At 33.0% G+C, this 274,517-nt stretch overlaps 8 protein-coding genes and 1 long non-coding RNA gene across 16 annotated transcripts; 4 read left to right on the top strand and 5 right to left on the bottom strand.

The window, feature by feature from the left end:
- The first annotated feature begins 211 nt into the window (after positions 1-211).
- Positions 212-43,213, top strand: LOC105329299 (limbic system-associated membrane protein). Its single transcript, XM_066088863.1, has 9 exons — positions 212-230; positions 16,057-16,107; positions 21,689-21,837; positions 26,761-26,965; positions 28,997-29,125; positions 31,503-31,631; positions 35,636-35,929; positions 39,652-39,813; positions 42,521-43,213. Exons 2-9 carry the CDS (start codon positions 16,065-16,067, stop codon positions 42,619-42,621), a joined length of 1,212 nt encoding a protein of 403 aa, XP_065944935.1. The 5' UTR covers positions 212-230; positions 16,057-16,064; the 3' UTR covers positions 42,622-43,213.
- A 10,524-nt stretch (positions 43,214-53,737) lies between these two features.
- On the bottom strand, positions 53,738-83,759 carry LOC136276552 (nesprin-1-like). Of its 5 annotated transcripts, none has more exons than XR_010715058.1 (15): positions 83,577-83,759; positions 79,011-79,322; positions 77,552-77,718; positions 73,727-73,889; positions 73,219-73,406; positions 71,174-71,324; positions 70,410-70,730; positions 69,065-69,247; positions 67,264-67,402; positions 65,191-65,396; positions 64,320-64,649; positions 62,366-62,584; positions 58,267-58,319; positions 57,392-57,513; positions 53,895-54,032 (listed from the first exon to the last, which is right to left on the bottom strand). XR_010715058.1 is itself a non-coding variant. In XM_066088860.1 (15 exons), exons 1-14 carry the CDS (start codon positions 83,661-83,663, stop codon positions 58,005-58,007), a joined length of 2,565 nt encoding a protein of 854 aa, XP_065944932.1. In that variant the 5' UTR covers positions 83,664-83,759; the 3' UTR covers positions 57,430-57,513; positions 57,977-58,004. The 5 variants fall into 5 exon arrangements, 4 of the variants coding, with proteins under 4 accessions (XP_065944931.1, XP_065944930.1, XP_065944933.1 ...); XM_066088860.1 differs by lacking the exon at positions 53,895-54,032 and adding an exon at positions 57,977-58,050 and having other exon boundaries at positions 57,430-57,513; XM_066088859.1 differs by lacking the exon at positions 57,392-57,513 and having other exon boundaries at positions 53,738-54,032; positions 67,285-67,402.
- LOC136276357 (muscle-specific protein 300 kDa-like) lies at positions 83,686-119,564 on the bottom strand. Its single transcript, XM_066088234.1, has 23 exons — positions 119,247-119,564; positions 112,967-113,085; positions 111,558-111,765; positions 109,784-110,110; positions 106,484-106,604; positions 104,973-105,178; positions 103,562-103,704; positions 102,255-102,441; positions 101,024-101,323; positions 99,787-100,113; positions 99,366-99,506; positions 98,375-98,548; positions 96,768-96,980; positions 95,486-95,602; positions 93,676-94,002; positions 93,208-93,353; positions 92,364-92,544; positions 88,496-88,741; positions 86,488-86,640; positions 85,223-85,375; positions 84,028-84,210; positions 83,756-83,882; positions 83,686-83,711 (listed from the first exon to the last, which is right to left on the bottom strand). Exons 1-23 carry the CDS (start codon positions 119,307-119,309, stop codon positions 83,686-83,688), a joined length of 4,188 nt encoding a protein of 1,395 aa, XP_065944306.1. The 5' UTR covers positions 119,310-119,564.
- A 4,809-nt stretch (positions 119,565-124,373) lies between these two features.
- On the bottom strand, positions 124,374-210,083 carry LOC105329309 (muscle-specific protein 300 kDa). Of its 2 annotated transcripts, XM_066088856.1 has the most exons (86): positions 209,918-210,083; positions 199,974-200,035; positions 199,418-199,507; positions 197,121-197,201; positions 196,931-197,023; positions 196,424-196,542; positions 196,091-196,287; positions 195,253-195,344; positions 194,883-195,020; positions 194,002-194,313; positions 193,494-193,866; positions 192,614-193,137; positions 191,544-191,867; positions 191,249-191,398; positions 190,327-190,629; positions 189,346-189,507; positions 188,972-189,192; positions 188,771-188,879; positions 188,232-188,552; positions 183,920-184,096; positions 183,367-183,507; positions 182,685-183,005; positions 182,223-182,549; positions 181,816-182,127; positions 181,262-181,582; positions 180,390-181,031; positions 179,776-180,096; positions 179,434-179,595; positions 178,926-179,099; positions 178,413-178,730; positions 177,371-177,691; positions 176,614-176,783; positions 176,265-176,421; positions 176,006-176,158; positions 175,156-175,320; positions 174,040-174,366; positions 172,475-172,780; positions 171,780-172,103; positions 171,450-171,596; positions 171,198-171,362; positions 170,222-170,548; positions 169,503-169,820; positions 169,073-169,396; positions 168,706-168,858; positions 166,712-166,876; positions 166,123-166,449; positions 165,477-165,629; positions 165,137-165,301; positions 164,154-164,477; positions 163,583-163,645; positions 162,207-162,359; positions 161,704-161,868; positions 160,987-161,313; positions 160,736-160,888; positions 159,992-160,156; positions 159,327-159,353; positions 156,901-157,065; positions 155,799-156,110; positions 155,550-155,714; positions 154,183-154,509; positions 153,922-154,074; positions 153,644-153,808; positions 153,056-153,236; positions 152,816-152,961; positions 152,376-152,528; positions 151,693-151,857; positions 151,080-151,403; positions 150,341-150,493; positions 150,029-150,193; positions 149,870-149,887; positions 149,019-149,345; positions 148,773-148,925; positions 148,207-148,371; positions 147,454-147,780; positions 146,977-147,282; positions 146,362-146,688; positions 146,035-146,187; positions 145,378-145,542; positions 144,277-144,756; positions 143,965-144,132; positions 143,281-143,457; positions 134,877-135,038; positions 133,960-134,133; positions 133,702-133,878; positions 132,882-133,187; positions 124,374-127,435 (listed from the first exon to the last, which is right to left on the bottom strand). In XM_066088856.1, the coding sequence occupies exons 1-86, from the start codon at positions 210,081-210,083 to the stop codon at positions 125,855-125,857; spliced, it is 20,337 nt and encodes a 6,778-aa protein (XP_065944928.1). In that variant the 3' UTR covers positions 124,374-125,854. The 2 variants fall into 2 exon arrangements, with proteins under 2 accessions (XP_065944928.1, XP_065944929.1); XM_066088857.1 differs by lacking the exons at positions 124,374-127,435; positions 132,882-133,187; positions 133,702-133,878; positions 133,960-134,133; positions 134,877-135,038 and adding an exon at positions 141,149-142,260.
- An 8,522-nt stretch (positions 210,084-218,605) lies between these two features.
- Positions 218,606-219,609, bottom strand: LOC117689146 (uncharacterized). The gene is made up of 2 exons (XR_004601447.2): positions 219,110-219,609; positions 218,606-218,989 (listed from the first exon to the last, which is right to left on the bottom strand). It is a non-coding gene; the product is annotated as an uncharacterized lncRNA (long non-coding RNA).
- A 41-nt stretch (positions 219,610-219,650) lies between these two features.
- On the top strand, positions 219,651-229,858 carry LOC105329303 (micronuclear linker histone polyprotein). 2 transcript variants are annotated; one of them, XM_066088865.1, is made up of 5 exons: positions 219,651-220,095; positions 220,216-220,310; positions 220,877-221,099; positions 224,016-224,148; positions 227,246-229,858. In XM_066088865.1, the coding sequence occupies exons 1-5, from the start codon at positions 219,748-219,750 to the stop codon at positions 228,736-228,738; spliced, it is 2,292 nt and encodes a 763-aa protein (XP_065944937.1). In that variant the 5' UTR covers positions 219,651-219,747; the 3' UTR covers positions 228,739-229,858. The 2 variants fall into 2 exon arrangements, with proteins under 2 accessions (XP_065944937.1, XP_065944936.1); XM_066088864.1 differs by having other exon boundaries at positions 219,655-220,310.
- A 4,627-nt stretch (positions 229,859-234,485) lies between these two features.
- LOC105329304 (tubulin-specific chaperone C) lies at positions 234,486-236,388 on the bottom strand. The gene has a single exon (XM_011430497.4). The coding sequence runs from the start codon at positions 236,189-236,191 to the stop codon at positions 235,205-235,207; it is 987 nt and encodes a 328-aa protein (XP_011428799.3). The 5' UTR covers positions 236,192-236,388; the 3' UTR covers positions 234,486-235,204.
- A 5,976-nt stretch (positions 236,389-242,364) lies between these two features.
- Positions 242,365-255,770, top strand: LOC105329305 (protein dispatched homolog 1). Its single transcript, XM_066088235.1, is given in 13 exon segments — positions 242,365-242,895; positions 247,690-248,747; positions 248,749-248,919; positions 248,998-249,346; positions 249,349-249,401; positions 250,025-250,252; positions 251,324-251,449; positions 252,015-252,167; positions 253,158-253,287; positions 253,424-253,551; positions 253,825-253,902; positions 254,230-254,400; positions 255,229-255,770. Coding segments are annotated over 13 exon segments (3,465 nt in total). The 5' UTR covers positions 242,365-242,486; the 3' UTR covers positions 255,640-255,770.
- Positions 255,771-268,578: 12,808 nt separating this feature from the next.
- LOC105329311 (uncharacterized) lies at positions 268,579-272,162 on the top strand. Of its 2 annotated transcripts, none has more exons than XM_034469080.2 (8): positions 268,579-268,729; positions 269,670-269,777; positions 270,078-270,203; positions 270,305-270,700; positions 270,826-270,933; positions 271,044-271,211; positions 271,360-271,554; positions 271,740-272,162. In XM_034469080.2, exons 1-8 carry the CDS (start codon positions 268,625-268,627, stop codon positions 271,896-271,898), a joined length of 1,365 nt encoding a protein of 454 aa, XP_034324971.2. In that variant the 5' UTR covers positions 268,579-268,624; the 3' UTR covers positions 271,899-272,162. The 2 variants fall into 2 exon arrangements, with proteins under 2 accessions (XP_034324971.2, XP_034324970.2); XM_034469079.2 differs by having other exon boundaries at positions 271,357-271,554; positions 271,740-272,161.
- The last annotated feature ends 2,355 nt before the right edge of the window (positions 272,163-274,517 follow it).

Genomic DNA, 274,517 nt, shown 5'->3' on the forward strand with positions numbered 1-274,517 from the left:
CCTAGTTGATTCTTGTCGATGATTCCTGCAAACTTACATTCGTTTGCTTCCAAATTCTTTTACAAGTTTCATGATCTAATGACATTATCTTTAAAGCTGGTACAAAGATTAATTTGCCTAATTCAATGTTATCACACTGTGTTCCTGTGTAGAACTCTAATCTTCTTCAGTCTCACTACCACTTCCGCTCAAAGGGTCATTGCTGACCTGACGTAATAGATCTGCAACAGGTATTTCTCGCATTATCACCGGTGTGAGATCGGTTTGTCCGGTGTGAGACAGCAGTGTGAGATTTTTCTGTCTTACACTGTGTATAATACGGAAGCCCGTTGGTGCCACGTGTGAAAAATATTTTATCTGGCGGCCGCCAGATAATTATTTGGCGGCCGCCACATAATTTTCTGGCGGCCGCCATATAATTTTCTGGCGGCCGCCACATAATTATTTGGCGGCCACCACATATTTATTTGGCGGCCGCCACATAATTATTTGGCGGCCACCACATAAAACCTGGCTTCCTGATGCGCGCGCATGTTTTAATGGGAGCTTTTTAGGGAGTTGTGGATACACTCTAATTTATTAGTTTTATTAATTATTTCTGAAACTTGACATTAAATATCAATTGCAGAGCTTAGGATTTTGAAAAACTGGTTGAGTTGAATGTATAGAAGACTTTGTTGTTAGAATCTAGAATGAATTTCATATTACTTTGTGCCTTGTATTATACATGTATGTTGTAAAACATGGTATTTTAGAGTTGATTCTGAACTTTTAAAACTGAAGTAAACACCCGTTCAGGAAATCTTAACATTAAAAAACCTTAACTTGAGAGGAATTTTATGTAAACATGTATAAGTAAAGGAACGCACTGCCTTCTATATGTTTTAATTTTGGTATAAGAATTTACGCATATAAAAGTCAGCTTTATTGACCACGACAGCTAGTACAGGCAATATTATCACGAGAGCAGATCCATCTATGACTTTATAAGGATAAACAAGGATAAGTGTGAACTAGCATTCGTGGCCATAAAAATGAAACTATTTAACTGACTGTGTTGTTAAACTTTTATTACAAATCACATGAAAGGCAGTACAATAAAAAGACCGCGATCGGCCACAGTCTCTCTGGGTAAATCAAAGTACTGAGAGTACTGAAAGGCGGGGTCTTGAAAGTTTGAATTTGTAATTGTTTACGTTTTCCTCCGTTATGTTCCAAAAATTATGAGTTTGAATTAGTTGTTTCAATCTACATGTAGTATGCTAAAGTTCAGCGTTTTGCAATTGCCTGAAACTTTGTCATAATTTTGCTAAATCCCGACCGGGACTGTTCTTCATAATTGTAGAAAATTGACACAACGGTATATTATGTAAAATAAGACCCCAAGAAATTTTTTAGAAAACTACAACTAACCGGGAAAACAAAACAACCATATTTAGTAGGGATGACAAATTGGTTAATTTTTAGTACTCGGTTACTTGGACGTTTTTCCGATCGAGTACCCGGGTACTCGTTAAGAGTGTAAATAAATCTGAACAAGTACATTGAGAACTGTAAAAACTTGGTCACTTTTGTAGAAATTCCTCCTTACAATGTATGTTTAAGACAAATGTGATTTAACATGTTTGTCGTTCCCCCCGTATAGAATAAGCTAGTTTACTCGCACAGCTGATATTTTACGATTTTTGAATCTTCAGTTCTTTTAAAATATTTCCAGACCTTTGAAGTTTAGGTCTGTTCAATTTCTCTACTGTGTGCTATCTAATTTATATAATAGACTATATAAACGACAATGTTCAGTGAAAACAAATCATTAAAGTAAGCCAAAAAATAAGGGTCGAAGACAGCCAAAGGTGAGAAAGCTAGGTAACAGGTGCTTGGTCACGATAATTACTATAGCATTGAATCATGATTTTTTAAAGTATACACTCTCATAACTGCAGCGGTGTGTGCATACAAATTGAGTAACGCGCGGTAGTATATGGTGGCATATCTCTGCCCCCTGTGTGCAAGTTAGTTTTCTCTTAATTTGTTGACATACAAGATAAATATGTTGACATGCAAGATAGTTATGTCAGCATGCAACATAACTATGTTGACATGCAAGAAAACTGCAATCAAATAAGAGTTATAAAAAATCTCAAATATCGCTAGCATGTGACATCCAAGATGCTAGATATGCTACCTATTGATGTCAACATGCAACTTCTTTATGTTAACATGCAACTTCTTTATGTCAACATGCAATTTAGTTATGTTAACATGCAAGATAAATATGTTGACATGCAACTTATAAGTTGCATGTCAACAAATTTATCTCGCATGTAAACATAACTAATTCATATTATAAAACTGTGCGTAATTTAAATACACGTGCGTAATTCAAATACAGATTAGAAACTACTTGCCATGCAAAATAACATAACGTTGATTTTAAAATTGATAATAATCGATAAAATCAACTCCCGACAGTACTTCAGTACTTCGATTATCTTCTTAAAATTGAAATAAGTCCTATTCATTTACATGTACTACCACACAATAAATTAAAGATTTAAAACATAGCAACCATGCGTTATCTCTGAATTCATAGGTCTAATATTGGTGCGAGATATTTATCAATGGGAGAAAGATCAGCTGAGTTTCTGATGAGAGGCATTAAGATATTGATGAAGAAATCTTTTAAATCATGAATATGACTGGTTTTGCCCGTTATAAAGTATAGAAAATGTCTCATAACATTAAAACAAATTACATGATTGTATATTCCAACTAAGCCGGACAACATGAACATTAACATTTAACTTGGTTCTTCAATCGATAAGATTGTATATATCAATTAATCTATTGGTCACCCATAATGTATAATCTATATAGATTTTGCTTACAAAAATATGACTTGATTCATTCACTTTTGGTCTCCATTTTCTTGTTTTATCGATTTGAAAAGCAGATGACTGAATTTGGAGTATGATTTTTAATGAACGAATTTATTTTTTACCTATTAATTTTGTATGAATCGCTGCCAAAAAAATCATGACAGGTACAATGTAAGAAGGTCTAAAAAAATCAAAATGGCTACTGCGACAATTTGTTTTATTGTTATAGTACTTGGAATAATCTTATTGTAAAAAAGAAATATTTCTAACGTTAGATGCCTGTGTTTGTTATCGGTATACAAATGTTAACTTTGTTCGGTAATTCAACAGTTTGAGAGTTTTCGGAGTTTCCATAAACCTTGTATAACAGATACCGTCCGACTTAAAGATTTTCCCTTTGATCACAAAATAAATTAATATAACGATTTAAATTATATACCTAAATATAGTTGTTTTGATTTTCCCGGTCAGTTGTAGTTTTTTAAAAATTTTCTTGGGGTCTTATTTTACATAATATACCGTTGTGTCAATTTTCTACAACTATGAAGAACAGTCCCGGTCGGGATTTAGCAAAATTATGACAAAGTATCAGGCAATTGCAAAAAGCTGAACTTTAGCATACTACATGTAGATTGAAACAACTAATTCAAACTCATAATTTTTGGAACATATCGGAGGAAAACGTGAACAATTACAAATTCAAACTTTCAAGACCCCGCCTTTCAGTACTCTCAGTACTTTGATTTACCCAGAGAGTCTGTGGCCGATCGCGGTCTTTTTATTGTACTGCCTTTCATGTGATTTGGAATAAAAGTTTAACAACACAGTCAATTAAATAGTTTCATTTTTATGGCCACGAATGCTAGTACACACTTATCCTAGTTTATCCTTATAAAGTCATAGATGGATCTGCTCTCGTGATAATATTGCCTGTACTAGCTGTCGGTGTCAATAAAGCTTACTTTAATCTGCGTTGGTAAATTCTTATACCAAAATTAAAACATATAGAAGGCAGTGCGTTCCTTTACTTATACATGTTTACATAATATTCCTCTCAAGTTAAGGTTTTTTAATGTTAAGATTTCCTGAACGGATGTTTAGATCAGTTTTAAAAGTTCAGAATCAACTCTAAAATACCATCTTTTATAGAACATACATGTATAATACAAGGCACAAAGTAATATAAAATTCATTCTAGATTCTATCAACAAAGTCTTCTATACATTCAACTCAACCAGTTTCTCAAAATCCTAAACTCTGCAATTGATATTTAATGTCAAGTTTCAGAAATAATTAATAAAACTAATTAATTAGTGTGTATCCACAACTTCGAATTCCTAAAAAGCTCCAATTAAAACATGCGTGCGCATCAGGAAGCCAGGTTTTATGTGGCAACCGCCAAATAATTATGTGGCGGCCGCCAGAAAATTATATGGCGGCCGCCAGAAAATTATCTGGCGGCCGCCAGATAAAATATTTTTCCTACTTGGCACCAACGGGCTTCCGTAGTATTACTACGCCGTTTTAAAACGTAAACAAACGTTGTCTGCTGTAGGGAAATGCAAAATAGGGCATTGAGGTTGCTTAATTTTAAAATTACAATCAATTTTTTATATTTTAATTGAAAAAACTGTCGTATTCTTTCATTTAACTTGCACTATTTGAAGCACGCGGAGGGATAAACCGAAAGTAATCTTTTGAACGTCATAACAGAAAGTTGTCAAACATCATTTTTTAGACTAATATAATGCGAGGAAAATATTCATTCATTATATACTCGTGTAGGATAGTGAAATGCCACCTCGGGGCCAAGATTCACGGTCTAGGACTCGGCAAAGCCTCGTCCTAGACCGTGAATCTTGTCCCCTCGGTGGATAGTGAAATTCCACCTCGGGGCCAAGATTCACGGTCTAGGACTCGGCAAAGCCTCGTCCTAGACCGTGAATCTTGTCCCCTCGGTGGAATTTCACTATCCCACACTCGTAATAATGAATGATTCTATTAATCCCATTCCTCGAGATATGTACATGTATCACAGGTTATAACCGATTCATCAATTTTTATAAGATCATCAAAGCTACACCTAAACAAGTCAAGCGAAAGCGCAAGATAGACAGAGGCATAATGAAGAAACTTACTGCTTATGTATCTTGCTTTTATTCATATTTTGCTATCCTTTTTCCTTTCCATTACATTTTTTTTATATGAATGCCACTTTATTGTTTTCATATCCATGCTTATCAAATTTCACCTTGACTTTTTTTATTCTTTATGTTGTGCTTCACTATTCCTTTCTTATTTGTGTAAATTTTTACTTCTTTCTTTTATATTCATACATGTACCTATTCTTTACTTCATCATTATACTTATCTCTATTACAAACGTGAATTCGATTATGCAAAGAATGATCGAAGCGCTTTTAATGAAGACGAATACAAGTTGTGTGAATTTAATGTTGCATTATGACGCTAAGTGGCGTTTTCTTCGCTTTAATTCATTTATGAAAACGACACTAACCATCTTTATTAAAAGATTCAGTATAAGGAAGATTTAGTCAACTTTTTAACAAGGTTTAATATAGGAAGGTTAAAATAAGATACGCTGAGCATCTTTTTACTCTCTTTATATATCCATATATCATGCACGGTTCCAAAAAAAAAAAATACAATTCCGGGAAGGGGGGGGGGGGGGGGTCCGAATGATAATAATACCCCCTGCAAACGAGGTTAGGGAGGTATATAGGAATCACCTTGTCTCCGTCTTTCTGTCTGTCAGTCTATTTGTAGAACAAATATTTTCGTCTAAGATTTCTCAGCAACTATCTATCGCAGATGCTTGGAATTTGAACACACTATTGTTTAGGTATGCTATATGTTGGGATATATTTTTGTACCAATCGGACGTCAACTTTCTGATAAATGTTGACTTTGTTTATTTTAAGCCAAAATTTTGAAACAAATTTTCGTCAAAGATTTCTCAGCTATTATACGTTGCAGATGCTTGAAATTTTAACACACTATTTGTATAGGTATGCCATATTGTGGGATTTATTTTTGTTCCAATCAGCCGTCAACTTCCTGTTAAATGACGACTTTGCTTAAATTGCATATTCATATCAGAGTGGGGGTATCACTAGTGAGCATTGGCTCACAGATATCTTGTTATTAGATATCATGTGCAGATCCAAACGTTTAGGATCCAGACATCCCTCCATACCTGGAAAAATCTAAGTTTTAAATTCACATACTACTTGTAGAGTTATTGAAAATAAGCTTTGGATTCCCACTTCCCCCGGTAAAATTATCCAACTGACTCTTTTCTCTTCCTTCCGTAGGTAATATATTTTCTTGATCCGTGCATTTACATGTACATTTGTACATACAAAATGTACATATGTATTCTAACAATACAAAGCTTTATGTAGCTGCGTTTTTTTTTAAATAAAGGAGTGCAGCGATTGTATCGAACACAATGTTGCCTGTCACTATAATGCAGCATTAAAATTTACACGAATTGTATTTTTCTGAATTGAATGCACTTTTTGGTTTGCGTAATCAAATTAACGTATATCTGTAATGCAAAGGTTGTTCGATTTGTAAACAAATGTGTACTGTACGATATCTCAAAAGCATTTGACTCAAAAAGTGAACTGAACATTACATCCCAAGCTTTAAAAGGTTTGAAATCAAAGCGATTAAAAATCAAACTTTTAGTCTCTAAATCTATCAATGAAATGCGTCACGGTACTGATTTATGTAAACATCTGAGGCACTGACTGATGACTGAGCCAAGGGCTTGTCGAGACCAGATAAGAACTTTTTATGGTTTGGAAAAAGGACAAAGTCGAATGGAGCAATAGATCTGTACAGTTTGGTTTGACAAGACGGTAACCTCCGACGACTTTTACAAGCACGTGATGTCTGTGATGGAGCATCATCACAAAGAAGACGAACATGCCTAAATCCTGACACAGTGCGTCGTTCATGATATTTCTTGGGATTTCCTGTGTATCTCAGACCTGTAACACTTTCGTCCTTCGGCACTGGAATTTATACGGCTATATCATCACATGAAAAGAATATTAGTAATTGTGCAATACGGCTTATGTTTCTTATGGCAACTACAGGCCTTCAACATCTTCTAGATGGTATCCTGCGCAATCATTCAATGATACAATGCTTGATATGTAGAATCAAATTATTTTTATCATTTTTGTATATACTGTGTCCAAATATTTTCTTAATTGCTTTCTTAACATTCTTTTAACTTGAAAAAAAACCCCAGCATGGCTGGGATATTTAGAGGACTTGGCAGGGATAAAATAACATAAACTGAAATGGATGATTTACATGTATACATTCACGTGGTATTAATTCTTTTCGTTGCAGCTGACTGGAAAAAAAAAATAGCAAACTTTTTTTTTATTTCAAATCAGTGAGTCGGTATTTAGTGGGTCGTTCTCTAAATTTTGTTCTTTATGTCAAATTTTACTATAATTTTTATTGTTCCAAATAAGAATTTCAGATAAAATACTGTTTTAAAGGAAAAACATTGTCTCCTCTCATTCAACTTCCCCGTTTTATGCATACAGCATTTATTAATATAGACCGACGTACCTGTAGAACACAATATGTTAATTCTTTAAAAAGTACTACAAATCTGTCGTGTTGCAAATTCATTTGCACATTTTAAACCAACTTTGTTAGATACATGTATAAAGTATCTGCCCAATAGTAACAAGAGACCTATGGGACACATCGCTCACCTGAACAACAGTTCCTTGTAACATTCTATTTCGTAGCATATGCTATTTCTATTTTAAACTTTGAACCTCTTCAAAAATGGGAAAAGGTTACAGACGGACGGACGGATGCCGGACAACAGGTGATCAGAAAAGCAAACTTGAACCTTCGGTTTAGGTTTAGGTCTTCTTTACGCCCACACAAGTGGGAAAAGAACTGAATGCATTATTATGATGTCCACGAACTCCTGCACCTAAATTGTGAAATCCATGGCCCCTGAGTCAGAGGGTTCAGGCTGTGGGGGGGGGGGGGGGGGGGTATGGCCATATAGTGTTAATGGACTATAATGTAATTTAGAAGATGTATGATCAGAATACTATGCAAATATTTTTATTTATTGAAACAAAAACAGTTTTTGAAGTCTTTAAATAAACAAATAGACTCGTTAATAGTAAAGTAATAATTGGCTAACCGAATCACTGATAAACAGTACAAGTAAAATGATTTTGGTATATATACCAGAAGGTATTTTCAAATTTACACATGTAGAAATCTCAGTTGTTGGACCAGAAGTGAAAAACGTCTACTATGGATCAACTTTTTAAGCTGTTCTCTTTTATGTTTTTGTTTAAATGCCCACGGGGGTGGGGGTGGGGTTCTGTTTGCCCCTGGGGGTAGGGGATGGAAGGTTGTTTTAAATATAACATGTCTATTAGCCACCTTGTTTTAGTGAAAAATATTTTCTTGTACCTTTTGAATATCAAGTCATGCATTCTATTATGATCTTTATAAGTTTTTCGCTAAATTATAGGGTTTTTTATTAGTCCTTTTTGAAAGATTTCAAGCAAAATGTGGTCATCATTACAATATTATAATTTGTTTTTACTCCAGAATGAAACTTAACTACATGCATATATGAGACTCCTCGACAAGTTTGTGTATGGGATATGGTACTCAGGTGACCGTTAAGGCCTATTGGCATCTTGTTACTTTTAAAAATTGATATCCCGTATGAAAATAATAATTCCCATAAGAGATATAATTTCCTATAGGAAATATTGAAAATCTTACAGGACTTATTAAAAATCCTATGGAAATTATATTTCCTATTGGAGAAAACTAATTTTATTGTTAATAAATATATTTTTGGGAACAAATTTTGTAATTATTCATAAGATATATGTGTCAATTTTATATATCTTTGTAAAATCAAGTCGACATTATAAATGTATAATAAGCAGATGTGCCCATACAGGGGTATAACCATTAACATCCCATGGTCAAGATACCCAGGAAGTTTGATAGTTGCGGACAACAGGGTCTTCGGGTGTTAGGTGCCAAGGATGTTTTTTCATCATAGATCAATTAACACGTTCAGCATCGAATCTCAGTGTATAACTATTGTTGTAATATAACATGTCAGATGACATTGTGAATATTATCTCATTATCAATTTCTCGGTTCTGGCTGCTGAACGCAAATTATTTCATAAACTTTGTTCCTGCAGGAATTTGATTCAAACAGGTAGATTCCCTATAGGAATTTAAAATTTTCTATCTGATTTTACAATCCTATAGGAGTTTTGTTCAAATCATATCGCATTTAAATTCCTATAGGATCTTTTTTCATTCCGGTAGGTAATTCGAAATATCCTATAGAAAATTTGTTTTTCCTATGGGAAAATTTATTTCCAGCATACTATTTACGACTTCCAGATTAAAACATTCTTAAAACATCATTAAAGCCCTCATAATAAATATAAAAGAAATCACCCAATATATTGCCAGTTTAGGTGGCAAAACAATCTGGTTCAACGTACTTTGTGTGTGACTTGTACATGCATTTTGTTGTAGAAGTTTTGAAAGAATATATTTATTGGGAAACATGCATTTTACAGTTAGTAATATTTTGAAATGTACAAAAAGATAACCAGAAACAGCACGTTTTATCAGTGGGCAAAAATGTATTTATTTAATTGAAGGCACTGTAGCTCTCTGATCTGTTTCAGATATCTGCAGCTAGGGCTCTGGTATAGTACATGCATAAAAAATCAAACCTAGTTTTTTTTTTCAATAGATATGTAGATACATAATTTTTAAATACTTTTATGTGATTTTAACCATATACGAGATAGAAAACGCACAAGTTATATCGTCGATATGATAAAAATCATACAGCATATCTCAAATCATAGGGACTCTTTAAGGAGTGCAGATTTATTGAACTCAAAAGCGATGTATTTTAAAAAAATATATATATACTGATATTATTGTTTGAACCCCTGCAAATGTACCTACTTATTCATTAAATTACAAATACAGTATAGAGAAACAATCCTTTTCAGCATAATTGTTTTCTCGTATTGACAGCTATGGGAGTTATTAGTCATCAACCACACAGATGTTAACGTCGGGCTCTTGTATAATTGGAAAAATGTCACACTAAAAACACATCGCGCAACTCGTTTAGCGTAAAAACAAAACTGGAGAGAGAAGGAAGGTCGCCTTGAAAGCTGACACAAACACACTCTCTATCTCTATTTCTAAGTTAATAAGCATTGGATCGATGTCCATAAATGGGATTCAAGATGGTAAAGCAATGGTAATGTAATATTTGTTGTTGACAAGATAATGGCCCCTCTTAGTTCAATCTAAATCTTTTATGAAATGGAAATGAACTCTTCTACTGATAGGAATGACCATTTTTTTTAGATTTCAGGATCAAAGTTTGCTTCGGATGTAAGTAAAGATACACGATCCTTGTAGAACTAAGTATTGTAAATATGGAAAAGGTTCTACATTTCAAATGTGTCGACAAAATTTAACTTTTGAAGAGACTATACATAATACTGATTAAGTCCTGCACAATATACACAAAGAATAATAATAAAAAGTTTTAAAGTTGCATAAAATCAATTTTGCTCTTAATCAGTGTGATGAAAACCGTCTGTAAACTTTTACACTAAAACCTAGTCTAGGCCAATTTCAACCAAATTTAGCACAAAGCGTCCCTATGGAAAGATAAACATAAATGTTAGGCCAATTTTAATTGAAAGCAGAGAAAAGTGTCCAGTTTCGAGTTATAAGCAAGATACAGATCTTTGATCACAATTCTGTTTGTACACAGAGTTGAGGCCATGCTGTAGTTCGTTTACATTTTAGCTGAATGTCATAAACACATGTGAACAAAAACATGACTCAAACCTAGCTCTGTATCTTGCTTATAATTCTACGATTGACGTTAGAATTTTGGTTGATCTTAAAAAAGTTTAGAAATGTCTTGCTTAACTTATATACATGTAGTTGTACAGAAAAATGAAAGAATGATATGATAACTTTCTGAGACCCGATCCTGTACGATGAATAAATTAAATATACACCAATTTTGATAGTTTTTCAAAAGGAGTAAATAAAAACGACATCTTTTTAACAGTTCCCATAGTCACTATGAGGATAATTGCATTATAGTTGTTCAAAAGAAAATATTGCAGCGGAAAATATTCTTTGTAGCCATTTGTTGTTTATGAATAAAAATGAAAATAACGAGTGGACCTTAGCTCAATAGTTTTATATGCCTATCAATTAATTAAATGATTATAGCATAGCTCTTTAAGATATCATGTGACAACATTTTTCAGTCGAGTTTATTCATCAAACAAGTAAGGTTTTAAAACGTCACAAGAGATAATGCCATTATTTATAAAGAAGAAGACCAATGAAAAATTGAATGGTTTTAATTTAAGGAATTGAGCGCATTGAGGTACAATTTTCTTCTTCACATGTAGGATTTTTTTAATAGAATACTATAACTTGCCAGAAGTTGAGGGTGAAAATGTATCTATATGCTCTCATATATTTTGATCACTTTATTAACTGGGGAGGGGTAAAATTCTCTAAACCTCTCCTCCATACGAAGTATAACCTTTTAAAAAGTAAGTGTAGTATCCCTGCGGCGCAAAATATCTAAATATTTCAAGTCACTCCCTCCGGTGTCAAACTAAGTGCAAACAAGTAATCTGCATTACACCAACGATGATATTCTGCTATGGTTGAAAACTTTGAGTAGATTGGACCCCACCCTACATTCCCATCATATTTGACATCCTTTAACTCAGTAGATATACTGATATACTCCGACTTTTTCCACTACTACTACCTAGGGGTATAAGACTGGGTTACTGAGACCTGTGGGTGCTAGACAATATATGCCTAGAGTTGCTTTTTGGCTGCCGTACGCTTGACATGACTGGCTGCCTACTTTCATGCATATCTATAACTAAATTTTCGGACGGAGTTTCCTGATAATTCGACCAAAGTGTATTCTGGTAAGTTTGTGTTGGACAGGTCTGGGTTATTAGCATTTGCATCCCCCCATGCAACTATGAACTTGTTCCCCAACCGCAGGGCTTTGACTGGTACTGATATTAGTAAAACTACCTTGGGCTACAACTCATTATGCCTCCATTCCTCTAGACTGGTCAGGTACAGTACCCGTGAGTCCAGAGGTTCTCGAATGAAAATTCATGAGACTTGTCAGAGATTTGTTTAGTTCCTGTGGAATTTTGAGCGGAAGTATGAGTGTTCGTATAATATTTTTTAAAAATACGTAGGTACTGATTGTTTTTTACATTGTATCTTACTTTGATATATGTTAAAACATAAAAATCTATTGAGATATTAGTCTTATTTTATCATCTAGCGGTTTATTAAACTTAACGATAATATCAAGGACAGAGTTATCGTTCGTGTTCAACTACTGCTGCGTGGAAAGACCAGATGAAAAAATAAATAAATCTTGTTTGTTCATTCAAATAAGCTATTTGCTCGAACGAGTTAGAATTTGTTCGGACGAATTAGGAACTGTTCGGACAAATAAGTTATTTGTTCGGACGAATTTCATTTAGCTATTTGTTCAGACGAATTAGCTATTTGTTCGTACGAATAAGATGTTTGCCCTGAATAAGTTAACTATTACAACAGAGAGAGAGAGAGAGAGAGAGAGAGAGAGAGAGAGAGAGAGAGAGAGAGAGAATTTAATAATATTGATACGCAGATGTGAAAATTCTAGATCTATTTACGAAATCATGCAATCATTTATTTCAATAGTGGTTTTATTTCAATATTGGTTGCAACATCAATAGTGAAACAGACTTAACCATTCTATGCAGAATGTTTCTTGAAAACTGCACGACAACCTATAGAAGTTTTTACACAAAACAAACAACTATACTTTTATTAAACAGCATGACATTCCATTACAAAAGCATAAAAAATGGCAACGTTTTATCAAGCAACATGATTTTTATATTTTCAACCACGTGTAAAGTGTACCAATAAACGTTAAGATTATATATTTGACTTCAAGTACCCAGATTCTAGGAAATAGACTATAACTATGAGGCTTGATTTTTACTGCGAAACTGAATAGGTCAAATAAAACCACGTGGTCAAAATTTAAATGGTAATAACATTCGCAGATAGGAAAAACAATAATGCCACTAACTTATTTTAAACAAACATTTGTCAAAAAGAGAAAAGAAAATCGCATATTAAAATGGTCCGAGAAATTTATCGGTCAGAGATAGAGGTTAGTGGGATTTTCCGGATATCATTGAGTCGTGGGGTTAGGATCAGTCTCGCCATATTTTCTCAGAAAGGGACAAAAGCATCATTCTATTTCAGAAGCTAATAGTCTAGGCTAGTTACAAAAATTAGATGGGAGTTGAATCCGCAAATGGTACATGTAGGTTAAAAGATGAAAATTTCTTGCAAATACAAAAACTATAGTCAATGTAGATTATGTTCGAATTGTTGGATCATTTATTATAATGCATTCAGACCATCACTTGCTTCAGATTCTATGGGCGACTTTCAGTTTTCACCAAAAAAATAAAAAATAAAAAATCCGAAATTAAAGTAAATCATTTAAAGTAAACGTTCATTAATTATTCAGTTGAACGCTAAAAATCAATAAAATTAACAAAAATAGACGCAACTGACGCTGTTTCAGACTTCTCTTCCCTCACATTTGGAACATACCAAATAAAACAAACATTCTCATAATATAGGGAAAAATACAGTCAAGGCATGTACATGTATCATCCAAATTGTACTATCTTTGGGTACAATTTGATACCGAAGACAACAAAGACCCTATAAAATCCTAGTACTGTCAGTGTAAATCAGGGGCTCTTCTTTGAGGAAGTTATACTCATGTCGCTTCTCTTTCATTTGGGCATACAGCGGCACAACAACATATCGTTAAACTCTCAGATCATGCCAGAAAATGACCTTGATTGTAATAAATCTACATGTAGTACTGAAAAAAGTCATTCAAAGAACTTTCGGATTCTTTGTCCCAGTCCTCATAAGATTAAACAATTTAGTTTTTATATTTTCATATCATATCATTTACTGATTCATAATACCCGGTGAGTCCTTATTTTAAAAAGAACTCAACGAAACTATAAGACTGTGCTTTATTATTGATTTTTATGGAAATGCTCAAAGGTTAATATGGCGTATTTGTTCATAAGAGTTTTGAAAATACATGTTTCAGGGTTTCATTGATTTATAAAGATCAAACATTCCCCTTCAAATATCATACTTGAAATCAATCATGGTGTTTCTTCTATTCAAATGTTAGAATCATTTTTTTTTTCAACGGTAAAATACCAACTACTTCAATAATTTCACCGAAAATTAGTCCCAAGATGATTTCATTTTTTATAGATTTCCAATAACGACAGATTAAAAGATTCGAGAGGACAGGACACAAAGAAATGTATTTAATCACAAACAAATACTGTAAGATTATGTACGACGTTCAAACTCTGTGAAAAGATTAATTCTGATATACAGGATACGCAATACTATGTGTATTAACTACGTTAAATTTCGGTCCAAGATAACCCACTTTGAATTTTTTTTTTTCAAAGTGCGTTATGAAGGTACACCAACATTTTATAGCATCGAGACCCTAACGCCCTTTGAAAAAATATGTATAAATCACAAATTCTTGAACTTAATTTCTAATTTGCTGATAGTATGATGATTTGTTGACACTAGACTAAAGTGAATCTCATTTATCGTCTTTATATAAGACGAGGTTGGGGTGGGAATAGGGGTTAACTAAAGATACGTCAATTACGGGCACAGCATTTAACTACGGGAAGAAGTCTTCTGTCCCTCATTTTCCCTTCCTAAACATATGATATTCAGCTACTTGGAGTAAACATTTAAGATCGGAAAAAGAAATATCAATGCTTTGTTGTGAATTGAGTACAGTGGTATTGAAAAAACGAGCTGACTAAACAATAATTTCTCCATTGGTATGTTAAAGACCTGTTTTCAAATTCTAATCAAATAAATCACTTTATTATTTTAAAAAAAGTTACATTGATAAACATAATATTATTAAAACTTAAAAATAAGCATTATGGTGTAGGGGTTTTTCTAGCAATGATCTTTTAAAAGATCATATTGTTTTTGATAAACATAATAAACGTATAATTTATTCTCTTCATGTTTGTTTATAAGCACATGCAATTGAAGCCAGTAGAAATATGTTATAAAATGATCTCCATTATCAATACATATAAATCAGTTTTGTTTCTGGCATAGCCCAATAGTCTAGATAAAAAGTAATTTTGCTGCATTCACAACAAAAGGCAAAATGCAGTTGCTAAGCGAAGCAATTTTTGTCAGATTTGAATAATTCAAATCTCTCGAGTTGTTCCTTATGTGTAAATTGTCAAATTACGTAAGCTTATGAGAAAAGAAAAATAACTCTAATCGAGAAACTGTTTATCAATTTAGCTGAGCATGCATTGAGTTCTTTTGAATAAGTCCCAAATTTAAAGCAATTTTTTTTCAAAGTGCGTTTTTTTTTCAAAGTGCGTTGCAACATATCATATATATACACATTATCATAGTAATCTTTTTATCTTTTTTTTTTTTATCAAACCTGTCCACATCTGCCAAATAATCTGCCATATTTCCCTACGAAAGCTTGAAGCTGTATTTATATACCACCCCTATACCAAGTTCATTTTTACTGTAAATGCATGCTGATACTTTGTCTTTATATGCTGTTACTTTAACATTACATGCTGATACTTCAATATTATATGCTGATACCTTAGCAATATGTGACGATACATCAACATTAAATGCTGGTACCTTAACATTACAGGATAATACTTGTTTTTAGAACAAATTTTACTTATGACATGGAACTTAATAAGAATCCGAATTCGAAAACTCAAACCCTGAGTAAATAACATCCTTAAGTACCTTATGAGTGTTCAGTTTTAAAGCAAGCTATTTTTTGCCATGAAACATCATTCGTAGCCAATTAATATATGATCCCCCCCCCCCCCCCCCCCGTATGTATTATCAATTATTATAGTTCTACTCGTTTTCATTCTATTGTAGAAAACTGGATGAACAAGATGCAAATGACCGTATTGACTTTTCATCTGATTGGTAAGTACATGTTTAAGAGTGTAATCAACGTGTCAGTATTTGGTAATTTTTACTGCTTTGTATAAGACAATACCACATCACTATTTACTTTTAAAGTATCTTTGTCTGTTATTTTCAGATTTTCAGATCTATTATCAGATTTCGATTTCATGGTTTTAAAAAATTGACAATTAAGACATGCTCTTAAATGGTCAGAATAATAGCATCATATGACTTTATTCCGCGTCATTTTACGGTGGTCTTTATTTACTAACTGATAAATCGATATGTGTTATTAGACGTACACTATTCGATTGCAAGCAGAGTTTACTTGATTAAAAAAAAAGTTTAAATGTCCATATTACTAATTGCATTCATAATATTTAAGAAAATAATAACAAAGAATAATTTTTACCTGTAATATGGTATTTAATTACTAGCCGGTGTATGACCGTGATTATCTTCATGGAAATTGATTACGTGATGGTAGTCCGTACATATTTTTACCCCTTTTAAAACCAAAAAATCATTCGTGTTAAAGATATGAAAATTATCTACATGTAACGTGTTAATAAGTACCGTATTTTGCAGTTGGATAATGTTTACATACTGCTTCATGTTAATATGAGAAAAAAAATTGATTGAGCAGATCAATTATGATCTTCAAATGAGTTTATAAAACAAACTTTGTTAAAAATATTCATTACCGTCTTCCTCGAAATAATTTAAAGTCTCCATGCTGTGCATCAATTTTCTTCTTCTCATGTGATTGGGAGAAAATTCATGATGTGAAAATGCACATTTATTTGATTGGTTGAATTGCCGTTCGGTGCAAAGGAGACAACTTTTTCGGATGATCTATCCTACATACAACTTTACAATTTTCATATCTTTCCAATCTTAAGTAACCTCGCTTTTACTTTTTAAGTCTATTCGTCATAAGATAGCAATTTAAATGTTCTGTAAACTTGTTTGTATCAACCAGTTTAGTTGTTTATCATTATAGCTCTGTAGCAACCTTTAATGATACGATATCCACTAATGATATAAAGTTGACAGAATGACACACATGTAGCAACCTCTAATGATACACCGTCCACTAATGATATAATGTTGCATTAGTGGTCAGGATGTTGACCACTAATGATATAATTTTATCATTAACGAACAACCTAACCGTCCGCTAATAATATAATTTCAGATTTATATCAATAGCGGTCAAAAATCCTAACCTCTAATGATATGGAAAAACAATTTGAAATAACTACTACCTTGACCACTAATGATACACATTCACACATTTTCAATTGCATTAGCGGATGGATTTGGAACCTTTAACTATATAATATGATATAATATAATATATAATCGAATTTTAAAATCGTACTTGAGTATACCTGCGCTCTATACTTACAAAGGAAAATTATCAAGGAAAAAATGACGATATTAACATTTGCAAACAAAATCTACTAAAGTGACTTCATAGATGGACAGGTCATGGACAATGGTGACTATTGTTGAGTCTAATATGTTAGACAACCTCTGTATAATGTTGGATACAGATTTGATTTTGATACGATACATAAGAATTGGTTAAAATGGGGGGGGGGGGGGCTATTTGATCACATGTATAGTCCTTTATTGTAATATACACCATTCTGACATTGCCCCTGACATTTTGCCTTTTTACTTGAAATGAAATAGTCGCATACAGACATAATACATACAATTTATGACTTCGTCTGTTTACTTCAAAATCCAAATTGATCATCATTTAACAAAAAGGAGTTGTGCTAGATATTTCTAGTTGAAAGAAATTTTAAAAAAAGCAAGCAATTTTATGATATTAAAAAATTATTGTAAAACTTTTAGCGGGATTTCATTAACATAAAAAAGGTCCAAATGATAAGACTATTTGCTATTGTGGTCTGTAGTATAACTGAATCGCTAATCTGTTGTTAAGTTGAATATGTGGATTTGTTAATTATAGATTAGAATAACAAAGAATATCAATTAAAGTTGGTTGAATTAAAACTAAATAAACAATAGTGATCAAGTCGGTGTAACAAAGAATATTGACCCGGTTTAAAAATTGACCCGGGTTTGATAAAATTATATCATTAGTGGGCAACATTCTGACCACTAATGCAACATTATATCATAAGTTGACGGTGTATCATTAGAGACTGCTACATACCACGTTTTCAGTCTAATGAAAAATTAAATGATTGAAGTCGGAAAAATCAACCTTTGAAATGCCAAATCACCCAAGTCGGCAAATATAGCGGACAGTATGAAAGAGTTAAAGTTTTAGAACTGAAACTTTTAAGTACATACATGTACAGTTAAACCGTGAAGAGCAAGTTACACTTCTGTTCAATGACAGTTCAAAACTCTGAAATCGGAGTCAATTTTCAACAGGGTCAATTTTCAACGCGTCGATGTCATAAGAGGTTTGAAAAATATTTCAAGCTGTTGAAAAATGACCCTGGGTATAAATTTCACGACTTTTGGTCTCAATTTTCAACGTTGAAAAATCCCCCCCCCCCCTTCCCCAGTCAAATTTCAATCCGGGTCAATATTCTTCGTTACACCGGCGAATGCGTCATAAATGTTCATAGCAATACTCCCTAAACACACCTACGAAAAAAGTGTCTGTTTAGTGTTTGTATCTGTATTGTACACATTATTTTTCTCTGTCAAGTCATCAGTAGCAGAGATCAGTAGCTAATTATTCAACATTTAATTACATTGTATATAGGTATTCTGGCAAGTTTAAGAAAAGATATCGTTAAGTTGAATTAATCAAATATTCACTGATCGCGACTTGTCTAATACAAATATGACAACTGTTCATTATTGTACTATCAGTTAATTATCATGACTTCTCAAAATAAAGTTGTAGCGATTTGCCGGAATTATTACATAAACGGCCGGTATTGGCTTGACCACCTTCGCAAACCGCGGCCAACATGAACATGAACGATCATATTGGAGAGAGTTATATATACGGACTGCGGACCGTGGCTTGAGACGATGCTGTTTGACGTATATTCTTTTTAGCTGTATCTACACAGTTGAATAAAAGGATACAGAATTCTTAGTCTTAATAACAAACTGTTGTAATCAGAAAATTTAAAAAAACAACAAAAATTTAAAAAAAAATCCATATCAGCATGAATATCGTACAATATCAGGAATTAAAATATGGAACTGAAAATTTTAATCAGACAGTCCAAAACCTGTAGTTGGTCAATTTTCAACGTGTGAGGTCATCAGAGATTAGAAAAAAACTTTAATAAGCTGTTGAAAAATGACCCAAGGTATAAATTTCACGACTTTTGGTCTCTGTTTTCAACGTTAGAAAAGCCCAACCCTCACCCCGAATCAATAATCAAAGTAGAAAAATGAAACCCGGGTCAATATTCTTAGACATGATCACTATTGTTTAAGTAGTTATATTATATTACATTATATTATATTATATTATATTATATTATATTATATTATATTATATTATATATCACATCATTAAAGGTTGCAAATCCATCCACTAATGCAATTGAAATTGTGTGCAAATGTATATCATTAGTGGTCAAGGTAGTACTTATTTCACATTGTTTTTCCATATCATTAGAGGTTAGGATTTTTGACCGCTAATGATATAAATCTGAAATTATATCATTAGCGGAGGGTTAGGTTGTTCGTTAATGATAAAATTATATCATTAGTGGTCAACATCCTGACCACTAATGCAACATTATATCATTAGTGGACGGTGTATCATTAGAGGTTGCTACACACGCATCATCCAGTAGATCAACTGATGCAATAACAATTTTATCATAAACGTCAACAATGCACTTCTTGCTTTGTGTTTTTATTTCATATTATTAGTTGATGTTAATTTTGGTAAGTTATATAACTTTAAAATTGCATCAATAATGGTTTGCTAAAAGGTACGTTAATGATTAAATAATATCGTTAATGGTTAAGATTCTGTCCACTAATGAAACTTTATGTCACTAGGAGATGTTGTATCACTAAAGGTTTCAACATAGGTTTGTACATAGGTACATCTACATACTCATAAAAATCACAGAATCGCGACTTTTTTATATCAATAATAGGAAAGGCGACAAAACAAGGCAATTCTACTTTTAAAAAGTTGTGAAACTTGAGCAATGTATCTGAAAATAATCTTTAAAGAGGTTTGACCCTTGCCCAGTCCGAATATTCTACACTTTAAGACACATTTATTTATATTTTACAATGCCAAATTAACACTTTTCAATTAACCTTGTACTAGCAGCTGAATATTAAGATTTGTTATAAGTCATGGTTCTTTTTAGCTTACATCTTTATAACCAATTATTTTAAATTAAAAGAAATGGAAAAGCAAAATAGAATCTGAATAATCTATCAGACACTTCCTTTTGCCAACATAAAAATAGACACAAGAACATGTACATGCACAATTTAGAATAGTACTATTTCATACGTAATTGTATCATTAATGTTGAAGTTCATCCTCTAGTGCAATAAATCATATCATAAAAAGGTAAACGATGTAGCTGTTTAACTTTTTTTTTCTTTTATCATTAGTGGACATGAAATCTGACCCTTAATGGTATAAGTTTGAAATTGTATCATAAGTGGACGGCTAGGTAGCTCGTTAATGATAAAATTACAAATGTATATCATCAATGGTCGGAAGTCTGATCACTAATGCAACTTTATATCATTAGTGGATATTTCATTATTTAGAATTTTAACCATATGTAACATACTAAGTCTTGTGAAAGTAATTCGCGGATCATGCTAAGAAAAACACGTCTTTTTGCCTGAATACTTTGCTCTTATTTTAAGTATCGAGGACCTATTCTAGATAGTTTTTATCTCTAATGTCAAAAGAAAGAAGCGAATTTGAAAATGATTTTAGTTTACAAAATTTTCTTTACTGTTAATGGTCAGCTGTTTCTGGATATCCCATTCATGGTTACCTCAGGTAAAAATTCGAGCTGAATTTTCCAACCACTTACAGGTGTGCGTTCATTGTAAGTATGTTATAAATGCGTGTTGCTATTTCATGAAAGAAGAAGAAACAAGAAAGAATCAACGAATGGAATGAACACAGCACAGTGTTTTGTTATTTTATTCAATTTCCGGAACTAAGAATAAGAGTGTTGTTATAGACTAGCCAGATGAACATATGTTTAATTGCTATAACAAATGTACAGTGACGGCTGTTATTTTCTTTACAAGAAAGTTAATCAAGATTTTTTTTGTTGCTTTTGTATTGTTAAGCCCACATTAGACAAACTTGACCAGCATTGTTGAACTTATCTTTGGCCAACGTTGACCCAACATTGAACCAATGTTGGTAATATGTACAATACGTTGACCTTTTAATGTGTTAATGTGGCATTAAAGGGATATTGGAATCAATATGCTTTACTGTACAATTCATGCGTCCAGCATGTACAGACCAAACACTGTTTACATTATTCTTATTAGAAGTAGTTGTATTTTTCAGCCAAATCCCTTCATATTTTATATTTTAAAAGCACAAAGATTTATGATGGATTTTAAATGATTTTAGTTTCCATTTCTCTTGCTGCTGATTATGCTACATCCAAAGACGACATCCGCACTTTTGATGGGTCAGCCGAAAACATCAGTGCTGTAGCCGGAACTACAGCAATATTGCCATGCTCTGTCGACCTGTCTAACTCAGATCCGTCAAAGGAGGTATGTTTTAAGATAACTGTCTTTACTGAATTGGTCTTAGAAGAAGAGATTGCATTTATGAGTGATTTCAAAATACTTAATTTAATCAGGTTCCAAGGGAAGTCATGTGATTGACATATGACCAACATACACTTCGAATGAGAATTCTCATTTGAGTTGATAAACATTAACTTAATTAAGTGGTTTATTCATTAAAAAATGGGTTTTTTTTTATTGTATTACTATATAAATATTTTGTTTAAGCAATATTTCATAATCTTGAACTCTTATAGCCCATGTTGCAATTTATAGGGGGTTATTTTATTTTCGACCCGTCTTGTAGTCATTCTGTCCGTTTCTTTTTTCATCTGTCCTTAGCTAAGAGCTCGTTCACTTTTTTGTATATCCATGTGTCTTATTCGTCTGTAAATATTTACATTTCCAAATTCTTTTCAAGAACAACTTTGCTAATTTTAATCAAATATGACAAAAAGTGACCTTGTTTAAAGGGAATTTAATTCTTAGACTGTTAAAATGATGGCCATATATTCTAAAAAAGGACGATGATTGAAATTTATGGAAGAAAGAACTTGGAAAGATACTGGCAAGTGCTGATAAGTACTTGATGATCCTATCATTTTTGCTGTGAAACTAAACCGAAAGGCTACCGGACCAGACAAAATGGCCGGTTTACAGTGGGTGCTAGATTACCAAGGTTTAATTATAATTAGGCAGTATACAAGGAAAAGATATATCTGTTCAATCTATTTATGTAATAAGCGAAAAATAAATGTTGTACTTTTTTAAAGCCAGTACAAGTTATAAGATTTAAATAAGATCAAACATTCTTTTTTCAAAATATCTAACCATAATATATCATGCTACACCTCAAACTGGTTGATTTAATAGTATTAGGAATTATTTTTTAACGTGTATTTGTTTTTGTTTATCTATTTCGAGACAAAAATAAAGGTGTTTTATTTTACGAGAAATACTGACAAGACCAACGCACAAATGTTTATGGTTGCAATGATGATTATACTAAAGTAAACAAGCGCCCCTTAAGATTTAAACACACCTTAACCGAAGGTTTGAGTGAGCTTTTTACATTTTGCTCTTCTTATCTAGAACCACGGGGCCAAATTGAACCAAACTTAATCAAAACATTATTGAAAAGGAATTCTAAACCCTTTTTATAAGGGAGATAACTATGAAACAGTGAAAACCGGCTGTGCGTCTTTAAAATATTTTTCTCAAAAACCACTGCACCAGAAATACCAATATTTACACCAAAGCTGATCTCTATAGTAAAGATTTTTTTCAAATTGTTAAAATTGTGATCCCCATACCAATACTGGGTAAAGGTTTACCTAGAACCTTATATAGGGAAAATGTTTTTTAAAAACTCTTTAAAAAACTACTATGCTACAATTAAGATTACAATGCAAGCAACTTTATATATTGTAGATTTTAAATTTTTAAAACCGTGACCTCCGGACCAATACTTGGACCCAGGGAGTGGTAAAAAGTTTATCAAAAAAAAAGAAACAGGGAAATGTTTTTATTCATTGTTCTTAAGAACTACAATGCTGCAATCTATGAGATTATTATGCAAGCATCCTTAAAAAGTGTATATTTCTAAATCCCCCTGTAGATTTTAAATTCTTAAAGCCATGACCCCGGATCAATTCTGGAGCCCTAAAGTTTGACACAAAAATAAATAGGGAAATGTTTTAAAACAGTTCTGCCTAAGAACTACAATGCTACTATTTGTGAGGTTTTTATGCAAGCATCCTATGTAAATTGTATATTCTTAGTTGTTAAAACCGTGGCCCTGGACCAATTCCGGGGCTCCAGGAGGGGTTCAAAGTTTAACATTGAGATATGTAAATGTTTTCACATTTTCTTCTCAACAACTATAATGGTGCAGTTTGTTAGATTACTACACAAGAAACCTCAGATAGTGCTGATTCTAAATTGTTAAAACTGTGACCCCCGCACCAATACTGGGGTCAAAAGAGGGGTATACAATTTACCATTAAAATATTGAGGGAAAATGTTAAATCCAATAAGAACTACAATGCTACAATCTGTGAGATTACTTTGGAAGCATTCTCAAGTAAATATAGATTTATAATTGTTTAAACCAGAAACCTGAACCAATACTGCGGTCCTAAGATGGGTTCAAAGTTTAACGTCGAAATGTGTAGGGAAAACTTTTTAAGAATCTTCTCAAGCAGTATAATGCTTAAGTTTGTGAATTTAATATGCAAGCATGCTCATATAGCGTAGATTATAAATTTTTAAAACCGGGAACCCCAGGACTAATACTAGGTCACCAACATAGGTTCAAAGTCATTCATATAAGTATATGGGAAATATGTTTAAAAATCTTCTTCTATAGTAATACAATACTACTTTTAATTATTTTACAATGTATTAGCATCCTAATTTCTTTGTATCATCATATCAAGGTCATAGTGAGTATTAGTGACCTTATGTCACTTTTTATAGGTCATTTTACAATTTTGTCAACTTTGATGCATAGAACAATAGGATTTGCCAGTAATGATTAGATCCTAGGATATGATGTCAAAAAAGTAAGCTTCTTTATATGTATTGTTTAGAGTATTTTCAAATATTGAAATATATGCGAGTTTTCAATACTTTTTAGGAGTTTCATATCTAAAAATTTCGAAATAGAACGGTACAAAGCTATAACTAGTATACATTTTGTATCAAATTGTTGCATTTATAGATAAAAATACGGATGATAAATACAAATCTACAGAAATTTTTTTTTAAACATTCAATTTGGCTAAATATAATTGATTGTGTATGGGAAATATGACGGCTGTAGATAAGTAATCATTGGTATATGTATGCGCTGTTACATAGGAATTCTTTATCTCAACATATAGCTCTTGTATCATCGACGTTCGATTTATGGAAATTGAATCAACTTGAGTGCTAGTGTAGTTAAAATATGATATTTTAATGTAAAAAAAAAAATCAACGAAGTTTTTAAAACATAAACGCACTCATGATCATTCATTTAAACAAGATTATGACAGGCTAATTACACAACACCAATGAAGCAAAGGCTTTATACATCTATCCAGTTTTCATACATTTCGTAAATCAGAGAGGTGTCCCTGCCTTCCTGTCTTTAGGCCGGTTTTATATGGGTAAATAAATTGAATTTAAATTCCACATGTTTTAGCTTACCTGAGTCGAATACTTAAAATCTGTCGGTCCGCCGTCGTTGTTGTCGTTGGCGTTGTTGTCGTAAACATTTAACATTCTCCTATTCTTTTCTAGAACCAGACGGCTTATTTCAATCAAACATAGCACAATCCATCCTTGGGGAACGGGTTTCAAATTTGTTCATATGCAGTGTCAAGTCACTTTAAAGATGAGATAATATAGAATTATTGAAAAATTGTCGGTATTTTTCCAAATTTCAGCCATTTTCCAGAAAATTTGTGACTAGCGTAGTAGCATTCTCAAGTATTTAAGACTCACGTTTGCTCAAATCATGATCACAGGGGGTAGGGTGGGGACACATGGAAAGATATAGAGAAAAATCTTTTAAAATCTTGTTTTCGAAGTCCTGTTGGCCAGAAAATATATATTTGTGTGGAAACATCTTAGGTTTCTTTAGAACAATTTGGCCAAGCTGTTGTGTACATGTAGAAGCATTCTGGGGCATTATGTAGGGTAGATTCAACTTTGTTCACATCATTATCTTTGTGATTGACTGGAGCTTACCACTACAATGGGGATTGAATTTTTACATAGGCGTTTAATAGGAGTTATTTGACAAAAAAATCTTCTCGAAAACAATTTGGCCAGAAAGTTTGTTCTTATCAAAATAAAAGGATCTTCATGACATTATTTCTACACTATGACCTCACTGTGGTAATAACCTATTCCACGCTTACTTTCAACATGATTTTAATTCTCGTTAACCTTATTTTTTAAGCTCAATATAGAACTTTAACTTTTGGGGCGAGAAATGTGTAATACCGCACATAGTCCTTTGAACATCAAAAAGAGCTCAAAATAGACTTATAATTAAGAAAATGTGAAACTATTTATAACAAGATACTTTACTAAGTTGTCTAGATATTTTGTATTTGATACGGCTTAAGCTTTTCAGATCAGTTATAACTATTGGTGTAAAGGTGAGTTACATGACCAGTGGGGTTCTTGTTTTAAGATAAAAAAAAAACGGCCAGTGTCTGATTTTTAGACGATGATGTTTTCTACATGTTAGAGTTTATATCGAAAAATTAAGAGAGAGCTGGCCAGGATGTTTTAATGTTAATTTTAAGGGGTACTGGTATTGAGAGTTTCACTGTACTGAGTTGGGAAATTGTAGTTGAGCTTTTTTTCTTTTCTTTTTATGCGATTAATTTCTCCAACATATGGCTACATGTCGATAATGTTTTAATTGACTTTATGAAATATTTTAAAATAATTTCATTAAAGATACTGTTTTTAATATACTAATTTTATTAGATTATTTTTTTATATTGGATTTGTATTTTCTGTGGTTTGTTGATTAAATGGTCGTCAATTTTTTTTTTTACATATTTTCTGTTGAAGGTATTATAGCGTGAGTGTGAAATTGATATATGCATTTTGGGGTCATTTTAGTTCTCATAATGCTTGCAGTTGAAGGAGAGTAACTATGTTATTTGTTATAACTAAACTACTTACCTCTATGATATGATCTCTTTGCTGAAACGGCTGTTAACGTTTCGTGGCTTATTATCTATTCAATATTCAAAGACATTTAGACCGAGATCGATGTTTTTGTTTTTACATAAATTAGTAACATTCTTTGTTACCGGCTTTGCATCATTGGTTACCTCTCATCTCGAATATATATATTTTTACTTCAGACATGATGACTAACATTAATTGCATTTTTTTCAGATAACATGGATGAGTCCGAAACACATACTTATATCTATTGGTGAAAAACGTATCATAGACGATACTCGAATGTCCATCATACGACCTAGAATTCCTGACTGGAACCTTCAGATCCGAGAATTAGAATTCTACGACAGGGGAATGTACATCTGTTCCTTAAATACGAAACCAATGAGTAAAAAGAATGTTTATTTGGAAGTTTATGGTTAGTATTTGAATTAACTTCCATTAAAGGACGACAGACCCGAATCACTGATTTTCATGAAAATCTTAAATAAGTTAGAGTTATAAAAGTTTTATCAAAATCAATTAAAAAAATAACATAAAGGTATGAATTCGATTTTTAGTAGGGACCATTTTAAAATGTCTTTATAACTTCTTTATTTCCATTGAACATAATGAGGAAAAGCGTTCTTGTAGGAGAAAAAAATCATTTAAAAACGATTCTGCAATAGATTTTCTACCCAAATAGAAATATGATACTCATAAGATGACTTTGAGTTAACATTATTAAAATAAAGACATTATAAAGAAGACTATGCCGCTGACGTCGTTTTTACGCGGTCGCGTGACAAAGTATGGTTTGGCGTTATTATTCAATTTTTTTATAAGAAGTACTATGGAAACTCTAAGAAAAGGGTTATGTACATCATTTCGAGGTTGGTATAGGAAACAAAAAAAAAACTAGCAGAATGTACTAGAGAAATTTGTGCTATAAGAGAAAAATGTGCTATAAAAAATTTCTGGTCTCACAGGAAATGATTAAAAAAACGAAATTTTAAACATTTTTTTAAAATCAAAACTTGCATCACATTATTGTATTTAATTTGTAGATTTAAAATATGTAGGTTGCACGAAAAAAAAAAACGTCAACCTCCGGTTATAAGAGAAAAAAATGGATAATTTACTTGTTGATTTTTCCCATAAATATTACTCCTTTGTAAAGTAGTTTAAATGATTTTTTAATGTGTTTAACGGACTGTAAATATCTACCAATTCGTCAAATCTCACTTCCGGTTGCGTGATATCGATATTCTGTTCTCAGTAGAAGAATTTTTACGAGCAAGGTCTCAGAAACTGCATATAATAAGACACCAAGCTTATATAAGTTAATGACTTTGAGTTGTATGCATGCCCGTTTTGGTTAAAAGTGCATTGTCACGATATTTTTCCGACTTCAATGTTTACATTGCTTGAGTAAGGCTTTTGAAAGGCAACCAAAAGGTTTGTGTCATTTGTTAAGATAATAGCGAGTTAAAAAGCTTACAATTCTTTGCAATGTAAACAAAGCTTTAATTTGTTAACATATTGAATGTTGAAGTGAAATTCCAGTTTAAGACCTAACATAACCGTGTTCAACCTTAGAAACTGTTTCTTGATGCTTAAAATGAATCCATCTTAAAAAGATGGACAAATCAGCTGGAAAAAAGGTTGTTTACCGGCATGTTGAATCTATGTAAACAGCTTTATTTACATAACAATGAGTTGTGGGTCCTGTATCTTGCTTTTAACTCCGCAACTGCCCCTTAATTAAAAATGCATTCATTAAGCATTGTAAACAATAAAAACTTGACTAAAATCGTGACCATGTCCCTTTAAAGAGATTCAACAAAAAGTGATAAGAAATTGAATTTTTTATTTTCTTTTTTTTTTAATTTAAAACTTTTACCACATTATTGCTTTTGTTATGGGGTTTTGATATATGTGGGCCATGACGGAAGAAAAAAACGGTTATATATGTAAGAAAAAAATGGGTAATGGTTGTTGTACTTTCCCATAAATATTGCTTATAGAGAAAGTATTTGACATTATATTTATCCGGTAAATTTCACGATGATTTAATTTTTGCCTTTTTGCGATTTCTATTAAATACGCAAAAATTTATCCTGTTTCATTTTCTATACGATATACTTGTAACAATAATCTCTATCCATGTTGTGTACATTTTGAATAAAACTCTAAATATCATTAAATATTGACCTTACAGAACAGCATGTCTCCCTGAAAGATCCTGTTACAGGCTATGGTACTCACGTATCCGTAAAACCTGTGAAACTTTTGTTGCACTTGCCCAGCCAATCTGAGTGTTGATAATTTTTAAACAAAAAACTTAAATTGATAAAAGCCATGCAACGTCAATGACTGTCACCTCAACAATCACAAAGAACCTGTTTATGTACGTAGAAAAAGCTTTCAAATCAGTTAGTTTGGCTAAAAAAAGTATATTTAATTGCAGTAAAACCCACTATTTCCCACGAAACAAACAACGTTAAGAGGAATTTGAAAGAGGGAGAAACAGCTAATCTTACCTGCAATGCCACTGGCTACCCCGAGCCTACAATAACTTGGTATAGAGAAAAAGAAGGTAAGAGATATGGAAAGGAAAATCAAAATTATTTATGAATTTAACATTGATTAAAGGTGCTATTTTCAAACAAATGTAATTTTAGAATACCTGAGCCAAATGCTCAAGTGAGCTTTTCTGATCACCTATTGTCCGTTGTCTGCCGTCCGCAAGTTTGAAAACTAATTTACATTTTCGACTTTTCTCACATGCTAATATCAAACAATCTTGGATTAAAGCATCCTTAAATGAAGGGGAGTTAAGCTTAATAAAATTAAAGACAGGGGATATATGTTTTTGAAATTTGACCAAAAAAGCTGAAGAATAAATAAAAAGAAAATCTATAAAAAAATCTTCCATAAACCATGTGGATAAAAACAGCCAAAACATTTGTAAAGCATCCTCAGGTAGTGAAGACTCAAGATTGTATAAATCATGCCCCCAGAAAAAATATGGGACAACAATGGTGATTGAATTTTTGTTCATGCAGGAAAAAAGAGGTTAAAAATCTCTGCCCAAACTTGCACAAAAAGAAGGATGCTAACAATTTGCGTAAAGTTGTTACACAAGTGTTTCTTAATACGACTTGAGAAAGTCGATATTACGTGTAATACATCGTACAATATGCATATAAATGTATAATGTATAAGCTCATCTAAATTCGTCAAAAAGCCTTATTATTTAATTCCAAAGTACAGCTGCAGATATATAAATTATGATGTTTTGATTCAAAACTCCTTTATTTTCTTCTTGTGTCCAGTTACATACTGTTACATGTATTGTTTAAAAGGCCGACCGTGTACGATCCGATGAAGACCATTTTTTGTATTTTACATTTTGGAATGCAATTTTTTTTTTATCAACATGTGCACCATAGAAGTATAATCTTAATTTTGATGTCTTTCTCGATGGTTCGCCTTATCAAATTAAATCAACAATCATCTAAAGTGTGTGTACATCAATAACTTTTGCCTACAAAATTCTTGATTGAAAGTTTTTTTGATTAAATATTTGCGTACTAAATCTGAGTGTTGGAACACGTAGTGTATATTCATGTTTGTTCAAATCATTAATGTTATCTCCAGTGGTAGGGTGGGGCCACAATGGGTGTCAAATTTCTATGTAAGAATTTGTTAGGAAAAATCTATAAAAACCTTCTTCTCTCAAAAATCATTTACCAGAAAAAGTTACAACTAGCCCCCTCCCCGGATGTCAACGACTAAAATTTTAAAATATTATTTATCATTTTTCCTTACGCTCCAGATTTTGGGCTACGAATGTTAATATTAGTGACATTTATCTTTCTCGACATTTTACTCCGTAGGTTACATTTTTTCCATCGGTGTCCCTGTCGAATTTTTGAAGCGGCTCATAATTGATTTCTTTGATTTACATAGACAGACGTGCTTGAGACCAATTTGTGCTTTTTCTAGCCAATTATTTATTGAATTAAAATGTTTGTATAATAAAAAATATAAGCAAATCAATAATTATCTCAAGGGATTTGCTTTTATAATCATTAATCTTTGATTATTGATTCAGCATGGAAAATTACCTACCGTGTAACAGATCACATTTGATTTGTCTGAGATGATATAAAGCTCATTTATGTGTAAGCGTCACAGAAAATAAGGGAAAGACAGGATATCTACCCGATATTTAAATAAAAAATACTTTTCAATTTATTTTAAATAGAATACATTTAGTATATCTTATCAGAAGTTTATAAATGCTGTTTAATTTAAGATAAGATGAATGTTGCAGTAGCATTTTTTGATTTGAAAAGGACCACAGTTTCAATTAATTCATCCAGTACTAATGACCACTGCTTGACGAAAGCTTTCAATTAACGACTGACCAACCGAGTAAAATAGACACCCCACTTTGAAACCTATGTGGAATCATCCCCAACTAGTTTGGAATCAAGTTTGTTTAAATGATGATCCCTGAGAGAAGGGTCACAATAGGGGTCGGGGCAATTTTTTTTAGCAGGAATATACAGGGTGAAATACCGGTGAATTTGGCTGATAAGTTGAAACCTATGTGGAAGCGCTCTCAGGTACCGTATTAACATGTTTGTTCAAATCATTATCCCTTTGGGTAAGGTGGGGGTCACAGTGGTAATTTTTTTACTTAGGAATATATTGAAGAAAACCACAAAAAAACTTCACTTTTTTTGGACTTAATGTAAAAAAAGATGTGCTAAACATATTTTTTTTAAAATCTGTAAGATTGTACAGATATTTAGTATTTGATTTATTAAAGCTGGATCAGAGTAATGTCAGTTTGGTATTGTTGTAGGTGAGCGATGTGGCCCGTTGGCCTTTGGTTATGCTCTAATCACCTATACTATGGTAATTAATCAATGCGCATTTGAAAAAAAATCGTTTTCTCTTAGCAATAGGACGGCAAGGACCATACTTATTGGTACACAACATCACCCGTTATTGCAGTGGAACTTACACATGTCATGCATTCAATGGAGTAGGCCCAGCTGTTTCCAGAGTGTTTTCAATCAACGTACATTGTATGTATTAATGAACTATTTTATAATATCACCTTATTTTGTTTGTTCGATAAATTGTTTACAATGTTTACAAAAAACGGACATTATATTTAAGTACTAAATGCTACCGGTATATATACCCTTCTTAATTAATCTTTTAAAAAATGAAAACTTTGTGTTCATATTTTTATATATCATTTAATATGTTATATTATTTATTTAATACAATATTATTTCAAGGCTATTGATATTTACCTCTTTTAGACAAAAGCCTCTGTATGAATATATGGAAAAATATTGATTTCTTCTTTACTAAACAATAGTTCATGACCAATACTATCATACTTACAGATTTATCAAGGATATGGTTGGCTTTTTATTGACCACTCAGCCTCTTTAACTATTATTAACTTTCATATGACATGTCGGACTTTTCTGTTCGTGAAATAGTGACGACATTTTAAACAATTTTACGCCAACTGTGAACGATTATCGTGGTTGGTTGATAAATTTATTTTTCATGCAAATAAGAAGAATCATTCTGACGTCATTCTGATTATCATTTCGTTTCCACGAGTGCTCGCAACATGGATTTGATATACTTTTTAAACCCGCTCTATTAATGATTTGGTATAATTGAAAAGAAACCTTGTAAAGAAAGCTTGACACATATGTAGTTTTTAGAGCTAGGGGAAATTTTGAATTGTGATATATTGCGATATTTTGAAATGTATTGCGTTATATATTGCAACATTTTATCTTAATCAAAATTTGTTTTTTTTAAATGTTGACAGACTGTCATTGAAATATTTATAAACATTATTCATTCGCACTATAGGTCTGTATAAAATAAAAGAATACACATTTATGTTGTAATTTATAAACTGTTTGAATTTTTTAAAAAAAAATGAAAAATAAGATGATTAGGTATATTAGGTAAAATGCATTTAAGGCAGTCCACTGATCTGGTGGTTAAAAAAAATAAATAATGTGCAACAATTAATTTAATAATTATTACAGTTTCTATGTTAAATGAATGGTTTGACAATGTGTCAACCTGCAGGGACACATAATTGCAACTGCAATAAGGCCTAATTGAAATTTTTTATTGAGAAAATCAGCATGCAAAATTGTTTTGGCTTTAGGGAAGCTCTTTGAACAGTCACAATATTAAAACCCCCGACTTTCCTAATAATTACAAATGCATCAGCCAATTTTAATTCAAATCATACATGTAATTAAGGAATCTCGAGCCCGTAACGATATACCGAGCCCGATCAATGAAACCGATATACCGGTATTAAAAAAATGTATCACGATACGATATTTTGTCCGAAAATACCAGAATACCGATATTATTAATTGTGGAGCCCTAATATTTATAGCCTAAGTATTTTAAGCTAAGCATCAAATTCAAGATGGCCATCTTAGTTACCACTTTGTTATAGATATGAAACCTATTTATTTAGTGATATCTTATTCATCCTGTAAGTTATTATAATGAATTTTAATATTTAAAAATAGGCGTTTACTGACCAACCCAGTCAGAAAAAAATTAATTCGAATTTATATTCATTACTTTTAAATGTGTTTGATTTAAACTGTATAATTTGCAGAAGTTTATAATTTGTAGCTTAATGAAAAAACACGAACAATTTTTTCTTTTAAAATTCTAAAACGGCGAATACACCTTTTAAGTTGGAGGTAGTTCGTTCTGATTACCGATTACTTGGGAGGCTAGGGTATGCCCCGAGAAGAATACTCTCCGCCTAAATAAGGCATTAATTAATGTATATTTCGGGATATAGTTTGTGTGGCAATTTACACCGATTATCAATACAGATTTTTCTTCTGTTGGAAAAATGCCGTATTTGTATATAGTTTCAGGTCAATATTTGGATATTATTATTTAAGAAAGAAATACTATAAATGAATATTTAAAGGTAAAAAGGTAGGGGTTTAAAGTCTTCTTCGCAAAGTAAATTGCCTCGCACGACTTCTACATATAACCTATCTATTTATATTCAACCCCTAAACCCAACAACACCTATCAATTAAATTTAAAGATATAGTTTCATCTTCTTATAGATCTCATTTAAATATAAAATGATTGTGTTGACAATGTGCTTGGATATATAAATTCTTTATAGACAGAATAAGTGGTAATTATCTGATTAGCTTCTAAAAGGACAAATACGGCTTTGTTATTAATGTCTCAATTTTTTGTTTGTTTAAAAACATCAAACAAATCATTAAAAAAAACAACGAAACAGTAAACAACAATTTACGACATTAAATATAACAACTAAACTTATCACGTCTTTTTAGTGAAAGAAAATCATAAAATGTAATTTTTTTAAAGAACAAGTCATAAAAAGAAAAATAGTTTATCTATAAAAAGTTAACAGTAAATGAAATAAATGCCAACTTAAATTGAGGTGGTTTATTTACAAAAAGGATCAAACTAGGTTTAGGGCGAACAATTACTGGGCGAACGACACTTGGAGCAATCGGACCTAATGGGACACAGACCACAATTATTTTTCCTTTTTATTCCCTAAAACTCCCATCGACTCAAATCAATTCAAATACAGCATACCTATATATAAAATAATACTAGTCCAACAACATATCCAAACTACAGGAAAATTAATCAGGAGGGGACTGAGATATGGCCCCTATAATAACCCCTTTCATGAAAAATCATCTTTGTGTAAACATTAGCCTCTTTACACCCCCCTTCTATTGTGCCTTAAAAGGTATTTTTCTGATTTGTTTCCTGTCTGTAATTTTTTTTTCAAACCTTTGATCCATGTCCTAAAAGGAACTAAATTTGCCCATTTAGCATCCCTGGGAATAGTTTAAATAATACATACATTTTGAGAATGAAACTACTTGCTTGGTCGATGAGCATGGGGTAAAAATAGTGGTTTGTGACTCTATCAATGAGCATGTGGTAAAAATAGTGGTATTTGACCCTAAGGGGAACGGACCCAGGCGAACGAACTTTGATACCGCTCAAAATATATATCACGACACAATAAATACCACACTATTTATTTTTTAAATTATGAGGGTTATACAGTAACTGACCTTTAACTCGACGAAAGATCAAACAACATATAGATCACCCCCCTCCCCTTGCCCTAATCTTGATTTTTTTCAATTCTTGTGCTTCAACTCTTTGTTCTGTTACTCTAAAATGATTTAACGTACGATAAAGTGGAAGTAATGACAAGTATGTACTCGAATATCAACTCTTGTGTTGGAAAACGGTAATTTAAAACGCCCATACTGAGCTGGGCTCATTTGCATAACAGCGATTACTGCGCGGGCATCACTAAAGTTTTATATACAAGCATATACGTCAGATTTAATCATAGAGATAATTTTAGAACCATATTTTAACAAGACCTTGGACTTTTGGTTGGTCGTAACTATCTATTTTTTGCGTCAAAACAAGTAAAAATAGACGCGGTTTTAAGCGAAATATGCATCGATTGCGTAGTCTTAACTCAAAAGCCAGACAAATCTTGTTGATTTCAAAGAGCCATGGCTGGGTGGCCAGCAATAAAATAGACAGGCCTATGTCACATTGCTGTTTGATACATCTACCCAAAGTCCAAGCTCTTGTTAAAATGGTTCTATTAGTCATTAAAAATGATCTTGGTTATGGAGAAACATGCTTGATATGTTTTATACAATTTAATGATTGCAAAAATATTGTATCCTTAGTATATGAAATGTGTCAAAAGATTTTTCTTGAATCTATATATTCTTGTGTGGATTATGGACCGATTTCAATTAACAAAAATAAAACTATGATTTTCTCTTAATTAAAATACGTTGGAAACAAATTTTATTATAAATTACCTCTAATTTACGAAGTCAAACTGTCATGATTCATATCACTACATTTTGAATCTAGAAAGTTTTATTTGAAATAGAAACTTTGGAATTCTTTTGTGATTAATTATTCAGTGTGATATCAACTTTCACTTTTTTGAATTATATTTACATTGTAGTTCAACCTGAAGTGCAAGTGCTCAATAAGGAACAAAAGCAAGACTTAAGAAAAGAAACCATTATTCAGTGCGAAATTTCAGCATCACCACAGGCTATTGTGAACTGGAGAAAAGGAGATCATATATTCACAGCGAACAGCTACCAAAGAATTACTCCAGAGATTTACGAAAAGAACATTTACGTAACTGTCCTTCGTCTTAGAATTCAAAACCTTACTTGGAGTGATTTTGGAGAGTACATATGCGAAGCAAGTAATCGTTTAGGCAAAGACCAGGAAATGATGCAACTCATTCGTAAGTTAACAGTTAATATTTAGAGATTAATTACTCTATGCTTCACATAAATACAATTATACTATTTTCGATGTTTCTTTCAGATGACCTATAATTTTATTAATTTTTAAACCGCACTATATATCTCTCTTCAATTCATTTATCACATTTTCGTTTTATTATTCTCTAATCTTCATGTTTTTCAACCATTTATGCAATAAACATTTTATTATACCAAACAACATATGATACCTGAAATAAAAAATACCTCGAGTTTTAACACTTTTTCGACTTTTCTAAAACTTTAATGTCGTGAATGCTTAATTTTCTACTGTATTTTCTCTCAAATCATTAATAGATAAATTGCTTGTCTGATATAAAGATAATTAAAGTATTAAATATTTTAGATTTATAATATTTGTCTTCGTCGCATGCCCATATCAAAGGATTTATATAGCGTAAGCATACTATGCCGAAATAGAACACGGCAATTGTTTTCAACGAAAATCTTTCAAGCGCCGACAGCGGGATTCGAACTCACGACGCTAAAACCTTTCAAGCTTGAAGCCCAGCGCATTACCGCTACGCTAAATTAGCCGTTATAAAAACTAACAGTATTTATATATATAAAACGTAGATATACACGACTGACATCAAGCAATTAAAATTAATCATTTTTCCAAAAACACTTCATTATTGACGGTAATTTTAAAGTTCAAGTTTCTTATAAACTTTTGAACAAATTGATAGAACATTTTTCAAAGAAATTCTACATGAGAATCACAAAAACGCTTTTTTAAATGACGCTGGATAAAGAATGTACAAGAAAAAAAATTCAATGAGATTTCGTCTGCTAGACATTCTCGGTAAGGCCAAACGTCTCTCATTTCTTGAAAAGAACATAAACATTTGTTGAATTTTTTTTGTACAACAACTTGTTGATTAACTAAATAATCAAATCAATTGATTTATTTGAAAAAAAACCCAAAAGCTTGCTTTTCCAGTGATAATTTATAGGGACTTGTCAACACTCGAACGTCATGGCTACTTAAATATAGCAAAGCACGTCAGTATATTCAACAGTCGGCATAATAATAACAATAGTGTTGTGTTGTGCATGTACTATGCCTAAATAGTAGGCAGGGTTTGATACATAGTGCACTCGCCTCCGGCTCGTGCACTGAGTATCAAACCGTGACTACTATTTAGGCATAGTACATGCACAACACAACACTATTATATAAATGTATTTGTTCTGTTAAATGACTCGTTGGAGAATATTTTCTAGTTAAAAAACACAACCAAGCAATGCATTTACATTGTATATCAAGTTCATAAATGTTATTTAAAAACATTTATGCGAGTTATGCTCAGTGAAATATTAAAAGATTTACGAGTCACCTTTTCATGTTTTAAGATAAACTATTTACTGAGTATGCTAATACGAATAGAAGTACCTGTTTATACAAAGCATTTCTGTTGTGTCTGCCTCGTCCTCTATGCTACACTTTGACTCTCGCTCAAAGGTGGACAGAACCTATTCTACTAGGTGCATACGATTCTGACACAATCTCTGATGAAAAGAATCTGGTTTGAAGTAAAACTACAGCCAAAACATCGCCACATTTTGATTCTGGCATCGGATACCTCAATTACCCAAAATAATCTGTTTAAGGATTAAATCAGAGATATACTTTTTGCCAGTATCTGTATATATATGATATGGTGCATCAATAACATTTATTTTAGATTTTTCACATTTGTGACAAGTTTGCTATTATTGGCATCACCAGTGCTCATTTGTTTCCCCCCTTCTCCAAATAGCGAAGCATTTCTGCATGGATGACTAAATCTTCAAGCAGTGCAAACATCTCTAATGACTCTAAAGCCTCTGTCAACAATGAAAATGTCATCTTCACCCAGCCAACCCTGATGTCCTCTGCATTCGTTTTAATAATATGTTTAAGAATTCAGGCATCGAACGAACACAAAATCGAGTAATTTTTATTTTCATCAATCTATCTGTGTGTTTAATTTTATTTAGGTTTAAGGAAATAGATACACATATTTAAGCATTTCTGTAAAAAAAAAATGGTTGATTTAGCCTCATCGCGTCCAATTTTAGCTCATATAAAAGCGTCCTTGATGTTTTTCGGAATATTTTCGGGGCAGAAATGTACATACAAATGTGTATTGAATTACTGAGAAAAAATTGGCTTTAAACTGTTTTTAAAAAATCACTGACGAAAATATGTCGAGAACAATATTGAAATAGAAGAAAAAAACAATATATTTTTTTAGACCGAAAGTCAAAAAAGCCCTAATTAGGGTCTGTAGAAAAACAAGAGCATGTTACACTGGCTCTTGTTGCGAGCATCGAGTGCGTTTTCAGTCCGATTGTAAGCTAAGAATATCGGCTATTAAGATAGATATAGTTATACACTATTGTTCATGAAAGAGTATGCATTAAATTAAACATGTACAATATGTCTCAAATCTGTAACATCTATGAAATACTGTAATTAGAAATGTTGGAGGAAAACTTCTATAAAGAGTATACTATTAGCGTATTGTCATATTGTAAATTTGTTATTTACTATGTGGGATATATAATCACAGTTTTAACATACCGAGGACATGGAGATGCACGACCAAGAATCATAATATGTCATACTGTAAATTTTGTATTAACACCTATCGAGAAAACTTGCAATGAACAATATCACAATTTCAGTTTACAAGAGGAGAATGTAAAACCAAATTTGAACAGTATGACAAATTGTAAATTTTTATTTATTATTTATATTTGTACACCTATCCAGCTAATACTACTATAAAACTGTTGAATTTTGAACCGGTTTCATGATCGAAATTGAACGATGCGGGTCAATTTTCAACGGACTGGGTCTTTATTTAATACATGTAGTCTCAATATTCAACGTTGGAAAGTGATCACCGGGTCACTTTTTAACCCGGGTCAATATTCTTCGTTACACCCTTTTATAGATTTAAATCTTTCAGAAGCATTTCTTGTTTTATCCATAATAGACTTTACAATATCTTCAAAGGTCTAATTTTGCAAATAAGTTTTATTGCAATACTATATAATCCATTTAGTGACATTGACTTTACTTAAACAATAAAATGCTTTCTTTGGTGATTCATTCGGGATATGAAGGTAGTGACCTTGCAGAAAAAATACATAACCCGCGTTAGCGGGTTATGTAAATTTTTTCTGCAATGATCACTACCTTCATAACCCAAATGAATCATCAAAGAAAGCATTTTATTGTTTATATTAACATATTTCTTTAAGCTGATTGTTAAATCGATTAGGAAAAGTAAGTAAAATTCACTAAATTACTGTTAATGTACGTAAGTAAGTTAGCTAAAAGAAACAGCCAAATCGTCTCTTGTGAGACTTTGAGTCTGACATCGTCATGATTATTTCGTGCAGTCCGTGATTTTTCCTAGGTCGCTATAGGTTTGGACCAATCAATAAACAGGGCGTGTCGATATCTGTCCTGTCATTTTCTTGTAAGCTTCAGCCGCTGTAGATTTTGACCAATCGATAATTGGAGCGTGTAGATTTCAGTTTGGCTGTTTCTATAGAGCTATGAATAAACTACGAGTTTTCGTAAGAAATAGAGGGAATCATACTTGGTAGATGTAAATATAAATGTATAAATGTTTACTAAATTATATGGATACATTTTACCAATGTCTTATTATTTGTTTTGCAGCTATAGATGGTGTTTATGGTACACCAGAACCTCCACCAAAAAACATCAGTCACCCGAAGACTGTGGTTTTCAATTTTTCAACTGCCTTTAATGATGGAGCGAAAAAAAGTTACCATCGCCAAAAAGCTAGGGTACTTCAAACTCCTACCAGAATAATGCATGGTAAGTGCATTTTTTCCTAGATTAATTCATCCTTTTAAAAGTCACGAAATATATTACTAATTTTCTAGTCTATCATATATTGTTAGAAGTAAGTTAACTCTCATTACCTTGTTAAAAGATATAACTGTTTTTTTTTTTATTTTGAGTTTGAATGTATCGAGCATTGCAAAGTTTTGATGCATATAATAAAGTTACTTAGTATAGTATAAAACATGATCATGGACATTTATGTTATGATCACGTGCCAATTAAGCAGTCACACCCAATACTTATGCGTTAGACTGTGGAAATTAATATATACGACTAACAGCTAAGACCGATCTGAGGGATCAATTAGATTTGTATTGACCCAATAAATGAAAATTGTCTAAAAAGGAGTCAAAATTAAAGTTCTAAATACTAATGGATTATTTTTCAATTGTCAGCGCCTTGTTAGCATGTTGATCAGTCTAACTCTTCGTTCGACCGTCTTTCTGTCCTCTTTTCTTTGTTAAGAGCATATTTCCCCCCTTGTTCCAGTTTGACGTAAACGTGTGTGTGTGTGTGTGTGTGTCTTGGGGCCCCAGTTTGGTCCAAAGGACATAATGTGAACAATTTAGATCTACAATATATCATGATGTATGCATAGTTAATTATCACTTATTGCAGCATCGACATTCTGGAAAAGATGTTAAACATTATCCCATATATATTCTTATCTCTTGAAACTATTATGGGGTCCCGGATATTCTAAGAATCGCATTTCCAAAAAATAAGAATCAGCACTGAACCAGACATATTATTTACCGTGTTGTGTATGAAGAGTTCACCTCATTTAATATTGAAGACTTTATTAACCTTATGTTATTTTCCAGTCTTCTTTATAGAGATTACTCCTCATTTAATATTTTCTAAACATTGTGTAGTTAAAAATAAGTAACTGTTTTAAATTCATAGCCTTGTTGTAATATAACCAACCATTAATATTTACATTTGCAAATATGTTTTCTTGTATGAACCTATAGAAGGCGAAAACGTTCAATTCTGTATGAACTTTTTCATGACGTCACAATGATCATAGCACAAGCATATCGCTTGGATTATTGTAAACTTAAAATCTCAGTGATTTTAACAGTTCTAGACGATTTGTCTTTTTCAAACGTAAATATAAGTAATAAACAGCAATGTTAAAAAGTTCACCGGGATATGAAGTTGGTTGGTGCGTAATCAAATCTACAAAAAGTAGATATATGAAATTTAAACAAGATGGAAAGTCCAAAGTTTTTTAAATTCAACCCACATATTACAAGTCAGGAAAATAAGAAAAAAGTAAATATTTACATGTAAGCTGAAACTGGTAAAAATGGAAATCATTTTCTTACGATTGATGAAAATTAATAATTAATGATATTTCAATATTAACTTAAGTTATTTCCAGTTTCTATTTGAATATGAGGCACTTTTTATGCCAGAAATTTAAAGAATGTAGTAAAACTCGGAGGTGTTATTCGTACTTTTTACTCTTAAACCTGTAGTGGCACTAGTATTATTTTACTGAAGGTTACTTTCAAAATATTGCATTTTGTGTGTTAAATCAGTTCTCTTACTTAAATAAAATTCATTCTAAACAACGTATATGAGATTAAATTGTACATAATTGTACATAATACAATTGTACCATGAGTGTACCGTTAACTGTTTGTAACTGCATTAAATTCAATTGAAATTCTGAGCACAATATGCAACTGCATTATTGATATTTATCATACAATTATCAAAATTGCATATTATGGACTTTTATGGCATTTTTTGCATTGAAATTATGTATGATTCTACTTGGAAGGGGGGGGGGGTGTCTTAATAGATCTTATAGTGATTTTATTGTTTCTTATTGAGGTCTTCCGTTTCCAACTTTTATCTTTTATCTATATCGCTTTAACGAGGAAAACTTGGTGATAGGTTATAAAAGCAAAAATGTTACCTTACATTTATATCCCTAAACACTACAATGATTTTCTCATGTGTTACGTACTTAGGGTTTTAGGGAGGAGTCCAAAATTCAAAACGTTGATCACCTATATAGCAAAAAGGATAAATATACTGAAAGCAGTATAGAAGAAAATATGCAAATATTGATGCAAACATCAAAACTACTACGTTAAACGGCCCCCATAAGGGAACCGTTAAAGGTTCTTCCTAAGATATCTCAAAAACGCTTACAAATCTATTTTTAAAGGAGATAAGGGATCGGTCCCTAAACGTTCTTTCTTATATATCTAAAGAACGGTAATAAATGTCTAAACACTTGTTGAACAAAATGTCCTTAAGACTATGTGACCTTTTATTTGATTTCAGGAAAAGGGGACTGGCAATTCATATAAGGGTTCCATAGAAGTCATAACCCGTGTTTTGTAATAGGTTATTATAATAAGTTAAAGTTTAAAGAAGGAATAATGATTTTCTCATGTATTAAGTAATAAGACTTTTTTAAAGGATATAAATAAAAATCTTTTATCTTTCTACCTGAAATAGGAAAAAAACAAGTATTTTAAAAAATCAATGTAGAAAAGTAGATGCTCATATTGATGTACTTTAGAGTATGCAACCACCAATATTTCGTTAAATGGTTGCAATAGGGGGAATTTTTTTTATGTGTTTAATTGAATGTAATAAATAATATATAAATTGTCTTTTCCACAACTAGTGCAGTGTGTAACTTTTTTTTCAGATACACGACGTAATGCAGCATCAGTAGAGTGGCAAAATAGTAAATACAACCATCAACAGCCGTACTTGTTTCTATTTCTTTGGTGTTTAGTAAATGTATGATGTATCTAACTATTCAATTCAGAATTAAAGGGACCTGGACACGATTTGAGATGGAAAATTTGATATTTTAGTTTTTCGATATTAAATGATTTATTAGTGTATTTTGAACGATTCACCAAAATTTCAAGGCTAGAAATTAACTTACAAGCGAGATACAGAGGAAAGAGGTCGGTATTATGTAAACAAAGCTCGAGTCTTATAATTGTTTACAATATTGTAAAATAAAAAAAAGATATCACTTCTTTGACAAAACTTTCAGATAATTTAAAATCTAGATAATTTTATCATCAACGAAAAGCAACATTAGAGTGAAACTTATACCAATACAATGCATACGTAAACAACAAGACTCAAGCTTTGTTTACAAACCAAAGAACCTCTGTAACTCCTTGTAACTCTATATTTGACTTTCAAGTTTTGACAAAGCATTAGAAACATCCATATTAACCATTATAGACAATAAAATCTAAAGAAATAAATTTTGAAAAAATTTGAGATCAAATCGTGTCCAAGCTGAAGTCCTTTCAAAGGTTTTTGAATTTTATATGTGACGTGTCCACGACGTGTATTGCAAATAAAATGAAGACTTGAATACATGTGTGTCAATAATTATTTAATTCATTCTTATGTATCTATCATGTATCGCCTGTTGATTTATTTTTCAATGTCTATTTCACTATAAGAGTTTGCATGTTGCGTACTGGCATGTAAGTTAATTTTCTTTTACAACAATACATTCCTTTTCCCTATACATGATGATGTTGATGATGATGATGATGATGATGATGATGATGATGAAGATTTGACAGTTAGCGATATAGTCATTTCATGCATATCTTTCACAATTTATGCTATGATATGCGATTTTAATGATTTGCTATGAGATTTGTATGCTATGCTATGAGATTTGTATGCTATGCTATGGGGAATTGCAATGAAGAGCTTAATGATATGGTATGCATTGCTATGATATGGTATGCTATGAGATTTGAACAAAAACGCCTCCATACACAGAAGAGTTCCACACATTTTGAAGTAAAATACTAAGAAGCCAAAGTTTACCACAAATCTATCATGTGAACATTTATTTTTTAAAAATAAAACATTTAAAACCGAGTTAAATAATGTTGTATGCTATGCAATGGTATGCTATGGTATGATATGACGAATGCGATTCTATGAGATTGTATGCTATGGTATGAGATTCCAATGCTATGCTATGAGATTTCAATGCTATGCTATGAGATTTCAATGCTTATGCTATGGTGTATGTTGTAAAAGATATGCTTGAACCGACTGTACATCCACTATATATTTTGCACCTTGAAATCTTACGCCTTTTTTTAAAAACGTTCGTTGCAGTTTATAGAGTTTAAAATTATGCATTACAAGTTGTTGTATATCTTTAAATTTCAATGCAACAGTAAACTGATATTTCTCTTAAAATGATGAAGACTGTGAAGCTATTTTTACCACAGTGTTACCTAGAGTTGCCAAAAATATTTTACTTTGAATTATCTAGTAATGGTTTTTTTTTTGGTGTGTTATATCCTTCTGTTAAACAGTATCAATTACTATGATCTTAGCCTTTTGTGTATCTTCTTTTCTCAAAACATTTTAATGTTTTAGTGTTGCCTTGTCGCATAAACGCGAAACTTTTGTGATAGAACGCGTGCGTTTTGTGATGCGAAACTTTCGCAAACAAACGCGTAACTTTCACAAAGCGTCGTCGCGTACAGACGCGTAAATTTCGCTACAAAACAATTGCGAATCTTTCACGAATAAACGCTAAATTTCAATATAAATATTTTTGTTTCAAACAAAAAAGATGAAAAAGAATCATGAGTAAACATTAATACAGCAATAATATATTTCTTTTAAATTTTTCAGCATTTCATAGAAATAATCCGATATGCAATGTCATGCTTTTTTTTTATTTATAATTTATATATTATCTCGCTATTCCACATACTTATATTAGAGTTTAAGATAAGTTTATTGCAATTAATCATATTTACACTTATCTAAAAACATGGATACATGAATCAAAATAATATATTTTTAGGTCTATTAATCATAGTATATAAGTATTAAAATCATATTCCAAATAAATAAGAGGATGCATTTTTTTTTAAGGGTCTTCCGTTACCAACGGAAGCAATAAAAAGCCTTATACGTGAATGAATAACATGTGGTAACAAGAGTCCGTTTTGGACTGAAATAAAAAAAATCAATTTGCTGTGTTAAACTAATAATAGCTGTGCTTTCATTAACATATATTTACATTCTACTGTGTTTTTCCATTAAAATTCAGTGATGTTTAAATGCCTCTAAATGCAACACCTATTCACTGCATATGAATTTACGAGTAATTTACATAAGTAGTTCTCAAACAGTGATTTCTATGCTATCAGTTAAAAATGTATTTCATGAATGTTTTCAAAACACCATGTTTTATAATTATACAACAAATAACTTGACTTTATTGTTAAAAGCAACATTTCAAGTGTTATTTATCATGGATTATATTTTCATGCTCGTCGATCTTATCTCAACAGGCTATGTGAAAATCAGTTTAAACCGGTTTTACAAAACAGCTGTTCTTGCTGTTACTTATTCACTCCCTCCGTGATCTGCACTTTATATCGATTTATTTAAGTAAACCATTGATTTCCTCAGTAAGGGAATGTAAATATAAGCATTAAATGATTTATTTTTTACGTCATCGTGTCAATAACTGCCGTCAGGTGAGCAGACAAATTATCATAACGCGCTAACGCGCGTTATTCAATTTGTCTGCTCACCTGACGGCAGTTATTGACACGACGACGTCAAAAATAAGTCATTCAATGCTATAATGCATAGTATTTCTGAAAAAAAATACACTGACCCTGCTGTGTAATACATATGACATATCCTAGTACATGACATTTACATTTAGGCAGTACAAAAGCAAAAATTTGCAAGTTAAGTTAATTAACATTAAAAATTTTCCTGGGTATAAACACATATCAAATTGAGAGAGAGAGAGAGCGAGAGAGAGAGAGAGAGAGAGAGAGAACTACACTATATGCATAAAGACACACCAAAGAGCCTATCTTTCAGTGATTTGGTTACCACCACGTGCACCCACCCAACCCCCCACCCTCCAAAAATCCCAAATTTATGGTAAAAAAAACCCCACTTTTAACCAAAAAAATGCTATACAATTACTGTATTCCTGAATCTGACTTTTGTATGGTAAGTTTTCTATAAATTAAAAGCATAAATGCAAAAGTAAACAAAGAATAACACATCTTTATAGTACAAGCTTTCGCTATATCAAATAATTATAAAGTTAGCCATGTTTAGTCGAATGTATTGTATGTTTTTATTTGTGATTAAAATTAGCGAGGATTTTTTCCCCTTATTAATAAAGTGTTTTAAAAACAAGACAATGCATTTTAAGCACTTATACAATGTGCATGAAATTCCATTAACTTGTTTACAAAGCATTAGGATTCGGCTATACATCGAAAAAAATAGGATTGATCTTATACACTTGTTTTAAAATTCAACTACTTTTTTCTACTTGACACACATGTTTCTGTTTATAGCTACTTACAAAATTTTGTCACTCTCTGACAATTTGCCGACAATAAAAGTATTAGAGGGAGCATATTATGACACATGAAAAGAGCACGGATATCAGTACTTCGATTTCTATGCCTATGGGAAGTAGATAATGAATTATCGTAAATGATTTTACCATTGACGTAACATCATTTTTCATCAAACTAAGTCATTTTGCCCTGCAAAAGAGCAATACCACAGTTATTATGAAGGGGTCCACAACAAACTAGGTCAGTATTCAAACCCAAGCCCCCTTAAGACTGAGTCTCATAAACACCATATATATGCAATATTAACATATTATCAAAATATATTCAATATGTGATCATATTATTTTAATTCACAGGTCTGTCTTAATTTCTAAATTTAGAAATAAATTGGAAGGCAAATGGTACACGTTTGTTTAAAGTTTAATCAACATACAAACATGCACTATGATTACAGCATACTACTTTTATATACAGTGGGAGCCTACCCCTTTCAAATGCACCGTTTGCAGTTTATGTGTTTAATTCAATTCAAAATAACACATATATGTATAGGAAAGTTACAAATAAGAATTCAAACCATCGATGTGCAAAACATTTGTATAGAAAAACGGAGGTTCCATTCAGAGGAATCGGATTAGACTGAAAATCGAAATATTTTGAAAAGAAAAAGTCAACACGACTTATCCTATATTGTAAAATACCTTTATAATCCTTCAAAGGGTAGTTGAGCTGCTTTTTCCACTAATCACGTTTTGTAAGTCATGCATCATATGAAAATGTCGACATATCGCTCGCAAAATTCCCTGTACTAGCAACACAAATTTTGGCAAGCGCTCGCTCTGTTGAACAGGCCTCAGATCACGATAAAGAAGGTCGCCGTTCCGAATGCCCTCTTCTTTTAATTTTTATTCGGGCTCGGTGTGCTAGAGAGAGAGAGAGAGAAAGAGAAAGTGAGAGATAGAGCGCTGTGAAATATATAAATACATTTGTAATCATTTTAGGTACCTCAAACGTTTTATGATATAAAAGTAGAATATAATTAAACAAGACCGAAATGTCTTTCAACATCAACCCATGTTAATTCTTTTCAGTTTTCCTCTGAATAAAAAGATAAGAAAGATAACGAAGAGACATAAATAACACTGTTTGATTCCGTTTATAACTTTAGAAGGAGAAACGAAATTTTTCCTTAATGAATGTCGAAAGGGGGAGAGGGGAGAGCTTGGTCCGTAGACCAACAAGAGAGTCTCCAATGCCCGATGACGATCGTATTTATACACTTACGGACAGTTAAATTTAAATAACAAAAGACAGGGCATCAATAGTCAATTCCATCAATTCCAAGGAAGACGGTATAAAAGGTTGAAATAATTTACAGTCTCCGGGTTGCGCACTTCCTCTCCTTTGTGATTGGTAGAAAATACATGATGTGAAAATTTACATTTATTTCATTGGTTGAAATACTGTTCGGCGCAAGGGAGATAATTTTCTGATGATCTTTTTTTACGTACGACTTTCGTAGATTTCAAATCTTAAAAAGTGAGAAAACGAAAAAGTAATACAAATTGCTATGAATGAAATTCAGCCTTTGATTTTCAGGTCCAACTAGATGAAAGTAATATTCTATAATATCTATTGAAATTACTTGGTTTTTTTTTTCGTATTGTTTATTCAAATATTTATGCAAAAATTAAAAAAAAAAATTATGCGGTATGGCTAATATCGGTAAAGGTATTTGCACCTTAGATACTAGGTAAAACTGATATCAGTTAAACAAAATGCTGAATGCAGTGGTATTACTTTGATTTTATCAAAATAATACGATCCTTCCTAAGATCTCTTTTACCCTACTATAGTCGATCTAAACTTACAAGCTCGGGTACGCGTTTCTCAATTTTAGACACGCAGGCTTAAAAGAAACATAATGACATAAAAATGTTCCACTCGCCATGCTATGTAGAAAAAGGTGACATTTATATTTTAAAAATTAAAGCAATATGAGCTGCAATTTTCATATTGATTTTTTTTTACGAAAATGTTATTTTCAACTAAAATGACTAAACAATATAATGGTTTTTAAATTTCTAATAGCCATATTTTTGTGTAAAAGGCTGTTAAGAAGCCTTGATTGGAACAGAAATTAATTATTGTCGTCCTGTACAAATATTGATTTGCTATATATTCCTTAGAAGAGAAATCTTTCCTCTGAAAAAAAAAAGTAATTTTTTCAAATCTTATTTATCATAAAAGTTTAAGTTATATGCAGACTTATCATACTAGCAGGTTTTACAGCAGAATAAAATTCTAAAAAATACAGCTCATATTGCTTTAAACTATTGATAACTAATTGCTGTTTAGGGTTTGCTCTAAAGACGGTAAGCTTTTTTTTTTTAAAAACAAAACTTGTCTTAAACAAAATCAACCCTGCAAATGTGTTCGGAATGTTTTCCTTATCGTTGCTAATTATAATAAATCAAGAGGTGCTCGAATGAAAGTTCTTGAGACTTCTCCGAAATTTGTTCAGTTCCTGTGAAATTTCGAGAAGAGGTTTAAGTGTTCGGATAATATTCTCAAAATACGTAAGTACTGGCCGTTTTTCATATATGATATCCTTCTTTGATTTATGTTAAAACATGAAAATGTATTTATATATATGTCTTATTTCACTATCAAACGGTTATTTAAACTAAACGATGATATTCAGAACAGAGTTACCGTTCGTGTTCAATCACTCTAGGCGTGGTTGAAAATATAAACATTTGGTTGCTTAATTAAAACCTTAGCCATGTTTGATGCTTTTGATGTGCATTACCATGCTTTTTAAAAAATGAATCAGTGTCTGTTTTGAATTAAAACTTAGTATGTCGAGTCTATTTCACATTATTAATTAATATATTTCTGACAAGTTAAAAGTATCTCTATTATTAAAAAAAATGTTTTGTATTTTAAATTTAAAAATCACTGAATAGAAGATTTTGAAGAAGGAGAACATGAAAGGTAAAAAAAAAGTATTCTGCTGGGTGACACTTACTAAGCTTGGTACCTAATTCTCCCAAAGCCATATCTCATGAGGCCCACAAAGTGCAGCCGAGGAAAAATTTAACCAAACATGCATACCAAGACCAGAAGTGAAATAGAGAGGTTCTTTTGATCACATATTAGGTGTGATTCTGTTTCTTTTTTCCATGAAGGTTGGGTATTTTCAGCTTTAGTGACAATTTTTCAATTAATTATCATGGTATTTCACCTACAATGTATAATAGAGCATTCATATGCTTTAAGCCCCTTACACAATTGCCGCACGAGCTGAAGCGACTGAATATTCGTACGACCGATAAAATTAGATATGAATCGTAAACTGTTGTCGAAATAATCGCATTTGAAAAAAGTATTCGTACGAAATTCGCACAATCTAAACGAGCCTTGTGAGATGTAAACGCATTAAATATTGCGATATATCTTGCGTCTACATGCGACTATTGTACAATAAAAGCGACTGTTGAAAGATAATGCGATAGGATCGCGCGAGAGACCGGACGACTGAACGTGCGCCAATGCGACTGGACGTGCAATCATGCGTTCCATGGTACGAAAGCTCGTGCAAGTCAGAGGGGGTATATATACCGTTCATTTTCAACGCTCTTCAGTAGACATAGCTGAAAGCGAGAGAACATGCCGCCAAAGAAGAAACAGAGATGCAACAGCATTTATAATTATACCTCAATATGATTATTCTATGATATTTGATTGGTCTAGAAAGTCACGTGACAGGGCGATTTCATAGGAATAAAAAAGCCGATATAAGCATATGATGTAGACAAATATGATTAAATCAAAAATATTAAATCATTATGATTCTCTATCACAAAACCAACTTAACTACCTATGATTCGAAATTATGAAAGAAAAGTGAGCTCGAGAGTAAGAGAGGAAATCAAACAAACAATTTTTAGAAATCAGCGTATTTTGTATAATCATATGTTGTTCGTTTTTATTGCATTAATGTTCAGGGAATATGAATATTTATTTCCCCATAAAAACAAATTTCCCGCGGGCGATGCCCTGGGGAAATATGATTTTTCTTGGCGAAATAAATCTTCATATTTCCCTCACTATCATGCAATAAATGTACATTGTTGATACATGTATGTGGTCTGGATCAGAAATGCTTATACAGGGTATATATACTAGTGGCAAAGCATGGCATATTACAGAAAAGTCGTGCAATGATAATGAAACGTTGCAAGATAACACGAGACATGTTGAGCAACAGTCTCATGGTCGCACAATACGCGCATTAACAACTGCGATTCATCTTACGACCTTTAAAAATCATGCATCACTCTTGCGAGTACACAAAACTTTGTAAAACGTTCGTATTAATGTTCGTGCGTTGCACTGCGATGATTTGGATCGTATTTGAATAGTGTGCATGTCCACTATTTTGAGGAGACTTGGTGAGAGCACTAAAACGCATGCAACGAATGCGAGAGCTCGTGCAACGTATGAGAGAGCTCGTGCGAATCTAAAAAATTCCGGTCGCAAAGTGTTGTAAAGTGCTCGTGCGCCAATTGTGAAAGGGGCTTTAAGACAAATTATTTTAATGCATGTATTACCTGAAAATTTCAAGGGTAGTACATGTATTATTATAAAATTAACTGTACTCTCAATAAAAAATCAAAGGCCTGAAGGGCCACAATGGCGTCGAGTTAAAGTTAATTTGAAGAGTAAAAACCTAAATAATTTTTTAAACAAGTGAAAAGCTGTCAATGTGACAGCTAACCGGGTTTTCTTTTTATATGCGAACTGTATCCATAATCCATGTCAACCCATATCCAGTGAAATAAAGTACCCCATATGCAATATTTTGCTAAAAAAGACTTAGTTCAAAAGCTAGTATTTTTTTCATAAATAATCAGAAATCAGTAATCAAAATCCTAGCAATATGCACACCTCTGATATATGTATAATTGATCTGCAAAAGAACAACTTCTTATCTTGAAAACTGTAAGAGGAGTTATTCGTACAAAGAGGGTACACTATATGCAATATTTTGCCAAAAAATGACTAAATTCAAAAGCTGGTATTTTTTTCATAAATTATCAGTAACCAAAATCCTAGCAATAAGCACACCTCTGATATATGTATAACTGATCTGCAAAAGAAAAATTTCCTATCTTGAGAACTGTAGGAGTGGTTATCCGTACAATAAGGGTACACTATATGCAATATTTTGCCAAAAATGACCAAGTTCAAAAGCTGGTATTTTTTTCATAAATTATCGAAAATTAAAAAAAATAAAAAAAAAAAAATACATTAGTCAACTTTAAAAAAAAATAGAAAATGTTATTTATCACATAACTAATTGAATTACAATTCATTACAAATTTGCTCATCTAATTCTTAAAACGTTTTGAATTTCAATTGAAAATTTAAAATATCTTTAGAAATATCTTAGGAGTTAAAATTTTTTTAGATTTTTTTTCTCTATTTATATGGAAATAAATATTAAAATTATTATTGTATTTAATTCTATATATTGTATACTGTTGATAACCACTCTGTCTCTTATTATCAATTTCATCCAAAATTCACAAGGGTCCAAATGACACGGGCCGAAAAGATCAGGGGTAGATAAAAGAAAGCACCCATTCACGTTGTTTACAAAGTGAAAGTAGTTCACTAGTTGGTTTAAAATAACTTTCGGTTGTAGATGTACTTATCGCTCGATTAGGCAGTTTTGTTTCTACAAGATCAAACATTTGTGCATTGTCAATTTTCGATATGGATACAAAATAATCTATTTTGCAGGCTAGTACATTTCATAACCAAATTGAGTATGTAAACCCAGCTATCGATGTGTCTCGGTGCTAGTGTATTCATCCGCTGAAACCGAGACATATTGTTTCAAAAAAATGTGAACATTTTTAAAGACGGCAACCATTTTGAATCTGCAAACTTGTTTTGTTGACGTACATTTCTGCTCGAAATTGAAGTATGTCATCTCTTTTTCTTCAAACACATACGAAAACTTTGCACTCATTTGAGTTGTTTGGCTCCTAAAAATGTAACTTCCGGACGTACGATCCCTAGATGGCTTTCGAGCTTCGCTCGACGCCATAAAAATCTGATTAATTAGTCACCATTACTGAATCATTAATGTCCCATAAATATGAACTGCTTTGCTTATACCAAAATCATCATGTCTACATGTACATGCATATATTTGCATATCCATCGTTCTTTCCCACTGTAAGTCCATACGAAGGAACTGCAATTATTTTTCTATTATCGCAATTGCTCTGTCATGTCATGCTGACGTCATATTATACTTTTCCATGACGTACTAGATTTAAACCACTATACGATACTGCAGTACATCATGTGTTTTTCTCCAACTCCATAAAATTGATGTATTTATTTAAAACATGCCTTATAATAACATTTTATTTTTTTATGGAATTACTGTTATAATATATAATTGATTCTGTTAACAAATCTATGTGATTAAAAAGATACATTACAGCCTGAATGTTTATTTTTGATACAATAGCTAAATGCTTAGGTCTAGGCTAATAAAGGGTATTTGCGAGTGGTAAAATGCAAATATAAGTAATAAACAACGATTATTTAGTGAACATGGCATTATGAATAGCATTTGCTTTGCTGGCATATTTTCCATGATGCGCTAGCGCGCATCATGGAATATGCCAACAGAGCAATTGCTATTCATAACGCCATGTTCACTAAATAACGTTGTTTATTTCTTAAATAATTGCAGTTCCTCCGTATGGACTTACAATGGAAAAGAACAATGGATATGCAAATATTTTTCTATGATCTCAATTGCTCTGTCTGTATACTATGACGTCATAAATGTGTGGCGTCATATACTTTTCCATGACGTTATAGATTAAAAACATGGTTTTTTTCCAACTCCATAAAATTGATGTATTTAATTTAAACATGTCTTAAAATAACATTTTAAAGGAATTACTGTTATAAAATATCATTGATTCTGTTAACAAATCTATGTGAATTAATAAGATACATTACAGTCTGAATGTTTATTTTTGATGCAATAGCTATATGTCAAAATCTAGGCTAATACAAGGTATTTGCAAGTGGTAAAATGCAAATATAAGTAATAAACAACGATTATTTAGTGAACATGTCCATTTGAAACAACAATTGTAGTCAGAACCGTTAAATGTTTGAAGTAAATATGAATTTCGGTCCCAAAATATGACTATTTATATTTTTTATACAGTCTTTATTTCAAATTTGTTGTCTTTTTGTATACGTTTCATCCTTTTTAATTCACTGATTAAAATGATACAGGAATTAATTGCCTGCATTGTTCATTTTTAAAGGACTTAAAGATGAGTACTTGATGACAACCAAACTCTATATCGCTATATAACTTCTATAATATTGGGTAAAAGATTTCAAACTACTGCTTTTTATGAAATAAATACATTAAACACATGAACTGTAATAAAAATTAAAAATCATTCAATTTGTTTAAATTTATTAATAACAAAGGAAGTATATTCCAGAATTGCATTTTACAAAACATTTAATAACATATCTACATGTATATTAATTTAAACAGGCGGTGTCCCGTCAATAAATCGTAACATTGGCACAAACGACTCATTGAAATTATTTACAAAATCACAACTGTAAACGTCCTCACAAATAGGACCAATACTGGCAAGAGTCAAATATAATACCAGAATCGGCAGAAGAATCCAAAGTAGACTTCTCCACAGGTACCGTGAATGACTGTTACATTTGGTCGAGGATCTGAAAAAATACAACGGCAGACCTTTCATTTTTCTTTTCATCTCTTGTCAAGTTCAATTTACAATTAATGACCTAATAACTTAAAATGCTGAAAAAATATGCTTTCACACAAAAACTAATTCTTTTAAGATCAGTTTTGTCAAGTATCCCACATATTACAACAAAAACAAGAGGTTAACTACAATCTACAACTGAAAAAAGAAAATGTAGAAATCTTCAGAGCTAAAAAAAAAACAAACAACGGATACAAGAACAGTTAACATATATGCAATAGGCATTATTAAATGTATGCTTAAACAATACACCCAATACCGATATAAACCTTTTAAATGAATAAACACATGCAAGTAATCTAATTAAAATTATACTTGTAAAACTGCTTTTCCGCGATTACTGCCCACTTCATAATAAAATTATAGCAATTTAACCAGACTAATTTTATGACATATATGTTTATTTCAAAGATTACAAAGCTCATAATCCCTATCCATGGGGATCATGATTTTCACAACTTTAAAATTAAAACCACTTAAGGATGCTTCCTTAACATAAGAGTCAGCTTTCCTGGGCAAATGGCTCTTGTAAAGACGATGTATAAAATCTTCTAAAAATTTTCAATAATTCTTGATTATCTTCCCTTGAAATATAGCATAGTCCTTAATTTTAACAACTTTCAATCCCATTTGCCTATGGGTGTTTTGTTCCAAGTTTGATAGCAATTGGCCCAGTGGTTCTGGAGAAGATGTTGAAAATGTGAAAAATTTACAGACGGACAGACAGACGGACCGACGAAGACAAAATGTGATCAGAAAACCTACCTCGCGTTTTCAGCTCAGGTGAGCTAAAAGGTTCCTTTATCACGCTCAATATTTGATGTCATTATACTTGCAGTCAATTTTTATTGGAAAACACTTTATACATGTATAAGAATCAACATCTTTTAAAGGGCAACATTTTTTTTTAAGCAAATGCTTAAAAGTAGCTTGAAGGTGGCTTTAAGGAGCTTAGAGGATAATGATTTTAAGCCGCCTTTAAGTCACCTTTAAGCTATAGCTTATAGGTACTTAATGTCCAAACTTCTTTAAGCAACCTTTCATCATATTTAGCTGGGATATACGCTCCCTTTAAGTTATCTTTACACCATCTTTAAGTTCCCTTTTAGTCACCTGAATAGCTCCATATAAATAAAATACATCAAATTAAATGCAAGAGCTATTTTGTAGGGGTGGGAGGCGGTGATCCGAGTGTTGATATAGTTTCCAAGGAGAAAGGGGGTGTTCCAGGCAGAAGTTGCTGTCTCTAGATCTGCGCATGGAATTATATCAAAATACTTAGTATGTTGTTTCATAACATAAACTAATCTCTCCGGACTAAACCCTACCTCGAAAACTCAAACTCTCTCTCTCTCTCTCTCTCTCTCTCTCTCTCTCTCTCTCTCTCTCTCTCTCTCTCTCTCTCGTAATTGACATTTGACTAAATAATGCATAGTCGAAAACATGCTACGGGTTCAAAATTAATTAGTACAAATCCACATTGATTAGTTTTTATTCTGACTTTGTTTTCATAAAAGATATGGAAGATGCTTTTTTTTATTTTTAACTTTTTAAAAACTTTTTACGGCATATACACGTAACATGTAAATACAACATTATTGTTTTTATGTTAATTGTTGTATACTAATAGTAAACTGACAGAACTGCTTTAAGGACAAATGTTAATTGTTGTATACTAATAGTAAACTGACAGAACTGCTGTAAGGACAAGACTGCATGCACAAGATTTAAACATACCAAACTTACAAATAATAAAAGAATATGGACCTGTTATCCCTAATCATATCCTGTTATCATGTTTAATAATAATCGTAAAGGCTGCAAACTTATGTACAACTTATTATTAGATAAAAAGAGAGAAACATGTACATCTATACCAAAATGGAGAGAAAAGGGTCATAACTATGCACAAGAAACCTGGCACAAAATTTTTGAACTCCCCTTTAAATCTACACAAGAATCAAAACTACATTGGTAACAGTTCCAAATTCTTCATAGGATTGTTCCGACAAATAAATATCTTTTCAAAATAAAAAAAGCAGAGTCTCCTGTATGTACTTTCTGTAAAAGAGATGAAGAGAGTATTGGGCATTTATTCTATGAATGTACTATTGTAAAAGAATTATGGTCTGCTGTTGAAGACTGGATTTTGCGACAGTTTGATCTGTTAATAACATTTGATAAACAATCAGTTCTCTTTGGAAAATATAAAAATAGAGATATTTATAGATTATTTAACTTGTTGGTTCTTATTGTGAAGCAATATATTTTCTCTTGTAAATACAAATGTAATACAAATCCAAATATACATGGATTAAAAAATGTTGTAATAGAAAGGCTCTTGACTGAAAAATATATGCTAATGAAAAATTGTAGATATAAGGAGTATGAAAGCCATTGGCAAAAAATATGTGATAAGCTATAGCACTGTATTATATATAGTTAAATTGTCTCTTTATTGTGTCTCATCTCAATTTTCTTTTGAACCGTGATGTCCTTTTTTGTGTTTTATCCTTTTCCCCTCCCTTAAGTATCCCTGTAGAACAGGGATCTATCACATGATTATGGTTTAAGTTTTATATCCATATGTGAACAATGCCCCAAACCTTTCTCTTGCTCTCTCCCCTTTATTTACTCTCTCTCTCTCTCTCTCTCTCTCTCTCTCTCTCTCTCTCTCTCTCTCAAAATTTACTTTCACTACATAAGAACTGTATAATATAGAATAATCATATACTTAGAAGCTTTTCATGATGATTATATAGATATATGTACAAGTCATGTATGTATGTATATATGTTGTGAAAGTAAAAAACTCAATAAAAAAAATAAAAAAATAAAAATAGCAAACTGACGTTTGACTAAAGTACTGTTTTCTAGAATAAAAATGTGACAAAGTCAATAAATTAAAAAAATTCAAGAAAAGGAGAACAACTGTAGTGAATTTTGGGCAAGTTATACTCTGGATATGAGATCTGCTCCAAAAATATTAACTGGGTGCCAAAGGTATAACAATAAACTCCCTTAACTTTATTTCGGTGAGCTATAAAGAATCGAAGTGACTTGAATCTTTTGGCATGCAAAGATAATGATATCATGCATTAGTAATTATTAAACCAAATAATACAATCAGCTAAACATTTAACATACTTTGTTTTCAATTAGAATATAGCTTTTATTTTTACAAAATTGATCTCAAAAATGTTCAAAATTACAAATATATGCAGATGTCATTTCTGCATCTGGTTATTCAGTAAAAAACATAACCAAAAACATTTGGGAGTTGACAATGAGAATGGGTGTCTCTACCTTTTCCTTGAAATCAGTGATCTTTTGTATGGAATACTGGTGTTAGAAAGATGCTTTCTTTTTATCATGTAGAAAAGGCATGCTGATACCAGAGTTGTGAATTTTTTCCAATGTCAAGGGTACTGGGTTTGGTAGTGCAATATATAAGAAAACATATTCAAAATTTTCAATTTTCCTATTCTACATTACGACATTGACATTAAAGCAATATGAGCTGTATATTTTAGAATTTTATTTTGCTGCTAAAACCTGCTAGTATGATAAGTCTGCATATAACTTAAACTTTTATGATAAATAAGATTTGAAAACATCATTAATTTTTGTCAAAGGAAATATTTCTCTTCTAAGGAATATATAGCAAATCAATTTTTGTACAGGACGACAATAATTCAATTTTGCTCCAAATAAGGCTTCTTAACGGCATTTTCCACAAAAATATGGCTAACAGAAATTTAAAAACCATGATATTTTTGTCATTTTAGTAGAAAAGAACATTTTAGTAAAAAAAAAATTCAACATGAAAAATGCAGCTCATATTGCTTTAATAATTATCATAGAATGTCGAAAGGAAAAGCACATTATCACCTGTTAGAAAGTTTCTTTCACTTCTTGATCACAAATACCCAGTCGAAGATATTGTGTTTATTGCATTCCTAGACCTTGAATATTTAACATGCATGTAGTACTAAATATTTACATGCATACGATTCTTTTAGTTGGAAAAAGTAATGTTATTCTGAGGGATTCAGGGGCATTTAAGTGCTTTAATTTTATAAAACAACATTAAGTCTTCTCATTACAGACACAAAACCATTTACCAAGTCATGCAAATAAAATAGTATTTTATATGCTGATACTGTAAAAAATAACAATACTTTTTCCTGTCCTCTTGGGGCTGTTGCGGATTGTTCCCAGGTTGAAATTGTTGCTAGGAAAAAATAACATAAATTTCAAATCTCTCTCAAAGTTCATCTTAAATGTATCGATGTGCACTGTTTTCTAATACGTTCTTGTCGAGTGTTCAATTCAAACTTGATGTACTTTGTATAGTGAAGCACACAAAGGGTTTCTTTTGTAGTTTGATTAATTTTGAAGATGGTATCTTCAAATAAGGATGATAATGAGACATACAAGACTGCAATAAAACAATCAATATTTATAAGGTTTGCGAAGTGATCTAATAGATAATGTAAAAATTCACAAGATCAGCCTTTCTTTTAACCTATCCAAATGTTTTACATTTTAGATATGTTGTACCAGTTGGTGAGTTGGAACACCAACCATGCATTTTGCAAACGTTTTATCAAATATATACAAGATTACACACATAAGATAGGTTTAGTGTCATTTTTATCCCATATGTGAGAATTGTTCAGACATCACTGAGACATCTACTTTTACTCCCTTGGAGAAAAATTAATCATGGAAAGAACCATGTGCGTGATAAAGTGTTTTATGCCCCAAAATTTAAAGTTATGAAAAAAGCCTTGGAAATGTGCTAAAAGATAGGTTAATATATATCTAGTTTAGGTTTATAAAGTTAAATTGTTTAATCGAAGTCATAATAGAAATATGTTATGTTTATAATGAGCTAATTTCAAAAAGGGCTTATTTTGTCCAATTTCGCTTATTATTAGTTAGTAAAAACAAATTGGTAATCTTCAAGTAACAATGATGTTTAGAATATATCAATAATTATCATTATTGTACCTACGTTCAATGTGTTTTATTACCTTATTTTCCTTTAACACGACATCAAAATTATGACATAGAAAATGCTATTGTCTGAAGCGGGCACACATATATAACAACTATCCAAAACAAGATATCTGTGAGCCAATGCTCACTAGTGATACCCCCGCTCTGATGTGAATATGCAAAATAAGCAAAGTCGACATTTAACAGAAAGCTGGCATCCGATTGGTACAGAAATATATCCCACAATATGGCATGCCTAAACAAATAGTGTGTTAAAATTTCAAGCATCTGCGATAAATAGCTGCTAAGAAATCTTTGAGGAAAATTTGTTTGAAAATTTTGGCTAAAATAAACAAAGTACTCATTTAACAGGAAGATGACGTCCGATTGGTACAGAAATATATCCCATAATATGGCATGCCTATACAAATATTGTGTAAAAATTATAAGCATCTGCGATAAATAGTTGCTGAGAAATCTTTGACGAGAATTTGTTTGAAAATTTTGGCAAAAAATAAACAAAGTCATCATTTAACAGGAAGTTGACGTCTGATTGGTACAAAAATACATCCCACAATAAAGCATGCCTATACAAATATTGTGTAAAAATTTCAAGCATCTGCGATAAACAGTTGCTGAGAATTCTTTGACGGAAATTTGTTTGAAAATTTTTGCTAAAAATAAACAAAGTCGTCATTCAACAGAATTGACGTCTGATTGGTACAAAAATATATCCCACGATATGGCATGCCTATACAAATACTGTGTAAAAATTTAAAGCATCTGCGATAAACAGTTGCTGAGTAATCTTTGACGAAAATTTGTTTGAAAATTTTTGTTAAAAAATAAGCAAAGTCGTCATTTAACAGGAAGTTGACGTCCGACTGGTACAAAAATATATCCCACGATATGGCATGCCTTAACAGACACTGTATTAAAATTTCAAGCATCTGCGATAAATAGTTGCTGAGATAAATGCGACAGAAATTTTTGTTACGGATGGACAGACAGACGGACAGACAGACACACAAGGGTAAAACAGTATACCCCTCTCCTTTGGAGCGGGGGTATAAAAATGATAGGGCTGGGTATTGGATGAAATTTTGTATTGTGATATATTGCGATATTTTAAAATGTTGTGCAATATTTTTTTTTATCAACATTTGATTTTTTTAATGTTAATAGAGAATATTTGATAGATTTATATACATAAATCATTTGCACTATACGTCCATAGAAGAAAAAGAATAAAACATTTCTGTTAATTTATAAACTGTTTGAAAAAACCTTTGAACATTGGATGATTTATCATATAGCAAAACTAGACCAAATAGTTAATGCATTTTAGCCAGTCCACTGATCTAGTGGAAGAAGAAAATAAAACATGAAATGTGCAACATTTAATAAATTTACAGTTACTATAAGAAATGAATGTATTGACTGATTGGGTCAACCTGCAGGGAGACATAATTTGATAATAATATTATTATCATGTCAAACAACAGACCAAGTTCACATTTTGTAGCGTCTGGTCAACACATTTTCGAGAACCTTTTTTTTTTGTATTCCAATTTTTTAAAGTTCGGGTTCGTATACGGGTTCAGTGTGTATTGAATAAACGAGGCCAGTATGTGATCAATAATAATATCATGCATTACTTGTATCATTACTTTTATCGTTTTTAATTAAAAAGGTCAAGTATTCTGTTGTAAATTCATTTGGTCTTTTTTGTAATATTACAATCGGTTTGGGTTTGGCTGTTTGTGATTTGATTTTGGGTACAGAAGACGGGAAGAAATAATATTGTGCATAACACTGCATTGTTTCCACAAATTTCTTCCAGCAAATACTTAATGGACTCGGCGAAATTACCGGAGGTAAAATAAAGAGTATTTTTACCCACTTTTTATTTAATTAATTTTTTATTAATTTTAAATTAATACCTGTATAGTTGGAATTTTCTCTGTTTTTTATCTCCTTATCTTATTAAAACATATACCATCTCGTTTATCATAGCTATCAAATAGTTGTGTGATTCGAAGCTTTCATAGAACAATACAAAAAATAGAGAAGTATATTGCTTATGCAATACTCTCAGAATGCTTGTTTAATTAGTTTAAATCTGCCAGAAAAAAATTAAGCGAGATTTTAAAATCTCTTAGATGGGATTCTCGCAGTTTAACGATTTCAATTTGTAACCATAGAAACAAGAGTTAATTTTATATGCTGTAATGGCATTGATAGAGAGGTAAAGATTTTCAAATTAGCAAAGCACCCCTCCCCTAATGTGCCCCACCCTACCCTCAGGGGTCATGATTTGAACAAACTTGAATCTACACTTCTTGAGAATGCTTTCATACAAGCAACATTTTTTATGGCTGAAGTGTTGTTCAGAATTTTTCTTTACACTCATATATAAAAATTGATCCTCCAAATTGTGGCCCCACCCTAACATTGGGGATCGTCGTTTGAATCTACGTTACCTGGGGATGCTGCTGCACAAGTTACAGCTTTAAAGCTAATTAGGTTTGAAGAGGAATATTTTGAAAAATTTATCTCTGAATATTATTTATGTAAAACTTATTGCAAAATTTCAAAATTCTAAAACAGTGGAAGTATTTTGATTATAATGTACTTTTAGTTCCATTAATATCGACAGGTATCCAATACCACCTTAACTGTTTATCTATCTTATTGTTGGGTGTATTTGCTAAATAAAACAATTATGATGCACATAATTGAAATGGAGCGTACATTAAATCAGCAGTCTTAACTATTGAAAAATGATCAATATTCCGTTAGATCTAGTAAAAGAAAAAAAAAACACAGCTGAAAAATATAATATTTATTTAATCAGCATGAATGCTTGTACCATACTAACCAAAGCTAAAAATACTTTTTTTGGTTTGGGAAAAGACAGTGCATTAAGGATACTGGAAATTATTGCCAAACTATTGATCACGCATTTAGTACCTGCTTTGTCAAAATCGGGTTCTTTAACATACATGTAAGAAGAAAAAAACAGGGCAGTTTACTAGACATTTTAAATAAAGGTTTTTTTTATTCTTTTTAAGAAGAGGATTTGCAAATATTCCTTTCTTTGCAATGTACTTGATTTGGCTTAAAATGGTGTATAAATGTCACTTAGAAAAATCTCTACTTTTAAATAAATAGAGGGAATATAAGTACAATATGCGAGACTTTCAGGTATTCTAAACATTGTGAAGGTATCAATTACCCAGTTTCATTTTCAAATATGAAATTTTAAATACTTACCCTTTTAATTGATGTTATAGGTACTTGAAGTAAATCTTCAACTCTAGCCATGTACGAGGAACATAATTTCATCAGAGCATGATGTCTGTTAGTAATTACATGCATCTTGTCTTGAGCAATCATCATATCCTCAGATTCAGTCTCAGTTAAAAGCCTATCTGTAGTATCTTTCAGTCCAAGAATTCTCTCTTTGTTGCTCTCTAACTCAACTTTCAAACTCTTGAAAAAAAATACAAAAGAAATTAATGTTAAAAACCAAAATATTGTTAACGAGAGTTAAATTTCAATTCAAAACTTGACTGTAATTGCCCCTATTTACTAAAATTGAATTCCTTTTAAAGGTTTTTTTTATGAAATTGTAAAAAATATCCTCCCAAGAAGGATTATTTAAAATATTCAATAATAAATCGATGTGGCATATTTAAATCAGCAGTACACAAATTGTGAGTTTTTAAAGTTATACATTTAAAACTGGCAGATAGAATTTTTCTGAAATTTCAAAAATATTCTACATCAGTAAATATTAATTTTACACTTGAATAAAATCAGATTTTAAAGAGTCTAGTAAATCAAACAAATTTGTTGTAACTTGCTGTGATGCATTTTTGATAGCAAATAAGTAAATAAAAATGTATGATACCACATAATTGTTACAAGCTTATCGAAACAGCAAACAATAGACGCGCAATGCGGCAGTTTGCTAGCAAAACATATACAAGACTTGCGAATCATTGTAGAGTAATAATTGGCAGAACATTACGTAGCATAATTCGTAAAGAGGTGGATATCACCAGAGACCTTCTGATGCAAATATTTAGAAAATGGCGCATTTAAATTGAACTCATGAATTCTAACGGTACGTATGTTAAAGGGTCGTGGTGATGGTTTTTTGTGTTCTTTTCCTTTTTAAATGAGTAATGCATTTTTTTATAGTCAGCCCCATTTGAGTATCATTCGTCGAATTATAAGCGAGATACAGAGTTCATATTCTTTTGTTTTGTAAACAAAGCTCAGATCATGGTTCTGTTGAACATTCCCGGTTAAGACTTAAAACGAATGTGACAAAGGCTTGGAACTGTTTATATTATGTTCAAAACGAATAAGCAGATAGAAAAATCAGCTTGAAAATAAACATTCACAGGTATATTGAGCTAATTAAACCAAATATGGCACAGACCTTGTTACATAACAAAGAATTGTTTGTTGCTTAAAATAACTCTACGACTAACACACAAAGTTTGATGATTATTAGAAATGCATTTCTAAAACATTGTAAAAAAATAAGCATAGAAAAATTACATTTGATCAAAATTATGACCATGCCCAATAAAGTTACGAAAATTACGGTAATATGTTAAAATTTCCTCTTGTATCAATAATTTACGGTTCTGATTTAGCCCATATCACTGTTTATATTTTAAGTATAACCAGACGCTCCATCTATGCAAGTTTGGTGAAGTTAAGACCAGACAATGGACCTGCTCATGAAATTTTTTTGAGGCATCGAGGGTGAAGCATTACTCATCCCCTCACCCCGACTTCGTCTATGTGAGCGAAAAAACTTATGCCTAATTTTTTAATTCAGTGTTACTCTTACCTCCAGTTTAAACCATAGATTTTAAGCAGATTTGTTTTGATTATTAAGTCATAACATATCGTTTTTGGTAGAATTTAAAAGAGTTTAAGACACTTATTTAATTTAACCTGCAAGGAAACACCACGAAATTGAAAAAAAAAATCATTCCTTAGAAATGATATACTTGATATGACTGATTAATTTATAATATAAAAACGATAAAACCACCAAAAACAGCAAACCATGGATTTTTAAACATGTAGAATTAAGACTTTTACGATGGACAATGTTTACTTTCAACTATGAGCTCTTAAATCAATAAAGATAATAAGAAATTCGTCTGGGGAGATTAGAAACTTGTATATACAGTTAACTTACAGAAAGTGTTCGAAGCTTTGACCACATTGCTGTTTCATCCATGACAAGGTTTATTGGTTCACATTGTTGCAACTTATTCTCCACACCTTCTAACCAAAGAAGTAAATCATGAATGGTAGAGTGGAATTCCTGACATTGCATCAGTGCCATCTGAAGTTCTCTTTGTTGTATAGCAGCTTTCAAGCATAGTTTGTCCCAAAGACAATTTACTTCTTTGAGTTTATGGTAAAGTTGTCTTCCCTCTTCCGTCCTCAGATCAATGAAATCTTTTCCAAGAAAATTTACTGACTGAATTTTTGTTTTCTTTGATTCAAGGTGCACTAAAAAGTCCTGCAAAACATTTCAATGTATTTCAATTGATTTATTTTTTAATCTAAAGCTTAAAGGCATAATCATGTTACTAATATTACAAATTGATAACAAAACAAAAGTCAAAATGAGGCCCTTGGGCCACATCGCTAACCTAAACAACAGTTCCTTGTAAGATTTTGTTTCGTAGCATATACTATTTCTATTTTAAACAATGAACCTTTTCACTTTATTGGGCCGAAGCATTGGTCCTATGTTTATAGTTGGCTTTAACAATTAGAATCTACGCTTTTTGAGGATGCTTGCATAGAAATCTTTCAAACTGTAGCTCGTTGTTCTCGAGAAGAAGGAAAATGTTTAAACATTTTCCTATATAATTCTATGTTAAACGTTGAACCCCTCTTGGGGCCCCAGTTTAAGTTTTAATTATGGATAACAGATAACCCATGACAATGGAGGAAGACCAATGGCAATAGGTCACCTTTGTGATGCAGGTGATCTAAAATATACAAATGTTCAACTAGCTCATAAATAATTCATATAATGATAAATGGATAAATACCCTATGATGTTTGATAATCATATCCAATGTGTAACTTTTTTCAGAAGCAGTTTTCACATAGTTTTGATCAGTAACTACATCATGCAACCAACTTAATGTATTTTCAACGTCGATAACAAGTTTGGTCCATCCATGTTCCTGCTGTGACAATTTTGAATTCCTTTCATAAACACGACCCTGCATAATTTCCGGTTGGTGCACCACATCTACAATGTAAAATCAACTTAGTATAATGATCATTCAGTTTAAATATGTTTTTTTCACACTGTTGGTCGTAGTAGGAAAGAATTGTTTTGAAATATTTACTAATGAAGGTCTTCCGTTTTCAGCGGAAGACATTATTGCTTTCGTACTGTTTATAATTATTTTTTTCCAAATTTTGTGCACGCGATTTCTCAAAAACTATTCGACCGATCTCAACAATTTTTTCGCAGATGATGGGACACTATCAGCGATATGACTTTGAAATTTTCAGGATAGGTAGACCATAGTTTGAAGTTGTGCACAATTTGTTTGTTTAACGCCAGTGGTGCCATTTTTTGGAGCTCAGCTAGGCACGAGAATTGGGTACGAATCATGAATAAAAAAAATTTGGACGTTTTGGTCGGTATATTTTTATCAGTTGATATTTTCTTAAGACATATAACAAAAGTGGTAGAGTTTGAAACGTTCTTTCTAACAAAATCAAGAAAAAGGGCTGGTCCCTTTATTTAGGGGCCAATAGACTCGTAAAGACTATTACAAATAACTTAAAACGATTAAGATTTTGTTATGCATTGTAAAAGTTGTTGATCGTAACAATATCTATCTGGAAAACTCATTGCCACATCCATTTATAAAGTAATAAAGGATTTTTGTACATTATCTAAAAGTAGTGGTGGAGGGGGGGGGGGGTTAATTCTGAAATTGTATCGATTATTCATGGTATCATTTAAAACAGAAATCGACCGGAAGACCCACTCGTTACTCGTAACGAGATCATTTCAAGTTATAATTGTCATACAAAAACATATAAGAACCTGTTGACAACATTTGCGCAAAATTTAAATAATAGAAGGCAGGATACCCTGATAAACAGTAAATTTACTAGAAGGTATTCCGTTTAAAATGAACACCCCAATAAAAATAATAAAATCTACAAAAACAACCAAAGGATTTAAAATATTGCGGCCATCTTATTTTGAACCCTTTCTCTGATAGGAATTGATAAATATTAATAGGACGGAATCAAATATATATAGTGGTTAAGGGTCAAGAATCATGAAAGATTTTAGACTTGGGTCAAAATTTCTGATATTCATCAAATACTTATTAATTTAAAATTGACACTCGGAATGTGTAAAATTTATAAAGACAGGGAAATAATTATTCATTGCATTTTAAATTTTGTAGGTATGGCATAATAAATATGTGGTGTGATGAAAAATTTTGACTTAAGTCTAAAATTGCTTCAGGATCCTGCGGCCTAGAGAATTAAAATGTAAAGTTTACAGACAGAGAGACAGACAGGCAGACCGACAATCCAGGGGCAGTTGGACTCCGGGCAAAAAGTGGGGGAAAATAGTTCACTTGAGCTTTCAGCTCAGGTGAGCTAAAAAAAAAAACCTCTGATGAACCTTAGCTACACTGTAAACTAAACAAGAGGCCCATGGGCCATATCGCTCACTTGAGCTACAATAGGCACGATAAAATCAGCTTAATGGTTTCCCCTAAATTTTCATATGCTTATAATCAAGTTTCTTTTCAAACAGGATGACTTTATAGCCAGGTCACATTTTGAGCTTTGTAGTTCCAAAAAGACCCTAAACAATTGTTAATATATGGGATACAAACCCTAATCAAACTATGAACCTCTTCTTAGGACAGACAGACAGACGGACGGACAGACGGACGACAGGCAAAATTCGATCAGAAAAGCTCACTTGAGCTTTTAGCTCATGTGAGCTAAAAGGTGAAACATTGATAATGCCAAAACAAATACCGAATCATAACAAAACGTTGTTATTAAAAAGGTTCACTAAATTTATTTTTCAGGTTAGCAAAACCTTTTTAGAGATACTGATAAAAAATTACCTTCTGCTTTCTGATTACTACCTGAATTATTTCTAAAAATGTGCTCCTCCTGGGGACTTCCTTGGCCTGAACAGTCAGTGTACATTTCAAAGTCAAAAGGAGTATCAGATGCGAGATCAGTTGACATAATGGATTTTAGCTGCAAAACAGTATCAAAAGTTTAGATTAATTAGTTTGATATTTACGTTTTAAATGAGCTTTGAGAATTTAAACTACACGTTAGAAAAATGCTAGCAAAAAAATGCCCCGCAAAAGTTGTTTTACTTTCCATGTTATGGGAGTTTTGAAAAAAAAAATGGAGTTAGTGGAGATAAAAATATATTTATCTAAACAGTCAAACATTAAATTGAGGTCAAATTTTTATTCTTAATCAAGTTTACTTTAAATCTTTTTTAATTGTTTGTTCAAGAGTTCTAATTGTACGAAAAAGAAAACAGATTTCTTAAATTTAATTACAATGGTCAGAACTATAGCATTATTTTTGTAATTGATAAGATCACAATATCATATGTAAATGTACAATCAATTCTTCATGATACCTGGGGACTTTAAATCAAGAGATATTTGTGTTTTATTAAGCTAAAATGAACTATCGAAATATCTAATTTTATTCAAGACTAGCTTATTGTCCCCAAGTAATAATCATATTTAATACTGTAAAAATTAGTTATTTGATCTCCCGTTTGTGGGTTTAGCAAAATGCTCTGGTTTTATATTTTTAGCATTTCTAAAACATTTACTCTTATCTTATCCGAATTAAAAAAAAACTTTTTACTTTTGAAAAATTTAGAAACTATGGCAATTCATCCTACATTGTATGTAAAAACTTTATGTAAATATTTTATGATAAAAATAATTCTTGCTGAACATTTTTGTTACAAACCTATACAACAAAGTGTTATTTTGACCGAAGAAGCACCGCTTTAATGTGTTTTCTAATGCTACGGCTATGTGTCTCTATATTATGCTGAGACTAATAGTTACAACTTAAAGCGTTATTTTATGATTTATCATAACTTTATGACTGATTAAAATTTGGATTTATGTTTGAAACTGCTTTATGATCCTGAGGCCAGCTCCAGTAAACTAAACCTGTTTTACAAAACCTCTAATCCGAAACCTTAATGGCTCAGATATAGTATCCAAGCCTGTCCAGTATATATAAGGTATCATAAGATGCATCATCAATCCAAGTTTGGTAAATATAGAATCAATCTTGACTAGGAAAGTCGATAAGAGAGCATCTGCTACAAAAACATTCCTCTACTTCCACCTGCATCAGATACCTACGGCTTAGATTTAGACTTGTAAAGTACATGAGCATCATAAGGTATGTGACAGTTATAACTAAGATAGGGCCACCAAAAGGCACATGCTCCAAAAATTCTAACCTACACCAAAAACCTAAACTCCTCCGGCATCTGAAATTCATAGCTCATATTAAGCATTCAAACCTGTTAAATGCATCAGGATCATAAGGTGCATCAATCAAAGGACCAGATATAACTAGAATTGGGCCATCAAACGGGCCTCCCTCAAATTTAAACCTGCTCCAAAAACTCTAACCTCATCCAGCTTCTGAAATTCATGGCTCGTATTTAACACCCGTCTGTTAAGACATGCAGTACCTAAAGATGCACAAACTAAGTTTGGTGAAATTAGGATGAGAAATAACGTCATGGTATTGTAAAAGTTTCCAAACATTTCTTTAAGTTAGTGAGCTTAAAATGTAATACATGTTTAAAGTTAAATACATCTTCAAGATCAGGTTTTTATTAAAGTTCCGGCAATTTTTACATACCTTCAAATCTTTACTGAACTGATATGCTCTTTCTGAAACAGCTCTCATGTAGTTTTTTAACTCATCTACCTCTCTTTGGATTTTACTGGCGTTTTCTACATCTTCTTTTTCCATAAGAAGCAGAGCATACGAGTCAAGGCTGCTCACATTTCTTTCTTTGGAATCTATTTCTTTTTCTATTTTCTAAAATTGAGACACACCATTTGATTATCTATCAATAAAATCCATTCATCCCATTGTGGTTCTACCCTACCCCTAGTGACCATGACAAACTTGAAATTTCACAACATGAGGATGCTTCCACAAAAGTTGAAGCCTTTCCGGCTGAATGATTTTTAATATGTTTTTTAAAAACTATATATTCTATATATATATATATATATATATATATATATATATATATATATATATATATATATATATATATATATATATATATTCCTATGTAAAATTTCATCCTACCATTTTGGCCCCATCCTACCCCAGGGGCCATGATAAAAACAAATTTTAATCTACACTACCTGATGATGCTTCAATACAAGTTACAGCTTTTATGGGAAACTTTTGAAAGAAGATTTTTAAAAATACCAACAGATTTTTAATAATTTTAAATAATCTTCCTTTTAAAGAGTGTGTGGCACTTCATTTAAAGAATTTTGATCAATCTCCTTCATCTAGTGATGCTTGAAATTGGCCCAGAGGTTCCAAGAAGAAAATGAAAATGTAAAAAGTTTACATCACCGACAACACCAATGACAACAACGCCAACAACGGACACATTTTAATCAGAAAAGCTCACTTACGCTTTCAGCTTAGGTGAGATAAAAAGCAATAAATATGAGGTTCTATATGTTGTTTTGCATGAAAACAACGCATAAAAGAGCAGAATGCCTATTTTAATTATTATAACTGCACAGCTCCAATTTAACGACTTAAATTCAAGATTTAACATCTGAAAAAATCGAAAGGAGCTCAGTAGTGTCTACTCTACAACCATTTCTTGAAACTAAATATCTAAACTTATTTTGGTTGTAACTTGGTCACAAAAGAGTGTACCTTATTCTTGAAATAAAGTCTGTTACCAATTTTTATATTTATGTTTTGACTCTTGACATGTTATTTAACTATTAATATCATTTTTGAAAAATATCACAATTTCACAAAATTCAAACAATCCGTTGATGAAGTACATGTTGACACAAGACCTGGGTTGACCGAAATGTAAAACCTTTTAACTTTCCAAAAAGATATCAATTTTGTGATTGTAATTCATAATGCTATTCAAATGCCGACTAAGGCCATGCTGTTTACTTCCCTGGCATAAACAACCATGACTCATACATACCTTAACTTCTGCCATTTTAGCCTCAGTGCTCATAGAGGAAAAGTGCTCTAAATCAGTTACTCTAACATCAATATCTGTAAGCCATTTGTAAAGCACATTCTTCATGGTTTTAAAGTCATCATCTAATGCTGCAGATTGCCTGAGATTTATTAATATGGCTGAGACTCTGTGTTGTATTATATCCCATTCTTTGTTACAATAAAAAACTGTTGACTTTAACGTCCCCATATGATCGGTTCTCCCCTCTCTTGCCAGCTTTCTGTAGACCTTGTTCATCTTCTCCAATTTACTGTACATTCCATGAATTTTCTTCATTATTTGCTGGAAAGAACAAAATAAAAGGTATTTGTATTGAAAATAATGTATTTTCATTAACACGAGGCTCATTGGCGTTACATCAAACAGTTATCTGTGTACCATTGTATTGTAATTCCTTGTCTAAAATGCTTGACTGGTATCTCAAATACCGTCTGCAGATAAAATGCCATTTTTAGGCACTTTTAATTACTGTGCCCAAAACTACATCAAAGAATTTGAGAGTACTATTTGAGAGTACTCATTTTTAGAGTTTAGATTTAAACTAAGAAAACCAGTATGATATAAAAAAAAATATTGATTTTCTTGTTTAAAAAAATCTATAAGATGTTAAAGAAAATTATCAAAATTTTGAAGCTAAAGTACATTTTTATTAGCTAGGCCTATAACAATCATAGTAGATTTTATATATGTTCATCATCGTGGTAGCTTTCTTAAGATAAAAGTACCTCATAACGTTGTATTTTCTCCTTGGAGAAATTTGCATCCATTTGGTCAGACGCTGAAGAATCAATCTCTAATTTGATACTTATTACCCAATTTTCAAAAGATTTACAATCTTCTTTTAGACTTTCCAAAGTTATCCATGTTTCTTTAATCCTGAAAAATAAAATAAAATACATCTGTAAGCCTATGCTAACTAGTGTTACCCCCACTCTGATGTAAATATACAAAATTTGAGCAAAGACGACATGTAACAAGACGTTAACATCGAATTTGTTCAAAAAATAAATCCCACCAAACCAACCAAAGCCGGCATCTTTTTCATTTCATTTTTTTGGGGAGGGGGTTCAGAAAAACAAATGGTTTGCGCGGGGGAGGGGATGTGTTCGTTTAAATAATTTCTCTGCTTTTTTCTTTTTAAATGCATTATTGATTTTTTTGATAATTTTTTAAATCGATATTACTTCTCATCACTAACTTTTCCAAAAATTGTGATATTTAGGCGATACATTATTATAATTGTGAAGATGAAGTAGGAACCTCAACTTGTTAATCGATAGGAAAGTTTTAGACCAGACATGATTATACATTTTCTCTTCCAGTGACCTTGAACTTGTACAAATGACCTTTGATCAAAATCATGATACTCTCTTAGGTCATAAGCAATCTTTATTTAAAGTATGAACTTCCAATGTTTTTTTCATAAGAAAGATATAAAACAGACATGAATAATGCACTTTTCCTTCCAGTGACCTTGAACTTGCCCAAATGAAATTGAGTCAACTCTGACACAACCTCTGGTCATAAACAATCTTTGTGTAAAGTAGGAAATTCCACTTTTCCTTCATAAGAATCTGATGGGTAAGTTGTTGACCACCTAGCCTCCTTAATCAGAAAATTAAACCCCTGTACTATAATGTTTACTAGTATATAGAGTTAAAATAGTTTTATACATTGATTAAAATGCAGAGCTCAAACGACATTAAAAACACACATTTCGATTGATTTAACAATAATACACGATTCTACACGATGCATACTTATTTAAAATGGTTATCGTTACTACTAAAAAATTCACCCCTCCATTATGGCCCCACTCTACCTCCAGGGATAATGATTTTAACTTGAATCTGTCTTACCTAAGGATTTTTCCCAATAATTTAAGTTTCAGCTTTCCTAGATTATGAGTCGAAGATTTACTCTGTATATTCGTATGTAAAAATTTGACATCCCCTACACCCAGGGGTCATGATTTGAACAAACTTGAATCTACCCTACATGAGGACACCCCCACACAAGTTCCACCTTCCCTTGCCCATTGGTTTTTGAGAAGAAAATTTTGAAAGATTTACTCTATATATTCCTGTGTTCAATTGTCGCCCCACCCTACCCTCAGGGTCGGGATTTTTCAAAACTTTGAATCTTCTCTACCCGAGGAGACAGTACGTACAGTTTGATTTTTGTTAATGAGAATAAAACTAATTTGAAACGAACTCAGTTGAATTCGTCTGCCTCAAATCATAAGCCAAATTTAAACTACACGATGAATTAACATTACGAGGTCATGTTTCAAGTTTTGATTTCAGAAATAGTCGAAAAAAATGTGTGATTCTTTAATTTCTTTCAATGCTTATCAATTTCATATGTTGATAAATTGAACAGTTTCCTACTTTCTTTGTATCTAAAAGATCGGTTTATTAATGTTAATGAGATCCTAATCTTTTTCAAAGATCATAATTTTAAAAAAAAATATTCACTAGCTGATGATGTTTCAAAACAAGTTGGAACTTTTCTGGTGTAATTGATTTTTAGAATTTTTCCAATTATCATTTTCCCTATTGAATGTAACTTTACTTTCATTTAAATAAGCTTGAACCTCCATTACCCAAAGATGCTTTGTTCGGCTGAACTTTCAGCTCTGGTTAGCAAAACATAATAGGTTTACATGTAAAGTTTATAGATATACCATGCATACTAGGGAAACATGTATTATGTGACACCCATTTCATGTCAGAAAACTAACAGTGAAAAATATCATGTGTGTACAAACCATAAACTTCTATCAGGACAAATTTGGCAAATACGTTTCCAACGACGATCTAAATTTTTCATCGCCGTCTGTAAATCAGTAAATTCTATTTCTGACGGACAGGCATCAGAATCATGAAGCAAAACCTCACAGAGATTCAACACACTTCCAACTCCTGTGCTATGATGCTCTATGTCTCTTTGAAGATTCTGTCAATGTAAAATAACAAAGTTATCGAAGCTACCTCCAGGACACTTTTTCCTAACGTTCCCTTCATTAAAACAGCCGAGGGATTGCAGTCTACACTGAAACAGCCGGTACAAATCTTATTCATAACATGCAGTTTTCATGTTACTAATTGCCAATTAACTAAAGGTCTAGAGGGCGCTTATAGGTCAAGGGAATTGTCAAATAGGATTTTACAGTATTTAGCATTAGTAAATCAATTTAAAATTTATACAGTTCAATCATTTATTTATTTGATATTCATTGTATGCTCTTGCACTATAATAAGGGGGAAAAAGATTACCTTTTGGTGCTCAAGTTTTGATTTGAACTCCATTTCTTCTGAGTTCATAAAATATAAAGGTGTAGATAGTTCATGTTCTATATGTGAAAGCCATTTACGTAGATTTCCCATACTAATATCCAACTGTCTAATTGCAAACATCGTCTCCTCTAACTTTCTCTTTCTGAAAATCAAAAAATTAAAGAGATATACACTTCTCCCCTTTACTTCGCCTTCATTTGTGTTTGAAAGGAAAATACCTTTTACAAAAATAGATAAAGGTACATGTCTTTATAGGAACTTATTTTATAGTGGTTCTTTAACACCACTGAGATTTTTCATAAATTCAGAAACCCTGCTTTGAAAAATGAATATAAATAATATGAATGCATATTAAGTAAAAAAAATGCAAAGAATGTAAGTGTAAATAGAGTATAGTGTTACTGACGAAATATGCATTGAGTGTGCTCACACTCGAATTAAAAAAGAGAATTAACGAATATCCAGCAGATACGATACATGTAATATGATTCCTCGACTCGCATCATGATTGAAGTGAAAAGTAAAAAATATCTACCACTGATTGGAATCGATCTAGCAACTTGCAAAATCCTAAAGACCTACATGTTACCACCAGTCCACACATAAAACACTTTCATGTGTCTTTTGATGTCTTTTGATATATGTGGATATATACAAGATTGTATGAGAAAAGTCAGTAATTCAAATTATTGTCAAATTTCCAGTTCAAAGACCACTTTGCTACTATACCTGTACAACATAATATTAATCGAATTTCTTTCGTTTAAAGTGGTTCAAATAGTCACATATCCAACTTTTTATTCCATACTAACTGTTTTCCTATATATCCCTAACAAAACCTTAAGATTTTAATTATGTCGTGTAAATAATAGGACCCTTTTACCATGATAATTTTGTAAATTGCGTTTCTCTGAATATATAATTTTTAACTATATATTGTATTATATTACCAATGCTTATGTTTGCAAAAGCGTTTTATTGTAGGCGAAATCGTATACCAAGTGTGCTATACCTTTTTGCAAGTTTAAAAATCATAAGTAACACAAATTTAAAAAAAAAATAAAGGTAATCAAAGATTAATTAGCTCACTAAAATGAGACATCACTATTATGAGCCCTCCATTATCATACTACATGAAAATCATACTTAATGATATTTCATATTCAATTGTAAGGTGTCAAGCAATATTTTATCAAATCATATGACATGATTTGTCAATATCATATTGTGTCCTATGATTAGATATCAATTATATTTTTTATGTAATAATGGTAAAAAACAATATGGTATAATACAATATTAGATTGTATTAGATATGATTTTATATTATTATACTTTCATGTTAAATACTGAAATCTGATTGGCTTAGACGCAGTTGATAATCCGTTCTATCACCCTCAGCGTTAGCAACGCACTTGGCAACGGGTAACAAAAAGAATTGTTACATGCGTGTAAATTATGCGCTTACGGTTCGCCGTAGAATTCATGTCATGTTTATATAAAAGCAGTAAAATTTTCTCTAAAATGAAGACATTCAGTATAATAAAATAATTAGTGCCTGTTTGGGAGGGTAACTGTTGAAATTGACACCCCTCGAAAACCATTGTCAACCTCCGCTTCGCGTCGGTTGACAATGGCTTTCTCAGGGTGTCAATTTCAACAGTTACCCTCCCAAACAGGCACTATTTATATAATGCAATACAATTACAATATAACATCATATTTTATTATATACCTACCTTCATTTCAAAAATAATAAATTCATGGTTGGTTTTTAATATAAATTGTGTGAAAAGGGCACTAGTCTGACATATGTTTAAGTTAATGATCTTTACAAAAATAAATGATTTTTAACAATTAAAAAAAACGGAATTTTGGTTCTAGACACATATTTACAAGTGATATAAAATCATGTAGATCATACCATATTTCAGCATGTATATTATCACATAATATTTACATTTTCCAGTGTCTTCGCCTGTGATAACACTACGTATCGATTTTGTACTATATAACCCATAATACAAATGCCGCCAAATCGAGGCGCCAGCGGGGTTTGCTAATCTATCATTTGAATATATAATTGTACGATTGCTTAAAATTATATAAATATAAGTAATAAGGAATCATTCTTTGAATATTATGAGATGATAATTTCGGTCGGGGTGTGATCAAATCTATCATAAAGCCCTTTGGGCTTTACTGGATTTGATCACGCCCCGACCGAAATTATCACATCATAATACTCAAAGAATGATTCCTTATTCCTTATATATGTCTAGGGTCAATGAAATGAACTGATGGGTCTGTCTGTATTCTACAGAATTGGATTTCTACTGTTAACTCTTATGTGAACTGTGTGCGAGACACAGAACTGAAATTTAAACCTTATTTGATTTTTTTTGTAGATGCATTAAAAATAGAGTACTGAAATATATTATAATAAGTGTTGACCGAGTCTGTATAGTGTCGACTGTCACGTCGCGTGTACAAGGTTGTGTTCAATAAAGTGATTATTATTTACATTTGACAGGTGTAATTAGATTATTAGAAGGACATCTAATAGATATTTTTGGTGACCTTACGCACATGGGTATTTTATGCAGATTTCAGCTTATTGTGTAACTAAAGTAAATTATTCCCTTGCGTAAAAACCACTTATACGGTACATGTGAAGTTGTTTTTTTCATACTTTTCAATTTGATTTAAGTGCCCACAATTTAGAAATATGACATCAGAAAGTACACTTTTTCCCGTCATTAAGTATTTGTATTTTCAGCAAAAAACGGCTTGTTCATCTTTCGGAAAACATTGAGCGCATTCTTGAACAAACAAAATATTTTTATCGGAGATGTATCTTTCCAAGACAAGTAAGTAAATAAACATTATTCTTCATAAAAAAGAAAGAGAAATGTCTATTTTTAACTGATTTTAATTGAATTTTAAATAAAGCATCATTTCTGACGTCATATACTACCAAAGAATGCAATTTAACCAAAAAAATAGGTGAAAAATATATCTAATAACAACTCTTTTAAAACTAACATAACAAATGAATATAGGCAGAACACTTTAAAAAATGCCAAATTATGGGGGTCATATGAGTCATATGAGTCATACTATGCGCATGTATCATAAATAGTTTTTTTTTATCGTAACATAATCCTTAACGTAATCCTTAATTTGTATAAAATCAAGTAATAAGATTTAACATCCTTATTTTCTCTGGGGTCAAAAATAAAGTATAAAAGAGGCATGATCATGATTTTAATCAATTTCTATTTTTCTGTTTATATTATTTACAATGCTTTAGGAATGCATTTCTGATAATCAAATGAAATTTGAGAGCCAGTCGCAGAGTTATAGGCAAGGTACATGGCCCACGATTATTGGCTGTGTAAACCTTTAGTTAGTGTTCAATATACCAGTAAAAAATCGTCATCAAGCTGACTTGTCTACCTTCTTATTCATTTTAAGCATAAATAAACATTAAACACATTCGTTTTAGGTATAAAACTGGAATTTTCAATTCAACATTCAAAATGTAAACAAAAGCTTTGTTTACACAGCAAAGAATTGTAAGCTTTGTAACTCGCTTATAACTCACTGAATGACACTCAAATTCTGGTTGCATATTTAAAATGCCTTGTTGATGTATTGTAAAATTTAAAATCGGAAAAATAATGTTTGACCAAAATTCTGACCATGCCCCTTGAAGGTTAGGCAGACTAGTCTTTTTTAGTAGTCTTTAGATTTTTATGTCAAGAATCGTTTAGGTCAAAGAGAAAAAAACCAAAGTCTTACCTAAATCTTATGGTGTTTAACAAATGATTCCATTTGTCCCGTGTTTTTTTAATTTTACATTGTATATTTGATATTTGATTCCCTTTGCTGATTTTTAGTAGCTCCTGTCCATCTTCCAGTAATGTATTTTTGTACTTTTCCTTGACAAGAATCTCTTCATGATATTCCTGCATAAGAAAACATATTTTTCAAGAACATTGTACAACCATATGTTTTGATCTATTTTTAAAAGATACATACAGCTGTAAATCAACTTTTAATCATTTATGAGATCCACAAACATGATAGTAAGCACCTTTTTATTGCATTTAGTCAAAAAGTGAAACTATTGACAATGCCATTATTTTTTTACACAAAACCTGAGGAAATTTTCAGACAAGCGATTTTCTGGCAAAATTTTCTAAAAAGTTTTCAATAATTCTTAATTATCTGCTTGAGACAAGGCTCAGTATTTCATTTTACCAAACCAGAATCCCCTTTAACTGCTTTGTGCCATGTTTAGTTAAAATTGGCCCTATGCTTAGAAGACATCAAATATGTGAAAAGTTTACAAATGGGCGGAATACGGACAAAAAAGCTTAATTTGGCTTTCAAATCAGGTGAGCTGAAAATCAAATGGTCATGATTCTGCTGAGTTGTTCTAATTAAAATAAAGCAACTAAAATACTACTAAAGAATAGCTTGTGATGACAACTAGGAATTGAACGTAATAGTCATCCTACTAAGGAAATTGGTTTGAGACGTATGTCTAACCCAAACTCAAAACTGTCCTACTCATTGGGAAACCTTATAATCCTCTGTGGCTAATTTCAAATTGGACAAATATAAAGCTAATTAAAATGACTAAAATAATTAATTCATAAAGGTTTGTGACACATAAATTTTTAAGGTTGCATATGGTTAAGTAGACCATTTTGAGCAAATTTTCTTCTATACTGTATTTCAAAATATTTTTCCTTTTTAAGATATAGGTGATTAAAATTGTGGACTGTTGACCCCCTTGAAAACATCTGAATGTGTTCATAAAAATATATCTTCGAGTGTTTACCAATTATTATTTTAAAAATAGGTAAGGATTACCTCAATTACTTTTCAAAATCAGTGTACAATATAAAAGATAAGAAAAATTAAAACTGTCGTAAATTCATTAAATCTTTTCTTATCTTCATAAAAATGACAGGTCCACATCTTCAGATGGTGTTCAACATATGTACAAGTTTATTCTATTCTATGTACTATAGTAAAAAGTCTATAGGAAATTCATAACTGTCATAACATAAAAAGTCTAAGAAAGTCATAACTGTGTCAACAGCTGTACAAATCGACAGCCAGATGGACAGACGGCGGACGGACAGACAGACAGACAGACAGACAGACAGACAGGGTGATTCAAATATACCCCCTTAACTTCGTTTGCTGGGACCTCATGAATCGTACATCTTACATTCTATTAACTAACCTTTGCAAATTTTGATAATAGGTCTTCAATATGGTATTCTTGATCTGTTAAGATTCTGTATTCCATTTTGTCTATCCAATCATGAAGACCAGTCACATTATTTTGAAATTCTGCCCACTGCATCATCATTTTCTGTATCTGAATTTTGCGTTGAGACACTTGAGCGTTGATTTCATGCCATTGTTTGTTCAACAAGAGAATTTGTTCGTCCAATACATTGAAATCATCTAATTTAATAACACTGCACAATTTCTTTTCCATATCCTGAAGTAACCTTTGCTGAATATCAGATATTTGAAAATCTTCTATGTCCTATGAAAAAAAAGATAACAAATCATATGAGTCACAATAAGTGATATGTTCTAAATTTCAAAGAAGCATATGCATATAGATAGTCTATGTTAAAAATTAGCATATGCATGATGCTAATACAAAGAAAAACCAGGATTATTTATCAAACATTATATACATGTATCTTATAAAATGTATTAGGCTAATCATTTGCCTTAAATTACAGCAAATTCATCTAAATAAGATATGAAGAATTGAAATTGAAATCAAAATGATATTAAAACTAAAACTGAATTTGATCGATCGAGTTTCTCGCATGCTAATGTCATGACTGATACTATTATTAATATATATTGCCCTTTTTATCTTTTGACAACAGTTTTTGCCTGTTTTGGCAGAAACAAGCCAGTTTAAGAAAATATAACATTTTTATTCTCAAATAAACAAGATGGCCTCACACCCCCTTAAGCAGGAAACTGCTAATTCTGTACAGTCTGAGGCGCGTCATATTGGGTATAGTTTCTCAGATCTCATTGGGACCGGAAATGAAAGACCGAGGAAAAACTTCAAATGATCAAGAGTTCGATTTTTCAAGAGTTCGGAATTCTCTGGATTTTAAATATAGTCTTACGGGATGTTAAAGTTAAGCAATTTATTTCATTGCTAACGTTACGCATGCGCCTTAACACATTTTTTCGTCTTAAATACAGATCTAAATATTCCACAAGTGTTCATGTGCCACATTGCTCACCTGAGCACCAATAGGCATGATATAATTAGTTAAAAGGTATATGTGGGCATTTGGAATAACATTTTTGACATGAGTTTGAGAAAAAATATACATCATGCTTCATAAATATACGTTTCACTAACTTAAGGCCAATAAAACATGTTTTGTCTTTTTGAATTTGCCCCTAAATTTTGCTACACATCTGATGAATACTAATGTGATCCGCTATTTATAACGACACTGCCCATGAGTGCAGGAAAACCCAGAAAAACACGATGAAAGAACAGTTACAAATTAGATTCACATTTTTCATGTCTTATATTAGATTCTTATAACAGATGATACTCGAAGCATTATAATTCCGATATTCATTAATTAAGAACGCTATAAATTGTTAATTACGTGTAATACAGATGAAACACAATTTTAGCATCATCGACACGGTAAACGGCGTAAATACCCCTCTCCCTGAGTGACGCATGTTCCTCTAAACGACAATTCACTTGTGGTTTATAATAATAAAGTAAAGACACGGAACACATGGAACATGAACCTGACAAGCAAAACCCTACAACTTCATGATGGAAAGTTTAATTCAGCTTTTAATTCTTATTTCATCAATCTACATAGTCTCCGATGGCGAACTTCCTTTTGGTCCTAACCTTGTCAGTCTGTCCATTTTTTCTTTTCTTGCCAAATCTGTCAGACTAAATGGTCTACCCTGCCTTTCGTCGTTGCCATTGTTGTTGATAAAGAAACATATCACGTGACAACTTTCAGGCGGGGTCATTAAAATTTATTGTATTTTTAGTAACATGTAAAAAAAACAAAATATATTTTTTATTTCTTTTATCTTGGTTATGCGATTGACTCATACAGCGTAATTTATGTGAAATTCCTATCTTTACATAAAGTAATGAAGCAAATAATGAGACCATCTTATTGTTATTCCCTTAAACAAATTCCACATATACCTTTCATGGAGTTATAATTTCAAAATATCTGGACAATGTTTTAATATAATACATGCAGATCCTGTTTAAATAAAAATCGATTTTCCCTCTATATATTCTTATGTCTTAAGTCCCTTTACTTGCAGGATGATTTTATATTCATATCACATTTTGAGCATTGCAGTTCTAAACAAGAGATTTTGTGAAACACTTACGTCCCCCTCCTTTAGAAACATCGACGAAGAAAATGAACGTAACCTGCAGAAAATTGGAGTTTTTCTAAGTCCAAGGGACATAACTCTGTCGAGAATTACACGATCGTACCAAAATCGAACTTGACCTAGTTATGATTAAGGTAAATCTGCATACTGAATTTCGTTTCAATATGTGCAACTTCTGCCAAGAAAATGAACGGAAACTGCAAATAAATAGAATTGTACGATCGTACCTAAAATAAATCAAAGTACTGAGAGTACTGAAAGACGGGGTCTTGAAAGTTTGATTTTGTAATTGTCCTGGATTTCCTCAAATATGCTTCCAAAATTTATGAGTTTGAATTAGTTGTTACAATCTATGTTAATTCGGCTTTTTTGCAATTGTCTGATACTTTGTCTAAATTCTACTCAATCCCGGCCTTTATAATGGTAGAAAATTGACACAACGGTATATTATGTAAAATAAGACCCCAAAGAAAAATTTTGAAAATTTCTACTTACTGGTAAAATCAAACACCTATATCAAAGTAGATAATTTTAATCGTTAGATTTATTCAATTTTGTGATCCAAGGAAAAATTCACAAGTCGGACGGTATCCGTTATAAAAGTTTTATGAAAACCCCGAAAACTCTAAAACTGCTGAATTAACAAACAAAGTGAACATTTGTATACCGATAACAAACACAGGCACCTGAAGTTAGAAATATTTTTTTTACAATAAGATTCCAAGAACTTTTACAATAAAAAGATTTGTCACGGTCGCCATTTTGATTTTTAAGACTGACTTATCTGGCACGATTTTCTTCATTTGCAATTCATGCAAAATTAATAGGTAAAAACAAATCCGTTCGCCACTTACTACTTTTTGTGTAAACTCTTGCATCACCCACACGAATTACGATACAACCGTTCCTTTCATTAAAAATCATACTCCGAAAATCAGAGACATAAATAACAGAGATTGTCAACTCCGCCATTAGCGTGTTAATGTTACGGGACCAACATTACTTTGAGAACTACAAGTGCAACAGCAATCTTGTATAAGTCATTAAATTTGAACCTGATAGTGAACATGAACATGAACCTATAAATATTTTAAGCATGTTTTATTTATGAAATATTTACAAAACCTCTTTATTTAGTTTTTAAATTACTTCTTTAAAACTTATTGACTTATTGACTTATTGACTTTTCACAAAGTATTGGTAATGCATTACTTTACTCATGTAATGGTAAAGTAATGCATTACTTCAAGAAAATTAAGTAATGGTAATGGTAATTTAATGCCCTAATTCATGAAGTAGTGGTTATGTAATGCATTATTTTACAATCACCCCAAGCCTGAATTCAGACTTGTTTTTATTTTCTTTGTACAAAATTCCTTTCGAGACGAACAGCAGTCATACCGCAAGTAGACTGGAAGCCAATGAAACACCTATTTAATTTGTAAAACATCTGTGTATAACCCGTCCCGATTTTAACTTCCGCTTGCGCATGAAGTTTGGTAGTATTAAGATGAAAGATGGCACATTGCGTTTGGGAACTTTAATTTCGATTCCACCACCAACCTCTTCTATTGATTAATGAGCTCGTACACCAACTGAATCGTCAACGGCGCTATGCATTCAGTTACGTACCTCATTCCACATTTGAACGCGAGCAAGAATATTTTGATCAATAAAACTATTTGTTTATTGTCTAAATAGAATTTTGTTTATACACAGAGGACTTAAAAAGATTTAATGCGTGTTTTTATAATACATATTTACTGAAATGCATGAAAACTGTCTACACTATTTTCTTACGCGTAGACTCAATTCATGTGTTCTATGCGTGCCTTCTGGTTTGAGACTTCGGCTGACAGTAAACCACGTGACCCCGTCTTAAAATGACCTAGATATTATTATAATAAATCTGTATTCAAAATTACATTTCTTACGTGCAACTTTTGCGAAGAAAATGGATGGATACTGTAAGTAATTGGAATTTTGCTAAATCCAAAGGGCATAATTCTGTTTAAAAATGCTCGATTGTACCCTAAATTAAACTTGATCTAGATATCATTATGATTAATCTGTGAACAAAATTTGTCAAGTGGTTCTGAAGAAGAAGTGGAAAGTCTACAAACAGTTTGAAAGACAGGCGGAAGGACTGTTGGACGACAGACAACCGGTGATCAGAAAAGCTCACTCGAACATTTGATTCAGGTGAGCTATAAACCGAATTAACGTTAACAAATAAATTACTCAAACAAAAATCCGTAATTAATTCAGGTACGACTAAACATGTTTCATGTTGACGTTTCAAATGGCAAAATTGTCTTTTAATGTGATCTCATTATTTATGATCTCTTTTCATATAGAAAAACAATCTTACCAAGCATTTTTGATAGTCCATTTGTAGTTCTTCATAATCACTTGGTATTGAAGCAGATAGAAATATTCTCATCTTTTCAAGCCACATAATCTGCTTTTCCAACTCAGTTTTACAATCTTGCCATAACTGAAAAACCTCTTCATGGTGAGGATTTTCTTTTTCTATAGCTTTTGTCAAACTTGTGAATACACTTGGTTTCTTAATTATTGTTTCTCCAGCTTCTTCATTGCAATGATCAATATGCTTCCCTTGTGCTTTGATTTCTTCAAATGCTGCTACATGAACTTCATTTTCTTTTTGACGAGTCTTTAAAAAATGTAAACGGTTTATTGAAAATTAAATAAAAAGGGAGTCTTGTATAGATCACAAGAAATCCTGTATGAATATTGAGCCATAAGTGGTTTTATCAACTTATTTTGAAGCTATAACAAAAGGCCAAGGGCCTAGTAACCTTTATCTGGGTGCTTCTGATCTCGGCAAAAACTTCTAAGTTTTCAACTCTGTCATTTAGCATTGTGAAGGTTGACTGCATTGTCTTGAAACTATCTGGTTGTGAAGGATCTACTAGCTTCATACCTTCTTCTCTCAGTTTTACTATTTCACTCTTCAGATCATAAAAATCGCTCAAACTTTTCTACAAAAAAAGTTAAGAGAATGCAATGTGGAAGGTAAAGAATAAACAAAATATTAATTATAATAAATACAAGAGTCCCATGGACAACATAGCTCACCTGAGCAATGATAACCATAATAAAACCAGCTGTAACCATTATAAAACTTCATAATTAAATTCTTACCCGATGAGATAAACTGATAAAAAAGGTATCAATTTAATCTATGGCTAAAATTTTAACATTTGTAAAGAAAAAAATCTACTTGATAAAGAAGCAATAACTTTATATTATTGACACTAATTGTTAGTGGGTTTTTTTTATAATGCTTCATCCTCCTAAAAAGCTACAAAATCAAGAAACTATGACACTTGTACACAATTTAAAAACTGTAATTTGTACTATGATGAACTGGTTTTTGCTGACATATTTCAAGAGTAGCAGCAGCTAGGGTAGTTAAAAATTAAAAGATTTCAGGGGGGATAGAGTTCATAATACAGACTTATATAGTGGAAGAAGAACTAAGAACAACTATGGACAACAAGGAAAACCGTGAAGATTCTATTTTATCCAGGCCTCTAGAAAAAGCTGATTAATATGTTTGCAAGCAGTGCATGTATACAATGACATTTAGAATAACATTATTGTAAATTATAGTTGAACAGTGCATAGTGAATGGGCCTAAAACACATCATGAATAGTTCTGTGGTTCGAAAAAATTACTGGAGAAAGTTGTTGTCAGTTTAAATTCGCCCATTACTGCGATATCAATGGAAGACGATTAAAAATGCCCCGGCTCTGGCAGAATAACATTAAATCAATCATAAATAATATCAGCTAGTTATAAAACTTCAGAGATGATACTAAAATTCAGCAGTAATTTTTATTTAAAAAGTTCTATACAGTGGTGACAATTGAAAAGATAGTGTACTTATAATAGTAATTTTTCTTCAACTGAATTGTTTGTCAAATTAAAGAAAATATTCTTTCAAAATGAATTTAATTACTTGTACAATCACGGAAAAATTAACAAACCTGAAAGTCTTCAATACAACTCTCACTGCTATTAAATTCTTCTTTAATACTGAGCTGTATCTTGTCTAGCTGGGTATTCACCCTCTGGACTGCTAACAGAAATTGGCCTTGATTCTGGACAGCATCTTGAAGTTGTTGTTCTTTAGCTACAACCTGAAATAGAAATTCAGTTATCCAGTTGAGTCACATTTTTATCATTTTGTATCATGTTACATGGATGATAGTCTTTTAAAAATAAATAAATAAAGTGTGTGTGTATTTATATATTTATTCAATAAATAGAACAATTCTCTCTCTCTCTCTCTCTCTCTCTCTCTTTCTCTCTCTCTAAATATTTATCAAATCAATGTGCAATTTATTATGATTTATGAGACTAATAAATAGTCCATGTGGTTTTAAAGAATCAAGTCATGAAAATACATGCATGTTACAAATACTGATCTTATCTGGAGTAACGTAAAAAACAGGTCTACAGGTTACATTTGCGGTTACTATTTTTACCCAGTTCTTCGGTTAGATGGGTTTCACGTGATGTAAATACCGGTATGTGTTTTCGTATGCAGATTAAGACAAATTAACATGCATAAACGTTTCTTTTGTGATGACAAGCTTTATAATATGATATCGTAAACATATTTTTTTCATCTTGTAATCTGACATATAAGCTCCACAAAGCATATTCATAACCATTATTTTGTGCAAAAATATTGCCAAGGTAAAAGGTAAATCAAACGTGATTATTCTGTTTAGTGTATCCAGTTTTAATATTCCTTTAAATAATGATTACTTTATAAAACATATACATAAAGTCTTTAATTTGTTTTGATTTTATAGGGTAGGGGCATATAGCTGAGAGGTGATAATAAAAATAAGGCATATACATATTTCATATTATTATGTCTATGTACTAATATAACTAAACCCCTTTTTATTTAAAACTAAGTTGATAAAAATCAAATGTTTTCCCATTATTTTCTGAAAGTGCGTATTATACAACAGTGAGTATAATATTACACAAAAAAGAGTTTATTTTGAGTTCTTGCTGTTTTGTTTTAAACTTATTTCTGACTTGCAATCGCAATCCACAGAAAAATAAGTAGCAATTTCAATCATTACATATTTTTGCTCTTTGTTTGAAGTGGTAAGAATAAATGGGATAATAACATATTATTTTTAAGAAAAAACGTTTTTATGATGAACCCGGTTAATAACAAGCAAGAGATTTGATCAGTAAGCTAATAAAGAGAATGCCTGAAAATATTTACCTGCATCAACAAAGTATTCCATGATGTTTGTAGTTGTTTTAACCTTGTATCTCTGACAGCAGAAGATATCCTTTTTAAATCAAAAGAAGCACAGCGTTCACGGGGTAATTCTTCAAACACAGCATGCAAATCTGGTACACTGGCAGAAACCCCCTAAATAGTAATTAAACTCATTTTATTAGCACATATTAAGTCTGATTAAACAATCACAAAAATTATATAATGTTTGAAGTTATGACTATGATATCAAGGTGCGGCCAAGGTCAAGGATAATAAATTCAGAAAGTCAGTAAAATAAAGAATTACTTACTCTTTAAAGATTAATGCACTAGAAACATTTCTTAGGAAAATATACTGTGATGAATTTAAAAAATCTTACTAAATATAAAAAACAAAATGCTTGCAGTCATATTACATATTTTATAATTATATATGAGAAAAAGATTTATCCACGATATATTCTTATATTGAACTTTTAATGCAACTACTACTCTTGTGGTACACTGATTGAAAGTGATGCTTTTTTGCTTTGGTGCTTCAAGATCTACCTACCAGCTCTATTGCAACTTGCAAGTCAAACCAACAAAATAATATGTGAACAAATAACAAGAGGCCCATGGGCCACATCGCTAACCTAAACAGTTCATTGCATCATTATGTTTTAGTTTTTTTAAATACATTTTCCCCAATATATTTCAAAGGTCAACACTAAACCCCTCTTGGGGCCCATTATAAGTCTAAGGTTACAATTTTAATAGAATGTCTTACTGAACACGTTTTTCAATTGTTGCTTTGGTATTCTAGGACACAATGATATCATCTGAGGAACTATATATTTGATTACTTCTTCATTCAAAGAGTTGTAGAAGACGAAGGTCTGCTTTTAGATTGATACACAGCAGGTGATGATCTATTCAATTCAGGATCATTTTTGTTTTAATTCAATAAAAATTTGGATTGTCATACATTTCTTAAGAGCCAATTCCAAGCATTATTTGGTATGACCAGTTGGTCATATACGCGGGTTGTTAAGGAAGCATATTGAATCTGAGTTACATGTATTTTAATGAAATAAAAAATCTTAGTTATCATGTACACAAGGAAACGTAAAATAATAAAAAATATACAAAATACATGAGACAATTGTTTTTCACAATTTAGATTGTATTGCGTATATTTAAACAATGATGATCGACGTATCCAGACTGGAAGTGGAATGTCGTGTTGGAAAGCATTGTAAACATACTATAAAATTTATGTCATTTAAGAACTCTTATAAAGTATTTTGGTGTGATGCTGTGATTTATTGAGAATTGAACAAAGAAATATTGGAAGAGATGTTAATTCTATCAATCATTTGGCAAAAGTTATGTAATTTTGTTTTTATTTTACGGCCAATCCTTCCTCTGTTGTTGTTTACGATATAAAAATCGGTCTTGAACATCACTACTCCATACATATTGAACTTCAAATTTAACTCTCATCAATAGTTTGATCAATGCGCATGCTTAACTTGAAACGTCTGTTAAAATCTTGTGTTTAGTGTTGCTTTGATGCAACATACCGGGTTTTTTTGTGCAAACTGTATAAAAGTTAGGAAGGGTTTTTTTTTGAGAAACGGATGAATAACTATTTAATCGAGGAGAATTTAGGATTCTAGCAGCGGTTTTGATAAAACTGAGATGTTTTGCCTTCACGTCATATGTTTATTGTTTAGTGGAAACCGCAGGGTAGTGTTGTTCTATCGCATTTCATGTTGATGAATAAACGTAAGCTATTTATAGTTATATGTAACCCGTGATAATGTGGCAGTAATGTACTACCCAATTTTATTACTTTGACATCTATACTAAAGAATAATACTAAATGTTTGGTCCGATTCAAAACAGTTATTTAATATTACGATTTTATACATATCAGTCAAAATAAGACTCTACATTGCCTTTTTTTATCCTTCCTAATCTATCCGCGTAGCTGAACTTCATAAAATTTTAGAACATTTCCATACTTTGTTTCTGTCTCCATAAGCCTCTTCATGGTGTATGCTAGCATTTCTCATCGGTAAATTTGGGGGTGATAGACACACTCCAGGGTAATGGTAGTCGGCCTGTGAAGAAATCCTCTCTGATGAAATTGAGTCAGTGTAGTCTTGGTTAGATAACAGGCTCCTTTCACCAAGAGGTTTCCTTCTTTGTTGGCTTATTTCGTCAATTTTCTCCTGGAATGATGGTGTTTCAGTTGCCAAACCCTGTGACTGTAAATAAGTAAAGTATAAAGTATCTTTAGAATTAATTTTCAATACACTTGAATTTGTAATATTTATGTGTAAGACATTCAATTCCTGATTAAGATTTTGTTAAGTCAAAAAGTGTCACATTTCACATATCATTATATAATTTGTACTTGCATGATTCTTAAAAAAACCCATAGGTAATCACAGATTACAAAGCTCACAGAGACGAAGCATATGAGACCACCTTTTTCATATTATATGAAAATCATTTTTAATGATCTTAAATATTCATGGATACTGTGGAGTGGTTTGACACAATATAGTAAATCAATTTTTTTTTAAATCGTATGTTTATTTCATACGGTATTGTGAGATGCAATGTTTACACTTCTATAAAAAAAGATATTGCATCCTATGATAATAAACAAATGTCAATATTGTGTCAAATGATATATCATATGATACAATATAATACTGTAATATTCAGTGATATACATGTTAATGAAAATGTAACATAAAAAATGACATAATATCAAGATATGTTTTTGTATCATAAAATATGATACGGGATTGTATTGTGTTATACATTATTGTATTTATCACATAATACAATATCATAACATGATATATGTTACAATACAGTATCATATGATAAAATATCCCTTTCACATCATATATCACATATTATAATATCATAATATACAAAAAATTGATGTTACATCACACATCAGCTTAAAACGTATTTAAAATTAAGTTCGGAAATTATTGCTATTTGCAGTTTAAATGTATTTCAGTGAAGTAGAATAAACCGGAACTACAGAAAGCCCGGTTTTGTAGAAAATTATAAAATTGACGCCATATTGTTTTAGGATCCTTGCATAGTAATGTCACGAACTGTAACATTGTAGTCATCGAGAAGAAATTATTAAATCATTTTTCATATATATTTCTGTTAAACTTTGAATCCCCTCTGGGGCCCAAGTATTATTCTGGTGGTCACCGCTTTATTACATGTAATTTAGAATCTACCTTATTTAAGGATGCTTGCATAGTGATCTGAAAGTCAAATAACTGTTAAACGTCTGTTACAGTCATTGCGTACATTTTACTACCGTTGACATCAGTTGATGTGTTATAAGTACTTGTTATCAAGTTAATGTATTTTTATTCTAGTTAAACTATCAGTCAAAAAGCCTAATAATCGGAAGCTATTGACCATAGTTTTTGTTTCAGCAGTTTCTTAAACTGAAATTGTCTTCGTCTGATATTCTAATCAATTTAATACATAATCGCTGCGCTGCCTTGAGGCCAAAATTCGATGCTGGCGTAGTCAGATTTTTATGGCTTGGCAAATATACTTATATTATTTCTGTATTTCAACTTGCACAAAGGTTACACACAATAAAAAGCAACATAAGCATATATAAGTTGATATATTTTATAATCAATTTAAGGTTTACATACACTTTGTAAGTACAGGTTAAAAGTTTTTAATTGCCGAGTTTATGTCTGCGCCGGGTACCCGATCATCGACTAGTCTGTGTACCGTAAAAAATACAAATTACCTAATATTTTTAAATTTGACTTTGTAAAATTATTTGTTGCGGTTTGTTCAATGTTTATGCCAATTGATATCCGTTACTTAGAAAGGAAAATATCTGGGTTGTCTCAATAGTTTCCGAACAACCCTCGTACAAGCTTTTGAATAAATATTTGCATTTCTGCAAATCTTGAGAAGATTTTCCCCCTATATATTTGAATATTGAAATATGAACACCCCCCCCCCCCTTAGCCCCAGCTTTGGTCTGGGGTCACATTTTTTACGATATAGAATATTCACTATATAAACAAGATTTTATGTAAATATTGGCTGTTCTGGTGCAGTGGTTTATGAAAAAAGAAGATTTTTAAACTTTCCGACATATTTCTAATTGTTAAACTTTGAAACCCACCTGGGGCACCAGTTTTTGTCTGGGGTGACCATTTTTAAAGATTTAGAATTTTCACTAGAAAAACAAGAATGTGTGTAAATATTTTGGTGCAGTGGTTCTTGAAAAGATTTTAAAACATTTTTCCTATGTATTTCTACATGAAACTTTGAACCCAGCCTGGGGCCCCAAGTGTTAGTCCGTGGGTCGCCATTTTCGTATGATATCTTGAAAGCAATCGACTCAAATATCGTTAGACTTCTGAGACACTAACTGTCATAGATGAGCAATGTGTTCGTTAGGACATTTTAAGCTTTGGAAAAAGGAAAAAAACCAAACACCACATTTTGTTATAACAACTTATTCACTTATTCAAATGTAGTTACATACATCTAATAGAATGATTACCCAATTTAAATTATAAACAACTAGATCATTTAGTATGATTTTTAATCACACAATTCTAAAAGCTGCTTCGTCCGATTTTATATCAAATTTTATGCACGCTTTTAAACGTAGGTTATGCCAAGTATATGTATAATAATAGACATTGCAGTAGTTTTTTCTAGTCAATTATGCCAAATTTCAATGAAGAAAAATACGTACAAAATTTGCTAACAAACAAACGACATAAAATGGTACCGCGTTATTTCGCCTCATGTTAAATTTCAACCCTGACGACGAGACGGTATCATAGTTGTATTACGACTTTGACATCGTATTAAATAAAGGTCGAAATAATCAGACAAATTACAAATACACATCTGTACGTTTTGTTCGCTTATATTTCTGAAGTTTGCTTTCTTTACAATCGATGCATAGGATGCGGGTTGAATACTAGTAACCCCAATTATCTGGGGGACGAAACCAAACGGTTTCCTTTTCTAAAAATTCCCGTGATGCACTTTGATTTGTTTTCTCGTTTGCCCAAAAAGAAATTATTGTTATTTACTTTGAATATTTCTTACTTTGAAAGGAGACTGATTCTGCTCGTGTAAATAGGAGAAAATCCATAACTTTAAAGTTTTAATTTTTAAGATAAATGGTTTATATAGAAAAAAAATTGATACTGTAATAACAAGAAAAATCGGACCAAGCAGCTTTAACCATGGAACCCCTATAAATATTGGGCATGTGGATGGCCAAAATGACTGCATTAACATACTATCTGTTACACCTGTTTCATATTTAATAAATGTATTTTTTTCTAAACAAATGAAGGCTTAATAGCTTTAGGTAAAGATATATTTTGAAAATTTGTTTCCCTTCTTTATAGGTTACATTTTCAATTTAAGTATTAATGAAAACCCTGGTTCAGAATACTCAGTGAAAATTTTCACAAATATTAGCCAAGGGGTTCTCTAGTTATGGCCAACTTTCCAGAAAGCTATAAACATACACTGACAATAGCAAAAATTCATTAGCAAGGCCAATTTCAGTTTGAGAGTACATTGCTCTATGCATTCCTTTTCAAGCAATTTGAAGAACAAAGTTTCTTAAGTATTGTTTTTCAATTTAAAATTAGCAGCAATGGTTATGTGTTGAGACATTGTAACTGTGATATGCTAAATTGAGAGAGATAGGGTATGTACAAAAGGCCCCTGGGCCACATTACTCACCTTATTAACAATGGACATAATTACATCAGCTTTACGGAGCCATATACAAAAATATCTGGATGATAAATTGCAATATTAAGTATCCATACTATTTACCATTTGCTTTTTAATAGTGTTTGCATCATCCAATAAAGTTCTCCCAGCATCCAGGGCCAAAACCTCTAATTTGCTTTGATTCAGCGGGTAATTTTCTTCTAATTCTTCCTTTATGAAATTTTCCATGTCCTCAATCTTCTCTTCCAGTGTTCCCTGTGTTTCTTTTATCTTGTTTTGAAATCTACATACAAAAAGAGTAATGCATTAATATACTCATACATGTATTAGGCTTAGCATTATAAACCACCCAAAAACTACTTAATCTTTTGCAAATTATAATATCTAGAGGCCTTTTTACAGCACTAAAAGACTAATAATCCTTGGAAAAAGTTCTCTTCACTAAACACATTGCTCAATTATCTGCTCCAGTGTCAGTATGAAATTAATTGGCATTCAGGGTTTCATATTCTTTGGATTTGATCAAACTGAAAACAAAATACTAATGACATGTAATGATAACGAACAATGTTCAAAATCAAAAGTCCAAAGGAAAACTACAAAACAGGAGCAGAGCAAACACTGACCTCTACAAATAAAATAGAGGTATGACCAGGTGCAATGGAGGAGTGGCATCCTCTGCTGACCAGACGTACCTGCTGTGTGCTCTTTGTCATAATCGGGAATTACGGAAAAGTCCGTAAACAATTAGGTGATTAATCATGGTCTAATGTTTAGCATGAAAAACGGCAGTAAAATGTAAAATAAGAAATAATCATATACAGCATTTGGAAGTTTTGTAACAATGCATGCTTATCAGGAAATGAAAGTTTAAACATTTTATATGTAATTGCCAGCATATGCAAACATTTATAATGCATTCTATTCATTAAATTCTTCAATTTACCTTTTCACTTTTTCTAAAACATTGAGAAATGTTTTCTGACATTCCGCTCTAGCCTCAGCAGTGGGAAGGATGTTATCCAAAGTCTGAGCACATTCTCGCAAATATTCTACTTTGGAGTGAGTAGATTTAAGCTTAAAAGACAGGTCCTGATAAAAATAAACAAACAAAAAATCAGTGGGTTCATATATTATTATCATTATCATTATAGTAGAACTCGGTTACAGCAATGTTTGGGGCCCATTGGATTTACTTAGCTACATCCGTAATTAGTTAACCATATAACAAATTCGTAATAAAAGGCATGTCAAATTCTTTATATACATTGTTTCCTTCCACATGGCCTCCATTTGTGTTTATTATTTGATGGAACCTCAAACAATTCTATTAACTAGTACTGTTAGAACTATTTTTTCGTAAAATATTTAAACATATTGAACACATTAAAGAGAGAAATGTAAAGCAAGTAACCTTCACGTTCTTGAGTTGGTTATTGAGCCATGACAAAGAATGATCTTCTCCTTCAACTGTGGGTAAAGAGTCCTTTATTTCCATAAGTAATTTATCCAGAGATTCTTCAAGTGACTTGAATTCCTCCCACTGTTCCAGTATATGAGATAATGACTTCTCTGTAACTTCTACTAAAGTAACCAGCTTTTTCCATTTAAGGTTTATATCACAAGACATCTTCGAGATGGTCATACAGCTTGAATGACATACAACTTTTTCTAATTCATGAGCTTTTTCAAGTACATCATTAACTTCAAGTTGCAATTTTTCCATGGTTTGAGAAGTATTCTGCAAGGAAAAAAATATCTTTGTTGACATAACCAGAGCCTTTCTTTTTCTGTTTGCTTGCTAGTTGGGTTAAATTTAGATTTTCATATCAAAAAATTTAAATAATCATCTTTCATAATCTAAAAAAAATTGCCATCTTGTAAAAATAAGAAGTTGAAGTTCATAGTACTTATTTAACTACGTTTTTGTGGAATTCTACTTTTTTTAGTTAAGTACACAGCATTAATAATTAAGAAAATTGCAAAAATAATGTTCTTCATTGCAAATTGATCTATGATATGCATTGTGACTAGCTGTTGGCTTTGTTTTGATAAAAGATAACAATAGGCTTCTTCAAAATGTATATTATTACTCCCCTTTTGTGTCCCGAAAACAAAAACAAACACTTGTTTGGTTATATCATAGTTTACGCAAAAAATCTTTAGACCAACCCGCTGGGTACTAGTAATCATGACTTTAAACATTATTATGCTTTGCAGGGGATTTTTTAAAGTATTAATGCACAGTACATTAACGTTGAATTTTCTAAAGAGAATTTTTTTCTTATCTTAAATTTTTTACATTGCTGAAACCCTTGAACTTCTCAAGAGGATTTAATTGCTAACAACAGGGGTTTTAACATGTTATGGATGTTCGAGATATGCGATTAGCGCATTTGGTTTACAACAAAGGTTTTCATAGAGATGCCCTGAAACAATGACACAGGTACATGTCCAGAAAAGCCACCTGTTAGAGAAGATATACTTATATCTGCTAAACAATGGGCAATTTTACTCCTCACAATTAAAATGGATTTCCTATAATTGCTGATTTTTCGACACATGCATAACTGAATTTCAACTGTACAACATTTGACAAACTCGATCAGCTTACAAACGATATTTTTTTTTCATATCTAAATTTTAACAACAGCTAACTAGACTAATATATATATCCAAATTCTATTTATCTAGCATCAGAAGTTTATTTGATGACCATTTATTACTATGTTTAATTTGATCACAGATTCTATAACTATCATTGTTTTTCCACTTGCCATATATATGTGTAATCAAAGAATGATTCCCATCAGTCGCTTACCACAACTGACTCTCGGCATGATACAAGGTTTCTGATTTGATATTCTAATTGTTAAATAATGATCTGCAAATTTACCACCATCAGGGGTCTTTTTTGCATTTATTGCAGTACATTAAGTTATTCTACTGGCCTGTTTGTCATAAAGAATGTAAAGAACTGGCATTTAAAAATGAAAACTTTTGAAAATAAAGACATAAAAGCCTCTGAGTATGTGTATTTTATAATCAAAGTACGCTTATCACTACGTCTTAATTATTCTGTGCATGAATTTACATACATGAGGATACTCTGCAAATAGGTTTTTCAAACACAAATGGATGGAAAGAGTCCACATCCTCAATTACTGTATGTATGCAGATAAATATTTTTCATGACCTTTTACTCAAAGCCATTTAAGTGTTACCTTGATGTGTTTAAGCTGATCTTTAACCGAAGTTTGATTAACGAGCATTATGTTGTCAGTTTTTTCCAAATCTTCTGTAATCATCTGTAATTGCTTATCAACCGCTGCAACTGCAATCTGCAGATTGAAATAAAAAGTAAGCAAACTCTGTAGCAAAATTAAATGTAATAACAATATGAAATGTAATAAAATCAAATGTTTACATTTCCGTTGAAATCAACGCAAAATGTAATAAACAAAATTATAACAATTTTTCATGATTACTCACAATCTATCAAAAATAAATCATTATTAAATAAACTATTATATTGTTACACTGAAACAACAATATTATAATATCGATACGATTTTAAATTAATAGCTTGACATAAAAGCATTCAGTGCCGATAGTCATAATACCCAAGTGACAATTTCTAACGAATATACATTGCCTACATAATTTTAATTGATACAAGTAATCCCAATATTTCTTTTAAAAAGTTATTACATTTTGCACTGAGATCAACACAAAGTGGAATAACATAGGTACATGGACAATTTGTAAAAATGTTATAATGACCCACAGTTGTTAAAGCTAAAATGAATTCATAAAAGCATTGGCCGCCAATATTAGTTTCAACTGCTTCTAAATTGCAAGGGGGTGGGAGTGTGGGTGAATATTTAATTAAGTAATTAAAGCAGTAAGTAGGTTGAACACTTTAGATCTTACTGAATGTTTTCTTTGTCGATTGATCGGGACCAGTTTTGACAAATATAATATACTGTAAAATGTTTCTTTACGCTGGTGGTTAAGCACGCATTTTCTATGGTCAAACAATACGCGGATACGTGATTTACCACTCTAAATTGTTTCATTTTTTACCATACGCGCGGGGGTATTTTACGCGGTTTTCAGATTACTGCGTAACTATTGTAAATTTCATCCACAGGTAAAAACCACTTTACCAGTATAGTTCTTAATACCTCGATAAATAATTTGTCAATGCATTAAAATTTAATCGAGTGGTTCACTGTCCTCCTTTCCAAAATTTCATTTTAAAATCTATTTAAACTAATATTCTTTTTTCCTGCCTATTAAGTGATCAAAACCTGTCTCTAATAATAATAATTCATATTTTTGAATAGATATTGTTATGGTCAATAAGATAGTAGCATTTCAGTTTAGTTAACACTTGGGGTGGGGGGAGGGGGGATTAAGATCATGGAATCAGCTTTAAACCAATTTGTGAACTTTTTATTTTTGACACATCGTTGCTATTCATTACCACTTTAATGAATTTACCTGAAAAGCATTCCATTCATTGATTTTCATTTTTAACAGTTCCTCTTTCCTAGCTGATTTTGCCATCACGGCATTGAGCCTTTGTGTGTATTGTTTGAGAGTTTGTCTTAAGGTTTCTGTATCATTGTTATCTAAAGAAGGAAGAAGCCGTTCTGAAAGTTCCACTACTTGCTCCATTTCATCCTGACACATGCTGGCCTCATTAAAGTAATCCTGTGAAATAAATAAAGTTTGTAAAATAAAATGTACTGCTTGACTAAATCTCATAAGGTACATGTATATTTGGGTAAATACGGACTTATAACGTTTAACTTTTTCCGGGCCCCAGAATTGGTCTGGGATCATGATTTGAACAATTGAATTAGGAATTCACAATATCTAAGAATGCTTTCGAAGTAAATATAACAAATTGTAGTATTATAGTTCTTGATGAGATTAATAAACATTTTCCCTAATAATTTCTTTGCTAAACTTGGAATCCATCCTGGGGGTTTCAATTTTGGCTTAGGGGTCATGGTTCTAACAATTTAGAATCCACGCTTTCTGAGGATGCTTCCACAGAAAAATATAAGAAAATTTAGCATTGTATTCTTGAGAAGAGTTTTAATCCTTATATATTTCTGTTTACCTAAAAATCCCTCCTTTTGCCCAGCATTGACCTTGGTGTCATGACTTAAACAATCTAAAACCTACGCTTGCTGAGGATGCTTTCACAGTCATTTTCAACACTATATATTTCTCTGCTGAACTTTCATCCCAACTTGAATCCCAGTATTGCCCTTGGGGGTCATCGTATGAACAATTCACAATCTACACTATATCAGGATATTGGCATAGTATTATCACATATTGTAGCATTGTCATTCTTAGGAAGAACATTTTTGAAGGGTTTTTTTTCCTAAACATATCTATGTTTAATTTTGAATGCACTCCTAGGATCTTAGTATTGGCCTTGGGGTCAAGTTTTTAGCCTTAGGGTCATGGTTTTAACAATTTGTAATATTCACTTTACATATAAAAGCGTTGATGTAAATATCATTATGTTGAAGTGCTTTTTTAGACCCTTTTCTAAGACACACACCCTTTTTACCACGTTTTCATTAACTTCCCTCCTTTGGAAAAGTTTTCGCCATTTATTTCAAGAAATTAGAATCCCCTTTCGATTAAGAATACTTTGTACATATTTGGTTAAATTTACCTCAGTGGGTCTATAGAAGAAGTAAAACAGGTAAACACTTTACAGACAGAAAATTGATGGACAACAGGAGAAAAGTTAAGCTCACTTAAGTTCATACTAGTAAATTAGAGCTTTCCTCTATAATAATGCACAAGCCTTTAAAAGAGTTGCACAGACTTGGCATCATAGTAACTCTGGAATTTTCAAATCAAATTATCTCCATTCCTCTGGCAAAGTAATTAACTTCAGTATATATAAATGAACTAAATCTTTCAAAAATCAAATCATTTGACCCCGATCAAGACCATGATCAATATGTGAGAATTCTTTGTACTGAATTGAACTGTTTATATCTTTTTATTACCGGTATGCAAATTTGATTGAAAAATAAAAATTGACAGAATCTTAGAAGTCCCTATTGTTTAACCACCTGATGTTCTTTAAGTGTACAGGTAATTGTTTCCAGATCCAATGTATCATATCCTGAGTCTGTGAGTATTTCAGCTCCATGAAGCCAGTCATTGATTTGTTTCATTGAATTCTCATACAGAACACGATTGTTTTCAGCTGTTGCAAGATATTGCTTCTTCTTCTCTATTGCATTCTGAAAATAAATTTAAAAAATGTATTCTAAAAACTATACTTAACATGTGAATAGACGAAAGATTTTTAACGTCTCATCATTATTAGGATAAGTACTGCTGAAAATCATTGTTACCACTAACATTTTTATAACATCCATATAATTGTAGGAAATAGTAAATGAACAAATAACTTGTACAGCTAAATAAGACCGATGCTGTTTATCCTCATCCGACATCATGTATTGTGGAGAAAAATAACTCAAATTATATCATTTGTTTTCTTCAGGAGAATTGTGTTCTATAGTTTCAATATAATCTAATGCCTGTTTAAAACATACTATTTCATTAGCTGAATAAAAATATTAACTCTTGTATAAACACTTTAAGTAACATCATGATGGCTTAGGCAAAAAGTATAATCAACTGCATGAGGTTTTATTTAAATATACTTATTATTCAAATTATTCTTCAAAACGGGTTACTTTTCTTTAGGAACTCCATATTTTATTTTATTTTTTTAATGAGTAAGGTGTGAACAAAAATATGAGACACATTTACTAACATTGAATACTTGTCTACAAGATAAGATTAAAATTAAAAGTTACAACGGATAAGTGATAAGAATTTTTGAGAAAGAGAGGATTTCAAACACAGGAATTAGTTAAACAATTCGGTAGCATGTTTTTCAATATGTACTGTTGCAAAAAAAGGAAAGTCTGTGTTGAAATTAAAGACAATATTAGATATAATTATATGCATTTTGTTATACCTTACTCAATTCATGATTTTTTTCTAAGCACGTAAATACACAACATTTGACTATGGAACAAGCATTACCGTCACTGTTTTTTCTAAGCTGTCTATGTGGTCCTGTTTTTCCTCCAAACATTCTGGAATTTCTGATGTTAAGCGTTTGGTTTTGAAATGTGCTTTTTCTTTCAGTCTGTCAACATTTTGAAGTGCTTCCTTTGAGACCATCTGAGAAACAACAAGATTTCATTCTATAAAACCCTGTAATTGATTAGTTTCTTATGTTCTTGGATTTGCAAAAAAGGCATATCAAATGGATTGATTCTTGTAAAAAGTAAGTACATAATCCGTAGACTGTAAATTATTCAAACTCTTTTTAGCGTCTTCCAATGAAGACGGTAATAACAACAGCAAACAGACAATTTTGATCGGATATGCAAAGATAAATATCATTATTTTTTAAATTCACAAAATATGTGTCGATAAAACTAAGGGAATTTGCACATACATTGAATTTATGGATAGTTCTGGTCATCATAGTGGTATCCAAATCCAACGTGCCACATGCCCTTAATGTATCATCATTCTGTTGTAACCAATTCTTTGACTCATTAATTTCTGACTCCAACTCTTCATTAAGATTTTGTGTATATTTGCAAAGATTTAGCTTTTCTTCTGCAGTCTTTTTCAGGTAACAAGCTGTATCCTTTAAGTCTTGACATTTTGTTCTTAAGGGATTGGCATCTTCATTTGGATTATCAACTGCTAATTGTTGTACTTTATCATCAAGCTGAATAAACAGTGTATCTGCCTCCATGAATTTGTCTGTTATCATCTAGTAAACAAAAGCAATCAAAGTACTGAAGAACTGACGGGAGTTGATTTTGTCGATGTTTATTTATTTCAAAATCAATGATATGTTATTTTGCATGACAAGTACATGTATACGTAATTTCTAATTTGAATTACGCATATTTTTATAATATGAATTTTTGAACGTTTTCGACTAGAATGTCGAGAAACCTCCATATGAATCATGTTAAATAATATTTAAAGATAAAATTAATTCAATCAAACTATGTATCAGTGGTAGAAATATTTCTCGAAAATTGTATGGATCCAAGCAATATTGAACTCTAGTCTCGGTCAACCAAACGCTCAGCTGACGGTCACGCCGTAAATCTCCGACAAGGGCTTACGGTGACAGCCGAGCGTCGAGTTGAACGAGACTATATTGAACTCTTGCGTAGGAATACATACGACTACAAAAAATATTTAAATTGTTCGTACCATTTAAAATCTGACTATTTTTAAGGTATTTGTAAATAAGTTTCCTTAATTGAAAAACAATGCTTTAGCATACATTACATCGAATTCATCAATTATTTTCAAGAACTAAGTCTTGTCAGGAGCAATGATTTGTGCTGAGGTCTAAACACTGTTTCACTTTCGGTTTGTCCGAGTGACTGCATAGGAGAGTTGATTAAAAATCAACTCCCAATAAAAATGATTTGCAAAATCTGTTATAACAATTAAATTTGAATAAATTTGCAGTATGGCTTTTATCCACACATCGCACATGTTTGTATAAGGGCTGTTTGAAAATTAATGATTGAAACATTTACTCTACAGGAAAAACAGATTATTTCGTTAAAAATTAACTAGAATGTTATTTAAAATAAATTTAACAAATATGGATTTGAAACTCCATGATATTAAAAAATATAATTTAAAAGCTTTTTTACCTTCAGTGTTTTCATCTTTTCGCCAGTTTCTTGATGATCCACATTTTCTAAATTGCCTTTACACTCCGATAAAAGGGACTCGATGTGCTCAGATTGAGATTGATATTGCTGTTGAAGCACAAGCTCCTTATGAATCTTTTTTCTTTGATGGGTGACTTGGTCTTGCAGAATCTCATATTTAGTAGTTATGTCCACGATACGTCTAGCATCAATACTCTGACCACTGTTATGAAGCCTTTCAGATTCTTGATTCAACTGTGTAACTGTTGGCTGGTATATAGATAAGCTCTCTCCAATGGCCTTTAAAAAATTAAGATATAATTGAAAGTTAATGCATTTATATTTCAAATAAAGGCCAATGAAAGAGGTGATAAGTACAAAAAAGGTAATGTTTATCTTTAATAAAAATGCACACAAAAAAGACAAATCATTGTCAGTTACTAAAACAGTACAAAATGATATTGTTTAAGAACATCTGGTTTATCTCTGTATTCTCTCGTAGGTAACATTAATAGTTTTTTAGAGACTAATAGAATCATTCATTATTATGGATGTGAGATAGTAAAAAATATTAGATTAAAATAATAAGGTTGTGTAAATGTCCAAACATTGTGAATATAATGACCCAAAAGATAAAATTTCACAATCCAACTTGAGATATGATTCTTTTTTTTTCTTGCAATCTGATCTGACGTCACAAGTGAAAATGTCAATGCATTGAGATATTCAAATTCAAATTACTTCACAAAATCATTACCGATATATTTTGTATCTTTCACGTAAAGTGTTGCACGACAAACGAATTCATCGTTGTCGGATTAAACCCGTTTATAATGCATCCCCTTCTTTATCAATTTTTTCGTAATTAACTCAAATTTGGCACAGAATTAACCCTCAATTCTTGCAATTTACATTTGCCTTTTCATGATAAAATAGGTTGAATTTGACTCAGTAGTTCTTGAGAAGATTTTTAAAAATGCACCCTTTTTATACAGTTTCAAGGATTTCTCCGTTTTGAATATAAATTAGCTGTCCATTTCTGCAATTTATATTCACCTTTCCATATGGATGCATTGTGTCAAATTTAGTTGAAATTGACCATGTGGGTTTTGAGAAGAAGAAATGTGACAGTTTACAGACGGATGGACGGACAGACAAACAGATGGACGACGCAAAAAAGTGATCAGAAAAGCTCGCTTGAGCTTTCAGCTCAGGTGAGCTTAAAACTAACCTCAAACTTCTCTAAAACTCTTTCTCCATCTGTAACATCAATTCCAGATTGTTTGGACAGCTTTTTCAGTTCTGTTTCAATATTCTCTATCCAATTTGATGCTTCTCTTATCTTTTCTTCTGTTTCAGATCTTGCAGACACAGCTGCTTCTATACACTGTAATCTTTCCTGAATAAGATTTGCACACCTATTTGAAGGAAAGAAAATATCATTAAATGTACTGTATCATAAAAGGTGATAAATAAACAGTATAACAGTGATTATCAGAATTGCCACTCCGTTACAATACCCAATATGTTCAAACACTAATTCTACCAGATTTTTTTTATAATTTGGTTTTCTGTATGAACATCATTTATGAAGCTTTTCCTGAAAACACACTGGATCTACAAATCTAGGTCAGATTCTTTGCATGTGAGTTCTCATACAGTCACAAGTAAAGCTAACAATGAAAATTGCCAAACCAAGAGTGAACGTTCAAAACTTACTCAAATACGACAACTATCACTAAATATCACTGAAGTTGGAGAACAACTAATTTAACTGTATACAAGGTTAGCTTTTTCAAGTCAGCCAGAGGAAAATTAATTTTAGGACAAAAGTGAAAACACAGTCTATTAGAATACAAGATACATGTATACAGTTTCCATCTTATACCTCCACCCAGATTGGCAGTGGTATATTAGAGGGGCAAGGTCACGATTTTGGTCAAAATTATTTTTTTGATTTTAATGCTTACAATGTTTCAGTAAGGCATTTTTAATGGGCACCCAAAATTTAAGTGTCATTGGTTGAGTTATAAGCGAGTTACAGAGCTTACAATTCGTTGCTATGTAAACAAAACTTTTGTTTACATTTTGAATGTTGAAGTAAAAATTTCAGTTGTAGACCTAAAGTGAACGTGTTAAACGTTAAAAACTATTTATTTATGCTTAAAATGAATAAGAAGATAGACAAATTAGCTTGAAAAGGATTTTTACTGGTATATTGAACCTATGTAAACAAAAACAGGGCACAAGCCTTGTTTACTTGACCGAAAATTGTGAGCCCTGTATCTTACTAATATCTCTTCGACAGACTCTCAAATTGCATTTGATCATTAAAAATGCATTCCTAAAGCTTTGTAAATAATAAAAACAGAAAACTAGAATTTGACCAAAATCGTGACCATGCCCCTTTAAATTAAAATCCTCTTCAGTATAGCTACTAATAAAAATTTAGTTAAGTAAGTCAAATTAGTGTAGAATAAATAACCTTAAACAAGTATAGACTCCAATATAATCGACTGGACGGAGACAGTGTCTTACCTATCGTACTGCTCACGGGCATTCTTCAATTGCTGTGCCATATTCAACTTGTCTTCTTCAACAAGTTTTGGTCTAAAAGATGTTCCAGTTTCTTCAATCACTTTTCCAAGAGATTCAAACATTTTTGAAGTTTTTTGAAGACTCTGCATATAAAAACAGTCACAGGTTTGAATTGAACTTTAACATGCCATGTTTTAATAATTACTACTGTAATTAGTTGGATTTTACATCTCTCTGAAATGTCATAATCTATATTGATTTTATGGGGTTATTGGCTTGAATAAATATAACCCATCTAACACCCATCTGCAAGCCCCTCTTTGCATGATGATTTACAGGTACATGTAGATGTAGAATGCATTTGTAGACATTTTTGTTATCTGCATTCCACAAACTTTTCTCATTAACACATTTTCAATTCTTTTTTATATTGTAAGATAGCTAATTAAAGAGAGTCACTAGAGAGTTCATTACATGTACCTCACTGTTTCAGTTTAATTCAACCCATTTATATGCTAGCCGAAATTTATCTGATAATGGTTTATGTTTCTAAATTCTTTTGTGGTGTATATATGTATATGATGGTCATGGCTGATTTGTAATTATCTTACATTAATATGATTTTTGCTTATAGATATTTGGTATAATTTAAGAATGTTGACCTTAAGTTACTCAGGGTTTAAGATGTCAAATTCAGACTTTTATAAAGTTCAAAGTCATAAGTGAAATTTGTTCTAAACACAACATTTTACATAAAATGAATTATTGTTAACATATTACATTCGATAGATATTTGTTTTTTTATAAATAACATTCAGTGGAATTTGATTTTTTTCAATCTAAGGTAACGTCATCCTTAAGTCCCTGAAAAGATTTCTAAACCTTTTTTATACATTTCTCTAGATTGTTTTACCATTATATCATATCATTATAACATATGATGAATCAATATCACAACAAGAGGCCAATGGGCTACATCGCTAACCTGTTCAACAATAGCCATTATAAAATCAACTTTATAAAGTTATATAAAAAAAATCTGGACAATATAAATGAACATATTCTGTACAAAAAAAAATCATATTGTTTCCCCTGGATATTTTATTGTTTATCTAAAACCCCTTTTGTAACAGGGTGATTTTTTAGTCATATCACATACTGAGCAAAGCCGTTCTAAAGAAGATCTTAAACAACTGTTTATATATAAGATATACACCTATAAATCAAACTTTGAACCCCTTGTGAGGCCGAGGAATTGTCCATGGATCAAAGTCTTAACAATTACAAGTAAAACTATATGCTAAAACATTTCAGGGTTTTTTTAAATTTATAATTTCAATTTTTTAATTCTTTAATTTCCTCTTTGTGTCAATCGTAGAATATTGCCAAATAACCATATCGGTTATATTACCTTGTAGTGAACAAGTTGCTCTTCCAAAAGTTCCACTGCAGAGTCTAGAACTGGCTCTGAAGCACATCTCATCTCAGTTTCTCTACACCATTTATCATTTTTAAGCAGGTCACTTTCAAAGTTTCTCCTTGAGACTACACTGTCTCGAAGATAGCTATGACAAGTTGAGATATCGTTAAGTAGTACTGCGTATCTATTTTCAACTTCTGTAATTAAAAAGAAAAAGAAAATCAGAAATGGTGAGGTTTGAATAAATGATGAGAAGTTTCAGAAGGCAAAAAAGTTGCCCCTTGAATACTGTATTGTTACTTTGGTTTAGGCAGAGCTAAATCGTTGCCTGGAGTGACTTAGAATTATGCATGGAAAATGTTACAACCTATAAAAATTGTTTTAAACAAATGCCTGTAAACTTGAGTTTTGATGACAAGTTAACATTTCATTAAAGTGCAATTAGATTGTATCTAGAGCATCCGAAACTTATTGCTCATATCCAGCATTCAAGCCAGTCAATTGTATCAATATCGATACCATATGTGTAAGATGCAAAATTCATGAAAGTTTGGTGAAGATAGGAATACTAGTAAATAAAGGCACCTGCTCGACATTATCCTCCTCCAGCATCTGAAACCTTTGACAGCATTCAAGCCTGGCAAGTGCTTACGTATAATAAGACGCATCATCCATACAATTATGGTGAAGTTTGGACAAGCAGTAACTTAGATATAGTCATAAAAGAGCACCTGCTCCAATAAGTGAAACTTTTCCATATACCTTAACCTCCTCTTGCATTCAAAACCTATAGCTCAGATTCAGCAATCAAGCCAGTCAAGCGCATAAGTATTTTAAGACACACCATCCATACAAGTTTGGTGAAGTTAGGACTAGCAGTAAATTAGATATGGCTATCAAGGACACCTGCTCGAAAACCTTAAACCTACTCCAGCCTCTGAAATCTATGGTCCAGATTCAGCATCCAAATCTTTCAAGTTCACAAGTAGGTCCCGATGAACCATCCATGCAAGTATGGTAAAGATAGGACAAGTAACAATAATAGCTTTCCAAAAAGCTTGCTGACTTAACAAAAATATTCAATAGATGCAAGCATATATCAATTAGGCTATTATTGTATCATTGTATTTTAGTAAGGGTGTTATAAAATTGTTTCTTCAGACAGACAGACAGACCAAACAGACAGACAAGACAGACAGACCAAACAGACAGACAAGACAGACAGAAAAGGTGATTCCAATGTACCCCCTAAACTTCGTTTGCAGGGGTATACTTATCCAAACATTTATAACCGCCTGTATACCTGCAATTTTTTACTCCAATAAACAATTTAAAGATTTACACAATGTATAAAATCAAGATTGAAAAACAAGTTGAGTCTAAAAAGTTTTCATGCATGTAAAACTTTCAGTAAGTTAACAAATTTTTACATTAAAGATTTTTTCTGGAAATCACCATTATGTTCAAAGTCAAGAAAACAAAAAATTACAACAATCTCATACCTGAAAGTTTGCTGTTGATTTCAGTCATTTCTTCAGCAGTACAATCTATATGTAACATTTTGCCTCTTTTTTGCAGTTCATCAATCTGTTGTTTATAGCCAGTGACATCATTTTGTAGTGCCTGTTGATGAATTTTTCAAATCAACTGTTTATTCACATATCATCATGAGTTTTATAATTGCTAGCAATATAAACAATATGATTTTCAATTATGATGATTATAATAAATATTATTTATACATGTATAATCAACATGGTTGAACAGAGTGAAAAGTTGTCTTAACTAATAAGTAAAAGGAATCAACAGAACACAAGTAATAAAAATTACAAAACTTGCCAAAACAAGACATCTTTACATTGCCTGCCTGTTATTTTTATATTCTATTATATTTCCGATTCTTTACTATGGTGTCATGCATGTTTACACTGTTCTACCATGTGTAAAACCTATTCGAAATCATGCAGGTTTCATATCAGGTACATGTTCACGTATTAAACAGTTTTTCCGGCCACCAGAAGGCTCAAATCTAAGCGGAGGAAAGGAAGACAAGAATAGAATTCCTGGGTCCCCCGCCGGTCAAGCAGTATACTAGTATCGACCAAGGCTGATTTAGACTTTGGATAAGACGGAGTCATTATTGTGGTCAAAGTCCCATAACTCCAACAAAAAGTATCGACCAATGCTAATTTTCGAATTTGACCAAAGTATTAGTGGTATAAACATTTGGTATAAATTTAATGTAAATCCGTCAAAATTTGTAGGCATGAGAGCGCTTACAAGGTCAATTTTTGGATAAAACGGAGTCATTATTGTGGTCAAAGTCCCATAACTCCAAAGTATCGACCAATGCTGATTTTCGAAGTTGACCAAGGTAATAGTGGTATAAACATTTGGTATAAATTTAATGTAAATCCGTCAAAATTTGTAGGCATGAGAGCGCTTACAAGGTCAACTTTGGATAAAACGGAGTCATTATTGTGGTCAAAGTCCCATAACTCCAACAAAAAGTATCGACCAATGCTGAATTTTCGAACTTGACCAAGGTAATAGTGGTATAAACATTTGGTATATATTTAATGTAAATCCATCAAAATTTGTAGGCATGAGAGCGCTTACAAGGTGAATTTTTGGATAAAACGGAGTCATTATTGTGGTCAAAGTCCCATAAATTCAACAAAGAGTATCGACCAATGCTGATTTTCGAAGTTGACCAAGGTAATAGTGGTATAAACATTTGGTATAAATTTAATGAAAATCCGTCAAACTTTGTAGGCATGAGAGCGCTTACAAAAAAATGTGACGGACGGAAACACGGACACACGGTCGCACGAACACACGGACCCACGGACACATGAACGGACGCCCGGCATTTTTATGTCCCCGCTCCGCGTTGCGGCGGGGGACAAAAATGTCTAAACTTAGAAAAACCTAAAAAAAAAAAACCAACTAAAAATAGAAACAAAAAATTGTAAATGAACTAGGGTGCACTGCAGCGAAGATTCATTTGAAAGGTGAGAATGAAAACGTTGAAGGGTTTGACGGTAATAAAATGAGACGAGATATAATGCCACTTTTACAAAGATTTGCGTAGATCATTGCTTCTTGTGAAATAAATGTCACACTTTGTAGTCCTCAGAAAAACAAATTCGCAGAGCTAAGGTCACTGTGATCTTGATATGAAGGTATGTGTACATATTAATATAACTAAACATAACATTATGTTTCTTGAGAAGAAGATTTTTAACCTGTTGCAGTATGAAAAATCTTACAAAGTGTAGTATTGTGTTGTAAATTCCTAAGCAGACTATTTTTTAAAACTCTTATATATTTTAATGTTTAACTTTGAACCCATTTAATTTTTTTAATTTGTACCTTTTTGGGTCCCAATTATTGGTCAGGGGGCACAGTTTTAACAATTCAGAATTAATACGATCTGAGGATCTCACAATTGCAGCATTGAAGTTCTTGGGAAGAAGATTTTTAAACACAATTCCCTACAATTTCTTTGTTAATCTTTGCACTCCTCTCTTTGTATTAAAAAAAAAATTGACATCACACCATCTATTCCGGTTTGGTTTACATATACAATGTACAGTGAGCTCTGAATAAAACGCTGATTTTTGCCTTACTGTTACTCAAGTAATCGACTGAACAAAATTGATAATGTTTAGGTTCACACGTCAATCTAAAAAAAATATTTGTATGAATAAATATATTCATTTTATTTTAAAAATCACAGCTGCTTTATCATTCAAAGTTGAAAATGACCTGAATTGGTTTTTTGGGAGTTGATTTTAATCAACTCTCCTATGCAGTCAATCTGGCAAACCGAAAGTGAAACAGTGTTTGGACCTAAGCACAAATCATCACCGCTGACAAGTCTTAGTTCTTGAATATAATAGAAAAATTCGACGTAATGTATGCCGAAGCATTGTATTTCAAGGAAGCTTATCTATAAACACTTAAAAAATAGTAAGATTTTATATAGTATGAACAATTTAGATATTTATGTAGTCTCGTGTATTCCTACGCCAGAGTTTAATATAGTCTCGTTCAACCAAAAGCTCGGCTGTCTCTGTAAATCTCCGACAAACAGAGAGGCTCTCTTGCTTGTCGGAGTTTAACGGAGCGTCTGGTTGAACGAGACTGGAGTTCAATATCAATAGTGCTTGGATCCTTACAATTTTTAGAATTGTTTCGATTACTAATACAAAGTTTGAAATCTATCTTTAAATATTACACAACATGATTCATATGGGATTTCTCTAAATTCTTGTCTGAAAAGTCTAATTAAAATTCATATTATTAAAAAGTGTGTAATTTAAATACAGACTAGAAACTAATTGCCACGCAAGATAAGTTGATTTTAAAATAAATGATAATCGATAAAATCAACTCCCGTCAGTACTTCAGTACTTTGAATTTATTCTTAGTCGAGTTCTTCGTTAACTAAAAAAGCATGTTATAAATGTAATCGGGGTGTTAAAAAGGCATTCTCTTAAGTCGAAAACCGTGTCAAAATAACAACTGCATACATTTGAATCCACCTGGAGCTTTTGTTCATGTTAAGTGAATTAAATTTTTGAAAATGTAATTTTTCATCCAAAATTGCACATTTGTTGCCTACTATACTTTTAAAAATACTTCTTATTCACTATGATATCTATCATAATCAAGTCATTTCCTGCTGATTTGAGAAAATATTTCACGGTGCAGTGAGCCACCCTAAAGAGAAGTTCTAAAACAGACACTTGGAATTAAAGACGTTTACAGTATATGTCACACTAAAAGTCTCTTACCCTGCATCTTTCCAATTGTTTCTCTACCTCCTGACTTGACAGTCTAAGAAGTTGAAATTCACAAATCTCTCTTTCTTTCTTCTGAAGCCACTGGCAAACCTGTTGCAGTTTGTGTTGAACTTTCTGTCTCTGCTCCACACTACTAGCTAATAGTTTCTGCTGGTCTGCTGCCAGACTGTACACCTTCTGGTGCTGATCACACACTTGTGTAATCCAGTCATCCACAAAAGCCCTTTCTGAGTGAGGAAGATCTCGTATCAATTCCTCTACTTTCCCCTTTACTGTTTCGATTGTTGCTTCCTTTGATTGCAATTCCTTACAAAGACTCTACAAAAGTGTGCATGTACATCAATACAAATTCATTAACATGAGACAAAAGGATATCTTAATTGTCATCTGAGTCCAAAGAGTGACAGTTTAATAAATATCCCCCCCCCCAAAAAAAAAAGGAAAATAAACATGATCTCGTTGTGAGCAACGAGGAGATCTTCCATCCGATTTCAGAGTGTGAAATAAAACCTTGACTTTAATATAATGTTCGACAGCCAATTATGATCTGTAATAGGGGCACAGGGTCCATTCAAATGGTCAGATATTATTTAGTATCAATAGTAAGAGCTGGAGATGAAAAGTTTAAGACCCTATTGGCACCTTATTTAAGATGCCAGCCAGCCTCTTTCAAATTTAGGGTTGTCTGCTTCTAAATAATTTTGTTTAACAAATGGTTAAAAATCTGTTACCGTTTTTTTTAGAAATATTTGAAAAAATTTTTGGTATTAGAAAGACCGACCCCTTATCTTCTATTGAGGCCATTTAACGAAACTTTCATGACTGAATATTGCGACGAACATAATTCTAATCTTCTTCTCTATATTGCTTTTCAAAATATTTGTCCTTTTTGAGATAAAAGTGATAGAAGTTTTGAACTTCTGGCCCCTTAAAACCCCTAATTATGCAACACATGAAAAAATCATTCGTTTGGGTACATTAATGTAAGATGAACATTTTTGCTTCTATAACATATCATAAAATATGTCTTAGTAAAGTAATAGGCACTCCCAGTTTCAAATAGCGAGGTGTACCCTATTACTCTTCTTTGGTTTGATCAAGATAAGAATTTTGCTTTTAATCTTTAAGACATCTTGTCACAACATGGTATTTTCAACCGACTAAGAAATTGTTTGTATTGCCAAAATTGGTTGTTTATCTCTGAAGCACTTGGGTACAGCTTTGGTCAATACAGCAGGGCTTTTTTGGAGGTTTTTGATTAGCAATCAAAACGCATTCTACAATTCCATATCTCAAAGAAATACAGGAGCTTGGGCTATGAATGAGAAACAGAAACTTTTCCCAAAGGTGTGGCGTACCCTTAAGTACAAAACAGAATATACACACACATTGTATTAATATTATTTTTATGGGATATTCGGGGGTTTTTTTTCAATGCAAATACGGGAGGCAACTCTAATTGGGTAAAATTCACCTGTAAGGTTACTTGGCCAATGCAACGTTACCTAATTCCTTTTTTTAAGAAATTCTCAAGTTAATATGATCTTGACTTTAATATCGGTCAAACGGAACATGATATCAAAATGGGAGCTTAATCATAATTATTTTTTACATCTTTATAATGCTTTTCAAAAAATATCTCATTCATGAGAAGAAAAAAGCCAAACTTTTTGGATTCTAGTCCCAAGTTTCGGTGAGCTTAAAAAGGGTAGTAAAATGAAGTAGCTTGATAAATCCCTTCCTTTATTTTGACATATTCAAATACCTTTGAATTCTCTAATCTGATTTCTGCACTTTGTAAATGTTTTCCTGCAATCACTTTTTCTGACATCATCTGCTCTTGTTTTGTTAGCCATAACAAATATTTGTCCACCTCTGCTTTGATGTCTGACAAATTTGCAGAAACTCCCTCATACTGTTGTCTTGCTCGTTCGATTCTCACTTGAAGATGTGTATGTTTGTTGCCTACTGATCTAAAATGATAAAAGCAACAAAAAAGTCAAAGAACTAACATTAGTTCTCTTCACAAAAAGTTTAATTATGTTTTGTTTTGTTTGACTAATTTTCTAAACAAGAGCTCCTTTTAAAGCACGTTTTTTTATTAACTTGTGCTTTGAAGAGAGTGAGACACAAAAGCCACATCGTTCACTTAAGCAACAATGACCATAACTCTGATCAAAGAAGCTTTATGCAGTCAAATAAAAAACTATATGGATATTTATTCTTAGAGTTTATCTTAACAAAATATTTTAATTTCCTTATAATGTTTTGTTAAACATTGAGCACTTTTTTGTCCCCGTGTTGTTCTAGAGGTTGTTATTTGAGCAATAAAGAATAGAAATTGTATTATATTGCACACTGTATTAATGCACTTCTTTGAAAAAACATATTTCTTCCCCATAGACTCCTATACTAATTCTTATAACCTCTCTTTTAGAGAATCATGATTTTAACAATTTAAAATCTTTAAAGGGCATGGTCACGATTTTGGTCAAACTTTATTTTCAATTTTTATTATTTTTACAATGCATTAGTAAATAAATGCCTTTCTAATAATCGACTAGATCTGAGTGTCAGTCGTAAAGTTATAAGCAAGATACATAGCTCACAACTCTTTGTTGTGTAAACAAGGCTCATGCATTGTTTTTGTTTAGGTATACATGTAATTGGTTCAAATACCAGTAAAAGTTCTTTCAGCTTGCTTATTCATTTTGGACATAAATAAACAGTTCCTTGCTTTTGTCAGATTCATTTTACATCTAAACCTCTTTTGAATTGCATGTTGTCAGAAATTGATTGATTACCGTGGGTGAATAAATGAACGGAAAGTCCAAACTACATCAAAACCAGTCATGTACATCCGCCAATTCGTAAAAGAAAATTATAAAATATTTTCAAATAAAATCATTAACATACCGGGCATTTAACATTTTTTGTTAAATGTTAAATACCCGGTATGGTAATGGTAAAGCTGGACAAAAAACCCCGATGGATTTAAAAAATATATTCAAATTTACATCAGTATGTCTAATTTGGCCAGCTTTACCATTAACATACCGGGTATTTAACATTTAACAGAAAATGTTAATTACCTGGTATGTTAATAGTAAATATGGTAAAAAAAACCGATGGATTTTAAATTTAAAAAATATATTCAAATTTACATCAGTATACCTGATTTTCTCCTCCACAAGGCTTTGATCATTTGAACTGATTTTCGGTAAGACTTTGGCTGCTGTGTTATGTAAACTCTCCAATGAATCCTTCTGTCTATCAGTGGCTTTAGATAATTTCTAGAAGAAAAAACCCCAGATGAAAGCATATTCTAGCAATAGTTTAGTCAATGATATATCCCTTCCATAGAAACATTAAACCTGGAAAGAATTTTTATTTAATGATTAATATATAAGATTATAATGACAGATCGAATAGGAATTATGCCTTTGTTATCAAGAAACATTTTTCAGTAGCCATCCACCTGTTCTTGCCTAGAACTAAGGTACACAGGTAATCTGGCTTTATTTTCTAGGTGAACCCAACGGAAGGCTCCTCTTTCCTTCATACATTTTACAGTTCTAACACTGTTTCAACCTCTCAAAAAATAACTTTACTCATTTAACTAAATGACCACATCGTATTAAGAATAACCCCTTAATATAATGACTCAACGACAGTATACAATTGAATGCCACAACATATAAAGAATTTACCTATGCACGTAACATTTTCACCACTATATATTTTTTGAAATTGTTCACAATATTTTTTTTTTTAACACGTCATAAAATGATATCCTTGTACTAGGAAGTACTGTATGTAATGACTTTATCCAAGAATGTCGCATTGCATGAAAGGATTTTGCAGTTACACATGAAGAGTGTATAACAATGTACATAACAGAACGATTGAACAACAATACATAATGAGTTTATCTCTGTATACTATTTAATGAGATGACCATGTTATGTAAAGATTTATTCATTGAATATGATGAATTCACAGGCACGTAGCATCGTTTTTGAAAGTGTGTGTGTGGGGCGGGGGGGGGGGGGGGGCAGGGTTAATTTCATTATCATAATTTTATTAGTCAGAGAACCTGGACAAAACAAAGATCATGATTTTTCTTGTTGTCCATAGTTGTCCCTGGTTCTTTCACTATATAAGCCTGTATGGTCAGGCACGGAGCTTTATTTGTCTTCGATCTTTAATTCTTCACTACCCTTCTACTCTAAAAAGTGTTTTATATGTCTGCGAAAACAAGTTCCTCATAGAACGGATTGCAGTTTAAGGTAAACGAGTCTCAAAGTACAGTAGCTTGATTCTGTACAATGTAGCTATTTGGTAAAGATGGAGAACCATGAAAGACCCTTTTGATGTCTTTTCTTCTTTCTAAAGTAGATTTTTTCCGTACATTACAAATGATTCAGCAAAAAATTTAGCCCCTGGATATTAGAATGATACCTTATTTAACAGTTTATCTCTTCGGGTAAGAGTTTTATGAAGTTTTAATAAAAAATGGTATCAGAACTTATGGATCACATGAATATTGCAAATTATGTTGCTTAAAGACAATTATAAGATTTGAGAAATTTTAAGACAACTTGATCAGACATTTTTCAAAGTCTGAATTGAAATTGTATTTAAATATAATTAGTTCAGAGTTTATTTTGGCGTTTTTTGGTAATTAAAACTACAGTGTATGAAGGATGTGGATCGATCTTCTTTATTGCTATAGTAAGTGAATTTTGATCTGCGGGATGAACTCGATATTCATGTTCACAACATCATAGATTCCACAAACTTCATCGAATACAAGCGATGATCGATCTCCGACGTTTTTAGTGCCAGTTGAAATTCATAGCAATCTAATTTTATTTTTCAACTATTTTCAACTTTTTAAAAAAATTACATTAAAAACATGTAGCGAACCAGTCAGTTTTTAAAATGTCTAGATTACGTGACACTTATTAATTATGTGGTTACATTAAAAATAAGATCGAAATGCTATAAATTATTTACTTATCATAAAATGTCAAAAGTATTTACTGCCAACGAAAATAACGAAATTAAATCCTCATCGAATATTTCTGCTTCTACAGTATTTCTACTTTATTGTTTATTTTAATAGGGAGTGCACCACAATATGCAGGTGTCCTGTACCACCTTAAAACTGAAGTGTATGCTTTACGTATACATAATTATTTACTTAATAAAACAGTGCAAGGAGTTTTAAAGAATAAAGTCATGAAAATATATGCATATTACAAATTACTGATCTTTTTCTGAAGTTACGTACACAATACAGGTCAACAGGTCGCATTAGCGGGTACTAATTTTACCCAGCTCTTCGGTTAGATTGTATTCACGTGGTGTACATACCGGTATGTGTTTTCCATATGCAGAATGGGATTAATAAACATGCATAAAAACGTTTCTTTTGTGATCATCATCTTAAAGGATTCATACTGTGCTCTAAATGGATTATCATTATGATGTTGACCAATATAGGTAAGCATAATACACATATAATAGTACAATACATGTATTATGAGACACCGGTATATAAGTATTGCTTTTACTTTCTAAATACGAGTTAGTGATCTCCCTTTGCCAGCATACTGTATCATCATCTATTGATTAATATTTGAATAAGCATATCATTCATTGTTACCTATCCTATCGCGTTTCGTACAGTTTCTTTCATTTTAATTGCAAAAGTTATTTTTTTTTCATTTGTCAGACTTACAAAATTTGTGTCTGTGTGTATTACATGTACTAAGAAAGTGTAGAGACTTATCATCTTTATATGAGTTATAATAGGAAGGAAGGGGTCTTTTTTCTTAATGTATTATGATGCATTAAGTATAATGTAGGCCATGACCCTATGGGATTGTTCTGACCCCATGAAACAGAAAAATACCAAATATCTTGAAACTGTGGAGATTCCCATTACTAAACCTTGTTTCTTGTTTCTATAATGTCATTATGATGCATCAAATGGTGTAAAGTACATGGTCCCCAGGTGATGTCTTTAACCCCCCTCCCTCTCTCTCTCTCTCTCTCTCTCTCTCTCTCTCTCTCTCTCTCTCTCTCTCTCTCTGAGAAATAGGAAATGATATATATTTTGATAACTTTTGAGATCCCCATCCCTAAACCATATTTAATTTATTCTGGTTCCTTGTGTCATGGGATATATATATATAGGTTTTACCCCCTTGGAGACACCCTGACTTTCTAGAACTGGAAATAATGAAGCATTTTATCTAATTCATAAGTAGTCTTTGACCCATGTGGGTAATTCTTAGCTTAATGATGACCCTGCTTTGTTTTGGATATGGAGGATAAACATTTAATTTTAATCATTTTTTATATAATCATTTATAATTGTTATTAATTTTAACTTGAATATTAGTTATTGATCCCCAGGTAGAAGATATCAGACTTCTAATTATATCTCAATAGATCATTAATTTTGTCAATTATGCAAGGTGTAATGTGATTTTTTATTAAGAAAAACATTTTTTATCAGTTTAAAGAACTTTTTAGACCCCAAATTATGTTTGGATTTAAATAGATCATTCAAAAGTTAAAAAGAGTTTAAATGTAAATTTTTTTTTATTGAGCAAAAATGAATGCAAGGTTTTTTTTTTTTTAAGAAAAAAAAATGTCATTTTATTTACAGTTTAAGGGGAAACAGGACACCGATATAGCTAACCCACGTTACTCAATTTGTATGCATACACCGCTGCAGTTATGAGACTGTAACCTTAAAAAAATCATGATTTAATGCTTATATTTACATTTTTTTAACTCCATGCCTTGTTTGCAAATGTGATTTATACCTTAATATTCCTATCTTATCCTAAGGGTAAGTTCATATTAATGGAAGAGCCACAATAACAGCCACAAGTGTGAACTTTTTTTTTCGCTTGTGACGTTGCATTTTACAGCGTTCAACGTTTGTGACGTACATCATAATAAAACTCGTCATTTTAACCTTTGAATACCCTGTGTGCATTACAGTGTTATAACTGCCGTAGCTGATGCTATAATGATGTCATTTATCCATTATGACGTCAAACATTAAATAGATTTTTTCCCATTTAACATTTTCAATTTTTGAAGTGTAAATGTACTGTATTAGGAAAGGAGGAATGAGTTTATAAATACAATGAAAACATATGGCTGTACTGGGAATTGAACCCGGGACCCCTGCAATTCTAGTCAGGAGCTCTACCACTGAGCTACCGAGAGGCCCATATAGCCCCAACAGTGAACTACTACAGTACAAAATCATAATTGGTTTATAAAATCAAAATATATATTCTTATTATTATTCTGTTTGTGTTAATTAATAAATCTAAAGAAAGTATTACTTTTTTGATGGTTCAAAACAGATATTGTCACAAAAAGTGATAATTCCAGAATAAGGATTATAAGGATGATTCCAATTGTAGTGTCTCCCTTGAATGCCAAGAAAGTGGCAAGTTATAAAGCAGATGCTAAGGTTGAGACATGTATATGAATTTTTTAAAACAATTTCATTGGGAATTTTTTATGTGCCCTCACGTTTTGTTCAAATTTAGAATCATGGAACATGACCCACATTCCAAAAACATTATGCACACTGGGCAGTGTATAAATAAATGGTCATCATTAGCTCTTTTAGTCTTCAGTTCAGAAGAACTACAACATAGCTAGAATGAAGACTTTCTGACATAAACAGTAAATAGCTAGCGCAAACATTTTTTGACATCTTGGATCCTGGCTCCTCTGATAATACATGTACCTCTCACACTGGAGCAGATGTCATGACATGAATCTATATCTACTCAGTTTTTATTTCTCAACTATCGTAATGATCATAATCATAATCTACCTCTGACCAAAACAGAATTATGATAAAGCTGCTCTACTAGTAAATCAATTTCATGAACCAGGTACATGTATGAATTAAGCATTTCTTGAATGTTTAAAACTGCCTTCAAATGCATTATTTAGCATAGATAGAATATGTTCTATCATTAAAATGAAAGATGTCCTATAGACCAGTTTAACGTTTGTGACCTGAGCGTAGCCTGGTCATAGTTAGACTATTCTTTCTACATTTAGCAGTGCTCAGTTCATTAGGATATTTTGAATCTGAATGTGCATGTTGATCAAATTTACAGTATTTTTTAGGTTGTTTTAGGTTGAAACTTATCTAGATAAGTTTGCACATGTGTACAAAACAGAACTGGCTTTTCTTTTTATGTAATTTACTGATTATATAACAATAACAATGATTAAATTTGCATATATACATTTACTCTCTCTCTCTCTCTCTCTCTCTTTCTCTCTCTCTCTGCATGAACATTCAAAAAGGGGGAGTAAATATGCAATAAAATGCTTTCTTTTGTGATTCTTTCACAAACTGTGCAAAAATCAAGCAATCATGCATTGCAGAAAAAATTAACATAACCACCTGACAAACGAAGTATTTTGATTTTTTTCTAAAATGCATGTTCATGGTTAATTAAGCCCTAATGATCCACAAAAGAAAGATTTTTTGTGTTTAATCAATCTTTCCTCATCTTTAAAGCATTTATACAAACAGGTACATGTAATATAGCAAAAAATAGTGCATGACAGAATCCGGTATAGAGATTGAGTGTTATTAGTCAGAGCCACTTAATTATATTCTTGCATAAATAAAATAAAAATACTAAACAAAAAGTTAGTCGGACCCTTTAACTGCATGTTTAAAAACTAATGAATCCAGATCTTTTGTCTAAATGATTATTTTTTTATGTACCTGCTAACAACCTTTTACAAAGAAATCATTCAACCTTCAGTAGGGAATAATACAATATTGACTAGGTTTGTTTTGATTCTTCTATCATCACAATTCCACTTCAGTACACTTGGATTTTAACTGTTATTTATATACCCATGCAAAAAATCTAACTCATTGCCTTATTTTAAACGTGGGTTTTAAAAACATTGTGTATTCAACAAATGCATTTGTATGCTTTCAGATCAATTAAGTTAACGTATCAAAAACTTAGAATTCACAAGATACATGTAATTAAAGTTTAATTGAAGGGTTGTACCATGCAGCTAGCTTGTAAACTTTTCAAAAGTACAGGGTATATGTAGAAACATTTCAAAATCTTTTGTTTGCAAACACTGCACTATAGCTTAAATCAAAACAAATATAAACATATAACTCCAAGCTATCAAGAAAATATGTGCTCTAATTTTTATAGCTTGAATTGTTATCAGAGGATGCATGGATTATAATGTATAAATCTTTTCAGAATAACAGAAAGATTATAAATGCAGGAGATAATATGTTTTTGTTTGATACGCTTTAAAATTAAACCTCACGTGCATGGGAACAGCAAACATACGCTGAAGTGTACAGTTCTATTGTCACGTAGACAATAGATTACGTAAATCATAGTTATCATACCTTTTTTCCCTTTTTCCTTTTTTTATTTTTACTGCAGTTCAGACTGGAAAAGTTAGTTCCCATTTCAAATGTGTTGTTTATTCACAATATAACTCCAATGAAAATTTGAGCAAACATGTCAAAAGAACTGTGCCTGTAGAGTGAAGTTGATATATAATGTACATTTACACTACTTTAAACCCAGCCAAGTTTGCATATCCAACCAAATATATATATAAGAAATCAATCCCTTTAATTTCTTGTTCCTTGAAATGACTGGTTCCTGATCAATCAATATTTCGAACAAGCTTCAATCTTTTAACCTGTGAGAATGCAATGGTTCAACTCCCACTGTACTTTACTTTAATTACACCCTGAACATATATTCTAGCTGTTTATGGGGTAATTACCTATATAACGTCTAGCATGGAAACTATTTCCGAACGGCAATAATCTAATCTGGCTCAAGTTGTAAGTGGAGACCTGTTGTACTGATTATAAAGCAGGTCATTATATATTAAAGCTAGCCTTAAATCCAAATCAATCCACAACTATTTTACTGTGCATGTATTAAATGGAAGAAGTATGTGTTGTTTTTACACTTATCAATACTTAAGGTAATCCTGTTTATACCAAAGACAAGTCACTCACAGTAACTTTGCATTTATTTTATTTTTTTTGCATATATATATATCTTAATCAGGATCAGTTCTCCAAGTTCTGTTTAGAAAATATAGTCAATAAGAGGGTCACATGCAATTTCCAGTACCGGTACTTTTAAAAATTATAATTTTCATAAAGGATGAGATCCCATCCCATATACACATGAGCAGCCCTTTTAATATGTACAATATGGGGTTGAACTTTTTGCTTGTGAACTTTAAATTAATAAATCATCTTAATATTTCCTGTCATAGAAAGCATGGTCTATATAATTTGATGAAAAACAAAGTTAAATTATGCCCCCCCCCCCTCCCCAGCAGTTGATGGCTGTAGATTTGCTTTTTAGTGCTAATGTCATCATGTGCCCGGATTAAGAGAAGGGATGGGGTGAGGTGTCCTGAAAAATTCATTTATATAGTAAAATATTCTAAAATAAACCTTAGACTTAACCCCCCCCCCCCTTTGCAAACGCAATTATTACTCTGAGCTCGATCCTCTCCACTCCCTATGAGATTCATACTATTCAAATTTCAAATTTTAAAGCAATTGTTTGCCAGAGAACATATTCTGGTAAATGAAAACCTTGGTCAGATCTTTTACAAGTCCAAAGATTTTCCAACTTAATAGGTTACAATGAACAAAAACAAAACCCAACCATTGAAAACTAGTCTTAAACACCTTTATTCATTAATAAATGCAATACAATCCTAATAAAACAAAGAAAAGAAAAATAGTTTGCTGCAATAACACTTTCAATATATATATATCTATCTTAAGTAACTGAATATATACAAATACATGTACTGTAATGAACTATATCAACATGCGACATTCCTCAGTTTTAGAAAAAATTTCCTTAATATATTATTTTTTCTTAATATGCATTAATATAAACACACATGTTAAACCTGTTAATGCCCAAGAATTTCAGGTTGCATTACCACTTTATTTTTTGAGTTATAGTATTTTAAATTTTTCTTTTAAGAGCATGCAAAATGCAATTGAATGCTTATAAATAAAGTCAGAGTACAATGTGTATATATTTTCAATTGAAACTATATACAAACATGTATCCAAATAGAAAAATAACATACGACATTAAAATATAATTGTGGAATTGCATGGTGAAAATGTCATATAGGCAATTAATTTAGCCTTGCCATAAATAGCTTAACTTGATTTTTTTAACAATTCAGGCACAATGTACACCAATTTGTGTAGAATGTTTTGTAGTTTGCTGGGATTTGATTTCATAAATATGTGCCCAAAAGGCCCAATTTTAAAAGACAAGCTTATAAACTAACAGTTTAAAATGGATAAAAAATAAAAATAAGAAAATATAATATCTAACAGGAACTTGATCCAAAATGTTGGATCACGTTGAGTTGCCATGCAGGGATATCATACCAAATGAGACACTTTACATCTCATTTGATCTAAAATGATCCACGCCTGGCAACTCATTGTGATCTCACCTTTGGGTCACTTTTATGATGATAGGTTTATTACATATTGACCCTTTAAAATGTAAAGCTAACAAATTATCTATGTTTATTCAAATCTAAATTGTGTACCTTTTGAAATAAACCATCTAAAAAGCAAACTCTTTTAAAATGTGTTAAAATACAGACATTTCTGTTGTGTGTACATTAATTATCTGAGTTTCAGAGAGTTTCAGAGAGTACTTGGTGATATGAATTCAGTAAACCATGGTGTGGAGATCCAGATAGTTAGATCACACTCTGTCAAATTAACAGTGAAGAAAGGAAATGTGTTCAATAAACAAGAGGCCCATTGGCCATATCACTAACCTAAACATTAACAGTTTTTGTATCGAAATTTTTATCTATGAAATTCTAATAATACTGTGAAATATTTTAAAATTTTACAATACATTAAACAGTACATAAAAAGTCTACTTTTTGGGCATTATCCTAACATCTAAGATGCATGATGCATCAACTGACCAATCTTATGCCTCAATTATAACTTTTGCACTCACTTTGCACACATAACTTGAGGCAAAACCTCAGATTGACAAGAATTTAGATGAGGAAAGATGGCGAGTGTTGGCCAAAAAGACATAAAGATCAGTGAAATTGTTAAGTGACTACATAAATCACTTATCAGCATCAAACATAGTACATCAAGATTAGTATGACAGCCTAGACTAAAACTTTCTTAGTTTGCTACTGGCTATATAAGTTAATAGATTTGAAACCTATCCGATTTATTTTTGAATGGATAAGTTTGCAAATAAACAACACTCTCTTTCTCTTCACTTTTGATCTGTTATATAGTTCCAGGCATCATGCCTTTGATATATTTTAAGATCTATTTAAAGATACCATCTGATTTTGTTTTATCTTTGAAAAAAATATTTATCATGTGCATACATGTACGTGCAGAGACAGGTAGATCTGCATCCAATTTTATGTGTCTTTTGATGTTGGTATCATATCATTGATAAGATATGTTATGATTCTAGTTATCTAAGTATTTGCTTTTTTAAGAAGTAAATTTCAGCTATTTCTTGGTCATGCAAGGATCAATTAATTAAATTAATTCAAACAAGATGCAATAGAGTGACCCAAGGTGATATAAATATATAGCTTAATAATAACTTGTATACATTGTATATGCATCACAGGAAGAAATAAAAAGCAGCACCTTTAACAGATACTTGTAATAAAATAGTTTATAAATATGATATTGAAACATTAAGTATGGATAATTATCATTGTATGGATAGTTATCATTTTTTTCAAATTAATATTATATTAGGATGAATGGTGTATGTGACAGTGGCATTAATTTGTTTGAAAATCGGTAGAGTTTAACATGTATGCTAATTTACATGTAAAATTGACATTCCTAATCTGTCACACTTATCTATACTTCTTTATTAAAATAATACTCGCATTTTTGGGCTTTAAAACCGAGAAATCGAAAGAGTACTGTCTTTTGTTTTATATATTTTTAACATTACTATATAGTACTTGGAGATTACCAATTTATTTTTTCTCAATCAGGCTTTGCTAATTAATAATCAACGAAAATTCATTTTAAAAATCCGGAAATCGTCTGAATTTTTCAGATTTTACAATCTTGTGCGTGCGCACTACATTCACGCTAAATCACGGGATGCGCTTTAGTTTATGTATCCACAATATCACATTTGCATGGATAAACTAAAAAACAATGATAGAATTATGTGTAAATTTTCATTAAAAATTTGCTATACATTCTGTTCATGAAAGAAAATACGGGAGATAACTTAACTCATATGAAAAATTCCAAGAGTTCTGAATGTCAACATGGTGTGCAAATTTGATGTATCTATTTCGTAAATGCCTGACATAATATGCTATGTCAACCCGTGCATGCATGGGTCAAAGTCTAGTTGTATAATATTCATTTAAGGAGGCCGATTTGGGTTTTTTTGCGGAAAAACTACAATAGCAAAACTCTTTATTTTTTAACCATATGTAATTGAAACCAACTCTAGTTTATATGCGAAGGTTCATGAAAATCGACTGTCTGGTTCTTTTTAGGGACCATCTCAAAATAGAGGTACATTTACTATAGGAATGTATAGGAAACTGTCATTTTCCGCACATCAAAGCAGTTTTTAAAAATACTACAATAGCTTTTTTTCTCAAATTATTAAATATGATAAGTAATATCATTTCCTACCTTATATGTAAAAAACACAAAATTCTACCGTCTGGTTTTTAGTGGGGGCCATCTCAAAATATTAAAATGCACCAAATTTTGCTATATATTTGGATCATCACAAATGCTGATTGGTATAATGGATTCATTCCAAAAATGAGGAAAATATCTTTGAGGATAGCATCATTCTGTATTTAAAATTTCAACAGCGTACAATTTTTACTTTTTCTTTTATGTTATTTCTTATAACGTACTCCTACAAAGCTTCATTTTATCATAACGTCATAAAAGCGCAATGGCAATGCTCCCCTACCGCACAACGTAAAAATCGTGTTAAAAATAAAAATTTCCTTTAAAAATCTAAATATTTTTATCTGTATTTTGTTTATTGTGTTCAATTTTATAAATTATATTGAAAAAAATTCATAAGAAGTTTAAAACAACTGTATTGTATTAAAATGCGCAAAAACATGCGCAATGCAAACTAAAGTCGGCCTCCTTAACTTATTCACATATGGTTATAATGTGAATAAGTTAATATAATATAAATAAGTTACATAATGTCATAAAAGTTGGTGAGCGCTATAGAGAAACATTTTTGCATTGGGTTCTCTTTCTCTTTTTTTTTTTTAAGGGGGAGAGGGAAAGAAAGAGGAGATAAAACTCCCAGACAAAAAATGTATTCAAGAAAATGTTTTTGATTGGGATTGTTGACTCATTCAGAGAGAAAGAGAGAGAGAGAAGAGAGAGAGAGAGCGCATCCCTTGTTGGTCTTCTCTATAATGTAATATTTCACTTAAAAGAATCTGATAACTTGAAAACACTTTATTATAACTTGAAAAAACACTTTATTAAAATTAGCACATGTACTGGTACATGAAGAAAACTTGCAAGGCATATCAATAGTGAAGTGCACACACTGCAAATTTAAACTGTGATAAATATTAATTAAGTGTAAAATAATTCTAAACAAAAAGTTACTAGTTGTGAAGTATTTTCTATCTTCATATTCTACTAGTATTTGCTTATATGGCCTATTTTTTCTGCTAATTTCAAAGAAGTATAAAAATTACATGCAATTAATACATGAACTAGAAACACAGTACATGGAGTATACCTAGTATATGTATACATGTACTATTTTACAAATCTTTGTGAGGGGAATATTAACTATATTTATATTCCCAAATAAACCCTTTCAACAAACATCAAATAAAATATTTTTAATAACAGAAATAAGTGTACACCATTCAAAAAGAAAAAAAACAACCAAAAATCATACATACTGAATTGGCCGGAATATTAATTAGTGTACATTCTAACAATGTAAAGTTATCACAATTAATGAATCCTGGAATTTACATTTGCGTATAACTCTTTAGCATCACAAAAATATCACAGTCATATAAAATCTTTTATATAAATAAAATATAAAACCTTTTCCAGGGTACATCACAATGAACTATATCACAGAAAAAATAATTCAAAACAAGCATTCATGGCAATCTTTTTCTTTGTAAGTGATTCTTGATTTAATGATATACATTCTACAGTAGATTCCTTTGTTTATGAACATATCTTCGTTATGCTTGTTTATAAAATTCATGAACTTTGAATCTACGTCAACAGCAAGAATTTAAAATCACAAACACCGTCCTGACACAGCGTAAGTATATAATAAAGTAATACACAAAATACCGGTGGAAGTGATATTCTTAATTGAAAGATTTGATCTATGAAAATTAATTTCACAAAAATAATTAGGAATTTGTAACATCTGGTAATGTATGTATATCACATTTAGGACTATCAATAAGTAATATTAAAATAAATTTGATACATGTTTGTCTAAAAGAATATAATCCTATTCTTCTATCTATCAGTACCATATTACAAAACTAGTACCTAACAAAAAAAAAGAAAGAGCTATATCAGATTAAAATAAAAACAATATAATCACACACTTAAATAATCGGTATGAGAATTGTCTTTCCCATAAAATCACCTAAGTAACAATTGAAATAAATGACAATGCATCATACACCTGATAAAACCATTTCAATCCAGGTCAAGATGTGTGTGTGTCAAATTGACAGTCACATTTCAAAAAAAAAAATTATTTCATTTCATCTTTCAGAATATAATAAAATAAAAGGGAAAAGAAGAATAATTAATATATGGAATATACATCAACTTTCATATCAATTTAAAAACTGCTTTTCAAAAACTGTATCTAGATACATATGTAGTGTGAGCAAAGAAAAAACATCTACAAATCACTATAAATTAATTCACCTATGAAGGAATTCATCCCTCAAAGAGTCTTTCATTTTCTGAGACATTTTCCTCAACTGTTTAGCTGCACTGCAAGCTTCTGTTAAGGCATCTTCAATTCCATACCTTTCGAGTGTTGGGGTATGCCGCCGCCTTCTACGCCTCGGTGCAATACCTCCGTCATATTCACTCTCGTCCGATAGAAAACCATCATTCTCATCTTCAAAGGAACGGGGGAATTCCCTGAAGGTGACCCTTCTTGGTGGTGGCGAAGCATATACTGGCACAATGAACTGAGGTGGAGGTGGCGGGGGTGGAGGTTGAGGCAATGTTCGACGAGGAGGTAATTGATAGTTATTCAGCCTTTGGATACGATCATTGATGTTATGGATATCATTCATTGTTATTCTTTGACCTGGATATTGAACATCTCCATAGTTTGGTGTTATGGAAGAGTTGGGTAGTTGGAAGTCTTGAGTAGCATGAGGTTGAGTTACACCAAATCGAATGGGGGAACTTCGATTAGGTGTAACTGTATTTGACAGAGGACTTTGTTCCAGTGGGTCTCCCATAGCTGACGTTTGCTGAGATCTATAATCGGCAACAGGAGATGCAGCAACACTATTAGCGTTACCACTTTTCAATTCTTTGACATCATCCATTAGTTCTCTCAATCTTCCATGCCTTGCGTTTCTCACTGGATCAGCCTCAGGAAATAGTCGCAGTCCTGTTTGAGTACTTTGCTCAGTTTCAGTTTGGGTGCCCGTTTCTCCGTGAGCTCCATTTTCTTTCAATGTTCGTACATCTGTAAGAATATCCACAAGCATGCCTTTCTTCAGCGAGGTGTCTGAACCATACGGAGATTGAGAATTATCACTAGGACTGGTAAGCCCTCTCTGACTTTTCATAGTTTTAACTTCCATTAATATACTTTTTAGCAAATCTGTCCTAGAACCATTTGATCTCCTAGTTTGCGCCCCAATAGACTGCAAAGACTGAGTGGATCGATTAATATATCTAGAAAAACCATCTGTTTGAGTTTCCATAGCTCTGGGCATTTGAGTACTAATGTCTCTTTGACTTCCATTCCACAATCCTGAATGAGTTTGAGTGCGAGCATTGCCATGAGTCTGAGATGTTGCATCTCTCAAATCATCTGGATTTGCAGACGGAAATTCACCAGTAATGTAGCTGACAGTAGAGTCATTATCAGAGTAATGGTTCTGTTCAGGTGTTCCTGGCATTGTAGTTTCAATCACTGAATCAAACGCATCATTGTCAAAACTGGAAGCATGCATTGTATAGTAAGTTTCACCATATCCAGATTCTTCACTCTCAGAGTCTAATGCTGCAGCTGACCCCTTTTTTAAACTATCATGTGATCGGTCAAATGGGCGTTTCCCTCTGTGAGGCCTCAACGTTGGTAGCTGTCTTTTCAAAGAGGATTTACTTTGGGATCTTGATAAACTTTGTTTACTAGGCCATCGAAACACATCATCATTATCATCGTTATCATCGTCATCATCATCATCAGATCCAAAAAATGTTCCACGACGTGTTGAACCTCTGGGTGTTTGAGTAGATCTACACTTTCGTTTCTACAGTACAAATAGGAGAATGACAGTTAGATATGCAACAAGTAGTTAGGCCTCTTCCAAAAATTAAACTATAAACTATTCAATGCAACACACAATTCAAATGAGCATTCTAGGAGGCATACAGCGAAGAAATTGAGGTTATTTTTCAAGAGATTAACAAAAAAACCACATAAATATACTATACACTTTAATACTTATTTCAACATCATATTAGTTCCTGGTATAGTTTAAAACTAATGTGATATCAAACATAATCACAAGAAAAGTTAAAGGAGCATACCAAATAAAAAAACATTCCAGTGATCATACTACGAGATATTCAAAGTATGCTAAACTTGCTTTGCATATATATATAAATATATATTTTTATATATATATATATATATATATTTATGAGTTGGGTTTTTTTCTTGGCCTCATGGTACATGTTTATTGCTTTGATATTAAAACTAAGACAGATAACTATATTACTGTTCCAAAAATCTCTCAAAAGAAAGACATTTTTAATTAACTGTATGGATTAGGATCAAGAGTATATATAATACAATTGGCAGCGATTAGATAGGTTAGTTGTACACAGCTCTGTGGAGACTGAGCAAATAGCTAGACCAATAGAATGAAATAAACATGGTACACTATATTGACATTCAATGAGTACAAAGGCTATAAAGGGTATTGATAAATCAATCACTGGCTCACAATACACACCCAGCCATGCAAAGATAAGAATAGAAAGGGAAACATATTGATTCTCCAGTTAAAGCTGATTCAACATGCTACAACATGCAATGGTTACTTGCCCCGCCACTAAAATTTAAAGTACACTGAGAGACTGTCAAAAAGTTAAACTGACAGTAAGCTACATTATTAGCAATGTTTACACATAATCACATGTAAGGAATCTATTTTGAACAGTTTGCTACAAAGAGTATATACATGCTAACAAATGATGAGATGGAAAGTGCATCGGGGCTATAATACAGACAAACCACCAATAGATAGTTATAATTTAGATAAGTGTATATTTGTAAATGTGAAAGGAACAAGCTACACAAGGGTGCATTTATCATACAGCATTCCAACCATACAATAGATGCATCAATCGAAGTGCTAAATGGATATACTTACAAGAAATATTACTGTTGCATTAATTCTAACCGCCACTTCTCCAGGTAGAGCCTACACTAACACAGCGAGATTGTCCCAAGAAATTCCAGTATTAACTTGAACGTACAGTCAGAGATTACTGATTTGTGTACAACAGGGTGCCATTAAAACAATCGGGTGAACACACTGATCCTTCCTTTGATTGCATATTAACTTTCCTATAGGTAGTACGAGGGATTATTCTGGCCCTCCATTTAAACTTGCAAGTCTTAACTTGTCCATTAAATGGCATAAGACCAAAATGTCTTGTGCCAAAGAGGTTTGCACAATGAGCACTATTTTACTCTGTAAACAGTTGTGATAATTTCATATTGAGGTACTTTGAAATCAATTCAGTTTTTCTTAGTTGACTTGAATCGATAATTTATATTTATTATATGTTATTTTTTTTAAACGTGTGGATACCATCCAAAGTAATTTGCAATTAATAATTATTCTCCATATCTAACTACATAATTTACTTAAATATCAATTTAATCCACATGCATATTAAATCATAATTTGATATTAATTTATATTTTAAGACAAGGCAGCTTGATTGGCATTTGAGTTAAAGAATTCTTGATTAATTAAGATATGTCAATCCAAAATTTTTATTTGGTGCATTTACGGTACATCCAAGGGTTGCAACAAGTTCTTCATTGGTGACAGTGGGATCACATTAAGAGGCAGAATTCATGTGCATATATAAACTACAGATTACAGAACCAGAGTTCCCCAAAGTAAAACTCAGTGAACAAATTGATAAATTTTCATTACACTGTTTCCTTTTTATAATCTTTTTACAGACAGTACTGCAGAAAGAAAAGGAAAGGAAAAATATCATTTTCAAACATTAAAACCTTGAACTTCTAGAGTTTGCTATAATTTTATGGGAGGTAATCGTGCCTGTAAACTTGTAAATCCGAATATGCAATCGTGTTAATATGTGAGCCTGAGTATAAATGTGTGTAATTCTGATTGTAGAACCTGTAAAACTTGGGCATATAAACACTTTCAGATTAGACTCGATCAGTTCCTTCAAATGATGCACATTTTGCAGCTTGATTGTTTTTGTTATTCAATTTAATCTCTAACTTTGTACATTTTCAATCTGTTGTTTCTGCATTTGTATTTCCATGCTTGGAAAAAGCACATATGGCATGTTATAAATCGACATATGTAAAGTCTAAATATAGTCTACTGTATATGGCAAATGCTTTCTGCAGGAAAAGGCGTGATGTAATTGTCAGAATGAACCAAAATAAATAATATGCGTAATATTTAATTTGAATGTTATAGCAAGCTTTTTAATGGACGATATTATTTTATTTGGAATGATAATATTATTCTTAGAAAAAGATATTGAAGTATGAAACTGGACCAAACAAGAAGAGGTGCATATACAAAGTGGTGCCAGTGTGATGAATGTGCTAGTTTTCTGTTATTTCCATGGTTTTTTACAATGCGGATTAACCTTTAAATTAGATTCTTAAAACTTAAATCCTTAGATAGTTTGTTTTTTCTTATTGAATGATGTAACTCAGCAGACTGACCCCATGTAACTTTTTTCTTGGGGGGGGGGGGGCTTCTGGCTATGCCAGAAGCCCCCCCCCCCCCCCCCCCCCACACACACACATGGATAAGGATTCTTTTTTATGAATGGTGAGAACAAGTTTTTCCTTTTTTCCTTCCTTTCTATTTTTTAAATTGAAACTGTTTCCATATATGGTCTTGTCAAAATTGGACAAACTTGTAGACTTTACATTTGATAGCTGTGCTATTTCAGAAAAGAGAGAAAAAGATAAGAGACTACAGATGGAAAACTCATAAATATTGATCAGCTACAGGTAAATAACAAAAGATATTTTAAAGCTGCAAATATACTTCTGTAGGAAGAATTAGATTGAAGGCTTGCAGAGTCACCTAGAGAGTGTTTATGCCTGAGTTTTAGAGGTCAACACAATCAGAATTACTTACATCTAAACTCAGACTCACACACCAACATGATAACATATTCAGATTTACCAGTTAACATGTCTGGATTATTGAACATGACTGCAAAGCAAGTGTGCAAACTTTAAGTATCTCATAACAAAACTAAGCATTACTTATTTGTCTCTCTCCTCACAAACCCTTGATAGATTTGCTAGAAAAAGTACATGAGGCTGATGCTTAAGCCATCTATCAATATGCATGTAATATGCATTGTTCTTAAAGCAATTCATCAGACAAGTGTGCAATTTATAGTTGTCAATCTTATCATAGTTGCTTAAATACCAAGGAGACCGTGACCATCTTTAAAGGCCCAACTTAATAGAGGACATAAAGATGAAAAGAATTTAGAGAAATTTGCTTGACCTTTGACTTACAAAATTCAGTTCTAGATCTTAACACATCCTATATCATACAGGCATTATATGGGTGTAAACTATAAGGCAGATGAACCCCAAGAAGAAGAAAGCACATACTCCATACTCGATAAGTATTTTTCACAGAGGCCTGCTATGACCTTGACTTTTCCACATAGAAACTTTATTCAAGGTTACTACTTATCCTTATACTACAGGCAGTGCTGTACCAACCAGACCCAACCTAACTGAAAGGAGACCCTGGGTTTGCTTTTGAGTCTGCTTTGAGTTTGCTCCAGGTCAGCTAGGGCAGACCCAGAGCTAACCCCGAGTAAACCAAAAGTAAATGCAGACACAGAGTGCAAACCCTAATTTCAGAAGCAGACTCCAAAAGCAGACAAGAGGTCTGGTCTAACTAACAGACCTGTCAATCAGGATATTACGCTGACCAATCAGTATGTTGCCTAATCAGATCTCTAATTACATTGTTACTCGTTAAATGTGTTGAACAATGAGAGCGCTGTCCAGTCAGATCTCAACCAGACCACAAGAGCAGACCTTGGGTAATTATTTGGGGTTCGTTCTGCTGTTAGGTTGGGTCTGTTCAGTACTGTAGATGTATGGGGAAATTTGAGTAATTCCATTTAAATCCTCCATTTCATCAATAAAATAAATGCATGACTGTGCATACTAAACAATCATTAGTGAAAAATGATCAAATGTTTAAACATCTGCATTTAGAATATACAATGAGTGGGGCTTTTAGGCAGTAAGATAAAAGGCAGATCTGCTTCACAAAACAGTGCATAAAGCAGTCCCCAAAAGCAGACCCCAAGTAAACCAAAAACAACTGCTGAGTAAACCCCAAGCAGACGCAAATTTTCAAAAAGCAGACCCCGACCAGACCCTGGGTTTAGTTGGGGGTCTGCTCTGCTGTTAGGTTGGGTCTGGTCGGTACTGTTTAATATATAGATTGAGCAAGATTGGATTTAAAAAAAGACACATTAAGGTCAAATCTGGACTTCAAAGATATCTGGTATAACATTTATATGAACTAATACATGTACTTGGTAACTATTTATGTTAGATAGAAACAAAAAAGCATCAAGGGTAAACAATTATGGTCTAGACTAGGATTTTTCAAAGAGTTCTAGTATGACATTGCCCTTTGATCTCGGAAGATAATTCAAGGTCATTGCATATTCTTTATCCATAGGCTCTGTTTGGTGAAGAATGAAACAGACTGGGCCAACAATAGAAAATATATGGTTTGGATAAGTATTTTATATATATTCAAAAAATTTATTCAAAGGTCACTGCATATCTTTTTACCAATAAGTACTCTGTACGTGAAGTATAAGCCAGACTGGAGTAAGGGGAGAGAAAATATGCATTGATCAGATGATGTGGGATGGACGAGACACACAAAAAGACAGATGGACAGACTGCACAGTTCACTATAATAAAGTGCCTGCAGAGCATGGCCCTGACAAATAAAGGTTTTAGAAGAAATATCCTGATTTGAGATGATAATTCTGAACAGAATTCTATCAACAGTCACTACAACTAATTTAACCTATACTTAGTTTTTGACAGCTTGATTTATTCCCCTTTTTATACGTTTGTTTAATACACCATCTAACATTCAAACAATCAACACTATGTACCCCTTATATCTAAATGAATGCAACAAAACTTTTCATACAACAATACCTTACTAATTCAGGATATTTTGGGTAGAAAAAAAATTTCAATGTCTTTATTATTATTTTTTTATACTTAACAGTTTAAAATGTTCAAACAGTTTTAAGTGCCTGCTGAACTGTGTTACATAGTGTTAAAGAAAGAAGTCCCTGGGTTACAGGTATAATCCCTTATGGTATATTCTTTTAAATTTATAAAGCTGATTTCATTGGCCCTTTTTAGTTGCAAAGAAACTAGAAACTTACTTTTAGTTGGTTCACTTTATCTGTCAGACTTGCTTCAGCAGCTTCAATTTTTTCGAGTTCTTTGACAAAGTCCTCCAAATCATCATCCATTGTGTTCTGGGCATCCTGTAATTCCCTGCTCTCCAGTAAGGCTTGTTCTCGCTCTTCAAGCAAATTTTCAATCTGTCCTAACAGCTCGTCCCAATCGTCTCTGACAGCTCGTACCACTGGGTCCACTAGGGAGGGCTTGTGTTGGGTCAAGTCTCGGTAATTATTGACAAACGTGTCTATCTCTGGCCCTTTGGCTGTGACTGCTTCTCTTAGAACCTGCATAATTATATAAAAGATTTAAAAGCTATCTCATCAGCTCAGGGCTTTCAGCCTTTCCCAAGTTAATACACCTGTACCACTAGTTAGTAAAAAAAAAAAAAATTATATGTATCGCAAATCCAACATGGATGTATAAGTTACGGCCAATGTTGCATTGCATTGGGTGATGACACTTTCTAATAAATTCATATGCATCACAGATCCGGTTTTTTCCTTGTGTCACAAAATTTGCAAAATTGTGCAACTTTTTTATTTGCATCAGTCATTTTTTGCAATCTAGATAGTTTTTTTTTATAGCAAACAAGAATGTAAATGATGTCGCATGTTTAATATTTTGCATAGTTAAAGTGATTGTGAAAAACAGTGAAAATTAGATCATCGCAAAAATTACTGGATATAAGGTACATGTAATTCAACATAGCAACAAATGTAGTGGGGTATAAAAATTGATGGGTATTTTATTAAAAACTTAACTGCTACTTAAAGAAAACTTATATGGAGGCTTTCTTACCTGAAGGTTTGCAATCTCTAGCTCAGCAGCCTCAGGATGAAGTTTACTGGGCCTACTCTCTATTTCATGTAGGTCCTCTTGCTTGCTATGTAGCCAATTCCTCAAGTCATTCCTTGTGCGATCAATTGTCTCCCATTGATGAATGATGTCCCTGATATCATTCATTCGTCTTTCAGTCTGAAAACATAATCAAAAATAGAAAAATGTCTACATGAAAAATATCTGTTGTACTTTTATTGCCTTTGCCAAGGGCAATACCTCTCCAATGGCATCCTGTACCATCTCTTGAACAGCTTCAGCAAGCTGGCTGACTGAGTCCTCTACACCAATACTGCCGTCATCCTGCTTGTCATTGCTTTCACCGATATATTCACACTGACTGGCAGCCATAGCATGTTCTTGTTTCATGGATGCCAACCTTTCCCACATTTCCTAAAACACATACAAATGCACATATTTATAGTTGGAAAAGAGTTAAAAGAGCATTGAGGTTTAAAGGTCAAAACATTATTTCTATTATTTTATTCCCTATTTCAAAGATTTTTATCAATCCAAATTATTTCATACAGTGGTTTGCTTCATGGGAGTATTGAAGAGGCGTTTTTAAGAAAGTGAGGTTTGTGACAAACAGGGAGGTTCAATTATTATGGCCGCAATATTTTGAACCCCCCTCCTATTTCAAATCCCATTATAGAATGGGTTCAAAATATTATGGTCGGGATATATTGAACCTATTTCAAATTCCATTGTAGAAAGAGTTAAAAATATTATGGCTATGATATATTGAACCCACCTTCTTTTCAAATCCCATGATAGAAGGGGTTCAAAATATTATGGCCCAGATATACATGTATTGAACCCCCTTACTTTTTCCAATTTCCATTGGTAAGGGGGTTCAATATTTTTCAGCCATTATATTTTGAACCCCCTCTCCAATAGCAATGAAAATTAGAGGAGAGTTCAATATATATTTCAGTCATAATATTTTGAACACCCTCTCAAATGAGATTTGAAATAGGAGAGGGGATCCAATATATAGCGGCCATAATATTTTAAAGGTTGTAGGTTAGATATAAATTTAGTTTGGGGTGAAACTTAAGCAGAAGGAACAACAATTGTTTTTCTAAAGAGGAGAAAAACAAATTGAATATAGTGATTTTTGTGCAAGAACCTACCCTGACAGTTTTTAATTTACACTGGGCATCGTGAAGGTTATCTGGGATACTTTTGTCAATGTCTTTAACCCAAACTGGAAACTCTTCATTGAAAAACTGTTTGTCTCTCTCCAGCAAGCCTTTGTAGTGGCACCATTTCTGTAGAATCTCATCTAGTCTCACCTACAACAAAATTGTAATACATGTTCATTGATACATGTTAGTAATTAATTCAAGGTTTCAAACCTGTTTAATACAACTTTCTTCAACAACAGAGGTCCATAAGGTTTAAGGAAAACCAAAGTGAACTAAAATTAAGTAGACTAATTGTTCATGGAACAATTAGAGGCCTTTCGATCTTTCAAAATTGTTAAAAAAAATCCTCAAAATGTTGATAATTGATAAGTACATGTAATTAGAGAAAAATCAATTTCCAACTCAAAATAAAAAAACAGCCATGACAGGTTTCGAACCTGCTACCATTTTTTTGCATTCCTGTACGCTAACCATGAGGCCACTGCGACTCTTAATAGGAGCATGTTTTAAATTCTATAGGCTGTCAATTGAATGAATGTGATGCGATGCAAAACAATACACACCCGTATGGTTTGATCCGCCGTGTTTACATTCCGGAAAGTGTTTAATACAACATTGAGAAGCGTAATGAATAGATAGGCACTTGTTAATAAAAATCAATGCTGCTTATAAACAATGTGGCCAAACAGTGTTGACTAAGAAATAAACAGGCCAGGTCAAACTCTCGTCGCGAGCGGTTATTTGAAGATGTTGTAAGGCCATGTCGGATTAACTGATATGCATTCTCCTGTATATTTGAAATGCACGTGCTCAGAAATCTATTATCTGTCATGCATTTGTGGAGTACAAGTACGGAAAATCTGAAATGAATTAAGGCCAGTCATGTATTTCAGCCAAGTCGTGGAAGAAATAAAAAGTAACACACTGAAAGAAAATGTAAACTAAATTCATATAAAATTGGGGTCTGGGAAGTTATCCTTCATAGAACTTCAACAAATACCGTCACAGGTTGCTGATAAAAATGTAAACACAGATTTTCAGTGAAATTTGAGCATGAATTTATTAGATACAAGTATATAAACAATTATTTTATAAGCAAGTAGGCCTATATTTATCTGTCAAATTTTCATTCATGTCTAATACATATTTCTTTTTCGATATCATCAACATTGCGATGTATCCAATATTGATACGATATCGATTTTACATTGTCAAAATTGCTGATATTTGCCATTTCCATTGTTGACATTGTCAACATCGCAACGTCGATGATGTTGAATCGATGTTGAGTTTTCATCATTGACACCGAAATTGCCGATATATCTTAAACGTTAACATCGTTGACATCACAATGTCGACGATGTTGAACCAATATCGAGTTTACCTTGTCCACATTGACAACACCTCTTCGACAGTGACTTCGTCGATGTTGTTAACATCGCAATGTATATGACATTGAACAGAAATTGAGTTTATATTATGGATATTTCTTGGAAGTTGTCCCTTGCAACTCTCTAGAATCTCTTTATTCTTGATTAATATATGGATTCACATGATAGAAATCTTGGTACCAGTATTTTTTTAAGTAAAAAATTTGGAAGTACTTGTATGTTCAATGCACAATGTTTTATCAATATTGTCGACATTGCAATGTTGGCCAACATGGAGTCACCATTGTGTTAATATCATATTAGCATAATTATTAAATAAGCATTTGCATTAAACATCATCATGTGAATCCATATGTTATATTGTTCCAGAATAAAGATATTCTAAAGAGTTTGAACCCATAATGTAAAAATAAAATAAAATTGACACCCGGTTACATTAACAGTGGTAGAACCATCGGTGATATTTTTGATCTGCCAGGTAATTTCATATTTTTCCCAGTTCAATTTTCTACGTCGGTGCACCGCTTGCATTCTCTGTTTATTCATTATTGTTTCAAACACTTTGATAATCAAGATTTTTTTTTAAGTGGGACCAAAACAATGTCTAACAAAAACATAGTAGAGAGACTGAGTAAGCTCACACTGACGATTCAAAATCTCGGTAGCGAATATTTGGAATATGTATATTACATTTTTTAAATACATTGTATTAATACATTGATTGAGTGATAGTATGGTATTTAAAATTTCAGTAGCCCTGCAGGACAACCTTTATGACTTGTTTAATAGCCCAACCTCAAGTTTCAGTTGTCCCGGGCTAACATTAGTGTCGAACCCTGAAAAAGTACATGTAGATAAATAATTTTAGCATTAAAATCATGTGTATTTCAAATCTGACTTTTTGGTATTCGATTTGGCAAAAGTATGATGTTCATTGGATCACTCAAAATATGTTTAATGTTCAACATTGATGAGTTGGAAATATGAATGATCATTTTTATGAGGAATCCACCACACGTTTAAATGTTGATCAACTAGCTGGGATTAGGGGAATTCAATAATATTACGTACAGTACCGATCAGACCCAACCTAACAGAAAGTAAACCCAGAGTTTAGTCTTGGTTTACTTTCTAGGTTTATTCTGTACATATGTAATACATAAAGTATGTGTATACAAAGTAGGGGTGGTTGACGTAGGAGTGGGCGATAAGCATCAGGTAGTGTGACTTGGGGTCCGCTAAGTAGTATAATATAGTTTGTTCTTACCAATACCGAAACTGTCTTAATAAAATTAAAATTTCAAACAAATGAAAATTTAATTCAACTTTTCATTGAAGTTAATTTCTCCGGTGTATTTATAGCACAACGTTTAAAAAATGCATCTATAAAAGAACCTCTGTATGCTATACTAAAAGGTGCGCTTGATTAAGATACAATTATCAAACAAACTTAATAACAACCAGGGTTATTTGCTGATACCTAAGCTTTATTATGTTGAAGTTGAATAATACCAAAGTGTTCAAACAAACATTCCTCACCATACAAAATCGATGGAAAGCTATTTAAAACGTTCCAGTGTTTTACGGTGAGCACATTTCACAAATGTCTACCTCTACCTGGAGAGAACCCACATGAATATTTGAAATACTTTATTCCATAGGTCAGTTTGACATGCGTTCCGCAAGTAATAGCTTTCACTTGCTATAGGAAAAACCTCCAAATTTTCATACATTTCATTTCTTTAAGTACCGGCCTAATGTTGTACAAACTTCTCATTTTCACAGGAGTTTTCTAAATGTATAATGTGTCTTTTGTCTTTTCCACAAGTTTGAACATGGTTAGGTTGACAGTAAACAAAGGCTTTGAAATGAATGCCCATCCTCGATTTACTATATAAAATCTCGAATGTCGGTTGACCCCTACTATGTTGTAAAGCATATACACTAAATTCACTGCTAAACTTGTTAATTCTTTTGGTTTAAAATCAATAGATGATGTGGTATTATATAAATAGTGCCTGTTTGGGAGGGTAACTGTTGAAATTGGCACCCTGAGAAACCCATTGTCAACCGACACAAAGTGGAAGTTGACAATGGTTTTCGAGGGGTGTCAATTTCAACAGTTGCCCTCTCAAACGGGCACTATTTATTTTATTATTCTGAATGTCATATTTTTTAAAGAAAATTTTGCTGCTTTTATATAGAAATGAAGTGAATTATACGACGAACTGTACGCGCATAATTTACGCGATGTAACAATTTGTTGTGTTACCCTTTGCCAAGTGTGTTGCTAACGCTGAGGGTAATAGAACAGATTGCCAACTGCGTCTGAACAAATCAGATTTCGGTATTTAACATGAAAGTAAAATAAAAAATATTATGCTTAATTTGAGTCTTAATTTTTTTCACTTTTTATCAGGGCACGTAAGAGCTTCTAAATAAATAATTTCTTTGTTGATAATGGTATAATTTAGTTCCATGTATTAATGATGAACTTTTGGTTTATGTGAAACAGTATTAAAACTAGACACAATCTCATTGCGAGCAACAAGTGGGTCTTCCATTTGATTATTAATAAATGATAGGGTTAAATCAAAATGTTGACATTTGGTACGAGTTACTGTATTAACTTCCATTTAAACTAATTTTTTGACGTACACTGCAATATTGAGATTTCCGGAAAAGGTCATTTTAAAACTGCAATATCTCTGCAATGCGTTGTCTGATTTTAAAACGGGTTTAGTTTTGTATTCAGTGCAAAAATGTCTACAAAATGTATATGCTTTAAAAATCCAAAAATCGAAATTTTGGAATCACTTCCGGTGACGACCGGAAGTGACGGACGACCTGCTCATCAATCTTAATATCAAATCAGCATTAAAAAGTATCAAATTCAAAATATGTTCACAAATAAGTACAGTTGAGCTTGCACAAAAAGTTAAAAAATCTGCCAATTATTATCTACGCATTTTTATTCCTATTTAACCCCCCCCCCCTTTGTGGCCCCACCTTTTTCCAGTGAATCATGGTTTGAGGTTTGATCAAACTTTGATCCGCACATCCTATATGCTCTCACATGAATACTTTTACAGAAGATTTTTTAAAGATTTTTCTCTATATCTTCCTATGTATAATTAAATCTGACTTCCTCCCTTTTGTGGCCCCACCCTACCCCTGGGATTATGATCTAAACAAACTTGAATCTACACTACCTGAGAATGCTAAATCCACACAAGTGTGAGATTTTCTGGCCAAATTGTTTTTGAGAAAAAAAGAATTTTTAAAACTATTTTCTTTATAAATTACTATGTTAAAATTCATTCCTCCCATTGATTCCTCACCTAACCCATGGGGACCACAATTTCAACAAACTTGATTCTACACTACCTATGGATGCTTCCACACAAATTTGAGCTTTCTGGCCAAATGGTTTTAAGAAAAAAAATTTTGAAAAATACCAACAAATTTCCAAAAATTCTATATTATCTCCCCTTTAAAAAGGGTGTGGCCCTTCATTTGAAAAAACATAAATCCCTTTCACCCAGTGATGCTTTGTGCCAAGTTTGGTTGAATTCAGCGTGGTGGTTCTGAGAAATGAAAATGTGAAAAGTTTATGCCAACAACAACGACGACGACAACAATGAGAAACAACGGACAAATCTTGATCAGGTGCACATCTTCAGATGATGTTCAACATTCGAGGGCTGTTCGGAAATTATTGAAACATTTATTCTTATACCTTTGAAAAAAATATAAATCATTGAAATTTCACCAAATAGTAGACAAGGAGAGAGTTTATCAATGTACAACATTTCTAGTCCATGGCATGATTAGATCTTTCTTGTAAGCTGACCAACTTGCCTTCCTACAGTGACCCGGAGCAACCGCAAACTTATTGCAACGTCACTTTAACGCGTCTTATTGCTCCTATGTTTTAAACACCTTACAAACGAACGAAAATTAGAATTATTATTCATTTCCCATCTTTTGTTTTCATTTCAAGAAGTCAACATTTACCTATTCTCTCCATTCTTATTTTTTGTTGTGAAAAAATCAAGTCATTTCTACCCAAAAGTCAGATTACTGTGAAACGTTTCCTACAGTCATTCTGTACATATGTTAGAACTGTTGACATAGTTGGTGGGTAAAAAGTACTTGATATTTAATTTGTCCATTTGTCTTAATTATAGTTAACAATCAGTGAAAAAAGACAATAAACTGAAACTCTTCATCCCTCTCCATTATATAGTTTGACTGTTTAATACCAGTGCAATAACCCTCAAATCATGTAGGCATAGATCACAATTCAAAGTCAGATTTCTAATTAATAAAAGAAGGCTAGGTTATAACTACCTATGGTTAGTGAAGCTGACTGGGAAATGATGACTTTTAAATCACCTTTGATCTCAAACACCCACAAAACCAACCTTAATTAGGCCACATAAAATTAATATTTAGATTCTCATCCCGATTTGCAAAAAATATGGGGCGGGTGGGCGGATTTTATTTATTATTTTTTAACTTTAAAAAAAAAACCTTTTCACCGTTCATGTTCTAGAAATAACAACAGCTGTATTCTTTTAAATTGTTAATGTTGGTATGAGTACACAAACCCACTTGTATTATTTTAATTCCATTTTATTTGGACTTAACTGTTAATGCATGAAGACAATTGTATCCTTACGATAACAACATGACTGGAATCAAACGGTAATGTACATGTTTCCGCAGTCATTTTTTTCCCCCCCAATTTTTTTCTTCAAAATAAAATGCATTGGGGTGTGCCATTTCAGAGGGGCAGGCATTGATGAGAATCGAAAAATTAATTTTATGAGGCCTTATCATAAAAAATAGCAGAATACATGCTTTCTAAATTTCCTTTATTTGGTTAAAATGATGCAACATTGCAGTTCAATGTGTTATAATAATGTCTAAATATTTATTGTAGAATCAAAAGTATTTCATATCCCACAAAACCGGAATATCAGACACTAGCTAAATTACAAAAACAACAAAAATAAATAATAATAAAAAACAGTTTTATCACAGCATTCATTTCAATAAAAAATTCAAAATGCAAGTATACATCAAATATTGATCAAGTTTATGCGATCTATATCCATGTTTCTGACAGTCATGTCATGGGAATGTATTAAATAACACAGCAGCAAAGAATAATACCTAAATCTTTGGCTTGCTTTAAACTTTAAGTGGGGCAGTTTTGATTGTCTTTCTTAAAAAAATATTAACATACCTCAATTGTCTTTTATATGTAAAAGTAATATTAAAAAAAAATACCTCAAAAAATGATAATGATCATTTTTATCACAATGAAATTATCTTTTATTGATGTATGGAATCATTACAGTGACTTAAAGTGGGGCTAAAAGTTTCACTTACAAGACAATCACAGGAACTAGGGAATTCGCTGTGTATTTTATCATAAAGACTTATCATATCTTATACATGTATATAAAAATATACATGTCTTTTTATCTATTAAGCTGCATGGTAACATTGTTGGACGGATAATATCAGCTAAATGCAAAATTGTGTTGATCACAGCATCAAATCAATGAGCACCAATAAATAATGTATAAAATATGAAATTAATATGGATGAAAATTAGCTAACAGTGAAAAAAAAATCTTAAAAAAATAGAAACCAGAACATCACACAGTTTAATACATGCTTTCATAAATATATATATGGCATATACTATATGTCATGCAAGCCAAACTTCAATGTCTGCATTAAGTCTTATTGATGGTTAAATTATCTAGCAAATAAGTTACACTGAGAGAACTCAGTTGAAAGTCAGAATATGTTGTAAAGTCACTACTTGGTATATATTTACACAACTGAACAGCTAGTCTATGAGCACACGATATTATATATAGCACTCTCTTGCTCGATGGACTCCTGGTGTAAGGCATCAGAACTTAGTACCAATAGAGATCTATGTGGTCTAGCACGACCTGTCAAGAGCCAAAAATCAATACTTAATAGTAAGAAGAATCAAGTCATTTATTCTGAGTTTAAAAATAATGTTGATATTTATTCTCAAGTTGTGAGTTTTCTACAAGTAATAAAAACCAAGCAACCAACAGATTCAAGAGTCAAGCTATGAGAACAGAAAAACAGTGCAGAGAATTCAGTTTTCTATTTATAGAATCACTACAGTAGGATGGTCAAAAAGTCAGTTACACTTGACATCTTTTCTAATCTATCGATCACAAAATTTCACATTATATGCAACGGGTTAAATTACCAAACTTAACAGAAAGACTCGCAAAATGTTTAAGTTGATCAAATGAAAGTTTTGAAGTTTTAGATTTTTCAAGATTTATATAAATTAAATGTCAAGTGTATACAGACAGTGTTTACAGAAGGATATACAGGACAAACATAAATACAATATAAATATATATAGATATTTATACATAATCCATATACATGCAGCTGTGTTCAGTCTCATGTAAATAAAGAAGCAATGCTTTACAGTTTGCCATATACTTTAGAATGTCTCAGTATTAGTTCACAGTTTTTAAAAAAATCAACCGTATTTTCATTATGCCGACTTAATGCAGACATGTTCAGGCAGATTAAATATGAGCTGACTAAACTGATTGTTGTTGTCTCAAGCTGGTTGACTATAAAAAAAAGAATGACTCTCTTACACAGGAGATTTTATTTGGGCAACTTTTTGACCATCTTGCTGCATAATAGGTTGTAATCTTCCATTTAATGACTCCGAGAATTGTTGTGTGTTCACCAAAGAAATCACTACACAGATTGCTACACTCTATATCCACCACGTGCTAATGAAACAACCTGTGTTATAGGTCATGTAACAAATTTTCTTGGAAGATTGTGTACTTCTACCAAAACAGGCAATATACAGGGATACTTACCATATATACCACCATATATTACGATCAATCAGAGCTAAATAGAGTAATAACTAGAAACTTAAATTTACAAACTGTTATATTTACCCTTATCTGCTCTGCAGTTGACTGTAGATTAAGGTAGCTCTCCTCAAGGTTCTGAAGCTGAGACTGTATTTGTTGAGCAAGTTTTGGGACTCTTACATTATCGTCCATCAAATGGCGACCTCTTTTATTCACATTATCGAGAGTTCTTCGATAATCTTCTATTTCTTTGATCAAAGCCTTCAAAATAAAGTTTTAAATCTGATGATTCGTCATAAAGGTCTAAATACGAGATAAAGTGCTTTAAAGCCCCCTAAAACGAATTTATGGATAGAGCTCTGAAATTTGCTCAAGTATATAAAGTGTCTGATTAATATCATAATACCTATATGATATATTGATGATGATTTAAATTTACTAAAGCTACATTTTAACCTCAACCTCAAAAGGAATTGTAGGTATTTGAACACTACTACAGACGATTTCTATACTAAGATATGCAAATTTAATCATGTGTCTAAAAATGGTGCTATATATGAAGAAAAAATTAAGGTTTTTCAGGTTTGGTTTTTTTTTTTTAAGGCAGGACATGGTCCATTTTATTGACATCATAGAGGAAGAGGTAATGAAGAATGTTGTGAAATTTCTACTTTTAACTAAATAAATTTCAAAGTTTTGATCCTTGTCATAACTGCAGCTATTTTTCAATAATTCACTTTCTGAAAAAATCAAAGAGAGCAGAATTACCCTGTGCTTGTCAATCTGTCTTTGAGTCAGTTCCATAGAGCTGACATTAAGTGAGTTGTGTGACATCAGTTTAAAGGAAATTTGAAGAAGCCACTTTTCACTTTCCTGCTGAGATTCATGGAAATCTAAATGGTCATGATAAGACCGCTCAAGGTTGGCCACCACTTCCTGCAATGTTAAGGAATTGTAGGTATTTGAACACTAGACCTTTTCTTCTTTTGAAATTTAAGTGCTACAGGGACATGAAAAATCATAACACAATGTATTTATAAATGATTTGAATAATATTGACATTTTATAGCATGAACTTACTCTGGCCCTGTTCAGAACCTTGTCATAACGGTTTTGGACATCTGCAAGAGAATTGGACACCTCTGGGTTTTCACTAAGGGCCTCAAGATTAGCCACCCTCTCGGCCAGTTCATTGACCAAGCGGTGATGATTTTCGACATCGCTGAGGACAAGTTTGTACTTGTCGAGCTGTGTTTTCTTTTCTACTAACTGTGCCTTTGGTTCTGGCTCCGCATATAATGTATTCTCCATATCTGCCAGCCATTTGACCAAACTTCCATAGTATTCTTCATAGTCATTCCACCTGTCCTGAACTCCCTCTAGCATGGAGCTACATTCAGATATAGCCATGTTTAGTTTTTCCCATTCATTTGTAAGTTCTGTCACCTGCTGCTCTATTAAGCGTTTACCGTCAGAGGAAGTATTTGGTAATATCCTTTCTGCTAAGTCACACACAAGATTGACTTTCTGTAAACCTTCATCCATGCTTGCTGTTATATCCTAAAATGATAAAATTTTGAAATGAATTAATGACAAAATCATATGTCATACTTGTAACATAAAAAAAACAAGGCCCAGTGGTCTTATTAACAATAACCTGAATATAATAGAGCCCTGTAGAGAATTCACAGTGAGGATTATGTAGAAAGTTTACAGAGAGATCATTGATGCTAACAAATTATGATCAGAACTTTCAGCTTACTGAGATGAGGCATCACCTACATGAGACACCCATCATCATGTTAAATGAAATCAAAGTTCATGATCTATTTCATAATATGTTACAAGAAAAAGATATGTCTGGTTAACTTATACAACATCACATACTTTAATGTGACTTTTTCATTCAAATCATGTAAATATCAAATCATATAAATTGTATTTTCCTTATAATACTGTTACATATGATACAATACAATATTGTGCTCAGAAACATGCAAGTTTGACAAAGTTAGGGACAGCAAAAAACCATTATTTGTAAAACTGTCTGTATTAATTTGTACCAAAGAACAGTCTTGTTCACAAAAACTTAAATCGTACGCTCCTACAGCCCCTTTTAAAGCTTTATTAGTCATTCTAATATCAATCAAACAATTATGCATTAAAGAAAGTATTACTTACTTTGATGTCTTCAATACGTTCCTGGATGCTATGCCAGTCTCCGCAGGTGTCATTGCATGCAGTAACTCTTTCATCCATATCAGCTAACCAATGGGCAGCAGAGTCAAAGGCTTCATTGTACATCTTATGATCTCTGGCATTCTCAGACAACTTCTGAATCATATTCTATAAAGAATTTTGAAAATTTTTAAAAATACATATTTTGTGGTTTTGAAAGCCAATAATATATTTCATGGATCATTGATTTATGGGGGTAGGGTGAAGGTGGAGTTGTTAGAGTCCTTAATTTACTGGTCCTTGGTATATGTAATGATATAGAAAAAAATAGTAGACAATAACACAATATTCCTTTGATTTATAAGCACTATACATAAGCCACGACACATATAATAAAGTGAAATTTTGTCAAATTTTCAGGACAACCCATCCCTTCTTCACAACAAAATTTAAAAATACGTAAGAAAGGAGAAAACCTCTACAAAACTAGCACTTAACTAAAAGGTTCACTTGTATATAACAAAAGAATTGACCTGTAGGGCTGATACTGGTTTCTGTCTTTACAAAGAGCAAAAATTTTTTATACACCCCCCCCCCCCACCACTACCCACAAACATGATACCATTTGTCTAAGACCTATGGTACTTGTAGAAATCCTACCTTGGCCTGAGATACCAAGCCCTGGTATTTGACAGATAGCTGCATCATATTGTTGCTGACTTTTGGATCTGTACTCCGCTGGCACACAGCATCTCCACACTCTTTTACATTTTCAAGATTCATTTTCTTTTTTAAAATCTCTTCAAAGATATCCTTAAAATAAGAAATAAATAATTGAAGTGAATTTTCTTTATGTATAAGTTTGATTACTCCATCACTATGGAGTTTGTTTTCATATTTCTATCAACTGAGAAACTTACAGTTTTTGTGATAGAAACTAATTTGATTTACCAGTAGTACTGTAATAATAATAATGAATGATATTACCTCTCCTTCCATAAGCTGTTGTTGTTTGCGTTGCTCATCAGGCTTGTTTTCCATCAGTCCTTTTATTCGTGAATCCATCCTATCGATCCACTGTAAAAATCTTTGGTATTCTTCATCCAAGTCATCCCAATTTCCAATACAGGATTCTAGATTAGACTCCATTTCATTAACAGAGGAGGCAAATGTGTTCCAATCATCTTTTAGGTTTTGGATCTCCTTTACAATGGCTTCCTGACCCCTTGGTGCTGTGGTAGCCATTACTCGTTCACCCTGTTGAGTAGCATTGTTTACCATATCCTGCCCTTGTCTCATTTCTCCTTTGAAATCCTGTATTGAGGAAATAATATGAATTGAGTCCACCTTTATTTTTATACGAGCCAGACTATACGTGCTTTAAATAACAGTTTGACAAATAAAAGAAAAAACACACACAATCAATTGTTGTAATCAAGCAAATTGATATAAAAATGCTTTGAGCATCAGAAAATTTCCAAAAATTAGCATATAGGTATTTTCCAAAGATTTTCGACCATACTGTACACATAAAGCATTTCCTTGAATGACATCAGTGAACACACAAAAGAATTGTCATTAACTCACAACAGTATTCCATACCTTGAGTTGTTGTAACCTATCCTGTAAGATTTTCTTGTCTCCAGAATAATCACTTAGTCTCTGTAACCTGTGACGATTATTGGCCAGCCAGTCCAAGCAAGCAATATATGCTCTTCTATACTCCTCGTGTCCTTGAACTTGTTCATCAAAGCAGACAACCTTTTCCCTGGCGAGGCCTGTCAGTCTTGTAAATCGCAACTTTAAGTCTGCAACCATACTGCGAGGCCTCACGTCTTTCAATTGATCTGCCTTGTCTTCAAGCCTGTCTAGACTATCTTGATGGGCAGCTAAATCGTTTTGGATTGCCTAAATGATAATATAATGGTAGTCTTAAGCCCTGTTTACATGATGTGATTTTTCAGATCTGACCCACCACATCTTACAAATCGGACCGTGCAAATAAGAAAATCATAAGACATATATGAAGTGAGATGGAGTCAGATGAATGTCAATTTAAATTCAACTATATAAACTTACTTTGTATCTTTCAAGGCTAGATCTTTTTTCTGGCAAGTCCACGCGTAGCTCAACGTCTGTCTTAAGTTTGTTTTCAACTTCAGTTAACCATGATGAAAGTTGTTCGTAGCAGCGATCAAAGTCTCCCCACTGAGAAAGAGCGGATTCTAAATTCCTCTTGCCCTGGGAAACATCCGTAAGCAGATTTTCATACTCTGATTTAGCCTTATCCGTTTCTTGGCGGATCATGTGACACCCTCTCTGACTAGTGTTGGGTAGAGTTCTTTCAGAATTTTCCAGCAAACTTCGAAGATAACAGTGGCCTTGGTCCAATGCTGCCTGCAGATCCTGTAGGTTAACAAAAGGCCAATAGGCTGTAACAGTCACCTGAGTACCATAGCTCATACACAAATATGGGAGTAAAGAAGATTTTCTAAGATCTAATAAATTTTTACTAAATGGTATTATTGGCACCACCATAGAGCCTGAACCCCTGACCCAGGACCATGAATTCCAAAATTTTGGAAGAGGGATTCATCATAACCAAGCATTAAGTTTTTTCTTCACATGAAAAAGATTTTTGAAAACTAGCCCCTTTTTTTGCCTATCTAGCTCCATCTGTCGCGCCCCAAGGGTGGTAGAGCCTTGATTTTAAAAATTAAGATTCCTCTAACTATAGAGATGCTTAACACCAAAATTGGTAACAAAGACCCTTGTAATTTTCAAGGAATTTTTTAAATAACAATATCTAATTCTTAGGGGGAAAAAACTTACCAAAATCTGTCCCAATTTGCCATCAACATCATCTTTGGTCCCTGACAAATCATGCACATTTCTGAGTGCCTGTTTAGTCTCTGTAAGCCATGTCTGAAAGTCTGTGCAACTCTGATTGTAGTTCATATGGTTCTCATAGAAAAGCTCAAGATTTTTCACAATATCCTGAAATTCCATCACAATAAAATGAATAAACAAATTAGCTTGTTTTTGTTTTACCTATTAATGAATAAAAACAAGAGGCCCATGGGCCACATTGCTAACATGTTAACTTTTCTTTTAACATGACCGCGTACAGTGCAAGTGTGCATGACTTTGCAAATCTTAAAGTGCCCACCAATTCACATATCCATAAAAAGTGTATGCTCAACAAAATCCACAAAGGAAAGAATCCTTCAAAAACAATTATGAACCTTCTACAGTAATTGCAAATTTTTCTGTCAGTTCTTTTTTTAATTTTATATACGGAACCGCAATCTAATGGTGCTTGAACTTGATGTCATCACTAGTTCTTTGCATAACAAAATCAAAACTTGATATTAAAATGATTTAAAAGTAGAACAAACCTTGGACATGCTGATCACACTGTGGTATCTGGTTGTTAGCTGTGTTATAGCATGAGAAGTCTTGGCATCAGCATTGGTTTGTAAAAGAGCTTGAGCCCTTTCATTGACTCGATCTAGTGAACTTTGATGAGTTAGAACTTCTTCCATGTAATTCTGTATAAAACAATGATAACTCAATTCAACAAATTAAAATAGTAGCATTTACCCCTTTCATATAATGTGTGTTCATGAATGTGTATAGCTAACCTGGTATTGTTCCCAATGCTTTTTCTTTTCATCTAAGTTACTCTTCAAGTCAAGATCAGATCGTAAGTAGGTTTCCGTTTCCTTCAGCCAGCTATTGAACTGATTATAACTGTCTTCAAACTCGTTCCAACGACTAAGACATCTTTCCAAATCATCTTGAGCTTCCTTGAGCATGACATGATACTCTTCAAAATCCCTCTTCATTACACTTAATTCCTTGCGTATTTTGGTCTGGCCAGAAGGAGAAGTGGAGGATAGAGTATTCTCTCCTGTTTTTGTGGCATCATTTAGTCTCTGTGTACCCTCTCCCAAGTCTGCTGAAAGACCCTGTGTTACAGAACAGCAAAATATTACTGCATTCAATGTACATGACTTTAACATGAAACTGTGTGCGCGAGTATGTGTGTGTGTATGTGCAAAAGTGTGTTACTCAATCTTTATCTTCCATATGAAGGACCATAATCACAGATTGTGAGCACGTTTATGGTTTATTAGTACATTACAAGTGCTGTATGTAAAGTTCAATAGCTGAAGTTAAAGTGGACATTCATTAATAAAGAAGTCAATTTGGTAAATTGGATAATTGGTGACAAGGATTTCAAGTCCAAAGTTTCTTTATCACAAGCCTTTTCTGGATTTAAACGTCCATCTTCAGGTGAACATACATATGAACATAAATATCTTTTGTTTGTTCACATGAAGACCCATGTTTAAATCCAAAAAACACTTGTGAGAAAGAAACTTTGGAACTATGCATTTGTTTTCCTTTTTTTTTTATTCTGAGCCTAAAGATGCATGTGATAGGTACTGTCTTAAAGTGTCAAACAAAATCAAAACAAACCCGATCTCACCTTTGAAAGTCTGGACATCTATAAATTACAGTGCTTAACAGATACACAAAAATTTCATAACTATCAACATAGGAATTGCTATTAAGATTGTTAAATTGACTTGATAATGCAAAGCAAAGACAGGAAAAAAATTTCAAACAACAAAGGAATAATGTATACCTTAGCTCGTTCAATTTTTCCCATAATGGTTGACTTTTCCCCAAATGTATCTGAACAGGTTGCAAGCTTTTCCCGGGCAGCTCTCAACCAATGAACAAAACTGTTACAAGAGTCGTGATAAGTCTGATGTTGAGCAACACAGCGTTCTGATTTTGACAACATGTCCTAAAATATAATAAGAGATAAACTTTCACATTGCAATCAAATACAGTACGAAAAACATGAGCTTTTGATATGAGTTTTTCCCTATGATCCAAATTCCACTCCAAACATATAAGGCAAGTGTTTTAATATGTATTTGTTAAATCTTACCATAGCCTGGTCTTTGATAATCTGGTATTTGTTCAAAATTTGCGATGTATCTGTTGTAGATTTGCTGATAGGACTATTTGTGGCAAGGTCATCAGCCTTTGCACGCACCGACTCTATCATTGGCTCATAAGACACCACATCTTGGTAGATGCTCTACAAAACAGAGCAAAAATACAATAAAATTTTATCTCAAAAATCCAATTTATACATGATCACATAATTTGAGTAATTTAAGCACAAGGTTTCTGGGGAATGCAAAAACAAGGAGGCTTGAATAGAAATAATGAAGTTTGTCTCTAAATAAAGAGCGTGCATGGTTTGTGACTCTACATACTTACAGCTCAGTGTATTATTAAGTTATTAAATTTAAGTTTTCCCTATCACAAGAATCTATTCTTACAATGTATTATATATGTAACTAAAGAAAAAATAATGCCCTGATATCAAAGACAAGGATAAATTTTGTCCAGTCTCTATCAAAAAGAAAAAAGTGTATGCAAAATATCTTAAGAAATATTTTTTACCCATATACTCTCATACATATGGAATTAAAAGATATTATGACTCAGTAATACCCCCAAAACTTTATTTGCAAGTGGTAAAAATTTCCCAACAAGATAAAACACTTTGCTATGTTTCATGTTCAAAAGATCAGAAAAGCACCATAAATCTTGATTTAAATCTTAAACCAAGAAAGTGGCACACTTTACATAGAAAAAGTAATCTAATGTCATTTAACCTTCAGTCTTTGCAGTTCAGTCTTTTTCTCTCCAAGATCAGCTTTAGGTTCAGTTTCCCTCAAGCGTTTTTCCATGTCTCTAAGCCATTTCTGGATTTTCTCATAACTGTCACTGTAGTCTGACCACTGTAGCAAACAAGATTCCAACATGACTTTTGTGTCCATTACTTCAGAGATCATGTTGTCCCATTCCTGCTGCAGTTGTTGCAACTCCTTCCGGATCATTTCACGGCCCTCCATAGAGGTGTTGTTCATCGTCTTCTCTCCCCACGTACTGGCAGTGTTGATTTGAAGCTGTCCTTCTTCTTTTACGACTACAAATTCCTATGAAAGAAATGCGAACCGTGATGGATAACATATTATCAGGTTACAAAGCCAACATTTTTTAAAGATTTTAATTAAAAAACTGGTTTATAACAAGTCAATGCAGGGAACCATGTCTGTAGCTAAAAGCCAAGGACAATTGATTATCATCAGAATGGAACTGAGTTTGCTATAAACATGGATTTGGTATGGATGTGTGCGAGAAACTGTGTGTTATTTTACATATACAGATGGCACAATCAACACATTTAATTTTCTAGCAAGTGCAACCTCTGCTGCATAATATTACCTGAAGTTTTTCTAGTTGAGTCTGGATCTTCTGTCTGTCTCCTGTAGTATCTGCACAGACAGACAACCGCTCTCTGTTAGTCTGAAGCCATCGGGCAGCATCACTGTATGCTTCTGCGTAATGTTGGTGATCCATTGTATGTTGTTCATAGCGCTTCATCAACTCCTAAAACAGAGAATAATGACACTGATATATCTGACATCATTATACTGACTGGTGCAACTACAGAACATTAAATCCTTTTACTTTTGGAATGTTTACTATAGACAGGATGTAAATGATGTGAAATATAGAACGAGAAAAATCCACATTGTGAAAAACAAATGAACAGATGAATACTGGCTAAGCTTTAAAACCAAATCATAATTTCACAATACAGTTAAAAGCACATTTCAGTATAAGTCCTAATGACATTTAAGTCTCTGATATATAATATTAAAACACAAAACCATTTCTTATTTATTCCTTAATTTTTAAAAATAAAACTGTATTTTCTGTTAATCTGAGAGGAACTTTTGCTGCATGGTAATATTAATTCCATGCATTATAACAATTGAAAGTGATCGGAATTCAAATATACCGGGTATACACAAAATGCTTGAAACATTGTTCATAACACATACTTTTGCTTCACTCATGTTGAGGTTTTGTGTATCTTTGATGATAACGTACGAGATACTGACCTTTGAAGAAGCAATGAGGCTTGTATAGCGGGAGCTGAGTTGAGTGAGCTGTGAGGTCACTCGGTTGTCTGTAGTTGACTGAAGCAGGGTCTGAGCACGCTCAGCCAAAGAATCAAATGCTTCCTGTTTACTTGTAATCTTTTCTTGTATAGCCTGAAATATCAAAGACGTGATTTTTTTTTTGCTAATTCTGGCATATGTATGTAAACATTGAAATTTGGAGAAATGTGTACTCCAAATTTCAATGTTTATATAAATATGCCGCAGTCTGAAGAATGCACTCACAAGTTGAATCAATTTTGAAGTTGATCAGTTCTGTCTCTCACACATTTGACAGTTTTCAGCTTATATCCTTTACAAAATACATGTATACTGGTATTCATAAACAATATTTTATCTGGCCGTAAAAAAATATTTTGAAGATTCAGAGGAAAACTTACATTCTGTTTCTCATACTGAATAGTTTTTTCTTCCAGAGATGCCTTCAGCTCTGACTCGGCCTTCATACTGTTCTCTGTGGTCTTCATCCACTGAATCAGTTCCCCATACTCATCTTCATAACGCAACCATTCAGCAAGCAATTTCTCTGTGAATAAGTTAGATTCATTTTCACACGTCTTACTACCGAAGCACTGAATATTGACTTATAAATTTTAAAACAATCATGTGATTGGTTTTACCTAGTGTGTCCTGCAGGTCCTCACAATCTTGTGAAAAGCCATCATACTCTGTTGTGAGCATATTGAGCTCTTCTTGAATAAGATCCTGACCCTGATGAGAAGTCTCTGGTAAAACCAGGTCACTCTTTGCCAATGTATTTTCTAGTCTTTCTTTGCCAGAGTCCATGTTTGCAAATATATCCTGAATGGGAACAACATTCAATACTGGTGTAATTTATTTGTTAATTGAAATCATTTTGCTATAACCAGGATACTCCAGCATCCTTTTTATGGTGCATTAGTGCCATAGTAAACTATATTGTACCACAGAAAATCTCTACACCATAATAAAATTCTTTTACTTTTACCATCTAAATTTGCCAAAATTGAAGATTGCATGTTTATATCACAATTTGTTTCCGTCTCTTATTACGACAATATATGGTCTTTGAAATTGCTTTTCCTACATTTTGCACCACAGTGAAATTCAAATGATGAAAAGCCCCAGTATTATAGTAATTAAAAACAAATCTACATCCTGAATGATAAATTACTCAATCTTACTTAAGAAGGAAGATAATAACTGATATTGTAAGAGAATCTTTTTACCTGTAGTTTATGAAGTTGTGCTTCTACCACAGTTCTGTCCCCTCTGACATCACTACATAAGTTGAGACGATCTACCATGCAACTCAACCAATCACTTGCCTCCATAAATGTGTCTCGATATACTTGGTGATCTTTGACATTTTTTTCACATTTATTCATCAATTTCTGTAATATAAAACTACTGTATGCACAGATATCAAGCTCTTAAACAAATATGTCATGTATTTTGTCTCAGTGATATCAAATTTTTAAGCTTATTTTAACCACTGATACTTTACCTTAACATTTTCCAAAAGTTTTTCGTATCTATAAACAAGTTGCTTTATTTGATTTCCTAAGTTGAGATCTTTGCTGGTTGCCTTCAGGTTTTCAGCCTTATCATTCAGATTATCAATTGTACTCTGTTGACTGGCAATATTCAACTGCTGAACCTATCACAAAAAGACATACTCCATTACATACACATCTCACTAAAATAAATACAACAATAATAAAGCAATCCTCAAATTGATGGTTTTATGAGTTGGAAATCAACATACCTTCACCCTCTCCTGCTGTAACTTTTTCTCTTGTAATGTGTTCTGTAACTGGCTCTCTGCCTCCAACTGATCTTCTAGATCTCTCAGCCAACGGCCAAGTTGTTCAATGCTGTCATCGTATACTGTCCACTGGGTTAGAGTACTGTCTAGCTTAGTTTTTAAGTCATTGATGTCTGCTGACAGTCCATCATACTCGGACTGTAGCACCTGCATCTCACGCCGCATGCTGTCTCTTCCTGCTACCGAGGTATTTGGCAACACAATTTGGAGATTGTCTAAAGATATCTGAAGCATGTGTAATCCTTCTTCTTTATCTGATACAAGTTCCTGAAATAATGATAACAAATAATTTTGAAACATTTAGATAAATTAATTAAGCAAGGATAAATTTGTTGTTTGTTCAACAGCATGTACATAGCTATTTCCTGTTTTACTACAATCCTTGCCTGTAAAAGAATAGGCATTGTAGCAGAATTGTGTAAGCAACTTGCTTTTTTCTTTAACACCCAAATCATGAGCTGACTAGATGTTGTTTTATTTGATAATTTTATTTTTTGAAATTCGGAAAGATGTATTTGTTTGTACACAAGGCCCACAGGCCTTGACAGTCACCTAAGTACTATAGCCATGTCATGACATTCAGAGAGTCTCATGTTTGCATTTAAAGCTTCATTTTGAAGTTTAAACCTTAATATGAGACTCCTCTGAATGTTACCCTGCTTATTTGATGGATCAAAAACATTCATTCATGAAAATGGGGGGGGGGGGGGGGGGGGAGAGAGAGAGAGCAAGAGAGAGAGAGAGAGAGAGAGAGAGATCATGAGATCAAATGGGGGATGGTCATTTCTATTACCACCATCCCTCAACCTTTTATAAAAAAAACTTCTGCCTCATGGTCTGGACTGTGAATTTCACAATTTAACATTTTAACATCAAAACATTATGATCATCCCACCTAAAATGGTAAGAATTGGCCTTTTTAGTTTTCAAGAAGTTATAAAAGAAATATTGTTTAGGCATGACGGACGACACATGACAGACGACAATGAAAGAAGACCAATTGCAATAGGTTACCTGAGTGACTCAGGCAACCTTAAAATATCAGCAAATTTATTTTACATTAGAATTATTCTAAAAGATAACGCAGATATTTTCTTTACTTAGAATGAAGTCTGTTACTATTCCATAAAAATCTTAGGCTTTTTAGAAGGAAAAAGGGTGGCCAATTCTTTACAGGTTTGTTTGGATTTTATTTCATAGACTCATTCTTATGATTTATAAATTATTTAAAGTTTCTTAATGCATTAAAGATGTTAATTCAGGAGTCAGGGGCACCACAGAAGTGACTTAGTGACAGTTTACTTTACCTGTACAAGTGATAGCCTGTCCTGAATTACTCTTCTGTCTCCACTTGTATCTGACAAATGTTGCAGCTTTCTCCTCATTTCACCCAGCCAATTTTTGCACTGATCAAAGGAGGAATTGTAGGCTTGATGGTCCAAGACATACTGATCCCATCGTCTACATAGCTCCTGAAAAATTATGTTTTGTTACATGAGCACTGATCAATATAAAAATCGAGCAAGGTTTTCAGGAGTAAAATTTTCAGAACTAACCTTAACATTAGTGTAGATGACTTGATACTTTGTACCAGTCTGTGACGCCTGACTTATGACACGCGTGTCAGAACTGACACGAACAAGATCTTGGGCTGTGTCACTTAAACTGTCTATATCACCCTGATGTTCTATTAAGTCTCTGTGGATGTGTTTCAGCCTATCTAGCTGAGTTTGCTTTTCTTTCAGTGTTGCTTTCAATTCTGTGTCTCTGACACGAGCTTCTAGATCTTTCAGCCATGATGACACTTTGTCCTGCCATGTCTCAAACTCTTTCCACTGATCCATGCAATTCTCCAAGTCAGCTTTTGTCTGTTGATAAAAACAACCCATGTGCGATTATAAATGATCGAAATGCTTTATGACCCTTAAAAAACACTGTTATTTGGGTAAATACAGTAAAATATTTTACAAAAACTGTTTGAACCTAGAGATACTGAGAGCAAACTCACAAATGATACCCCCTGCTAAGAAAATATATCTTCAATGGAAAGTAGTGGATGCACAATTTTTCTTAAAGTGACCTTGAACTTGCACAAAAGAACAAAGCTCAAAATAAGGACATATTTACAGGTCACTGGCAATCTTTGTGTCAAATTTTAACTTCTATTCATTTTCCTTTACAAGATATGGCCAAGACAGGAATTATGCATTTTTTTTAAGAATGACCCTGAACTTGTACAACTGACCCTGGGTCAAGTTCACGACACATCCTAAGATCATTAGCAATCTTGATGTGAAGTAGGAACATCCTATGTTTCTCCATAAGAAAGGTAATGACCAGACACAAACTATGAAGTTTTTCTTCTAAATACCTTGAACTTGCTCAAATGACCTTGGGTCAAAATCAAGATACACCATAAGGTCATAAGCATAATATAGACCAGACACAAATTTTTCACTTTTTTCCAGTGACCTTAAACTTGCCCAAATGACCTTAAGTCAAAATCATCCCTCAGATCATAAGCAATCATGTTGTAGCTTCCTAAACCCATCTGCATATAGTAAGTCATTTTAGTATGCATTACAGAATAGATTATCAATGACTACCTTTTTTCAGGCATGAGTTAAGGTTCATGGTAATTAAAGTTAAACCTTTTACCTTTTGAAGAGCATTGACAAAGGCCTCCCAGTCCCGATGCAGAGCATCAGTCTCTCGCATCACGATATCTTTGCCCTGGGGAGCTGTATTGGGTATTACTTTTTCTGCTAGTTCCAGAACATTCCGAACTTTTGGCTCACCCTCCATTTTGGTTGCAACTATATCCTAAAAGAAAAATGAATTTGTTCAAATGCACATAAGATGCAGCTACTAGATGTATTCCAAAAGTACGGCTCACTTCTTCAATACATGAAAGCTACCGACATGATAGAAGTTCCGGATGACCGCGCACACAGGACTGCATCACCTGTGTACACATTTATTTGCTAGTTTATTTATCAGTTGCATATGATAAATTCATTCAGGGCTTGCATCATTAAGAATCACTAAAACATGTAATTTCTAAGTTTAAAGTGATTGGCTTGGATTGATTTAGATGATTTTGAAAAATGGTCAAATTTTGGCAAATTCTGGCTCTGACCTTAGGACCTCTGTGGAGCAAAAGTAATGATATTTATAATATATGTTCCTTTAACTCCAAAGATGAATTATACCAAATAAGAAGAGAATCGGCCTATTAGTATTCAAGAAAAGTAAAAAATTTTCATTTGTGATCCACATGTCAGATGGATGAATACGAACTGCCAAGCCATATATAATATTCATAAAACAATAAAGGGGGAAAGGGTTTGTATTTTTCAAATTATGTAACTACATGTATTATAACCACTAGCTTATTCTACCTGCACACCTAAAACATACCTAAATATATCATGATGAATGAAACACACATTCAGCTCTAATTTACTTACTTCTGATATCTTAGATAGTGCAGAGTTCTAATAAAAAAAAAATATAGAGTACATCAACCAATTCCTACAAATCAGCATGTGCAACCTACTATCTACATTAATAAATCTAGCTTTTTAAAAATATATATTAGACCATCTCTGCTTAAAAAGGCAAACTTTAAAAATCCCAAATCTTATTAAAAAGTTTTCTTCCTTAATTAAATTTTTCCCCCTATATTATATATTGTTATCTTGTGTCTTAAATGCTTAAAAATTTCCCTAAATTCCATGCAGCGGTTTAAGAGTAGTTCTGCTTTTTTAGCCCAAATTTTAAGTTCAAAAGGGTCAAAATTCCCAGAAAAATTAAGGAATTGGAATATCCTGGTAATATGCACCTCTACAGTTTGTGTCCTAGATACCTACAAAGTTTCTAGAAATTCTGTGCAGCAGTTTAAGAGGAGTTGCGCTTACAAAAAACTGGACTGACTGACCGACAAACCAGTCAAAATCATTATACCCCTCGCAACTTCATTGCGTAGGGTAAAAAATGAATTAGGTATGGAAAAAAAAAATGGAACACCTGACATAATAGATTTTATAAACAATAGAATGTGGTACATATCTAACAGACTGTAATGAAAGCAGTTTTTTTTTAATTGGAGTGGTTTTGTTGGAATTGTCGTTACCATGCACATGCAGGTCTAAAACCGAATATTTCCGCATTTTCACAAATGCTATATACACTTATTTATTTCGAAAGGATTAATTGCATGCTTCGATCTACATTTTCATTCATTTTCTGCTATCAAATGCAAAGTACGTTGACAAGCAGGAAAACAAAAGACATAATCTGAACTTACACAACGTTGCTGATCACAAAGCAAAGAAAAAAAAAAATAAGTGTTTCGTTAGTGACAATTAATTCAGGTTAGCATCCTCAACATAAATACATGTATTAATATCACATGCATACATCTGAAAGACCATTAATTATGTGATGCTCCACAAACAAAGAGGTAGGTTCATAAAAAGAACATGTTTAACATTATATAATGTAATTTAAATTTCATGCATCATTTAATGTATTCATGGGCAAAGGTCATTAAAACTAAATACATGAACATGTAAAAGTCTTCTGTTGCTTCATGCTTATAAATACTTATGCAATGATCATTATATATCTAATTTATTCTAGTATTTTTGGAATTCAGTCTTAATCTACTATTTATCTACATCAAAATGTTTGTCAGGAGCAAATGCCCAAAGCTGACACATATGCAAACAGACTCCATATTTTTATACAAGCTTTGTTACTTGACCTAGATAAAACCTTAAGAAAAAGCATGTATGTATACAATTTTGTTTTATTTTTTGCAATGGCAAGTTAATTTATCATAGACTTAATTAAATGCTTAATAAATTGAGTCTGAAAAATTAAAATTTAATAATGATACTATAAACCAATTGAATTCCATTCAGCTCCTCTAAGTTCTTTTGAAAGATGTTTTAATATGTCCATTTTAACAATCAGGTATTCTACGATCAGTATGTAATATTTTTAAGCATGAACCTACCTATTTTACCTGTTAAACAATGTGAATATATTACACAAAACACATCACAATTAGGTCTTACACTTTTTAACAATCCTGTATAATATGTCTGAAATTGCAGAAACACCACTGTTATATGAGTTGGGTTTTTTTTTTTTTTTCAAAATTTAACATTGGTTTGAATTTTGCCTATCAATGCTGATCAAAAGCAACCATTACAATTTTTTTTCAAGTGTCTGTGTGAATCGGACATAGTCAAAAAGCAACTCTAACCCTTACAAAGGAGTAAATATTCAGCTATATATATATAAACAAACTTAGTACTTCAAAGTTCCTTTGAGAAATCACTTTATATTTTAATTAATGTTCAACAATTAGTTAATGACTATAACCAACTAAACCTTTGTGCCTAAGGAAAGGAAACTGTCTTTCTAAATAACATTACCAGGTAAGCAGTATTGTCAACAAAAAATGAATAATGCTGAAAACTCTTGTATTAATCTAAGTTCCCAACTGTACATAATTCATATTCCAAACTGTAAATATTTCTTCTAAAAGAGTTTATATAAATCTGCAGATAACATTGTAAATGTTTAAGCTTCATGCATTTACTTATCAAGTTGTATATTTCCAATGCAACAAATAAAATAAAGCTCTGTCTTATCTGATATCGCCTATAGGAAGATGCAAAAAATTCAAAATAAGTAAAGGAAGATGCAGAAAATTCAAAATAAGTGACTATTCTACCTGTATTTTATCAAGTCGACTTTGAATTGTGTGTCTGTCTCCTGCTACATCGGCACAAACCAACAACTTCTCCTGAATATTGTTGAGCCATTCTACACAGCTGTTGTAAGCATCATTGTATTGCTGGTGGTCTGCTACATACTGCTCAAAGTCATGTACATGCTCCTACAAGAAAACCCCAGGATACTGAATGTCATCATCTGATGAATCTGTGTAAACATCTTGTACCATAATATAATGGATTCATAGAATTGCATATTTAACAATCATTGAAATTATGACTACCGGTACATGCAAAATAGTTTTGCAAGGTACACTAGAGCCCCTTCATCACAAGTATTATTCACTGTGAACAGTCATAAGCTTCCATAAGGGGTGGATATGGCTTGATCAAGAAAATCAGTTGTCTCAAAACGACCTATTTTATTTATTTTAGCAAAGGACATGAAAATGTACAGTAGTTCTAAACAACTTATTCTGAAAAGGACGTTTGAGGCCACTTGATTGATTTACCCTTCAACCAAATGCATACTATGACCAGATTGGGGCAAGGGGGTTAAGAATATATATTCTGGACATGTACAGGGCAGACAGACAAACAGATCACTATTGGGCCTCTATAGTCCAGGATCCTAATAAAGAGATTCACTACTAGCAATCTTAAAGAATATCTTATGGTTAAAACATTCAAGTAAAGTCTCCACAGTGATATTGAATGCATCATGAGGTGAACAAGACTCGTACCTTTGCAGCGGTGCAGAGTTTATGGTATCTGGCACGCGCTTGAGTGACAAATTTGGATAGCTGTGGATCACTGCTACTGTGAACTAGTGACTGTGCCTTATCGCTGACACTGTCAATCACACGCTGGTAGGACAGAACATCCTGATGCAATACCTATGAAGAAAAAACCAGGTGTGTCATATAATCTACCAACTCCAACAATTTCAAATCATGAAGCAATTGAACAATAATACCGGTACTTATACACTTACTTTATAGCTCTGTAACAGAGATTTTTTCTCCTCTAGAGTTGATCTGAGAGGTGTCTGTCCCTCCAGTTGAGATTCCATGTCACATAGCCAGTGTTCCACCTGTCCATAAGAGTCATCAAACGACGTCCACTGCACCAAAGCTACTTCCAACTTCCTCTGGGCTGCTGAGAGGTCATCAAATAAACTCTCCCATTCAAGTTTGAGAGCTCGGAGTTCCTGTCTGATCACCTCGCGTCCGTCTGCTGCTGTGTTTGGATACAGTTTCTCTCCAGATTCTACAGCTGAACTTAATTTTCCAAACCCAGCATCTCTCTCTGCTACCAATTCCTATAAACGACAGAGACAATTATTCAAATGACAATGGAATTCAAATATATGACACTGAATCATAAATGTTATTCCTTAAGTAAATATATCCATAAAGGCAGGAAATAAAATCATTTAATATCTATAAATTTGATGAGATATTGGCACTTAATTCTATTACATGTATATACTTTTCTCTACAGTTCTGATTCAAGCATTTATTTATATAAACACAAATATATTTAATCATTTTTTGTTTTGATTGACGTATCATAAGTAATATTAAAAAACTTAATCAACTGCATCTAGTTTTCTAATCAATTTTTCATTTGATACGTCCATCCAAACAAAGTTATTAAATTCACTTCTTAAACCTATAAAAATATTAATGAGGTGTCATGGTGCGTTTACCTGAATTTGTTCCAACTTTTCCTCAAGTTCTGATCTGCTTCCAATGGTGTCTGCATTAGCATCAAACTTTTCTTTGGCTTTGATCAACCACTGAGCACAATCCGACTGCTTCTCCAAGTAGTTTCGATGATCCGAAACATTTTGCTCACACTTTTTCAAGATGTCCTGCAATGAAACAAAATACATAATTATAAAAGAATACCTAGTACATGTATGCCTATTTTGTTACTATATTTATAGACACACTTGAGATACTCTTTAGGCACATAAAGGTATGTCTAAATGTACTTTTTTAATAGGAATCTTGCAAGCAAAAAGAATATGAAAATGGGAACATCTAGCAAAAAATCTCATGAAAGTGTTCTGCAATGATACCCTGAAAGTTGAAAAAACGGTATATTTCGTATACCATCAGTCCATATCACATGCATTGCTATATCAGTTGATGTGTATACTTTCAACCAAGATTAGCGATAAGCTTATAAAAATGCAGTTACTCATACCTTAACATTGTGCTGAATTGTCTGGTATCTGGAGGTCAGCTGTGAAACCGATGTAGCGACTCTAGATTCCCCGGTCATCTGCTGAAGTGTCTGAGCTTCATCACCAAATTTATCTAGGTCATGTTGATGACTTTTCATGTCAGTCATTATTTCCTAAAATCAAATTAATATTTAAATATTAGGCAGTAATGAACATTTGAGCTAAAATGTATATTATGCCTAATATAAACAGAAAGTCTGCCCCAAATTAACCTGGTATACAACACAATTTTGTTTTATGGTCTTGGGGCTAAAACTGTTAAAAAAGAAAGAATAACTATCAATTACCTTACCTGCCAGTAAATTCTAAGTACCGGGTATGTATTACATGTATTTTTCACAGAGCAGAAAGCCGGTTTTTAATATCTAATGATTTTGCTCTGCAGTTGAAGGATAATCTGAACAACTTGTGTTAATTGATGTACTTGCCCATAAAGTGATTTAAATTTAATGTTTTTCAATTTTTAAAAGAAGCAGTGACATGATACATAACAAGTGAAGAAGCATAAGATGACAATGGAACAAAAAAACCTGCTTACTGTGAAAATTAACTGAAAACAAGCACAGCTGTACGTGTGCATTAAACCACATATACTTATTTTATGAAGTTGAATGTACAAGCAGAGATTCCAAATTCAAAGGATATAAACATTGTACATTTGCAACATGACACAATTACAAAATCTATGACAATATTTCGGCAAACAGAACGTCCCAGCAGAAATAAAATGAAGTCCTGACCTATAGGCTGAGCTTAATGTAACACTTCAATAGGAAAATGAACCCAGATTTAAAAAAAGAGCATAAATGACTTATCAGCAATACATTATATTGATGAATGATCCAAACATGTAGACGAGTTTAAAGGTATTCAGCTCACCATATATAAAGAAAGGTTTTTTTAATCATGAATTTGCAGTAAAGGAACCTTAAGCTTAGTTCAACATAACCTACACTTCCTTAGCTAGGTTCCAACAGGCAGAGAAAAAGATTACAGAGTATTGCATCAAATATTTCTTACTTTGTACCAGTATTCATTTAAGTCCTAAACTTTGGGGCGTGAATCTTTCGATATTCATGTTCCTTATTCCAACCACTAGCATACTGAATGATTAAAGTGGCCGAACAGATGAATAAAGCCTTATGACTTAAAAGTAAACTTTTCTAAAACTCACAACAAGAAAATGAAATCCAAGATCATGGAATAAAACTTATGGTTACATGCAGTAATATACAGTAGAAGCCAATCACATTCAAAGGCGGTGCATTTCATCAGAATCTACATGAAGTTATGTGACGAACCAAACCCCTCTAGAGAGATATCTAGGTATTCTTACAGCTTTCATTTGTTCAAATGCATCCATATTGTGATGAAATCCATGGATTTCGACTCCAATATCCTGTTTTATCAGATAAACCATAAGTCAAATTAATTAATTGGTAGTTCACATGAATTAGATGCATATGTCACCTCAATCATAGGGGTAATGAAATAAAATTTGACAACAAAAAAACTCAAAAAAATCTTATAAATGAAAACAATAAATGGGATGCATTATGAAGAGGGCTTTGATTTGGTATAGTTTCCATAGTCATATTTCAAGAAGTCTAATCTTATACACTATAGTACTTTCCAAATGGTAAAGAATTGCAAAAGGTGCGTAGCATTGTATAGCACGCCGCCTAACTAAAAGTCATATTTTTTGATAATTGTTTAATCAATTTAACTTTTTTTAAAATAATGTAAAGATTTATTTATATTTTCATTAAATAAAAATGATTTGGTCAAACAAAGAGAGATAACTTTGTATTTTGGATTAAAATAGCTAGATAACTTTGTCTATGAATAACTATCGCAACTTAAAATATAAATATAGGATAAAACATTTAGCATCATGAGCTATTTACCTGATATCGGCCATACTGTTGCTGTTTTTCTTCCAGGGTAGATTTTAGTGGAAAATCTTTGACTCTTTTCTCCATATCTTTGATCCAAGCCAATATTTTGTGATGCTGATTATCGTATCTACCCCACTGCTGAATGGCCCTCTCCAAGTTTTCTTTGAGAGAACGGACACTACTAGCATAGGTTTCCCAGTCTGATTTTAACATGTCCATTTCTTGCTGCATATTTTGACGTCCCTGAAGAGCAGTTGTGTCTTTGGACCTAGTTCCTGAATTCTCACACATTTTCATTTTAGACAAACCCTCTGGTAGCAAGACAAGAAGTTCCTTAAAGGAAAATGAAAAAAAAAATTGAAATTTAATCATGTTGATTATGAACTAGAACTGTCCAAATAAGACTAATACCTCCGCACGGCTAATTTAAAATTGGACAAATATGAATTTAATTTAAGTAACTAAAATATATGATTGAATCATAAAGGTTTGTGACACATATTAAATTAAGACAAATTCTAGAATTGTAAAAAAAAAATTAACAAAGAAAAAAAAACAAAATTGTCAGAACTTCATTGTAAATACATATGTAATACTGTATCCAATGATACTTTTCTATTTAATTGTTATACCCTCCCTTTGCACTAACTGAAATGCAAAACTCTTCTGTGCAAAAAACCTTGAATACATTTCTAATCCGAGTCTTTACAGATGCAATAAGATATTTCAAAATTTCCTCACTTTTTCCTATGGTACAGAAAGGAAATGAGGAAGGATAAGGAAAATGAAACTGTATTAAAATCATTAAATCTTGCCTGATCTGAAAAATAATTGCAGAGGCACTACGTATGTACAATTTTTCAGACTATTTCCATGCAGTAATTAAATATTCTAAAGGGGAAGGGGGCAAAATTGCATCTACAGATGGGCGGACAGGATGATTCAAATACACCCCCCATAACTTTGTTTGTGGTGGTATAAAAAGCTGTTACCTGGACACGGTCTAACTTGCTTTGTAGCGTGTGACTGTCTCCTGATGTATCAGAGCACAGACTAAATCTGTCCTTCATCAGGGTCAGCCAGTCCACCAGAGCTTGGGAGGCGTCATGGTACTGCTGGTGGTCCTGTACGTTCTGCTCGTACTGTCTGATGTGCTCCTGTTCAACAAGAAGTAAACAAAAATCTCCAAAACCTTTTACTATATCATACATTTCATTAAACGTAGAATACATAATTGACAAAATCTCTCTCTTGTGATATCAGATATGGTTCACATTTGCAAATGTTAAATATTTGACATAAGAGTAATGAAGACCTTTTAATTTTGGTTACCTTTGCAGTTCTAGCAATATGTTCATATCTGGAACTGATTTCTGTGATGAAAGCAGCAACCTCTGGATTGTTTGTTGCCTGCAATACACCTTGTGCCTTTTCAACGACAGAATCCACCATTCTTTGGTGAGAAGATATATCTTGTAACAGCGACTGTAAAGCATGAAAGTCAATTAATGCATGCATGTACTTAATTTCTAAGGCTGCTTAAAATTATCATATAACTGATTGAAAACTTGATTGTTTGCCCTATATTCATACTCATTGATTTATTAAGGTTGGTAAATAGGAATATAGTAAAATTTTGCTGCAATAATTAAATGGTAAAAAGATAAGCAAACAACTGGATTTGGAACAAAAAAGTAATTGATTTGTACAGTCAAACTTCCTTATCTCAAATTAGATGGGAATGATAAAAAATTTCAAGATATCCAAGCTTTCGAAGTATCAAGGGTAAAATACTAAAAAATGCCATGTCATTAACCAAGCAAAAAGATGACGTCACAATAATGCAAATAAAACCCTAAGCGAAAGCATGTGTATTCAACTTGTACTCATGCAGTCTCCTTAATTCAGACAGTATTTCTATCCTGCAAACAGAAGGAATTCACATCCTACAGTAAAGTTAACAAGGATTTGCACTCACTCTAACATTCTGTAACTGCATGCGTTTCTCCTGAAGTGTGTTTTTAAGGTCAACATCAGACTGAAGTTGGTTTTCAGTATCGGCCATCCACTTCATCAGTTGATCCTGACCATCTGAATATGACGACCACTGCATTAAGAAAGAGTCCACTCTGCGCTGAGCATCGTGAAGGTTGCTGTTCAATCGGTCCCAGTCTTCCTTCGCCTGCCTGAGGTTTTGTCTGACCTTCTCTCGACCACTTGCAGCAGTATCTGTATACAACTTTTCCCCAGCTTCAATTGCTGTGTTCAGTCTTTGTAGACCATGCTCCTTGTCCGACATCATTAACTGAAAGTCATTCAGAATCTTATTTGACCTTGAAGCCTACGCATTCATACTACAGTAAAACAAGGTTAAAGCGAACACGCTTATAATGAATTGACACTTACAGCAAGGTGATTTTCATTCCCAGTGACTTTATTTCATGTCGTAAACTTGACGGATATAACGAATTACATTTATAACGAAGCAAAATCGCTAGTCAGTGGCACTTCATTATAAGCTTGCTTTACTGTACATTCTTTCAGAGAATAAGCCTGGTTAGTACTACCTGTATCACGGTTCGCTGTTCCTCCATTGTTTCTTGGTCAGTGGCTGGTATCTGACAGGAGTCTAACTTGACCTCTGCATTGGAGAGCCAGCTGTTGAACTCTTCCAATCGTTTGTCAAATGTATAGTGATCCTGTGTGTACTTCTCCCATTTTCCAATAAGATCCTGTTGTGAAGAATTAATTGAAATAAAAGACCACAGATTTACTGTAAAACTAGTGGGTATTGTTTTTTTTACAAAAAAACACATGTCTCCCCTTCTCCCCAAGGATTGTAATATGGGGCAAATTTAACAATTGAAAAAGAATGATGTCAGCTATATGTTACCCAGACCCAGACAAAATTTTAATATCTTTTTCTTAATTTGACCTTGAGTAAAACAAGGTCAAGGTCATATATAAATCAATAGTACATCTAAGTGTATTATAATTGCTCTTTGTTTAAAGTTTGAAGCCCTTCTGTCAAAGTATATTCAGGAGTTGAACAGTGAAGTTTTTTCTAATATGACCTTGAAATAAAAATTCTAGGTCAAGGTCAAAAATTTTGGTAAGGTTCAACTAGGTTATATACCATCTATCTATGATACAAGTTAAAAGTCTGTATGTTAAAGGAGTCTTGTGTTAGGGTCCTGACAATATTTTTTAAGAAAACTTGACCTTTAAGTACAAAATAGGTCAAGGTCAAAACTTTTGGTGGCGAGCACTCCTTCTCAATACTATCTACCTATGTTCCAAGTTTGAAGTCTTAATGTCAAAGGGTATTTAAGTTATGACCCAGACAAAATTTTATTATTTTTTTCTTAATTTGACCTTGAGTAACACAAGGTCAAGGTCAAATATTATTCAATAGTACACCTAAGTGTATTATTATTGTTCTTTGTTTAAAGTTTGAAGTCCTTCTGTCGAAGTATATTTAAGAGTTGAACAATGAAGTTTTTTCTAATATGACCTTGAAATAAAAATTCTAGGTCAAGGTCAAAAATTTTGGTAAGGTTCAACTAGGTTATATACCATCTATCCATGATACAAGTTAAAAGTCTGTATGTTAAAGGAGTCGTGCGTTATGGTCCGGACAATATTTTTTAAGAAAACTTGACCTTGAAGTACAAAATAGGTCAAGGTCAAAACTTTTGGTGGCGAGCACTCCTTCTCAATACCATCTACCTATGTTCCAAGTTTGAAGTCTTAATGTCAAAGGGTATTTAAGTTATGACCCAGACAAAATTTTATTATTTTTTTCTTAATTTGACCTTGAGTAACACAAGGCAAAGGTCAAATATTATTCAATAGTACACCTAAGTGTATTATTATTGTTCTTTGTTTAAAGTTTGAAGTCCTTCTGTCGAAGTATATTTAAGAGTTGAACAATGAAGTTTTTTCTAATATGACCTTGAAATAAAAATTCTAGGTCAAGGTCAAAAATTTTGGTAAAGTTCAACTAGGTTATATACCATCTATCCATGATACAAGTTAAAAGTTTGTATGTTAAAGGAGTCTTGTGTTATGGTCCAGACAATATTTTTTATGAAAAGCTTGACCTTGAAGTACAAAATAGGTCAAGGTCAAAACTTTTGGTGGCGAGCACTCCTTCTCAATACCATCTACCTATGTTCCAAGTTTGAAGTCTTAATGTCAAAGGGTATTTAAGTTACGGCCTGGACAAATTTGGATGAAGAAGAATAAGAAGAATAAGAAGAAGAAGAAGAATAAGAAGAATAAGAAAGTCGACAAAAACAATATGTCTCCCCTTTGAAAGGGGAGACATAATTCAACAAATTAGTTTGGTTTTTTTTATTTAGTTGTGATACAATTCCGGAAATTGATTTTTCAATAAATTTTTTTCCAAATCAAATTTTAGCTAGCATTTAAACTTGTATTAGCTCTCAGGCCTTTGACACTAAATAAGACACACATACATACACTATATATGGTAGTGTGACATTATAGAGCTTGTGATAGTGCTGTCCTGTTTTCTAGCTCTTGTTACTATATATACCTTTATCAGAGACAGTAACCCTCTGTAGCGGTTTGTCAGATTAGAGACCTGTGTGCTGAGGCGAGCATCTGAGCTGGTATGCATCAAGTTCTGGGCATCGTCAGTAAATCTGTCAATTTCTGGCTGATGCGATAAAACTTCTTCTCTTTGTTTCTACAATTCACAATGTTTCAGATACATGTACTTTAATTTAAAATTACCAGATCTATGCAAATATGCAAGCATGGGTGCACTTAAAAAAGTGATCCTAGGTCTCAGGCCAATGAAATATACAAATATGAGAATGTTTACAAACAGGATGAATGCAAGAGAGACCAACATGTAACAGCATACATTTCACAAAGTAAAAAAAATATGGAGTGTGTACCTTGAATTTTTCTATTTGGTTTTGCTTTTCCTGTAGTGTGTTTTTGAGTTCATAGTTTTTAACTTGCTCTTCCATCTGTTTAAGCCATGCCGAACATGAGGTAAACTTTGTCTCAAAATCTCCCCATGTTACAAGAGCTGTTTTAATATCATCTTCAGCCTGAGATATTCGAGCTAAGTAGTCCTGCCAGTCACTCTCCAGGTGATCACATTCTCGTTTCAACGCTTCCTGTCCATTCTGAGAGGAGTTGGAGGCAGTTTTGCTTGCCAATTCTTTGGTTTTCTTTAGCTTTTTCTCTCCATCAGGTATTTTCTCTTGACATTCCTTTAATCAAAAACAAATCATTTTGTTCAGTCTGGCTCTGAATTCTTCTACGATATCCTATTTTCTATACTGCTATTGAGCTGTGAGACAGTTTTTTGCCACCTACCTTGAGTCTTTCTAGCTTATTCTGAAGAGAAAGCTTGTCTCCGGAGGTATCTGAGCAGGTGTCCACTTTCTCCCTGGCAGAGTTTAGCCAATCCTGACAATCCTGGTACACATCTTGGTATTGTTGGTGGTCCTTCACAGATTCCTCAAGCTTCCCTAGCATCTGCTGTGACATACTGCACAGCTTGCTATACTTACTTTGAAGCTCATCTACAAATCTGTTGACCTTGGCACTTGGAGTGGAGCGAGTCAGATTCACAGCCTTGTCTGCTAAGTTATCCATTACATGTTTCCTGGACATAATGTCTTGATGCAGAATCTGAAAAGAAAAATATTCAAATATTCTACATCACTATGACACATTGGACAAAATTTATCCTCACCTTTACACTCAAAACATCTATATGGTTTGTTTAGTATGCTTCTCAACATCACTTAATTAGAAAATATAAATTTTTTTGCAAAGAATCATATCAATGGACAAAAAAAGAGGAAAATACCTAGATTTAAAAGGTAATATAGGGATTTTTCTTTACTTAATAATAGTTTATAGCTAAACAAATCATATCTTTAAAATTTTAGATTCTGTTGACCATCTAGCCTCCTTAAAACATTGTTTGTAGGCCATTATACCGGTACTTATTCCTATAATAAGGGACAAGATGATTAATAAATACTGCAGGATTTTGCTGAAAACCATAAGTTTTAACATTATATTACCCTATGGTTTTGAAGTTGAGCCTTTTTATCAGGCAGAGTAGATTTTAAGTCTGTATCCTCTTTGAGTTGTATTTCAGTGTCCAGTAACCATTTCTGGAACTGTTCAAAGTTCTCGTCGTAGGATGACCACTGCAGCAGACAGGAGTCCAGCTTGTGTTGAGTGTCGGACAGCAGGTCACACACTTGTTCCCATTGATCTCTGAGAGTCCTCAGTTCCTGTCTAATGATGTCCCGACCTTCAGACGCTGTGTTTGGATACAACTTTTCACCACTATCCACTGTGTAGTGTATTTTTGAGGAGCCTTGTTCTTTTTCTGCCAGAAGTTCCTACAAAGTAATAATTATCACATTACTGTATCATCTATTGTAAATCATTTTTGTCTCATTATCTTTTGTTACAACAGGTCCAAAAAGTTATTATCCTGCCCCCCTCCAATAAGTTACCTGCAGCAGTTCAATAAGTTTCTACTTATTGGACACTACAGGTGGCATATTGGACTGCTACAGATTATTAAGGTAAACACAGAAACACAATAGCAGAGAAAAACATGAATAACCTTCTGCATGAATTTCATGCCAGGTAAATGAAATATTAAAGCAAAAATGATCATAAAAACAGTTCAGACTGAAAAGACAAAATGTTATAAGCCTCAAACTGCCCATTCTGTCAAATAGTGTCCTGTCGTTGGTGCTGATGTCCCTCAAACTGTACAATATCTGACAGAATGGAGATGTGAGATGATTACAAGTTTACACATTGTTGCACAGGATAAACATACAACGTAAACAAATAATTGATTGAATCTAATATATTTAAATGTTTCAATAATAAAGCATGGAAAGGTAAACATTCACAATTTTTTTTCCATTTGCAGATTTGATAAACTATTATCAGACTGGTATTTGAATCAAAAGTAATGTTATTTTGGTATAATAAACAATTGCACAGATGTTTGGTGATTTGCTGTTGCAATACCTGTAGTTTGGCTAGTCTATCTTCCACATCATGTTTATCACCCGCCATATCTGCACACACTTGCAGACGCCTTGCCAATGTATTCACCCACTCTGCGCACTCAGAGAAGTTTTCATTGTAGGCTTCGTGCTCATGAACATTGTCCTGCAGCTTGTGGATCAAATCCTACAAATTCATAGTACGAATGTAACAAAGGATTTACATTTCTATTTGTTCCATTTTCAATAAAGCCGTCTTGAAAAAAGTACTCACTCTTAGAGAGGTTTTAGCTGTCTGGTACCGGGTGTTTAGTTGAGTACATAAACTGACCAATCGGCTATCAGCTCCTTGTACTTGTGCTGCCATTTTTTGAAGTTCCTCAAATGCAACCTGCTGGTTATGGACTTCTTCTTGCAAATGCTGTAAAACATGATTATAAACATTTTATTGTATAAATACTCATAACTTTATCAAATGTTGCTTCTTGAAACATACAGAAAAAATGAACAACCATAAAACTGCAGAATTTATTTGAAGGATTTATGCTTAAAGACTTTTTCAACCAATATTAAGTACCTGCATAAAAGAAATTATAATACATACCTTAAATTTGTTAACTTGAGACTGCTTTTCTTGGCAGGTAGACTTCAAATCCTGATCCTTGATCTGAAGTTCCACATTTCTTAGCCATTTGCTGAGAGCGTCACAAGATTTATCATAGGCCTGTAATCCTTGCAAAGCATGAGTCAGAGAAGTCTCAGCATCTCCCAACTTTGTAACAAGACTCTCAAAGTCAAGAGTTAAGCTTTCTAGCTCTGATTTGATTTGCTCTTGACCAAATGAAGCCGTTTCTTGTAGAGTTTTTTCTGCCTGACTAATAGCTGCTTGAATTTTCTTTTCACCGTTTCTCAAAGACGAGGTTAAATCCTACAATCAAAATGGAATAATATTTTTTTTTCAGCAATTTATAAATTTGACAAGAGTGATAGCAAACCAGGTTTTCTCCAGTTCAACAGGTGCCATTTTTTCATAATTATTAAAAAATCAAAATCCAAGTTATATGCATACTTCTGATAAATGTACAATTGATCTGCTAAAAAAAAACCTCTTATCTTGAAAACTTTAGGAGGAGTTATCATTACAAAATGACCGGCGGGCACATTACAATAGGAGTACCCTTTTGGCACCGCCAGCCCGCCATTTTCACCACTTCGAAAACAGGATTTTACCTTCGATAAACCAGGTTAAAAAGATTTCAAACTTTGTTAAAGAGTAAAGAGATGGTGGAAGGTTGTCACCTTGACTCTGTCCAATCGATTTTGCAAGGTCTGCTTATCGCCGCTGACTTCATTACAAACAGCTAACTTGTCTTTGGTCATGGTTATCCAGTCCTTACACTGCTGGTAGCTGTCTGCAAAGTTCTGGTGCTGATCGACTTGCTGTTCTGCAGTCTTTACTTGAGCTTGGGCAGTGTGACACAGTGACTTGTAGCTGTTAGCCAGCTCTTTCAGTTTGCCCTTCACTTGAGCTGACGATAGGGCCGTTCCCTTGTCAGTGACACTGTCTATCATAGTTTGGTGAGACATGATATCTTGACACCTCGTCTGTTGAAAACACAAATTCTTCATTAAATTGTTTTTGTAAAATAAAACCTCTAAAATTGCAACATATATAGATATACTGTAGAAGCAGAAATATTTATTGAGGATTTAATTTCGTTATTTTTGTTGGCAGTATAAATCAACCAAATTAAATCGATGACGAATTTTTAACCCAAGTATCAATGAATACAAGAGAAAATTAAATGCCAACAAAATTTTATTTGGTTTAAAAACAACGAAATTTTGACCCAACAAAAAATATGTGCTTCTAGAGTACCGGGGTATATTTTTTTACAAGAGTCATCACATAACTAAACTGAAAATTTAAATTCCATGTCAGCATGCATGGCAGTTTATTTCTATGATGACTCTCCATCTTAAGCCATCTAAGCATTACATGGTACAGTAATACTTATTTCCTTTCCACATGATACATATTGTGTTTGAATCGACCCAGAAATAAACTTTTTTTACAAGTGTGGAAAAGTCAGGAATAATATTGGTAGCATGAATCTGCTTTTTGTCCTGAATCAGGACAATATGAAAGCCGGGTATTTTTTTCATTAATTGACAAAAACCAGTTCATAATCGAAACGCATGCGTAAAACAGAGATATGTAATACATGAAGTCAAATTTAAGACTCTACATTAGTACATCTAGCAACCTGTGGGCTTCCGGAGCATTGTGAAGATATTAGGAAATATCATGTTGGGTTTTTTTTTCCCCTATCTAAAAAAGTTTGATTAGACTTTTTATTCTATTTGCAAGTTTTAAAACAATAAACAAATTAAAAAGTGTATCCTGTTTGTTACTTAATTGTTACATTTTCAATTGTTAGATTATGGAATTTTCTCTTTTTGTTATAGAAAAAAGGCACAAACTTTGTTGAAACAAATAGTGAACTCTTTTTCTTGTTTACAACTTCACATGAAACATTTAATTTGGGTTATAAGCATCAAAGAATACCCATGCTATGTTACATGGCTCAAACACAGCAACTTATGCTAAAATCATGGCCTTTTTATTTGACCATTGCGCAGCTTTAATGTGAGCAGATGTCTTTAAGTATTATGAAAAATGGTTATGTTAGTTATCAAATAAAATGTTTCATGAATCTAAATATATCCATTGCTACTGTATCCCGAGTAACATTATAACATTAGATTTTAAAAAAAAAAGTTATTTTTGTTATGAAAAACGCCAAATCCAAACACAATACCACCACATGAGTCAGAAAACTTTAAGTATCACTTCAAAATACCCGGTAATGCTGCAGCATGGCTTTCTTCTCCTGAAGTGTATTGCGTAGCTCATTGTCATGCTCAATCTGACATCCCATATCTGTAACCCATTTTAGTAGCTGATCATAATTCTCATCAAATGTTGACCACTGCATGCGGCTGCTCTCGAGGCTTCTCTGTGTGTCATTGAGGCTGTCATTGAACAGTTCCCAATTTTCTCTGAGGGATCGTAGCTCATGCCGTATTGTTTCTCTGCCATCATTTGAGGTGTTAGGAAAGAGTTTTTCTCCAGATTCAAGAGCTGCATTAAATAATCCAAGTCCTTCCTCTTTAGCCTCCATAAGATCCTTTAGAATATATACGTAAAAAAAAATTCAATTTTGTAAAGCAAGATTTTTAGTAATCTTAAGATTTAATTGTAATATATACAGTAAAACTTGTTTAGTATGAACACAATTATAGCAAATTCTCAGATATAGCAAAGTACTGTGGAGTCACCTTGCAAAATTTTTAATCCTTGCTAACTTTTGCAATTATAACAAATTTGGTTATAGCAAATATACAAATACAGGGAATGGATTTTGATTTCTGTAGAGGTGCCCCTAGGACATTGCTATAACTATGTTTTACTGTGTATCAAACAGTTATAATAATTAATCTGCTTGATCACACATTTAAATTAATCAAAAATTTGATTATTATTCAAAATGTCTTATTTTCTGAACATGGTAGTGAAAATTTAAATTATAGGAAATAAGTTCAATTTTTACCCATATCATACTTGTATAACACAACCTGGGACAGATTACAAATTAATTCATTCCTTATAAATTACAGTGTATATAAGTTTCAAGCCTAAGCAGAATGAAAAGTACTTTGCTATAATAGAAATTCATTTTCAGTGTGTCAGTGTGCGAAATTAACCCCTGTCTGATAGTCCAAGTCTATCTCATTTCGCCATGTGGAAATATATTTAACCACAGAAAGCATTGTTGATACTTGTGGACAATCCCATTCTTCCAAGGTCTATCACAGTGGGATAGTCCTGTGGGCTATTTCATGCATTTTGTTAATTTTGCACTCTGGTGTTTTACTGTATTTGTTACTGAACAACAAAAAAGATGAGATTGCCTGACCTCTACAGCCTGTAGCTTGGCTTGAAGAGTCTCCTGATCGGCCGGCTTATCCTTCATCTCATTCAGCTGGAGGTGAGCATTTTTAAGCCAATCGTCACACGCCCTCATCCTGTGCTGATAGTCTTCATGTTCGTCCACATTCTGATCACAACGATCTACTTGTTCCTGTAACAGACAAACAGTGACAACTATAACATTGATATACAACAAGAGACCCAGGTGCAACATTGCTCACCTGAGCAACAAAAGCCAACGATTGCTTTCTACTGTCTTCAAGAGTATAAGACACAAAATACATGTATCTAGACAACATAGTAGAGTTGATTTTGATTTTCAAAGATTTTCAAATTTATCTCCAAACATATTCTTTATTAAACATTGAACTCCTTTTTGCTGTTTCAGTTTTTAAAAATAGGATTTTTATGTATTTATTCCAATTTAAATATACAAATTTAACCCCTTTCATCTTAGCAGGATTTTCCATTGCCAAACATATTGGTCTCCATCTCAAAAATTGGTTTTATTACTTTTTAGATATTCATTCGATATATATAATTATCTTTTAAGTTACTGACAATGTCTCTTCAGCTCAATTTTACAATACAACGCTCAAAGGCTTAATACTTTGTCCTCCTATGATAAACATCATCATAACATTTCACAGTGGGCATACAATGTAAACATGAAGGAAACTGAAGTACAGTAAGCCTATTCTAGTTTATAAGTTTATGTGTAAAATCAAATCTGAACCAACAAAAGGTTTTTCAGAATCAATGCAAATCAAATACTAAAAACTGTGATGCAGGGGAATCTTCCCTTCTGAGATGATATAAATCCTGAGGTGACATACCTTCACTGTAGCTGCCAGATTTTGATAGCGATTGCAAAGCTGGGTAGCGTATGTCGCAGCTCTACCATCACCACTGGATTTGGATATGTTCTGGGAGTCATTTTGTAATTCATGGAATTCTGGTTTGTGGTTTTCTATATCCATGTGAATTTCCTATTACAAGAAAAAACATTAATCAGCAAGTTACATGAGCAAACTTAACTGTCAATTTTCTTATTTGAGTCAACAAATCCATTCTTCTAATTTAAGTATGACTTACTGTGAACAACTCAGATTGGTCCACTTTACTTGGGAGGTCCGCCTTCAGTGTAGACTCATTTCTAACTTTTGCCTCCATGTCCTTTAACCATTTAGCTAGTTTTTCATATTTACTATCATAGGCTGAAAGCTGGTCGACAGATCCCTCCAATTTCACTCTGTGCAAAAAAAATGAACGTTTTAATAACCATTCTAAATATTTTTGGGGATTGACTTTATACATCTGAGCAGAACTCAAAGTAGACTTTTTGACAAGGTGGTCAAATGGCAACCTTCTTTAAATTTAACTGGCCTTTTTCAAATTCAGGTCACCAGCTTTTTGACTTAATACTATATATATAAAAACTTACTGAGTCTTTTCAATCAAGTCAATTAATTCGTTCCAGTCTTTTTCAGCTTTCTTTTTCTGTTTCTCAAGTTCTGCCTGCTTGTCATGAGGAAGAACTGATTTTGCCATATTAACTCTAGCTGCTGCCAGGTCTTTCTTCTTTTCCCCTTCATTCACACTTTGAAGTAAATCCTTAAACAAGCAATGAATTGTCTTAAAAAATCTTTCCATGAACATTTATGAAGTCATCCATATATGTTGACTGCAATTTTGCATATATGCATCTACTCATTACTATTTCAACAGCCAGTGACATGAAGTCCAACATGTTCTAATTTGGTTAATACTCAACACGCTCAAGAGACAGTAATTTTCATGATATCAAATATCTACTTTTTGGCTCCAAACTATCATGCACCATTTCTAAGTCAATTTTAGTTAGATATTAGAAATACATAATTGTCTATGAATTCACTTCTATCCAAAAATTAAACAATGAAATTATGCTAAAAAGACGCAAAAGTATGCCTGTGAAACTAATGCATCATCTGTTACTCACACATCAAAACTAAATATCAAGTTATAAGAAAGGTACTGATGAAGGCTTTACAATTATCATGTCCATTTATGAAATTGTCTCTATTTCAGTACCTTATCCAATTTCAGTTAATATCAAATGCAATTCAAAGCAAAGACAATAACTCATGTATATAGTTTTTTGCTGTAAACTTCAATTCCTATAGAATAAACTCCATTTTCCGTTTATGATTATAACTCACTTTAACTGTGGCTAGTTTGGCCTCCATGCTGTACCTATCCCCAGCGATATCACCGCACCAAGCCACTTTCTCTTTGGTTGCATTGATCCATCGCTGCTCTTGGACTTGAGCATCTTGGCAATGTTGCTCTAAGGAAGCTGCCAACAGATCTGCAATCTTATCACCTCGGTTCTTCACAGCTTCATATTTCTTCATCAAAACTACAGCATCTTTGGCCAGGTTTTGAGTTTCAGCAGACTGGTACTTGTCTTGTAACATTGTGGTTTTCTCTATGAGTGCATCAAAGTTTCTCTCTCTGACGGCCAATTCTTTCTGAAGTTCCTGTTTCAACCCAATACAATATTTACATGTAATTTTGTGAACATTCAACAGAGATATTACAGCTAGTTTTCCTCATCCGTGTTCTTTCCTTTTTTTTAACAAAGTTCAATAAAAGAATATAAGTTATAACAAGTGTTGAAAGTTTTGAGTCCTTTTACAGCAATAATAAGCTCACAATTGCAAGCTTTAGTTTTGTCAGAAATTCAAAATTTATAACATACCAACTTAACATAGTGTGATTTTGAATGACAGCAGTCATCAATGGAATTTGAGGTGTATGGATTCACAAATTTAAAGAACTAAACAGGAAGTGAAAATAATTGGACATATCCTGGGAAATTGATGCATTATTATCCTGAGAAATGTTGGTTTTCACATTTCTTAACTTCCAATTTTTTATATCTCTCTCGATCAATACATACATTACCATTCTAATTGCCTATGATTGATATTGTTTACAAGAGCAATGCAAGGTAAATTTTAAAAAATACTGGATATCTAAAACGCTATGTACAAATCGAACTAACATTGTTGTAAACTCCAGATTGTGCCATATAGTGCAATACTCAGACTACTTTAAGTTATGGAAAAATTGTCATTTCATTGTTTTTGTGCAAAATTGGCATTAGAGTTTTTAAACGAATACTTTAATTGCTAACCAAATTATTATACAAAATCATATAAGGCATATATTGTTACTTAAAAAGAATATCCTACTTACTTTACAATGGGCTAGTCTTTTAACAATGTCTGCATCTGATCCAGAAACATCGTCACAATGTCCGAGCTTGTCTTTCATCTGGTTAAGCCATTCAGTCTCCTGTTCTATTGCTTTCTGTAGGCCCTCTCTCTCATCAGAAAAGTTAGCAATGACATTTTCTAGTTGGCCAGCCATGGCTGTAGCATTATCAAACTGGTCTTGCAGAGTTTTGCTCGCTTCAGTCAGAGAAGGTATGGGTTTGCTGTTATTAAGCTCCTGCAAATCTTGCATTTTCTGCTGAACTTCATGCAAAACATCAGTGTAGTATGGAGATTCATCCTTTATAGAGAACAAATTCATTGCATTATCAATGGAATCATGAAGTTTACAATTATGCATTTTATTTCTGCTGGAAATAATAATATATTTCCATGGGCGATAAAATTAATACAGTATTCATTTTTCCCTCTAACTTTTGCAAGAATTAAGAATTTGAAATTAGTTTAAATGATTGAATTTTTTTCCAGTTCGAACCTTGAATTTCATAAGACATGACTCCACAGTAATTGCATCATCAAAGTTTTGGAGACTATCCTCCAGCCTGGTTGACATGGTGTTGAGCCAGGATTCCACCTCCTCCTTCCCAGACATGATCTGATCCCAGCAGATTAACTGGGCCTCCAGATTCTCCTTGTGCTGCTCAATTACCTTTTTTTAAAGTTACAATTCATTAGTAATTGATCATTTAACAATTAATCAATGATATAACAGAACTATAAAAATAGTTTAGGACCTGCTATAGCACTTCCAAATATATGTACTTTCAATCTTAAATTTATAGTTACAGAAATGAAAGGTTTATCTGTCCTCTCATCTCAACAAGGATTCAACAAAATAAATGTTATGAATTCCCAAAATTGGATTAAGAAAAAACAATCAAGTTAATTTTATTAAGATAATTATATATGACAAAATTGGTTTGATAAACAGGGATTTTGGCAAAAAAAATCAATCAACATTTTAAGTGCATGTGGCGGTTTACCTCACTAGAAGACTCCCATTTGTGATTGACAGAATCAAGATCCTGTTCTAAAACAGTCACATCAAAGTTCGGCACATTCTTCAGATCCTCCAACAGCTGCAGACCTCGATTGTTCATCTGATCAAGCTGTGTCTGGTTAGCATGTAACTCAAACTCTGCATTCTGTTACAACACATGAAAAGAATGATAATACTTTCATTATTTTCAACTGATTTTTATTGTTGTCATATTTCTTCAATAACATGAAAACTGGATTTTTATTCTACAACTTATACACTTCAAATTCTTTATAGTTATTCCTTTCTAATTAGACTAATATGATTGTAAATAGTAACAACTTGCCTTGTGTTGATCGAGAGCCTTTTTAACCTCTGGTTGAGATTTACAGGTGATATCTTGCTTGACTAGAGGTGTCACACTTTCCATGACTCGACCAACGTTCTGTTTAGCATCCACATACTGTTGCCAAAGGTTGGCAGTGCCACTGTACTGCTGGTGTTTCTGTCCGAGTAAGTTTGTGAGATGCTCCCATGCCTTGCTTATCTCTGACAAATGGCCTTGTACAGAGGATCCCCGTTGATGATCAGAATTCATGATCTGGCGACCAAGTTCTCGAAGCTGTTCATATTCTTGACTGTGACTATACAGATCATCTCTGGCATCCTGAAAATAACGTATGAAAATCACACATCTAAACTTGTATGCTTTCAAAGTTTCATTGAAATAATAAGCATGTTTTATCCATATGTCAGTGATGTATATTTGATCTGGAGTTAAACTTAAGATTGTTGTAAAGCAACAACCTTATGTCATCAATCATAGCTGCATTTTAAACATGACATAACAAAAGATTGCCTATCTGGGTATGATAAAATATAGCATGTAGGGTTCTTAATTGTGTAATGACATGTATTAAGCAGTTAATGTACAAAGCATGAATAAAAATCTTCACTGACCTCAGTCTCTCTGACCAGCTCCTTCAAACCGGACAGGCTGGAGGCATTGACGGCTGCTCCACCCACCCTCTCGGCCAGTTCTTGTAGCTCTGCCCGCAGACTATCCTTTCTATTGCCAAACTCCTCCCACAACTGAGACAACTCTGATAAGTGTCCCTGCTTGGTCTGAACATTGGCACAAACGTTGTCACACATGGCCTCCAGATTATGTAACTCCGAGTTGAAGTGCAGTGTTCTCTGTGTAGCTCTGTCTTTTAGGACTAAGTGGGCTGATCCCATCTGATCATCCAGTTTGTTGGCCTGCTTGTTCCAGGGTGACATGGATTTTCGAATGGCTGCAACTTCTTTATTTATCTTGTCTACTTCATCCTGCTGAATTTCAGGAGAAGCCAATTTGGCTTGCAGCATTTTAAGTTTGGCCTGAGTGTCTTTGTGATCTGCTGCATATTTTGACCAATTTTCACATATCTCTTCTCTGTTTTTGATTAAGTCATCTAATTTGGTGTAGTTTTCCATCATGTGATCATAGCGTTCACGTAAAATAGCAGCTTCATCTTCTGGACAATTTTGAATCAGATCTTTAAATTCTTGAGTCAACTGACTAAACTTTGGTTCCTGTGCCTCACAGTCCTCTTTTAAAGCCTGTATGTCATTCAAGAACAAAATAATGAAGTAATATTATGAGACAATCAATTAAGCATTTACTAAAGATGTTTCAATAAGGTTGTTGTTTTTTATATATAGCCATCCATATACTGCAACTCGTTATATCTATATCATATAATTATTATAATTACTGAATTTTGAAAAATTCCAGTGAATTTTATGAAAAAAAAAATATAAAAAGAGACAAATTTTCTTCTCCTTCTTGCCTTCAATTTTAACTGCATTTCCGGAACTTCGTCTGCATATATTTCATTGCCACTGTCTAGCTTACGTTGAGATTTCTTCAACCATTTTTCAAAGTCCTGAAATTGCCCATAAAACTGTTGCCTGTGTTTAACAGCATTAAGAAGAACGGCTTGTCTCTCTGCTGCACTCTCTGCTACATCAGCATATGCTGTTTTGACAGCATCCAGCTTTGACATCAAAGCTTGAGTTCCTTCAGGTGATGCATGCTGTTTGACCTGTTCAAATTGTCTCTGAAGTGCATTCAGATGAGGCTGCTGACTTTTGATTTCCTCTTGCAAATTCTGAAATTAAAAAGAAGTCCAATTATTAAAAAGAATGAGTGGGGATAAGAATGATGTTATTTGCAAAAATACCCCATATCACAATATATTCTGTACATATAATCATGTCAACTTATAGATTCCTCAACTTCCAACCCTCGGCTATAAGAATGCTTTTACATGATCTGGGGTAATAAAGACATTTAAGGTAAACAAATCAGGAAACATGAATTTCAAATATTTAATGATTATACCTTGGAAAGTGCTAACTCATGTTCTAAAACTTGAACATCAGTTGATGAAACATTTGGCTCCTCAGAGAGCTTGTTCTGAAATTTTTTGAGAATTTCATCAAAATTGCTGATTTCTTGATCAAAAGCTGACCATGCACCATACATTTTGTCTGCCTTGTGACTTCTGTCTTCTGAACTACTTATGATATTATTCCAGCGTTTCTGTAGAGCTTCGATATCTTGTTGCATGTTTGGTTGTTCCATCAAGTAACCAGCCTCTGTGTTTAACTTTTCAAATACTGGAAATTGTTCTTCACACTCATGAACAAAAGCCTAAAACAGAAGACAGTAGATTATATATAAATTAAGATATGGATGTTTTTGATACAGGCATCTAATATTAAATCATGTAATAGTCGATTGCTTGCCTGATGCAACTCATGTATGTCTTGTGCCTCTTCAACAGAGGAACATTTTGGGAGTTCGGTTGCACAGTATTTTTCGGCCTTTTCTATCCAAGGCATCAGCTGCTGGTTAAGGTTCTGGTACATCTGCCAGTGGGCTACACTCCCCGTTAAAGCAGAGCTGCGATCCTTGGCCCGGGAGCACAAACTCTCCCACTGTCTTCTGACACTTGATAACTTAGTTTTAAGGGCAGAAGTTTCACGAGACCTGAAGTTTTGAGACATTCCCCTGGCATCTTTTTCCAAATTCTCCAGGGTTATATGGTTTTCTGCTACTTCACCAGCAATTGCCTGTAATTGTAGCAATAAAAACAAATGTGAAGAAATGTGTTGAAAAATTGCTATAAAAAGAAAGCTGGAGTATTTAAAAATGATTTCAGAACAATAAAAAGTTGTAGTGTGAATAATGCATTATCAAAACAATACCTTTGCTTTTTGTAGTTGCTGTTCTGGAGAATCAGATTTGTTTTCATAAACCTCATTCAGTTTTGCTTCTTTTTCATTTAACCAATCACAGAAATGATTTAGACGCTTGTAGTATTCTGTCCACTTAGCAATGGTAGATTCTAAATCGCCAAGTTTTGCACTGAGTCTGGCAGAAACACTATCAAGTCTTTTGTCAATATCTGTCATCTCGCCTTTTAGCGGTCCTCTCCTCTCACGGCTAGCACCACTGCAGAGAGCTTCATTTAGCTTTTGCATATCTGATAAGCTGCTTTTCAACTTTGTTAATGTCTTCTGCATTTCCTATTTGAGAATATTGAATTGAGAGTTAAACATGTAAACATCTATCTAAATACCTACCGGTAAATGAATTCTTAAAATATTTAAGGCTACATGTATAGATAATTAATGTATGAAATATTTATTGTTACATTAAAAGTTTAAAATCATAGAATTCTAAAATGTAATTAAAAAAAGAACAATCAAAGGCATGTTCAATAAACCATTAGTTCATTACATTATATACACAACTGCTATACCCCTAAAAACATTCTTCTTCATAGTTCTTAACAACAATAATTCAACTGGTCTAACCAATTCAATGAATTGTACCAGCTAATGAACTGTCATTTGATGTGTTTTAAGCACATTATCTTGCACTAACCTTTTTGGAATTTAAGTCTTTTTCAGCCAGGTCCTGTCCTGTGGTAGCAGTTGGTTTCTCTAACTCTTTCTCTGCCTCTTTTAAATACTGTAGCAATTTCTGCTTTTCAGTTTCATATTGCTCCCATTCTTGGACTTTTTGCTACAATAAAATAGCGTATTTTCTATATAATCAAGGCCTTCCATTCAAAGAAAAACCTTATTGTTTCCATGCTGTATCTTATTATTAGGGTCTTCCGTTTGCAACAGGATGGTAGACAAAATATCGTAAATTTGCTCAAAGCCATTTATATTTGTCCAGCACAAAAACCGCCAAAGCTCAGTGGGGCTTAAAAATTATTAAAATATTAAAAATTGGACAGAAGATTTGCTCATAGTGCAATGAGATTGCATCTACTTTAACATTATTATCATTAAGATTAAGAGATATAAAAATAATTGCTTATTTTGATATTATACTTGATAAATGTGCAGAAAAATAAATATCAAAACTATTGACCACAATTACAGTTACCAAACAAAAGGCTCTATGAATCTAGTATGTTTCGCTTTACCTTTAGTGCTTGGTGCTTAGCCTTGGCTTTTTCGTTGGTCTCTTTCCATTTTTTATCTAGCTCAGAGACTTGCTGGGCAACAAAAGTTGGTGCATTCTTTTCCCGCTGCAGCTGTTTGCCTGCTTCTAAGTCTGCCTGAACATTGTGCTTCTCGGACTCAAGCTTCATCATGATATTCTGCAATTATAAAAACAAGCAAGGTTTTTCAAAATCTATACAAACTTGCAAACACTGTTCTTATCAATACAAGGTGACAACACAAAATCACAAATATGAAGCCTGTCTTTAACAGCATAATTTAGGAAAAATCTAATGCATTTGAAAAGCAGAATTTAAAAATGTTTGTTTGTCCTGATCATTTATCAATCAAAATATGAAAAGTTTGAAATTAAACTTAAAACTTCTTTAAGGTGGTATGAGACACCTCCATGTTTTATCAAAATAAACAAAAAAACAAGTGTGATTTTTATAAATACTTTCTTTCCCAAAATTTGCATCTAAAAGAGTGGCACAGTGGGTTATAGGGATCACTACAAATCAGTAGTCACAAGTTTGAATCCTGCTGGGGATTTTTAAATTTTTATTTTTCCAAAAAATTTTAAAATAAATTATTTTTTAGCTAAATATTGTAAAATTTGAAAATACTAAACCTGTGAAAGTATTTTAATTACATTGTACTTTAATCCACATTAATATTGATATATGTCCCATACCACCTTAAGGATGTGGAAAGAAAAAAGAAATCTCAAGACATTTCATAATTTTGGTTTACACATTTTTAAACAAGTCTTTGAGGATAAGAGAAACACCGCATTCAATTGTAATAAATGTAATATCATATCATATAGCCCAATTTCCATAAATATTCTACAGGATGAGGAGAAAACCTCAGGCAACCGATATGCTAGAAAAAGTTATATGCTTTGTGGCAAAAGAGAAAGTGTGTCTTACATACAGAAATCACACAGTATAATTAATCCAATAGAAGTGTTCACACCATACACCGATTAACAAGACAATATCCTTTTTTTTTTTTTACATATGAAGCACTTGATTTTTCAGCCAAGGGGGGGGAAACCAGGGTAAGCAAAAGAATTGTGGGGGAATAAGTACTTTCATATGAAGCACAAAAAAACAAATGATATTTTATAGAAATATGTGTATGAAACGAGGAATCTTAAAATTTGTACAAAAAAATTGGACATTATCAAATAAAGACATTTCTGAATCATCATAATGCATGCTCTCAACAAGTATGTGAAGGAGAAGTACTAATACATGATAATCCTCTTGCTAAATCTAGGATATATGTTGATTTAAGGTCAGACGACACGTTCCTCAATTTTAGATAACTTTTTCCAGGAATTTGTTAATGGTTTACTACTACTTTGACAAGCTTTCTTGCAAAAAATTAGGGTACCTTACCAGGCATTTCTGCAAAGTACTAGAGTATGCAATTTCCTATATAATCTTCTTGAAAATACACTTGAATTGCTGATATAAAAATAAATACATCTACAACAGAAAAATTCACTAAATTAGAACTATATCTCCGGCGGGGCGGGGCTTTGAACCCACGACCTCTAGAACCTATACGCTTCTGGCAGTGAGCGGCCACGGTTCTAACCACTCGACCATGTACACATATAATCAAATTCAAGTTAATTTTGATCATTTTTAAAGTAATTATAAAATTAATATTTTTTTATTGGAACTCTTTATTACGAGGAGATACAAAAAAGATTCTCGAGGAACGTGTCGTCTGACCTTAAATACACAAACAGAAAGATCATCCCTAAGTAAATCATTAGGCCTTTAATATTACAACTTATCCACCTTTTGTTATTAACTTGTGTTTAAAGTTTTATAACTGTCAAGCATTTGTCTGAACAGAAACTAGACAATGTACATTATTTCAGTCCTTATAAAGATACTAGAGACTAACTGGACTATCCCAAGACATAAAAAAAATAATGCATGCAATTCTACAATTTGCTAAAAACTGTAGCATGTCATGTAACAGGACTTTAAACATTCAAATTTTGATCTATTGTGTTGTATACAAATAAAAGAAAAAGAAGCAAAGAAGCATCACACACAACAAAGAATAAGGAGGGGTCTAATGTTAAAATGTAATATTATTAATTCCTTAGGCTATTTGGAGCTATATTTTCAATTCTAAAATCCTTATTTTAAGACTTCAACATTTTTTAAATGCAGTAATAACTTTAAGGCATATTAAAAACAGGTGCTCAATAATTAACAGGCTAGGATTTTGATTCCATTTTTTAAAAGCTGAACACAGCTTGCATATAGGCAATGTTTTTTGACTTGAGGAGAATCATTTGTAAGAAAATTTAACAAAATTGCCATTTGATGTTTACACGTCTTGCTTTCCACATGGATTACAACATGTCATGCAACAGGAGGCTTTTTCCCATTTTCTGAATAACCATTTATAAAGACAGATTAAAGGTGGTTTGAAAATTAAAGACACACTCCTGAATAAAGGGAAGGTATAAACACAGAATAGAGAAACAATAGCTAGATTGCAATTTGTCACCAAAGAATCCTGTGAAATACTAACATAGCCCTGTGTAAGAAAAACATTACAAAGCATCAGCAACACACTAGTCAATGTAAATGCAGGTCAAACTAACCCTTATAAATTAATTTTGCAGTGACTTAAGTGTTCATTAAATCTTTAAAAAAAAAAAAAGTTTAAAATTATTTTAGTATTCAACAATTGAAATAAAATCTAAACCAAAAAAAATTACAGTTATATGTTATTATACCATCTTTTACAGCATATTAATAACAAGGGGCCCACGGGCCACATCGCCCACCTGAGTAACTAATCAGCAAGCAGCAGCATTTGGAATTAAAAACAGGCTATCCAGTCTAATACAATGGAATCTAATGCACAGTGTGAATCTATTTGTTTCAGCTGATTACAAGTTATCAGTAACAATTCCAGCTTATTCATTCTTGTTTAATTCAATTTAATTATTCTTTTTGTGCACAAACCTATTCAACTTGAGAAAATATAACTTGCAACATTATAATGTATAAAATTACCCAAATATAGAGGAATAATAAAATGGTTCCCTTTCATTAATTACAGGGTGCTTGCACTCGTAATCAAAGAAAGCGAACTGTGCAGCTAGTTTATTGTTTCAATATGCATCTGAAGATTTTGATCCTGACTTCCCGACTTCATTTCACTTCACAAATAATAGTATTTTGATTCTTCAGAAGAGTTAAGTGTTGTTTTCTACCTATTATACTGAGTTAGGATGAGGCCAGTTTGGGACAGGAAGGGGGGATGAATTTTAACATGGGAAATAAGTTTGATTATTCTCAAAAACTCAAATGTTATAATATATGGCATTAATTATATGCATGCATCTTGCCATTTGTTGATTATCAATTGATTAGACTGTTTAAAGTAGGTTTATATCTACATGAACAGTTGTTGAGTCCTACAATGCTCAATATGTAATATGACTAATAAATCTTCCAGTTTCAAAAGTATCTCAATGTTTAACAAAAGAATATCTGGAGAAAATTTTGAATTTTTTTTATTACCGAATCAATTTTTCTTCATTGTCCAAATATATTGTACATGACTCTATAAATCGGATTCTATTCTGGCTATTGTTGCTCAGGTGAGCAATGTGGACCATGGGCCTAATTATCTCTCCTTTAAAAGAGAACTGGCCGTTCATCTGAAGAAACTTGAAAGCCTTTTCCCAAAATATGCTTTGTGTGAAGTTTGGTTGACATTGGCATAGTGGTTCTGGCCCAGTGGTTCTGGTGAAGAAGATTTTTAAAACAACCAACCTTATTTTCACATTTTCTTTGAAGAGGGACTAGCCCAACTGGAAAACCCTCCCCCAAAAGATACCATGTACCAAGTTTGTTTGAAATTGGCTCTGTGGTTAGTTTTTAAAACACCCAATCCTATTTTCACTCTCACCTAATTATCTCCCTTTGAACAGAATGGGCCCTTTATTTAAACAAACTTGAAAGCCTTTCTGCCGAAAAAGCTTTGTGCCAAGTTTGGTTCAAAGTGGCCCAGTGTTTCTGGAGAAGAAGATGAAAATGAGAAAGTTTACAACAAAAACGACGACAGACAAATTTTGGTCAAAAAAACTCACTTGAGCCTTTGGCTCAGGAGAGCTAAAAAAGTATTACTTTGTAATACACTTATAACATGAACCTCTTCTCCAAGCATTTCTCCGCTTCACCACAATGCCATTACTACTGTTATCCACATCAGATGGGGCTTTATAATATGATGGATGCTTACCTCATGTTCCTGTAGGTATGCTCGAGCATCCTCCAGACCATCAATACTGGGCTCATCATTCACTAGTCTCTGTGTCTCATCCAGCCAGTTATTGCGCTTTTCCAAGGTATCTCTGAAATCGTAAGCTTTAGAAAACACAGTTGATTTGTCTGCCACTTTGTTCAGATTTGGCTGCAGCTCAGAGAACTTGGACAACAGGTCAGTCAAGCGCTTCTGTTCCTTCTTTGTGTCTGATTCAGGACTGTCTTCGATAAGTTCATTTAGATTTTCTTGCAACCACTTTCCATCATCTGTCAGTTTTGCCATGTTACGTAGAGCTTTCTGTATAAACAGTAGACATTTTACACTAAACAACGTATCAACTCATGTTAATAAGAAAACCTGCTCACCCAAAATTTTTAGTCAAGATCTAGTCTAGTAACATTTGCTTGTGCCGTTTTTATAATTTTACAGCTATTTGACATGGTTTGTTAGTACAATTAATCTAACAATGACTCTGTTATTGGTTAATGTTTTCTGCTTATAAACTATATGCTTACTTGATATTTAGACTGTAGATCTTTGTACTCTTCACTGGTTAAATCTTCCTTTTGAAGCTCTGTCATTAAATCTTGGATAGTGGCAACATTTGCAGCAAATTCATCAAGTCTGAAAAGATATGGTTTCAGATTAAAATTCATAATGTAACAATTGATGTTTGAATTGAGTTAGGATATTATCTGTTGAGAGCCAATATCTACTTTTGATTGTAGTCTTTCCATCGCTCTGGAAGCTGCTTCAGATCCAAACAAATGTTGTCCATGCTGGACAATAGTTTCTCCCAACGAGCCCGGTGATCCTCATAACGGTCTTCCAGACTGTGATCCTTTGGCTCTAGTTGGTTAACATTTTCTGCAAGCTTTTGCATTGTCTCAAGACACTTGATGCAGGTTGGTCGAAATGGACCTTCATTGAATAATTGCTGTTAAAAAAACACAAAATCATGAAATGAACTAATTGAATCGGCGTATGATTACTGTTTCATTTTCTACATGATAATTCCTTTAAAGCCGTAGAGTACATAAGAAAAAAGTGTTGCTTAGCTACCCATAAAATAATAAGTTTTCAGACATACTTTATGCTTTTTTAAAGTTTCTTTCACATTTTGTTTTCGCTGAAGCTGTTGCTTTTCTTGTTGTAATGTCTTCTCTGCTTCCTCTACGCTTGAGACAAACTTTTCTTCTGGCAAAAGGAACTCCAACTTGAGAAGACACAGTGGAGCTTCCACATGTATTGCCTGGTGAAAGAAAATATAAAAGAAATATGCTATTACTGGTCTTCCAAAAAGTGAAGTATCATATCTAATACTGGCTTGTAATAATGTCATAGTACACTCTTTTGTTGATAAATTATTGATTTGTTTTAAATTATTGACCTTGCAAATTATGTAAATTTCAAAATATTGTACATCCTTTTCTTTCCTTTTGTTGGTCTTTCAGTAATAAACAAGATATCTGAGAGCCAGTGCTCACTAGTGATACCCCCGCCCTGATGTTAATACAAAATATGCAAAGTCAATATTTAACAGGAAGTTGACATCAAATTTGTTTAAAAATAAATCTAACCATATGGCACGCCTTAACAAAAGAGTGTGTTGAAATTTTATGCATCTGTGATTGATGGATGCTGAGAAATCTTATTTAATTTGTTAAAAAATTTAGGCTAAAAATAAACAAAGTTGTCATTTAACAGGAAGTTGACATCTGATTTGTTAAAAAAAATGAATCCCACCATATGGCATACACAAAAAGTGTATTAAAATTTCAAATATCTCTGAGTAATAGTTGCTGAAAAATCTGTGACGAACATTTGTTGGAAAGTCAAAGCTTAAAATAAACAATACAGGAAGTTGATATCTGATTAGTAAAAAATATGAATCGCAACATATGGAATACCGGTACCTAAACAAAGAGTGTGTAAAAATTTGAAGCATCTACGCTTAATAGTTGCTGAGAAATGTTGACGAAAATTTGTAACAGACTAACACACACACAGAAACACAATGATAAAACAGCATAACAGCCACTCCTTCGGAGCAGTGGTATAAATAGTGTACCTTCCATCTGGTTTTAATGTCATCCATGCTTTTCTGAAGTTCAGCCTGATCTGGTTTTTCTAGTACATCTAAAATGTCTTGACCAGCCCTCAAAAAGTCTTCCAAAATCTTATTGTTTTGTTTTCCAAAAAAGGCCTTATGTCGTTTGATTGATGCTTCAGGATCATCTGTCTTCTCCTGTAGTATGGCTGTAGCCTGCTGTAACCAGTTCTCTACACCATTCTCTTTCTGTTGATGAATCTTCCATAACCTACAGAGATTCTCCAGCCTTTTCTCCCAGTCCTTGGCACAAACAATACTCTCCTACAATAAAAAGCAGTTTGTTGACGTACATAAAATAAGAAAATGGCTGCTGCAAAGCACATCATCATATAATTTCTGTGATCAACATACATTAAGAAATGGGTTTCAGTCTGAATATTCTACAATGGAGGTGCCCAGCACTTTAATTTTAGATGAATAAATATATTGTTAACTAGAGACACTGTGAGCAAGCTAACAATTGATTCCCCCTCTAAGAAAATATAGGATATCTGTGAGCCATTTTGCTCTGAGACATTAATTTTTCACATCAAGACAATTTTCATGATGTCTTTGAAAAATTATGACGTCACTGGGGTGAAAACCTTTCACATACTTATTTTCAATTTGATTTCAACTATCTTAAGCCTTATTTTTAAAGCTCTCCCTAGAACTTTGATTAGAGGGGCAAGGAATGAATAATACCGCGTCTAGTTCTTTAGATAACCTGATACATTACTCCCTATACATAAAAGAGCCGATTCATCACAGTTTTATATCTTAAGAACTTGAGATTCAAATGTACCTCCACAAAATGTTCTCTTTAAAGATTCAGTATACTTCTACAGAAAGTAAAAAAAAAGTTGTTGAGATGTGAAAAAGTAACACACACTGAACATACCTGAAATCTTTGATTGACTGCTGACATGGGATCATCCACAGGACTAAAATCTACATTTTTCAGTTTTGGTTTTGTACTGGTAACTTTTTGATGAACTTTGTTTTTACTCTCAACAATTGACTTTTGGTATGTTGTTTCTTGAAAAAATGCCTAAAAGAAAGTGTTTGAAAATGAGCTTTATACTCTCTTCATATTCAATGGATTAATATCTAATTATAAACTTCTATAAACTATTTTGTTAACATAATCTTTAACATAGAACAAAAGTACTCGGTATATCAATAAGTATACATACTTTATGTTTTTCTAGTCTCTCTTCGGCCCGAGACTGAGAACCTTCCATTTTGTTGGCACTGAGAACAGTATCTCCTTTGTCTAACCAGATACCGAGATCAGAGATGCCCGTTTCTAGAGATTCTACATTAGGAAGCATAGCTTTGAGGTATTTGATTCGTTCTGGAATTTCTTTTCGTAAACGCACGATGACCTCTTTTTGAACATTCAGAGTCTGCAACATTTCACTGACAACATCTGGACTGCTGTCCTTAACTAGGGACTGAGCGGTTTTTGTGGTTGATTTGAAGTCGTTTTCCATCTCTGGAATTTGACTACTGCACATCTGTTAGAAATGTAGAGGATAGCAAAATTACAAAAATTTGAAAAAATGAAAGTCATATAAACCAGCGCAGTCAAGATCAGTCCTTTAATAATTAGTCTTCTACAACTTACGAACTCACAAGCATCAATTATAAAAGATCATTGATTGAAATGATTATCAATATTGATATAATTTTTGATGTTAATTTCTATAAACATATTGTATTGATATGGTCATTGGCCATGAATTTACGTATCCTTGAAACTGTGATTTTCACTATATCCACGAAATTGATACTCTTGAGTATTAATGAAACCACAGTATTTATCGTTGATGATTATATTGATTATCTGTTATTTTTCTTTTGTTTTCACGTAATGCTTCACTTGTACAAGATGTCACTAGACTTCTTCTTTGGATTCATAGTCACAGACAAGGCTTTAATAGTAAATTATAAGGAAAACGTGAGCTGCTTACTAGTATACTCATCAACTCCTCCGTTAAACTTCTATGTGACACATGTATTGTTTCAATTACTGTAAACATACTACATTTAGCTGTGTATTCTATTTAGCGCTTTTGGCGGGATGAGGCTTACGCTAAATCAAGTATATAGCTAAATGTCATGCATAAGAATAGTCATATTTTGGAATACGCTAGTTCAAATCAACCCCAACTTGTTCAAAAACTAATTTCCGCCAAATATCTTACACGCCAAATATAATACGTTTTTCAGTAGGTAAGTCTGAACAACTGGTAATACTTACAGTTAGATCCTGTAGATGGTCCTTCAGGTTGGCATGAATACATGGCACCGGTTGCATCATTAATTCTTCTGCATTTTTTAACCACTCCGATATTCGATTAACTCCTTCAGCATATTCTTGTTTACCTTTCCCAATTATTTCTACTCGTTTAAATTCCTCGAAACTTTCTGTAACAGTTTTGAACTCTGCGTTGAGTGAAGCCAATGTCTGGCGGATTTCGTCAGCTATCTGTTCACTACAGACCTCCATAAGAAAGTTTCCTGAATCATTGACCTGTCTTAATTTTTCTTCATTTTCTGGAGTTTCACTGAAATGTTGCTGTTTTTCCTCTACTGATCTTGACATGACAGATTCTCCTTCATTAATAAAATGAGTCAATGTTTCAATTCCATTGTTGTATAATTTCCAATTTTCCAATCCTTTCTCCAAGTTTGGAAGCACATTTTTGATGTCTTCTGAAACTTTTTTCCATTGGGTATTTTCTTCTTCAATAAATTTCTTCACTTCCTGTTCTCGTTCTTTTCCTATAACAAAAATTTCATAAGAGGCAATAAGAAAAAAGTTTGAAATATTTTGTTCTATTCATGCGTATACATGTTTTTGAATATTAAAAGAAAGTTTTTTCCACTATTAGACCATGCATGCATGAAAAAAATCCTTTTTCTAAGGAAAGGCAATTAACTTTTGCATCGGCACTAAAAAGGGTTGAAAATATATAGGGAGGTACAGAAGGATACCAAGAATATATGATATCCAATTCACAAGATTAAGGCAAATCTTAATTTTAAATGACATTTTCAGTCAATAACATGTAGTAAAGGCATGTCTTGTTTTTCAAGACAGCTTATGAGTAAAAAAATTTTACTAAATATTTACTGACCAGCTGATTTCTTCCACACATCTGCTTTCTTAGACAAGTCTGTGGAGAGAGAGTTATAGGTGTGGAACAATTGCTTAGTATTAACAAAGTCATTGTAGTCTTCCAACATTAGCTCCACGTCTTCTTGCTGTCCAAGTTTTTCTGTCCAAACCTGTAATTTAGACTCAGCCGACTCTCGCAATGCTTGCACCTTCTGTTGATATTCTTCAAACGCTAAACGTTTTTCCCGCCGAGGATATTCTTTCAATAAAGCTGTCAAACGATTGGCAAGACTGTCCATTTGAGGTTGAATCAGGAATTCTCCTTCATATTTACCAGCTCTCTTGACTTCATAAAAGAATGTTTTCCATGATTCTGCATCTTTGAAATATTCCTGTAAAAAAGGCAAACTCAAAATTATTCCTTGATAATAAAGTAGCCTTATCTCATAAAATGTCCTAATATGGATCCGATACATTAATTGAAGTTTTTTTTGAAAAATTAATTAATTATTCCGATGGTCACATACGGCAGATTCCTGCAGCAGCTTGGCAAGCTTCTGTGCAAGATCATTTCTGTCCTGAACATCTTCCGGCTGTTGTTCCAAAACTTCCTCTCCTTGATTTAACCAATCTCCAAACTTTCCAAGTTTTCCAGGAAGACTAGCATCCAACTTCCACAACCACATTCTCGTACGCCGAGCTGCGCTGCGCCATTTTGTGTTAAGTTCTGTCCACATGGGTTCAGTGATTTTTAATGCCTTCTTAGCCAAACATTTCTCTTCTAATTTTTTATACACAGCTTCTCTTCTGTCAAGTTCAGCTTTAAAGGCCAGATAGTCCTGTAAATTAAATATCAATCAAAATGAATCAAAGTATAAAAAAAAATGTTAATACCGGTTAATGCATGAGATTTTATAGATATGAAAATTTATTATTCAAAACAATGTTAGCATCATCAGAGATACTTGGGAAATATTCATGTAAAATAAAAGATAAGTGTTTAAATTATCTCACTTTGATATCTTTGATATCTAATAGACTTAATTTGGCATAGACTAGTTGTGCAAGCTGATTTATGCTCTTTGAATGTTTTGCACTGAATGAGTTAAGTTCTTGATTTATGAGTGGGATTCTAAACATCAACATCAGCATAATCATGTGCATTTGGATTGAAATTAGGAAGAAAAATTATTTTTATTGTTTTAGGGTTTTTTCTGTTGCATTGTAATGCATATATCTACAAAAAATTTCACAATATTTATAATGGTAATTTTTACAATTCTATCTTAGTATGTAAATATAATTTTGTAGGGTACTGTATATACATGTGAATAGTTGGACTGAATTTTTACAAAACCAAAGAAGTATGCCAAGTTTGATGATATTCAATATTCAGTTTGTACTGTACCATGTACTCTTGCTGGCGGTCAGTGACGGGCTGGTCCACTATCTGCAGCACCTCCTCTGCCTCGGCACTCAGCCAGGTCATCAGGTCGGTGTATTCGTTCATCTCCTGGGTGGCTGGGTCCTTACTCCGTCGTCCAAGCTAAACACCATCAAAAGTCAAAACAATCCACTTATTCCAGTGTATCATTAAATTTATTAACACAGAATGTATAGTACATGTACATTCTACAGTAACTCTTAAAGTCACAGTTTTCTAATTTTTCACTGAAAAACAAACGCTTTCTTACGGTGTTCTTATGTAAACTAATAAAAGTAGGAAAAACATGACTAAATTATCCTTTTTGTGATTGGAAGACATAAAATCTACTTACAGCGGGGTCCTCTCCAGCCTCTGGATAGGCCTTCAGGAACTGAGCTACATAGGTCATGATGGATTTCTCATCAGGTTTTTCCACATCAACATCTGCAGAGAAACACCCAAGAGAACACTTATTAGTCATGTCTATACATTGTATAATTACTTCATGCAGATTTTCAACATTCAGCATTCTGATGATTTTAGTTGTATGTGCAGAGGATTTGAAATGTTTTTAACTTTTCCATTATGTTGGTAGCATTTTATTTTGAGATACTTTTTTCACTTTTTTAAGTCAACATGGTCTAATCACTGAACAAGTAAATCAAAGAGAAATGAAGAAATAAATACTTTCTTGGTGGTTCATGTAGGCTATGTACATATTGTGATCTTCGCAGAAGAAAAATAACATAATATATTACATTATAATAACACCGTTTTTTTCAGTGCTTGATTCTTATATGAACCACATACAAAGGATTTTATGGTTGAAGTGATTTTGTATGAATTAGACAAGCTGTTAGTAAATTATTGAGACATTTACTCTTATTCCCTTTGGGATAACGGTAAACCCTTGAATGTTCACCAAAAAGTAAAGTTAGTAAACCTGGATAGAGTTTATCAATGTTAAAGCTTTCTAGGCCATGGCATTATGGGATCACTCCTGCTGACAAACTTGCCTTCGTCAACCCGGAGCAACCACAAACTTATGATATCACAACATCATTTTAACTCTTCTCATTGCTCCTATCTTAAACACCTTATGTTTGGAAAAGAGGAAAGACAATTAAAATCAGACCAAGCCTGAAGAAGAGATCAGATTTAAGTTAAGTTGTAGAAAATATGATGCCTACCTTCAGGGTCTAGAAGTCGAGCAATGCCTAAGTGATCTTCAGCAGTGGAAAAGGCTTGTTCCAGATTGGCTCTAGCTGACTGGTTTCTAACATTCTCAAAGTCAATCAAATCAGGCCGGATAGTGTGAACAATGGCATTAAAAGCTAAGCCATCACGCCAACTTTTACCAAAGTCTGATATCTTTATTCCATATTTCCTGATAATCAAAAGTAAAAACCAAATGCATCAATGACCAAATGATCATCAAAAGATTCATCCAATAAAATAGCTTTGCTAATCACTAAATGATCATTTTAAGCATTTCAATTATCAATGATGGAGTTTTTGTATACTTTGTAATTGCATTTCCTGTCCATGCTAGCAGGGCTTTCTTGGCGTTCATGCGGAATTTTTCTAAAGCAGACAAAGGTTTGTCTGGATCATGTTCTTGTTGTGCAAAAGTGTCCTCAATCTACAAAACAAAATCAATATCCAGTAGTAATAACCTCGCTCTGATGTGAATATACAAAATTAGCAAAGCTGAAATTTAACAGGAAGTTGATATCTGATTGCTACAAAAACAGATCCCAATATATGGCATATTTATATTTTCAAAAACTTAACAAAATTTTAAAAAGCCACCTAAAAATTCTATTTTATCCAATTCACTCGTTTTTACGTCACCGTGTCTCCTTAAGATTGTGATAGAAAAGGTGAAAACCATGAACGTTAAACCTATGGTAATGATGTTCACCAATTGAATCATAACCATTGATAACCTAGTAAATTACATTATTTTTATAAAATATTTGATGTAGGAGAGAGAAAACACAAATAATCTTCAATACCCTGGTACTTACTTGGAAGTATAAGATAATGGTCCAAATCAAGCCAAGGACAATAGATGGCTTTCCATCAGCAATGTCCGAGACATTGATGTTCACTAGTTTTATCTACAAAATATAAATAATGAAACCATATGCTTGCAAAAGAAGAATCTTAAATAATCCTGTCCATAATCTAAGATTGTTTACATATATATATAATCACCTTTTTCATTTCCAGAAATTTTAAAGCAGTTGATATATTGCTCACATGGTGGACACGTTTTAATTTTCCTCGTTCCATTTGCTGCAAAAATAAATTTCAAAAATTGAAAATTTCTGCAAGTGTAAGGGAGACAACAACAGCTTTGCCCTTTCTGTCTAATTCCTACTATAGTCAAGTGTTCACTTTCTGTTCCTCAGAGCAGAGAGAGCTATGGTCCTTTGGCTATATAGCCAGAATACCATCATGTTTTCTTCATACTGGGCAATATTTAAACAAGGCAGAGTTTAAAGTTATATCCCATGTGAGCCCCTTAAATTTGTTCTTTAAATCAAATTACATTATAATTTTTATCACTGTCCCAAATAAGAATTTCAGATAAAAGATGTTTATTAAAACAGGTGGAAGGGAGTTCACCCCTTTATTCAACTTCCTCGTTTTATGCTTAAAACAATCTGTTCATTGATCATGTCTAAGCTTTACTAACAATCTGCATTGGTTTAAAAATGTATACAAAAAAAACCAAAAGACAAAATAGCTAGTGTATGAATCTATTTGCATATTTTAAAGCAAACTTGTCAGATCCAAAGTATCTACCTGATGGTTAACTCGCCCTACACTTAGCTTTTCACCGTTCCGTTAATTAGTCAACCTGCATTCTGGATTACCCTGTTCTGGAAAGGTTTTTCCATCAAAACTAAAATCTCTTTAAATTATTCCATTTCATTTATCCTTTAAATTATTCCATTTCATTTAGTATTAACCATCAACCCTTGTTCTTAGTTACCCGTTCTGGTAAGTTCTATCCCATTTCCCCACTAGAGGTTGTTCTATCCTTCAAAACCATTCAAGAAATGAATTGGCTCATTTTAATTATTCAACGTTTGTCAAATCTTAACTTTTAAAACAGTTAAAATTCAATTATAGTTCACACAGGCAGTTACTCTGGGGCAGGCATTTTGTAGATTAAGTAAAAAGATATAGATGAGTCTGGCAGACTGGACAAATTCATATTGGTGAACCCCAATTGATTAGTTAAATATACAAACTGTATATTAATATATGTATATTCATATATTTACATTTTCCAGTGTCTTTCCCTGTGATAACACTACGTATCGATTTTTTACTATATAACCCATAATACAAATGACGCCAAATTGAGGCGCCAGCCGGGTTTGCTTATTTATAATTAAATATTTAATAGTACGATGGCTTAAAATTATATAAATATAAGTAATAAGGAATCATTCTTTGAATATTATGAGGTGATAATTTCGGTCGGGGCGTGATCAAATCTATCATAAAGCCCTTCGGGCTTTATTGGATTTGATCACGCCCCTACCAAAATTATCACCTCATAATACTCAAAATATGATTCCTTATTCCTTATATAAAGACAACAAGACCATACCAATGTCTTTGATCTTAAACAGTTCAAAGGGCATTAGAGACTGAATAGACTAGTTAAACTTTCAAGATGTTTAAGCAGTTTTCAACTACCGGTATAGTTCAAATATCAAATGTCACACTTTCAAATGTTAAACAGATTGACAAAAGGACAGACAGATGAAAAATAGTATGCTCCTAATCCTCGATTTTCAGAATTATTATAAAATGTGAATACCGTACTCTTTTAAGTCTAAAAGAGGCAGTGAGAAATTATTTTATACACGTAAAGTATGATCTCTAGACATTTAATCTTTGTAAAACTAAATGTGCTTTCAGTTTCAAGTTTCTATCTCCAGGTTTTCCAAGAGAAGAAATATCTTTAACAGTTGTTCGTAATTGTTGATCGTAGTTTCCTACCATTTTAAGTGTTAGATTTTTGGCAGCAATTTAAATATAAGACATGTCTGGACAGAATGAACATTTGAGGGTAGGTTTAATATGTACACTGGGATTTAAAGAAGTAGACTTGAAGAAAATGGGACAATCAATAAATCACAGAATTTCTCAATAATCAAGGTATTACATAGACAGAATGCTCATTTGTTTAAATAAAAGATCACTCCTACATGTACTTCAAACTACCTCTCCTTTGCCTATTGGTAAAATATTCTTACAAACATGAAATACCCGATAAGGTAGCAAATAGACAAGATGGGAGATTTGATTTAACATGGAACTGAACAATATATCATTGTTCAGCACAACTTAAAATTGGCACATTCAGAACTCATGCAAGCTAAGTGGCATATTCCCTTTTGTGTATATGCATGATGACATAAGTAATTTGTTGTTGGACCTACAATTTTTATTTCATTGTCTAAGGGTCTATTGGACGCAAAGATACATACCAACTTTTCTCCGGACAATGCCTCTAGAAGGGACAGAAGGTATACTCCATCTTTAATGTCTTCAAACAAATTCTCCACTTTCATGTTTTTCTATTAGAAAAAAATCAGATACAATGAGCTTTTAAACTCTTCTCCACCGTTCCTTTTGAATGCAGAAAATTTGTAAATGAAATTTATATAGTACAGAGCAGTTTTGAATTATCAGAACAATTAACACGTTATCAGAAAAATTGAAGGGATTCTCGCATTCTCTTAAAATGGAAAATATGAAATTATATATGAAATAATAATATAAACTTGTGAATATTATCATATTTAAGATGTATGATGTTATATGCTCTCTCTCCTCCCCACTCTCTATCTTTCTCTCTCTATCTCTCTCTCTCTCTCTCTCAAATATACATTCATATTAACAAGATAACAAGACACTGACACACAATATGATAGGTAAGGTGTTTGTTATGATTGACCTGAGCAGTAAATATGACAGTTTTATATGTTGGTCTGTCACCTTTCAACTAGCTAATACAACCACTACAACAGCCTTCACAGTTACCTGCTTCAGGTAGGTATTCATCCAGTTGGTAAATGTTTTCTTCTGAACTCTTTCTTGCTCATCTGTGAAATAATTTATTAATGAATCAATTTTATGGTTGAAAAGAAACACAGAATAAGAGCTGGCTGAAATCAATGTGTGATAATTATGGTACCCAATTATTATGCCTACAGAACTGGCAAGCCAATGTTGGGGGATAATGAATGACAGACATCCCCCCCCCCCCCCCAGAAAAAAAAAAACTACAACAGTGTACTCTATAATAACAGAATCTTAATCAGTTTCAGGAAACACATTATCTCTGATTCCAATAAGAGTTGAGTACATACAAGAAAGACTTTTTTAAAAATGAATTGAATTATTGAATGTTTTTTGTTTGGCTTCCATTTAAACGAATTAACTTTGCAGGCAAGATGGAACATGATAAGAATCAATCTTTAAATTGCCCTAAACTATAAGCAAACACATTGGAATGTTAATATGGACAGAGACCTTCATTCACTTTAAAGTTCTCCACTATTTTCAGCTATCTGGAGAGGTTCCAATAAAGACACTATCCACACACGATATATGCAGGCCTGACCCAAACCCAATACAGAATTATATACGTCCACAATGTAAACACCATTACATACCTGGATACTCCAGAAATGTACCAGTATTGTGTTTTGTTTATTGTATTTGAAGCTGCATGCCCCTCAAATGTTGCTTGAAATGCATGATTATGGCATTAGTAGTTTTGAGAAAATTGCAGGAATCTACTACTGTTTGAGAAACTTCAGCTCTGCATTCTTACATATATTTTTAACAAAAACGTCATATGCAATAATTGGTTAGAAAATTATAGAAAAACCATTTACTGGTATCGGACTTTTTTATGTAAACCTAAAGCTATAACCTGAGGACAACATTACCTTTGAGTGAGAGCACTCGCTGTGCAAACACTTGAGTTTGATACGTCAAATTCATGCTTTGTTTCTCCATTGTTATTATTCTTTTTTCACAGTCACTGTGCCAGTATATGCTTCTTCATCAATATTCAATACCTCTGATCAATTTTTCCATAAATATCCAAACCGAAAAACATAAGTCCCAAATAAATGCTATCCCAAGCCCCTCAGTACACAGATAGGAGTTCCCCCGACCTCCTATAAGTTCCCGTGGGGCTGGGTTTGAGGAGAGTTGCTGCTCAGTACTTGTGCTGTCTTTATCCTCGAGCGGACCAGAACAACATGATCTACACACAGCTTGTTGTAGGCTGTTAAAGGTCTCCAAAATCAATACATCTACCTGTGGCATGTATTATCATTCCCGCCATTCATAGTTGGCTGCCCTCATACGGATCTAATAAACCTTCGTTCATATATTCCAATATCAACAAAGACAAATGCTATTTTCCTTTCAGCTTGAGTTAGATTGCTATTCATGCAATGCCCGATGGTCAAATCCAGGATTCAATCCGGACATAACCTAGCTGACCCCATAGTAAAAACTGGTATCTAAACTAAGTGTGCTTTGCTCAGTGTCAAAAAAATCAGCACCTTGTTATTTTATTTTCCACTTGTTTTCCTTGAACAACAATATATAGGCATGTATGTCCACCCACCTCAAGTCAAGTCACCTTCATCAGGTTAATACACATCACTTTTAATGATTCAAAATTTGCTGTATGTACATAATTTTCAAATAACTATTCATAAAATGTTATAGAGATCGATCCACAACAACATCAAACTATATGTTTGATAAACCATAGAAAAAAAACTAACTAGTCCTGTTGTCCATATAAATTTACAATAACTCTGATCAACACAACCCTCCAAACAAATCATTGAAGACAAAGACGATCCTAAAGTTGTGGTCATCAGATCTGGGCATCTTGCATGTAGATGCTGGCTATGTAAAATAGCACCTCAAGATCATTTTGTGTACATTGACAATTTGACAACGAAATGACCAGTAAATCTTTAGAAAGTACATCATTCAATTTATTCTCAGGTATTTAATACAGTAGAAACAATTTAAGAGGTCCAAAGGACTTGAAAGTCACCTGAGTACCACAGCCCTTAAACTGACATGTCAGTGTCTCATGTTTGCATTTTAAAGTAAAGTCTAGTGTAGAGCATGCACCTGTGTATAATACGCACCCCCAAAGTTGGCTGTGAATTGCTGAAAAACCACTGTTCCTAGGTATAATACACACTCAAAAAAGGAAGAAATTTTTCAATCGAGATTTTTTAAGACTCATCGATGTGCATTCGTTAATTATTTATTCAAAGCGCTTAAAAGTAATAACATTCGTGGATCTAAACCAAATTCTACTACAGTTATTGCCGAGATCAAAGAGATGCCGCGGACATTATTCTCCAATATACCACGAACGTCATCAGTAAATTATCAGATCAGAAATACCATTTTCTCGCACTGATCATGGAAGTACAACTTCAAACCGTAAAAAGTTTTAAAACCATGTCAATTTCACGTGTTAGTTCCAGTCAAAACAATGTGTATTGCCTAAATTTTTTATTTTTAAGAGATCAATGCGGCTGTTCCTAGGACCTCCCCAGCACATTTTCACTGCATGTTTTTACATAAAATACATGTATATAAACTGTAGTAGTAATAAACGTGTTAAATATTAGGAATATAACTCAAAGATATTTTATAAATAAGTGAAGAGTATTAAAAATCCAAAGAAAAATTCTGTCGTCTGCATGTGATTCCTTTGATCGATACACGTACATGTAAACATTACTAACAAAACTGTTGGATGTCCTAAAATATCCTTGCAATATATTTTGCTTAGTTATTCGATATCTATAAAAACCTAAAGATTCAAGCAATTTTTTTCACCAGAAGGAAAATATCTCAAGATTTTCCCTTTAAGCATGTCTGGTTTCATTAATACAATGAAATGAAAAGTCTCTGTGGATTTTGTATTGAAAGCAATATAAAAGGACCTGGATGATAACTTGTGCAGGGTGTTCTTAGTGACTTCAGAAATAAGATGCAAGATTTTTGCATTAAAAATTGCTATAAGATATTTTAATTTGTTCCAGTCAATTTTTCCTGCTGAAAAAGAGATGATGTTTGAATGAAAAAATCTTAGATTTCTTGCCTTAGATAGATGGACACAGAAGCTTAAGCAGACTACGGTATGTGCAGTACCAAAATACTTGTTGAGATCAAAGGCATATGTTAGTGGACCCTGAGATTTACATCACATGTATACCGATTATAAAACAATTGATCATGCACTGTTACAATTTCATTAAAAAAAAACAACTTTAAGTTGTTTTTAGCATTCTATTTACTTCCAATTTTTTGAATAGCTAGGATATATCTATCAGTATTTTTTAGGAATTCTTTAGAATGAAGGTATCATATATAATTTAAATTCAAAAAATGATACATCAAAGCCTTTTATATGCAATTTAAAATTATCCATTTCAGATTTAAAACAGACTTTGTAATCACAAACCATACCATGATAGTTTTCATATTCATCTAAATCCGATAATTTGAAATAGCGTCCCTTTTTGCAAATGATTTCCACCATTGCCTGTCTACATCTAAATAGAGCTACATGGATATGTTCCTGTGGTTTTCATCTTATTCCTCTCATTGCAACAAATTTTCTTAAGATCCAATTTTGTCTATTTACTTGGTGTCTTCATTTTATGGCGTACGTCTTTCACCCAAGTCGTTATTGCATTCTGGCCATATACTGGCCAACTAATTATCTGATGTCATTACTGGCCAGGAAATGAGGACCTGCAAAGTAATTGTCACTTATCTCCATGCAATTCACCCGGAATCGAATACCTGACATTCAGAAAAATACATGGCATTTTATAGTTGAGGGTTCTCCATTTTAACTCGATTCTATGCAGAGGGTTCCTGATCACCACAGTTTATTCCTTCTGATGTAACCAACCCAGCCAACACTCCGTGGTGGCTTTCAGAAGTCACAAAACTTTACTATTCTTTACCCTGATGTCAGATTAAACATTGCATTAAACGTCAACGAAAATCCTCTCACTCCACAGGTAGGTAATTTTAATTGGATTAACCTAGCACGGAGTTTTATCAAATATTATGTACAAGTTTCTATACCATATAATTGTGCTTGGACTGGAAAAAATCAAAACACTACTTGTACAGCATGTAAATACAAATGCCCTTATTTTTCGTGTTGTCAAACAAACATAAAATTGAACCAACTTAGAGCCACCTTGATGAATATTTGTCATGCCATGGAATAAATAAGTCGATCTCTAGGTATGAAGAGCGTAAACATTTTATTGATTACATTTACTTGAAGTACCCAGCATTAACAACTGATAATTCGGGGCTATACTTAAAATGACCTTACAGTAACCGTGATTAGACATATATTGTTTTGGTGGGGGTTTTTTTTCTGCTCATCGTTTTGATTGCTGGGCATCGAGATTTTTAACTAACGTGAGATGAAATTCACCTTGGTGACAGGATATATGACCAGAATGAACTGATTTAGATGTTCTGAAATCAATAAGGAAACCCAATTCAGGTGAACAACTTGGATGCTTGCCAACTTATCAATAAATAAACGAAAGTGAAAAATCTCCTCAAGCTGGAATTTTCTTTCATTATGTTGTAGAGGAAACATGAAGAAACATGTAGAAGATACAAATTAGTGTATCTATATTGTGTGATTTTACATTAATTCATTTGCTTCAACTACAAGTTGAAATAATGATTATATCATTTATATGCCAAGGCTTAAACTCTTTTTTTATCATTTATAATCAATTCAGCCAACAGGTTGTTTATACCAGCTATGCAAATATATGAAGACAACCACTAACTTTTGTTGCATTGATCTTACAGATAAATAACAATTAGTATTCCCCGTCAGTATCTTTCAAATTCATGAACATTACAAACCCAAGAATGGTGAGCATTAAATTGTATCTTGAATGTTTGTAACGTGACTGCTGGAATGAAAATTTTGTTTACCTAATCCTTAGGCCATGCAAAGTTATTTCTTGTTTAACATCCTGATGCAGATTGGTTTTGAAGCATGAAAATTCAAAAATAAAACACATACCTGCCAAAACAAAATGTACATACTGGTACATCGTACTAGGATTGTTTTACAATCGGTGCCACAGATTCCGATTTTCAATTTATTTTGTTATCTCAAGAAGAAAATACTCAAATAATATTGATAGTAAATTTCATTTATGTACCTAATAATATTTCTATCAAGAAGATCTTAAACATATAAATTACAACAAACTTTGAACCCCTTGTGTGGCCCAAAAATTTTCCAGCGGCCACAGACTACGGTAACCAATTATGAATCGACGATATGTCAAGATGCTGGCACATAAGTAATAACATATATCATAACATTGGAGTTTTTGAAAATAATTTAAAACTTTTTCCAATGTAAAATTGGACCCCCAAAGGTAAGATTTTAAAAATATTTTTCCGTATAAATACCTATGTAAAACTTTGACACCCCCAAACCCCCTTGTGGCTCCACCCTACCCACAAAGATCGTGATTTTGACACCTTTAACTCTAGACTATCTGAGGTTGCTTTCACTAGTTACAGCTTTTCTAGTTGATTGGTTTTGAGAAGAAGAATTTTTACAGATTTTTCTCTAGATATATTCTAATGTAAAATTTTGCCTCTTCCCTCCAATGTGGACCCAATTACCTACCTCCGACAATCATGATATTGACAAACTTGAAAGTACACTATATAAGGTTGCTTTTCAAAAGATACAACTTTATTGGCCGATTATTTTGGAGAAGAATATTTTTACAGATTTCCTATATAATTCATGTGTAAAAATTTGACCCCAATTGTGGCCCCATCCTAGCCCCAGCGGATTATGATTTGAACAAATTTGACAAACCTAGCTACCTGAGGATGCTTCCACACAATAACCTGAGTTTTTTGGGGCCAAATGGTTTTTAAGAAGAAGATATTCAAAGATTTTGCTCTATATATTCCTATGTAAATATTCTATCATTCTTTATTTCTTATTCCCAAGATGTAAGGGGATTATAGTTTGCTCATAAGCATTTGCTTATATACTACCATATGTACTATTTGTGTTTTGCATATCTATCATGTCTTTAGTTTGTCAGTTGTTGATCCTAAGAGCCAACATTTATTTGTTAATTGTAGCAATAAAATATATTCAGATTTACACATTATGTTTTTAATTGGTATAAACCAACAAATATTAACTCCATTAAGTAGTTTCACTTCGTTTATTCTTTTTTTCCTAATTATCCCCCTTTTGAAATGGACCTGGCCCTTCAGTGAACAAACTCGAAAGCCCTTCATCCAAGGATGCTCTGTACAAAGTTTAGTTAAAATTGGCCCAAAAGTTCTGAAGAAGAAGTCAAAAATCAAACCGAAAATCTAAAAACATCGAATGACTTCATATTCCTATTATTTTATCAGTGCATCAATCCCACTTTAACTATTTTTAGACAGCAATCGCAATCGCATGACACTCAAATCAATGTCCAAAACAACTCGTTTTTTTTACATGTGTAATTCTGGGTGAGTTTTAATGACTTGTAAACTAATACATGATGACTTATAAGGTGTGAAACCTTCCATATGATAAAATATTGTCTATTTGTTCTTAAATTCATTGTTGTCATACTCAAAAAGTAAAACATCTTTTATGAGTCACTATGTCACTTCATTTTACTGTTTGTTAGGTAAAAATATATCACTGTTGTTGTTTAAATCATGATATTTATTCAGTTTTGTTTCATGTTTTGTTCAAGTAAGGTTCTGTACAACTTGATTTTTCTTCAAATTGCTACTTTTTAGCTATACATTTTGAAAAATTCCAATGTAAAAATGTATTTGGTATTTATTCTTATAGTCATATCAAAATTGTACAAAATTACACTAAGATTCATCATTTAATTACTTATGCAAGTGAATTAATTCTGTCATATTTAACTTTCCCGACAACTTTACACTTGCCCTGGGCAATGCCTGCCTGTGGCCCCATTATTTGTCCTGAATCAAACACTACACCATGATGCTGGCTTAGATATTCTTCAGATTGCTGCAATGACTTTCATGTACTTCTTAAATTGAGAAGATTTTTCACATTACTTCTCATTCTAGCATCTATCCTGTAGTCCACCTATTGGCCCAAATTCACAGTTTGAGCAAAAAGCTTTCTAATACAAATAATATGTTTTACGGTGCAACCGTTGGGGCGAGCACAGCATGTGATCAAACAATGAATTATAGTAAATTAATAAAATAAAATTAACAACGTGAAATTTGAATGCCAAAAAATAAAACATACCTATTTTTCAGTAAATTTTCATTATTCATAGTTTATAAGATTTGTTATAATTTATTTATTTAAATGTAGAACAGTAGTTTAATCTCAGATACAATGTTGTTAAATAATAAAGATTTTAATATATAAATACTCATTGCACTGCATCTCCTCTTTTAAAGTGATTGTGATTATGATTGATTGATTGATTTCCCCCTTTTTTTTGCAGTAGACATTTTTTCTTAAACTTAAATATAAAATTTGACTCATCATAGAGCTCCCCCCATGCTGAATTTTTTTTTTCATTTTTGTCAATTTATACATAGAAAATCGACTTACCATGGATTAGCCCCTCCACTTAAAAAAAAATAATTAATGTTTAATTTTATTTTTAATTTACGCTTAAAAATATTTGCTAATCATGTTAAAAGAACATGGTGTTTCCCCCCCCCCCCCCTCATGTAATAAATGGAAGTGAAAATAAAGAAACCATTGAACTGCTAAAGAGTTGAAGGATTAGAATTTTCATGATTTATTTTTCTTTTTGCTTGCAAAGATTTTTTGGATGAGGCTGCCATCCACCCACCCACCCCTTTAAAAAAAAGGCGCTGCTACGTATAACGTTACGTTTCAGGAAATTACCGTAATTATAGTGAATAAAATATTTGTGAGCATTCATCCAAATTAGTGCAATTTACAACTGTTTCCTGTATCTGAAGAAATGTCCTTATTCGTCAGCTGTTCTTTATCTTAGCCTTTGCAAGATTTTGAGAGGATTTTGGTCATTTCAGCAGATTTACAATAACTTCAATTAGAGTAATTTCCCCTTATCAGTGCTTATTGTGACGTCAAAGCTGACGTTGGTTAAGTGTCGTCTTGCTCTTTAAAACTCCCCTGAGATATAAAAGTATGCGAAGTATACTGTTTTATTTACTTAAAAAGCATGATGTTCTTAAAATTACACATCTTATAAGCTTTTCAAAGGTTTTACTTTGATTCTCGGGAGAACGTGATGTTGGAACGTGAGGTTGGAAACCATTGGTACTATGAATTGTGGGTCAAAATTTACTGACTCCGAAAAAATATATCGGATCAATGTGTAAATGTTTGTGACGTCACACGATTATTTTTGATTGAAAGTGTACTGAGGTGAACTTTAGAGGTAACATTGACTGTATGTCGCTTACATCGTTATTGTTTTTACTGTCTAAATTTGTCTTGCTGATTCTCGTGAGAGTGTGAAGTGATAAAAATTGCCATGATTACAGGGAACTACTGGGACGATTAAAACGATGCATTACTGGTCCGATTTACTGACGCCAAAAAAATCCGTTGAATGAATGTGCAACTAGTCCGAATTTTCTATTCACACACGCCTTGCCGGTAGAGCTCGCTTCGCGCCGGCGCTGCGCGCCGGCGAGCTGCGCTCGCTATTATAGCATTGGATAATTATTTTTTGAAAGATACAGTCTCATAACTGCAGCGGTGTGTGCACACAAATTGAGTAACGCACGTTAGCTTGATTTCGCTTGTGCCATTACAGTTTTCAGCGTTCAACGTTTGTGACTTCATAATAAAACTCTTATTTTAACCTTTGAGTACCCTCAGTCCCTGTGTGCATTACAGTGTTATAACTGGGGTAGCTTACAACATACTTTACAAGCTAAAAAGATGTGGAATGTAAACATTGGCTTTTGGGGATATGGTTTTTGGAATATTGTTTTGATTAGAAAAATCTGAAACTTTCCCTCTTTTTTATTAATATAAATATTACTTCCCCTTTCATTATGACATGGACCTTCATTGGAACAATCTTGAATACTTTTGATTCAAGAAGTCAAATTCAGTTGAAACTGGTCCAGGGTGAAAAAGAATATACCGCGACTCTGTGACAAGTTAACTTTGCGGACATCAACCACAACAGATCAGAAAAAGTCTCTTAACATCAGGTGAACTAAAACAACTTTAAAATAGAAACTGATTAATTAAATATTTTAATTGCTTGAAAAAACTCATCAGATTTTTTTTCTGTTGGACAATTATATCTCCATACTAAATATACTAAAAAAATAATCATCTAGCATTCCGAAGGATTCCAAGTACCAGGTATTCTTTTCAATTCTGTCTGCTCAATGTACATACACATTCAAAATGTAAATGTGCAAGATATTCTTATCAAATTTGGCATTCATCCAGTGTTGGGTTGGCTGGTTGTTGCAATTCAAAAAAAAAAGATTGGAGTTTAAATCCTTACTAGGTATGGTAAGCATTTAGAATCTAGTGCAGATATATGGATGAGAATTTCAATAGCCAAACTGAGCCTCATGAACTGATGAAAGTGACATAGACTGTTATAAAATTTCATTCTTATTCACACTTCAACATCAACTTAAATCTTCTTCCAACACTCAAAAATTTGAGGTTAGTTGTGTATTGAAACATGTACCGGGTAACTAAAAATTCCTAAATATGAAAAATTTTAGACTTGACTATTGATAATCACACTATTTGCTACTATATCCTACTACAGTGCATGTGATCTTTCTTTAAACCCTGTTAAGTAATCAGTAGTAATAATTATTATATAATAATATTAATATATATAACATGTGGTAATCATTCTTACTTGCAAGCTGCTGTATCTGCATTTGGATGCCCTTTCCTGAGCCTTGTCTCTTCTCACCCACTGCAGCGGCAGCCCGAGGGCTCTCCACACGAGGAGACATGGGCGGGGTGAACGTTCCGGACCCAGTCAGGGAAGACAGGGAACCAGTTGATCTCCGCGTCTCCATGGCTGCCTTTCTCCACACGTACACTGGATGGAATTGTCACTTTATTTCACACCATTATATTCACCTACAATGCAAACCATTTGTAAAAACATCAGCACAGAATTTTTTTGCCTAAGCCCTTTATGCAGATTGTATCTATGTTAATAAATAATGGACTGCTTGTTTGAATGCTTCGATCATTCTATGTGCATGCATGCAATATTTTGATATCTTATATCTCCGGCACACTCCAACACAAAAAAATGAAGTGTGTAAAAATTAAATCCTGGACATTCCTATCCATTCAAAACATTCAGTCATTATTATAAAATTCTTGTGTAATTTGACAGAAGAGAGTGCTTAAATAAGATAATCAGCTTATAGGTCCTAAGTCTGCATGTATACAACCACAGTGCATGATTGTATTCATATAATCACCATGAACATACATTGATTTAAACTATGTGTATAGGATAGTACATGTATAAAGATACTTCCTTATTTCACTAAAACAATCAAATCGTTTTCATATTTACGGTACTCGCATTGCATTTGCCAAAATGACTTGTCAAAGTTGACTGTAAAAATCAAGTACCTGGCACAATTTAATGGGTCATTTAATTGTGCTTGGAACTTGATTTTTTTTAAATGTTTGTTTATTATCAAACTAAGTTTTAGGAAAAATTCAAAACATTTAAGCAGTATCTGCCTTACCATTAAATTGAACACTCATATGGTAAACATCTTCTAAATCCCCGACTTGCACAGGTTACCGTTTTCTATATTGGTTCAATTAAACTACTCGTAACACTTCATTTGTATACAACACAAGGAGTAGCTGTGCATGTCCAGGCTTGCTCACTGTTCACTGCCAACAAGCATTCCTATACATATATATGCCCACGGGTTTAAATGAAATGCCAAAAGTATTTATCAATTTGAAAGGGAGAGTGGTGTGATAAAACTGCACCGAAATATTCGCTTTTCGTCAGTACCAATTGCTTTTTCCTTTTTTTACAGAAACAAATGTATGATGTATTGGAATAGTTCATCTGAACAAATTAAATCAACCATGAAAAACAACTTTCATGACAGGTTATTAAGAAAGAAAGAAAGAAGACAGAATTGAAAGCTATCCGTCAATTGACACTGGGAATGAGCTCCATTTACTGAGATTTTGTCTATCCTACTTTGGAATTTTTCCAGATGGTTAAATTTGAATAGTCAAGCTTTAAGCAGAATGAAAAGCTAAAATATACGTAAGCATGCATAAACAAGTTTTCATCATTAAAACTACTGAGTTGTCCTATCAATAATGCATCTGTTCGTGTTTTGCAAAGAACAATATTTATTGTGTATTAGCTGTACTCCTGCTGATTTTGAACACAGTAAATTATAGGAAGGTAGTAGTATCAAATTACAGTTAGCTTAACACAAAAATAATCAATCAAATTAAAGGTATGCACTTATTATAATTAATCTTTATCTAAAAACATCAACTCACTGGTAAATTGATAAATTACATACCAATATAATGATACAAATATAGATCTATTTAGTGCAATATACAGATTCTGTAGCAAGGTAACGTTAATTCAGTTCCATCCATTTTATCATACTTATTATAACCAAGCAACTGTTACAGCTACATGAATTAAATTAATAAATATTGTTACTGAGAAAAGGAAATGATTACCAATATTTTTTCATTATCTAAATTGAATAAGTAACTAGATAGTAACGTTAGGGTACAGTATGGCTGAGTATTCAGAATTTCCTCGGATTCAAGAATGAACACGTTTGACATATTACCGCTGCATAATCACGATTTATGCACGTAACAAAATACACAAACTATTCAAATTACAGGGTAAATTTTGAAAAAGAACAATGATAACTGCCTCCGTTGTTGTATATGATACATATCACAATTATCCCATTCGTTTTAAAATAACCAGCAACGATGATGCTTTCAAATCTTTGTAAGAAGTGGTCATTGTTAATGTCACATTGGCCTGTCTACATAACCTATGCATTAACAACTTACACTTTAAATAAACACATTCTTACGATCCATCCATCCATCTTTGTTATGATAGACCTACCGTGTTCTATATATTGGCAACTCCCAAATCAACTTTCTTCTCCCGCTTAAGCATCTAATTAGCGCTCAAAACTCAGTCTAATATCCAAGACCGATAACTCTGTTTGTTGTGATGAAGGGCGGATCTACTTGTACTTGTATGGGGGGGGGGGGGGGGGGATGAAAGAAGTATAATTCCAGGGCAAGTTACCAACTATTCTAATTGAAGTCTCTTCATGCTCTTTAAAAAATCCGAACTTATAAGCAGTATGGAATAAGATATGAATTGGTCAGATCTAAACCTACAAAGTCTCAAAAGGTTTACACATACTCAATAATTTTTAAGCAGCACCAATCAGAGCAAATTTAGGGTCTGAAATTTTCAATTATGCCAACAAAATACACAGGTACGCAGCATCGGGGATTGGGGGGGGGGGGGGGGTGGCTGAGTGCCCCCCCCCCCCCCACTTTTTCTCACAGCAAGCTTTTTTTCTTTATATGCATATAAAAAGGTAAATTAAGCAGTTGAGATGGAGCCCCCACTCCAACACTTTTTTGGGAGCATGTAAAAAAAAGATGAGTTTTTTTTTTTGATTTTTTTTTTAATTTTGTTTGTCAAGATTAGTTTGAATGAGCCCCCCCCCCCCTTCAAAAACGATGCTACTTGTCTGATACATAATACATGTAATGATAGGTAAATTAAAATTCTACAGAGAAAGGTTAAAGTGCAAAAGAGATACAGATATCACATTTCGGGGCGTGCTAAAAAGTACAAAAACAAGATGTTTTGAGTTCTTAATAATGATATAATATAAAAGATGGAAAAAACAAGGAAATCACCAGTTTAAGTATGTCAATTTTTATCCAAAAATATATAGAAATAAGGAAATACGAAAAGGAAACGTTAAAGTTTAGCCGATAACTGGAACAGTGCCAGTAGAGCAAAATTGATAGGGACTGGTACTAATATAATATGATCTAGATGTAGCTGTAGTTATCATAGGCGTCGGAACCGGGGGGGGGGGCTAGGGGGGGGGGCTTAGCCCCCCCCCCCCCCTTTTTTGCAAAGTTATACCTAACCATTAGAAACATAGCATGATAGAGGGTTCAGCCCCCCACTTTTTCTCGCAGGAAAGATTATTGTTCCTAAATTGTTCCTAAATTTACCGTGAAAGACCCCCCCCCCCCCCCCCCCCACGGATTAGGATTTCCATGATTTTGGGAATTACTTTTTTCTCAATATTTCTGAGGATTAGTCTAGCCCCCCACTTTCAATTTGCTTCCGACGCCAGTGGTTATAATGGAAATTCTACAGCAAATGGTTCAAGATGCACAATAGATGCAGATAGCACAATCATGCCTAATGAGTTTAATGATGAGCCTGTTTGCTTCGGGAGAAGAATGCACTATAAACTAGAACAAAGCTCGTTGCAAAGCAACGAGTAGGTCTTCCGTTGCAGCTGCGAGGCGAAAACGAACGAATTACGATTTACCCTATTTTTTTAAGTGATACGGTGACTTAAAAAATGTTGTAGTTTTTTATTATGAAAAAGGAAAAAAGAAGAATTTTACGAAATTTGATCATACGGGAGGTTTCACGCATTTTAAATAATCAAAGGATCTATCACAGTATCATAAATTTATAGAAGTTTGATAGAGTACATAATAGGAATATTTTTTAAGGTCTTTTTAATATTGAGAACTTAACAATATCTTAATTTTACATATAATTAAATTTAAAAAGTTAATTAGAAAATAACACAAATTAGAGCGGGAAACTTTTTTCATGTTTATTTTTTTACTCTCAATACCCGAACATTATCAAGTTCACAAAGAGCAACTTTTCCTGCGACAGCCATATCGAAATGTTTATTGTTTTCTCCAAAAAACAAATATTTTTTAAGGGATCTAGATTATAAAGTTAGGGATCCGTCCCTTTTGTGTGGCATTAAACGAAACCCTTAATTTTTCACAGCTCTTGTTCTGTATGTGATTACAAAAGTTTCCAAATAAAAAAGCTATGGAGCAAAAACAGCAGCAAAAAACAGTTTTCAACACTTTGAAGATGTTTGCTCCTCTCTCTATTTGGGTAATATATTATTTCACCTCTTTTCTACAAAATTTTGCATCATATGTCAATTTCTATTTGTATATTTATATATAATAATGTTAAATATTTACACTTGCAAATGTTTTCCCTTATATAACACTGTTTGCCATCGTCGGAACCCACGGGTTTTCTATCCATTACACTGCTTTCAAAGCAGTGTAACGGATAGAAAACCCGGGGGTTCCGACGATGACTGTTTGCGCAATCCGCTGTTATTTCTGCATAACATCATTATGGGTCAAGAGGTCAAAGTAGCGCATGAATAATCTATATATTATAGGTCACTTGTGCTGAAACACACCTATTAGATATCGTAATGAAAACATAATTTAGGCATAGAAAAATAAACGTATCTGTATTTTGTTTTCCGAAGTTTTATTCATCATTTTCTAAAAAAATATAACATTAATTGCGGGGGATAAATGACTCAGGTAAGATAGGCCTGTAAACAGAATAATGTTTATGGATCGACATCGAAACGAGGTGTTCTTGATATTTACAATCGCAATTTGTCAAAGGAGTTCATTCAGTTAAATTTATTTCTGACTTTTTTACAAGCCTTGACCAAAATCGCAAACGCAATATCATAGACCTTTCGTGTTTAGTCCATTCACGGATCACGGTCAAATTTAACTCCTTGTGCTTCTCTGTCCGTTTTGTTCCGTAAAAAGAACATAGAAGTTGAAATAGCTTTCCTATATAATGTCGGAGGTAAATCATATTGCTTTTGAATCTGATTCTGCGATAGAGTTTCCCCTGAAAATGGCTAAGTAGACTCTAACTCAACTTTCGATCGCTTTGTTTTCAAATTTCCAACCGCTCTGCGACTTCAACAGAAGTGGTACTATTCCGCCAAGCTTCAATCGTTTTTTTTTTCAATTGTACAAGTGATTTTTCTTTTCTGTTTAACTTTTTAATAATAAAAAAGGATTGTCTTGTCAAAAGTAGTGTCATATTTATTTTCATGTAATCAAATACTCGTAACATTGTTGTAGGCCTACTGTTTTTTTGTTACGTCATCTTAATCGAAGCGGCTCTCTAGGTCATCACAAGAAAGAACGTATGGAGCATTGTTATTGTCATAATTTGCAACAAATGTAAATACAAGAAATAAGGTATCATTTTGTACATCCAAAAATTATACCTTATTTCTTAAATAAACAGTGTTTAATAAAATTGTTAAAAGAAATTTTTATATTTACAGAGTTTAGTAACGGTTTACATTTTGTGGCGGAATATTTTCAAGAAGAAAATGAACATTTTTCATAGCTCAATAGTTTTAGAGTACTGTTACTTTAGCCTCCTAATTTTCAGCGCAGACTTAACTTCCGGATAGTTTTCAGATTGTACAATATTTGACCAGAAAATGTGTTTTAATTCTTTTGTTTTTAAAGGTAAGAAGTATAAAAGCCCCAGCGGGATTTGAAATCATTATTTGCAGATTCGTAGGGAACGCTCTAAACCATTACGCTACGCTGATATTTATTTTGATAGGAAGTACGTCACAACCTGGAGGTGTTCCATACCACTTTAAGAAATCTAACTAATTTATTAAATACAAATGTTCGCCTTTCTAACAAGTTTAGCCTTTTTTTTAGAAATGCTTACCGTTTTAAGAGCAAACTCTTTTCAGCAATAAATGATCAAAGAAAATTTATTAATTCTTTGTCGCCTCCCTCTACATACCATGGCGTTTGGAACTTTTTTATGTGTGCCTTTTAAACGTGCGTGCACTGCCTAAAATTAAGACATGTGTACACCGTACTTGTTAGTTGAGATTGACTATAGCTAGATGGAGACAGAGATCTTATGTTCGTATTATTTCAATAAAATCAAAGTTTATACCAATGCATTCAACATTTGTTTTACTGATATTAGTTTTACTGTACATCTAATAATTATGCAAACTTGTTTACAGATATTAGCCATACCGTTTTCACATTTTTGTGTATTAACATAAACAAAACAAAATGAAAAGAACAAATTGTTTCAATATTATATATAATTATATATATAAGATATTATAACGTATTGCTTTCAGCTATATATAGTTGTACTGAAAAATCAACGCCTGAATTTTATCCATGGGAATTTTTGTTGTTTTTTTTTTCGTTTACTAACCTTTTTAAGATTTGAAATATGCGAAAATTGTTAATTAAGTTGATGTAAAAGAGATCATTAGAAAATATTCTCCCTTGCGCCGAACAATATTTTAACCAATAAATAATAAAATGAAGCTTTGTAGGGTACTTTAGAAGAAATAACATAAAAGAAAAAGTAAAAATTGTACGCCGTTGAAATCATATACACAAAATGATGGTATGCTCGAGGACATTTTCCTTATTTTTTGAATCAATTCGTTATACCAATTTTCATTTGTAATGCTCCAAATATATAGCAAAATTTGATGCACATTAATATTTGGAGTTGGCCCCCACTAAAAACCAGACGGTTGAATTTGGTATTTTTTACATATAAGGTATAGGACAGGGTTTTACTAATCATAAATAACAATTTGAGAAAAAAAAACTATATTGTAGCATTTCTTTAATCTGCTTCGAAGTGCGGAGAATTACAGTTCCCTATACATTCCTATAATAAATATACTTCTATTTTGAGATGGTTCCTAAATAGAACTAGATGGTCGGTTTTCTTGAAACTTCGCAGATAAACAAGAGTTTGTTTAAATGACATATGGTTGAAAAATAAAGAGTTTTGCTATTGTAGTTTTTCCGCAAAAAAACAAATCGGCCACTTTAAATATGAATGACCCAATTATACGTCATTTGAAGTTATGGGTTATTTCATACAAAACTGAGACTTATTACTTATCACAGGCAAAGACACTGGAAAATGTTAATATTAATAGATGGAACAGCTATAAAACACGTTACTTAATAGTGTGCTTCTGCGGCTATATTAAATATAGTACGTGCAAGAAACTGCCGGGAAAACTCTTTTTAGGGATCGAATAGATATATGATTTAACAATTATTTTCAAAAGTACCTATAATGACCAATTTACACATTGCACTCGCCACCTACCTTAATTAAACTCGTAGGACAATCGAGGTAACTCGTATAATATTTACTCGCAATATCGCAAGTACTTGGGAGTTCCACGAGTGTCCTAGCTACAGATGTGTACGAATGTAGTGCGAGAGACTTGCGATTGCGCATGCATTGAGCAAACTTAATGATAACTTTTTAAAATTAAGATATAAAACTAATTGATTTCATAGAAGTTATCGTACATAAATAATAGTATTTTAAAGAAATAATCAATTTAAAGGGACTTGGACACGATTTGACTTAAAATTTTATTTTTCCATTTTTCATTTTCAATGTTTATTCTGATAAATATAGACGTTTTTAATGCTATGTCAAAATTCGAAAGTCAATTATCAAGTTATAAGCAAGATACAGAGTTCACAATTCTTTGTTTTGTAAACAAAGCATGAATCTTGTCATTTTTTACATATGTGTTGTATAGGTGTAAGTTTCAATCAAATGTATCTTTCTTTTGTTTATACTAGTATTTATGATGATACTGAGTTAGTTTAAATTGTTTTTACATGTCATTTTGTCTAAGAAATGGTAATCTCTCCATTACATTTTTTGTAAACAACTATAAGACTCGAGCTTTGTTTACATATCAACCAATTCTTACCTCTGTATCTCGCTTGTAACTTGACTTTAACATTCAATATTTTGGTCAATCATTTAAAATGCACCAGTAAACCATTTTATACATAAAAATTAAAGATAAAATTTTCGATCTCAAATCGTGTCCAAGTCCCTTTAACAGTTGCATTTATTATAAAACTATTAACGAAACAGTGTTAGTTACTTGCCATGCAATTAATGGAAATTGCTATAAAATGCTTACTCAAAATTTGTGACATAAAAGAACTCTCAATATAACACAGTATTAAACTTGAACTTGAAGTAAAGTGAACGAACAGATGTAGACATTTTTTAAAAACATCACAATCCTTGTATTAGACTGCGTGTGCACATAGCAGTGTGCAAAATGTACATGACAAAAGTAAACAGGATAATGAAGAGTATATTCTCAAAACAAAAACAATAATTATATTTTTATCGGAATTTTCAGTATTTATATAGGTATTTGCCCAAATTGCACAACTCTTTGATAATCTTTGATGAGAGTAATTGAATAAGTTTAAAGAGAGAAGGCTTTTCATAATAATATTTTTTTACATACAACTTTCTTATTTTTATTTTTTTATAAAATGGACAGATTAAAATAAAATGAAAGATACTTGGTGATGCAAGACTTTAAAAAATTGTGTATCGTATACTTGCTGTCGATTTTCATCTAAAAGATTGAATTGATAAAGTAATTGACTTGTAAGCCAACCAATCCAAAATGTACAATAGAGTTCACTACAATCCGATAGTCCATGTTATGATGTGTTAGGTCCATGGACAGTCAAATCACTTCCCAATTGACGAGGGTTGTGGGCATTGTTCGGGGCAGAGAGCGTTGAGGAATAGGCGCCACCGCTTTCAAACTTCTCGTCGGGCGGGTCTGCTAAATGAATTTTGCCTACATCAACCATCTTGGGTGTACAGGTGTAGGTTGTAGTCTTGGTTTTCACTCCAACAAATTGAACTCGTTTTGTCTGGGATTGGATTGGCGATTTCAACACTACACGAAAATCAGACCTCTTCTTTGTTCCGGCAGCGTTTCCCATTTACATGGAACAGCTGTAATTAAGAAATGTTATTAGTGTAGACATTTTGTCTTACATCGATTTTTCTAAGGACAGTCCCGAGCTTCATGTTTTGAAATCCTATACGCTTTTCAACGGTTTCTGGTGTATTTACTTTTCTTTATATTAATGAGATCGTCATGAATGAAATAACATAAAGCTTTAACAGCTTCTAAACAGGACGACTTTTAGATTTAAAGTTTTGAATACAAGACATGACCCAGGCGATATAGAGAGGATATCTTAAAATCATGCAAAACAATTGTGACGTCATTTAATTGTAACCGAGACTGTGACGTAGTTGGGGCGCAAAACCCAAAATGTAAAATATGACACTGGGAACCCTTTGCTAACGAAGATGTGAAGGGGAGGCTAAAAAAATTAATTTAACCTTACATAGTAAAATTACCGCAAATATGCCTCGGACCCCCCCCCCCCTTCCCACCTTTACTAGCAAACTAAAATATATCCATCGGGCCCCGCCCCTATAATAAAACATTCTATGGATCCGAACAGGAAGGCGCTACTGTACATGTACATGTGTATCCCCCTTGGGCGCCACTTTTTGTATAAACATCCCTATTATATTTTGTCATTATCAGGTTTAAGCATACAGTGTATATTAACGTTAAATACGTGTAACGCCCTTATGGATAAAGGGCAGTTAACTCTGTTTTAACAAAAGAAGCTGAAATCTACGTCACAGTAATGTGATTTATTACGTCATATCATTAATGGAATACGGTGCACAAAATGTGTTGTTCAATAGAACTCAGCGAAAGAGGAAGACGTATTCTTGGGTTGGTGATATGTTTTATAGACGCAATTCTGGCTGTTGCTGGTGTAATCGTTGCAGCACTGAGTGTTTACTTAAGCTCGCACCTGGAAACCAATATGAAATTTCTGCACGACTATGACACAGGAACGGTGCCAACCTTTCTTTTAATCGTTGGAATCGCTATGCTTATATTAGGATCACTGTTTTCTAAAGCAGCGTTTGACTCTGCATTTCCTGACTCAAGAGGAAGATTTCAATCCTTTTTAGTGTTTTTCCTTGCAGCAAAATTCATTATGACTGTGGTCGTTTTCTCTGCATCAATGGTATGCTTTTCTCATCGATCTGTAATTGATGAATCTCTTAAGAATGGGCTATATTCAGTAATGAGACTTTATAAGAAAGATATGGAACTTAAAGTATTGATAGATAAATTGCAAATTCAGTACATGTGCTGCGGAAGCGAAAACTACGTAGATTGGTTCAAAACTAGTTGGGTAAACGAAGAATTTCTTGATGTGGATGACGAAAATATCAAAAGGTAACACAATGCATTACATGTGGCAAAAAATGAATGTTTCGCATACAATAATCACGTATACCTGTCAGTGTTGTTCAGTTTGAAAAAGTTGAATCGTTTACTTATAACCCCCTCAATAAAAAAAAAGAAAAAGAAAAAAGTAGACCAAAAATTTGAGATAAACGTCACCCCTGTCAAGTATTCTAAACATACAAAATCTACATGGGTATCATCTTCGCTATACGCCAAGTGTCCAATTCGTTTTTCTCATCTCATGAGAAAAACGAATCGGACACTTGGCTAGCAAAGATTCATGGGTATAGGATTAAAGGTCACTATAAAAAAAAAGTAAACCTGCATGATTATGATTGATCAATGTGTATACTTGTATTATTTAACTGTTGTTGCAAAAGTTTCTCAATTCATCACTGCATTGTATTGCTTATTTGCCAAAATTCATATGAATTATAAACTTCAGCATAACATAATTATATATATATTACACTGTACATTAACTAATACTATCATTAAGGCATATATAGAATTCCATAGTTGTATTACTGTAACAGTAGTACCTTTTGTTGTAGCAAGATGGAAAATGGACTGTATATGGGTAAAGATGTTCCATTTAGTTGTTGCCATGTGCACTCTTCTAAACCATGCATTCATCGTAATGTGGTCAAGGGAACTCGTGTTAAATACAAGCCAACATTGTACACTCAAGGATGTGCTGGAACCCTGATAGAATTCTTTGAATCCGAAATTCTGGAGCCTTCTGGATTTTTTATATTGACTGCCTTTTTTCTTCAAGTAAGAATATGTATGATACAAAATTAGATTTAATTATGATTAATTATCAAGTGTAAAAATTATTGATTTACATGTACTTTGTTAGATTGCACTGTTGTGCAAAAATAACAGTAAAAGATTTTATCTCTAATATTGCCATAGATTTTGAAATCATAAAAGGAGAAAAGGATAAATTCATAAACCACTAGCATCACTTTAAAACTTTCAGTTTTGTACATTCGTAATTCTTACTTAAATACATAAGGTTAATATCTTTGAGACAGAAGTCTGTCAGACAGCTACATAAAACATGTTAAATGGTATATTTTTCCTAGGAAAACTACTGTAAACTGTGATTTATTCATGACGACTGTTATTTTGCGATTAATTGTAAATGCACTGGTTCGCTTGTACTGATTTTCACAATAAAAATGCAGATAATGAGATTATCTTTAAATTTTACTAGAAATGTTTGAAAACTGGTTTGCGGCAAGAAATAAATGCGAAGACGAGGCTCTTGAGAACACTAGATTATTTCTTGCATGCGTATCGAAGTTGGTTTACCATATTTGAGGGATAAAGGGTACCTCCAGTCAAATTTTTTTGTCACAAATCAATAGAATTGATCTATCTTTAAAAGCTCAAAAAATCTGCACCATTGTCTAGCAGATATAAGCAATTAAATGTGACATTTTCTCCCCTCTCAAAGAAATGAAAGTGCATATCGTTACTTCACAATCAAGTAAAACTGAACAGTGAAGTGTTAACAGAGAAAATGGCATTTAATTTCTTTTTGATGTAAAGGGATGCTTACTCCTCCTTAGGCACCTGATGCCATCTCTATCCTTTTAGAGTCCCATGTTGCTTTGCTTTGAACTTGTATTTTGCTTTATGGAATTTTGAGATGGTTGGAGGTTTACATTGTCATTTTTCTTTTCACCTATAGGATGCAAATAACAATGAAAGTAGCATCATGTCTCCACAATGTGTAACAATTCATTAGGACTCAGCACCCTCATTAATGTTATAGGCCAAAAGTTAAAATGTCATAGACTCTCTATGGTCAGAGGTTATATAACTCACTATCAGAGCTGTATGTGAATATCTTAAACAAGTACATATAAAAAAATTCACCAATGTCTGCCTCATCACATTAGAATAGATCTGTTATATACATGTAGTAATCACTCACTCATTATTTAATGTGATTAGATCACATATTTCTTTAATTTAAAAAAAACCAATATTACAGTATACTTTTATCTTTGTGTCTCTTATCTATATGTCTCTCCTGTGTGTGGGTAGGTAGGGGTGCAGTCTGAACCCCTTCCCCAGGGTTCACATTGCTATTTTTGTTTATATAGTAATTATAAACATTGGAAATTTAACATCCCTGCTCACTTGAAAAGGCAGATCCATGTTGCAAGTTGGTAAAAAGTTGCATTTACATGTACAAAGTACCTGGTATGATCAATAAGTGCACCTCTCTCTCTCTTTCCTTTGGTGCTCTCTCTCTCTCTCTCTCTCTCTCTCTCTCTCTCTCTCTCTCTCTCTCTCTCTCTCTCTCTCTCCTCTCTCTCTCTCTCTCTCTCTCTCAACAACAAAGTTACTGGAAAACCTCAAGTACTCATAAACATGCCTTGATAGGGGTTATTGTGACTCAATATTTCTTTTCATCAAATTATGTTTTTCTGAATGTTATACCAACAATCCCAGATATGTTTTCCGAGGTTGCCTGTAGGGCCCAAGAAGATAATTATGATGTCTACAAAACAATACCAGTGGTTATACTGGTATCTTTCACCTAAAAATTGAAATTACAGTACTAATTACAAAACAATTAAAGCACAGTTAATGAGCTATGCCATTGCCGATGTGAAGCCCGACTGCGCGCCACTAGATTCACCATTCTTTAAAGAGAATCCCACCCCTCCCAACCACACCCCAACACAATTCCAGTGCACCATTGTGCCTTCCTATTACTCAGTATTAATAAATCAATTCAGAATATTATACCATTATAGTTAATAAATCTACTTAACTACTTTTGTGTTTGATGATGGCTACAGTGCTAGCTCACCAAATCTGTTTAAGATCAAATGTGGTTCTTTATTAATTGAAACTTCCCTTTGTGCTGGGACACTCCATCTAAATATGTATTTAGACACCCACCAATCTTCTACCCCTCTTTGATCACTGTGATAATCAGATGACAGTACTTCACATTTGTAAAGCAATAGAGACTACCTCTACAGTTGGACACATTTGTGACATCACACAGCTGATAACAGGGGAAACAACCAGGTGTTAGGTTACTCTCAGTAATATTTTGATTAATTCCAGCTAAACCATAAATCCTACAAACTTGGATTTATTTTTTTTGACACTGTGTTTTAAATAATCAGATCAGTATTTTCACAAAATAAAAATTTTTGACTGGAGAACCAAATTTAAGGGTCAAGGTAATTTCTATTTCAGTTAAAAAGGAGATTTCTGTATGCTTATTACTTTGTTTTGCAACTGACAGATAAAATGCTTGTTAAGATTTTAGAAACTCATTTATTTTATTTGACCATTATAATATCATAATGTATATGTAGTGTACTATACAAAACGCTCAGACCAAAAAAATCATCCAAATATTAGGCTAAACCATGTAGATTCAACTCCTTTTACACGCAGTAGCTGCCCTTGAGTACTAATTGAATGTGAATGATTTTTCTATGATTTGAAAATTTGTGACATAAGGTAACTTAAAATTGACGAAGATCAAAGATCAAGGTCACACTCAGGAATTTATTTGTGATTTACAGACTTTCACAAATAATTTTTGTATTCATGCATGCTTGTTATTTTTTGTGTCAAATAAATAGCTTTACTTACTCTTCACAGTTAACCGACAGTAACAGTATAGTTTTTCAACTTTTTTTGTTCTAGATGTTTTCAGCAATCCTGTTGCGTTATTTGCACACATCCATTGATGATGCTGCACTAATGGACCCAGAAGGAATCGGAACGGCCAAATGTTGTCCAACAGTATGTGCAGGAGATTCTATGAAGTATGTTGAAAGTAAGTATTGGTATCATTCAGTTTTACTTTCCATCGTACCAACAATATACTGTGGTATCATTAATATATTTACAAATTTAATAGGATTAAGGTATTCGATGTATAACGACCCCATTTTGTACCTAATAAATTAATGGTCCGATATTCTTAATCATGATATCATTTTGAAGGTGTTATCAAATAAAAAATACTCCACCAAAGGAATATTGAAAATTTTAATTATGGTCCAACTAATTACACCTGGAATTTTGCATTGAAGTCTGTGGGCAACGTACATGTATTTTTTATTAAGATATTTTAAAAAATTAACCTAAAATTCGTAAAACTCTCTCAGTTAATACATACATAAACTTTCTCTTTCTTAACATATGAAATAAAATGAATCATTTACCGCAGATATTTTGATGAAATTAAAGTTTTCTTTTTTTCAAGGGGAAACTCTTTAAAAAAAATTTAAGGTGCAAAATGACCGGCTCCTTATATGTTGTCTGTCGTGTGAATTTGGTTCATTTCACTTTCATTGTTATCTAGCAATGCTTATTTAACTAGTTTAAGATGATTCAAAGTTGTCAATATCCCTTCATTATACATTGAATACTTTAAGTGAAAATTACAGTTTCAAGGATACATAAATTTTTCGACCAATCCTGTTTACTCTAAGGAACATTTTTTTTCATGGAATAACTCAACCAGATATCCCCTAAAATTGGCATTTAATGAAATCAATATTGTTGAAGTTACAGTACTCCCAATGCTCTATCATTTACCATTAAATAAACTGACTCAGATTCTATTACAATTATAATTATGATATTATATGCTACTATAGTCTGTCCCAGATTTTTTCAATCAGTTTTTTATACCCGCACTTTCTAAAGAAAGTTTGGGTATATTGTTGTTACCCTGTTTTGTCTGTCCGTTCGTCCCGAGTTTAGTAGGGGTTTACTCTGGTGCTAGATTGGGTCTGATCGGTACTGTATGTCATGTGACCCATTTAAGAAGGGTTTATTCAAATCTTTTGTATTTATACTGGCACGTAAAAAGATTAAATATATTTTTTTTATTTCTTGTATCTTTGTTATGCAATTGACTTATACAGTGTAATTAATGTGAAAGTCATATCTCTAGGTAAAGTAATGAAGCAAATAATCAGATCTTGTTATTGTTATTGTTATTTACCGGGGTACTAAAAATACGCTGAAATAGAGGTTTTAACATGATGTTCAACTCAAATTTCTTTCCTTTTTTAAAGTGATTGTAAAGTCAGTTCACCTTGGCAAATTAGGTTTTATAGTGTTGTCTGGTTGGCTTTATTTTTAAAAACTCCCCCCGAAAATCAAGGGTCAGGAATACACGAAATTCGCGAAAAGCACCGGAATCTCTTAATATCTATTAAATGTGAACATCCAAATGAGTGCAAGTTATAATTGTGGTCTTACTCTCAGACTCTGAAGAAATTTTCTTATTCTAAGCTTTTTCATGATTTTGAGAGGATTTCAGATTTTTTTCATTCAATAGTTACAGTAATTACAGTTAGAGTTATTTACCCTTATTATAATATAACTGTGATGTCAGAGTTCATGTCGGTTTTGTGTCATCTGGCTCTCTAAAAACTTCCCTGGTTATTAAAACTAAGTATACAAGTATACTGTTTTATTTTCTTAAAAAGCATGATGTTCTGCCATTTACACATTACATTTTATCTGGTTCTCAAAGGTTTTACTTTAATTCTAACAAGAACTTGAAAACGCCATTTGCAATGCTTGGAATTGCATTGTGGGTTGAAATTTACTGACACCGAAAAATTCTGATGGATCAATGTGCAAGAAAACCATTGTGACGTCACTCGATTGCATTAGTTAAAGGGCGATAACTCATGTTATGAAATTATGTATATATCCGTGTACGTTGTGTCAGCAGTATATTTTCAATTCATGTACACAGTCTTAAATTATTGTTATCTTGCTTGTTCTCGTGAGAGCGTTGAATACGAAACCGTCTTTTAAGGGATCTGCTGGTCCGATAAAAACAGGGCATTACTGGTCCGAGTAACTGATGCCAAAAAAATCTGTTGAATGAATGTGCAACTGGTCTGAATTTTTTATTCACAAATTGCCTTGCCGGTAGAGCTCTCTTCAGCGCCATGCAGCGAGCTGTGCTCGCTACAGATTTACTACTAGTTATTACTTCTCTTATCTGTTAAATTTTGGCAACTTCACCTATTTTTCTTGAACAATGGCAATTGTTAAAGTCTCTGCGCATAAAGATTTTTTCTCTCCAAAAAATAGCTAAATCAATTTGAATTAAGGTAAATTATGCAAGTCTTAGAGCACTTTTTTTGCATGTGTTGATATGGCAACATTTTAAAAGTCTTTTAAACTCATCAGAAACCCTATCTAAATATATAGTATATATATATATATATATATATATATATATATATATATATATATATATATATATATATATATATATATATATATATATATATATATATAAGAATATGTGCTTTAAAATATCAAGAAAAAGCCACATACAATGCTAGCTCTTTTGGGTTTTAAATCTACCTATTTTTCTCCACTTGAGGTTAACATGTATGCATCTACAAAAGATTATTATTGAATTTCACTTTAAAAGTCACGCTGATTTGATAATTTTAGAAATTCCAGATAGAGTCATGTGTACCTTTAGGTGGCTGTAGGTACAGCTTGTTTGTGACCAAATTGCTTACCAAAGTACCAAGCTTAAAAAAACACACACACATACTCCCTCTCTTAATAATATCTCTCATTACCGTATTTACTTAAGATATGAATTGAGGTTCTTTGTATTAAAAGCATATGGTTGCCAGATATTTTTTACATTGAGTTTAATCCTTTTTAGAAATCTAAACAATACTGTAATTACGATATGGAAAGTTTAGCCATGCATTTTTTACAGAAATTTGTGATGTATTGCTTTTTTGGTAATCTCCTTTTCAATAAAATTAAATATGTTATGAAATAAGAATAAAAATACAATTAAATGTCAAATTATACATGTATATATGATAAACAGTTAAACACGGCGGACATTATATAACAAGTGACTTTCATAGGCAGCGGAGGGGCTCCACTCCTTGATGATGATGATGACGATGACGATGATGATGATGATCATCAATATGCTAGAAAAGAAGAAATGGGTGATTTTCAGACAGAAGATAATGATGACTCAGCAAAAGATATGACTGCTTTTGAAAATTTCATGGGTGGTGGTGGCGGTGGTGGTGGTGGTGGTGGTGGTGATGATGGTTCACATGATGGAGAAGGTAAAGACAAAGAAACAAAAAAGGAAAAGGGAAACAAAGATGAGAAAGAATCAAAAAAAGAAAAAGAAAAGAAAGATGAAAAAGAATCCAAAAAGGAAAAAGGGAACAAGGAAGAGCAAGACTCAACAAAGGAAAAGGGAAAAAAAGATGACAAAGAATCAGCAAAGGATAAAGATGGGAAAGATTCAACAAAGGAAAAGGGAAAAAAAGATGAGAAAGAAACAAAAAAAGAAAAGGGAAACAAAGATGAGAAGGAATCAAAAAAGGAAAAGGGAACCAAAGATGAGAAGGAATCAAAAAAGGAAAAGGGAAACAAAGATGAGAAGGAATCAAAAAAGGAAAAGGGAACCAAAGATGAGAAGGAATCAAAAAAGGAAAAGGGAAATAAAGATGAGAAGGAATCAAAAAAGGAAAAAGGAAACAAAAATGAGAAGGAATCAAAAAAGGAAAAAGGAAATAAAGATGAAAAAGAATCTAAAAAGGAAAAGAAAGATGAGAAAGGAAAAGGAAAAAGTGATGAGAAAGAAAAAAAGAAGGAAAAGGGAAACAAGGAAGAGAAAGACAAAAGAAAGGAGAAAGGAAACAAAGATGAGAAAAAAAAGAAAAAGTCATCTGAAGGTCAAGAGAAGGTTGATAAAAACAAAGAGACAAAAAATAAAACCAAAAATAAAGAGGAAAGCAAAAAATCAACAGCCGATAAATCACAAAGTAAAAAGAAAACAAAGGAAAAAGCAGATGAGAGGTCTCGCAAAGATAAATTTGAAAAGGATAAATCAAAAAAAGATACATCGAAAGACAAATCTAAGTCAAAGGAAAAGTCTAAATCTAAGGAAAAATCCAAATCAAAGGAAAAATCTTCGTCTAAAGAAAAGTCAAAGGCTAGGGATAAATCAAAGTCTACAGAAAAGTCAAAATCTAGCAAGAAATCCAGAGAAGATAGGTCTAAATCAGGAAAAAGATCTACTCAAGATAAGTCATCAAAATCAAAATCTAGAAGCAAATCTCCTAAAAATGAGTCAAAAGGTAAAAAAAAGGCCACTTCTGGTAAAAGTAAATCCAAATCACCACCCTCTAGGTCTAAGACTAAGAAGAGCAAATCAGCGTCACCAAGAAATAAATCCAAGTCACCTGCTAAGAAGTCACCTGCAAAAAAGTCACCTGCGAAGAAGTCGCCTGCAAAAAAGTCACCAAAAAGGAAGTCACCAGCTAAGAAGTCACCGAAAAGAAAATCTCCAGCAAAAAAAAAGTCACCTAAAAGACGTAAAACAAAGCGCAAATAGACTATTGCTATAAATACCCAGAAATATTATGTGTGAGTGTATAGAATGTTGTCGTATCTTATTGATCGAGTGCCAAAAAATAATGATTCACATAACAGAAATTTTGTATTGTATAGTCAATGTATTCAGTTGTTGTGTGTGAAAATTCAATTGTCATGAACCCATTCAATGAAAAGTGTTACATAATTAATCAGATGTTATAATCATTCTAAATGCCATCACCATTTAAATTTATGCAATTTTTGAACTTTTTTACTCAATATTACTGCATCATTACTGGTACTAAGTCTTTCATTGATTCAAAGTTTGGAGATTTACTTTATTTGCTTAGTTTCATTTACTCTGAATGTGCACCTCATTTTCTGTTCATGAAGTAAGCTCTGCCTGCATGGCTAAATTTTAAGGTACCATCCCTCCTTCCAAAAGTAAATATTTGCGAAAATTGGTTCTTCAGTATAGAGATCTCAACAATTTTAAAATGAACAGTTCCAACACACACTTATACCTTATAGAACAAAATGTGACCATATTTGTCATGTATTTTAATTTTTATCATTTAATGATTAAGTACTTGTATAAAATGCATTCAAGCTTTTTAAAATATTCAATATATGTTGCTAAAGATTATTTGTAATTTCTATAAAAAATATATGATTTTGCTAAAACGGTCAACTTCCTACATCGATTCCTATTATGACGTCAGCAAACCCGCAGCTACATGTACCTTAAAACAATTAAAGGATATTATTCATAAACACTTGTAAGAGCAAAGTGAACTGTAAACAGTTACATGTAGATACCTGATTAGACTTTTACAAGGGTAATTGTGACGTCATACAAAAGTACATTTTCTTGTCTTTTTCAAAAAACAGAGCAGAAGACACCAATTCTTCAGTAGCTTTTTTTTTTTATTAAAAAAAAATAGGCCCACAGCCGTCACCCACAACGGAATTCACATCATAACTTGATCGTGTGATATCACTTGAACTACAAAAGAGAGTTGATTAAAATCAACTCCCAAAATCAAAACAAGATACACAGACTTTTGGCGGTATTTCTCTTCCATACTAACGGCATCGCGATATTACGCCACAGGCAGTCTTCGAGAACGACTAAACAAGTGAATATTCGTCGAAACAAAGAAGTAACAACAATAAACTGAGTACATTGTCTACATTCATCACCTTGAGCTTTTTGAAAATGTTTAAATACATATTTGTGTCTGTACATTGCCATCTAATATCAAAGATATCAAGCACTTGCGTATATAAATAAACAGAATACTAGTTTAAATTAACCAAAGATAATGATCTATTACCAATATATTCAAATTTAATAAAAGAAATTAACAATTTGGGTTTTTGTAAATGCTTTTTAACGTATATGTAACGTACATGTAAGCATGACGTCGTGAACGTCGTTTTACTCAATCACCATGATCACGTAGATTTCTTACTCGTTAGTTCAAAACTGTATAAATAAACACCGGATACTTTACTTCGATAAAGTATCGATAGGTGTTTTTTTTTAATTTATAACTTTATATAAGAAATAAATGACGGTCCGTTGTACAAAATTCATTCTTTAAATAAGATATTTTCAAAAGCATTTATTGGAGATAATTGTATTTGAGAAAAATTGCCTTTGAATTAAACATTAAATTTTTTTTTTAATTCATATGCCTCAGAGATTGGGGGGGGGGGGGGGGGGGGGGGTCCCGAATCTCCTCCCTTTCTGGATCCGCCAATGTGGAACAGTTTCAGGAATGAATGATTTTTTAGTACTTAACATGGAGTGATCCGTTATACCCCAAATGAATGTACGGTAATTTCAAATGTATGCATGGAAATTGACTTCAGTATGATAATCATATTTTTTTTTGTACTTCAGTGAGTGACTCAGAGACCTATATGTTACATAGGTTTTCAGAGCAAAAATTGTGAGAGGCGCTTCCACCTTGATTATAGACATGCATAGGAAAAGCTTTTTTTCAATACTGCTGCAGCCAAAACCAGAAATTATCTAGTACCTATACATTCTGTGTTTTGCGCAATCTTATTAAAATAAGATTTTGGATCCGCTCCGACAATGTAGCGACATCGAATTTATCGGAGCGGATCAAAGATCTTATTTTAATCAGATTGTGTTTTTGCGGTATAAATTAATTTTCCCAAAACAATCGTGTGTTCCTGCATTTTTAACAAAAAAGACAATGTCCATCTATTACAGGAGACAAGAAGCGTAAGGAGGAAGAAGAAGAAAAGGAATTTAAGAAGAAATGAAGCAGGATTTGAGGATAAAATACATTGTCGTGATGGGCACCAAAATATATATATATATATATAAAACCAACAGACATATATATATTTCAAAATATGAAATACAAATGATTTCTTCAATATGGATGAAAGACATTGTTATTAAAGAAAATGAAAGTTTTATCTTGTTATTTGGGGATTAAATTTTTTGACAGGCATCGGAGGCTAAACTACTTATAGTCCAAAAAGGCAACACAACTAGTATCGCAGTAGTACTTTCATCATTTTCTTCAGACGTTCATTCAGTTTAAGAGAACTGAATTGGGCTTTTGTGTGTTAAAACGACAGAAGCAAATTGTCTTGATAGTGTGTAGCATGCACATCCACTCTAGCGTACCTGCAAAGTTTCATAAACATCTATAGTCTTATGCTTTATAGGGACCATCTCAAAATACAGTGACTTAAAACGACAGAAGCAAATTGTCTTGATAGTGTGTAGCATGCACATCCACTCTAGCGTACCTGCAAAGTTTCATAAACATCTATAGTCTTATGCTTTATAGGGACCATCTCAAAATACAGCGTATAATTACTTCACGAATGTATGGGGAATTGCATTTCTTCGCATTCAGAAACAAATTTTCAAAATTCTCAAAAAAGACATTTTCATCTCATACAGACAGTTGTTGCTCTCCCATTTCTCCATGTATAGTATAAGGCATCTTTTTCAATCGTTGATATCAGTGTATAGGGACTGAATATACATGTAACATTGACCTGTCCTTGAAGAGATGTTCTGACATACAAGTATTGATATAACAGTGTAAGTTATCAAAGAAATTTAGGGACACCCCTTGTTTGCAAATTCATATTACATGTATTAATAATTATTAATTCTACTCATATATCTTATAGACTCAAGTGAGCTTTTCTGTTCAAGATTTGTCCGTTGCCTGTCGTCGTCGGCGTAAACTTTTCACAATTGCATCTTCTCCAGAATCACTGGGCCAATTTCAACTAAACTTGGCACAAAGCATCACTGGGTGGAGGGGATTCAAGTTTTTCAAATAAAAGGTCACACCCTCTTCAAATGGGAGATAATTTAAAATTATTAAAAAATTTGTTAATTTCAAACATTTTCTTCTCAAAAACTGTTAGGCCAGAAAAGCTAAAATTTGAATGGAAGCATCATCAGGTAGTGCAGAGTTAAGTGTTTAAATCATGGTCCCCGGGGGTAGGGTAAGTCAACATGGGGGGGGGCACCTGTAAAGTGCGAAACGAAATCGAAACGAAACGAAATCGAACGAAACGAAACGAAACCAATCGAAACGAAACCAATCGAAACGAAACGAAATCAAACGAAACGAAACCAAAAATCGAAACGAAACGGAATTTAAAGCTATACACGCTATAATTTACGTCAATTTTGAATGACAGTGAAAACGCATGTGTTTGTCTACTTATAAAAGTTATCCTTAATCTGTAAATTACAATGGTGAATTCCATCTCGTTACAAAGATATAGATTGTTAATTGTTTATTTTCCTGCCAGGAAAATATACCTTTTCATGAATATTGATGAAGGAAGAGCGAAACCGACCTCATTGCGCATGTCCGCGGAGAACTAGGTGGTCGTTATTGTTTGCCTAATTAAATACCCAACTTGATTTTTAATATGCTTAACATTTGTTAATTTGAAAAACATACATGTATGATGAGTAAAATGCGTTTGTCATTCACGATACCCTTACTTCTGCATTAACACTTATAGGATCTATAAATAGCACATAGGGGAAAAACACAGGTCTACGTCATTTTTTTAAAGGAAGTATTCATATCTACTCACAGGCTTGTATTTTTTCTGTTGTTTGTACTCGTATATCGGACAAATTTATGCTTTACTGAAAATATCCTTTCCTTTGTGAAACTATCACAATTATGAAGATGTTGACCCTTCACCAGTTGTGGTATGATAGACTAAATTTAGCTGTCGATATCACGTGATAGATTGATATTCACGAGGAGGCATTACTTTCCTGGCAGGAAAATAAATATTTTTTATTGTTTAATATTTGATATATTTGTTATGTGATCGAATTGAGCATTACAATTAACAGCATAAAGGTAACTTTTATTAGTAATCAAACACACACATTTTCCCCTTTATTCAAAATTGACGCAAATTATAGCGTGTATAGCTTTAAACAAAACTAATATCAATTTTGACTACATAAAAGTGAAAATAAATTCATTGAAATAAATTTTTGAACCATAGAATATAACTACCTGTATGTTTCAGATTGCCGCTGTAAGTTTTTAAGCCGATTATCCGAAATTTGCAAAAATTATATAATTATGTAAATAAGTAATGTACATTCCTCTACCTTTTAATCATTATATATATTTTATGGTTCAAAAATTTATTTCAATGAATTTATTTTCACTTTTATGTAGTCAAAATTGATATTAGTTTTGTTTAAATTCCGTTTCGTTTCGTTTCGATTTTTGGTTTCGTTTCGTTTGATTTCGTTTCGTTTCGGTTGGTTTCATTTCGTTTCGATTGGTTTCGTTTCGTTTCGTTCGATTTCGTTTCGTTTCGTTTCGTTTCGATTTCGTTTCGCACTTTACAGGCGCCCACATGGGGGGGGGGGTCTAATTTTACATAGGAATATATAGAGAAAATTTCTCTTCTCAAAAACTTATGAGGCCTGAAAAGCTCAAATTTGTGTGGAAGCATCCTCCACATAAATCATGGTCTCTGGGGATGGGGTGGGGCCACAACGGGAAGATCAAGTTTTACAAGAATATAAAGAGAAAATATTATATTTAAAATTCCTCCCCGAAAAAAATAAGACCAGATAATCTTGAGCTTGTGTGAAAGCATCCTCAGGTAGTGTAGATATAAGTTATTCAAGTCAAGGTCCTCGGAAGTAGGGTGGGACCACAATTGGGGGAGGGGGTCAACTTTACATAGGAAGATATAGAGAGAAATATTCAAAATTCTTCAGGAAAAGCATTCAGTCAGAAAAGCAAAAACTTGAGTGAAAGCATAGGTTGTGCAGATTAATGTTTGATAAAACTATGATTCCCAAGAGGCCACAAAGGGGGGATATATATGAATAGAGAAAATTTTTGGATATTGTAATGCTTATTTGCAATTGATCAGAGTTATGGCTATTGTTGCTCAGGTGAGCAATGTGGCCCCTGCCTCTTGTTATATTATGCAATACCAAAAATGGTTAGGGTAACTACATATTTTGAGAGTTTAGTAAGGCATTTTATTTTGAGGCGGAAGGTTTTCAAGAAGAAAATGAACATTTTTCTTGTCTCAACTGTACAAAAGTTAGTTCCCTCGGCCGCCACTTTTGGAGAAAACCCATAGATTTCTCAAAGTAGTCTGTGACCTTGTCATTTGACATTGAAATTCTGTTTCCGTTATTTTCTTCTATTAACTTGAACTAATACATGTAATAAGAATGGATTAAGAATGTGAAAGCTATAAATTTATTAGCTGTTTAAGCATTCATTCTATAAAAAAATGTTTAAAAAAAAATGAATCAATAAAACTGGATTTCCTCTCTTATTGAATGGTCAATATATTGGAATTTCTGACAATTTTTATGCATACATACAGTCTTCATAAAATGTAAACATAGGTATTTAAAGATTACAGAGCTAACCGTGACGAGGCATCGCCTTTGTGAGATCACCTTTATCATATCACATGAAAATCAGTTATTGATCTTTATTAACATATGTATATTAATGTGTGGTTTGACACAATATTGTATAATATCATATATTATAATATTGCATCACGTTATATGTAAATTTCACCTCGCCATCTATGAGATTGATCAACCCAATATATTTCCGTAGTGAGTCAGTAACTAACCTAATAAGTAATAATATTAGAGCGTGATATGACCTTCTTTACTACTTTGAACATTAATTGCCAGGGACACTGTCACACAAGACATCACTATTGTATCTACATATGTGTTGATACAAAAAATGTTTAATGTGTACAATAGTTCTATACACCCTAAGAAAACTATTTTTCAAATGTTTTCATGACACAACCATATAAAATCACAGCCAGCAGAGAGATGAAAGCAGCAAAACAGTGAATTCAAATGAATGTGTTTTTTAGGTTCTCTTATGCAATCACTTGACAGTTCTCTCCAAATGAAAAGTATGGACTGTATCTCAAAATTTAAATTCTTCTTTTTCCTCTTCTTTCATTACACTCCAATTAGGAGAGTGTACATCACATGCAAGCCAGTTGAAATCGTCAACGTCATTCCAATTATTTTTTGATTTGTCTAGTCCTGCAGTAACAAAATGCTTGTCCAAGTTGGGATAACTGAGACTGTATGGTGCAAATCGTAACTGTTCACAGTCTTCTATAATTGCCCGACTTGTAACATGCAGAAAAAATTTGGAGTCAACAGTTGAATGTGTTCTCAGCTGCTGGCAAGCAATTACAAAGGTACATTTTTTGCAGTCGCTTATGAAAACGGAACTTGATACTGGCCCAACCAGAATAATGCAGTTCTCAAGATTTTTCATATGAACTGTTGATGGTGCACCAAATACTTTGATAGTGCAAAAATTGTTATCAATTAAGGAAACATCCTCCTTAAATACTGTATTCTCACTCATTTCGATACATTCATGTGACCTCTTCTGAATTGAACTTTCCGACAATTGTACATCAACAGAGTTGTCAACAATAGAGGGCACTGGCTCAGTCTCAACCTTGCTCGATAACTTCTTCTTTGAAGAGAAAGCAAATTTCTTTTTGGGGAAGAGCTCATCTCTCTTTTCTTGGACACGAGTTTGTAATACACCCAGTGCTTCCTGACTTTGTCTGACATCATAAGAAGGTAAAAACATGGTGGAATCCGCGTGAAATTTTTGAAGAGATTGAAGTTTTTGCGAAATTTTGTCAAATTCATTTAGCCTTTCATCCTTACTTAGATTGTCGATTTTTTCTAGGGAGTTAAGAATATCACACTTTTCCTTGTTGAAATTTTCCAAAAAATATTTCGCACCTTCGAGTGTAGATAAATCGTTTCCTCTTTCTTGTTTTCTCTTTTCCAATTCATTTAAACGTTCCTCGTCCCTTTTCGCTAATCTATCTGTAATCTCTGCCCTTTTCTGACTTGTAACGTTGTCCATGGTTTTTAGCATTTGTTGGGATATGACTGGCAAATAAATCGGCAATGACAGCTTACATCACTAGGTAATTACAAAGTATTAATTTGTCAAAGTGAAACATCAAATTGATCCATAATGAATAATTTTTCTTCCCTTCTTTTCAAATTTCGATATAATGAACGTGTATAAATCGAAATGAGTTGATATTAGGAAGGATTGTTTATTTTTTACATTGTTATTTGCGACCAACGACAAGCGGTACCAATACGATTCGCCATACAAGCTCTTTGTGTCAAACCAACGAATGTGGGATTTTCGCACCTAAAGACTGTTTAAAGCATTTTGATAAACATACAAATATATTTGGAAATTTCTTAACTTCACATAATGAAATACTAGTATTTGAACCATGTTTATGCAAAATGTTGGGGGGGGGGGGGGGGGGGGAGGGGCAGACACGTCAAAAAAATCTTGTCAAGCAAATGAAAAAAGGGAATTTGCAACTTTTCAAAAAACGTGAAAATCCTAATCGGGGGAGGGGGAGCGTAATGAACTGTAAAAATGGCTTCTATTTCCAATTTTACTTTTAATTTTCTACCTATCCCAAAATTGTTTATGTGCTCACAAAAAAGTGGAAAGGGGGGGGGGCTCCATGTTAGTTCACTTTCTTTTAGAGTTGATTTAAGAAAAATGATTGCTGCGAGAAAAAGTGGGGGGGGGGTGCGGGGGGCAGGGGGCTGCACATCCGAAAAATCTTGACAAGCAAATAAAAAAGGGAATTTGCACAACTCTTCAAAAAGCGTGAAAATCCTAATCGGGCTAAGGGGAGCTTACTAAACTGTATATATATGTGACTTCGATTTCCAATTTAACTGATAATTTTCTACCTATCACTCAATTGATTACATGCTCATGGGGGGGGGGGACTACATGTTAGTTCACTTTCTTATAGAGTCAATTTAATAAAAATGATTGCTGCGAGAATTATGGGGGGGGGGGGCTCCCTGCCCCCCCCCCTTCCCCCCGACGCTACGTGCTTGATATGGAACGCCTCAATTACCTTGTGGATGATCTTCATTACATGCTGATACTTAAACATTATATAAATAGTGCATGTTTGGGAGGGTAACTGTTGAAATTGGCACCCCGAGAAAACCATTGTCAACCGACGCGAAGCAACAAACAAGCACTATTTATTTTATTATACTGAATGTTTTAATTTTAAAGAGAATTTTACTGCTTTTATATAGAAATGAAGTGAATTCTACGACGAACTGTACGCGCATAATTTACGCGCATGTAACAATTCGTTGTGTTACCCGTTGCCAAGTGTGTTGCTAACGCTGAGGGTAATAGAACGGATTACCAACTGCGTCTTAACCAATCAGATTTCAGTATTTAACATGAAAGTATAATAATACAAGATGATATTTTAACATGATATGCTGAAATAAACGTGAATGAAGCTTGTTTGAATTGTAGAGTAGCTTGACTTCAGTCCTATACTTTTTTCTTCTTAATATCCCCGAGTTTTACTAAATCACGACTCCGCTGCTTATAGTTAATTTAGAAACACTGCATATTGAAATACATGTATCATCATTTAATTAAACATCAACATGTAATGTTAAAGTAAGAGCATATAATCCAGAAGTATCATATTATGAAGACAAAGAATCATCATATATGTAACGAAGAAGTATCAGCATGTAATGTTAAAATATCAGCGTTTAAGGTAAAATATCATATACTGAAGAATTATCAGCATATAATGAAGAATTATTAGTATATAATGTTAGAGTAGCGGCATGAACTATGTTGCAATGTTGAAGTATCAACACAACGTTGAAGTTTCATTATATAATGAAGATTTCCACCTAAGACAGTTGAGTCGATTTGTATAACATGTTTTCTGTGCTACATGTATTTCAGAAAACGGAGATAACAAATGCAGAGACTGTAGATAGAAAATGCGTATTATAGTGACAGGTTACATGTAAATAATAAACACCATTTTACAGGTGCAAATGTGCATCTGTAGGAAGAATTAGATTGGAGGCCTGTGGAGTCAACTCTACAGTGTTTATGCCCGAGTTTTATAGCTAGAAAATGCGTATTATAGTGACAGGTTACATGTAAATAATAAACACCATTTTACAGGTGCAAATGTGCATCTGTAGGAAGAATTAGATTGGAGGCCTGTGGAGTCAACTCTACAGTGTTTATGCCCGGGTTTTATAGGTTACATGATAAGAATTACACACATTCATACCCAGACTCGTGAACACACAGACACGATTGCATATTCGGATTTTCAAGTTTACATGTCAAGATTATCCTCTATAGCCCCCCCCCCCTTCCCACAAACACACACTTTTTTGGCAGTTTGTAAAAGAAATTAAATAAAAGATGACAGTAAAGAAATTTGCACCTGTAAAATGGTGTTTATTATTTACATGTAACCTGTCACTATAGTGGCACTAAGATTAGGTAGTGTACCTAATCTTCAATTTCACTTCACTGTGAAATTGAAGATAAGGTACACTACGCCACCACCCCCATCTCCCTACCCACCCCAACGGATTACTAGGATTCTTATGATTTTGGGAAGTTTTTTTTATTGTCAAGATATTTTGGATGAGTCTGGCCTCCAACTTTCAAAACCGATGCTACGTTCATGTTTATATATCTTTTAAATGCTGTTATTATTGATTCATTGTAAATAAATTTGTTGAATATTTAGATTGAAAATAATTTGTAATTTATAAAAATTTTGTAATTTGTAAATAAAATTGTAAATAAATATATTTATTTTATTGATGCATTTAACATTAGAAAATCTATGTACTAATTATGTTTGTATACTGTATATGTATGACTTGCACCACATATGTTTTTTGTCAATAAATTGAATTGACTTGTGATTCCCCTTTGGTATTCCACGAGGTAATCTTGAAATGTTCTGGGTCGTTAAACGACCTAAGATTAATTAATTTATCGTCATATATTTAGTTTCGAAACATTTCTCATCAAGGTTCGATATCATGTAAATCGTTACTTCCTTGTATATGGTATTTCTTTACGTCGGTAGTACTTAGAATTATAAAAAAATCTTTATAGTCACAAAACGTTGACAAACTAAGGACGACGTCCGTGCCTAGAGAAGTGACTTTTGATCTCTTTTTCACTTGATAGTGAGACCTAGATTAAAATGTCAACAAATTAACCATAAGATCTTCCTTCGATTTTCAGATATGATTTGTTAAGTTATTTATATAAGTAATCGATTAGTTAAGAAAAAATATTTGCTATATCTTTATACTTAAAAATTAAAATAGTCTAAAATGGACAAGACAACCCAGCGAGCTTTGTCTGAGTTTTATGGTTCCTGGTCAGATATAGGCTACACGATTTTAATAAAGTCATCTTTTAAAGAAAATGTTTCATAATTCGCTTATTGATTGATTCATTAATAATGTGTGAAAAGTTTTTTTTTGTTAAGGAATACAGTATTGTTAAAATTTACGATTGATATTGACTAGGACAAATGAACGATGAACATGTAGTCATGTGTTACATTAAAAGTTTGAAAATCGACGATTTCTAAACTTATCTATACCAATCTGGTTATCGATTCAAAATTTACAAGCTGCTTTTAGAACTTAAGTTTATTTTTTTCTCTCAGATTAATTAAGCAATTTAGTCTGTAACAAAAAAAAAAAAAAAAAAAAAGAAAGAAAGAAAATGACCAAACAACGGTGCTTTAAATTTACACAAAAACGTTACACTGTATGTACCCAAGAACTATATGAGTCATTCTCAAAAAAGGTGGTTTTGGGTTGTTCAAGGGCACTAGAAAGTATAATCCTTGATTTTTGCCAAGTTTCACTTTTGTGCTACCTTTGGATATATATTAGCATACATATTGGCACATAAACAGTTAATTCTAACAAAATCTTAAAAATTTAGAAAGTTTATAAGTTGATTTTTTCACATTATTTGACTGTTCCCACTCAGAGTTTGCGACTTTAAATAGGTTTTGTAAGGTAGTAAGACCATTTTTTATTAAAATAATAGGGTCAAGAGATAAAAGGTAAGTAAAATACCTCTCTCAAACAAAAAGACAAAGAAAATATATGAACAATATTTTTCAGCGAGATCAAGTTTGTCTATTACATGTTTTTAAGTCCATGGTGTAACGAAACAAAATATTGTTATTCTTAGTAATTTGAAAGATAATTGATGCCTCCTTATTCCCATCGTATAGCTATAAACAATGATAGAAGACAAAATAGCTGAAGATGAAATTTACTCAATTTTTATAATGATAAGTAAGTAGAAATAAATGTGTAACTTTTTATATTGTCTTTGGGCTAACAGGAAATACTTAGGAAAAAGAAATATTTAGACACTCTGGAAAACAGACAAACTATTGCTATGTGTTGTTGTAGCAGATAATATGCTCTTTTACTCTGAGGGAGCAGTAATTATTTAGCAGAGACAAGTTAATTCATAAATATGTCCTTTGTTTAACAGTCCTTGGTGTAACAAGAACAAAAAGTTACACCATAGACTATCACTGTTATCCCAGAGACTATAATTTACATAATTTATTTTTTTGGGAAAGATATGATGAAATTATTCAATAAATATATCACAATGTATCACATTTGTTAGTTTATGCTTATATATAATGTTGATGCATCTGTTTGCTGTAGATCTAGATTATTTCTCAATCATGCAATATTTTGTTACTCCAAAGACACATACAATTAACACCAAGGACATATGACCTAAAATATTCATTTAAAAAAAATTCAGCATTGTCAAATCAAATCAAATTTATCAATTCAAGTATAATTAATATTGAATTTGATATTGGACTTACAGCTTAAGCCAAATTTTCCCTAAAAAATATTATTTGACTTTAAACAAAATGTGTTACCAAGGACTTTTAATGTTACACAAAAGAGTATTTCAATTCCCATGCATGTATTTCTGATAGAAAAATTAATAAAACAAGTATTGTATAAATACATTTTATGACAGATTATGCAATGTAGTATAATAAAATACTAAAATTATTCATCAACTAGATAAAATGGTGTCCATGGTGTAACATGTTGTGTCTTTTGTATAACAAACTTAAATTTTAAGCCTGAACTTGTAGAGAATAACAGTAACATGTATAGCATATCTGCTGAAAAGTGCATTTGGTAATTTTGAATTCATTTAAAAATACATTCAAGCTTTCAAAACAAATTGGAATATTAAAACTTTGATTCTTATAACAGACAAAGTCCATGGTGTAGCATAAGTGTCCTTGGTGAAACATACTGGAACTAAATTGTGTAAATAATTTGACTTTAGGGGCACTATTATGCACATCGATAATGATTACTGTTAAATATATGCATTCATAAGTTATAGCTATGAAAAAATTCAGTTGTCTCTGAATCAGATTTTGAAATCTGATATTTTTGTGTTTAAATAAAGGTTGTCCTTGGTATAACATTTGGACTAACAATAATTGTCCTTAGTGTAACATCCCTTATTTTGTTTTTATTTTCAAAGATTTTTCAAGAAATATTGAGGTTTTTTCACTTAAGATTATTTTTCATGTCACTTACAAGTGTCTCCCAAAAAAAAAATCAGACATTAAATGGAAAAGAAGTTTTCAGTGTGCAATACAATGTCATGAGATAGATGCATATTTCTCATTCACAAACCAAATATGAAAAATTAAGGAAAATACATTATTAAATTCTTGTTTTATGATTAAGTTCAAGAAAAACTTCAAAAAATTTAACTTTAACACCAAACCAAATGCATGAACAATAAGATTTAATGAAATTTATGAATATTTCTTATGCGTTACACCAAAGACTGTTTTCTTTTCATGTGGTTGTAAATATCATATTTTTATAGATTTTCATTTGATGTACTGTTGGCATATTTTAGCAAACAAACATCATGATATGCCCGATACAAACTATGATAAAGTCAATCTGGTTGTAAGTACTTTGTTTTTAAACAAGTGGTACTTGAAAAAATCCACCTTATTTGAGAATGACCCATATTTAAGATAAAGTCTTCAGAAAATCGATTCGCTTCATCTATCAAAAAAATTAATACGTTCGGTCTACGATTGTATAAATATGGGCTCCGCCATTACTATTGCCAATTAAAGGGTGAATATCGAGGTAAAAGGTGCTTAATTACTCAATACATTTAAATGCCATACATGTTTTAACACGACGTTTTCAACTTAAGACGAAGAAAACTTGTATCAAAACAAGGTAAACAAAGACCAGACTTCTGTCTGTGTATGCAACAGAACTACGTGTATAGTAGAATGTCACAGACGGAAATCGGAAGCCAATATGAGAATCATTCAACAGATGCGACACAAGCCAAAGACAAAGAACCAATAGTGAGAAATTGTGAGAATGGTTGTCAAAATACGGAATTTGAAGTTCCATGTAACTGTACTGTCTCCCAGTCAAAGTGTCGGAACAGACAGTACTCGCAGGCTGAACCAAAGCCCAACAGAAAAAAGAGAAAAAAGAAGAGATATCTGAAACAATTGTCGTCTAAGGTTGGGATACCAAACGATTCATCTTCGGCAACAGAGAACAGAAAACACAAGGCGTTAAGTGAGGCCGGGGAAGCGCTGGGGAGAGGCAGTCCGTTCATTTACTGTAGATTTATTGTCAAGTTTCCAATACTAGCCTTTTGTAAGTATGCCAAACAAATCATGTGTAATATGTCTAAATGGAGTATAAAGGTTGATTCTGTATAGTTAAACTGGAATATGAATCGATAACTTTTAGTGTCATTGTATATGGGCAGCGGAAAGGGCAAAAAATACAATTTTACAAAATCAACGATAAACTAAATTCAGCCGTGAATCTAAAATAATATTATCAATGACCATAAGTGCAAAACCAACAGTCTTCTTTGCAAAATAAATGTACATAAAATCAACCAAAGATATCTAAATACAAATCAAACACAAAAAGTAAAACCAACAGACATAAATGTAAAACGAACAGGTGGCGTTTTTTTGGAAGCAATATGCGTCATCGATTATTGGAATCCGGGATGGTTCGCACCTATTCTGTTTCGCCCTGAGATGTTTCGCACCTTGATGTTTCGCACCTGCCTCGGAGCGAAACATCTTTCTCTATTAAGATACTTTTCTCGTATTATTATTCCTCTGAAATTAATTATTACCTATAAAAGAATTGAAATACGTTTTTTATGCATGCACGGCCAAGACAGCGTGCTTGCTTGATAAGTATTTTTATTTATGAATTTTATGAAGCCACGTCGTTTTATATCGTTCAGAACAAGAGGTGTGAATTGTGTTGTGATAACAATTATAGCCTGTCATTCACTTGAGAATTACCTGTATTTTATTACGAAAAATTCGGGAATGTTAATGTAATTACAAATGTATAATATTATATAGTTAGCATAGCTCTATTTTCAGGCACGCAGCATCGTTTTGAAAAGGGGGGCCAGACTCACCCAAACAATCTTGACAAGAGAAAAAAAAAAAAAAAAAAGGAAGGAAATTTGAATTTTCCAAAATCTTCAAAATCCTAATCCGGGGGGGGGTTACATACTCCCCAAAAAGTGTGGGGGCCAACTTCATGATAATTCAATTTTTTATATGTAAAATTTAGTTGCTGCGAGAAAAAGTGGGGGGGGGGAGGCCCCCCTGCCCCCCCCCCCCCCCTTGATGCTACGTGCCTGATTTTGGGGATCATTATTTAATTACATTTATTAAACTATCTGCTTGAACTTTACATTACTCCCCCTCCCCTGCATCCACTATTTAACTACGATGTTTACCATTCTTATAAAATTAATATAAATTTAAATTAAAATTCTTATTGCAAAAGTCAAACTAAATCAAACCTATTCGTTAACAATTTTATTTCTATTCTAATCTTTTTCTCTTTTTTTTGTAAATTTTTAATTTACCGGATGACAGTAAATACAAAATTGACAAAGATGTCAAGTTGTATAGTTTGCATTACTTCCACCCAGTTAAATTAAAGTGATGCAAAATGCAACAATGACTGACATTACATGAATAGAGGCGTGAAAGTTTGGTTTGCTATAATTATCTATACAGATGTGCCTTAACCTGACGGAAACGGAAAGTCTTAAAGTAAACATTTTGTATAAATTGTTAACATCAAAAGAACTGTGAACGCTAACGCCCGTTTCCCGCCTACATTTTACATCCAAATATTTCGGAATTTCTGTCAGATATTCAGAAACTCAGTTTTCTACTAAAAAGTATAATCAAATCCTAATCAATTAATATCAAAATAAAATGTGTAATCAAATTATTTATATTTAAACAAAAGTTTTGCTAACGCGGGGTCTAAAAAAATTTCACTGAAATCGGTCTCTATGAGTGAGGAAAATTTTATTTAGCTGTCAATATGTGCATAAAAACTTAATAATAACATATTTACGATATATATTAAAGTAAAATTTAATTTTAATTCATATCTGTTAATTAAATTTCGAAACTTTACAAAGCAAAATTCTTTTTTTGGAATGTATTTCGGTCTGTAGACATATGTTCCCCCCGTGAAACAACAAACCCTTTGGTAAAAATATGCTAAATAACAATAATTAAAACCCCTCTAAAGGAATTTTTGTTTCACGGGGGGGGGGGGGGGGGAGATGTTTTAAAAAACATTTCCGTTTTCCGTTATTTTCAATTATGAAATGAGCTATTTTAACCCAAAATACAAAGTTATCTCTCTTTGTTTGACCAAATCATTTATAATTAATGAAAATATACACAAATCTTTATATTATTATAAAAAATTAACTTTAATTAGACAACTTTCAAAAAATGACTTTTAGTTAGGCGGCTAGACAATGCTATCGTTCGCAGTCCTTTGCATTTATTAATGCATACAATGTTTTCTATAACGAAGTTTGATTTATTTCTCTACATTCTTATATGCTTTGCTTGTACAAATAGTTTGAAGAAAATATAAGACATGGTAGTATTCATGTCGATAAGCTTGTATTCTGATACATGCACTTTATAAAATTTTTAATTTACAATGTACATATGTCTTGTAGCATTTTGAAAATGTTTCCTTCAGATTTTTGTATATCATCATGTTTATGGACAGGCACGTAGCATCGGGGGGGGGGGGGGGGGGGGCTGCCCTCCTCCCCTCTTTTTTTTTTGCTTGTCAAGATTTTTTGGATGAGCCTGCCCCTCCCCCCCCCCCCCCCCACACTTTCAAAAACGATGCTACGTGCCTGATGGATAATAATGAAATGACGTTGTTTGTATTTTTTTTTTTATAGAAGACTGTACGATAGTTAATTATGCATATGTTTTTATCTGTATATGAATATTTCAAACAAATGTACGAGTATAAACAGGTCATTAAAATATTATTTATAATTTTTTAATAAATCATAATAAATATATCTCAGGGCGAAACAGAATAGGCGCGAACCATCCCGGATTCCAATAATTGATGACGCATATTGCTTCCCAAAAAACGCCACCAGGCGTTTATTTGTGCGTCCGCTTGTTTCATGTTGATGTATGATCGTTTTACATTTATGTCTGTTGGTTTTACTTTTTGTGTTTGATTTGTATTTAGATATCTTCGGTTGATTTTTATGTACATTTATTTTGGAGAGAAGACTGTTGGTTTTGCACTTATGGCCATTGATAATATTATTTTAGATTGCTGAATTTAGTTTATCGTTGATTTTGTAAAAATGTATTTTTTGCCCTTTCCGCTGCCCATAATTGTATTTCAAAATATCGCTGTTCAACAGGGCATACAAGTACTTTATTGATTATTTCATGTTTCGTTTGTTTTGATAATACATGTGTCCGATAAATTGCTATACCTATTATATACCCGAAATACTTATTTGATAGTTCATATATGTTTTGTTTCTTTAAAATAAGTAATTGGGTGCGTGTATTTTATTTGACGTGGCTTCCTGGTAAATTCAAGGGGGTTGGGGAGGGGGGGGGGCACAGGTCCCAAAAATAATAAGCTGTGATTGAAGTTGGACTTTTTAAAATATTTTTGTTCTAAAATCCACGTTTTTGCAATTGACTGTGTTATACTTACTAATTAATGAATATATATAACTCCGTCATCCGTATGTTTCGTTTACTTGTTCTAATGAATGAGTATAATATTTGGAATTAATAAGTTAAAGCTGCTTGGTCCGATTTTATATCAAATTTTATGCACGCTTTTAAACGATGGCTATGCTTAGTATATGTATAATAATAGACATTGCAGTAGTTTTACCCGTCAATTATGCCAAATTTCAATGAAGAAAAATACGTACAAAATTTGCTAACAAAACAAACAACATTAAAAGGTACCTCGTTATTTCGCCTCATATTAAATTTCACCCCTGACGACGAGACGGGTACATATAAGTTGTTATACGAATTTGACATCGCTTTAAATAAAGGTCGAAATGATCAGACAAATTACAAATAAACATATGTACGTTTTGTTCGGTAATATTTCTAAAGTCTGCTTTCTTTACAATCGACGCATAGCATGCGGATTGAATAACCTTAATCATTCGGGGGACGAAACCAAGCGGTTTCCTTTTCTAAACATTCCCGTGATGCATTTTGGTTTGTTTTTTCGTTTGCCCAAAGAGAAATTATTTTTATTTACTTTGAATATTTCTAACTTTGAAAGGAGACTGATTCTGTTGGTGTAAATAGGAGAAAGTCCATAACTTTCTAAGATAAATGATTTGTATGGAAAAAAATTTGATACTGTAATTACAAAAAAATCGGACCAAGCAGCTTTAATATATCTCAAATTGTAACATTAATTATAATTAGCTTTATTTATAACTTAATATTTATAACAACTCGGTAATTGGATCAAGTACTAATTAATAGATAGAGGCTCACGCAGTGTGTAAGTGGGTGGGGGGTAACTACATTGTACAGTCGCACCTGTACTTAAACGACGCGGTGTTGCAGTTTTTAAGTTTTCTAAATTTTTCTAAATCTGTCTAATTGAATACAATAAAGACATTTTAAAGTATCATAGTGATGCACATCCGACATTTTTACATTTTGTTCTTTTTTTGGACGATTGATCATTTCCACAAACTTTAGCTTTCATATGAAAATTAATAGGACGATTTCGAATGACTTCCTCGTTACTTAAGGTGTTTTAAATATCCTAGGTTTGGGAAGGGGGGGGGGGGGGTTATATACGTGCTTCTTCAAAACTTTCTTTTTCTGTCAAACAATTAATACGGTTAAATTTGATAAAGAGAAAGGGATTTTAAAGTTGGGGAGGAGTCATACTAGATGCGGGCAAGTGTTCAGAACATTCTTCTATCTGAAAAAAAAAACCCTCAATGTTAAAGAATATAAGTTATGTCTTTGTCATGTTTATTTCTTTTTTTGTTGATTAAAAAGCATGTACCGCAATACACTCTACATTTTTAACAGCCTTTATCATGTTTTCCAGTGCTGTCGTCGACTCTACACGTGTTTGCAATTGTGGCTACTGTTTCCTTGGTTGTGACCGGGGACAACGTGTTTCCAACCGATTTCAAAAAGTTACCCTTGGTCTTGTACGATGACAGCAGCAGAAAGCGAGATTTGGCGTGGCGGAGCCGGGACGCCTTCTCTATGAGGATCACACGACCCGTGTACGGCATCTACTACCCTACTTGGGTGGGAGGACAGGTCAAGGACATTTTAGAAGTCATTTTAGAGGTCGACGATGGAAGCATATTTAGTAAAAATAACCTTTACCTAATTCAACAAATAGAAAATCTGCTGTTTAATTTCAAAGATTACAACTGCCAAAGAGATGAGTTATATGAGTGTATGAAGCCTTGGTCGATTATTCGGCTGTTTGATGGAACGTATAAAAGTGTTGATTCAAGTTTTTATAATCCAAATTTCGATCATCCAACAGACGTTTTATGTAATGCCAAGAAATTCACGGAAACAAAGGAATTTGTGGAGTATCTGTTTCCCAAAGGATATGATCCCTGTCAGTCCGGAAGTGCTTCCGCTATGACGAGGATATTTTTAATCATGGGATATCCTTTGTTGGGCAGCAACAGTAACTCTCGAATCAACAACTTCTTAATAAATGAAGTTAAGCCACATGTGGAGAGCATACGAGATAATATTATTGGAGATAGAATGCATTTATACTACACCAGTAAAATGATATTTGACAACGACGTTACTCAGCAAGCCTTTGACGACATGTTATTTGCAATTGGAAGTTTTCTCTTCATATTCCTTGTTATGTGGATTCAAACAAAGTCGTTCTTTATAACAGCGTTCGGGATTTTCAGTATATTAACAAGCTTTCTACTGGCCAATTTAGTTTATCGATATATCTTCAGCTATGAATACTTTGGATTTTTTCACATTATTTCGATGTTTATTATCCTTGGAATCGGAGCAGACGACGTGTTTGTGTTCTACGACTGCTGGCGCCTTACTGATGACGTCAACTATCCAAGTTTAGCTCACCGCCTGACTGACTGTTACTACAGGGCCGCCCAAAACTACTTTTGTCACCTCAGTCACAACAATGGCAGCATTTCTTGTTAGCGGCATGTCGCCATTGCTGCCGGTGGCATCTTTTGGTCTGTTCACCGGCATTTTGGTTGGTGTTAACTATATATGTGACCTAGTCTACTTTCCAACGGCTATCGTTTTATATTCAGAGAAATAAGACCCAAAACCATAAAGTGTTATGATTGGATAAGTAAAAAAGTTGACTGTTTGAAAGGTATCAAATGCAAGCTAGACATGTGCAAGAAAAGCGAAAACTTGCAAGGAAAAGATTCAGAAAAAACGACGCCATCTAATTCATCTGTATCGTTTTTGTGCTCTCCGCGACAGACGGCAAAGAGGATTCCAGTCGTCTGTTCCGAAATTACCGCCAATTTCTCAAATACGGAATTTAGATCATTTACAATTCTCCGATACTTTTAATACTGAAAAGAATTTTAAACCAAAACAATCCACCGACAAAACAAACACCACGCGAAAAGAATTTGAGGAACGAATGCTGGTTGTTCGGTTCCTTCGCCACGGGTTCTATTCGTTCCTTTCCCTCCGAATAGTGCGACTAGTTTTGCTGGTGTTGTTTTTGGGATGTCGGCCTTCTTGATCTATAGTGCAACCAATTTGGAACCTGACAGTAAGCAAGTATGTGTATAAAAATACAATCTAGATTTTCCTTTTTATACAGATTTCGAACCGGTGTAAATTTTAACATCATTTAAAAACTTATTGGGCTCGTATTATAGTTGTTGAAAGTTGGGGGTGGGGTGGGGGGGGGGGGGGGGGGCAAACGTACCCAAAATCATAACAAACAAATCCAAGAATTCTAATCACGTAGGGGGGATTAGTGCATGTATATAGTATCTCACATTTCTATAATAATGTCTTTTACAAATTAACAATTTTTAATTGTCAGTGAGTCCATGACTAATTAATTTGTCATAGACTCATTGACAATTAAAAATTGTTATAATTTGTAAAATACAATAATGTTAAGTTTCCCCATAATTCGAACCGGGGGGGGGGGGGGGGGGGAGTCCTTTAAAATTCCTATCTGCTTCCATAAAAAGGGGAGGGGGCAAATCCCCCCCCCCCCCAACAACACTGCGCGCCGGTTAACTTATTTGTAGCTACTCACTGTTGCACATCTGCTACACGTGCAAGTCACTGCATGCCTACAAGATTTTATTAATGTACAAAAAATAAATTAATAAAATGATATTGTTTTTCAACAATAACATACGTGTATACATCTTTTCCTTTTACAGGTTCAGATTTTCCGATCATCTCACAATCACGGCAAAGCATCCTTCCATCATTATTACTCGTTCCAAAGAAACTTTGAAGAAGAATACACCAGTGTGTATCTGGTGTGGGGGATGATGGAGAAGGACACCTCTCCGTGCAGTCGGAAGTCCTCGGATTTCTGCAGTGGAACAATGGTTTGGGACCAGTCCTTTAATTCTTCCTCACCAGAAGCACAAATGGCAATTTATGTAACTACTTTATCTCACATATACTTCATTAAAATGAAAATCATGAAAAGATTTCATGAAATTAATTTTGCATGAAATTAGATTCCCTGCGACTCTTATAGAGTTCAACTATTTCAACTATTTGTAAACAAATACTTTTTTTTATTGAATTGTCAAGATAAAAATCCCCAAACACCAAATGCAGAAAAAACAGAACATTGTTCTTTCAATTTTAATTAAGGATTATTTCCAATTTCTACACTTCAAAACAACATTTTTTTAAAACCACTATTTTTTTTATGTAGCACATGCTATGTATTACTACCCGGCGAAGCCAATACCGTTTTTCGGTTATTTTGTGTCACTCATGATTTATGACGTTACTGAGTTTTAGGGTTCAAAATTGATTCGTGATGTTATAACAGACAAAGACAGTTAAAAATGTAAATATATAGGAATAAATCTTTTAGACAACACTCTTGCACCCTTTTAAAACAATGATTCATTCGTATTGTAAAGCAAATCAGAATTAGTTTTAATTAAAAACATTTAAAGCAGGCATATTTTTATGAAACAATTTTTAAGTAGTTCATATGCATATCTTCTTATGATCAATTGAATATGGAATATTTAATATGAAAATAATTATGTTTTATTTTTATAAAAATTATTCCATGACAGGCACGTATCATCAGCCCCCCCCCCCCCCCCCCCCCGAATTAGGATTTTAAGGAATTTGGACCCTTTTTTTTTTTTGCTTGTCAAGATTTTTTGGATGTCTGCCCCCCCCCCCCCCCCCTTTCAAAAACGATGCTACGTGCCTGCATGATAACTTTTTCATCCCAGTGAATACGACAAAAAGGAATTCGACAACTTTACGTAGATCATACGTGCAAAATCATCTACATATATATCTGTATGTCTTTATTCAACGTTCTTCTTCTCAGGAGATCGGTTTACAACAGTAGTTTAAAAATGGCAAAGGCTATCCATCCCTCTTAATCACCATTAATAATTTCTCTATGAGAAAGTCCTCTGCCTAAAAGTTCATATAACCAATGATCATCTGTTGTCTTATTTCCTGTTGAATAGAATTTGTGTCGACGATTGGAAAATGCCAGCGATTCTGAAATACAACGACTGAAAATAAGAAGAAATTCGTTAACTAATAAACCGGAAGTCAGTTGCTATCTGACAGCCATGGAGCGATTCCTTCAGGTAAAAGATATAATTATTATAGTAAGATGATAAACCAATTAAAATCTGTCCCCAAGATATTTATGCAGCGCATTTGGCCGATTTTTAATAAAAATACACATACCTGTGAAGGAAGTGCAATTGAAACCAATGAAAGGGAAAATTTCCAAGATATCTTCATTAACATATTATCATTTTTCACACGGAAAAATTCACAGGAACGAAAACAGATTTCTCACGGAGTTTTATAATGGGGAATGTTTTCATCTTTTCTCTATTCGGAAGTCACTCGGAATACCTCTTGCAATTTTTCAACCTTATCATCCGAGTCTGCTGCAATACAAAATCCTCGTAGGCATAACATTTTTTAGCCGTTTTATGTAGAAAGCTGATAAGCTAAAGGGGGTCTTTCATATGAAAAATCTTACATTTGAATGAACATCATTTGAATCCCGAGATATTATAAATATCGAGTAATTAAGCAAATTGCGAATTGAGGATATCTTGGGACAGAGTATAGCTATTTCACAAGACTTTTGATTCCTGGGTGGTTGTATACGATTTCTATTTATTATTTATTCGACAGGAAGATGTTACAAATAACAGACAAGGGTATCCACCAGATCTTGATGTCAACGTTCCAATGGATCGCGGAAACATGACAAAATTCATGATTTCCAACAAAAATATCTACAAACACCCAAACACTCTTCCGGCTCATTTCAATAGATGGCTTGAGGTGAGTCCACAGAAGGACCTTTGTCATTTAATCTTTAGTTATTTTTCGTACTTTTTTTCATGCTATTATTACATTTATTTTAAATCACTGAAAGATATTATTTAAACAATGAAATGCTTTTTTGGTGATTCCTGTGGGATATGAAGGTGGCGACATTGCAGAAAAAATTAGATATTTTAAAAACCCATAATGGGCGTTTTGTAATTTCTGCAATGATCGCTACCTTTATAACCCGTATAAATCATCAAAGAAAGCATTTTATTGTTTATATTTACATCTTTCTTTTAATAAATCATTAAATTGATTGTAAAAAGTAAGTAAAATTTACAAAGTTACTGTTAATGTACATCAGTATGTTAGATAAAAGGAACATCCAAATCGTCTCCTTTCGGGACCTTCATGATTATTTCGTGCAGTCCGTGATTTTTCTTAGGTCGCTGTAGGTTTCGACCATTCGATAAATGGGGCATGTAGATTTCAGTTCTGTCAGTTTCAGCCGCTGTAGATTTTGACCAATCGATAAACGGGGCGTGTAGATTTCAGTCTGACTGTTTCTATAGAGCTATGAATTAACTATAAGTTTCCGTAAGAAATAGAGGAAATAATACTTGGTAGATGTAAATATTATGTATTATAGTTTATAATATTCAAATTACTTACATCAATTGATATTTTTCAAAAATGTTAATTTATCAATTTAATTCCACATCAAACAGCAGTTGACATTTATATATACATGTATGTCCGAGGGATCGGTTAATGCGCCCGGCAAACGGAAATGATCTCGCTGCATGATCCAAGTTTTGGAGCGTTGTTGTCTATTCGACAATCCCCAAGTCATTTCAACTCTGTCAAAGATGAAAATACGAGAAAAGAACTGTTTGGCAACATTGGTTAACGAAGATAATCATACATGTTTTTATCATCGTGCAACTTTTCATATTTCTCCTATTATATAAAATAATTCTCTGGGCTTTGTTGTGCATATAGATTGGACTTGGGTATTGGATAACCAACAGATACACAGGCAGAATTCACGAGGACTACTTTCTGTACAACCACCTTATTGGCGAGCAATACGTCCGAGGAGAAACAACTATCGCACAGAACACGCATTTAGGTACAGAAAATGTATATAGTGCAATTTTCTTTTCACGGAACTGTCAAACGAGTAACGCTTATTCTGTGTATTTAGTTGACCTAGATGCTTTCAAACACTAAAACCATACTTCTTTATTTTACACGAAAACGTGCAGGGTTGTATTATGGTACCAAAATGAGATATTTCGGAATCCAAGTCAATTTGACAGTTAGCGTCTTCACCCTGGGCTTGACTGAAGGCAAGCCAGTGTACCAGGCTTGGGAACAACTGATGGTCGATGCGGTAAGCGATTGATGTTGAAACATAACCAACTCTATAATAACTTTCCATTTTTTTAAGCAATATGTGTTGTATTTTTAATGTTAAAATGTGTTAATATTGTCTTTAACTAATAAACAATTTTTCAATTGTCAATGAGTCTATGACAAATTAGTCATGGACTCGCTGACAATTAAAAATTGCTCATTAGTAAAAGACAATATGGTAATCTGCCGTTAACCTACCTGGCACACAAAGTTTTTTACAATTCAGATCTCATTGTTTTTATTTCATTAGAAAGAAAAAATGCCAGCTTCCTTGGGGAATGGCTTCCAGTGCACTAGGAACACTTGGCATTGGATACGAGTACAGGAGGTGAGCAGAGTGAAAAAGATCAAAGATAAAATAACCGATTATAATTAGTCCCGTTCATCCAAACGCTCGGCTGTCTCCGTAAATCTCCGACGAGCTCGTCGGAGATTTACGGAGACAGCCGAGTGTCTGGTTGAACGAGACTAATAACCGATTACATGCATATGTACTGATTTTACAACCAGTTACCATCGTTTCTATACGATTAGACATTGTCATTTCAAATAGAGGCGTTAGCATGATTTGTTTCCATTTATATACTTAATTAAAATCTAGATGAAATCCTCTAGGGTAAAGAGCTGTGTAACTGCTATAGTCCTTTAATTCCAGGTACTCTCCGAGTCGGCTGTGATGGGGATCATTATTGGGCTGTCCGTGGCCCTGCCTGTCCTCGTCCTTACAACCATGAACATCATCATCGGGTTCATAGCATGGACCGTGATTGTCATGGTGACGGTGTGTGTCGTGGGATCTATACCACTCCTGGGTTGGAAATTGGGGGTACGTGTGGAAGATTAAGCTAACACCAACTTTCTGTTTTTCATGACACCAATGCCTTTAAGTATAGAATTAAAATATATTAAGAGCTTACATTATTTTTTCGTTAGGGTTGGTTAGAAAATCTTGATACATTTGTAGGTCAAAACAAGAACAAGACTTGCTTCTTCATGTCCCCTTATATATGTATACTACAATAGATGTTTCTCTATTATCATGTATTACTGATATTAAATACATGTATAAACACATTGTCCATTTGACATATTTTATTTTTTTAAATGAAATCTGCAATATGACTAATCTAGTTAACGTTGATAAGTCGGGGGACTCGCTTGCTGTGCCGAACCCTTAAAAACCCAGTCTCCAGTCCAAACAAATATTCATATCAGATGTTTTTTAAAGAAATAAAATATATCAGATAGGACTGATATATTAATATTATTAATTTATTTAAAGAAACATGGAAGTCAAAAGCAACCGTATTTCTTGGTTCCAAAATAATCAAATTTGATTAATATTTGACCTTTTCATGGGTATTGATGGTCATTTATGCAGATATAATAAAGTCTCATTTGTCGAAGGTTAAATGTATACAAACTTACAGTAAAAACATGTGCTGAAAGTCGACAATTCTTTATGATAATCTGAAAAAGTCCGACTTAATATTTAAGTATATAACAATATAAATACAAGAATACAACGGTTCCGAAGAATTTTTTCTCAATTAAGTATAGGAAAGTTTATAATATATGACACACTATCCGCCCTCCCCAGTTTTCACCAGCCCACAAGTCACATCAGTTTGATATGGTGCCTCTGTTGTTGTAGGTCCTGGAATCGCTCAACCTGTGTATGGTGGTCGGACTGGCAGTGGATTACGTGGTCCATCTCGCCGAGGCCTACAACGTGTCTCCATACATCAGACGCCAAGACAAGACGCGCAACATGCTGGAGAAGATGGGCCTCTCCGTCCTCTCGGGCGCTTTTACAACCTTTGGGGCTGCTCTGTTTATGCTGGGGGCCCAAATTCAGTTTATCTACCAATTTGGTATATTTGTTATGATCACAGTGTGTGCATCTATGTTATTTTCTATGTTTGCATTCACTTCCTTGATGTTAGTCCTTGGACCTGAGGGTAATACGGGTTCTGTAAAGGTATTGGTTAAATGGATTTTCTGCTGTCACGGTAAACAAAATGGTAAAAATCAAGATTCAGATGTACAACCAAATCCTGCATGAGGACCTATGTTTGACCTGCCTTTCTTCTTAGTGCCAAATATGATCCTTAATGTCTTTCATTGTATATGGGAACTATTTTATGTGCTGTTATAATTTTATTATGTTTATGAATTAAAAGACATTGAACTGTTTTGGAAATATATTATTGAATGACGTTTCATGAGACCAGGCTTTATAATTATTGTTAAAGTCTGTTCTAAAATGTTCAAGCTTGGAGAGCGCGGGAGGCTAGATCCAATCCAACCTTAATAAAAAGAGTCGAAGAAGCTGTAAGAATACAGCAAATACACATAGAACCATTTTAACAAGACCTTGGACTTTCAGTAGAACGTAACTATCTATTTCTTGCGTCAAAACAAGTAAAACATGACACTGGTTTCATGTGAAATATACACCGATTGCGTAGTCTTTGCTCAAAAGCCAGACAAATCTTGTTGATTTCAAAGAGCAATGGCAGAGTGGCCTTCAATGAAATAGACAAGCCTACGTCACACTGCTGTTTGCGGCAACTACTCAAAGTCCAAGCTCTTGTTAAAATGGTTCTATTTTCAAAAAATCCATTCAAGTAAAAAACCTAAAATAACACTAAATGGGTTATATGGGCCAAGTTTATAGGAATATATAAACATCAGGTCCCTATTATGGTTTTTTCTTAAAGTTATTATCATATCGTTACAAGCTTATTTTTTTAAAAAGGTTAGGAAGCTAGCGCAGTTATCTGGAAAAAAAATCAGAGAAAAAGTTGATTTAAAATGTCTTCTTTATATATCAGCCATGTTACAATGCACTTTAATTGAAAAATTACACACTTTGAATTTTTTTTAAAAAAGTGTGTTATTTTTTGGGATCAAGTCAACGCACTTTAATTTTTTTCAAAGTGCGTTGATATTTACGCACTTTGAAAAAAAATGTGCAGGGTTCGGTCGAACTATTTATACTTTCATTTAAAATAAACATAGGTAATCACATATTACAAATCTCACCGAGACGGGGCATCACTATATGAGCACACCTTTATCATATTATATGAAAATTATAGTTAATAGTATTGTAGTGTGATTGACACAATATCATAAACGAGGGTTGTTAGAAAAGTTCGCGGACAAAGTGATTAACGGCAAAATTAATGTGTACTTTGTAGGATGACGTATGTTTTATTGAATGACTACCAATTTAAAAAAGTATGCAAAAAATCATATGATTTTGAAGTTGTTTTCAAAAGATACAGCGATTTTCATTTTGCATGAATTGGATTTATGGAGCACCATTTCATATTTCCACGACGTCAGACTACTGAAAGGCAATTTAAAACTGTCACTCTTAAACACATTTTAGTTCACACACTTTTCATGCTATTAACCCATTTATAAAACGCATGTTCATACCATTATTTGTCAATTTTTTATAGTGTCTTTTGTTTCATATCGTAGATCATTTAGGTCCGAAAATCTCTGTCCACGCAGTCTCGACTTCAGATAAGGAAATAAAGCGAAATCCATAGGTGCAAGATCCGGGCTGTATGGGGGTCGGGGTGCTGCAAGAGCTCAATACATCAGTATTCTCATTTTCAAACCTTCAATTCGAATTGTGGCAGTTGCAAACCTTCGTCCTATAAAAATAGCAGCATCTATGAAACTTTTGGTCTCCATCGGATATTTTTCTGTGTGCACACAAAATTTAATGACGACCCGGTACTCCAAGGTGTCCATTTACGTTAACGTTTTTGACTCGTTTTTCTAGCGTTGGCCGTCCATATTTGGCGATAAAACGAACAGAAATCCTTCAATTTAATTGAAACTTTTACCAAATGACCTTCATAACTTATTGTGATATTATATGAAATATCCTTTATTTTTATGCGCTTAAACTGTACATTTTCTTAATAAGGAAAAATGCGTGCAAAGTATAAAACAATTAAAAACTGACATTCTCCGTGAAGCATATCTTATCAAAGTAATTAATCTGTATATTTTTTAAGGTGCATTTAAAATAAAGAAATCTTTACATATTTCTTAGAAAATACATCAAGATTAAACATAACAAGTCTCGCTGGTATCATGCGAATAGTCCGTTCACAATCGAACTTGTCCGCGAACTTTTCTAACAACCCTCGTACATGTATCATTTGTTAAAATATTGTTTGATAATCAAACGTTAATTTCATACGGTATTGTAAGATACATTTTTAATCAATACAGTAATAAAAAATAATTGATGTTGTTTCATATGATACTATACAATAATTTGCCATATGATATATCATATGATACAATACAACACTGTAATATATAATGAAACAATATGAGATTTTGTCGAAATATATAATTGTATCATGAAATATATAGAGAGTAAAACATAACCTTCGGCCCTCGGGCTGAGATTGGAGTCTCGGGCTGATACTGGCTGTGATATGGGAAAAAGGCATCTATTATTATATTAATTTATTACATGCTTAGTAATAAAAATATGGTAAAGACCTAGTAAGTTGTCAGTACTTGTGTCCGAACTATTTGTATATGTATCTTATATATATGTATACAATAAAATATTGAAAATATTTAAAATATTAAAATTTAAAAAAAAACATCAACTTGAACAAATTGATTTTAAATATCATTTGAAAGTAGTCTGTACATGTATTAAATTAAAATATCAGATCTTATTGTTTAACCAAACTTGTAGTTATGTAGCCGGTGTTTTATAAAGGAAAACAAGTCCGGTTGTGGGTTATCTCACTTTATTGCCTGACCCCAGGACTATATTATATATGGGATCAGCCCTACAATAATCAACATAAATATTAATATACAATATGACAAACAATAATTTCATATGCACGCTAACATGTATTTGTTATATAAGTAAAACACACAGTCCCACAGCCTCTAACATTGGTAATAAAATAATTACGTTTATGTTATTGAACTTGATAATTTAAAATGATATCAGCAACTATATACTCAGTTACTTGCTATAATTGGCTATAAAATAGTACTCTAGAATTACATATAATATAAATGTAATAATGTGCATATCTAAGGATATCGTACCGATTTATGGAATCGAGCTGAATCTAATCTAACTATATCTGGGCAATGTAGCTGTCACATATACCTGGAACAGTGCCGTATTTCAATTAAAAAGTACATGAAATATTAGAGGATAGAATACAGCGTTACAAGTAAACTTCAACATTACGTTTTCATTATTTATAAAGTAAAATTATCAGAATACTAAATTAATATATACGTCTGGCAGACTATAAAAATATTCATTCATTCACTCATTCAAAAGAGGAAATATTAGTAGGAGATAAACACTACTTACTGTGCGTTCTGTATGAAACTATTTATATGTACGTAGTGGCTAGAATATGCTCTGCCTACGCCCTGAGCCGTAACTGGTCTGGTCACTCTCAGAACCTGTTAACTGGTTTTTATAAAATGCACGACCCGCCAAAGTGGCTAGGCCAATCAAATGCGTTGATATTTTTACATACACTGTCTCGTCGGTCAGGTTGTTTAGTTATTAATAGTAACATGCAAAAGAAGAAGATGAATATAGAATGAAATGATGATTTGATGAAAACAACATGAACATGAGCACATATTTTATTTTATTTAAACACACATATTGATCTTTTGATTTAATAAACAAACATACACAAAATCAACACTACCACATACTCCCCCCGACTGGAAAATGACGTCCTCGTCATTTAACTACGCATATTATATCGAACACGTTTTATATGATTATAGTTACGAGGTTATCATATGAAACCATACGCATAACTTTCACTATTTACAGTAAACGCAATTGATTCTCGCAACGGTATATTATCATCGGCATAAAAACAGCTAAAAATAAAATCAATGTTTAATAATATCGAGCATCGTTTCGATTATCTTATTCTCAAACCCTTTACAGGTACCTGTTAAAAGCATACTTTGGAGGTATTTCAACTTTTCACCTTGTTTCCACTCCAGATCTTTGGTTTGCTTTTGTTGAATTGTGTTGACGTACTCACCGCTTCTTAACCATGCTGGTTGTTTTCTTGTTCTTGTGCTTCTTCTTACATCTCTTTCTTGTCTCTCTTCATTTTCATATTCCAGTGCTTCCAATTCCTCATCAGATAGAGCATTAACTGCATCTGTTTCTTCTCTTTCCTCAGCTAAAGGTAGCTGATGTTCAGCAAAACTGTTGTCTGTGTCATCAGCTTGTTGGGCGTCCCTAACGTTCTCCCTTTGCTGATCTTCTCCAGTAACATCTTGTACATGTACATCATGTGGTGTGTACTCCTCTGTTACTGCGTATTGTACCGGTACATCTATTTCTGATTCACTTTCACTGGATTCGTCACTAAGTTCTGATTCATCCTCTCTGATTTGATGCTGGTCATTTTGCGGTGTTATAGCAGGTGGTATTTCTTTGGTAGTATATTTCGACTGTCTTTGCCGAAATCCATCCAAATGACCAATGGGAAGAAGTAGATTTCGGTGGAGTGTCCTTTTCCTTCCTTCCCCATTTTCCTTTAATACCGTGTAAACAGGAATTGTTGGGTTGGGCTGCTTCTGGACAATGTAAACTTCTTCTTCCCACCTATCTGCTATTTTATGTTTACCCTCGAAACTTACAATTTTTACAAGCACCCGATCTCCTTCTCTGATGTTACATTCCCTTGCTTTCAAATCATAATAATCCTTTTGCTTATCACGTGCTTGTGCTGCTGCTGTTGATGCAAGCTCATATGCCTTCTTCATCCTCCCCCTAAGATCCTCCATGTATTTTGTCAGTGTCTTTTGTTCTTGCACATTGATTCCAAATGCCAAATCAATCGGGAGTCTGGGTTCACGGCCGAACATTAGACAATACGGCGATTCGTTTGTACTCTCATGACGAGTACAGTTGTAAGCGTGAACCAGCGGTGCAACATGGGACTTCCAATTGATTTTCTGATGTGGTTCAAGGGTTCCCAACATATCCAAGAGAGTACGGTTAAATCTCTCAGTCATGCCGTTCCCCATGGCATGGTAGGGTGTTGTCCTTGATTTCACCATCCCCGTGATGTTACACAACTCTTTTATGATCTTGCTCTCAAAGTTGGCCCCTTGGTCGCTATGTATTCTAGATGGTATCCCGTAATATGTTATAAAATTGTTGTACAAAGCTTCTGCTGTTGTCTTTGCAGTCATGTTGCGTGTAGGTATTGCGTGTGCCAACCTAGTAAAGTGGTCTGTGACTACTAATATGTGTTGGAAACCTCCTTTAGATTTCTCTAGCGTCAAAAAGTCCATACAGACAAGTTCTAACGGGTAGTATGTTTTGATTCCAATAAGTGGGGCTCGCTGATTAGTTGATGTTTTCCTACAGACGCATCTCTGACAATTTCGTATCCAGTCTTCCGTATCTCTAAACATCCTGTTCCAATAGAAACGATCTCTAATCAAGGACATTGTTCTCTCTCTCCCTCCATGTCCAAACCTATTATGCAATTGTTCTAATACAGTATTGACATAACACTTTGGAAGAACAAGTTGTCTTTTCTCATTTCCGTGGACTGTTGTTTTCCTGTACAACACACCATCTTCGATGTACAGTCTTTTGAAGTTCTTGATTAAGGCGTATGAATCCTGGCCAAATGACAACTGGTGCATCTTAGGTTTCTTCCCCAACTGAACATGATGCTTCCATTCCATAAGTATAGGGTCAGTATCCTGTTTTTCTTTCCAGTCTATTACAGTTGCTACTGCTGAGCTGCTTGTATCACTTTCAAGGGTCTTTGTATTAAAGGATATGCTACAAATCAATCCTTCAAAATACATAGAGTGGCATATGGCTTTGACAGAATCATTACCTATAACCTCTGTATCATTGGTCATTCTGCTAAGTCCATCTGCATCCTGATTTTTCTTGCCTGGTCTGTATACTATGTTAAAATTAAAGTTGGATAGTTCTGCAAGCCACCGATGTCCTGTGGCATCCAGCTTGGCGGAAGTTAACACGTACGTCAGCGGATTATTATCCGTATATACAGTAAAGGAATTTCCATACAAATAATCTTTAAATTTTTCCGTTATGGCCCATTTGAGCGCAAGAAATTCCATTTTGTGGGCAGGGTAATTCCTTTCCGCTCTGGAGAGACTCCGACTGGCATAGCTTATCACTCGTTTTGTTCCGTTTTGGTTTTGGTATAAAACAGCACCGAGTCCTTGTAAACTTGCGTCAGTGTGTACCTCGAACGGTTGAGAGTAGTCTGGAAAACCCAGGATTGGCGGAGTTGCTAAGCAGTCTTTCAGTCTCTTAAAAGCTTCTTCTTCTGTGTTACCCCATTTCCATTTCTGTTGCGCTGATTGTTTCCCCTTCTTTTTGTCATTTGGTATTGGCATGAGCGCTGTTAATGGCTTGGCTATCTTGCTAAAATTTTTAATGAATCGACGATAATAGCCAATGAAGCCTAAAAACCTCCTCACATCCTCAGGTGTCTTTGGTGTTGGCCAATTTCTCACTCTTTCTGTCTTCTCTGGATCTGTCTCTATTCCTTTCTTAGAAACAATGTGTCCTACATATTTGACACGCTGCATCAAAAAGCTGCACTTCTTAGGTGATAGTTTAAGACCTGCTGTTCTTAATCTGTTGAACACTTCTTCTAATCTCTTCATGTGTTCTTCATACGATTTCGCAAAAATGATTATGTCGTCCAGAAAAATCATGCAGGTGTTAAGGTGTAAATCGCCAAGGATCTCTTCCATTAGCCTCTGATACGTCGCAGGACTATTTGACAAGCCAAAGGGCATCCTGTTATATTCGTAAAACCCCAGAGGGCCGACTGTAAATGCAGTGCGCTCTTTGTGCTCCTCTTTGATGTTGACCTGGTGGTAGCCTGACTTTGCATCTAAGACAGTGAAGAAAGAATTTCCACTCAGGTTCTGCAAAATTTCTTCAACTATAGGGAGTGCATAGGCGTCCTTCTTTGTTCTGCTGTTTAATTGCCTATAGTCAACACACATCCGCAGTTCATTATTTTTCTTCCTGCATAGCACGACATTGCTGGTGAATGGAGATTTACTCTTTCTGATGATTCCAGCATTTAGAAGTTGTTGAAGATGGTCCCTCACCTCTTGGTACATAGCAGGAGGAATGCGTCTCGACCTCTGCTTAAATGGTGTGTCATTTTCCAGTTCAATGCTGTGTTCTACTGAAGTGACATGTCCAATATCTGTACTGTTCCATGAAAATAAATCCAGATTCCTAGTGATAAACTCTTTTGCCTCTTTATACTGAGTAGCTGTTACATTTTCTATGTCAATATTAAAGCTGTCTACTCTAGGATTGATTTCACTATTTCCAATAGATAAATCCTCTATGTTCACTGCTTGTAATTCGCACAGTATTTCTCTGGGTGAAATGGTTACTGTTGAAGTTGTTATATTACAAATGTGAACAGGTACAGCATCCTTTCTCCCATATTTGTAGTTGATGATAGTAGGAACTATGTCCAAGTCTTTGGGTATACGAGATTCATCTGATGCTTGTAGCATTGCACATGATTCCTGATACCGCATTTGTTTATCAACATATCCCATGACAGTTTTCTGGCTGTTTGGTGGAATAGTGATCTTTGCTTCCTCTGCAGATTTTACAATTCCAAGCTTGTAGCCATTCCTTCTCAGCTCTTTCTCTCTCTTGGACAGACACTGAAAGGCTAAAAACCAGGGTGTGTGAAGATTGGCTTTCTGTAAATACCTTTCTCCGTGAATTTCTTTTGTATCTTCTAGCAAAGTTTTTAGAATATTTGTTCCCAATAGCATTGGTACTGATTGGTGATAATTAGTGTCTTGTACTATCAGGAACAAACAAGGATAAACTCTGTCATTCTGCAGTCCGGGAACTATGATCTCTGCTTCTATGTATCCTTCATATGGCAAAGAATTTCCATCCACACCCTGTAATTCTAAGATTCCATCAAAACTTCTTATTTCCGTCTGTGGAAAATTTTCTTTGTAAAATGATAGCGCTAGTGTTGATACTGTCGAACCGGTGTCTAACAATGCTCTTGTCATTTTGTTTTCAATAATCAAATCTACTTCACATGCTTCTCCAACTAAATTTTCTCTGCTGACTTGACGCATCTGCTGTATGCGACCTATCGTCCGCGCCTTGACAAAGGTCGTCTGAAGTTTAAATCTCGCTTTGAGTGGTCCAGTCTGACTCTACAGCCAATAGCTATATGTCCCTTCTGATTGCATCTATGACAGGTAGGTTCTTGGTTATCTTCCGTATTTCCCATGCTTTGCTGATTTCCCATCATGCTTTGCTGAGGATCCCTATCCTGGATATATCCTCCTCTAGGCCTCCACTTCTGGTATCCCCTGTTGTAGGGTCTATTCCACCCTCCTCTGTAATATCCTCTGTATCCATCATTTATCTGTTGTATTTGAGTACAACTGTCCTGTGTACTTTGTTTCCCTTCATTTATATCTTTTTTCATGTCTGTCACATCCAGTGATAGTTTCTGAACCATGTCTTTCAGTTGATCTATGTTAGATTGAGACTCTGTTGTTGTAACTTGTTTTACCAGATGACCAGATGTGAATGTTTTCCTCTTGTTCATTTCTTCCTCTTTCCTTCTTACAGTTTTTCTGAGTTCATCAAAGTCTCTTATTTTCTCAAAGATGTAACCTGTAGTATCCTGCAATGTTGACTTCATTCCCTCATAGAACATATTCCGGAGCATTTCATTTGCCTCTGATGGTTTGACTTGTTTTAAATGTATGGCCTTATTAATCAGATCTTCTAGTCTGCATCCCCAGCTTGCTACATCTTCATCATCTTTTTGTTTTGCACTAAAAAATTCTGAAAGGATGCTTGACTTTGTGTCAATTGTTCCAAAGATGCTTTCCAGTTTGTACAAAATTTCATCAACTTTTGCATCTGCTCCTAGTCTCATGATGACTCTGGCGGCCTCTCCTCGAACGGATCTACGAATTGCTTGTGTTATAGTGGCATCTGAGTACTTGTCCTTGCATAAACATTCAACTTCGTACTTCCACAGATCAAAGGTGGCATCTCCTTTTTTATCTCCAGAAAAGTTAGGAAGTCTTGGAGTTTGGTATGTATTTGGAGATTTGTCCTGTGTGGATGCGCTGGCAGTTGCCCCATCAGATTTTGGCTTTGCTCCTGTGGAGAAATCAAGTAACCACTTTTGAAATTTTTCTTTAGATTGCAGGTTAGGTTTGACTCCCATCTCTGTAAACCCTTCCGCCATGGTCTTAAGTTCGTCATCCTTGAACTCATCTGTCAGTGGCATTCTTAATTAAGTACAATATTTCTCAATCTAACCCAAAAAACAAAATCAACAATGTGACAATAGAAATAATCAGGTTTCAAACATCAAAAACACACCTGAATCCAGTTCAAAAAAATTAAACAAAATTAATCCTGCTATCAAACAATTGGTTTGGGCTCTGAGTTGATTAAAAATTAATTTCAATCTATGAAGGAAAAAAAATCAACTTTTTTTCTAAATAAAGGAATAAATTTCCAAAAATATCAATAACTGAGAAAATAATGGATAAGGGGTTTTTTTCTTAGGAAAAAAAATCAAAATAATTTACTGAGTAAATTTAAAATGTGCCTAACAAAATTTAAGTTAACTGATCAAAGGGAGGTAATCCAAAATTTTGCAATGACTCAAGGGTACACAGGTAAAATATTTTCAGAAAAAAAAATTAAAGAAAAGATAGTAAACACAAGATAAGCAAAAAATCAACTATCTCTATCCAAACAATACCTTAAAAAAATTTGGCCTTAATCAATAAAGAACAAAATTCTGTGTTACAAAAAAAATTGTTTTCAAAATTCAGATTCAATACACACAAGCAGAAAAAATATTTGACCGGTCAGTATTCAAAAAAAATCACCACAAAAAAATCTAAATCAAATATGACACAAAACTATCTAATCTACAAAAATCTTGGAGAAAAAAAATAACTCAATATGAACAACCCAAGTACCTTTTAGAAATTAAAATAGCGCAGCTGTCTTCACTGTCAAAACGCCGATCACGCGAAGTGCACTCAGTCGGAACCGAAGGTCGGAAACTAGAACGATTTTTTTTTTCCCGATTCGAACACGTTATAGATATGCGTACAGAATGGATTTGCGATTTAAGTAATACTGATATGGACTACAAGTATGCAAAGTGAATGAAACAATGAAATGATTTAAAGCATGCAATTAGAAGGAAATTGTAAGTTTCGTCACAGGTATACTCAATGTATTGACAACAGACAAACTTTAAATCAGACGCTTCCTATCTATTCGCTCTGTCGCTATACAAAGGGCAGTGTACTTGATGTAATGTGGTTTAAGTGCTATGGGATGAAGGATATTAATAGAAAGTATAGTATTTTCGCTATCACCCTCTTTCACTACTTGACAAGTAACAATTATTCGAAATAAAAATATGCTACGATATCAGCCTAGGTGAGACTACAATATATCAATCAGCTGATTCTCTGTGACTCAAGTAAAATGATTACTCTAGCGTAACGATGAACACAATAGTAAACACTGTAAAAAAATTACAGACCTTACTCGGTGGGACTGTGGAATTTCACATATTCAATAAAACAATGAATCACAAGAATGCGTGCAATATAAGTTGAAATGTGTCCGTGATGAGAGAAAGTCCGGATCGTCACACGTTCGGGCTCCGCTGCTGATCCGAAGAACGAATCCGTCTTGTCCTCCTATGGCAAGGAAAGTCCACCATTCACGGCCTTCACAAGCTAGTAGTGGGTCGAGTGGATGGTCCTCATAGTCCGTGGTCAATCACGTTGGGCGCCATTTGTAGCCGGTGTTTTATAAAGGAAAACAAGTCCGGTTGTGGGTTATCTCACTTTATTGCCTGACCCCAGGACTATATTATATATGGGATCAGCCCTACAATAATCAACATAAATATTAATATACAATATGACAAACAATAATTTCATATGCACGCTAACATGTATTTGTTATATAAGTAAAACACACAGTCCCACAGCCTCTAACATTGGTAATAAAATAATTACGTTTATGTTATTGAACTTGATAATTTAAAATGATATCAGCAACTATATACTCAGTTACTTGCTATAATTGGCTATAAAATAGTACTCTAGAATTACATATAATATAAATGTAATAATGTGCATATCTAAGGATATCGTACCGATTTATGGAATCGAGCTGAATCTAATCTAACTATATCTGGGCAATGTAGCTGTCACATATACCTGGAACAGTGCCGTATTTCAATTAAAAAGTACATGAAATATTAGAGGATAGAATACAGCGTTACAAGTAAACTTCAACATTACGTTTTCATTATTTATAAAGTAAAATTATCAGAATACTAAATTAATATATACGTCTGGCAGACTATAAAAATATTCATTCATTCACTCATTCAAAAGAGGAAATATTAGTAGGAGATAAACACTACTTACTGTGCGTTCTGTATGAAACTATTTATATGTACGTAGTGGCTAGAATATGCTCTGCCTACGCCCTGAGCCGTAACTGGTCTGGTCACTCTCAGAACCTGTTAACTGGTTTTTATAAAATGCACGACCCGCCAAAGTGGCTAGGCCAATCAAATGCGTTGATATTTTTACATACACTGTCTCGTCGGTCAGGTTGTTTAGTTATTAATAGTAACATGCAAAAGAAGAAGATGAATATAGAATGAAATGATGATTTGATGAAAACAACATGAACATGAGCACATATTTTATTTTATTTAAACACACATATTGATCTTTTGATTTAATAAACAAACATACACAAAATCAACACTACCACAGTTACAGAGCCAGAATTTCCCCAGGTTTTCAAATTAACTGCTCCAAAACATTTGCTAGCATTTGTAGTTTTAAATGTCGACTGTAACAAATGTTTAATTTTTCGTTTGTAAACACGCACAAATGCCGAAACAAAAGAAGGCAGAGGAGTTCCGCAAGGGGTGTGATACGGATCCGTATCATCCCAAGGGCTGATAACCTGTATCAGCCCCGGAGGCCGATACGAGTTTTGTGATGTCATCTGTATCACACATACAAAAACCCGTATTTATTACTAAGTATGTAATAACGCCTTTAATAAATCATGGTCATTACCTCTACCTCATTGCTCAAATCCTAAGTTATTTTGCCATTGGAAAAATTGAGGAGCACTTAGAAACACTTGGCAAGCGAAGATGATAAAAAATCCTGGACACGGCCTTGCTCATATAATCATTTTATACCATGTGCGGATCTAAGGGTGGGGGAGGGTCGCAAGGGGTACCCTCCACACACTGGAAAATTTGAATTTCTTAAATGAACATAGTAAAATTACCGAAAATATACCCCCCCCCCGGGGGGCAAATTCAAATATTCCCAGGATCCCTTTTGGAAAAACAATTCTTGATTCGCGCATTTATATACACGTATTTGCGGTTTATAAACGCACCCAAACCATTTCATAAAACTGATGAATTTTGAATTTATATCTCATAAAATAATGTAAAGATCTTTAAATAAGAAGCCAAACTCTTTATTCTTTAGACCTATACTGGCGTGCGACCAGTTCTCGCCGAGTACCATTTCTCGCCAGTACATTGTGACGTCATTTTTCGTCTATAATTTTATGTGTTGATAAAATGACGTCACAATGTACTGGCGAGAAATGGTACTCGGCGAGAACTGGTCGCACGCCAGTATAATTGATTAAATAGATTTATTTTCTCCGATTGATTATTCGAATCCTGTACACGTGTAATCAGAATAAGAAAATTTCTCAAAAATATTTTTCTATTTTTCAAAAAGGAGATTCCGTGCTCCAAATTTAAATTGTATTTTTAGCATAAAACGTTCATTGGATATCGTTAGACTAATGACGTCATGATTACCAAGGCTTGCGTTGTGTTTTGGTTACATCACCAGTGTTTCAGCATCAGATGTTGAGGCAAGACGTGTTTTTCGCAGAGCGAAATTTTTCTGAGAATTACTGTATCGAAAGACTTCAGAAAGCCACAGAAATGAATAGCTATTCATCTAAGAGGGTAATGTTCAAGTTTATTCATTTTTACGGTAAAACATCTCATATTTTGTTGTCAAAGCATCAAGTTTTAAAATAGCCGAATGTGAAGCATTCGATTTGGCAGAGTAACGGGATGTGCAAATCATCATGTAGGTTTGTCTTGTGAAAGAAACTTATATCGATATCATTCATACATAATTTATCAAAAAACAAAGTATATAAAACACTTGATTGAAAATTTATTAGCATTTTCTACAAAATTTTGTGTAAGGTACATGAGCTTTAAAATCATAAATAGTCCTTTTTTATTCATTCAAAATGGGTGCATAGCAACCATTTTTACTGCCAGAAATGTGAAGTAAAAATATACTTACAAATTAAAGATTTTTAAAAAAGAGATGTACGAATGTTACTTATGTTATCGTTTAATGAATGCGATGTAGTTTATGACAATTCACAATAAATAACCAATCTGAACACAAGACAGTTGAATTTTCATGAACAATACTGTGGAATCATTAGAATTCGTGGTGGCTCAATTTTCGTGGTATTCGTGGGTACCCCTTCCCCACGAATTTACATCCTCAATGAAAAAAAATTTAGAAAGAGTATTCTTTTTTACTGAAACCGAAAACTGACGCACCCACGAAATTACATCCCCACAAATAAGCAAAAAACCAACAATCCACAAAAATTGACCCCCACAAATTTAAATGATTCCACAGTAAGCCTACTGTACTGTATACATTTACAAAAATAAACGTATTCAATTTTCAAATACAATGCGATGTAAAGTTTCGCTTAGTTTATCGTAAAGTTTATAACAATACAATTAAAATATGAACGTGAATAAACTTTTATATAAAAGAGAAAACAAACATACAAAATAATAATTCATAAGAAACATGACAAAATACACGTTTTCCGTTCTATAAATTAACGGATGGCCCTTTTTATTCCAGAAGAGAATGGATGAGCAGTGTTTGGCCCCGGAAGCTGCCTCCATTATTTACGAGAGGCCAGAGATGGGCTTCCTGACCACTCCCCTAACTTCTGGGACTCTTATGGAGGTCTCAGATTTATTCTTATGTAAAAAAAACTATTGGTGTAGGAAGTAAGTAAGAATAAAATCAGACCTAACTATCTTCTCTTCTTCTCACTCTCCTATCTGTCAGGCATACGTCGTTCTTCTGTACTGTATGTACTTTAATTTTTCATCTCTTTGATATTTTTTTTCTGCCGAAATTACCTTGAATTATTTTCAAAGCTATGGTATATGCATGTACATATAATAATACATGTATATATTCACAATTTCTAATCTTTTGAAGAAATTGGCTTTAAGTTAATTTGCTGGTTTTAATATTTAGGCTAACCAAGTGTTGAGTGATGAACAGATTCAGCAGTTCATCAGTTCTACGGCCCTTGCCCGCCATCGAACAATTACAAAGCCTAGCAAAGTCTGCTGCCAATCAGAAAGCAGACCAACACTACAGGTACATCATAATATCAACGTATTCAAACATTTGTTTATCCATTTTGCATTTTACATTTGAAGAAAACAGGAATTAAACTGATAGACAATCATTTATTTTAGAATTTCCAAACTTCTACACAGAGAATCATTGTTCCACAAAATCAGGACTCGTTGTCTCTACAGACAGTCACTCCTCAGGACCCTCGCGAACAACCCCAGCATTATGCTCAAAGAGCCATGTTCTATGGACACACTCAGTCAATTGTCAACACAGAATCATACAACAGTATTCAAAACGGACAATTTAGCCAATATGCAGGCATTACCTCTGACCAAATTTGTTCCAAGAACAAGAAAAATACCGAAAGACGACGAAAAAACTACAAATCCAAGGCAGCCCCACAAGGATCTGAGAGATCTCCTAATGTCGACAAAAAACAGCCACCAATCAGTATAGTCACAACAAACCACGTGACAACTGGCGACCTCTCCCAGAATTCGCCAACAAACAAGCCTGTAAGTACAGAAAATCATGACAATTCGTTCCTTTATTGACTTTTTATTTCTATATTTAAATTTAAATGAATATAATTATATTGAGGCTATTTCTATAGAAAAATAACACTGACTTTGTGTTTTAGGAGCCATGGAGTCTGGTCCCCCAACCCGTGCTTATGCACGTTAAGCCCATGGAAGCACAGACAAACCAAACCCTTTCCAGACTGATGGCTCTCAGAGCAGCAGAAAGGGTATGTTGATTAAAGTTTCTATAAAAACCCATTAATTGAAGTCCAGTAATAATTATCTCTTATAGATGAATAAGTTCAAAATTCATAAAACATTTACCACGTTTTCTCAGGTTGGTGGAGTTGGTTGCTTTGAAAACAATGGCTACAAGAACGTTGTTGCAAAAAGAAAGCTAGACACTGAGCAAAGTGACAGTGGTGGCAGAACAAAGAAAAGGATGAGGGGTCAGAACCATGGTCATACAAGTGAACAACTATCCACAGAACAGACTGGTGGCAAGGTACTACTACTACTACTACTACTACTACTACTACTACTACCCCCCCCCCTCTCTCTCTCTCTCTCTCTCTCTCTCTCTCTCTCTGTGCTTTTAAATCGATATTATTATAAAAAGAATTGTGTTAATTTTTTTTAACTTGAAACAGAAGACAGTCAAACGTATCATAGTTCCACCGAAAACCAGAAAAAACCCTGTGAGTCCCCCGCCTTACGTGTCCAGAATCATGAGGATCCTGGCCAGGGGACAGAAAAAACAATCTGATACCTTTGATGATAACGAACACAACAACGAAAAACTGATCGAAAAGGGATTTGCTGAACTCAGAACTGAATCTATCTCAAAGGTTCGTTTTTTGCGTTTTTAAGGAAGTTATCTCTTATCAAAGTATCTATGAACATAGAATATTGTCAATAGGGAATTGTAACTTATTTGCTCAGTCTCGATAATGTTATCTTGACATGGGTTGATGCTTTTGTAAATAACTATATAAGTTTATCCTTTTCTCTTTTTTTTTTTATCAAATTCCAGGAAATCAAACAAGCGATCACATCAAGAACTGTGGACAATAAAAAGTTCTTGAAGGACTTGTCATGTGACGCTCTTCTGAACACTGACAATTTCTTTGGACCAGAAATGTTTGTCACTTCCGGTGACCAGTGCTTTGAGGGCCCCTCCCCCTTCCTGTAATCTCACGACTGAGTCTGGGTCGAGGCAGGGATGACCAGTTTTTGATTGGAGTGTAGAAAAATCAACAGATATACCTCACAGTCTTTCATCAATACTTTTAAATAATATCTGTGATCATATTTGTAAGACTTTCATCTGATGAATCTTTATTTTTCACTCATTTTCATGTGCCAAATGAATCGGATATATCGGGCAGGGATTTTTGTTTCGTAATTTCGTTTTAACTGTCATCTTTTTTTTTGGGGGGGGGGGGGGTGTCATATTAATGATTACATTATCTTTCATCTTTCAAGAATTATTTCACTAGTATTTCCATTTTTAATGCTTAATTAAATTTATGTTAACACTTTTTTTTTTTACCTTTCTCGAAAATTACTTGCGCCTGATATATCTGAATTTGATTTTACAATTGATATAAGCAAATAAAATGTCCATGCATGTTTATATTATAGTTTGTTGGTGTTTTTAATCACTTTTACATGTATCATATTTTCCTCAAAACATTTTTTTCCAGTTTGATAATCACTAAACAATGTGTGTTCAAAGCAGTTCTATCGAAACCTTTTAACATCATGTCATCAGTTGAAAAATGAATATAAAAATGGAGAAAAACAATACAAATATCATATTTTTAGATATACTGCTTTAACTGCAACTATATGCATTAATGTATAGACATATACCCACATACCACATAATCAGGAAAACCACATTAGACTTGTGCATCTGAAAAATCGTTTCCAGACAGCAAGTTTGACTGCCCGTAGCATTCCAGGGCTTCGACCAATTAGTCCAAGAACTGTGCGTAATCGTCTGCGCGAGCAAAACATCAGACCAAGACGTCCAGCGGTGCGCCCAGTACTACTTCAACGTCATCGTATCGCCAGACTAGCTTTGGTGGAGGTAGCGTTATGGTGTGGGATGGAATATCAGCACGTGGAAGGACCCCTCTACAAATTGTCAGTGGAAATATCACCGGCGTACGCTATCGAGATGAAATTATTCAGCGTCTGTGATACCCTTCATACAGAGACATCAAAATCACATCACTCTGCAGCAAGACAACGCAAGGCCACACGTTGCACGTGAAGTCAGGGACTTGTTTGTTCAACAGAATGTCGATGTCTTGCCTTGGCCAGCTGTTTCCCCCGATTTTTCGCCGATCGAGCACGTCTGGGATGAAATGGAAAGACGTTTACGCCGTTTACCAAATCAGCCAGTGACATTGGCTGATTTAGGCCAAACTTTAACCAACATCTGGAACAACATCCCTCAAGCATTTCTGAACACTTTAGTGGCATCAATGAGGCGTCGCTGTCAAGCATGCGTGAACGCAAATGGTGGTCACACGCGTTATTAATTTTGTTAAACAGTGACTTTCGAGCATGCTGAAAATGACGTTATTCGACGTTGACATTAATGTGTTATGAGATGTTGTTACAAATACATGTGTTAACAGTATTAAAAAAAATAAAATTTGTTCATTGTAATTTTAAAATGTTTTTTCATATATTAAATAATGCACAGTTTCTTTTTTCCGATAGTATATATTCAAAGATTTGACAATACATTCAATGATGCATAAAAAGAAGACTTCTCTTATTTTGATATTCATCTTCTAAGACCTATTAGATGCATCAACTGTGCAATCTTACTATCATATGTATCAGCGTATTAAAGTTAAAATCAAAACTGAAAATGAACTGCACATGCACATGTATAAATTATCATAAATTAGTGAAAGAATGTCACCGTGTCCTCTATATGAAGATTTGAGAATGTTAACGTAATTAAAATAACCAAACTTAGAAGTCAGGTACTCTAACCACTGAGCCATTTCAGACACAACAAAGTAGGCTGTTTAAATATTATGTGTGACTTTGACCACGAATTTACGGACTTGTATTATTTTTTCAAAACGTTCAATTGTTGGGATACAAAATGATAATTTTAATGTATAGTGGGTCATCTCTCCACGTTTTTTGTTGATTGAAATCGGTTTGTTTTCTAATAGACCTTATTTAGTCTATGAGGAAAATATGGAGCACAGACCCCCTATTAAAGAAAATGCATTGAAGTTCTAAAAAATGACAGTATTTGCAGGTTTTGATACGTATAAGCCTGTTTGAGTAAACCTATTCCAAGTATTGAACATATTTATAGGTTAAAAATCAATGATGTGTTAAATAAAGCTTGCTGCAAGCAAATATGGCAGGCCCCGGATGATACGTCCCTGTAACTAAGCAGAGTGTAGTGAAATTAATATTATTGTGGGCATAAAGCTTGGATGTGTAAATGTCAACAATACGGTGTGTCGATATATCTATTTCGTAAATGGCCGACATCATATATGCAATGTCATCCCGTGCATGCACGGGTCAAAGTCTAGTACTATATCTGATAACATTCGAGTTTTTGAGAATAATTTTAAAAAAATTTCTTATGTAAAATGGACTCCCAAAGTGGCCCCACCATAACCCCCAATATCCTAGGCTTAATAAACTTGAATTGAAACTATCTGAGGATCCTTTTAAAAAAGTTGCAGCTATTCTAGGAAAACAATTCTTAGAATATTTGAAAACATTTTTGTCTATACATGTATATTCTTATGTAATAAAT

The sequence above is a fragment of the Magallana gigas genome, chromosome 6 (genome assembly GCF_963853765.1).
Source record: "Magallana gigas chromosome 6, xbMagGiga1.1, whole genome shotgun sequence".
Taxonomy (NCBI): domain Eukaryota; kingdom Metazoa; phylum Mollusca; class Bivalvia; order Ostreida; family Ostreidae; genus Magallana; species Magallana gigas.

Bases quoted from the DNA above. Each gene is read 5' to 3' on its own strand.
- LOC105329299 (XM_066088863.1), top strand. From the start codon at position 16,065: ATGAACAAGATGCAAATGACCGTATTGACTTTTCATCTGATTG. The intron at 26,966-28,996 runs GTTAGTATTTGA...ATTTAATTGCAG, and splicing joins TGTTTATTTGGAAGTTTATG to TAAAACCCACTATTTCCCAC. The intron at 39,814-42,520 runs GTAAGTGCATTT...CTTTTTTTTCAG, and splicing joins TCCTACCAGAATAATGCATG to ATACACGACGTAATGCAGCA.
- LOC136276552 (XM_066088858.1), bottom strand. From the start codon at position 83,663: ATGTGGCTTGAAAAGATGAGAATATTTCTATCTGCTTCAATACCAAGT. The intron at 73,407-73,726 runs GTAATCTTTTTC...TTACATTGACAG, and splicing joins CAAAACTTGAGCACCAAAAG to AATCTTCAAAGAGACATAGA. The intron at 65,397-67,263 runs GTAATTTTTTAT...TTTACATTGTAG, and splicing joins TAGTAATCAGAAAGCAGAAG to ATGTGGTGCACCAACCGGAA.
- LOC136276357 (XM_066088234.1), bottom strand. From the start codon at position 119,309: ATGGGAACTAACTTTTCCAGTCTGAACTGCAGTAAAAATAAAAAAAGG. The intron at 106,605-109,783 runs GTAAGAGACTTT...ATTCATCAACAG, and splicing joins AACAATTGGAAAGATGCAGG to GCACTACAAAATGATGTCAC. The intron at 105,179-106,483 runs GTATGAGATTGT...TTTTAATTACAG, and splicing joins AATCAACAGCAAACTTTCAG to AAGTTGAAAATAGATACGCA.
- LOC105329309 (XM_066088856.1), bottom strand. From the start codon at position 210,083: ATGGAGACGCGGAGATCAACTGGTTCCCTGTCTTCCCTGACTGGGTCC. The intron at 169,821-170,221 runs GTAATATAATGT...TTTTCTTTTCAG, and splicing joins CTCAACTTCAAAACCATAGG to ATTCTGCATCAAGACATTAT. The intron at 159,354-159,991 runs GTAGAATAGTCA...CTGCAATTTCAG, and splicing joins GTCGACTTGATAAAATACAG to ACATATTATACAGGATTGTT.
- LOC105329303 (XM_066088864.1), top strand. From the start codon at position 219,748: ATGTGTTGTTCAATAGAACTCAGCGAAAGAGGAAGACGTATTCTTGGG. The intron at 221,100-224,015 runs GTAAGAATATGT...TTTTTGTTCTAG, and splicing joins TGACTGCCTTTTTTCTTCAA to ATGTTTTCAGCAATCCTGTT. The intron at 224,149-227,245 runs GTAAGTATTGGT...TGACTTTCATAG, and splicing joins TTCTATGAAGTATGTTGAAA to GCAGCGGAGGGGCTCCACTC.
- LOC105329304 (XM_011430497.4), bottom strand. From the start codon at position 236,191: ATGCTAAAAACCATGGACAACGTTACAAGTCAGAAAAGGGCAGAGATT.
- LOC105329311 (XM_034469079.2), top strand. From the start codon at position 268,625: ATGTTGAGGCAAGACGTGTTTTTCGCAGAGCGAAATTTTTCTGAGAAT. The intron at 270,701-270,825 runs GTAAGTACAGAA...TTTGTGTTTTAG, and splicing joins ATTCGCCAACAAACAAGCCT to GAGCCATGGAGTCTGGTCCC. The intron at 271,212-271,356 runs GTACTACTACTA...AACTTGAAACAG, and splicing joins CAGAACAGACTGGTGGCAAG to AAGACAGTCAAACGTATCAT.